The 242,199-nt window shown below is 46.3% G+C and overlaps 10 protein-coding genes across 22 annotated transcripts; 4 read left to right on the top strand and 6 right to left on the bottom strand.

Moving 5' to 3' along the window:
* Positions 1-8,482: 8,482 nt before the first annotated feature.
* Positions 8,483-12,871, bottom strand: SLC25A28 (solute carrier family 25 member 28). Of its 2 annotated transcripts, none has more exons than XM_065843720.2 (4): positions 12,730-12,871; positions 11,807-12,035; positions 10,928-10,984; positions 8,483-9,575 (listed from the first exon to the last, which is right to left on the bottom strand). In XM_065843720.2, exons 2-4 carry the CDS (start codon positions 12,027-12,029, stop codon positions 9,058-9,060), a joined length of 798 nt encoding a protein of 265 aa, XP_065699792.1. In that variant the 5' UTR covers positions 12,030-12,035; positions 12,730-12,871; the 3' UTR covers positions 8,483-9,057. The 2 variants fall into 2 exon arrangements, with proteins under 2 accessions (XP_065699792.1, XP_065699791.1); XM_065843719.2 differs by lacking the exon at positions 12,730-12,871 and adding an exon at positions 12,185-12,652.
* Positions 12,872-13,167: 296 nt separating this feature from the next.
* ENTPD7 (ectonucleoside triphosphate diphosphohydrolase 7) lies at positions 13,168-18,475 on the top strand. Its single transcript, XM_065842948.2, has 12 exons — positions 13,168-13,316; positions 13,387-13,554; positions 13,643-13,848; positions 13,957-14,107; positions 14,503-14,606; positions 14,680-14,736; positions 15,218-15,366; positions 15,450-15,616; positions 16,360-16,684; positions 16,755-16,840; positions 16,946-17,107; positions 17,274-18,475. The coding sequence occupies exons 1-12, from the start codon at positions 13,309-13,311 to the stop codon at positions 17,500-17,502; spliced, it is 1,812 nt and encodes a 603-aa protein (XP_065699020.1). The 5' UTR covers positions 13,168-13,308; the 3' UTR covers positions 17,503-18,475.
* A 624-nt stretch (positions 18,476-19,099) lies between these two features.
* Positions 19,100-20,994, bottom strand: ATP6V0E2 (ATPase H+ transporting V0 subunit e2). Its single transcript, XM_065842955.2, has 4 exons — positions 20,777-20,994; positions 20,649-20,696; positions 20,256-20,401; positions 19,100-19,975 (listed from the first exon to the last, which is right to left on the bottom strand). Exons 1-3 carry the CDS (start codon positions 20,878-20,880, stop codon positions 20,308-20,310), a joined length of 246 nt encoding a protein of 81 aa, XP_065699027.1. The 5' UTR covers positions 20,881-20,994; the 3' UTR covers positions 19,100-19,975; positions 20,256-20,307.
* A 201-nt stretch (positions 20,995-21,195) lies between these two features.
* On the bottom strand, positions 21,196-25,321 carry COX15 (cytochrome c oxidase assembly homolog COX15). The gene is made up of 8 exons (XM_065842950.2): positions 25,025-25,321; positions 24,535-24,657; positions 24,113-24,299; positions 23,723-23,890; positions 23,131-23,212; positions 22,648-22,802; positions 21,635-21,748; positions 21,196-21,492 (listed from the first exon to the last, which is right to left on the bottom strand). The coding sequence occupies exons 1-8, from the start codon at positions 25,300-25,302 to the stop codon at positions 21,361-21,363; spliced, it is 1,239 nt and encodes a 412-aa protein (XP_065699022.1). The 5' UTR covers positions 25,303-25,321; the 3' UTR covers positions 21,196-21,360.
* Positions 25,322-25,345: 24 nt separating this feature from the next.
* CUTC (cutC copper transporter) lies at positions 25,346-31,369 on the top strand. Of its 3 annotated transcripts, none has more exons than XM_065842953.2 (9): positions 25,346-25,434; positions 25,745-25,816; positions 25,882-25,941; positions 26,117-26,315; positions 27,561-27,596; positions 29,066-29,199; positions 29,796-29,823; positions 30,228-30,333; positions 30,931-31,369. In XM_065842953.2, exons 2-9 carry the CDS (start codon positions 25,754-25,756, stop codon positions 31,040-31,042), a joined length of 738 nt encoding a protein of 245 aa, XP_065699025.1. In that variant the 5' UTR covers positions 25,346-25,434; positions 25,745-25,753; the 3' UTR covers positions 31,043-31,369. The 3 variants fall into 3 exon arrangements, with proteins under 3 accessions (XP_065699025.1, XP_065699023.1, XP_071668142.1); XM_065842951.2 differs by having other exon boundaries at positions 26,106-26,315; XM_071812041.1 differs by lacking the exon at positions 25,882-25,941 and having other exon boundaries at positions 26,106-26,315.
* A 3,270-nt stretch (positions 31,370-34,639) lies between these two features.
* Positions 34,640-52,900, top strand: ABCC2 (ATP binding cassette subfamily C member 2). The gene is made up of 32 exons (XM_065843107.2): positions 34,640-34,758; positions 35,328-35,501; positions 35,971-36,096; positions 37,139-37,273; positions 37,674-37,796; positions 38,140-38,195; positions 38,444-38,675; positions 39,306-39,487; positions 40,023-40,200; positions 40,694-40,948; positions 41,048-41,113; positions 41,621-41,758; positions 42,026-42,172; positions 42,470-42,554; positions 42,645-42,711; positions 42,887-43,013; positions 43,159-43,335; positions 43,452-43,619; positions 43,915-44,101; positions 45,933-46,065; positions 46,491-46,596; positions 46,840-47,059; positions 47,534-47,688; positions 48,676-48,831; positions 48,934-49,133; positions 49,756-49,882; positions 50,227-50,328; positions 50,423-50,566; positions 50,832-50,990; positions 51,229-51,395; positions 51,737-51,931; positions 52,344-52,900. The coding sequence occupies exons 1-32, from the start codon at positions 34,717-34,719 to the stop codon at positions 52,471-52,473; spliced, it is 4,659 nt and encodes a 1,552-aa protein (XP_065699179.1). The 5' UTR covers positions 34,640-34,716; the 3' UTR covers positions 52,474-52,900.
* A 782-nt stretch (positions 52,901-53,682) lies between these two features.
* DNMBP (dynamin binding protein) lies at positions 53,683-88,464 on the bottom strand. 6 transcript variants are annotated; one of them, XM_071812036.1, is made up of 18 exons: positions 88,380-88,464; positions 79,571-79,743; positions 77,097-77,219; positions 74,597-76,528; positions 70,739-71,047; positions 61,872-62,059; positions 61,171-61,270; positions 60,534-60,681; positions 60,075-60,092; positions 59,213-59,412; positions 58,134-58,264; positions 57,784-57,888; positions 57,450-57,578; positions 56,687-57,019; positions 56,048-56,230; positions 55,774-55,972; positions 55,246-55,685; positions 53,683-54,918 (listed from the first exon to the last, which is right to left on the bottom strand). In XM_071812036.1, the coding sequence occupies exons 2-18, from the start codon at positions 79,713-79,715 to the stop codon at positions 54,733-54,735; spliced, it is 4,869 nt and encodes a 1,622-aa protein (XP_071668137.1). In that variant the 5' UTR covers positions 79,716-79,743; positions 88,380-88,464; the 3' UTR covers positions 53,683-54,732. The 6 variants fall into 6 exon arrangements, with proteins under 6 accessions (XP_071668137.1, XP_071668138.1, XP_071668139.1 ...); XM_071812037.1 differs by lacking the exon at positions 88,380-88,464 and adding an exon at positions 82,807-82,919; XM_071812038.1 differs by lacking the exon at positions 60,075-60,092.
* A 4,380-nt stretch (positions 88,465-92,844) lies between these two features.
* Positions 92,845-106,175, bottom strand: CPN1 (carboxypeptidase N subunit 1). 3 transcript variants are annotated; one of them, XM_065843997.2, is made up of 9 exons: positions 105,766-106,174; positions 101,161-101,357; positions 100,273-100,428; positions 99,654-99,797; positions 97,973-98,084; positions 97,105-97,244; positions 96,689-96,788; positions 94,628-94,746; positions 92,845-93,112 (listed from the first exon to the last, which is right to left on the bottom strand). In XM_065843997.2, the coding sequence occupies exons 1-9, from the start codon at positions 105,986-105,988 to the stop codon at positions 92,981-92,983; spliced, it is 1,323 nt and encodes a 440-aa protein (XP_065700069.1). In that variant the 5' UTR covers positions 105,989-106,174; the 3' UTR covers positions 92,845-92,980. The 3 variants fall into 3 exon arrangements, with proteins under 3 accessions (XP_065700069.1, XP_065700068.1, XP_065700070.1); XM_065843996.2 differs by having other exon boundaries at positions 99,615-99,797; positions 105,766-106,167; XM_065843998.2 differs by lacking the exon at positions 99,654-99,797 and having other exon boundaries at positions 105,766-106,175.
* Positions 106,176-112,380: 6,205 nt separating this feature from the next.
* Positions 112,381-168,391, bottom strand: ENTPD1 (ectonucleoside triphosphate diphosphohydrolase 1). The gene is made up of 10 exons (XM_071812035.1): positions 168,313-168,391; positions 120,854-120,987; positions 120,332-120,449; positions 118,964-119,114; positions 117,942-118,101; positions 117,095-117,331; positions 116,196-116,456; positions 115,015-115,134; positions 114,681-114,818; positions 112,381-114,533 (listed from the first exon to the last, which is right to left on the bottom strand). The coding sequence occupies exons 1-10, from the start codon at positions 168,383-168,385 to the stop codon at positions 114,327-114,329; spliced, it is 1,599 nt and encodes a 532-aa protein (XP_071668136.1). The 5' UTR covers positions 168,386-168,391; the 3' UTR covers positions 112,381-114,326.
* On the top strand, positions 144,220-225,305 carry LOC136104295 (gamma-aminobutyric acid receptor subunit pi-like). Of its 3 annotated transcripts, XM_071812033.1 has the most exons (13): positions 144,220-144,802; positions 159,751-159,826; positions 161,736-162,533; positions 172,037-172,109; positions 179,828-179,921; positions 185,279-185,382; positions 194,185-194,252; positions 195,601-195,818; positions 196,455-196,537; positions 200,920-201,057; positions 210,812-210,964; positions 211,803-211,996; positions 217,543-225,305. In XM_071812033.1, exons 5-13 carry the CDS (start codon positions 179,866-179,868, stop codon positions 217,849-217,851), a joined length of 1,323 nt encoding a protein of 440 aa, XP_071668134.1. In that variant the 5' UTR covers positions 144,220-144,802; positions 159,751-159,826; positions 161,736-162,533; positions 172,037-172,109; positions 179,828-179,865; the 3' UTR covers positions 217,852-225,305. The 3 variants fall into 3 exon arrangements, with proteins under 3 accessions (XP_071668134.1, XP_071668135.1, XP_065699193.1); XM_071812034.1 differs by lacking the exons at positions 161,736-162,533; positions 172,037-172,109; XM_065843121.2 differs by lacking the exons at positions 144,220-144,802; positions 159,751-159,826; positions 161,736-162,533; positions 172,037-172,109 and adding an exon at positions 171,022-171,191.
* The last annotated feature ends 16,894 nt before the right edge of the window (positions 225,306-242,199 follow it).

Raw genomic sequence — 242,199 nt, 5'->3', positions numbered from 1 at the left:
AGATTGACGGGCCGCTTTGCCCCCCACTGAGGCCCAGGCCCGGCGCTTTATGCGCGGGGGCTGCAGAAACGTGCTGGGTTTTGTTCCCCTTTCTGGGAGCACAGGAGGAGAGGAGGGGGGTCCGCGGGCCGCTGATTAGGGCCGGCCGGGCCGGGCAACCTGAATGCCGGGGCATTATTGCTACATGTTCAGCCATTTCTCTCGGCTGCAGGGGGAGGGGGCGGCCGAGGCCCCCGAGCCCCGCGGGACCGGCTGCGGTGTCGCCCCCCTCCAGCCCCGTCCCGGGCCGCCCGTCCCGCCGCCGGGGAGCTCTTGGGGCGGTCCCGATCCCTCCGCCGCGGCCGTGCCTCTGCCGTACGGGTACCGCCGAGACCCACCGCCGGGACCAGAGCCGCACCCGGGGCGGGCTGGACACCCGCGGAGCTCTGTCTGGCCTGTCCCGGGTGGCAGCGGAGACCGGAGGCGCGGAGAGCCCTCTCGCACCGTCCCGTGTGTGTCTCCTTGGCCGCAACACTAGAGCTTCCGAAGATGTTTGCAGCGGGATTTTCTCAGAGCCGCCGGGATGGACGCAGCCCAGGGGCTCGGTATGCCTTCCCCCTCGTCCAGCGATGCCCACCGTGTCCTCCCCTGTCCTCCCCATGTGTGTCGTGCGATGGTCCCTCTGCCACGAGCAGAGAAACAGGTTTTGTCGCCTACCATTGAAGAAGCAGCAGGTTACAACCATTCGCGGTGCTAAACCAGGTTTTATGCTCTGCATTTTCACCGCACAAACTGAATGTGCACCCTTGAGGTTTGCTGCTTGAAAAGAACCAGATAAATTCTTTTAGCTGCAACATTGTGGGGACAGAGCGGGCAAGCAGCAGGCCCCAGGTCGGCCCAGCACCCCGCTGTCCCACCACCCACCCCGAGGCCAGCAGGCTTCACGGGGCCGGCGCTGGGAGAGGATGCGGCACACCCAGCCGATTGTTTGCTGGATGGCAGCAAGGTGTCGCGGGAGAGGAAGCCCAGGCCCCTCTCTTGGCTTTCGGAGATGAGTGGTTAATGCCCTGTGGTCTCGTGGGTAGAAACAGGATAGCCAAGAACAAAGATAGGTAATGCTTTCTCTTCGCGGCAGCGGTCAGGCTGGAGAGATTTGTCTCTGCCATAGGAAAGAGTTGCATTTTTCTCCATGTTGTGCCAGACTGTTGTTTGCAAAAATAAGGGACCCATGTGAGTACATGCCTTGGTGTGCAAGCCAGAGAAATCCTAAGCACAATAAAAGCTCCTCCAAAATCAGGCTGTGTGAGAGGACCTCCCAATTTAGCACATCTCCTCCAAGTACGTGGCAGCTGGTTAGAAATCTGCTGCATCCTCAGCAGCACTCAGAGGCTCCAGATGAGACCAGAGCCCTGGCATGGGACACGCTGCCCATGTCTGTAGCCACAGCCTCTGGAGCATGGACAGTTAAGTAAATCAAAGGAGTACACAGGGATCCCATGGCCACATTGTAAGAAGCAATGCCGGGCATTATGAGCATCATCAAACACCAACACGGCCATAGGCGTGAGGTCAGTATTGTGTTGACCCCACTGACACCTGGTGACACTCATGTGTGTTCCCCAGCCTTGCTCTCTCCATGTGAAGGTGGAACAGAATCCAGCCAGGGGATGCCGAGAGGCCTCACTGCAGGCCGATGTGGCGCGGTGGTGGAAGGTTCTGGATATCCACCATAGGAAGCCCCATTCCTGGGACAGATCCCAGCTGTTTTACCGGCTCAGACTGGGGGGAGGGCAGGGGGTTAGTGGGAGGGACCCCTCTGCAGACTCTCACCAAAAGTCCCTGAGCTGATGTGGAGGACGGAGCAGCACAAAGAGCTGACGGTGCCGGAGGGCCCGGAGCAGGGCAGCGGAAGTGAAGTGCTCCAAAGAGGAGGAACAGCCAGTGGAGGCTGGTGGGAGGGAGATGATGGGAGACTGCAGATTGGACAGGCTACCCAGGGAGGGGAGATACAATGGAGGGAAGTCATTGCGTGGCCACATTGGAGGCAGCGCCCATCCGTGACGTACCCCATCCCCTGTGCCCCAGGGCAAAGCGGGGTGCTGCAGGCGGGACGTGATACAAGAGGCACAGGGTGATGGTGCAAACTCTTCTGGCATGGCCCTGCTGCGGTGGTGGTACATCGCGGGGGGATGGGGAGGGCCACAGTCAAGGGGCAGAGGGCGCATGTTGTTTCTTCTTAGTCAAACGGGGATTTACTGCTGTTTGGGAGTCAGGGAGGGGAACTGCTGGTTGATTTCAGACAGTGATGAGATTCTCTAAAACAACACAGTGACTTAAAGAAAAGGAGGGACTGGGATTGGCCAGACTTTAACTACCAGGCATGAGTCCTGCTCTGTGCATGGGCTCCAATTCTGTTTTTCATTCAGGGTTCCTGGCCAAGGAGGAGCCCATGAGCAGAACTTGCCTCTGTCCAGCGGTTTCCAGGAAGGTTCTATCCAAATGCCAGTGCTCACTGGTTTTCTGAGGCCTCTCCGTCATGCCCAGGATTGCATGCAAGTAGCACTGCTCCCTCTGCAGTGCTGCAGATGTGCTCTCATTTCCTCTACTTCCTGACATTTTTTTCATTCCTCCCCTGCACTGTGGTCATCCCTCTCCCTCGTACCCTTCATTCTTCTCTCTTCACCACCCACTTGCTGCCATCAGCAAGGAGCTCACCTGGGCATGGAGCAAGATGCCTGCTCCCAGTGAGGCTGGCAAGGTTGGCCATGAACCTGGGCAGATCTCACTGAGTTTTGGTCTCATCTACTTCCAGCTGGGCACAGCCATCTCCTGCTGCTTTGGGGCTGGCAGCCTGGGGACCCATCTGCATGATGGGGTGGTGCCTGGCTCTTGCCCCTCTGTGTTGGAGCTGGGTTGGGGTGGCAGCTCCTGCTCTGCAGTTTTCCACCACAGCCACCCTGTGCCATGAGCTGGGAACTACTGAGGCTGCTCTGTGGAACTGACAGCTCCTCCTCGTGAAGACAATGCGGGCTTGTCACACAAGCACTCTCCAGTGCCAAGAAGGCCTGTGGCCAGGCATGGATCAGGTAATTAATTAAAATGTTGGTACATGTGCTGTGGAGCCTCCAGCAAGGGTTTCTCCCACTACGTCCCTGCCTGCACGAGGGCCAGGGACCTGCCTACCTTTCTTGGATGAGCCACAGACCCTCTCCAGTCCTCCAGCCTGTCCTGTGCATCACAACATGACTATACCTGTTCCTTCTCTCCTCCCTGCATCAGTGAGACCAGGCACAGCACTGCTATGAGAGATTCAGGTGACCCCTTCAGAGAAGGTGACTGCATTTTTGTCCCCTCCAGAGCATGGCTGAAGGCAAGAGCTGCCCTGGGGCTCAGCTGGAGCCCTTCCTGGCTATGCCCTGCCACCTTCCCCTGCCTGGGCAATAAAATCCGCAGTCGCTTTCCCGTGGATGACCCTTTGTCGCTCCCGGAGCTGCTGCAGGCGGGCGGTGGCAGAGCCAGAGGGGTCCCTGGCTGCTGGTGAGGTGCTGCCAAGGAACTCCAGGTCACCTGGGCTGACAACTGGGACACTGCTCCCGGGCCTGTCCCCAAGCGAGATGCGCCACCGCCATCTATCGGCAAACACCCGGGGACAGGGAATGACAGGTATCCCTCTGTCGCCGCCACCTCATTCCACGGGGACTCTGCGTCTGGTGTTGGCTTGGTCCGGGGGTGCACGAGTGCCCCTGCGAGGCTTGGAAGGCTGCAGAGCAATGAGGCAGGGATGTGTGCCCCCACTGGCATCGCTTCCCTGGCGCTGGTGACAACGATGGGACATGTTGGACAGCGGGAAGGCTGGGCTGGTTGTGTTGGCTCTGGGCAGGCTGGTGTCTCCCCACAGCTGAGCTCTGTGGGAGCTGGAGTCCCCCAATACATGCAGGAGCTTTGTTGCAGCGAGCAGCATCGCTGGGGCTTGTACACAGAGTGAAAGGAAAGCATGCACATGTGCCCCCACTGTGGTGGGAGAGCTGGGCTCAGGCCCAGCATCCTCTCCCAGATTCTAGCCACTGTGCAGGTCCTTTTCTAGTGAGCAATGTTTTGGTCTCTCTGTTTTATTAACTGAGCACAAGCATCCAGCATGTCTTTGTGAGAGACCCAGAAGGTTTTTAGCTCTGTCTTCTCTTTCCCAGAGTGGAGAAATTGACCCAACACCAGGAGCACCCCCTAAAGCTCCAGATGCTCCAGCACTGCCTGCAGCCTCCAGCTACCTCGTTCACCCCAGCAAGTCTTTGCCCAAGGACATTTATGATGGTCGTGGTGTCCATTTCCTGGTGCCTGTGTCCTCAAGAGGGTGCTGTGTTCCTGCTGGAGACACAGCCCAGTTTTGGCCTGATTCCCTACTCCCTCCCGTTTTTCTAGCCCTTGGCAGTGCTCCAAGCACCATATCACTCAGGTCTAATGGGCACCTAAAGGTGCTGGGGACAGAGGAGAAGGCTGCTTGGGTTTGCATTTGTCTGCGCACCCACGTAGCTGTGCCACACAGCCTGTGCCCTGCCAGGAGGCTCTTCTGTCAGCCCATGTGCCACGGGTGCTCCAGGGGAATTGCAGGGTTTCTCTGGGGCTAGCACTGCTGGCAGTGCCATACCTGCAGGCATGCTGGGCCCAGGAGATTAAGCCTGGAGCCTCCCCATCTCCTGGAACAGCCCTTCTTTCAGCTGCTTTTGAGACAGATTCCAGGGCAGGCTGTAGTGTCACCACGCACTTGAGCTGTCCCCGCTGTCCTTACCTGTGTGTCCTTGGGAGCGTGATCCCTGCTGCGACCCTTGTCTCACCCTCACGCAGCCCAGGAGCAGCTCTTCTCCCACCTCTGCCACCTCCCCAGTGTGACATGCTGGCTGTCCCCACCCAGCTCCAGCCAGGCAGCATCTACTCAGAGCTACTTTGCAGCCCCTTGTTGGGCAGCTGTGACACCTAACCCTGTGCCAAGTGTGGGTGTTACCAAAATCTCCCCATCTAACCAGACACACAGGGGATTGCTTCCTCTGGTGGCTCTTTCTTTACAGCAAATAAAGCAGGTTTTCAGCCTTGACTTTACCTTTCAGGCTACATTCCCTGTATCCCTGCACCTCTGCAATGCTCAGCCAGAGTCACACAGGCTGGGACCAGCCCAGCCAGGGATTGTCTCTCAGTGGTTCAACTCAAGCAGCAATGTGGGTCAGAGGAAGGTTTACCAGAGCCCACCAGAGGCAATGTCTGCTCTGTGTCCAGGCAGCGCCAGCGCCCTTGTTTTCCACCACTGCAAGGCCGTGGGGTCATGAGAACTTGTACAACTTTATTGGGGTCTGACAGAGCCCTGAGCAATCCCAGAGCTGGGATGGGCTGGAGCTGGAGGGAGGCTGGGAGCCTACCTCTACGTTACTCATGGACTCCCACCACCTCCTCCCACTGAGCAGGGCCATTCAGCACCCACTACAACAGGGCTGGGCGGCAAGAAAGCTCAGGGTAATCCAGGGCACCAGCAGGGGAGGTGCAGGGATGCAGCTTGGCAGGGCAGTGCCCTTGCCTCCCTGCCTACCACAGAGCAGGGCCAGCAAAGGCCCTCGCGGGCTGGGACCCAGCACCATGTGTGGACAGGAGCCCTTCAGCCTGAAGGTACAGAGCAGATGTTCTGGAGAGGCCTTCCCCTCTTGCTCTGGGGGAGATGAACCCCCCCCCACCTCCCCTCATCCCAGCTCTGCCCTTACCCCGCAGGAGCACAGACATCTCCAGTTACCCCACGAAGGTGGGTGGGGGCTCCTGAGCTGCTCCTGGCTCAGCAAACTCGGGCTGCCTGAAATAGCTTGGGCTTGTGCCATGGCAGAGCTGCAGCAGCCCCAGATCTGTCACCCGGAGCAGGACAAGGCCAGCAGCACTGCCTGGCTCTGCCTGCTCGGGTGCTGTGGGGCTCACCCCTACCTGGGAGCCCCCCAGCACCAGTGGCAGGACAGGGCTTGAGGGAGGCGGCTGGGCACAGGAAGTCAGGACAGCAAATCCCTGCCTGTGCTGGATGTGGCCCGGGATCCTGCAGGGAGATGAAAGGAAAAGGGGTTGTCTCCAAAATTCTGTTGGGCTGAGCGTAGCTTCTTTGCTGGAAAGTCAAAAATAGTGTCTTTGCTCAGAAGAGGCTGTAGGAGGGATCTCACCCGAAGTGCAGCCAAATACCTAGGAGGCCACAGGACAGACCCAGAGCAGCGTGGCTTCACCAAGGCATTATCAGACCTTGGAAAGGCAGTGGCCATAGCTGAACCAGCCAATAACTCTGTTAGCCCTGGACATCTCATCACGTCAAAGATGCCAGAGGAACTGGGCTGGCTGGTGAGGGGACACCCCACCCTGGCAGAGCTGGGGAGCAGCTGCACCTGCCTATGGCCAGCCCTTGGTCTGTGGCAGAGGGCCACAGAGGGCAGCAGGAAAGGGTTTTTCCATTTTTTTTGTGGCCCAAGGGATATTTGGAAACCCCCTGGGCAGTTCTGTCACTCCTGCAGAACCAGACCCCCCACAGGCAGCACCATCCTCTGCCCGGCTGCTGCTGCCTGCGCTGGGCAGCACCCAGCTGCTGCTGGGTAAGCTGGCAGAGCACTGGGAGACCAGCAAAGTCATGCCATTGCCAGGAGCCAACTGGGCAGCAGCTCTGCTGTGCTGACTTACCATATCCCCATTACCGGGGGTCTCGCTTCCTCCCCCAGCACTTCTGTGAGCAGTTATTCCTGGAAACATCCTGGAGTCACCTTCCATCATGCTGTCGCCTGTTGACATTTATAGAGCTTCTTCTAGCAGCTGATGGATTTAATAATGTGAATCTCCCTCCTTCCAGCTTGTGTTTATGCCTTTCCCTTTGTGGGGTCTCTCATTACCCCAGTGCAGGGTGAGGGCTAAAATCGAAGCTGCAGCTCTGCTGCCAACAGTTTTCAGCTTCTGGGCAGGGAGACCTGTCCCAGCAAAGCGCAGCTATACCCGTCTTGTGTCTAATGCCCTGCCCACCAAGCTAATCCTCCCCTGGTCTCTCCCAGACATTTCTCCTTCTCAGATTTCTCCCTTTTGGGTGGAGGAGCCGCAGGGTTGCTAAATCTTGCAATACTCAGGCACTTTCTTAAAGCCCCAGCTCCTGAAACAGTAAGAAAACTGGTGGCTCCCACCTTTTGATGCCTTTTGTTTCTTTAAGGAGCTTCTCATTCTCTGGCTTGTGCAGAAAAGGCAAGGACCAGGAGCCTTCAGCTCATGCCAGGGAGCAGAGGCTGGGCACACGGGCCAGGCAGACCTGGGCTGTGGTGCAGTGTCTGTGGCCACTCTGTGCCCAGGGACACTCAGACCTGCTGGGCAGCCATCAAAAATCCCACTGGAGGTCGCTCAGCATTTGCCACCCATTGTAAGGAACCAGGGACAAGAGCAATGCTTAAGGAAAAGGCGGAGGGGGGCTGGGATGGGGCTTGGGCAAGGTATGGAGCACCCAGCCCTGCAGTGTGAGGTCCTTGCCTTCCAGCCTCCCAGCAGTGCTGAGGACTGTGCATCCCCACTGCTCACCCAGCAGCCTTTCCAGCCACAGGAAAACCTCTTTCCCTTTGTCACGGCCCACCCTGGCAGCCCCCCAAGCAGCCCAGGCCAGGCTGGGGGATCCCGAGCTGGCCGAGATGCTCACTAGCAGCACATACCATGGCTGTGAATGCATTTCCTCCAGGGAGTTATTCTGGGCATGGCACCCTGGGACCAATGCCCCTCCTGCAAGCACTGTGGGAGCATCCCACCAGAGACGGGCACCACCCGAGGGCACCCGGCTCGAGGAACCATAGCTCTGCTCTGGGAAAGTCAGCACAGCTAAACGATGCTTCGGTGCTCAGCACATGACTCATCAAGGCTGGCTCACAGGCCCAGAGCTGGGTAAAACCCTTAAAGTTGGTATCAAGACAGCTAACAAAATGGTAAAAAAATATAAGCTATTCTATTAATTATCACTAAACAAAATATTAGCATTTTGGACAAGTGTGTTGATAGTTTTAAGAGGCCCAAAAATGCACAAGCTAGTTTTAATTGGTCAAAACAAGGAGGCAAAAGCCCTGCTCAGCCCCAAATCCGTGCGAGATGCAGAGTCCTCCAGCCTCACCCAGTGTTGAAATTCGTGTGCTATTCTCTACACACATAACCCAGGACCCTCCTGCTATTGATCAATCAGACTGGGGGTGTGGGACTGCCTGGCTGAGGAACATCATCCTCAGCTTCTCCAGTGGGATCACAGCCTGTGTCAGTGGTGGGTGATGGGCTGGGCCACAAGCCAAAGAGGATGGGGACCACCCTGCTGCCTGCACACTGCCAGGGTGGCAGGGACAGGCAGGCCCCCTCCCCGCCACTGACACTCCCAGACCCCACTCCCCTTCCCCCTCTGGCACCCATCAAAAGAGCTCAGCACCAGGCACTGTCAGAAAGCTGTCAGGGCTGGGCACTGGGCCATGTGGGAGTAAGAAGGGGACATGAGGACAGAGCAGAACTGTTTTTATTGGAGGTGTCAAGAGCAGGAACAATAACAAACCTACAGGCTCCCCTCCTCAAGTGCCATCCTCTCCCCCCATCAGCAGCAGGGCAGGCAGCATCACATGTGCGTGCGACAAGACAACGGCAAGGCTTACACTTTGCTTCAGCCAAAAGCCAGACAAAGCCCCCGACACTCCCCGCCGTCCCCTCCTTGGTGACTGTGAGCTCAGCATGGCCCTGCCGGAGGCAGGGCTTTCACCTTCCCCTCTGAGCAGGGGTGAGCTTTGTGTGAGAGTTGTTTTTGTTAAGCGAAGGACAGGAGCACAGCTCCATGGAAGTGCCAGGGGATGTGACCTGTGCTGCACCTCCCAGTGGGACATCTTGGAGGACCCTGGGAGAGAGAAAGCCGTGCTGCCTGGGCAGAGCTGCAGCAGCCACAGGCAAGACATGGCATCGCTAAGCCCCAAAGGGCTTGTGCTGCCCCCTCTCTTCAACACAAACCAAACGGAAAGGGAGGGGGGTCAGACGACAAACCAGGAGGGGAGGTGAAGCAGGTCTGGAATGATGTTCGGCTCTGGCTCACTTCCCAGCCCGCCGCTCCTCCTGGCGCTTGGTGAGGATGTATTTGAAGAACTCGTACACGGACCAGGCGATCGCCGTTGAGGGCATCTGATAAATGACTCTTGCCTGGACCCCTCTGAAGTAGGCAGTCACACCGCCCACTTGGTACACCGTCCTGAAGGCATTGGCCATGCCTGTGATGTGTCCGCTGATGTTGGAGCTCAAGGCCAGGGACTCCTGGGTGTTTAGCAGTGTTTTGCAAACGTCCAAAGGCGTAGTAGCAGCAGCAGCAACAGCCCCCGCGCAGGCTCCAGAGACCACATGGGAGCCTGGGTTGTACTGTCTGTGGGGGTTTAGCTGCTCCTGCAAGAACTCGTAGGTCATGAAGTGAATGGCTTGGAAGGGGATGTTCATGGTGAGCTGGGTGGTGTAGCTGCGGTAGAAAGCTCCAGCCCCTTCGTTGCGCCACACAGCCCGCACACAGTCCGTCACACGCTGGTAAGGTGAGTTGTACATCTGCATCCTCTGTTTGACCACTTGGGACGGAGGGTGGCAGCCAGCAGCAGCAGCCAGGACCCAGGTGTGGAGGGCAAGAGGAGAGAGAAAGGGTAAGTGTGAAGCCAGGCTTCCTGCAAGCACCCAGAGCTTAGTCATGCTGGCTTAAGAGCTAATAACGGGCAACTCAGACCAGCAGTGCCCTGCGTGTCCCCAGGAAGGACTGCAGCCATTTAGATCTCCCAAGGCATCAGTATCACACACACATCACCACCTGCAAACCCCATAGCTGCCACAGCCCCATGAAACATCCCCATACTCAGGCACTTAATACTCCAGATCCACCCTCGCTTCCAAGTGACCGACATTTCCCCACCCACCGCTGCAGAGTTACCACGCAGTCAGAACCCCCTCTGCATGTACTATTTTCTAGACAGGTCTTGATCTGGATGAGCTTGTCCCTCCCCAGCCACCCCCACTGCGGCCCAGAATAACCACAGCATGTCGCAGAGCCCAACAGCCAGGAATTGTTAGCGGCCACTGCCAAAAAAGCCACTTCAAGGGAAGAACCAAAGGCCAAACCCCCTGTGACACATCCAGAGCAGGGCAGGGGAGCCCAGGGTGCAGCCTGCTGCTGTCCTGCCTCTCTCTATTTCAATATGATCACAAGGAGCTAAAAATTATTCAACTACAAACTATTATAGTTGTGATAACAAGATGAGCTCCAGGGAAGGAATGAGCCTTTCTGGTCCCAGATCAGCTGGAGCCAGGACTGCCACAAACCCTTCAGTTTAAAGAGGAAAAAATACATTAATGACTGGTCTTTCCTTGTTATTCTTCCTCCTCCCACCACTTTAACAGATATTAATAAAAAAGTCTCTCTGCCTTTTTCATATTTATCAGGCTCAAGAAAATCAGTATCTTCTGGACATTCCACAACCCAAGATCATCTTTTTCCTGGGTTCTCTAGCATGCTTTTTGTACCCCATTCTTTCCATTTCCTTCTTGCACACAAGCCCAGAATCATAACTTCTCTTCCCGAGATCTCACCACAGCAAAGCCCAGTTTCCACACACTCAGAATGACCTCAGCAGTACGGATCACACATCTCCTGCCACCCCTCCCGCTCCCAGTCAAACCTGTGGGCCAAAGACTGGTGCTCTCCCAGCTCCTCATAAGCTGGGGTTTGCTGCACTCCCCAGAATTAATCTCTTCTACATACCCTCTCCATGACAGGCAGCCACTGGGCTCCCTAAACAGAGCTGCAGCCACTGGACCCCACAGGATCCTGCAGTCAAGCATCCAGGAGAGTACCCTTTGTGCCACAAAGGGACCCGAGTGGCCTAGGCAGACCCCGCTCCTCCCCTCCCTGGCAGGCCAGGACCATCGTTACCTTCAGCAGGGTTCATGGCTGCATCATGGAGCAACGTTGCTACACACCCGGCTGCACCTGCAAAACAAGAACTGCCACATGTATCCAGGAGAGGCGAGGGACCCCGGGGCTCCACCACAGCCCCGAGTCCCACGCCAAGGCACAGGAGGAAGCATCTGCAAGTGGGCAAGATCCAAAGGCGGCCTCCATCTTCCCTCCAAGAGGTGGGCTGGTCCTCACTGGTTCCCACCCAGAGAGAGACCAAGAAAGAGAGGGAGAGGATTGTGACAGGCTGTCAAGTCCGCAGGCTGACCAGGACTCACTCAGGCCCATCGTGTGGGGCACTGGCCACTGCCACCACCTGGCAGGGGCCCAGAGGATGTCAAGTGTCCCCATGCCCATGGAGAAGGAGAAACCTGACCACACTTTGCTGTGCTCTGCCGAGGGCGGGAGGTGCCCTGTTCCCTCCTTGGCCCCTCGCTTTCCCCACCACAGCAGCTCCTTGAGGCGAGTAACAGGCTCCACAGCAAGACCGACTTCAAAACCACGTGGTGCTCCCAGGGCAAGCTCCAGCACCACCGACCCACAGGGCTGTGGCTGGTCCTGCCTGACTCCCCTGCGTGCAGCTCCTGTCCACCAACATCCTCCCGAGCCAGGGCCACCAACCTGCTCCAAGTCGGACACCTGGAAGCAGCTCCAGCAGGCACAGGACTGGTGCTTCCCCCTGCCTGGCACCACGCAGCTGGCGAGAACACAGGGCTTTGGGACACCCGTGGCACCCCACTCCCGCAGCCAGGCAGGACCAGCCCCAAACCCCCTACAGACAGAACTCGGCCTCTCTCCACCCCACTCCCCGGCCCAGCGTGGCGGGGCACGGCCCCCGGCCCCTGTGAGCAGTACCGTTGGCCACATGGCTATTGCCCCCCGCGTGGATAACGTCGCTCAGCGTCTTTTTTAACTTTTCGTAGCAGGCGAAGTAGAGGGCGTGGGCCGGGCCTGCGCCGGTGGCTGTGATGTTCATGCCCCGCATGGGCCGCCAGACACCCTCGGTGCGGGCGATGCGCCACAGGGCCTCCAGCACGTTCCGGTAGCGGGCGGCGGGCTCCGGCCGCAGGCTCTGCATCCGCGTCTGCAACACACGGCCCGGGCGGGCGGCCCGTCACCCCCGCGGGGCCCGGCCGGGACAAACCCCCCGCCCCTTCCCCGTAAGGCCCCAGTTTGCTCCCGCCGCGTCCCCGCCCCCTTCCCGCGGTCCGGGCCCGCCGCCGCTGCCGGCACCTTGACGCAGTCGACGGGGTACATCACGCAGTGCTCCATGACGCCCGCCACGGCGCCCGCCAGCATGTGCGTGGAGACGGCGGCGCCCTGCGGCAGCGCCTCGTAGTCGGGGGCGGGCGGAGAGCGCGGCTCAGGGCCCCGCGCCGCCTCGGGCCCCTCCGGGCCGGCACCGGGACCCGGCCCCGCCTCCGCGCCCCCCCGCCACGCCCAGCCCGCGCCGCCGCCCATCAGCAGCAGCAGGACGCGGCCCGACTCCGCGCTGCCCCGCGCGCCGGGGCCCGCGCCCGCCCCCAGCTCCATGGCGCCGCCGCCGCCTGGGCCCCGCGCCGCTCCGCTCTCCCCGGCTCTGGCCCCGCCCCGCCGCGCCCATTGGCCGCCGCCGCCCGTCGCCCGCCCCCGTCGCGGGCCCACTGGCTCGGCCCGACGCCCACCGCCCCCGCGCGCCGCGCTCATTGGCCGCTGCCACCGCGACTCGGAAGCCGCCACTGGCCGGCCGCTGCCTCCGGCGCTCTCGGGCGCGCTGCCCGTTGGCTACCGGGACTCACCGTCCCGCCGTCCCGTGCAGTCCATTGGGTGCCTCAACTTCGCGCCCCGCCCCACCGGGCAGCCCATTGGGCAAAGAACCCGCGACCTTTGGTCTGCCCGCGGTTCCTCTCCGCGGGGCCATAGAGCCACCATTGGCCACCTCTCCCGCCACTCCGGTTCTCGGCGCGTGTTGTTTATTTTGGAGCCTCGGATTGGCTGGGCGCTGGCGGTGACGGCCCGCGGCGGGCGGGTCGCGCCCCAGCCCGAGCTGCGATAGGACGCGCGGGAGAAAGTCTCCTGGTGACGTAGCCCGGCGAAGGTCGGACGCAGGAGCAAGGGCGAAGCAAGACGCGGCCCCCGGCCGCCTGGGGGCGCCGCCTCGCCCCGTCCGATTGGTCACGGGCCCGCATGGGTGTGGCTCCGCCGGGGGCGGTGGGGCCGATTGGGCTCCGCGGCCGCGGAGGGCGGGGCGCCGCCCGGCCGGGCTCGGCGGCGGAGGCCCCTATTGGCCGCGGCGGGGGCACCTGTGACGTGGCCGTCGGTGCCGGTGCCGGGTGCCGACAGCGGGGCGATGCGCGGGCGGGCGGCGGCAGGCGCACATGGCCAGGTGAGCGGGGCCGGGCCGGGGGGCCGGGGCAGGGCTGGGGCCGGTGCTGAGCTGTGGTCTCTGCCCGCAGGATCGGTGTTTCCTGCCCGTCGTGGCGCTCGGCGGGACCGTGCCCGTGCCCGCGGCAGCGCCCGGCGGCGCTGGGGCTTGGCCTCGCCGTGGGACTGCTCTTGCTGCTGGCGGCTGCCGCTCCCCGCCGCTGGGCCGCGCCGCACCGCGCCGCCCGGCGCGACGAGAGGTGAGCGGGGACAGGGCTGCCGGGGCCCGGGGCTCGCCGTTGCCCGCCTGTGCTGAGACGCCCTGTTCGCCCCCTCCCTGGGCCCCAGGTACCTGGCGCGAGTGGAGGATCTGTCGGCCACTGACACGGAGGACTCGGCCCTCAGTTACGGAGTGGTCATTGACTGCGGGAGCAGCGGGTCCCGGGTCTTTGTCTACTTCTGGCCCCCGCACAACGGGAACCCCCACGACCTGCTGGATATCAAGCAGATGAGGGACCGGAGCAGCCGCCCTGTCGTCAAGAAAATTAAACCAGGTTGGTGCCAGCCCTCTCCACTCTGAGCTCGGAGGTCCCTGCACACGGGGTGGGTACGGCCCTGCCCGCGGTGGGGCTGACTGGTTCACACCTCCCTCCCCTGGGCAGGCATCTCCGTGGCGGCAGCAGCCCCGCAGCGAGCCACGCCGTACCTGCGCCCTCTGCTTCAGTTCGCGGCAGCCCACGTCCCGGCTCAGAAGCACAAGGAAACTCCACTGTACATCCTGTGCACGGCAGGTATGCGGCTGCTGCCCGAGAGGTGAGTTCATTGGCGTTTTCCAGGGAGAGCCAGGGACCTGCTGGGATCCCTCAGCCACAAGAAGGGGGAAAGGAACAACCTCGTCCTGAACCTTCTGGGAGAACTGGGAATCCTGGGGGAGATCTGGGAAATGGCGCATCACTTGGGGTGAGCAGTGAGGGTGCAGAAGGAAGGTTTGAGCACATGGGGAGGGAGGTGAGAGGAGACACTTTGAACTGAAGTCTCAGACGAATAGATGTAGTTTCTCATCTCCAAAGTACGCTGGGTGCAGAGCAGGGCTTGTGGGCTGGATATGGGCTGTGTTGCAGGAGGATCCTGGTGTCTCTTGCACTCCCATGAAGGAGTGTTGCTGGTGAAGATCCCTTAGCATCTGTCTCTCTCCTGCACCCTCGCAGGCAGCAAGCTGCAATCCTGGAGGACCTGGTGAGAAATGTGCCCCTGGAGTTTGATTTCCTCTTCTCCAAATCACATGCAGAAGTGATTTCAGGGAAACAGGAAGGTAGGAGCTGCCACAAAACACTGCTTTGTTCCCTTTAGTGTGTTGCTGTAATGACCCTTTCTGTCTTGTGCAGGGGTCTATGCTTGGATTGGCATCAACTTTGTCCTGGGTCGGTTTGATCATGAGGATGGTGAGTTTAAATGCTTGCTGGGCAGCTGGGAGGGTCTGAGCAAAGCCCTGCTGGAGCTCGTCTTGGTGGTGGAACTCAGAGCAGGCTCTGGGGCATGCAGCATCTGTCCCTCTGGCCAGGCAATGCTTGAACCCAGCTGTGTGTGTGAAACTCTCCTGGACCTGGAGGGGCATCTTCCTCGATCACAGGAACAAGTCCCTGTGTGAGGGGGCCACCTGCAGCATTTTGGGAGAAGAACCAGGGAGAGAGGGTTTGTAGTAGCATTCCTATAGTGGCTTCCAGTGGTGGATGCTTTGAGGGAACTTAAAAAGCTGGGGCGCAGCCAGCCTCAAGTGCCAGGACCTGCTGCCCCACAGGCGATCCCCAGGGCTGCTTGCAGGGGTGGAGGAGCCCCACGAAGCTGCTGCAGGGGGTAACGGTGGAAGGGAGGAGATGGTGCCCCAGGCCCTGCCCCTCGCTGACGCGCTGCTGTGGGTTGCAGAAGAGGATGCGGTGGTCACTGTAGCGCTGGGGAACCAGGGAGAGTCCCTGGTTCGTAAACGAACAGTTGGGATCCTGGACATGGGGGGCGCCTCCCTGCAGATTGCCTACGAAGTGCCCGACTCTGGAGCTTTCTCCTCCCCGCAGCAGGTGTGTATCTGGCTGGCTGGCCCTGAGAGCAGCCCCTGCCTTCCCTGGGTTGTTGCTCATCACAGACCTCTCTGCATCCCCAGGAGGAAGCTGCCAAGAGCCTGCTGGCGGAATTCAACCTGGGTTGTGACGTGCAGCACGCTGGCCACGTGTACCGTGTCTATGTCAACACCTTCCTGGGCTTCGGGGGCAATTTTGCCCGGCAGCGCTACGAAGAGCTTGTGCTGAACCAGACCCATGTGTACAACCGGTATTGCTGCCTTGCCTAGCAGTGCCTGTGCTGGGGCATTGCAAAATGGGGTGCTGGTTCCTTCACGCCGCCCTCTCCTCATTGGATTTGCCCCAAGAGCTGTTCGTGGCGATAACAGCTCTCACAGCCACGCTGGCAGTAGCGGATGCCCAGGCTGGCACAGGGTGCACAGGCTTTGCCCTTCCCTGAGCCCAGAGGGCATTATCTGTGCCACAGCTCCCTGCCTTCTTCCTCTTCCTCCCCTCGCGGCAGGCTGCGGGAAGGCTTCCTGGTGGCTTTTGGCTTCTCTTGCTCTGACTTTCCCTCCTTCTCCAGCACCAACTCACTCATCGCATCCCCACCTCGAGCTCTCTGTCTCTTGTTTCCCTTTCCCAGAGCACTACGTGAAGCTGTCGCCAGAGGTGCAGAGGCTTGGTGCCCAGGTACTCTTGTGCCAGGAGCAAACCCTGCCTCCGGATCCCCGGGGCTGCCCAGGGGTGTGGATCCCTGTGAGCTGAGTGGTGTGGGCCATGCTTTGTTGCACCCTGCAGGTGCTATGGGCACATGGCCGTGGGTTAGTGTGACAGATCTGGTGCATTTGGCTTTGGCAGGAAGTGGCGGGGGGGCACCAGCACTGCGGGGTACAAGGGGACACAGACCAGTCTGGTGTGGGGGGTATTCAGATGCGGGGCAGTGTTAGACTAAGCTTTTTGTGGGTGGTACAGAACCCACTGTACAACTGCCTTTCCTTGCCTGTTTTCCAGCCTGCACAGCCAGCAGACAGGGTTGAGCCCTGAGATGCCCTTCCTGGACCCTTGCTTGCCTGTGGGGCTGGAGGACACAGTGGCCAGGGGTGGCCAAACCCTATATGTGCGGGGACGAGGGGACTGGCCAGCCTGTGCAGAGCTGCTGCAGCCCCTCCTGGATGGGCCCAACAGCAGCCAGGCCTCTCTGCTGGGGGCCTACAAAGCCCCCATCGACTTCGACAACAGCGAATTTTACGGCTTCTCTGAATTTTTCTACTGCACTGAGGACGTGCTGCGCCTGGGGGGGCAATACAGTGCCCCCACATTCACCTCTGCTGCCCAGGTGTGTGCTGCTGTTCCTGGGGCTGTGAGGGAGTGGGGGCTGGTTCTCCACTGACTTCTCCTTCCCTCAGGAGTACTGCAGCCAGCGATGGGAGGTGCTGACCCAGCGGTTCCGTGGTGGCCTCTACTCGTCACATGCCGACCAGCACCGGCTGAAGTAAGTGGCTTTGCAGGGCAGTGCCACGGTCAGACCTCTCGGGGGGCTTTTGCTGGGGTGAAGGACCACGGTGCAGGTGGCAGCACCTGGCTGATGTTCCTGCAGGTATCAGTGCTTCAAATCAGCCTGGATGTACCAAGTCCTTCACCAGGGCTTCCGCTTCCCCCTGGACTACCCCAGCTTGCGCACGGCCCAGCTGGTGTATGACCGGGAGGTGCAGTGGACACTGGGTGCTATCCTCTACAAGACGCGGTTTCTGCCACTCAGGTACCGTGAGTTTGCTGATGGCAACACTCAGGGACGGATGGTTGGGGAAGAGCAAGGTTACCACACTGGGTGAGGGCTTTGCCACCCTGGCAAGGGGAGCAGCAGTGTGGGACCCTGCTAGTACTCTGTGGCATCCCGCAGCCTGTTCTGACTCTCCTCTCTGCAGGGATCTCCGGCCGGAGAGCGTCCGGCAAGCACACACCTCCTGGCTGCACCTCTCTTTTGTCTACAACCACTATCTCTTCTTTGCCTGCATCCTGGTCGTAGTGCTGGCCATTGTCCTCTACCTCCTGCGGCTGCGCCGCATCCACCGCCGGCAGCTGCGCGTAGCCCAGCTCGGCCTGCCCTGGCTGGACAAGGTGGTGGTGCCGCCGGGCCAGGGAAATGGGCCATGACGCCGGTGGTACCCACTGTCCAGTTGCACCAGCAGAACCAGGACTGGCTGACAGCCTGGGCTCTGAGGGCTTGGACTCTTTCTTGAAGATCATCTCAACTCTGTACTCCATCATCTCCACATCAGAACCAGAAGCCTTGGGCCGAGGCACCTACAGCCACCAGAGCTTTCCTCTCTGCCTCACCCCAGTCCTAATCTTTGCATTCCTTGGCCTTCAGCCTCCATCTCGCTACACAGTGTAGAGCAAAGTCCTCTGCTGCCAGTGGGCTCAAGGCTGCAGCCCTGGCAGGTCCCTCAGATAAATGGGACACTTATCACCTAGGCAGCCAACCCAGGGCTATGGCCTGAAGCACTGAGCCACCCCATGACTCAGACACTGGTTTGCAGAGCAAGCTGGTGAGGTGCTGCAGCTCATCACCCAGGGTGGCCTTTCTGCAGTCCCGTATGAGCCCACAGGCTAGAGAACAGCAGTCGCTGGCAAAGTTACTACAGGAGCCAGGTGAGCTGTGAGCTGCTTCCCCGGCCTGGCCCCTCAGAACATTCCTTCAGAGGTGTCCTGCTCTTTGCCATGTCTTCTTCCAGGACAATCCTCCTGTGGTCCTCGCCAATGCCCCAGGCTCAGCACTGAGGGCTCAGGGACTCGTTCCTAAGGCACCACCAAAGTGGGCTGCATTTCCTTTTGTACATTCCCTTCTGGGCACATCTGCCCTGTGGTGTCCCACACATTAATTGGGCACTAGCACCAGGACCAGTGGTTCTCTGTGAATGCAGGCTGGGCCTGGCTTTGGAGAAACCACCTCACTCCAGCTGAGCACCCTGCCACAGGGCAGCTCAGGGCTGCGGCTGCACACACAGGCACAAGCCTCCTCCCTGGGGCTGGAGCCCCTGATGACCTAATGAAGTTTTGTCACCTTTTACTTGAACTCAGCTGTTCTCATTCCTGCAGCAATAAACAAACCCCTTGAGCCATCCAACACTGGTCTTGTTTTCTAGCAAGCATGTCCCCAGCTGTGACAGCTCCTGGGTGGTGCTATGACTAGGGGCCAGGACACATCTTCACAGTGTTGCTTTGTGCTGCTGTGGTGGGATGAAGGTGTTGCTTTCTTGTCAGCAGATGTTCTTTGTGATTCCAGCACGATAGCTGAGCTCACCTCTCAAGCTGGTGGCAGCAAGGGAAAATGATCCAAACTCAACTGTTGTGATCCTTGGAGACAGCATCCTCTGCTGCCCACCCAAGAGCCCCTGGAAGATGTTGCTCTGCTTTTTTACCATATTCCTCACCCAAGTCTTATGGAGATGCCTGGGAAAGAGGCCACTAAGCGTCTTCATGTGCTGCACAGCCATGGGGCTGGCCCCAGCACAGCTGCCTACCACCAGAGGGGCTGGGCAGGTCCCCAGTTCTCTCTCTGGCACATGCTGCTGCCACCCTGTGACCCTGGTCCCACAGAACGAGTGCACGGCTGGCATCAAGGATAAAACTTTCCATGCATGACTGGGCTGTGAACCTCCTGCTCAACAGCTGAGGATCCAGCCTTGTTCTCATGGTGCGAGAGCAGGTTTGGGGTAAAGGGAAGTCTGAATAAAGCCAAGACTGTTCCTCAGCTTCAAAGCAGCAAGTGACTGCCTCCAGCATCACTTACTAGAAAAAGGATTTATTTCCACAACACAAATTCAACAAACACAGACAAATAAATACAGCTAAATTATCTGATAAATAAAGGGAAATCTGGACCATTGCACCCTACTTGGTTCTTCACAGAACCTGGACAGAGGGATGGGGGGGGTTGGGGAGAGCTAGACACTACTGCAGCACCCTCACTGCGGAGGCAGGAGGAGACACAGCAGCACTTTAACTCCCTCCAGCGGGCTGCCAAACAGCAGAACCCCTGCCCTGCACCCCAGCACGTCCCTCATCACACCCACGTGCTCCTCCAGCGTCAGCCCTCCCTTCCCATACCTACAGACAGAAACTGTGTCTTAGCCAAGACCACCCTCACTGCAGGAGACTGACCATACAACAGAGGAGGCTACAGGCTCCTGTCTTCTCACACAGAGGGGCAGCTGGTGCCTGAAATGACCATGGATATGGCAACTAGTTGGGCAGTTTGGGCTATGAGCAGCGGTTTCACTCAGAGGCTAGGGCTGAATGCACTGGAGGGAGCAGGGCGAGCACTCCAGGGACAGGATCCACTGGCACTACGCACAGAGCCCTCTTGGGACGGTGCTCAGTGTCAGTGACTGCAGCACAGTGCCAGATGAGGGGATCTTTCCCTGATAGTATGGCTGCTCCCAGGGCCGGGATTACCAGGCCCTTGTCCCAGGCAGGGGTGCTGCCTGCTATGCTCAGGGGCACAGGCATCATTGGTCCAGGTTGCAGCGCTCAGGGTGTCCTGGGGCAGCGGGTCCAGCCTCTGTCCCAGCACCTCTGGGGGCTGTCTGGTACAGGAGGATAGAGGCTGGAACAGCAGCAGGAGCTGGGGGAGGGAGAAAGGAGGAGAAGTTAGTACCAAACTGCACACACGAGGGAGCTTCCACAGAAACCTAGTGAACCACAGACTCAGGTGGAAGCGCTTGGTTTGCTCAGGTCCACTGCAGCACCAGCAGCCCTATATCAAGACCAGCTCACCACAGCCACAATGCACAGAGGCCAAAGCATCTTCCACCCAGCAAGGACCAGGCTGCAGCTCCCTCCCCAGCCACACACAGACAGGCAAGTGGGGACACCTCTGCCACCCCAGCCCTCTGCCCACTCACAGTGAGGATTTTGAGGGGAATCTCCATTCAGGTGCCAGCTCCCAGGGACTGCTCACTCCCAGAGGAAGCGCACGTACCAGATGGTCTCGTTCTTCAGCTGCGGCCCGAAGAGGGGGTTGGCCTGGGCCAGAATGGCGATGAGCCAGCTGCAAAGGGACCCAACTCGCTGTCAGCCCTGGTAGCATGGAGGCCAGGACCAGGATCCCGGGGTGCTGCTGCCTCAAGAGGCCGGCAGAGGGACCTGCTGTCCCGGGAGGGAGGCGGTCCGCAGCCCCGAGGCTGTCCCATTCATCCACGGGTGGGAGGCTGAGCAGCTGCCACCAGGCCCGATAAAGCCACACAGAGGATGGGGTAGGTGGGGAGCGGTACTAGGCCCTGATTCTCGGTACTCACAAGAGGTAGCAGCACACGGCGGTCGTGATCAGCATCGTGATGATGACCCTGCGGAGAAACGGGCGTCAGAACGGCGAGGCCCGATCTCAGAGCCCCGCCCCCAGTATCCCTCCGAAGCCCTCACTCACCCGCGGTTCGGCCCCTTGGGCACGAACCAGGGGGCGGCGATGCCCACGAGTCCCCAGAATGCGGAGAAGAGAACGAGCGGCAGCGCGAAGCTGTGCGCGGTCATGGCCGCTCCGCACTGACACACCGACCGACCGCGGCCGCAGCGGACGCCGCTCTGCCCACTGCCGTGTGCGGCAGCCAATCCTCGGGCGGAGCGCGCCGCGCAGGCGGCATTGCTGCCTCCCGTTGGCGGAGACGCGAGGCCGAGCGTACGCCGTGCGGCCGCCAGGGGGCGCCAAAAGGAGCCGCCCGCCCTGCCCTCCCGTCCCCGCCGCGGCTCGGCCCGGCGCCCCGGCCCGCGGCAGCAGCTCCCGCCGGGGGTCCCGCACTCCTCCTCACCTCGCTCCGGAAAGGACGCACCCAGCCAGACACCAGCCGCTCCGTAAAAACTCCTTTATGTTACAAAGTTCTCACGCCCGCCGCCTTCCACCTCCGCACAGCCATGCTTGGCGCACAACCCCCCTGCACCCGGGGCTGGGGGGTCTCTGCCACCTCGGGGTCCGTGGCACAGCTCCTCCGGGAGGGCTCCTCTCCCTCCCGCCGGTTACTTGGGGACACGCCGGAGCTCGCTCATGAGCCAGAGTGCCATGCTGAGCAGAGCCAGGGAGCCCGACTGGTGCGTGGCAGCCAGAGGCGTTGGGACATACATCAGAAGGGTGCTGATGCCCAGGCCCACCTGCCGAGGAGGGAGAAGGGGTGAGAACTGCTGTGGATATAGCGTTGGTACAGCCTCAGCACAGAGCATGATGTGGAAAAGGAAAGGCCTGGGGCTGCGGCCAGACTTCCCACCCTCAAATTTACTGCATGCAGTACAGTACCTGCATGCAAGCCACAGCCAGTAAGGAAGTCACTGCCATCCTGGTCCTGCGAGGGAGGGGGATCTTCCGTGAGAAGAGGTACAGTGCTGTGACAGCTACGATTGAGGCAATTCCCTAGAGAAGGGAAGAGAAGTGACAACCCTTTGAAAAAAAATGAAAGGAAATGGGTGCAGTAGCCTTTGGCTGCATCTTCCATGCAGTAAAAGAAATTCTGTCAGCACAATTTAGCTGTAGAAATGTGTTACCGGCCATGACCAGATCCTGGACTTCCCATGTCCACCAGGTTAACAACCATGAAATTTAACTGAAGTGAGAGTTCCATTCTTTTCTCCCAATTAATGCTCTACTTTCCAATAGCTTTTCCTCATTTCTTCACATCATTAGGGATTATTTCTGGCCTCTCCCCCTGCCACCTTGACAACTAAAGGTGGAAGATGTCATGATTTCATTTTTACCACTCAGCTGTAGTTCATCGTCATAATTTTGCTGTGCAGGTCACCCCAGGTGACTCCTCTTCTAAGTCACTTCAACTTTCTTTTCAGTCTTAGTGATGGTTTAGTCCACAGCAGTGCCAGCAGTGGTATTTAATACCTGGATTGCTCTAACTGGCTGAGATATTTTCACTGGGTGCTACCAGAGTAAAGCAGGTTCAGCAGTGCTGTGGAAGAAGCATTCAGTATCAGGATTTCCAAGTTTTATTTCACACAACTTTCCCAGACCTTTCAGTAGCAAGGGCTACCCTGGTCTGTAGTTCAGGATGGAAAAGGAGACACAAAGAAACAAAGTCTGTAACTTGTGCAGGAGGAAGATGTCCTTAAGGAAGGAGACCACACTGAAAATAAATCAGAATGCTAAACTTCCTCTTTCTGCAGAAGCAATTTGGCAACGTGCTCTCAGGACCTTCGGACACCCTGGATATCACCCAAGTTGACAGAACCAGGGCCCAAAGAGGACAGCTTGGAACAGGAGGCAACCTAGACGCAGCACAGACATGGCAGGAAGACGGCACTTACCAGGATCCTGTGATCAAACTGCACAGTTGTAGGATTCTCAAAGATATTTCTCAGCACGGGGGAGAAGGCCAGGAGATCATCCGGGATCCAGTGCTCCCCCATTTTGGGGAAGGAATTGTATACAAGGCCAGCATCCAGCCCTGCCACAAAGGCACCTGCAGTGCAGGAGCAGAAAATGAGATTTCCAGAGTAGGCACAGGTGGTGCTCCATATTGCACAGCTCTGACCCAAGAGCTTGGCTTCATCCCAAATTTCTTTCAGAAATATCAACAGAGATCACACAGCAACAGGCAGGCTGGAAGGAGCATGTCCACCTGCTCAGGAACAACCAGAGAGGAGGTTCTCAACTCTCAGCTCCCTAAAAGCAATAAAGCTTTCTCAGATAACATGATGGGGTCACTCACAGTCCCCACCAGACCAGAAGGAAAACAAGGCAGAGAAGAACAAGCTGCAGAATGGGATGGCAGTAAGAAACACTCTTACCTGAAAGAGCAGTAAGAAAAATGAGAGCTGTAGTGCCATGAGCAAATTGCCTCAAGCGAAGGAGCTGATGGGTCACAGGTAACTGTAAAATAAATTAAAAAAAAAACAAAACAATCACGGCATTTCCAGTGTTGTTTGCAGTAGGTAAGAAAAGCCTTCACTGAGCACATGGACGAAGGGGCTGGCCTGTGTTTTACAGGAGGAATCTAGAGACCACCACACAGCACAGCCATGCTTCAGTGGTTCTTCAAAACGACAACTAATCAAGTCAAACCCTGTGCAGAAACTGAAGTGGCTGCTGGACAGTTACTGGCACAAACCCTTTAGCCTAGCCAGGCACACCTCTGCCTGAGAGTGTGCGAACTCTGAGACTGATCACTTTTGAGTGGAACTGCATGAGTCAAAGGAAGCATCCCCCAACTGAGAGGTTTACAGAAAGGGTATTTTGTAATGCAGAATCAGATCAGAGTCAGGAACAGAGACTAAAATGGAGGCACCATCACCTTTCACACCCCTTCCTCACCCTTTGCATCACACTCCCAACCCTCTCAATTGCCACAACCCCACATTTTTGACTCCTGACACACTGTACCTTGTGTCGTGGAAGCAGCAGCGACAGCCCCATCCACAGGCTGGCAGAGTACAGAACCAGCGCGGAGCCCAGATGTGCTGCGAGACGGTACTGACTGACCCGAGGGATGTCATAAGAATCTGGCTTCTCTTCCAGCCCACTCTTCACCATGTACCACCCCAGCAGCCCCTGACGGAACAGGAGGGGTTAGAGCTAGGCAGGGCAGCAGTAGCTGCTTAAATCAGATAAACATTAGGAGCAAGGGGCATCTTGCTTCCTCCACCTTCAACCAGCTACCAGCACTGACACACCCCCAAGCTTTCCCAAATCCCACTGTCTCAACTACGCTCAATCAGAAGACATTCACAAGAGATGCTGCTGCTAATCCCTGCAGCTACAGAGCTTGCTCACCTGGAAGCAGACCAACCCGCAGAGTGCAAGAACACGGCCCTTCATGGGACGGCTGAGCCAGCCTTTTCGCCAGAAGTAGGCAGCAGGCAGAATATAGGCCAGACCCACCACACGGCCCCACATACGGTGCGAATACTCCATGTACCAAATGAACTTGAACTCTGTCAGTGTCATGTCATGATTCAGGCTGTTGAACACAGTAAAACAAAGAACAGCTAAATGTGATGGGGCAGACCTATTTCCCATAACAAGCGATCACCTTCCCCAGAGAAAGGAACTGGCAGCGAAGAAGTCACCATCACACTTCGTGTGCCTTCCCAGTGATACAAGATATCACCTCCCTCCCTGCAAGAGTCCCCTGTGTTGCTCAGTTGCAGGAGAGTTGCTCCCAGCCCACTCTCCTTCCACTCTTGCACACTCACATTTTAAACTCTGGGAACTGCTGGTACTTCCGGAACTCAGCTTCCCACTCCTGCTGCGTCCTGGGAGGTTTCATCTCTTTCACCAGGTGCCAGTCAACCATAGAAAGGCCTGATTCTGTCAGCCTGGGAGCAGAGAGAAACACTAGTGGGCGCAATTCACTCCGACGGTAACGCAGCTGAGCCGAAATGAGCGCTCTTGGCTGCATCAGACAACCCTTAAACTCAAGCTAAAAATAGAACGGAGATCAGTGATTCTGAGTGCCCAACAGACCTAAAATTGCATACCCCCGGCCCTGCCCCACGACGTGCCCTTGCAGCAGGAAGCAGACACGGGACGGCTCTCACAGGTGCACTCGGGCGGGTCCCGGGAGGCCGCAGGGACCGGCGGGGACAGCTGCCTCCACACGGCCCCAACCCGAACCCCTGCAGCGTGGCGGGCACGGCCGCGGGGCGCGAACCGGTGGCGGCGGGACGGGGGCGCCGTGCTCACCTGGTGACACCGCCCAGCACCACGGCACCGGCCACGGCGCCGCTGCAGGCCAGGAGCCATCGCCCCACGGCGGGCGGGGTGGCGGGCGGGGGCGCCCGTTGCAGTAGCCGGCGGGGAAGGCACCGGTGCGGCGGGAGGCCCACCAGTTCCGGTCCCGGTCCCGGTCCCGGTCCCGGTCCCGGTCCCGGTCCCGGTCCCGGTCCCCGCCGCCCCCCGGCCGCGCCAGCACCGCGCGCGGGCAGCAGGAGCCGGGCGCCGCCACGCGCCGCTCGCAGCATCCCGAGTGACCCCGGAAGTGGCGCAGGCCGCCGGAAGCAGGGCGAGCACTTCCGGAAAATCTGAGCGTCACCATGACAATCCCCGGCACGTGACCCAGAGCCAGCAGCGGCCCCCTCGCGCCGCCAGCGCAGGTGAGGACGCGCGTGAGGCGGGGGCGGGGCCCGGGCGGTGGCATGGGCGGGGCCGCGGCGCCGGGGGGGCGGGGCTTCCGCCGCGGCGCTCGAGCCAGGCGCGGCGGCTCGCGCACCCACCCTCCGCCCTCCCGCGCACGCCCTCGCGCCCGCGGGCGGTGCGGGCCCGGGCCGCGAGGGGGCGAGGCCGGAAGCGGGAGCGAGGGGGCGGGCCCTGGGGCGGAAGTGGGGCGGTGCGGCGGCCGGCGGCGGTGCGGGACCGGGCGGTCGCCATGGGGCGGGCCGGGCTGACGGCGCCGCTCCTTCCCAGGCATGGACGATGGCTTCCTCATGGAGGTGTGCGTGGACTCGGTGGAGTCTGCCGTCAACGCGGAGCGCGGAGGTGAGGCCTGGGGAACGCAGGGGAGGGGGCGGCGGCGGGCCCGGTTCTGACGCGGCTCTCCGCAGGTGCCGGCCGGATCGAGCTGTGCGCGGGGCTGGTGGAAGGAGGGACCACCCCCAGCATGGGTGAGTGCATGAGCCCCCTGCTGCGCCGCTTCCCTCCCGGGGGGCAAGCGCAGCCTTCCGGCCCCCAGCTCCCTCCTCCGTCCCCCGTTCCCCTCCCCGCCGCCTCCTCCCCTCGTTGTCCGGAGCCGCCGCAGCCGGTGCTGAGCGGCGTCCCCCGCCCCCAGGGCTGCTGCAGGTGGTGAAGCAATGCGTGAGGGTCCCGGTGTTCGTGATGATCCGGCCTCGCGGAGGAGATTTTCTGTACTCGGACCGCGAGGTGGAGGTGATGAAAGCCGATATCCGCCTGGCCAAGCTGCACGGGGCCGACGGGCTGGTGTTCGGGGCCCTCACCGAGGATGGGCGCATCGACACCGAGCTCTGCACGGCGTTGCTGGGTAAGAGCATCCCTGGTCAGAACTGCTGTGCTGGCACCGGCGCTGTGATGGGGTTGGGAGGTCAGTGTTGCTCGGTCCAGTGCTGTGGGAAGAACTGCGCAGGATGCTTTGGTCTGCGCGTCTTGTCCGTGGCCTTACCGTCTCTCTCCACCTGCTCCACTTCCATGTATTGTCATACCTGTGAGACATTAAATAGTTAGGAAGCTTTGCAGACCGAGGGCCACTGCCCGAGGCAGCTCACACACAGTTTGAGGCCACCTGGGACATAACAAACAGGGTCTAAGAAGGAGGGAGGATTAGGTGACCTGCTTTGGGGGCATCTGTGTATGTTGGATTCTCTCCCTTCTTTGTTTTCTTTGCCCTTTGTTCTTTTGCTTACATCTCTGCTACTGGTGTCTAGGATGTTTCTCTTCTGGACTTTCACCTTGTGGGTAGCTGTCAACTCATCTTCATTTTTTCCTGTAACACACTTAGTGAGAAAAGATAGTGAGATAGAGAGCTGCAAAAGGTCACTGAAACTGCAGCAGGAGGTTGTTAGTCCAGACCCTTAACACATAATTTACTTCCACATCTTTTCTGTGAGCTACAGCCAAAGCTAAAGAGGGTTGAGCCTTTCCCCAGTGATGTGGTGCTGAGGTTCTCATATGAAGGTGAATGTGCTGTAGGGAGTGCAGCAAAAGAGAGGGGTCTTGTCAGGATTTGCCTCCATTAAGGCAATGAGGTGTTGTGCTGGAGCCACTGTTTCTGTGGCAGCAGGCAGTTGGATTTCTTTTCTAAGAAATAAATAACTTTTACCCAGTAAACAGAGTTCAACTGGGGAAGTTTGCTTTGGTCTCAGATGGAGGAGAAATTATAGGTAGTGAAAAAATTGCAACAATCAACTGTCTTGCTGTCAAAGAGCGCTGGTCCTGTCCCTTCCCCAGGTAGATGAGACCATTTCCCTGGTTCCTTCCTGCAGAGAAAGACATCTCTGCTAGAAATGAGAGTTCTAAATGATGCAGATGAGAAGGGGGGGTTTGATGTTACTCATAGAAACAAAAGGTTTGTTGCTTCCTCGAAGGGTAGATGAACTCTTCCTCGCCAAAGAGGAACAGCTGCACTGTTCCCAGCAAGTACTGGGAGTCTTCTGAGCTCCCCAGGAATGCCCTGAGAACCCTTTGCCCTTTTGTATCTCATGTGCTTTTGTGGTTCTAGCACAAGGAACTCTCTGTTCCAGCCCTGACTGACCATATGTTTCTATTGCAGCTGTGTGCCGTCCCCTGCCAGTCACATTTCATCGAGGTGAGTTATGGGGGGCAGCAGTCCTGGCAGGGACCAGCCTCTGCCCTGCTGCTAGGGGCCAGTGGGGCTGGGAGGGGGGTGAACCAAATGCACCGTGGTGGTTCTTTGGAGGGGGTAAAGCTCTGCCTGCTGTGTAACAGCCAGCTGTGGCTGTGCTGTTGTCCCAGGAGGGAAAAGGTCTAGGGGCTCCAGGTTGGGGGGCTGTATCACTGCCCAGTGTGGGGAGGAGGTGTCGAAGGAGCTGAGCATGGTGGCCCTGCCACTGCTATAAGGGGCGCATTATAGTCAGGAGCTGTGGCTCCCCATGGGGGTGTCCAGCTGTGACAAAGACCCTTCCTGTCATCTCCTGAGCTGGCTGGGGGACAGGGCTTGAGCACAATGAGCTGAAGGATTTCTGAACTGTTCTGTTAGTGAGGTGGACTGAGAACTGACTGAAGGAAAGAAGCCAGAGAGTCATGGTCAATGGGGCAGAGTCCAGTTGGAGGCCTGGATCTAGTGCAGTGCCTCCGGGGTCAGTACTGGGGCCGGTATTATTCAATATATTTGTCAATTATTTGGATGAGGGAATAGAGTGCACTATCAGCAAGTTTGCTGATGACAGCAAGCTGGGAGGAGTGGCTGACACGCCAGAAGGCTGTGCGGCCATCCAGAGACCTGGACAGGCTGGAGACTTGTGGGGGGAAAAATGTAATGAAATATAACAAGGGAAAGTATAGAGTCTTGCATCTGGGTAGGAGCAGCCCCAGGTTCCAGTGCAAGTTGGGGAATGACCTATTAGAGAGCAGCGTAGGGGAAAGGGACCTGGGGGGTCCTGGTGGACAGCAGGATGACCATGAGCCAGCACTGTGCCCTTGTGGCCAAGAAGGCCAATGGCATCCTGGGGTGTATTAGAAAGGGGGTGGTTAATAGGTCGAGAGAGGTTCTCCTGCCCCTCTACTCTGCCCTGGAGAGACCCCATCTGGAATATTGTGTCCAGTTCTGGCCCCTCAGTTCCAGAAGGACAGGGAACTGCTGGAGAGAGTCCAGCACAGAGCCACGAAGATGCTGAAGGGAGTGGAGCATCTCCCATATGAGGAAAGGCTGAGGGAGCTGGGTCTCTTTAGCTTGGAGGAGACTGAGGGGTGACCTCATTAATGTTTATAAATATATAAAGGGTGAGTGTCACAAGGATGGAGCCAGGCTCTTCTCGGTGACAGCCAATGGTAGGACAAGGGGTAATGGGTTCAAACTGGAACACAAGAGGTTCCACTTAAATTTGAGCAGAAACTTCTTCTCAGGGTAGCAGAACACTGGAACAGGCTGGCCAGGGGGGTTGTGGAGTCTCCTTCTCTGGAGACATTCGAAACTCACCTGGACACATTCCTGTGTAACCTCATCTAGGTGTTCCTGCTCCAGCAGGGGGATTGGACTAGGTGATCTTTTGAGGTCACTTCCAATCCCTAACGTTCTGTGATTCTGTGATCTTTCAGCCTTTGACATGGTACACGACCCTGTGGTGGCACTGGAGACCCTGATTTCTCTGGGGTTTGAGCGGGTGTTGACCAGTGGCTGCGACAGCTCAGCACTGGAAGGATTGTCCTTAATTAAGAGGCTTGCGGAGCAGGTGAGTGTTCCCTGTGCTCCCCTGGGTTATCACAGCTGCTTCCTGGGCATTGCCTGGAGGCAGCTCCTTAGTGGTGGCCCGCATTTCAATAAGGGAAGCACTTCTGTCAAGGAGCACTCTTCTTCTTCTCTGTCTTGGCCTTAATCTGTGTTTCCAAGTCCACGAGGGCTGGACCCTGAAGTCTTCCATGGCAGAGACTGGTTGGGTTGTTGTTGCTTGCACCCAGGAGGAGAGTGGTAAGAGCTGGTGTCAGCAGCTGGTGTGATCAGCCCACGCAAACAGCAAAGTGAGGTCCCTGCTGCAGTCTCTCAGTTCCTGTTAGGAAAATGCACCAGAGGTACCTGAGAGGTGGCCAGGTGGGATAGAGAGGGAGGAGGGAACAGTGACAAGTTGTCTTAGCTGTAACTGTCAGGTCTTTTCCACTTTTCCTTGTAAAACATGAATAGTACCAAAAAATGGGTGAGAGTACACAAGTCGTAAGCCACGGAGACATGAGCTTACTGAAGGCACTGCATGTAAGGCTTCGTTGCCACCCAACAACTGCATGTGCAGATGTAATGGTAAGCAATGTTGCTAACGTGTTATTCTTTTTTCAGGCAAAGGGCAGAATCGTGGTGGTGCCAGGTAATATATATTTTTTTTCCATACGTGACAGGTCCTGTAGTCCCTAGCCTCCTGCTGCCCCAGCACTCGCGCTGGGATATGCTGTCTGATCCAGCTTTTTGAGCCAGGTCCCCAGGAGGAGGAGCTGCTGCCCTGGTGCAAGTAAAGGCCACACAGCTGGGGATGGCAGAGCCCTGTGGCTGCTGCTCGCTGGCGGATTTAGGGACAGCTCTTGATCTGTGGGAGAACATGAGCCGAGGCTTCTCCTGTCTGTTTGCACATGCCCAGATCTCTGTTGTCCCTAGGGCTGTATTTTCCCCTCTATGTAGATGGTGCTTGTCCCTTAGGGTGTTGGTCCTGGGGTGATGTCAAGGCTGAGACTGTGCGATATGCACTGTGTGTGACATTAGGATTGTTCCCACCAGGGGGTGGCATCACAGAACGCAACCTGCAGAGGATTCTGGAAGGCTCCGCTGCTTCTGAGTTTCACTGCTCTGCTCGCTCAGCCCGGGACTCAGGAATGAAGTTCAGGTAATGGATTCTTTATTTTTATTTTTCTTTTTATATTGTTGTTTTTTTAGCAAAACTGTACAGCAGGAAAGCTGGATTAATGTGAACATGAGTTTGTAGAATGTGCATAAATTTAAAACCGCTTGCTGGGAGCTATTTGTGCTTTTACGGTTGGGATTGTCATGTGTGGCTCTGTGTTCTGCAGCCTACAAATCCAGCGGTGCTAATCTGGACATGAGGTCTATGCCTAGCTGGATCCTTGAGGCATTTCTTCTGCTACTGATGCCCTAGGGCTTGTGAGTGCATGTGTTGACACTCAGGAAGGCAGGTTCTGGTGTAGTTGCCTTAGACCTTCAACACTGGGGTGTGCAGGGTTTGGGAGGCCAGTGGGATGTGCCTCTGAGGAATGAGTGAAGAATGACTTACATTAGTCCACAGGTCTGCACAGGGTTTCCATTGCTGCTTTTGTTTCTTGCCTTCGTTCTGTTACTGTCTCGTCTTTGGTCTGGGTGGCACCAGCAGCTTCTCTGACCACTGCTGAGGGCTGGGGAGGTGGTAGGTTTTCCATCTTACTCGTCTGTATCACCTGCATATAGTAACCAGTCATTTTCCTGACAGAAATCCGAACATCACTATGGGAGCGTCCTTCTCCGCCCCTGAATACTCCATAAAGGTGGCAGACGTGGCCAAAGTGAGGACCCTGAACGCGATTGCAAAGAACATTCTGTAGTGGAAGGCACCATGCTGGGACAAGAGCACAGAGACTCCAGGGTTTTCCCTGCTACATGGACAGATGGATACTGCTTCCATCCTCAGGCTGTAGAGGATGTGAACTAGGTGACGAAGCCTGACATCTCTTCCCTTGTCTTCCCATGAATCACCAGTCCCTGGCCTGGAAACTTATGTTGGCCATTTTAAATAAAAGGACTCATTCCCAGATGTTGCAGCAACAAGCTGTTGGGCAGTATTTGGGAGAAAGGGAGCTGAGCAAGTTGGGGGCTTGAATCCTGTAGCACTGCATGTGATTGTCAAATAAACACTGCAGCTGCCCCCTCTTGCTGTGCTTTTAAAAATTTATTTTTGTTTTACAGATAAGACACTGATCAGTATTGCATAGCTCAGTACAGTGTGTTTTGGTGTCAGTTCAAGATGTTAAGTGTGAACAGAGAAGTTCAGATGGGCTTATCTGTGTGACAGGAGGCAGTTTGCACAGGAGGCATAAACACTCCCAAAGAACAAAGTAACGGCAAATAAGCATTGGGCTAAATATATGATTTGAACCCTCACGTCAGGAGAGGTAGGTCTGAGAGGCAACAGCCAGCCTTGCACCGAATTAGGCCCCTGCTGCACCAGAGGAGAAGACAATCACACCCAGAGTGCCAGGGAGGGAAATGCTACAGCCACAGCTGGAAAACAAGGCCTGCCATGGTCAGCCAGTGGGACAGCTGAGGATTAGCAATGTGGCAGCTGCGAGGTAGAGAGAAGCACATTGGTATGTAGAAGTGATGAACACATCAAGTTCTAACGGGAAGGAGCTTCTGACTGGTGCGGTGAGCTGGTTGTGAGGCATCCTGGGCTGTGGGGGGCAAGTACTTTAGGTGGGATGGGCATACGGCGAGATTCCTTGGGGAGGACAAGGTGCTTTTTCTCAGGGATTTTCCAGGTGCTTTTCCTAACATGTTGCACCAAACCATCTGCTTGTTCTCCAGACAGTGCTTGGGGCAATGTGCATTTGGGTTATTGCTAACGAGTCAGAATTTAAGCATTAGACTCATTTTGGTTACCCTGCAAAATACCCAGTGGTAGATCTGAATGGTGCCAAAGTGCTCCATTGAAAGAGCAGAGACCTGGAGATAAAATACCTTTATTCTTGCTGCCTGCTTTTGTCTAAAAGATCCACAAAGCTGAAGAGAATCCTGCTGACAGCAGAGATAGCAAACCTCTTAAGAAATAAAAAAACCCCGAAGTTCAGACTTGTCTGCCCATCTTGGCAATACTTACAGCCTGTGAGGGTGTACAGGAAAATGTAATATTTGACAAGGTGGCAGCACCTTCTGTCACCTTACACAGAATCAAGTGACTGAAAGCCTATAACCAAGATTAATGATCTATCTTCAGCTCAAAGGGTACATCCACCTTCTCACATGGAACCATCAGAGGTATCAGTGTCTCCCAAAACACACCTCAGGAATTTATGTGATAGCTCTCATCATAGGTGGTGGGAAGGAAACAGCTGCTCAGTGCTGCTGTCAGAACCTGCTTCAGCACTGACAGATGTGCAGGCTGTAGGAAGGACCCAAACTCAGAAGAAGAAATTCTTTAATTTGTGATTAGGGTCGGTGTAGTTTAGAATACTTGACTTAAGAGTTCATGACTTACATTGTGATATTGCTTGAGTCATGATGATTAAGGTAACAGTAACTCAACATTAATATTCTGCTGACACAGGCTCCACAGCATCATAAACAGAGAGTTTGGTTCTTTCATTGTGAGAGGGTTTTTTTTAAAAAAAAGGGAAGGAAAAAAATACTTGAACTCACGTGGGATTACAGCATGACAAGACAAAGAGACAAACCCTTCAGAAACAGATGAACAGTGAGCGCTGGACTAATTTGTAGATTGCTTTGCAGAAGCCTCTGTTCTGGACCAGACCCTCTGTGAGATAAGCATGAAACAAAGCCTAATTTTGAAAACTGAAGTTATAAGATGGTGGACAACAGATGGGTGAAGGCAGGGAAGCACAGGGAAATGGTGTGGTACTGTTGGCCAAAGAGATCTTACCCCTTCCATTAGCTCTGGTCCCAGTGAACATTTTCTGGACACAGTAATGAAGGAAGCTTTATGGAAGGAGCTGAAGGATGGTGAGGTGGCTTTGTGGGTTTTTAGGAGGAGTATGGTGCAGGTATGAGGGTGGTGAAAGTGTGGGTGTGCTTGTTTTGAACATTAAAGAGGGCTGGCATCCTGTGCTGGACAAAGCACTTCAGCCCTGAATGAGAGACCAAAGACGGGCTGTCACATGGACTGAAAACCAAGACAAGCGATGGGGCAGAGCATTAAATAGGAAAATGTCACAAGCAAGAGCTCCCCTTGGCAGCAGTGCTGCATGTGAATACAGGCAAGGCCAGGGGACACCCGTGCCAGCGAGCAGAAAGAATTACATCGAGGCTGTCAATGGAGGAGGGCTGAGGGAGGGACTGCTCATTCACTTATTTCTTATCCGTTGTATGAGATTGTGGCTCTAGTTAGTGTATTGATTCCAACCTGGAGGATGTAGCACTAGGGTAGCTTTGTTTACAAAAGCAAGTGGATTTAATCATGCAAGGTCATAATAATTAACCAATGAGCTGGACATTGAACCTTCCTCTGCTATTGATGGTAAGGGGGTTGTTCTTGAGCCATTACTCATTGTATCACCCTTGACTTCTGAGTCACCTACTATCTCCATGAACCATGAAACAGCAGAGTCCTCACAGTTGCCCAACCTTCCCCTTTTATCTGCTGCTCCGCAAGAGCATGCATGATAAAACAAATTCAGTTCTGGCCTTAAAGTAGCACCATCCCTACCTGCCCCCATACCTCCACCTTTCTGAGCAGCAGGGTGATGTGACAGTCATCCTTCTTGAGAATGATCCTCTGGCTGCCTCAGTTGCCTTAGCATGAAGATTCGAAGTCTCTTCTGGGTTTTGTGGTCAGCCAGCTGCCATGACATGCAGACAACACAGAGATGTGGGAAAGGGAGAAGCAAAAGGAAGAGCAGGGCAAGTCTACAGGCTCTGCAGGCCAGAAGTTGGTAAAAGGAACCTCGATCCTGGGGACTCGAAAGGATCACTGCAGCATGTGGTCAGGTCAGCTGCCAGATGCTGCGAGTCCCCAAGCCTGGAGCACTGCTGGTGTCCTGGGCCTCATGGCCGGGTGGTACATGAGAAAAAGGTTGCTGTCTTCTTTGTCTGCTGAGGGACCAGTCTTTGCTGGACTTTTTTGCAGCGTTTAGCAGGCTCGTTCTGGCAGGAAAGATCTGTTGCACCAAAGTTGTCTTTGGTGGGTCCATACAAACTTGTCTTGTTCAGTGTGCACCAGTGAAGGCTGTGGTTTCTGAGCAATGGCTGCAGTGTCCTGCAGTGACACTGAGAGTGGCTTCCCTGCATTTCCTCTTTTGTCTCTTTCTTGGGCCTTCCTCTCCTCCCTTCCCCAGAGCCCACACTGTTTCCAAAGCGCTTTTGGTCACTGCTTTGGTCTGTGGTGTTGTGCAAGAGCTCCAAGTTAACAATTAACTGTGTGACATCAGGGATTTTGTCCCAACACCACTTGAGGGTGTGTGGGGACTTTTATCCCAAGCATCCACCCAGGGCTCACACAGCCAGGCAGAGCGAGGGGAAGGAACCGCTGTCTCTTCTCGCCTGAGCCATGTCAGCAGCCCTGGAGGAGTTCTGCGGCTCCATCTTTTGGGTGAGTGGCTACATCGCCCCATTGCCTGTTCTTGGGGTAGGATGCTCAGTGGAAGGGACGGGCAGGACATCCCAAGCCTCATGGCGTGTCCAGCCAGTGAGACCCAACTGCCCACGGTCAGCTGAGGTTCAGTATTTCTCCAGGGCGGCCACGCACTGAGCAGTGTGCACTGCCCGGGTGGTGTCTATGAGACAACCATGTAAATGACAGTTCCCTGAGTGAGCCCTGTCCTGTTTTGCTCCTGCAGTCCAGCTGGGAACATGGGACACCCTGCACGGACCTCTTGGGCAGTGATTTGGGTCCAGCTGCTGCAGCCGGCTTGGATGCAGCAAGGGGTGATTGTGGGCTGGCCCTCCCAGGTTCAGGCAGATAGATGGGTAGGGGGGCATCACCTGGGACCTTGGACGAACACTGAGATGCTCAGCCAGGAAGGTGAGTGTTGAGGAGGAGCATGCAATGGGGTAGAACAGGGTGGGCAGGAGCTATGGGAGTGCTGGCTCTTGTGCCATGAGCCGGATGAGAGTCGAACCATCCCAAGTGATTTGGCTGTCTGGCCTTGCTGTCCCCAGAATGACTCCTTCCTCGCTCGTCCGGATGCCGACCTGCCCGTGTGCTTCCAGCAAACTGTACTGGTCTGGATCCCCCTTGGCTTCATCTGGATTTTGGCACCATGGGAGCTCCTGCCCATGTGCAAATCCAGAGCCAAGAAATCCTCTGTGACCAAACTGTACATCATCAAACAGGTAGAGTGGGGCTGAGGGACACAGAGGGCAGGCTGGAGCAGCTTTGGATGGAGAGGTGGTGATTGGAAAACTTCTGGACTGGAGTCAGGTGTGAGATGGAGAGATGAGAAGTGTAAGAGAAAATGAGCAATGGGCGAGGGCACCATCTGGGACAGAAATGTAAAGAGGAGCCCAGCACGAAGCATATTTGGGATCAAGAGGATAACAGGGCTGGGATGCACTGGGAGGGAGGGCTGACGTATGTACTGGGGCCTCTTATCTTGTGGGCTGTTATCCACTGAGATTAAAATGACAACAGCGCTCCTGTGGGAAGACCCTAGAAAGCTCTTCTGGGACAGGTTTGGGTTGGAAAGGGTGTTACTGTGTACAGGGCACAGTGCTTTTATGTCAGACTGTGTTGTCTCCCAGTGGCTCCCTGTGCCCACAATGGGCTGGGTCTCCCCTCATGGCTGCTCCCCCCTCCCCGCAGGTGCTGGCTACCTTGCTGATGCTGACGGCAGTGGCAGAGTTGGCCCTGGCGTTTGTGGAGGACACAGAACAGGAGCTACTGCCAGCTGTCAAGTACACAAACCCCAGCCTGTACATCATCACCTGGGTAAGGGATCAGCCAGAAAATGTGCTGGGTGTCGCCAAAGAGACAGGGTGTGAGACCACGGGGCCAAGCACCAGAAAACTTCCCACAGCACAGAGATCGTCTGGAAGCCGTGTCCATGAGGAACGCGTAGCCTGGAGGGTCAATTGGGACTAACTCTGACCACTTGTGGGTGGTGCACAAGGCTGAGAGGTTGAGGGCACATGTCTGGTTGAACAGTGCTCTGCACTTTCCTCTTTACAGCTGAGATAGGTACTCTGACTGTGAGTGCAGATAAGCTTTCTGGCAGAAGCCTTAGTAGCAGCAGTTTGGGTTTCACGGGACTGATTGCACAGAGTGGACATCAGACTATGGTTTGCTGCTCACAGCTTCCTATGGGTTACTGCTCAGTTTCGTGTAAGGAGTCGAGAAGTGCCACAGAGCACCCAGATAGAGAACAAAGTTGAGGACATAGGGGCTGTTAACGTGATGGAAATAGCATATATCTCATATAAAACATGGAATATTCTAACAGTCTTAACAAAGCCATAATGCTCAAGAGCTACACTTAAGAGCAAAAGTAACACCCCCATTTGCTATCCTTTGTATTTTGTCGTGTAATTTGGTTTCATGTGCAGAGTTCACATGACGTTATAAGCCAATGGGATTGCCCAGAAAGGCTGCACTGCTGGGTCTCTGGTCTGGCTTTAATTCCAGGTCTGGAGGCAATATGCAGGAGACAGGGTGTGACTCCTCACAGCTGGGCATATCTGAGAATCTGGGATGAGAACAACTGAAAAGTGTCAGGGTGTCTTTAGCCCTTGCTTCTCCTATAAGGAGCCTGGCCTTATGTCTTCCTGAAATAAACCTTTGCCATGTGCAATTCCAGATCTTATGTAGGGTTGGCAGTGACCTCAGGCACTGGGAGCTCAGTGTCTTCAAGGCAGAGAATCCCAGCAGATCCTGTGTGCTGGCATCCCGGGACACGCGCTCCCACAGCATGTTTAGAGCCCAGACCTAGTCCCGCAGCCCTGCCTGAACTTCTGACTGATTTTCCTCCCTCCAGCTCCTGCTCCTGCTGATCCATGAAGCACGACGCTTCTGCTTGTGCAGAGACTCAGGGATACTTTTCTGCTTCTGGACACTGTCCCTGATCTGTGGGGTACTGCCGTTCCAGTCGCTCGTCCGGAGAGCCCTGCAGGTCGGGTTTGCGCTTCCCTGTGGTCTTCTCTTCCCAAAGAATGTCCCTTCAGACTTCATATCTTGACAAGCTCTCAGTGGTATCACCAAGGTCCCAGCTGCCCTTGGGACCTTGGAGAACCAGAAGAGACCTGAGAAGGAATGGTTCTTTGAATTCATTCTGTGCCTTTGGGGAGGCATAAGCTCTCCAGTACCAATTTCTCCCCTTAGGGACTTATGGGAGGAGGTCAGGGACATGCAGGGAGGGGTGGTGAAGGGAAGCTGAGCCAGGACCCAGAGCGAGTTTCACACTGTCGTGTTGTGCTCAGCCATGTTCACTGTCCTGGGGATGGATCTTGTCTCTGAGGACCAGGCAGCCTTGAGACAAGCCCCAAGTCACCTTGGCCTCTCCATTCCTACAGGCACCAATCTCTGACATGCCACGGTTTGTCCTTTTCTTCATCTCCTATGGGCTCCAGTTGCTGCTCTTCCTTGTCTCGGGCTTCTCAGACGTTGCCCCAGAAACAAAGGAAATCACAAAGCAGGTGCGAGATCCATGCAGGAGTGGGCTTGGGGTGCCACATCCCGGCTGGTGTTGCATGGGGCAGGGTGGGCTTCATGCAGAAGCTCTTCCTAGACCCTGTGGGATGGCAGGTCTGGGGACTTCAGCAAGAGGCACAGTGAGAGCTGGAGCCTGCAGCCTGGGGCATCTGCATGTGTGACCAAGGGCAGCTGCTTCTGGCCGTGAGATGGGGTTTCTGGGGCTGGAGATGGCATGGTTTGAAACCTCTGGTGTTCCTTAATGGCTGGGGGTGCTGAGTCAACTCTCGTCAACACCATCCCTCAGCATCAATGATCTCTTTGTATCCGCTTTTGTTTTTACCCTAGAACCCAGAGGTGACAGCCTCCTTCCTGAGCTCCATCACCTTTGCATGGTATACCAGGTGCGCTGGGCTCTGCGGGAGGTTGGGCTGGTGAATGTGGGGGTGCTTTAGGGCTGAGCCAGTGCTATTTTGGGGAGCCTGCAGGACAGGCTGCTTGGAGTTAGTTGAGAGAGGCACCACATTCAGAGCAGTCTGTGCAGCCTGAGCTCAGGGCCAGGCTGGCTGTGAGGGTTCTGCATTTGCAGCAAGAACTCTCCCTTGGGTGTAGTGCGAGACACTTGCTGAGGGGAGGTTTCTCTGCTCCCCAGTATGGTTTTCAAGGGCTACCGGAAGCCCTTGGAGATAGAGGATATCTGGGAATTGAAAGATGAACAAAAGACACAAGCTATGTATGCCGCTTTGGAGAAGAACATGAAGAGTGAATTGAGGAAGGCCCAAGCAGAACTGGAAAAACGGAAACGTGAGAAAAGACACCGGGAATGTGACCCAGACCATGGGAACAACCTGAGCAAGGCCCAGAGCCAAGACGTTCTCGTGCTGGTAAATCCCTTCCCACTCCTGGTCTTGCATGGGACTGAGAGATCAAGGTCCAGCCTTGGGGAGTGGGGTCACCTCACCTTCCTGCAGCCCCCTTGGCTGAACTTTCCCCTCTTCAATTCTACAGGGGCATGGGCAAGGAAGGGGGAACCCATAACAAGGTCTTCCCTGTCCTTGGCAGATCCCCCATGTTTTGAGAGACCAAGAAAGTCTCCATCTTTCTGCCCTACAGAAGGACAGGAACCACCCTCAATTCTGCAGTGCAAGCAGCTACCTTATGTCTTAGTTTTCCCTTCACCCCAATGCCTCCCAGCAATGAGGTCAGAGTGAGCATCACTATGATCACTTCTGGCCTCAGATTCTTCCTGGGGCACCTGATTTCTGGTCTGAGGGTTTCAGGCTGATCAGGGGTTTGCAACAGCTGTCTTTGGCACATTTGCACAAGAGAGGTGTTAGTGTTGGGGGCGTATGACATGAGCAGAGATCAGTGAGAGGGAACATGACAGGAGGTAAAACTAAGGCTTCATTCAGGATACCTCACCTGGGGGCTGTGGCACTGCACGGGAAGTGTCCTTCCAGGTGCAAGGAGACTGTTCAACAAGCTCCTTTACTTCTGTGTGGGCTTCTCTTTAGGAGGAGAAGCAGCCAAAGAAGAAGAAGAAGAAGGACAAAGGGGACTCCAGCCCTCGCAAGGATTACCCCAGGGGCTGGTTAATAAAAACCCTGTGCAAGACTTTTTGGAAGAATCTCCTGGTATCTGTGGTTATCAAGCTGGTGCATGATGCACTTGTGTTTGCCAGCCCCCAGCTGCTGAAGTGAGTCCTTCTCTGTCCCTATCTCCATTCTGGCTTTGCTCCCAGCCCCACAACCTCCCTATGTGCAGTGCATCCAACCCAGCTCTATCTGTGTACCTCTCACAGCCCCACACCCTGGGGACTTCTTGTGTCCTCACCAAAGACATGAGAATATGTTGGGTTACAGTTTAATGAAAAACTGATCCGAGCCGGCTGCCAGGTCTTATGGGTGATATCTTGCTCCCTGCTCCCTCCCTGGAGACAGTCCTGGCTCTTCTCTGGGCCTCTTCATGAGTCAGTCTAGCTCAGCCCAGCAGGACCTGCCCCACTTGTTTTGCAGAGCTGCACAGTCTCTGTGCATGGTCTGTTCACAAGCGACCCATTGCTGAATGTCCCTGGGGCAGGCGTCTCCAGCGTGCTGAAGTGTCGACCCAGCTGTCTGGGCAGGGTCTCTGTCACTCTTCTTGTGAGGATGCTCTCCCTGCCTTGGTTTGGAGCATCCTGCTGGGGCCTGTCTCGATAGGGTGGGGGTCTCATGGGCTGCTCTGCCCTCCAGGCTGCTGATCGCCTTTGTGTCAGATGAGGAGGCCTTTGTCTGGCAGGGCTACGTGTATGCCATCCTGCTCTTCCTGACGGCAGTGATCCAGTCCCTCTGCCTGCAGCAGTACTTCAGCTTGTGCTTCGTCCTTGGCGTAAATGTGCGTGCCAGTCTCATCGCTGCCATCTACAAGAAGGTTGGTATGGCACTGTCATCGCACCCATCGGCTTCCTCCAAGCTGGACTGGCAATACTGGCATTCACTGCCTGCCCCATCAACCTGGGGTGACTTTCCTTTTCTTCCCAGGAAGGCATGGGGAGAGCCTAGCTTGTGGGACACTCACCCAGCCCTGGGGACACTGCGGGTGCTAGTTCTGCCTGGGACCTGGGTGCTGCAGCTGTGTGTTTGACAGCTACCGGGGGCCATGGGAGGTTTCTATTCCAAGCAGTGAAACACCCAGGGCAGCTGCTGCTGGGATTCCTGCACAGGGTTTTGTTTCTTTGCCCCCAGCATCCAGTGGCTCTTGTGTGCAGACAGTGATAGCAGCACCTGTGGCTGGCAGAGAGGCACCAGCAGCAAACCCAGGAGCAGTTTCAGCCTGGCCTGATAATTTCCTGCTCTGCGCCATGCTGCTGGCAGCCAGGCTGCTCCCAGACCAGCATATGGTGACTTGTGCTTTTCTTCTCCAGGCTCTGACCATGTCCAGCGCCACCCACAAGGAGTCCACAGTGGGAGAGACTGTGAATCTGATGTCAGCTGATGCCCAGAGGTTCATGGACATGGCCAACTTTGTTCACCAGCTGTGGTCATCCCCCTTGCAAATTATCCTGACCATTTTCTTCCTCTGGGGAGAGCTGGGCCCCTCTGTCCTGGCTGGCATTGCTGTCATGGTGCTGCTCATCCCCATAAATGCGTTCCTGGTTGCCAAGTCCAAAAACATCCAGGTCAGTGATGGAGCTCACCGTTCCCTTCCCTGTGACAGCCCAGGTGTATTTCCAAGAGTGAGCTGCTGTGTAGGTGACCTCTGGCTCTTCTGTTTGTAGGTGGGGAACATGAAGAACAAGGATGAACGTATGAAAATCATGAGTGAAATCCTCAGTGGAATAAAGGTAAACAGTGGAGTGGAGACAATGCTGAGCAGCTCCTGCATCCCTGTTCTTACTGCACTCTACCTAGAAGCAGTGCACTTATATAACCATGCAGCACCAGTGTTATAGTCTCACTTGGAGCCCCTGTGTGTGGTGTACCCACACCTCAGTCTCTGCAGTTGCCTTGGCTTCCTCACCTTTTTAAAGGTGTCTGGGGAGGAGCTCTGGGTACCTGGACCAAGACTTGGGAGCCAAGAAAGGGTTTTCTGGATGGCCATGGTAGTGAGCAGGTTACCGTGATAGTAGAGGAGCCGGCAGTGACCTGTAAACTGAGGATGAGAGAGTGGGAATGCTGTGGGGAAGTGCTCTGAGCCATGGGGCAGGACAGGAGAGGGGAGATGCAGTGGAGAAGCAGTTTCCTGAGCAAGTCAGGAGCTGGTGATGGAGGTGCTGACCACCAACAAGAGCTGAGTGTGGAGGTGAACATTCCCATGAGGCCAGCACCCACTCACCCTGCTCATTCCACAGATCCTGAAACTTTTTGCCTGGGAGCCTTCGTTTGAGAAGCGAGTCAATGAGATCCGGGCACGCGAGCTCAAGGATTTGGCAAACTTCAGCTACCTGCACGCAGTCTCTGTCTTCGTGTTCACGTGTGCCCCGTTCCTGGTGAGCACCAGTGGGTCTGGGTAGGACTGTGCCATCCTCAGAGCTGGGGTTGGGCTGTGTCCAAGGGGGTGGGATAGTCCTGGCTGCTGGCAGGAGAGCCATGGTTGGGAAGGAGTCCCATCAGAGTGGTGAGATGGGGCCTGGAGAAGGGAATCAGTAGGGGAACAGGTCCCCAGCAGAAAGGCACTGCTGAGGTCTTAGGGGAGCATGAGGAGCTGGGCTGCACACAATCACACTGATGGTGACTTTCCCTGCTATCTGTCCTAGGTCTCCTTGGCCAGCTTTGCTGTCTATGTGCTGGTGGATGAGAACAACATTCTGGATGCACAGAAGGCCTTTACTGCCATCTCCCTTTTCAATGTGCTGCGCTTCCCCATGGCAATGTTTCCCATGGTCCTCTCTTCTGTGGTGCAGGTCAGTCCTCACGTAGGGCAGGGGGTGACAAGGGATCTCATAATACCTCTGCCCAAACCAGCACATAGGGCTCAGGTGTGCGATGGACCTTGGTTTTGGACACCCAGGAGTCAGTGCACAGGTCTCTGCTGGACCTGGGATGAGACAGGACTCACATACATGACACAGGCTTTGGGCTCAGAGTTTGGGGCTGGTGCTTGAGTGGGGCTGTGTGCATGGAGGGTCTGCTTACGGGGCTCCTGCCAGCTCACCCAGCTGCACACCATGCCCACATGCCACCTTGCTCTGCAATGGCAGGTCAGAGTGTCGACAGTGAGGCTGGAGCGCTATTTGGGTGGAGAAGACCTGAACACCTCAGCTATCCACCACAACCCCATTGCAGGTAGGTGAACCTCCAGGTTAGTCCCTGTGGGTCACAGGCTGACCCAGTTCTGGGCTTTCCCAGCCCCGAGTGACATCTCTCTGTGGACAGGCAGTGCTGTGCGTTTCTCAGAGGCCACCTTTGCCTGGGAGCGGGACGGCAGTGCTGCGATAAGAAAGTGAGTGGTCTGGGCCATGTTGGGGGCAGATGAGTGATGATAGTTGGGGACAGCAGTCACATCTCCCAGTGCTGCCAGAGGCGAGTGCCCCAAAGATGCTGTTCTGTGCTGTTCCCATGAAGGAGCTGGGTGGTGACCCAGCAGTGCTGCTTTCTCAGCCCTCATGTCTTTGCAGCATCACCCTGGACATTGCGCCTGGGAGCCTGGTGGCTGTGGTGGGGGCTGTGGGCTCAGGCAAATCTTCTCTGGTGTCAGCCATGCTTGGGGAGATGGAGAATATCAAGGGACACATCAACATCCAGGTGAGAGGAGCAGCTGGCACGGGGGGCTATTGGACCACCTGAGAGCTCAGCGGGGCGGCAGCAAGGCAGGACTGATCCTGGAGTGGTGGATCAGAGCGAAGACAAACTGCAGGAGATGACAGTGTTCTTATGTCTCCCTTTCCAGGGCTCGCTGGCCTATGTGCCCCAGCAGGCCTGGATCCAGAATGCCACATTGAAAGACAACATCCTTTTTGGGTCAGAATTGGATGAAACCAGGTATCAGCAGGTCATCAAGGCATGTGCCCTCCTTCCAGACCTGGAACTGCTCCCTGCAGGTGACCAGACAGAGATCGGAGAGAAGGTATCAGCCACAGGCACTAAGGGTTTCCTACAGCATGACCTTTCTGCACCTACAGCACAGGATAGAGCTGTTGTCCTGTGCCAGCCCAGGGGTCACAGAGGTCCCTTCCCTTCCAGGGCATTAACCTGAGTGGTGGCCAGAAGCAGCGAGTCAGCCTGGCCCGGGCAGTGTACAACAATGCAGACATCTACATCCTGGATGACCCCCTGTCTGCCGTGGATGCTCACGTCGGCAAGTATCTCTTCGAGCATGTGCTGGGACCAAAAGGGCTGCTGCGAAACAAGGTGAGCACCCATGCCCTCCTCCCCACCACCCAGCCAGGCAGTAGTGACACTGGCATGGTGTTGACTATCCAGGGAAGGCTGAGGTTGCTTGCCTGGGGCAAAGAGGGGTTCTGTGGTTTTCACGTGGGGCTGCAGCAGGCAGAAGAGGCTTCATGGGCCCCCAGAGGGATGCCCTGTGTCCTAATAGCCATTGATAGGCAGAGGTCCCCAAGTAGGGGACAGAGAGCCTGCAGACCCATGGCTGGGGGGCAAGGGGTGCTCTGATGCTCACTACTCTGCAACCACTTTGTTGCAGACGCGGATCTTGGTGACGCACAGTATCAGTTTCCTGCCTCAGGTCGATAACATCGTGGTGCTGGTGGCAGGAGCAGTGTCTGAGCATGGCTCCTACAGCACATTGCTTGCAAACAAGGGGGCCTTTGCCCAGTTCCTGAACTTGTATGGCAGCCAGGAGGAGGATGCTTCAGAGAAAAATACCACAGGTACTGGGAACACAAGGGGGCTGCGACAGTTGGAGAGGCTATGTGTGTGTCTTGGGGTGCTAAAAACCCCAAGACCTGATCCAACACTCTGACCTGGCTCCATCTAGCCCAGTCACCAGTGGGGGCCACTGTGAATCCTTCCCAGCTTCTGAAAATCAGCAGCACAAGGACTTTCTGCCTAAGATTTGCATGCAGGCATTGTGTTGAACTGCCAGAGAAGGACCTGTCTAATCGTTTTACTCCCTTTTAAGTTTACTGTTGTTTATGGGTCCCATAATGTTATGTAGCAACAGGCTCCATACCTGAGTGATGCTGGGGTGAGGAAGATCCTTTGGTTTATTCTAAACATACTGTTGGAAAGCATTTAATCTTTATCATGTCCCCCAGTGCTATGGAGAGGAGTGGTGTCAGATCAGGTGGATGCTCACCCTGCCTGGGCTCAGCCCAGTTGTTCAGCTGAAGCCTGGCTATTCCCAGTCCATCCCCACAGGACCCATCTCCACTGGCTCAGAGGGATGTTCCCAACCTGGAATGACTCCATCTACCAGATCTTGCACCTTCTAAACCAGGACAAATCTCTGGCTGTAGTCCCACTGGTGGTACCAGGATAAGTTCCACTAGATCACAAGTGGCATTCCCCAGGGCACGGTACTGGGGCCAGTTCTGTTTAACCTCTTTATCAATTTTCTGAGTGAGGGGATTGAGTGCATTCTCAGTAAGTTTGCAAACAACACCAAGTTGGATGGGAATGTTGATCTGCTGGAGGGCAGGATGGCCATATAGAGGGATCTGAACTGGCTGGATCGATGGGTTGTGGCCAATTGTATGAGGTTTAACAAGGCCAAGTGCCGGGTCCTGCACTTGGGTCACAACAACCCCATGGAGCGCTACAGGCTTGGGGAAGAAAGGCTGGAAAGCTGCCTAGAGGAAAAGGACCTGGGGGTGTTGATTGACAGCTGGCTGAACATGAGCCAGAAGTGTGCCCAGGTGGCCAAAAAGGCCAACAGCATCCTGGTGTGCGTCAAGAACAGTGTTGCCAGCAGGACTAGGGCAGCGACCGTCTCCCTGTACTCCATGCTGGTGAGGCCCCACCTCAAATCCTGTATTCATGTTAGGAAGACATGGAGGTGCAGGAGAGAGTTCAGAGAAGGGCAATATAGCTGATGAGGGGTTTGGAGCACAAGTCTTATGAGGAATGGCTGAGGGAACTGGGCCTGTTTAGCCTGGAAAAGAAGAGGTTGAGGGGAGACGTTCTTGTGAAAGGAGGTTGTAGCACGGAGGGTGTCAGTCTCTTCTCCCACATAAGAAGTGATAGGACAGGAGGAAATGCCTTCAAGTTGCACCGGGAGAGGTTTAAATTGGATATTAGGAAAAAATTCTTAACCGAAAGGGTTGTCAAGCATTGAACAGGCTGCCCAGGGAAGCAGTGGAGTCACCATCCCTGGAGTTATTTAAAAGAGGCGTTGATGTGGTGCTTAGAGACTTGATTTAGTGGTGAACTTGGCAGTGTTAGGTTAAAAGTTGGACTCAATGATCTTAAAGATCTTTTCCAACCTAAATAATTCTATGATTCTAAGTCAGCAACACAGACTGCCTCCATGCAGACCTTTAGTCCTGTATCCCCTGTCAGTTGTCTCCAGCACAATGGATTTCTTTCTCTTCCTGCTGTATTGGGCTTGCAGCAGGGTTGGAAGAGACTTTGATGAGTGGTGGTAGGACCCAGCCTGGGCCTGGGGTACAGGGTGGAGCTGAGTGCAGCAGAGCTGTGGTGCATGGGATCTGCTCTCTTCTCCATGCCTGACCGCACCTTCCCACATCGCTGTGCTTGTAGCTGTTGCGTTAGCTGCAGATGAAGAGCAGAGTGATGAAGACATTGAGCCTTGCATGGAGGAGAGCCCTGAAGATGTGGTGACCATGACCCTGAAGCGAGAGGCCAGTATCCATCAGAGACAGTTCAGTCGCAGGTGGGAACTTAACCTGAGCTCTCAGCTCCCTCCTCTACCCCCTGCTCTGCTCCCCTGGAGACAGGGGTCTGGGGTCTTCCTGGGGGAGTTCCTGCTGGAAGCCTGCCTACATACTCCTACCAGTAGCTGGGCTGGGTCAGGAGCATGTGCTCTTGCTTTTACTCACAGTAGTGTGTCACAGCCTTGCTCTGTGGTCTTGCATGAAACTCCTGCTGCTGTCTGGTTCTGCTTTTGGGGATGAGGGTTATGATTTCATGGCTGCAAATGCCTAGGGCTTCCACAAGACTAATTCAAAGCTGTCCCAGTTAGGACGTTTCCCAGAGGGCTCCAGCACTGGTGTCCCAATGCAGCATGGGGATGGACCCCCAGGAGAGTAGGACCCATCCAGCACCCTGTGACTAATTGTGCCCATCACCTCCCTGCAGCCTTAGTAAAAACAGCACCAATTCCCGGAAGAAGGCCCAGGAGGAGCCCCCAAAGAGGGTGAAGGGCCAGCAACTGATTGAGAAAGAAGCTGTGGAAACTGGCAAGGTGAGGAGGGTGGATGGAGAAAGCATTGTGCTTCCCTGGCTTAGTGCTACAAGACCCTGACTGTGGCTCAGAGAGGCTGATGCTGACTCTCTGTGGCCTCACTGCAGCCAGAGCTGCCTGGGGCTGGTGGGCAAAGTGGCAGAGGGGACCAGTGTGGGCAGCAAGGTGGGAGTCCCAGGGCTGTGCTGGGTGTCACTGGACACAGTTTGCTGGGCAGTGGTGATGGGCTGAACTGGTCCACAGGTGAAGTTCTCCATGTACCTGCGGTACCTGCGTGGTGTTGGCTTGTGGTATTCTTTCTGGGTTGCCATGGGCTACATCGGTCAGAACGCTGCCTACGTGGGGACCAACTTGTGGCTCAGCGCCTGGACAGATGATGCACAGCTCTATCTGAACCAGACCTACCCTGTACAGCAGCGAGACCTGCGAATCGGTGTCTTTGGGGTGCTGGGACTGTCCCAGGGTGAGTGTGGGAGCAGAGGGGTTCCTGCTCACCCCAGCTGTGGTGTCCAGAAGGGATATGACTTGCAAGACCCGCAGCCAGCAGTGTGGCAAGGAGCAAGGGACCAGCACTGTGTCCATCTGTCTGCTGCTGCCTTTCCTCCTGCTCCTGGCTGAATTAGGGGCAGGTATCAGTCTTAAGCCAGTGTAAATTGTCCCAAGAAGTCTGTGTTGCCCTCTGAGGTTGAAGATCATTGTCCTTAACCAGTTTGCAGATAGTGCCAGGGGCCCAAAGCTTTCTTGAAGGGTTGATGTTCTTCCTCTGTGGTGGGACACAGTCACTGTGGCCTCCCAAGAAGGTCGAATGCAGGACTGTCACAGTGGTTTGCTGTTGAGCTGCTGGCTTGGAGCTGCTTGATGTGTCCCTCCAGCCAAAGGGTGCCTGAGGCCAGTGTCACCATGAGCTGGTGATGACCGCCTTGTTCTCTCCTTGCAGCTGTCTTCCTGCTTTTTGCAACCATGCTGTGTGCTCGTGGTGCCATGCAAGCCTCCCGAGTTATGCATCAGCACCTGCTCAGCAACATCCTGCGTGTACCCATGAGCTTTTTTGACACGACCCCAACTGGCCGCATTGTGAATCGTTTTGCCAAGGTAAGAGGACAGTCCCAACAAGAAGAAGGTGTTTGTTCCAGCAGGTCTGGAGAGCACTGGGTTGTGGCATAACCCTGTTACTGTTCAGCACTGCACAGGTGAGCCCTGATCAGGGCCTGGAAGGGACCAGAAGGGCATGGTGGATGCAAGGCTGACTGAGGCAAACCATGCCCTGGGCTATATTAGGAGGAGAGTGACCAGCAGATCACAGCAATTTACTGTCTCCTCTGCTCAGTGCTAGGGAGGCCAGACCTGGATTCTGTGACCTGTTTTGGGGACACCGTGTCAAGAGGGATGTGGAGAAACTGAAGAGGGTCCAGAGTAGATTACCAAGAGAGGCAGGAGCCTAGAGCTCATGTCCCGTAATGAGTTGCCCATCTGCTTAGGGATTCTCAGCAAATTATACCGTCTTTCCTGTGTAAATGAGGGTCATAAAACAAAGACAAAACAAGAAAGGAGGGAGAATACAGACAGGTGGTGTCAAGTGTGCAGCAACTCCACTTCTTCCTTCAGTGACATCTCTTGATTTTTGGGAATAAAAATCTCGCTTGAGGGATCAAGCCTGTGGGCCTGCTGGGTTTACTCTGAGACGAGGGAGTACATGGTGCCCGGCTAGGAGAGGGACGATGACAAGCTGGAGACCTGGGGTCAGCATGGACCTGGGGTCAGCCCTGTCCCTCTTTCTGCCTCAATTCCTGCCCTGACACTCTGGATCCAGGTGAAGATGCAGTTCCCAAAGCTGGTCCGTGCTACAGGAGAATATTATAGAAAACATCTCAGTTAAATCAGCCATTCCCAAGCTAAGAGCTATGGCCCTAAATGGGATTGTGACCTTAACACCAATTCAGCGTCATCCTAAATTTTTGCAAGGGTTTGTCACTGTGTTACCATATGAATGTCTAGAAGCCCCACTTGTGTGGAGCCTTTGAACTTCTCCCTCTCCCTGGCGTCACTGACTGCTTCTCCCCACTTCTTTGTGTGCTCCAGGACATCTTCACGATAGATGAGACCATTCCCATGTCCTTCCGCACCTGGCTTTCCTGTTTCACGGGCATCATTAGCACATTGCTCGTGATCTCCCTGGCCACCCCATTCTTTGCTCTTCTTGTCATTCCCTTGGGCATCTTCTACTATTTTGTGCTGGTGAGTAACTGGGGCTTCAGAGAAGCTTCTGCCCTGCTCAGAGCAGTATCTTTGTTGCTGCTGGGCTTTGTATTGGTAACCAAGCTGTGTCCTTCATTTCAGCGCTTCTACATCTCCACATCACGCCAGCTACGACGTCTGGACTCTGTAACTAGGTCTCCCATCTATTCCCACTTTGGTGAGACAGTGTCAGGCCTTTCCGTGATCCGGGCCTATGGACACCAAGAACGGTTCCTGCAGCAAAATGAGAGCACCATGGACATCAATCAGAAAAGTGTTTACTCCTGGATAGTCTCAAATAGGTGAGTTTTACTCATTATGCTACAGCACAGCCTGCAGCACCTCTGCCCAGTGGCTTCTGGGTCCTGAGAGAGGTCCCCGAGATGCTGCAGTTCTCCCTCTTGATCTCAGGATTGAGGGTCCGTGTAGGAACTGGGGGAGCTTGGGACAGGGACACTATCTGTGGTAAGGATACATTTTAGGGTGATTTTGAAAGCCAGAGTGTGTCGCCTTACAAAGTGTCCAGAGCCTGGGCAGGCTGAACTGTGCTGTCAAGGGCTGAGATGGTCTTGGTGGGTTCTGGGAGGAACCCCAGGCTGATGCTCCAGACCAGGTGGGAGTGTGATGGGGACAGTATCTGGTGTTGATATGTTACTGTGTAGATGCTTTGGGTGTGTGAGGGTTGTACAGATATGTGGTATTACCAGCAGAGAAGGTTCTTTGTGAGACACAGAGACTGACAGATACAATGAATTTGCTTGCAGAATCGGCCACAGATCATATGCTGTGTAGGTGCAGATATCATGTGTACAGCACTGGGCTTGGGGCTGGGGGCACAGGGATGCTGGTCTCACTGGTGGGCCCTGTGTTGGGCACAGGCAGATGCCTCTCCCACCACCCCTCAGCCATGCTCTCCCGGTGCAGGTGGCTGGCCATCCGTCTGGAGTTTCTTGGAAGCCTGGTGGTCTTCTTCTCTGCGCTTCTAGCTGTGATTTCAAAGGGCACTTTGAACGGCGGCATCGTGGGTCTTTCTGTCTCCTCTGCCCTCAATGTGAGCCAATGAAAGCTTCCTCTTATTCCAGGGCAGGGCTGTTTCTAGGAGCAAAACCCTGATGGGTCTGGGCTGGCTGCAGGGTGCTGCCCTGCCTCCAGCCCTGATCCATGGAGAGGGGATTAGCTGGGGTGTCCCATCACCTGGGGAGCTGCTATGAAGCCAGGGGAACACACTTCCCAGTGTGAGGGGGGTGCCTGCTGCCATGGGGAGGAGCATGTTCCCTCTGTGGATCAGAGATGCTACAGCAAAGCTCTCGAGCCCAGGCTGAGCCCTGAGCTGTGGTGGGAGGTGGTTGTTGCTGGGTCCCACTGAGCTCTGCATTCTCTGGCTCTGCCATGCAGATTACCCAGACACTGAACTGGCTGGTGCGGACATCTTCAGACCTGGAGACGAACATTGTGGCTGTCGAGCGGGTACATGAGTACTCAAAGGTGAAGAATGAGGTGAGTAGACCAGGGTCCAGGCAAACACCTGCTGCGCAGTTTGGTGCGAGTAAGCATCACAGGGTGCAACCCTCTAATGTTCCTGTGCACCCAGGCTCCGTGGGTGACAGAAAAGCGTCCACCCCATGGCTGGCCCAGCAAAGGCGAGATCCAGTTCATTGACTACAAAGTTCGTTACCGACCTGAGTTGGAACTGGTTCTTCAGGGGATCACCTGCAATATTAGGAGCACCGAGAAGGTGAGAACCTTTCTGCCTCTGTCCTCATCGTGCTCTTGCCAGAGTGACAGGATGTTAAAGTTGTTTCTGTCCTCTTAGCTTTGGTCTGTGGGCTGGGGAGGGATGGTCATGGGATGTTGCTCCTGGGGACTTGAGCTGCAGGGCAAGCATAGAAAGAGAAAGTGTGGGATATGGTGATTGCAGGAAGGCTCACCAGAACAAGACAGAGAGCATCTGCCCTGTTTTCTTCAGCCCTGTCAGCTGGTCTAAAGATCTGCTTCCACAGGTTGGGGTTGTGGGCCGGACAGGGGCTGGGAAATCCTCTCTCACCAACTGCCTCTTCCGGGTGCTGGAGGCTGCTGAAGGGAAAATCATCATTGACAATGTGGATATAGCAACGATTGGCCTCCACGACCTGCGCCAGAACCTCACCATCATCCCCCAGGTGAGCTGACCCCCACCTTTCCCTGTCCCACTGCTGCATGGGCACCCCAAGCTCTGTTCCCTGGGTGGTGTATTGGCCTTAGTGCATCCCTGGTGCTGTGGAGAGTCCAAGGGTCTGCGATCATGCCATGACCACCTCCCTGCCCAGCTGCAAGCAGTGGGGTGGGCAGGATATGGCCAGACTTGGGGACTCTTCTGAATGGCCATGGCATGGCTGAACATGGTGCTGTCCTTGGCAGGATCCTGTGCTCTTTACTGGCACCCTGCGGATGAACCTGGACCCCTTTGACCGGTACACAGACGAGGAGGTCTGGAAGGCCCTGGAGCTGGCCCACCTGAAGACGTATGTGCAAGACCTTCCTGAGAGGCTGCTGCATAATGTGAACGAGGGAGGGGAGAACCTGAGGTGAGTGCAGGAGCAGAGGCATGCCTAGCTCCCCTGCCTTTCCCTGGTCCCAGGGAACAGCAGCTGTCCAGGGACAAGGGCACGTATGTTTTTGGGAGTGAGGGTGGGAGAACACGGTCCAGGAGTCAGGGCTGTCAGGGAACCAGTGTGAGCCAACCCTTCCATGGTGGCCCAGGGAGCAAGATCCTGAGGCATGTGGTGCTCGGGGTGGCAAATGATCAGCTGGGGCAAGGCTGGGGAGGGTTGTGCAGGCAGGTCGAGTCAGGGCAGCTTGTGGTGGTGGCCTTGCAGAAGTCCTGCTGATGTCCACCTAGTAACTCAGGTTACCCACCTCATCCCAGCATTGGGCAGCGGCAGCTGGTGTGCCTGGCCCGGGCCCTTCTCCACAAAGCCAAAATCCTCATCCTGGATGAAGCAACAGCAGCTGTAGATTTAGAAACTGATCATTTAATCCAGACAACGATCCGGAGTGAGTTTGCTGACTGCACCGTCCTTACCATCGCCCACCGCCTCCACACCATCATGGACAGTAACAGGTACCGTGGGGCAAGGGGGATGGGGCTCTGGACTCCAAGGACAGGGCAAGGGCTGGCCAGCAGCAGAAGCAAGGATGCAGCCAGAGGGAGAGGGGTGGATGCAGTGCCCAGTACAGCAACATACAGAGCTTCTAGGAGAGCAGAATAGAGGGATGGGAAGGATGGGTGGGCAGTAGTTATGCCTTTGTGGGGATCCTTCTTTAGAACAACAGGCCATAGAGGAATTATTGACAACTTGTGTGTGTCACCCTGCCGGCACACAGAGGAGGGTGGTGCCCTCACTTCTGTGCTGAGAGGTGAACCATGTAATATGGCTGTGGAGCAGCAAGGGTTGGTGAGGCTGTAGTGTTGGCACCAGCAGTGCTATCAAATCGGATCCAGGATGCTCAGGCCTTCTCCTTCCCTGCTCCAGGGTGATGGTCCTGCAGGCTGGGAGGATTGTGGAATACGACAGCCCCGAGGAGCTGCTCAAGAAGCAAGGCACTTTCTCCTTGATGGCAAAGGATGCCGGCATCACAAATACAGAAATTTCTGTGCTGTAGGTGGACTGGAGCAGTGTGCAGGTGTGCCTGGGCAGCTCCCTCCTGCTGGCGCTTACCAAGCAGGCACCTGCGTTTCCTGCAGCTGCCCAGGAATTTGTCTCTGCAGCTGGGAAGGGGAGAGGGTGGCTTCTCTGACTCCCAGGGAGGGAGGATCTGGAGTGAGCTGTTAACCTTGCTACCACATCCTGGCTGCTGTGCACATGAGGGTCTGGAGCTGCATAGTTTAGTCCAGTATAGAGAGGAAGTTATCTGCTGGGTGGGGAGAGCATGACCCCCATGGCGGGGGGGGGGTCTTAGTTTTTGTGCTTCACCATGCCACAGGAACCTAGCTGATGATAGATGTTTTAGCACTACAGAGTGAAATTTACAGTTTAATCTATTATTTACTTTTTGTAAATAAAGTTTGACTTTAAAGCATGGTAAATAACCCTCGGTTTCGCTTTAAACCTGGCTAATGCTTGGGGGAAGCTGGTAACACAGGTCACGCAGACACACACGGATGGGGCGTCCAAATCTAGTGGCACAGGTATATCAAGGCATGAACACTGGTGGCAGAGGTGGAGAAGCCAGGGCCTGCCTTCCCTACGGCTGCAGCTCCTGCTGACTGTAGTGTGACTAAATGAGGCAGCTCCTGGGGCAATCATAACCACTAGTAAGACAGATTTTGGGCTGTGGCTCCACACTACAAACCTGACTGTGGTGAAGAAAGGCTCAAGAGCTGCAGGCACATGCACGTCCTCCACTGACATATAAACATGTAACACACAAAACATGGCGGTTCCTGGCGATGAACTCTGGATTGCTCTTGGGCATGAAAGCCAGGAGCTGCAGCTCTGACATCCGCTGCTGGCATGCCCATCTGCACGCTGCTGCTGCCCATGTGCTTGCAGCGGAGCAACCCCCTTCACCCTGGCTGGTGGCAGGAGGACACAATGCACCCACAGCCCCTGTTGAATCATGTAACACATAGTGGAGTGAGACTGTAATGTAATTGCTTCATCTTGATGAAGAACTTCCCTGTGAGGGTTTCCGACTGCCCAAGCTGCAGCTGGCACAAACACCAAGGCAGAAGCATGCTGGACCCTACTGAAGGTAAATGTTCTTTCTAGCTCTGCATGGCCTGAGTGAAGCCTGTGGGATTTTTCTCCCAGCCCAGCAGCAGCCAGACGCTTCTCCCAACTCTCCCAGCACTTACACAGGCACCTCCTGTACACAAAGGCAAATCTTTATTTACAGAGCAGCAGTACAGGGGATACAAACATCTCCCCAAGAGAAGGGAGCTTCCCTCCTTTAGGGCACAGCAGCAGCCGGTAAGACACACCACCCCGTCAAAGGGCACCACATCCCTCCCAGGGAGGACGTTGCCCTCCCAGAACACCAGCACCATCTCCAGTGCCCTGCAGGAAAGTGTAGGTGAAGCAATCCTAGCCAGAGCCCCCCCAAAAAATCAGGCTGCTGGACAGCTTGTGCTTTGTCTTCTGCCCTGCCCCAGCCCAGAGCAGCAGGTGAGATATCAGCTCAAATATGGGTCTTGGGCACTGGAGATAACCGCACTGATGTGCAAAATAGCGTTCCAGGCCTCTAGGTCACCTATAAGGTAAGACCCTGATGGCTGCTGCTAGCAGCAGAGCTTGGAAAGGCCTGAGCCCCTGGGAGACCAGGCACAGGGATGAGGCACCCATGGCGGGAGCTTTTAGAGGCCAGACCCATCCCAGCCCTGGAGCTCAACCACTCCCAGCAAACCTCAGAGCTACTTCCTGAGGCAGCCTGTACATGTATCACCCTGAGGTCCTGCACAGACAGCTGAGACCGGGCTCCTGCTGCTGAGAAGGCACAGGGAGCACATTCACAGGGCTCAGATTGCTTTAAGTACTACTTGGCCAAAGACAGACTCCAGAAAATCAGTATTAACCTTCTGCAATTTAAACTCACAGCAGCTCCTCAGCCTTGGTCAAGCCTTACCTGCCTGGGCCATGGCCCCAGGCTTTGCTGCCCTGCTCCTGGTTGGACACGGGAGGCTCAAAGTGCACAGGTGAACTCACCCCTGTCCCCTCACATAAGCTGCCTGCTCTGCCAGTCACCCTTTTCCTCCCCAGAAGGGGAGGTAGCAGCCAGCTGGTGTGGCTCAGGAACACTGCACGGCTGTGAGGGACACAGCCCCAGGGCGAGCAGCGGGGGCTGCAGGGCTGGCCAACTTCCCTGAGGCCCCTGGTAGTCCTGGCAGAACAAGGCATGGGGTGCAGGCTCCTGCGCACTGCCTCACGTGTACTCTGTCTTACGGATGTAACTGGAGGGCACGTAGCCCTGCTTCCCATGCGCCTCAGCCAGCCACCACTCCCGATTGCCCGTGACGTCCTCAAACTGCAGGATCCTGAGCCTCTGGTTAGCTGACACGCTCAGCTCATTGGTGTTTCGGCCTTTGAAGGTGTAGAGAGCATAATAGACCTGCCAAACAGAGGGAGAGCATCAGCTGGATGGTTGTGCCACACAGCCTTGCTGTCGCATTGTATAGGATGTGTGGGCTTTTGCTCCTCTCCCCAAAGTGACAGCCCCAGTCTCATCCTGACCTCTGTCAGAGCTACCCCCACCTGCCCACTCCCATTGGCAGCTTAGTTCTCTGCCTCTGCACCTCTGCCACTGAAAGGAAAGATCTCATCCTCCACCTCAGCCCTTTGAGACAAAGCAGCCTCCACCTCTCCCTGGTCAATACCAGGGAGAAGGATGATTCAGCCCTCAGCATCCCCAGCCCCCTCAGTGTGGCTGAGGACCCACCTGGTTGCCCTCTGACTCGCTGCTCTCCAGCCCAGAGTCTCCGTCCTCCACTGAGAGCATGGGCCCGAGATGTGCTTTGGTGGGGTGCCCGATGCGAGAGCCAGGGCTGCAGCCCAGCTCAGGGCGGCTGTAGCGGCGCTGAGATGTCACTGTACCAGCCTCCAGCGCCCTGTCACCAGAGCCAAGCTGGGATAGGGAGGGGGAGTCTGTCTCTGAAGGGGACTGGTATGGGTCTGCTGGGGCAGCCAAGTCCTGCATGGGTTTCTGAGTGAAGGTGACAGCCACCCCACTGGGGCTGAAGCTCAGCGTGGTGTTGCTGTGGGGAGAGGAGCTGCTGTGCTCTGACTCGTTGGAAGAGTGGCTGGCCACAGAGACGTCCGACTGGCTGCGGCGTGGGTTGTAGGGCTTCAGGAAGGAGCTGTACACAAAGCCCTTGGTCACTGCAGAGAGGAAGAAGAAGGGAGGTCAGATTGGGGACCAGAGGAGTGGAGTCTCAGCAGGCACCAACGGCAGGGAGCAGCCACCTACCCCCATTGTCTATGAGCCAGCGATTCTGGCTGCCCATGGGGTCCTTCTTCTTGATGACACCCACGATGTCTCCTTCCAGCAGTGAGACATCCAGGTCCTGGGCAGCATTGAAGTTGCGGTCTGCCTGGAAGAGACTGTCTGGGGGATAGCGGTCCAGGAGGGCAGCTCGGATGTCATCTGACTGCAGGAGGTAGCTGGGCTGCAGAGGAACAAGGCGGGTGTGATTGGTTGTCCCAGGCTCTGCAAGCCTTGATGTGGGGTAGAGGCAACTCACCAAGCCGACAAGGGGCTGCCGCCGCGCAGATTGCCGCTCCACACTCTTCCTTTCGAAAGTCTTCTTGGGAGCTGTCTGGGACTCCGGGAAGAAGGTGAAGGCCTGGAGCTGCTGGAGGACTCGGCTGTGCTCATCCTGGAAGATGGCAATGAGGTTCCCCTCCCTGCCAGACACCTTCAGCAACTGGAACCAGAGAAGGGTTAGGGGTTATGGTTAAGTGACAGCTGCTGGAAAAGGCAGCCAAGGGCTACAGCAGAGACCACGCCAAGTCCCAGGCCAAGCAGGACTCTGAGTCATGCCTGTGATTTGTGTCAGGCTCAGATTTGCAGTCCTGTAGGTACCCAGCTCTGAGTGGTCCCCAAACTTAAGACCCAAGATTCTCCCAGGCAAATGCTCTCCTGCCACTGCTCCAGGAGCAGACAGAGCCTTCACCATCTCTATGCACAACTGCATCATGATCCCGCAATCCCTGCCCTGAAAGCATCTCACAGGAGCCCTCCCCAAGGCATTCAGGGCTTGAAAGTGCAGCAGCAGCTTCCCCTGCAATGGGACAGGTCGCAGAGAGGCTCAGGTATGAGCCCTGTACAGAGACCAGTGTTGCAGGGAGCCTAGAGCACTGGCTGTGCTCCAGGAACTCACCGACAACAGGGGCCTCAGCTCCTCCAGGGCCAGACGCACAAAGTCACAGTGCGCATCGGCATAGCCCCGCACGCAGCTGGCAAACAGCTCCTTGGCGAAGCGCAGGAACTTGGGTAGCTCATCCAGCAGCTGGGCATTGAGGGCCTCATAGTTGTTGCGGGCTGACTGCAGCTCCTCCAGCGTTCGCTTGTCCTTCAGCTTCTCCGCTCGTTCTGTGCAGTTGTGGAAGTCGAGGAGCTTGTCAAAGCGTTTCTGCACCAGCTTGTGGGGCCCCGCAAACATGCTCAGCAGCTGGTTCAGGGGTGAGCTCACCAGCCGCTCTGTCCTCTCTTTCTGGTGGGCAGAGATGCAGAGAGCAGGTGAAACAGCGTGCTCTCTCCCACTGTGCAGTGAACACCAGCAGCTCACCCTCCAGCACACAGACTCCCTGGGACAGCATAGGGTCCATCTTCCTGATGGCACCCACCAGAGTTCCAGAGGTCCCTGTCAACAGGAGTTACTCTATACTCTTACATAGAGGTGCCAGGGTGGGTAATGCTATGGGAAGTACCTGAACCACTCACATAGAGCTGTAGCATTCCAGGTAGGGTTGAAAAAAATGTGTATCTAACAGGCACACTCAATACACATCATAAACCCCCAGGCATCAAAGCTCTCAGGAGGGAAGAGCTGAACAGGAGTGCTCACACCCCTCAGGCTGCATTACCCCGCAGGGAGGGCCCCAGAGGGGTCTCCCCAGCGCTGAAAGCACAGCCTCACTCACAAAGTTGGAGAAGAGCTGGTCGCTGATGATCCGATTCACTTTCTGAAACTGGTCCAAGTCTCCATTGCCCTTCTCCGTGCACAGGTCCCACATGCTCACTGCTGCCAGCACCTTCATGCAAGCTGACTCCTGCACCAAGGACACACAGTCAGCACAGCCATGCTTGCTGTCCAAAAGAGGCCTCCCAGGGCAGTGCAGATCCTCAGAGACCACCTTCCAGTAGGGCTGAGGGCAGGAGCACTGGCCAGAGGCACTGCAGGTACACACCACGCAGGCAGGAGGGGCAGTGCATGGCAAGCCCCATGATTTGGGCAGCACACCCAGACTGGCTCACCCGGACATGCTGCAGGTAGAGGGAAAGGTCCCGGATGAAGGACTTGATCAGCCGCTCCTGCATCCGAAAATTTTTCTCTGTCTCCTCAAAGGCTTCATCCTTCAGCTGTGAGAGAAAATGTCTCAAGGGAGGTAACGCAGGACTCCAGAACCCCACAAAGTGTGAGATGTGAGGTCTCCTGCGCACAAGTCAGACAGCAGGGACAGGTGGTTTAGACCTTAAGCTTTGCTCTGCCTTGCTGACCTGGATCAGAGCTGCTCACTGGGAAAGGTGTGTGAGGGGACAGCAGACACCACCACTTCCTCAAGCACTGCAAGATGTAAGTGCACCTGACAGCTGATGCACGTTACCTGGGGCGCAAAGCCTGTGAGATGCTTAAGGTGGCTGCTCACACGGTTGGATTTCTTGATGATAGAGTGGATGTTGAGCTTGGAGATCTTCTCCATGAGACTATCCTCATCCCCTTTCCGGTACTTTAGCACTAACAAGATTGACATAGAAATCAGAACCTTGTCAGCACAATGCCCATTTCTTACAGTCCATCATCAACAATTGCCTAGCATAAGCTGACAGAGATAAAAGAGTATAATAATCACTGGGCATACAAAAGGTATTTATATTGCTTCTTTAGCAAGTGCAAGCAATCATTACAGGCAGCCTATGTCATCTCAGCTTCAGCGGGGCCATGTGGAAGGAGTAAAGTGTAAGACTCGCACGAGTCAGGGGCTTCTAAGGGAAAAGAGGGAGGGTAGCTGGCAGGTCCTGCTGCACTCGGATACTGTGCCCAGTTTTGGCGACCCCAGCTCAAGAGGGACGTGGGAGAACCAGAGCTCCTTGCACAGGACAGCAGAAAGGCTGTAAAATCTCCATCCTTGGGACTCAGTGAGAATCGGCTGGAGGGAACAACAGCTGATCAGAGCGAATGGTGGGGACAATCCTGCTACACATAGGAGGTTGGACAGCAGAACCCAAAGGGCTCTTGCAGTCAGCACCTCTGCGATTCTGTCCTGTCTACAGAGACACTTTCAAACTAAGTCTCCAAATCTCAGTAAGACAGAGATTGCCCTAGTAGATTCATTCCCTACTTGTGTTGTTTAAAACTGCATTTTTAAACCTTTTATGTATGTTTTTTCTTTCATCTTATTATTTTTCTCTTTGCTTAATAGCCAAGTGGTCAGCAACTGCATACATTTCATATCTTTATATCACAAGAAACAGCTAGTCAGATGTGTACTGTTTCATTCTGTGTACTGCATCTCAACCTCAGATTTTTAAAGGCAGCTCTTCTACTACCCTGCTATGAGGACAGTCTATTGGAGGCAGATTCCCCCCATGACTGTGTTGCCAGCTGATGTTCAGGAGCCACCAGACACCAACCTCAACACACCCACTCCTATCCCTTGCTCCCCAGCTCTGTCCAGCTACTCACCCAGGTCCTTCCGCCGCTTGTACTCGTTGATGTTGACGTTGATTTCTTTGACTGCGAGGACAGCAGCTGTGAGCGGTGCCCTGTCAGGGTGAGCCTCGGGGGTGGCACTCAGCAGCTCCATCAGCAGCAGCGGGTACCGCATCACCCGTTGCACTGGTTTGATAAGGAAGGAGCCCAGGTTAATGTAGTTTGTGCAGCCCCTGGGAAGGTGAGACAAAGGAGATGCATCAGGTTCAGTTCAGCTCAGCCACACAAATTCTGCCCCCTTAAATCAACCCCAACCAGACCCAGAACACCAACACCTCTAAATCTAACATATTTCCTAGGTCACGCCATCCTCATCTCCAAACTCACTGCACTCCTGAATCCCTGGTGATCTCAGATCAACCCCAGGTTTCCAGACCTCACGCACACCAGATACCCTTTCCCAGTCAGGATCTTTTCCATCACCAGACCCACCATGAAGTCCCACACAGGCACAGCCTCACATTTACCAGAGCACCACTTGCTTCAGACTGTGTCCCACCACCTTACTGCCCAGATCTGACCCCCAGCACAGGACAGACTGACTGTGCTCAGGACCACAGCCTGCACAGGGCTTTCCTGGCCTCCTGGGGCTGACTGCTGCCCAAACCTGTTTCCTGCCCAAACCTCCCCTCACCTTATCACCTGCCTGTGCAGCCTACCCACTGCCTCTGCTGCAATCACACCACAGATACCCCATTCCTCCCAGACGTGCCTCCATGTGGCATTATTAAGGTCCCCCAACAAGCACCCAGCTGGTGGCAGGAGGTTAGTTACAAGGGAGCAGCCAGGCCAGGACAGACAGATGAGCGGGGACTAACAGGAAGGATGCACTTACCACTCACTGTACAGGCTCCTGCCGGCCCACAGAGTGCCAAAAAGCAAAGAAAAGCAACGGGTTAATGGGGCGGCAGGCGTGCAGTCCCACAGCCAGCACTATCGCCCCATCCCGCAGCGACGCTGCCAGTGCAGGGGGCAGCCCTGTCCCCCTGGAGCAGCAGTTTGCACTGCCAGCTCCTGGGGCATTAACCTCCAGGAGTTGGAGCCCTGGCAGTCACTGGGCCAGGCAAAGCGGCTGCTTCCCTCAATGGCCATGGCAAGGCAGGGTTTGGGGAACAGAAGCCCTCAATTCAGGACATGCCACCTTCTCTGTACCTTGGTGGCTCCTGCCCATAGTTTAAGGGGGCCTACAGGATTCCCAGCACCTGTGCATAGGGACAGGTGTCCATGTGAACCCAGAGCCTCGTCCTGACACTCTCTCCCCAGCCAGTTGGCCACCACAGACAGAGGCTCCAACCTGAGGCTATCCAGCAGGTCCAGGAGTTGTTTTTGCATCTTCTCATCCTTCTCATAGGTTTCCAGCAGTGCGATGGCCTCATCATGGTTCTGGCAATACACCTTGTAGACACTCTCCAGCTCTGCACGCTGTGACAGGAACACTGGTCCTGCACACAGCAGCAAAACAAGGCTTCAGCGTCTCCCAGTCCCCAGCCACCTCCAACAACCCTGGCATGTCTCATGGTGAGACATCCAGTGTCACCCTCCCCCACACACAGTTTGAGAAGACAGTGTTACTAGAGCAACCAAGACTCTCCCTCATCACCAATGAGTACAGAGAGCTCAGTCGATCAAGCTCTCCCAGGGACGAGCAGTGGGGACACCAGTCACTGGAGTCACACAGGCTGCCCAGGGCCTGAGCAGCAAAAGTTGGCAGTGCAGGAGTGAGGGATCCCTTCGAGACAAGGGGCCACGGAGGGCCAGGATGTTCCTCAGCATAGTGACCCATGGGGCAACACAGATCTCCTGGGCTTTGCTGCTGGACTGATGAGGAAGTCCAGCCCCAATGATCCTCTCCCACCATTTAAACTGTTCCACCCTGCCACCAGCAAATCCCACCCCAGCCTGCTGAGAAAATGTAACTACAGAATTCATACCGATGGCATCTGAAGCCTCCAAGGTGGACAGCAGCCGCTTGGAGAAGCTAATTACCATGTGGATGTTCCCAAAAAGACCCTCAAAGTCTATATTCTGCATCTGGTGAATAGGAAGAGAGATGTTCTGGATGAGGTAACATGTCCCAGTCAGACCCAACACCCCCACCTTGCTCTGCTACAACCCATCAGCCCTCAGCTCCCCTGCAGCCACCCAGCACAACCTGCTCCCACCACAGTGACTTCCCTGCTCACTCCCTCATCCCCTCCATGCACTGAAACTTTCACTCCTTATGTGTCCTACTGGTGTCCTCCTCTTTCCCTCTCTCTGTTCACCTGATATTTTCCTGCTCCTCCCATCAAATCTGTCCCCATGCCAAGACCCCATATTTTCTTTCACCTGACAATGGATTTAATCTACAAACTAAATGAAAAGGAACATATTCTGCCTCAGGAAGATATTATGTGGTACTTGCTGCCAGGTCTCTTGCTCGCAACAGTGAGAGCTGAGCGGGATCTCCAAACAGATTGGCTATTCCTAGGAGTGAAGGGAGCAGTAAGAACCACCCTGCTTCCCTCAGCACAGCTGTATTTCCTCTGTGGGTTCCCATGCTTCTGTTTGGCTGCCTCCATCAACAAAGTGGACTCCGTATCTTCACCCCACCCCAGCAGAGCTGAATCGCAGCTTGTTCCCCAGCTCCTACTTGTGCCTGCTGCAGGGGCACCATGATCCTCTCCACACACATCTCCAGGTCTCGGATGTAGTCTCGCTCTGTCTGGAGCAGTTCCTCAATAACTTTGGACCTCTTCTCCAGCATCCTTTGCTCTGGGCTCTCAGTGGCAGCTGTGGATGTCTCCAGGGATGGTGTCTGGGAGGACAGGAGAGTCATCTCTGCAAGACAAACAAGCAAGATCGGCATCCTCCAGCAAGCATGCAAAGACAGGAGACAAGCAGCGCCTGAACCGTGCCACAAGCAACCTGTAAGACTGCCAAACATGACTGTTATAGAGCAGGACTGCCCATGTAAGGACCTTTCCAGAGAGGCCACCTCCAGCACTCCCAGTCCCGGGGAAGCAGGGTGCCCCAGTCTGCTCCGCAGCCGGCCCCCATAGCACCAGTAACGCTGCAACACCCCGGCACGGGGGCAGCAGGCACCAACAACACAAACCTGCTCCAGACTCGTCCCGCAGCGCCGGCCAGGTCCAGACTCCTCTACCACCCCCGCTCTCCAGCTCTGCCACCCCAGAAACTGCCGAGGGGCTGCGGGAGCAAGGACAGGAGCCCCGCTCCGCTCCTCGCCCTCTTCCCGGCCCGGCAATGGCGGCCACCCCCTCCCTTCAGACCGGGAACAGGGTCTCCATTCTCCAGCCCCGGGGCATTTCCATCTGAATGGCCGAAAAGGCCCCGGGCACCCACAATGGCGCTGCCGGCGGCAAAGCCTGGAGCTGGACCACACCGAGCAAAGCCGCGCAGGGCGGGGAAGCCAGGCCTGGGTACCGAGGTTCCGGCAAGGCGGAGACCCAGGGGGTCTCGGCGCACCCATGAGCCACCACCCTGCCATGGCGAGCGGCCCCGGGGCGGGGAGACCCCCCGACACAGCCCGAGGACCTGCTTTGTGCCCAGGCCACGGGCCCCCGCAGCAGCCGGCGGCTCTATCCCGGCTGGATGCTGGGGCGCTCGGCACAGGCAGGGTGGCTGCCCTGCCCGCAGGGTCCGGAGGTGCAGGGTCCGGGGGCGCAGGCAGCAGCCCACCCTCCTCTTCCCTGTCCCAGGCCCCGGGCAGCCCGTTTCCCTCCTGGTTTTCTGTCCCACCTGCGACTCCGAGGCCGGCCCAGCCCCCTCCAGTTTTCATTGAGACATTTTATCCCCCCGTAGATTCCTGGGCCCCAGGCACTTTCTACCCCACCTGCCTGCTTTTAAATGCATGTGCCGCCTGGCCAGAAACTGCAACAATACCACCTCAGTTCCCCAAAATTCAGGGGATGTTTTCTCCAGCACCTCCCTGGGACACCTCTCTGAGGCAGGCTCTGGCCCAGAAACACTTAGGTCTCCCCATTTTATGGCTGCTTTGCAGATGCCCACAGGACGCCAAGCTCCTTACAGCACCCCAGGCAGCCTCAGGTGCCTGAATTAAGGCCAGCTGCTGATTCGACAAATGCCCGTCCACTCCAGCCATCTCCCACGGATCCCCAGCTGGGATTTTATTTAAGCTGTGGGCATGACCCACCTCAGACACTTGTAAAAATATTTTTGCACGACAGGCACTTCCAGATCTCCACTTCCCTACCTCTCTGGTTACAGCCTCAGGCAACTGCAAATGAACCTGGGGGACTCCCCGGGACACCAGCAGGGCTTGGGACTTATCCTGGCACCCCAGCATCCACCACACAGCCCCAACCCAACCCAGGTGCTGGGCATGCCCTGCCAGCCTGCAGGCAGCCCCCAGCCCTGCCCAGCCATGGCAATAACCTGCAGTGTGGGGTGAGAAACTGCTGCCTCAGCCTAAGCATCCCACCTGCAGCTCTGCCAGGGTGGGGGCTTTTGCACTGAAACAGCGCAGGGGATAAAAGAAACACGGCTGAGATGAGATACTGACTCAGCCCATAGCTAGCTGAAACCTTGCCAGCGCTTCCAGCCTTTCCTGATGCGGAGCAGCAGTGACAAACATAAACGAGCAGCATCGGCATCAAACAGCAACTTCTCACAGCTGCCTGGGCTGAGGACGAATTGCTGTGGCTCTTGCAGAAAGAGCAACTTCAAAATCAGTCCCAGACACCCCTCAACTGCAGCAAATGGGAAACCAAACTGAAACCCTGCTCAGAAGATGCCCTTGTTGCGAGAGGGAAGATACTTGTCTTTCTAAGCAGGTGTCTCTGCTGCCCTGCCTTGAAATCGAGCCTGGGGAGAGACAAAAGGGCCAGCTCTGCGGAGGAGGATTTAGTGGCACAACCAGCACTACATTTAGTAAGCAATTATTGAGAAGAGCAGGCTTCACTGATTCATGCTGACAGGTATCTTTAAAACTACATCCATCAGAGCCAGCCTGCATAAGGGAAGAGGCTGGTTTCAGCAAAATTGGTGGCTGTTTTATTCCCCACCAGGTAAGTCCCTGATGATGAACTTTACCAATGCAAATGCAGATGGAATCCAGGAAGAGGGCTTGGGAGCAGCTGCTGTGTATAACATTTGCATTTCCACAGCATCTGCAAAGCCTCAGTAGCAGACCAGGCCCTACAGTGCAAGGTCCTCTGCAAACACCCCACAGGGATATCCTGCCTGAGACACAGTGCTTGGAGCCTGAACAGGACACAAGACAGAAAGATGTACAGGAGGCACAAAAGCCCACCAAGATAATACAGTGAGCAGGTCTCTGCAGCTCAAAGAGTTAAGAAAGTAACAATAAATTAGTTATTTTAAAGAAAGACATATATTTTTTTAATGAATGGTGCTTGTTTTGCAGGAAAGCCATCTCAAGTGGGAAGGCAATTAGGAGAATTTTCAATGCAAACAGGTTTGTGAAACCCAGAGGAGGTGGGCGGGTAAGCTGACACTGAGGCATGGGGTGGCCTGGGAACAACCTTGAGAATGAAGACCAGCCAGAACAACAGCCAGAAATGACCCATGCAGCAGCATTTGAGAAGACGAATGGAAAAGATTACATGTGCCTTGGTCAAAAAATAGGATTTTGTGTTTATATCCAGGCAAAATGCCACCACATTAACTTTGTACATAACATCTCCGCAGTTCACTGTACCACTGAACGACCCTGCTGTGCTCCCACCTTTAGCCACAGCTAATTTGCAGCCACACCATGTGTCTGGCTCCAGCTCACCAAAACAGAGCCGGGGATGCCCAGTGCCGCCAGTGAACACAGCAGCTCCCCATGCTCCACTGAGCAAACCGCAGGCAAGTAAATCTAGTTCAGGCCCTTTCGGAGAGCACCCTGCAGCGAGGCTTTGACTGACACTTGTGAGATTGCCAGCTCCATGACACCCCTCCTCAGCAAGCCTCAAATCCCCACCTGTGGAAGGGAAATTAAATCCTTCCCTGCACGGGTTTTAAGCTCACAGGAGTCATCAGCCCAGCTTGCTCGACCAGGCATGATGCTGGCCACCAGTTCTATCCACTTTTACCATATCAGTGTTTGCATTATTTTGAAAATCCATACAAATTAATCCTCCTTTGGCTTTTTTGCTCTTTCTGAACATTTCAAGATTAATTTAAAAACAAGGCTACGCTGCAGCCAAGTCTCTAGTCCAGCATCCTCCTTCAGCAATGGACTCAATGTTGTCCTGCCTCTTTCCAAACACTTACAGGTAAAAAAATTCAAATACAGAATTCGTTTTCTAATGTTTGGCTCTTATGTCTGGCCAATATGTATAATACTTAGGATTTGTCTGTAACACATTTAAAAACTCTCACTTTTTGTATTTTGTACAATGTAAATTTCCGTCAGTTTCTTTTTTCCTTTTTGTCACAGATTCTTGTACGTCTAATAGCAGCTTTCTCTAAATAAGGCTTATTAAACATATAACTAAGCCTATCCATTTCACAGCTGTGGCTTTGGGTCATTCAGTAAATGCTTTTTAAACAGATCTCCATTTTACTTGCCAGGTTTTCTATTTAAATGTTACCTTCTGAGTCATTGTGCCCATCAACTGTGGAGGCACTGAGCTGCACACCACAGCTGGAACACACCACAGCTGGAACCTGGGACAGACTCCATTAGCCTGCAGGAATACAACTGGTATTTCTAATGAAGCCACCAAATTCCAATCCAGTGACAAATCTGTGTTCACCCATGACACAGATGCCAAACGGGCATTCAGAAATTCATTTCCTAAAACAATGTTCTCAGTCACAATATTCAGAGATTCAAATTTTGTTCTTGCATAGGTTGCATGAGCTTTGCAATCTGCCTCTCTAAATTAAAACCTCTAACAATGTTGTTCCCTCTCTTCCCTTCGGCGAATTTGTGACAAGTCCTTGGCTCTCTGGATCGGTTTGATGGTCTGTGACAGCCTCCCAGGCGCGCCTGCTTTTGAGTTTTGCTAGTTGGCCTGCTGGCACATGGGAGATTCAACACCAAATCTGAACTCAGCCCCTGGCAGCGAAGTGTCAAGATGGAGCCTGTTCCTGCATCTGCCCTTCCCCTGGAGGCCAGGATTTAATACTGCAATCACACGGCTCATCCTGATCACCTCAGAAATACCACTTTCACCACTGTCCTCCAATTAATAAAAACTCTACTTCTTGCTACCCAACCTCCTAGTGGGAGCATGCATACAATTAAACATTTTCTCCCTGCCCTGCTCTGGAAGCAGAGCTGACCCACAATGAAGAGATCCAACGGGACGTGTGCCCATCAAGCAAGGGTTGGTGGGGCTCACTCGAAGGGCTGCATTGCCCCCCGGCTCCTTCTCATTGGGGCTCACCTGCCAGCATCCCTCGCAGCACAGCGCAGCCTCGCGGGGTGCCCAGGCTGCTAATGCAACCTGAAGAGGGACGTGCTGCCCATCAGCGCTGAGGACAATCCCTCGCACCAGCTCGGTCAGCAGGAATCTCCGACGGGAGCTGCACCCGAATCTCGGATAGGAGCTGCACCCACTCACAGGCGAGCCCAGCCCCAGGCTCACAGCTCAGCAGAGTCAAGCAGTGACTCAGGACAAAACAAACCAGCTACAAATATTTGAAGTATGTGAACGCCAGGAGGGGAGGAGCCATTTCCTAGGAGGAGGAGAGCGGGGTAGGAACTACCGCAGGGAATAATTAATCTGAGCGAAAGGCTAAACTTGCTGCCAGGAGCAGGATCTGGCCGGGGTAAAAACTCTCACTCTGGACATTGGTAATAAGCCTGTAACAGAATGTACCCACTGCTCCAAAGGCAATAGAGACATATTCAGCAGCTCACTGCTCCTTAGGGGGACCCAGGGGATGCAGCAGAGAGGTGCTATGGTAAAAGAGGACTTCAGCCCACAGAAGTTAATTCAGCCTTTTTGCGGGGTCCTGAGACCAAGATGCAGGAGATAAATACAGACAAACCATAAAAATGAGCTGAACGGGAACAGACTGAGGACACTTCTCCAGGGCCACTGGAACGTCATGATGTCTCGAAGTTGTCTCATGCAGAGTCCGCTCTGTGGGGACATCTCTATGCCAGGTAAGATTAGAACCATCACCCCAACACAGCCCCATCGCATTCAGTGTGAGCAGGGGATGAAGAAAAGAAGTAATACAATGGTCTGCGAAGAGCTAACCTTCCAAAGCTGGGGCAAAGCAGTACCGCAAGTTGTGAACAAAAACACTAACAGAAAAAAGAATGAAAACTGGAAGTTCTATAAAAGAATGTTTTAAATAAATAAATAATCCAAAAACCACAATTACGTGAGCAAGAAAGAGAACAATATTGATGAAAACCTGTCTCGGCTCTGTGCTTCAACAAGCACAGCAAATATAAATAAATGAATGAATATAGAAAATCAGATAATTGACCACCAGGAACTCTGAAGTACAGAAAAATAAGAAAAGAAAGTTATCAAGAAAGATCCATGGATGGTAGAATTAAGAATTCCATTTTCATTTTTTAAATGAGGAAATAAAATGCTGCTTTATAATAGACTTTTATTTCTACCCAGGAAAAAAGAAACACTTTCAACAATGCAATCCCACAAGCAAGCAGAGAGAGTAAAATTCTCAATAAGTTCATTGAAAAGGAAGAATTTTACAATTATTATTCTGTTTCTTTCCATCTAAAAAGTAGAAATAAGACCTTTCTAACTGGCACCTCAAAAACCCATTGCCAGTGGAGAATATCCAGAAAAGAGGGCATTCCTAATCAGATTCTCTACAGACTGTATTTAGAGTTGATCCTACATAATACTTTTTAAAGTAAATATAAAATCACTGCTGTCATGTAGAGAACTGAACATCAATTCAAAACTGACATGAGGTATTCTGAATAAAGTGGAATTATTCAAACCAAGCAAGTATAATGCAGACAAATGCATTACTGTATTAATAGGGACACGAAATGTAGCCACATGCAGGACTGTGTTCTGGGGAGTAATGTTTCTGTTTGGGTCAGCCAAAACTCAGCAGCAGTTCCCCGAGTGCTGCAGAGGCAGATTGGGCTCCTCAGACAAGGGCCCAGGGGAGCAGCAAAATACACTTCTGTGCAAGCAAGTGCTGACACCCACCCAGAATTCCTCACACAGCCCTGAAGTCCACTATTTGTGGTATGAACTGAAAAATGAGCGAGGATCAGGAAAAACAAACACTGAAAGGTCTTCCTATGAGTCTTTGCAAGGAGTATTTTAAGACTTTATTCACTACAAAGAACTGAAGACTGAAAGATTACTTAATTACAGTACCTGCCTGAAAAGAAAACAGCATCAAGTAAAAAGCTCTATTTTAGTAGAAAAAGGTTGGAGCTCAGAGTTGAAATGTAACACATCAGCATGTAAAACATGTAAGAGTGATGGTGACTAAGCAGCACAGCTATGATAGGAGGCTTCTCCTTCTGTTGATGTGGCAGGTAGACACATCTGAGTTTCATCCCAGAGGAGGTGCTCTAACCAAGTAGCTGTCACTGAGCTGCACCACAGAGAAATCTGTAAGAAGCGTAATAACCCCATCTATGGAACAGATCAGGTCATGCCATCTCTAATGAGGCTTTCAAGTCCTAAATTCTGTTACTCTGTGGAGAGGAGGAAGAACCTGGGAGAGAAGCAGACAGCGGTAGAAAAGGCAGTTGGAACACACACAGAGGGAAAAACCATAGCAGGCTGTTTTCTGTCAGCTGGACAGGAGGGTGTCTGCCACCAAGGGTGATGGGTTGGCTTTTGGGGAGGCTCCCAGATGCCGGTGAGGTCTTACAACAAGGTAGCAGGGAGGTGCTGGTGCTGGTGAGATCTTACATTGAGCAGCCATGGCAGCAATGTGTATGTGCTAAGGAGGGCTGTTGCTGCAGGACAGGAGGAACTGAACAGGGAACTGCAGCCAGAAACAGGCCACAGGACAGACAGACAGTGTTAGAAAATGCCTGGACCCTTCTCCCTCCCTTTCCTGCTGTGGAACACTGGCTCTGATGGCGACGGCATCCTGACCCACACTTCCTGCGGCCGCTCCTGTGCCCCTGAACCTGTCACAGCAGGGAAAAAAATCCCACCTCCCTCCCAGCGCCAGCGTCGGTGTGCACAGCGTCTCATTTAACATCGGAGGAGTGAAGCAGTCTGTCCCCTCAGCTCTTGCAAAAGCTGTCCAGGCCAGCACTGCTCCAGTCTCCCAAGGCTTGTGGGCCCTCTCCCTCCCTGCTCCACTCCTGGCTTCTCCTGGCTTTCCCACTGCCCTTTGGACATCCTGGCACTGCAAAGCCTCTCCCTTCCCTCGCCCTGGGGACACAGCTGAGCAAAGTCCCACCCTACTAGGGCTGCCGAGAGCGCAGAAATGCAGCTGGTGGAGCCTGCTTAATCAAATACCTCCAGAGAACAGATTTCGTGCTGCTTAAGCCAACAAGCAGCCACAGCCTCCAGCTCTGCTGCCTCTTTGGCCGCTGCTCTGCAGTGCTGCTTTCCTCTGCATTTCAACCCCCCTCCATGGAGAGTTCACACACATGCCGAGGACAGACGCTGGCAGAAAGTAAGGGTAAAGAAGAAAACAGGTTTTCAGGCACATGTCTGCCCAGCACAGAAGCCAGTCCACCAAGAAGTGCTCCTTCACTCTGTCTGTCCAGACCCTAACACCTTGCTGCCACTTTTCCAACACACACAACCATCGTTGCAACAATGAGCCAAGCCCCCCCAAAGCTGCACGCAGCTGGCCCTGTCCCACACACAGTGTCAACAGAATGACTGTGCCCACACCAAGGCAGCCTGAGCCCTCCAGCTTTGGGATCTCTCCAGCTCCAGGGTCTGGTGATGGGACTGGACTAGATTGAGGGATTGGACCAGATGATCATCCGAGGTCCCTTCCAATCCCAAACATACTGTGATACTGTGTGACTGGGGACCCAGGGGCAGCTCAGGCATCCAGGACACAGCACCCAGCTGTTGCAGCACGGGCAAGGGACAACTGCAGTACCATGGGGCTGGAGATGCAGCAGGTACCATTCCCATCTGCAACAGCCCTCCAACACGTAGGTGCCCCACATGTGTAATCACACAAATACAAGTACTTGCTCTCCCCATAGGTCCAAGTGCTACAACAACAACTTCCCAATTTCCTGCTTTGTGCTGCCTGTGAACAGCTGCCACACTCGTCCTCCACAGGGTCAGGAATTGGTTCCTACATGCAGAATCTGTCCATGATGGGTTATAAAACAGGCAGTGACAATAGCCCCAGCACCTCACCCCATCTCCCCTGAGGAACTTCCTTGGGGCCCTGAGAGAGCAGACAAGTCAGGGCCACAGGTTTCAGGATGTACTCAAAACACTTAGGGCACAGATAGAGGAATGATCAAAAGGACAGCAGTGAGCTGTGGGTCTGTGCTGCCTGCGCTTCCCTCCCACCTCGGCCTCTGTGAAATGGGGCTAAGGCATACCTGGGGAAACTGCCCTGCACTTCCCCGCGTACCTCGCTTCTCCTTCCTGGTCTGCACAAATTCCGAGTGTCGCAGGGCGCTGGGAGCCGTGCGCCTGTAGAAGCTGTTTCGCTGCAGTATGGAGCCCACCCTGTTTGCTTCCTCGGCTTCCTGCTCCCAGATCTGGCTCCAGTCCGGATGGCCTGTGCGTACCCTGGCGCGCTCTGCTCTGCCGCTGCTCCTGGCTGGCATCCCGGGCCCTGAGGCTGCTCCTTCCAGCCCCTCAGGGCCACTGTAGTCCATGTCCTGCATCTTGGACTGTGTGTAGCAGGTGCCTGACCCCGGGCTCATGCTACCATGTCCTGAGGACCAGACCGCAAATGCAAGAGCTTCACAACCTCCGTCCAGACTGGTGTGATCCACAGCATGGCCTCTGGGCTGCCTGTGCTGCTCCAAGTCATCTTGGTCTGTGACACCTATATACTGCTCTCTATATGACCCAGAGCCTCTATCCTCTCTATAACTCTTTTCCCCTTCCCTATATACTTCGTTGTTTCCACCCTCTCTATACTGCTTTTCCCCCTCCTTATACTCCACAGAGCCTCTCTCCTGCCTACACTGTCTTTCCCTTTCCTCATATTGTCTTTCACCCTCACTGCAGTCCCTAGGATCTCTGACATTCTTACACCACCTTTGCCCCTTCCTATACTCCCCCAGTGCTATGTCCTCTCTGTACCGCCTTCCTCCATCCCGATACTGCCCAGGTACACTGTCTTCTCTGCACCGCCCTTTTCTTATCTCAGAACTGTACTCTCTATATTGAATGCCCTCCCTCTCACACACCCTATAGTTTCTATCCTCTGTGTCCTGGCTTTTGCCTTCCCATGCACCGTCTGCTCTCCTGCAATCCACATATTGGATACCTCCCTTCCAAAAACCTCCAGAGTCTCCATTCATGTTCCAGTGGTCCACAGAGATGCCCTCCTGTCTCCTGTAACCGTTACAGCTGCTGTCTGCTCCTCGGCAGCCTGGATCCTGCTTGCTTGCCCTGAGTCTGTCATTGCAGCCAGCCTCACCGCGCAGCTTGGCCACGTCCTCTCTCCGCACAGCACAACAGTCCTTGTAGTCCCAGCCAAGAGGCTGTGGCTCCTGCCTCAGGTCCTCCACACCGTGTTTTGTCCCGGGATAAGTGCACATAGTCCTGCTGGGGTGCGGTGCAGGTGCTGCCTCCCTTTGCTACCTGCTCCCCGAGCCCAAGCTTGGGCTGACGCTGCTTCTCTGCTTGTTCCAGTGTTCCCGTACCAAGTGAAATGCAGGTGTCTCTTCCTGAAACCGGCCAGCAAGGGTACGAAGAGACACGGGCCCAATCGCTGCCAGCCCTGGCCTCCTCCACCTGCTGCCCCAAGTAATCAGTAACCAGCGCGGTGCAGGGAGCCCGGGCTGGGCAGGCTCTCACCACCCAAACCGGCTCTACAGCTTTGCCAAACCTCTCTGCAGGCAGCTCAGAGGCAGGGAAAAGGAGGGCACTGGAGCGTGCGGAGGCCCTGCCCCGAGACCAAAGTCCTCAGGGAAGGGAAATAGACGGTGTGTGAGACGGCGGGAAGCCACAAAACATAGATGAGATACCAGAGCTCCTTCCACTGCCTGCACACTGCCGGCATGGGGGCTAAATGATGCAGTTTAGCAAAAACTGGACTCTGCTCCACACCTCGCTGGGGGAAACTGAGGCCTTCAGGCAGCCCCTGGCTCAAACCTGATGCTGAGCCCATTCTTTTCCCAGCCCTCACCCACAGGTCCTGGGAAAAGCAGAAGAGAAGTAGCTCCCTATGTGGCAGAGCAGGGGCTGCTATAAGAAACCAAGAGATGACAATATGCCCTAAACAGAAAGCGGGGAAGTCCATGGATGTCATCCATGTCTCAGGTTCTTGTGACACTTGTTAGGTATGCACAGCTAATGCTCCCAGCTGGTAGAAGACAAAAATAAAACGAATAGACCTACTCCAACCTTAGGAGGGCAAGTGCTAATCTTGCCCAAGCCTGGTGATGAGTGAAACCCCGAGGGCGCTCACAAGACACACCACAGAAGCAACCTGCAGGTTTTAAACAAGTATTTTAGAAAACCACGCACTTTCTGCTCTTCCTTTGGCTCCCAAAAGGACACACCAAGGGGCTGGGTGCCCTCAAGACTACACCAGCCCTACTTTATTTGCTGGTCGATGCCTAGGGAAAGCTCCTCCCCCTCCAGCATGCCTCCATGTTCCCCTAGTGGCAGCAAGACAGAGGCTGTGCTGTAGGCAAGCGGCAAACATGTTTTGCTGAGCTGATGCAACACTGTATTACTGATCTGGCCTGCTGCATCAAAGCTGGGCTAGCAAGCCTAAGACATGCTCTCTGGCCACCCTCAGGTGCGTCAGGAGTGATGTGACAGAGCTTGGGTAAGGCACATCTTTATCAGCAGGCCAAAGAGGCTACTTATAAATCCTCAGGTCTCTTGAAGTGGTGAAAAATCCTCCAGGAATGCCAAGGGGATAACTTGATGGGCAGGACATCTCAGGATAGTGTGTTAGTTCCTGCATAAAATTTTCAGCTCCAGTAACCAACAGGGCACGGGTTCCACAGGACACATCCTTTGTCAGAAAGCACTGGGACTGTAGGTTACATTTCCCATCAAGATCCATCCCATTTTCCTCTTTCTACCTTCACGTTATTTCATCTAGCCTCAAATCCCCTAAGCCTCCTTCCAAGTATCCCTCTCTCATGCCACTGACGTGGGGGCTGTTTATCACCCTGTTTCCCTGGCGCACCCGTATTCCTTCGTTCCCATGGGCTCTGCATCAGACACGATCCTGCAGCAAAGTGCCTGTGCTACACAGCGCTGATAAAGCAGTGGGAGGATGGAGGCAATGAAGTCAGAGTGAGTAATCCCCAGTCAGGAGCTGGCATTTCACTCCACATCCCGCATGCAGCGCCCACTTTTCCTGCACATCGTGGGTTTCGGTAACAGAACTGCAGTGTCAGAGCTCCCAGAGAACTTGGGGAAGGGACTGTGGGAGATGTACGTGGTCCTGTCTTTCTACTTTGTCTACTGTAATATCAAGTATAACATAATTAATAGTACTGATCTTTATATGGCCTCTTTGGATTTTGGAACACAAGTCTGCTGATATAAACAGGCCAAATTTCTCCTCCCTGAGTAATTTTTCTGGGCTACAAGGATAAAAGTCATCTTTTTGGCTACAGACATGCTGCAACTTAAAGCCCTTTGTTGCTGTTACTGCCAACTCAGCATAATTTTCCTGTCCTGGACTCCATGGACAACAGGAGCAGGCTTTACTTTTTGCCCACTAACCCATCCCACTCCCAGGCCGGGTTCAGCGCCCTTCTGTGCATGCCCTCTGATTTGAGTGACAAGTCCCCAAAGGTCTGTATCACCACCACAGTAGAAACCACAGGAAGCCCAGTGTCCTGACAGAAGTCACACCACAAACATCAATTCAAATCTCAACTGAAGGATCACCAGCAAAGTCACTCTGAAGCTGCCGCTTGCTCCCCTACAACGAGGAGGGGATAAGGCGAGGAGGTTGAACCTGCAGCAGCTGTGTTTTTGCTTGAGAGCAAGGACACACTGGGAATGCACTAAATGATGGCTCTGAATGGTGAGGCTGGAAGAGGAGATGGGACAGCTGAAAGGAATAGAGGGTGGGGAAGGCCAGGGCTGAGGGATGTCCAGAGAACGACACAGCAGTTCTCCAAGGTAAAATCATGATGATTCGTACAGCAACAATGCTTACAAGATTACCAAAATAAGGAATTAAAAAAGGAAATAAAAGACCGGCTCCAACAATGCCTACAGGCAGCAGGGGCCAGCCGTCCCCCTGGTGCACCCCCATCCCACGCTACTGCAGACTTACCTCTCAGTTCCTGCAGCTCCACGCTGAGGCTCTCAATGTTGGAGTCACAGAAATCAAGGTTCTCCAGGGCCTCTGCTCTAACCAGCTCATCCTGCTGCTCCTCCAACATCAGGCTTAGCTCAGTGCGGGTCCTGCCGTAAGCCTCCAGGTCTTGTTCCACCTCTCCGATCCTCGTCAGCAGAATGGAGCGGGGAGAAGCTGATCCTGCTCGTGTCAAGTCCTCATGTCCCTCCTCCACCCGCTGCTCCTGGGTGCTGGGCTGCAGCTGTGGAGGGGGCACATTCTTCCGCTGGTTGCTTGATGGAGGCCGGGGTGCAGGCCGGGAAGGCTTCACCGAGAAGGACAGGGTCTTGCTTTGGGGCACCCGGCCACCCAGCGTGTGCACGGGGGTTGTCACAAGGCTACTGGGCCGAGGAGGAGGTGGCCTCAGGGCCTTCCTCCTCTCTGGCTGCCTAGCATGGGGGGCACACTCAGGAGACCCACGGACAATGTCCTTTTCAGAGGTGTAGTCCAAGATCGAGAAGTGTCGGGAGACCTTGTCCTGCTCAGCACTGGTGCTCGACAGGCTCTTCTCAAACTGCACCAGCTGCTCTGTTAGTTTGGAGTCGAGGTCCGTGCAGCTGTCCCCCTGGGCTGCGAGCGGGCAGCATTCCCCCCAGGTCCCAGCCCATGTGTCCAGGCCCACCTGGGCACCTCCTAAACTGGATGAACAAGGTTTGGACTTCTCCTGTTGACCATCCACCCAACCATCCAGGTCTTGGGGACTACTCTGGCTCTCCTGGGACTCGGAGGCTGCCCAGGTGTTACGAGAAGAAATTGCCTGGCTCCTGCATAGATCTGGCGGGGAGCAGGGGGCCTGCAGAGGCACAGAGGGACTGTCTCCATCATGCTCAGGTAGTGCCTGAGTTTCTGAGTTCCCTGGGGAGGCTGAAATGGTCCCTCCAGGCTCCAGCTCACATGCTTGGCCAGGCCTGTTGCCCCATTGGGGAGGTACCTGAGCAGAGGGGAGAAGGCCATTGACTGTCTTCACGCAATCAGAGGGAAGGGAGTCCTCTGTACCTTTGGGATGTGATGCTTGGTGTCCTCTGCTGGGAAAGGTCTGATGCTGTCTCAAGTCAGAGCCAAGAGGACCCTCTGACCTCCCCGCCATGTGAGACAAAATGGTGTCAGGCTCAGGCTGTGCAGCTGAGCCATCTTCCTTTTCCCTGACATCTTTCCCTGACAAAGGGCAGGCTTCGGAGCAGGTGCTTTCTGGTTCTTGATGGATGCTTCCACCCTGGGGATCTCCGGCACTCATCTTTTCCCTGCAAGGCTCAGAGGCTTCCAGCCTCACAAATCTGTGTGGAAAGATGCCTCGTCTCCCCCTTAACTGCCCCTCCAGCCAGCCATCCTCCAGAATGCCTATGATCCGAATCCTGTCACCCACTTCAAAATCCAGTTCCTCAGACTCCAGGGCCTGGAACTGATAGAGGGCAACACCATAGGTGCTACCTGGATCCTCTTCCTCCTCCTTGGGGGGCATCTCCACTGTCCCATTGGTGTCACAAGTCACTGGGGGCTCTGGATCCTCTGATATTCCTGATGCTCGCAGAGGAGTAAGCAGTTCCACAAAACCCTCTGGGAAGATGCCTCTGTGGCCTCTGAGTTCCCCCTCGAACCAGCCAGGCTCTGGGATGCCAACAATGTTGATCACATCCCCTTCCCTGAAGTCCAGTTCCTCCTCCAGCTGAGCAGACAGGTCCATCAGGGCCCGGGCTTGGCCCAATGAGTAGGCAGGCACCTCCAGGAGAGCACTCTGGGACAGCTGATGGCTCCGAACTGAAAGGCACAGCTCCCGCACACATGATGAGGGGAAAAAGCCCTTGGAACCACAGCTACTTCGTCCCTGGAGCCAGCTGGAGGCCAGGGACCCCCCCAGGATCACCAGGTCTCCTGCAGGGAATAAGATACCAGTTCAAAACTGCCATCATGATTGCTCCTCTCCTCTTATTCCTGCCTTCCCATGCCCGCCTGGCTGTGGGTAAGGTCTGGCACTCTGCACAGAGCTCAGTGCTTGTTAGGGATGCACAACAGCACAGAATGGAGGTCAGGCATGAAGCATCATCCATCTCTTGCACACACACATCTAAGATACACAGTTTTGGCTCCATGACTTTCTAGCTAAGCCATGAAGATGCACCAAAGCTTTGATTTCTCCCCAAAAGCAAGTCTAAGATTTGGGCATTGGAGGGCAGTTAATAGGCACCTGTAAGTCTAATATGATCACACAAATCCCAACATTTGGAGTTTCGAGAGTAATGATGGATTATGAGAAACCAGCATTTTGAGGTGGCAGGAGCACAAAAGTCTGTGGTGGATTTGACATGACCATGTCATGAAGTATTAGGAAATTCTCTGTCTCTACTGCCACCTGAGGCAGGATGCAGTGATTAGGTTCATGCTTCTGGAAGGACAGGTGAGGGGTCTGAAATGCAAAGCACAGGAAGGGAATGGAGATTACCTCTCTGCAATGACAAGCTCCCTGGCTCTTGAGATGTGAAGTCACTGGTACAAACAAACAGTTTTTCTCCCTGCTTCAAATGGGGAATATCCACAGGTTCCACAAAGCTGCTAGGGAACTGCCCTAAAATGAGAAGCAGTTGTCAGCAATGAGTCTTTCCTGTACCCCACCACCCCCTACACCCTCCTTCCAGATTTTTGGATCTGTTCACCTCTTGCTAAAGGAAAATAGTGAGCTACTCAGGGTGCTTCAATAGCATGATGGAAGAGAAACTATTTGGGGAGTCAGGAAGTCCTGAGGTTTTAAATGCTTAAGAGCTAACAGAGAAGCTTTGTGCCCTCGGCTCAGTCCAGGCAACCAACAGGCTGTGTTCACTGCTGGGACTGTGCCATGGGCAAGGAGTTCCTGGGAACAGACATACTAGGTTTTCTGTACTTTCACTGCTTGCTTCCCACTTCGGAGCTATGATGGGGACTGAGAGATCCAGTAGTGCTGGACCGCAAGACCAGTGTCCTGTGAGTGGGCACATCCACCTGGTGCTCCGCACTCTAAGGCTTGGCTCCAACACAGCCTCAGTGCAGAAGTCAGGCCACCAGGCTTGGGACAGCCACACCTGTGAGTCACAGGCTTTGTCACAGCTTCAGCACTGCTGAGGCTCCAGGGACCCTCCCCACTTTGTCACCTGCTGTTTCACCATGGCTGGATGCTCAGCTATTCTGAACAGGCCACAGCCAGATGGGCAGTGCACATATTTTGGCCATCACAAGATACCACTCAACTACTAACTTCAGTCCTGGAATGCAGGATGTGTCAGAGCCCACTGCAAAGGCTGCTAAAAATGTCATTCCTGTCTTTTATAATTTGTGACAAGGAGATACAATGGAGTATGGGCTAGTAGCACTTATAGCATTCACTCTTGATGACCCACTATGGCATCCACGTTCTCCAATAAAACCTGGAGACACCATATCCTAGACATCCAGAACTTTGCACTATGTTTAGGTAGTTTGGCATCTGCTGTCACGAACATGAGGTGCAACCAGCAGCCCACAGGCTGCTAGCCTCAGTGGCTTCTTTCACAGTCTTAACCAACTCTACCTCTTTCTCCATGTCTTAGTTTCCTGCTCTGGACATGGAAACAACCTAATGCTGTTGGAAAGGAAGTAATGGAGCTACATTAACTAGTCCCCACAGAGTACTGAGTATTATTAGTGGTAGGCTGCAGCACCTCCACAACTTCTATTCAAAAGCACTTTTTCAATCCCCTACAACTTGAGCTTAGAAAACTGGGCAGACATCTACAACAGCTGTTCCAAGGGAAAGCAGGAATGCAAGCGTTTTTTGAGTTAAAGGTCATTAAAAACTATTCAGTTTGACTTCAGCATGTTTCTTTATCTTTGAGCTACGACACACATCTGTTTATCATTCTTTAATAGCTTCATATTCTTGAGAACAAGCGCGTAAGTTATGCTGGGACACAAAACCGTGGTGAAGTAGCTACCGGTGATTTCTGCAGAAGTAATTTGTGCCCAGTGACTTCAGCAGCCACAAGCTCATTCAGTGCCATTTATCAGCTACACAGAGCACAGGAGAGAAGTCCTCCTCTCCACCTTTGCTCCTGCCCATCTTTGTTTTAACCAGGAGACAGCTCGTGTCCCTCAGCAGAGCCCAGACTGCTGCAACCATAGCAGCCCCATCTCCACAGCCAGCGAGGAAACTCCAGTCCCACACTCATGCTGGAGACAGAGTCACTCAGGCTTATGCTTTGAAGTGGCCTGGTTTTCATCTCCCTGAGAGCTCACACATCCTCTAAACATCAGTATTAAGACAACAAAGAGCTGCTTAAAAACAGGCCACGGGACTCAAAGTGTTTCACTAAAAGCATCTGCTTCTGAAGTTTCTCACATTCCTCCGAAAGTCTGAGAGACTTGCACGCTCTTTCAGGCACCCAGATATTGATGGCAGCTTGTGCAGGAAAATGCTTTAGAGTTGAGAGGAGGAAGTGGGGCTGAGTCAGAGGGCTCAGCGGGACACACGGAATCTGTCGCTGTGTCTCCCACTGACTTGACCTGACGAGGTCACTCGGATATAGATGCATTTCCACTCTCAAAGCATTTGTTTCCTCTTTCCCCTTACACTGCCACAGTGGGTCAGCACATAAACTAGCCAGGAAATGGGCTGTCCCACCACAGAGGATGAAGCACCTCGTACTGTGAAGCTCTTGTCTCCTCGAGACCTGCACTCCACTAATCTCTCTCAAAACACAACAAACAAGGTATCTGAAGAGTTGACTCAAAGATGGCAGGAGCCCAGTGGTGAGGAACCTGCACCCTCAGTCCCAAGCAAAATCCAGTGAATGATTTAGCAAAATAAATCTGGTCCTGCACAGTACTGGCCAAGGGAAGGTGTGCTCATGGGTTGGAAATTCAGCTGGCATATCTACAGACCCAGCTGCAGGCATTTCCAGGTCTTACCTGTGACACCTTCCTTTTTGCCAAGGAGCCAGAATTCATCCACCACGGCCAGCACCTCAATGACATCTCCCACAAAGAGGGGCAGCTCTTCAGAGACACTGGGACAGAAATCAAAGACTGCTCGTACCACAGAGCCAGCCTCCATCGTGCAGGGCCTGAAGGTGGATCAGTACCTAAGGCCGAGACACAGAGAGAAGTTTGTTAGCAGCCAGGAACACCTGAAATTATCACATATACGCTCAGAAAGCAAAACCCTTCCTGAGCATGAGAGGCAGGAATAGTGTGAGGGAGTCCTGTCCCGAGCTCCCTGAAACCCCGCACCACGTGAAGCCACAGGTGCCAGGGTCTCCAGCAATGAAGCCCCCATGGTCCAGCCTGCCTTGTCCAGCCTCTCTGGCTGTCTCTGTGGGGACACGTGTTTGCGCTGCCACGGGAGGAGAGACGGTGAGAAAATTGGAAGTTAATTCCCGTCAGGAAGGAAGCAAGAGGAGGGGAGGAAGCTCAGCGCTTCCCTGACATGCAGGGCAGGGCTCTGAGCCCGCCAGCACTGGACAGGCAGACAGCAACACTCACGCAGTCCCACCGCACACACTGTAGCACAACGGGCACAGGCATCCCCCTTCTCATGGCACCACTCGGAGCCACAGGAACCATCTGCTGGCACAGCATCACACTTCTGCCCAGTGAGAGAAGAGGCACTAAGTCTTCTTGGGCAAGCTCAGCCTACCTCACCGGTGAACTCTTCCCATCTCTGCCTGGGCTGACCCAGTCTGGGCACCCTCAGACCCAGCTGGAAATGCTCCTTCTGCCTTCTAGGTACCAGGCTCAGCCATCCCTGAGAGGCCTCACCATGGCTATTGGGAAAAGCCAGGCTGAGATCAGGGTGCAGACCCTGTTCATGGCTCTGGGAACCAAAACTGAAATTCCCACTGGCAGAGAACCCGAAGGCAGGCAAAGACATCCTCATCAAGGGCTACGTTCTACACCCAGCAAGATTCCCCCTTCCTCTGGAAGTGGCTGCTGAGCTGGGACACTTTTCTGTCTCACCTTCGCTTTGTAACAAGGAGCCTCACCATCGAGACACTTTGCCGCACCGAGGCAGCAGCAGTTCTGCAGCTTCAGCTGCTCCTTCCCCTCTTCCCAGATCCCTCGGAAAGTGAACTGAAAGGTGCATCCATCCAAGGCAACGAGGAACCCTCAGATTATTCCTCAACATCTGCACCTCAGACCAATGAGTACAGTTCCTGTCATCTTCCTGTCCCACCACAGTTACAGCAGATCATGGCACTGCTGACAACGCTCTGAAGTGCTTCCAGAGCCTTACCCTCCATGACACCAGGACATCAGCATCCTCCCAGCCAGCACCCACCTCAAAACAAGCTGCTTTCCTCCCACATCACAAGGACAGTCCCTGCTCCATCTGGTCAGATAGAACTTCCCTGCAAGGGGACCCAACCTCCTCCCCTCCCAAAACACCTCTATGTGCACCATGAACAGTCACCTTCCAGGCACCGCCCAGTCAGTGATACCGGTCCTGTCCTCACCAAGGTTTGTCAAACAGTCCCACCTAGCTAACAGCAGAAAGAGTTCAATGACAACACACACCAGCACCCACAGCGGACACATGAGGCCCATGGGGCCCTCATTTCTCCCTACAGCCACGCACTGCACACCTGATTCCCGGAAAGTCATGAAGACGGGACGCTAACACAGGGAGGAGAAAAACATCCCCGCTGACGAGGTGCAGCCAACTTCCAGTGCGAGTGCCAGCAGGGGATCCAGGCAGGGAAAGGCTTTCTGCTGACGGGACTGCTCTGTTTATCCAGTCCGACTCACCTCCTGGGAACAAAGCGAGTTTGTGCTCGGCAGGAACAGCTTCCTCAGCACGTCCCTCCCCACCCCCAGCCATGCCCCCACTGCAGCCAGCAAGCTGTGCCCTGGCCCCCTGCCACCCTCACCTCTGCGGTCCTGTCTGTCACTCCTATTGCTCACCACTGCCTTCCCTGTAGCACATGGGCTTCTTGGGGCACAGTCTGTCCCTTTGTCACCAGCGATGTGCTGGCTGTACAAACAAAGAGCCAAATATCCAGCAGCCAACAGCACTTTGCCACCAAAAAGAGATGAATGGACTGGAGTAAATCAGGAGCACAAAGAGCTCCAGTTCAGGGCAGCAGGAACCTACTGAGGCAGAAAGAGTAACAGTATTAAAAACATGACCATGTGGAGCAAGGAAAAAGATGGGAAGAGCCATCAATGAGCTTGGAAAGACTAAAGACAAGGAAGGAGCCTCATGCTGTCCAAGGTGGGCTGGCCAGGACACGCTGCTGCGTGCTCTGACGGGAACAGGAGAGCAGCAGCAAGAGGAGCAGCAGCCCCGAGCAAGCAGCCCAGGCTGCCATCCAACACACAGACAGGCTGCCGGCTTCTGTGGCACTCGGCACGACTGAGTTCAGGGTCCTAGAAATCCTTGCCATAGTCAGAATATGCAAACTTTACAGCTGCACTGGGCAAAAGGGAAAAAAGTATCTCAGGCATAATTGCTGCTTCAGGGTAGTTTCTCCAGGAGTATATGATGTTGCAGTGAGATTTCTCACATTTTTTCTGTCAAAGGTGTAACATAAAAGTAAGCTGAAGGGTGGAAGGATTACAGTACCTGTGCTGCAGATCCAGGCCCTGGCTTTGCTGCAGCCACTGGGGCTGAGGATATGGCTCTCCCACTCCCTGGTGCTCAGATCCTGCCCATGAAAACAGCAGTGTCCTGACCTTAACTCACCTGCAGCTCTATAAGATTTTCCAATGAGACAGAAGATTCAGAAGAGCTGGCGGGATTGCAGTTGTTCTGCCATGTAGATATTAATTGCAGTTATAATAAAACATGGATGCTAACATCCTCACGAGAAAAGCATTCCCTGATAGCCAGCCCATGAGGTAAGAAAGCATGAAGTAACTTCTGAAACTGCCAAAAAAAGAATCCCAACAAGCCCATGTTCCCTCACAATATCAAGAGCAGGATCACTCCCTGACTCCATCTGAATCTAGACAGTGTGCCCCTGTATTTGAAAGCTGTGAATCAGTCCTGTGGGGTTTGCTTGCTCTGTAACACAAACGAACACAAAATACTACGTTTTCCAGGACCTTGGCTTGTCTTACTCCATGGAGTGCTGCCTGCCAACATTTTCTCCAAACCCCCACCTAGAGAAGGTAGCCTCCCAGCATCTTCCAGACTGGAAACTTACTGAGTCCAACTCTTCAGCCTCAATGCTGGACCCGAGGTTCTCCAAGATCCACCCTAGATCTGGCGAAAACAAACATCCAGCAAGAGCTCGCACAGAGGCTCCAGCAGGAAGAGCAGACTGCAGGGAGAGCTGTGCTCCGCCTGCGCTCCCCACTGAGTCAGGGCTCCTGACAGCTGGCCAAAACCCATCCCCTCTCACCTCAAGGATGGGTGATCACTGTCTGCCAGGGGGAGGGAGGGAAGGAGGCCTCCTCCACAACTGAGCAAACAGTGGGCCTTTAAGCTGGCGGAGGTCAGGACTGCAGATTGCAGCAGCCCCACACCCAAAGCGAGCCTCACTGTGCAAGTATGAAGCTGCCACGCAGCAGCGAACTGGCCCCGCTGGGAACATGCTGCTCTGCCTCACTGCCGGGTCCTGCACAAACTCCCTAACGTGTTCCCGGTGCCCATGGGCAGCCTGCCCGGTGCCAAGCTCCAGCCTGACACAACAGCATTGTGCAGCACCGCAGAGAGTGGATTCCCAGAGCATTAATCACTCCGCCCAGCCTGCCTGCATGCATGCTCAGCACACATTAACATCACCTCCATGGACGACTGCCTGTCCCATTCTGCCATTAGCTCTGGAGCGTGTCTGGTCTGGCGTGGGCTGATTAAAGGAGGGAATGATGGCTATTAACTCTCTTACAATATTGTTTTGAGACCTTCAGCAAAGACTGGATCAAGCCACAGCAGCTAAGAGAACACATTTACACACTGACTCACACAACTCCCTGTATGCCTCCTCTCTTTTTCTAGCTGAAATGGGACAGGGTGAGAAGTCTCAAACAACGGACTCAGAAGCACCAAATTATTGACAGGCATTTGCTCCAGTTAGATGAAAGCAGACCTATTGAAAATTGTGCTATAAATGCCTATTTTGCACCTTTTTGATGCTAAGCGTGAGCAAATGAGTCACTGATGCATTTCTGTACCTTAGAAACAGGATTTCTGTCTCCCCTGCTTTTACTGGAAAATGCTGAAACAAGGATTTCAAGCAGTTAAAAGCTAAGGCAGCAACATGAAGAGACCATTTCAGGCTGATTACAAAAAGTATTAATAGCTTCAGTAAAAGGAGAAACCCAAAGGGTTTGCAGACAGCTAATCCCATGGCATACCCAAAGCGCTGATCAGATAATGAGATACAGAGCAGTAACGGATGGATGTCACAAATTTAGCTGAAAGAAAACCAAACTTGACAGGTGGTATCATCACTTGTTTCCCACTAAATAACAGTTTCCCTCTAAGTAACTACCTCTCACTCAAGAGGTAGCACTGTTAGAACTCGCTATGGTCAGCACTGTAACTGAAAAACTAACGTAACACCAGACTGCAGCCTTCCACAGGCAGACTGGGTCTCAGCGAGTGGGACAAGTGGATTCTTGTGCAGCAGATGTCTCTCTCTTTAAGACCTTAGAGCCTGTCTGAGCAGTAGATCAGGAAGCAGCCAGATTCCCAGAAATGCACAAAAGCCAAGTTTGTTGCAGAACAAATGAATGTATTAATTTAAAAAACATTAAATACCACCCATTATATTTTCTTAAAATTTAAAAATGTCATACATTTCACCTATGCCTTTTCACACCACCTTCCACTCGTAGCTTAATGCCTGTTCACTGGAAACACAATCCACCCCCAGAAATGGAGAAGCCCCTCAGGCCCATTCAGTGCATTCTCCAGCCACTGGGTCTGGCTTTGATAAGAGATCTGCTGCAGCTCTTGTTGCACCCTAGCCTGCAGGATGGGTATCTAACATACAGTGGGAGGAAACCAGGAGTGATGCTTGGCTTTTCACATCATTGTGTCAAGAGCAGAACTTACCAACTTCATGCCGAGGCATTCCTACCCTTTTCCTGTGTTCCTCCCTGTGGTCTCCACATCTAGAGAGCCCTCCTTCCCCCACTGCATCTGCACAGCCTGCACGGTCCTTATCCACATTTTGAGGGTAGGAGATTGCCTGCACACCAGCACGCCCTGACCACTCACACCAGCCTTCAGAGCTGCCTCGCCACCCACAGTCACTCCCCCTGCTTGCGGCAGAACACGTTGCTCTGTAAGCTCCCAAAGGTCCTTGCTCGCCTGCACATTCCTGGGTGGAATAAACAATAATACCCCACTGAGCCAGGCTGCCTGGGCCCCAGCTGGAGGTGGTGCCAACACAGTGACCGAGGCTGCAGCAAACTGCAGAGCTGACCCTACAAATCCCAGCAAACAGATGAGGCAGCAAGCAGGGCAAAAACCCAACGAATGGTGTGGAGAAGAGGAGCCTTTTCCCACCAGGGAAATGCTGACCGCTGCAGCCTCTCATTAGGACACGCCACTTGCCTCAGGAGATCCCAAAAGAGCCGCCCTGCTGAGACTCATAATGGGAAACAGGAGATTTCCTCTTATGCACTCCATCTCCTAACACCATATGGCTCCCAGGCAGAAGAGGAATCTCCCCACTTTAAAAGAGATAGCTTCTTTTCCTTCGTCTGTGACCTTACATATAAAAAAACCCGTTTAAACGACTACATTTAGGTTGGATCACCAAGTGCTCCAGAACCAGGACTGCCAAGGACAAGGGCTGCTTGAGCAACCTCTGGCCTCCTACCACACATCTGTAACATTTTGAGTATTTGCGCCCTGAGTTCTGCCACATACCACACAAGTCATTCATTCAAATCCCTTCTTCTTCCCTCCAGCTGGGCAGCAGCTGTCACAGCGTTCTCACCTGCTCTGTTGCAGGATGTGGCTGAGGACAGGCTTGGTGGCATCTGTGTGGGGTAAGCGTAGCTTGGGGAGGAATGAAGAGAAGCTCGTGCTTTGCCAGGCGGCAGGCAAATGAAAGTCATCTGGAAACTAGTGCACAGCATCAATTTTTAATGCAAAGCAGAACACCTTGCCACAACATGGGAGCAAGGAGTCTGTGATGGATATTTAATCTCTAGCACTAGGGATTCAGGCACGTAAAGGGCAGAACACCAGCTTAGGTGACAAGAGTTTCCCAAATTCACTACAGAGTGGCTGCACCCACCTCACAGACCCCATTACTGAGTCCTGTCTTCTCCCACCCCAAGTCACACAGTTGTTTCTCTTGCTGGTTTTGCAGACATGATACAACTTCGAACGAGGAACAGATAAAATCCCAAAGCAGCACCACTTCTGCTGTGCAGTACCTGTGGCTGGGATCCCAGGGGTGAGTAGTGCACAATCATAAAATTAGTCATTATACCTTGAGCACATATTCAAAACAGGTTGAACTGGGGCTACAACACTGGAGCACTTGACTTTGCACCCCAAACAACATTTTTAAGGCAGCTTTTGGACATAAGCCCATTACAAAGCTTGGGCTGCTGGGCAGGGAGTCCAGAAATCTGGAAATCATTTAAGTTTGACTTAGAAGCTTTGGTCTTTACCCCCTGTTCTGCTTCACTCATTGCCTCCAAAGAACCCAAATCTTTGTCAGGGAGTCTGGTGACACCTGGCATCACGTGGATCCCTTCCTTTCAGAGCCCCTAGGTGCTCCTGAGACAGAAGCAACAGATCTTATTTCCTAACAGAAAGGTTCTAAAAATAAGACAAAGTAAAACCTGTGTCACTCAGAAGTGGGGTTGAGCAATCCTCAGAATGTGATTAGAAAAATACTTCTGCTGAAGGTTGAGGGGAAATTATCAGTTAATGTAGTGAAGTGCTAAGGTAAGCACAACTCAGGCTGTCCCACCCAAGCTCACATCAGCACCATCACAAAGTCCATCCGAACAGCCACCCACTCAGGAACACCTCAACTTCATGTCACACCCTGAGACACCACACAGCCACGTGTCCCATGATGGCTCACAGAGCTGGTGTTCTGCAAGGCTCTGAGTGTCACTCCTTTCCTCTCCCCTCCTACTCGGTTCTTCCTGTCCAATTGCTAACTTATAATTTCTCTAACATCATTATATATTCATATGAGTTTTAATGTCACTGCTAACCCTCATTGGAGCAGCTGGAAAGAGAACTGAAACCTTTGGCCTTGGCAGAGTAGACGATTTTGAGAAAAAGAACAGCTGAAGCAGCCAGCTCAGAAATGTGGGCATTATCAGCACTATGGAGGGCCTTGCAAACAAGGCAGACACATTTGGATACAATGCCCAGCAGGATGTGCAGCCAGAGGAGTGAGTCAAGGTGAGGGGGATGATGGTGATGTCTTGTAGCACAGTACAGAGGCTGTATTTGGCAAAGCACCTGCAAAACTGCAATTCTGCATCTACAAATGCTTTTGGGTCTTTTGCAGAAGAAAAGACAGAATCGGAATGGAAGCGAAGGAGAGAATGGCAGAGACAAGAGCTGAGAGCCTTTTCAGAACAAACTGAAAGTCATGGAAACATGACAACCCTCAAAACAGATGTTAATGCTTATGACACAACTAGAGGCTTCCTAGATACTATGACAAGGAGAACAAGATGTGAAAGCACAGAGGTGGGAGGAGTACTCCAAAAGGCAGCATGTTTGAACTTGGAGGCCAAACTGTCAAGGATGGGCTCAGCTAAGGCACCACTCAAGGTCAGCAAAAATGTCAGCAGCAGCCTCTTAGGAGGTGCTGAGGGTGAGCCAAGCCTCCATCCCCTGGTGAGGCCACTGGAGGAGGCACCTCCAGTTCTTTGTTAAAGTACAAGGCGACAAGGTCAGGCTGGCAGCAACGCAGAGGGTTTGTGTTTGCTGGAGTAAAACCAGGAGGGAGCTCTCTGGAGTTTATCTTCCCAATCTGCTGCAAGCAGAGCAGCTGCTCTCGGAGAAGCAGTCTGCAAAAGCACAGCGCTGCAGCCTGGAGCTCCTGCTCTCTGTGTGTAATCACCTGTGCCACCCTTCACCAATGCCCCTGCTCCAGGCTCTCAGTGCCAAACCAGCCCAGGTCCTGGATGCCCACACTGTTTCTACAGGGCCAGGTGCTTCCCTGCAACAAGCTGTCCAGGAAAACACCAGCCACTCCCAGCTGTATGCCTGCCCGGGGATGACCAACCCCAGTTACCACTGGCTGCACAGACACAGCGTAACAGACCGAAATCCCAACGGCTGCAACGTGCGGAGTGGACGGGCGGCTCCCGCTGCACCCCACAGCTGCACCCCACAGCTGCTCCACGCTGCCGGGGAACCACAACGAGCACCCGCCCGGGCACGCAGGGCTGGACGACCCCGCGCTGCCGCAGCTTGGCCGAGAGCACCCACCCGAGCGAGCAGCACCCACCCGAGCGAGCAGCACCTCAGCCGGGGCACCCGCCAGCCCCACGCCGGCCAGCGCGGCCCAGGGCAGCCTCCGGGGCGGGCAGGGCCTCGGCGGGGCGGCGCGGGGCAAAGGGTGCCGGTGCGAGGGCAGCAGGCGGCGGGCTGAGGCTGGGGCCGCGGCAGGGGCGGGGGCCGGCCCGCGCCAGGGGCCCGGGGCAGGCGCAGACCGGGCGGCCGCGGGGCGCGCAGGGCAGAGGGAGACGGGCGGGCGACTGGCGGGGCAGCGGCGAGGCCGGGCGGCGGCGGGCAGGAAGCGTACGGCTCACCCCGGCCGCGCTAGCTGGTCCCTACCTTCTCCAGGCCCGCTCCGGACGCCGCGGCCGCTTCGGCCCTGCGGGTCCCGCTCCCGCCTCCGCCCCCCGAGGCCGCCCAGCCCCGCCCGGGCCTCGGCCGGCCCGGCCCCCAGCGCCCGCCCGGCCTCGCAGGGCTCCGCACAGCCCCGCGGCCCGCCCCACCGCCCAGCTCCCTCCGCCCAACCCGGCCTTGCGGGTCTGGCGTGGTGCTGCCGGGAGGCTGCGGCCAGAGCCGGCGGGGCGGGCCGGAGCTGCTCCGCGGGGCCTGGCCCGCAGCCTGGGGACCCCCGGGTGATATGAGGACATCCCTCTTGGCAGCACCGCTCGGCCCCAGGCTGCGAGACAACCCCCGCCCGGCGGCCCACGGGGACACCCTGACGTAGGACACGCTGCCCAGCGTGGGTGACAGACGTGGGGTGCAGCCATTCCCGTAGCTGACAGGCTGGGCACAGCACGTGCGTGCCCTGCACCCCTGCTGGCTGCTGCCAGCGAACCGCAGAGTCTGGCACGGAGTAAGATGGGCAGCTGCCTGTGCGAACCCTCTCCCCCTTCTTCCCTGCAGAGTGCTGCCGCCTCGCAGGCAGGAGCAGCGCCAGGGCTGCCCTTTCCCACTGCTGCCTTGTCCTGGGAGTCTCGCTGCCTTGTGGGGTTCAGCTTTGGCAGCAGCTGACAAGTGGGTCTACACTTTCCATCTGCTGCAAGTCTAGGTTTTGATGCTAGGAGCTGGCTTCGGCTGCTTGGATACAGCGTAAGATCACATCAGCACCAAAATGGAGAAAAACAAATAATAATTAAAAAAAAAAAAAAGGTGAGAGGAAGGGCCAATTTGTGCATCACATAGAGGTCAGGCACACTGAGTACACTTGTTTCTAGACTGGATTTCCCAGCAGGCCAAAAAAAGCCTCCATGTCCCAAGGGATACCATCCTTCAGTAACATGCTGTAAAGCCCCAAGTCTCTCAGCCCCCAGAGCACTTGTTTGTGCATTTAGCTACACTTTTCTCCATGGCAACCACCCAGATCCCAGCTTGGCTTGCCACCAGCCTGGAGCGGGGTGGGCAGAGTGCGTCGCACACATTGCGGGCAGAGTCGTGGTGGTGCGTGCGCAGGCTGCGTGCTGAGTCCCAGTCTGCTCTGCCAAGGGGGGACCCACGCCACTGGCACAGTGTGATGCCACTGGCAGAGGGCCTGAAGCTGCACAGGGAGCTGGGTGCTCTCTTCCCCGCAGGTACAGTTGCTTGTATAAGGTTTGCTGGAGCTGAAGAATGGACACAAGCCCTTGTCACAGGGCTTTAGATGTTGTCCTCTGAGCCCAAAAGTTCTGCTGTTCTTGCCTACTGAGACAGGTTTTGAGCTTCTTCCATCATTCCAATCCCTCCTACAACCTTTCACCTCTGTTGACATCCTTAGCAAACCTGCCTCACTCTTCAAGTTCAGTTGTTCGTATTTTCCCTTATTCTGCCTCCTTTATGCCAACCACAGAAACCAGCATGCATTGCATGCATGGAGTCCCATCTATCCCCCCCACTGAGCTTCCTGCTTATCCCCAAATCCACAGAGTCTTGCTTGTAAGAGTTCTAGTTCATTCTTCTGGGCTTGGCTTCACTTTGTTTACATGTTTCTCCAGTGTCTGCACACAGTTCAGGTTCCCTCATCTAAGAAACGATAAATGAGAATGGAAAAAGGTTCCAGGGCAGGCAGTGAGGATGCTCAGAGGTATGGGAACAGATTCTGTACAGTGAACAACGGTGTAGGCTGGGACCCTTCAGCTTGGGAGAAGGACATATGGTGTAAGAAGAGGTATACAAAATCATGAGTGGCCCAGAGAGTATGGGGGGAATCAACTGTTCACCGTTTCTTCTGACACACACCTGTCAACTACTTTTGCTTTGATTGGAGCCTCAAAGGAATATGAAACCACCACACTGCAGATGTGTGTCCAAAGGTTTAGCGCTGCTTTTAGCCCACGCTTCTTGCAACACTGGGGGCTAAGTTCATGGCAAGCCTTGGAGAGGCGTGCTTAAGAGTGCTGCCTCGGAAACATTTTGTAACCATGTTTTCACGTGGAGAGCTCGCCCATGGCCAAGTGGAGCTTTACCAAACTGTTCAACACAAAAATATTCAGAGCTGGGAGGCGAATGAGTTGGACAAATCCCAGCCTAGAGAGAGTCCCTCAGAAAGTTGTGTCTTGTAGGAACCCTCTTATAGGGGAAAAGCTTACCACCAAGGCTCTAACTTTGCTGCTGCTTCACTGACCCCACAGCAGGCTGCTAGGGCGAGTGATGTGGCCTCCTGGACTGCTTGTCCTGTTTCAAACAGAGGAGAAATCCCTCTGCTCTGACTCCACCCTGGAAAGTAAGGGGAATTGAGACAGTCTTACATTGTCTAGGACCACAAGAGGGCAACATGGGCTCAGCAAGGTGACCTGTGACACAGATGGGATGTGGATGATGTGGGCAGCTCTGTGCGGGCTGAGCATCACCCCATCCAGGGGCCACCCAGCTGAGTTAGCCAAGTGAAGGCTACGCTCTGGAGCACCTTCCTTGCTCTCAGCTCCATACACATTCTCAGGGGTGAGCAGTTAGCTCAGCCAGCTGAGCTACTGCTGTGGTTGGGGGCAGTAGTTAACATCCAGTACACGGGTCAGATGCGTGGTGACAGCAGACCCTTCTGCATGCTGCACGGGGACAGGCTGTGGGGTTCAGGGTGCTCTTCCTACATGCAGGTAGGATGCTACCTGCCTATCCACCAGGAAATCTTGTGGATGAACATGTGCTGACACATGGCTTCAAACAAGAGGGTCCAGCATCCGGAGTGATGCTGCTGGGCTTGGCTGGTACAGAGGTGTTAAACAACATAGGAGTTTGAACATCTCAGCCTCACTGTCCTTTTTCACTATCTTCTGCCACCCAAATATAAAAAATGAGAGAATCTAAGTTCATATTTCGTTGTGAATGTGGAACTGTCCAGTGTCTCCAGCCTACACTGGCCTCTGCAGACTGAAATCACAGCCATGGTTAAGTGCACTACCATTTCTGCATGTTTTTGCAATAGATTGAATAGATATCCTCCAAGGGACAGTTTGCTCTGCTCTTCCAAGCACAGGCGTGACAGAGAGCTTCTGTTAGCAAGCAGAGCTACAAGAGTGTGTGTGTGCTGGTAGGGCTGAAAATGCCACTAGCATCTTGTAGCAGAGACAGAGGAGAAGGTGGCAGTGAGGGATGAAATGCAGAATATTGCCTATGCAGTAGGGTGGTAGAGGTTGCTCACAAGAGATACAGACATGTTTGCAAAAGAGGAGGAGCAAGAAGATGCCTGGGGGACACTTTCTGGATGGGCTTGCGACATGGAGAGAACCAGTGCAACAGAGGGCTCAATGGGGGAGATTGGGATAACCAGCCCCACCATGCGCTGGGCACATGGGTAGGACTGTTTATTGCTCTGGAGTAATTTATTTTCTATGAAGAATGGTGTAAAGGTTTTGCCTGCTTAAGATATTTTTACCATGGAAATAACCAGCTGTATTTCTACTCTCGCTTCCACTCCAAACCTGTCCAGACAGCCTAAGCAGCATTTTAAGGCCCAGCCAGTAGTAACCCACCTCCCTGACCTATGGATCATGTCTCCCCTAACCCAACTACAACTCACATGCCTTGTTCTGTACCTGCACGGCACTGCTGGCATCAAGCATCCACACTTCCCTGTTGCACATTAACAGGACCAAGGTTCAGGGAATTTGTCTCAAAGGAATATCAAATCATCTCTCTTGTACTCCTACTCATCCCCCGTTGTCAGACCTCACCTGTGCTCCTGTGCTCACACTAACAGTTCGTGTTGGCTAGAGAAGACCCTTCAGAGAGCCATCTGGTTTGGGTCTGAAGACATATGGAGAGGGGATAATCCTTGGCTTTTGCCAGAATGTATAATTTCAGCCTGCCTGACTACAAATAATCCAAATCAGCTACCCGAAAGTCCCATCTGCACATCAAGATAAATGTGACATCAGCCAGGAGATGACCTTGACCACCACCTCCTAGTGCTTCATTCCTGCTTGTGGTGTAGCCAACCAGCAACAGCTGTGCTACGTATGGGACAACCGGTGTTCAGAGCTGGTCACATCACTGACTGCTTTAAAACTGACCTCTCACTATTTTAGGTTTGCAGGCAGCAACTGTCCTTACCTGAAGGAGAAGCATGGCACTCAAACCCAGAGGACTTAGTGCCAGGATTCACATGCCCAGTTTGTGAGTCCAGCAAAGACCAGGGAGGGATTCATTCACCCTGCTTTGCACCAATGCTGGGCATCTCATGTGAGTTGTAGCAACTGAGTCCAGGAGTAAAGGGAGCAGAGGTATCCTAGATGGAGCAAGTGCAGAGGAGAACTCAGCAGCTACTGAGATGCTGACTGGGAAACCACAGCCCAGACACACTTTGTTGTGAATGACTTCACAATTTGCTCAGGGATTAAATACTTCCTCATTTAATAACCTAATAATTTGGGCTAGTTTCATGCTGGACTGTTGGAAAGTTCACTGGCTGGAGTCATCAGCCAGGCCTTGTATCAACAGCTTCCCCCAGCTCTCAGCCAAGTGAGCTGTCCTCATTTTTGAGTCCCCCGACGGGTGGCTCTTGGCACTACCTTCTTCTGAAGGGCTTTGTTGTTCATGCGCGTGCCTGAGGCTTTACGCTCTGGGGGCTTCCTCACTACATCTTGTTTGAGCTGGAAATGCACCTGGAGAAAGAACAAAAATAACCATGTAACGCCATGTGTGTGCTCTGCTGGCTCAGGGGTCTGCAAGGCCTGCCTCTGCCGAGAGACTTCGAAACTGACTCTAGGGCCAAGACAAGCAAAAAGGGGCCTCAGCCAGTGTTAGGCTACAATGGGAACTCAGTGCTTAAATCAGCTAGAGACATTTTTTTTTCTCCCCATGGAAAATGTTGTACCAACACTCAGCTACATTTCTTATGCAGAGAGTTGCTCCTATGGCAATGCAATGCCCTAGGATGGTTTGGAAGATGTACTGTGAAAGGCAGGTGACTGAGCTATGCTCTTTCTTCATCTTTTTTCATGAGAGAGTAGAGAAATAGCATTGCTTTGCATCTGCAAATCACTCTTCTACAACAACATGGCAAAAGGAAAATCTATTTTCAAAAAGGAAAGCCAAAGAGCTGGGTGCTTAACCTAGCAAAACAAAGGCTAGGACTGGGCTTGCAGCTCTCTATAAATAAATCAGGGAATAAATACCAGGGAAGAAGAGGGGCTATTTAAAGCAAAATGTTGGCATAAGAACAAAAAGGAATAAACTGACCATAAATAAATTTAGGACGAAAATTAGAAGGTTTATAATCCTGAGAAAAGGGCAGCTCTGGAAGAACTTCAGAGGCTGGGTAGGGTGGGATGAAGAGACAGAGGGTGGGAGAACCACCACAGTGTATTTACGGCAGAGCCTGACTAGTGTACATGCAGCGTAGCAAATTATGTGCCAGTACGACGCAGCCAGGGGGTTCTTGTTAGCCCTCAGAGGCTGCATCTGCAGTCCTGCTGTGCTCACAGGCAACAGCAGGGGGCAGGGGCCACCACCCGCTGTTTTTATAAGCAAGTCCTAGTTGTCCAGCCTGCCCTCAGAAGGGTGCTGTAGGGGCCACACTGCTAGCAAGAGCACCTGGTTTCACCTCATCTTCCAAAGGTGCTTGGCTGTTCTTTGTTGGCATCCAGTCCCCATCTGTCTTGGGTGCTCTCGGCAGAAAGAAGGGCAGACCTCAGCCTCTTGCTATAAGTTTGATAATGTGTTTGGTTCCAGGCAGGATGGAGGCGACAGCAGAGCACTGAAACCCACAGAGCCAGGGGGCAAGCGGAACCTCAGGGAACAGATGTTCCTTCCATATTATCACATCCTGGAAAGTGGGGAGGATGGAGGGAGAGCTAAAGAGCAGCAGCCCCAACGAGCCAGGGGGCTCTGTCCCCATGGCCAGAAGGCAGAGGGACACAGGAACTGTCAGGGCAGCCCAGTGCAGCTGTGAGCCCTCAGTAAGGAACTGAGAGGCACATGGCATTGCCTTCACCCTGTCCCTCTCTGTGAGTTGTGTGGAGCCCTCTGTCTGCCAAAGCAGACAGCATGTAGCTCCTGGCAATGCTCTACATCCCATCTCCTTTCTCTACAGGTCACTAGACATCTTCTGCTGCGTTTTTTTCTTCCAGGGCTGAAGACATTTGGAGGCACCCAGGTGACTATGCAGCCTGACTCACCAATGAAGGAGCAGCTGGGCCCACTGTTGTTGTCACTGTCTGGGGCTGGTACCCCTCTGCAGAGGCTGTGACAGTGTAAGTGCCAGGCAGCAGCAGCCGGAAATAATCCCCCTTATCACCTGGAACACAGGATGAGAAGAGAAAGCACTCAGGATGTAGAGGGAGCAGAGCAAAAGCTATTTCAGTAGCTCTTGCTGGGTGAACTTCCTTGAGGATGTGTAGCCTTCAAAACCCACAGTTTTTGGCCTTCCTTCCAGATCTGCTAGCTACCATGAGGTTGGATTCACATTGGTAGACTGCATGTCATATCTCGTTAGTGCTACAGAGTAGAGGTCAGTCTGCAAGTAAACACCAAATGACAGGAGATGGCACAGCAGCATTGGCTGTGTCTGTGCAGGGAGGCTGCACATCTGAGCATTCACCAGTCAGATGACAGCAGATCTGAGGGCAATCATCTCCAGTCTGATTCTTTATGCATAACACAATCTCTAATTCCTGTCATATACAGTTTTGGCACATTCAGGTTATCAGTGGGTTTAAATCGCTCATCAGCTCAGTTGCTGCCCTACCTGATTCTCCCTGCACAAGGAAGCCCCAGGAGCATTTTGATGGACTGTGCACTGGTCTGGTTAGGGACAGGAGATGGCCAACAATGAGGCAGCAGCAAATTATGAATTACTTAGACAATTTCAGTGTACTCCCATCTGTGAAACTGGATGTGTACTGCAAATTTGAGAAATAATTACAGGCAGTCTGTACCACTTTGGCTTGTGAGGCTAACTGGTGTGAGACACAGAAGTCTGGGGCTTCCAAGAGAAAAGAGGGAGGGTGTCTGGCAGGTCAAAGGGGATCATTTTCTCCCTCTGTTCTGTCCCAGAGAGGCTGCACTTGGATACTGTGCCCAATTCTGGTGCCCCCTGCTCAAGAGGGACATCAGAGAACCAGAGCTCCTGACCCACAGGGAGAGCTAAGGCCCCACAAGGAAAGCCAGGGGAGCCAGGTGGGTTCAGCCTGGCTGGGAGGAGGCAGAGAGGGATCTGCTCACAGCCAGCAGCTACTTGAAGGGCAACTGCAAAGGTGCTGGAGCCAAACTCCTCTGAGCAGTGCCAGGTGATACAACGAGGTGCAGCAGCCACAGATGGCAGCTCAGGAGCTTCAGGGTGGACTGGGGAGCACAGCTTCACTGTGAAGGTGGTGCAGCCCTGGCACAGGACAGCAGAGAAGCTGTGAAATCTCCATCCTTGGGTGTCAGTGAGAATTGGCTGGAGGGAGTAACGCCTGATCAGAGTCAACGCTGGGGACAATTCTGTTCTAAGCCCCAGAGGGCTCTCGCAGCCAGCAGCTCCATAATTCCGTGATCTCTCACACACTCCCCTTTCTCATGCAGGCTGACATAATAAGTGCAGAATATTAGAGTGTCACTGGGTCACAGTCCTATAGCCAGAAGGAGTTTTGATGATATCATAGTCCAGCCTCTGGAGAGCTGGAGTATCAGCTATTTTCTGTGGCCAGAGTGTAATGTCTGGTCTGGCTAGAGAAGGGTGTTTATGAAAAGCAGGTTAAAATCGGCCAGCAAAGGAGAAACCACCATAACTTGGATAAACTGAAGTGGCACTTCATTCTCAGTCTAATTTTGTCTTGAACTTTCAGCCTTTCATCTTGATCTGCCATTGTGTCCTTCATTATCAACCTTCTCAGCACTGTGTAGATACTTAGATACTTGAGTAGATTATTCCCTCAGTCTTCTCTTTGATTATATATAAATGCATTTTCTCTTTTCTCTGAGATAAAATCAGAATTGACTTTCTGAAGTCCTTCACAGTAAGGTTTGCATTCCAGTTCTCACCTCATTTTTCCCAAGCCTTAAGTCCTCCCCGGTCCAGCATGCACAAATACTGTGCACTGTGCACTGCTCAATCCTCACACCTAATGTTTTTCAGAAGTAAACCATACTGGTCACGCATCTTATAGCCTCCCCTGCTAAACCCCTCCCACATACCCAGATAGTCTCCAAGAGGCTGTATCCAAAAGGGACAGCATGCAAGGGGACCAACAACCCACCAGAGGTGATGTCATGGCTGATTCCCTGGACAGAAATCACTGCTCCTGCAACACCATTGTTGTTCTCGTCTGACACCATCCCTTTGATGCCCTGGTGAACCTGTAGGGAGGGAGACAGACTGCTGGGCCAAGGACCCTCCTTTGCTCAAGAGGATATTGCCAGCACTGGAGGAGTGCAGAGCTCTGGTGACAACCCTATCTTTCCCCATACCCTTGGATCTCCTGGTTCTCCCCAGCACAGCCAGTCTAAGAAACAAAAACCCTCCCAAAGCCTGCCAACTAGAACACCCAGTGAGCTCCACAACCACCTCCTTTCCACCCCTGTGTTCCCAGGTTCCATTGGTCTCTTGCCACCAGGGCTGGGACCCATGGAAGCCTTCAGGAGAAAGGCATAGGTCCCAGGACTGCCCCCTTACCTCTTCCATGAAAGCAACAAGGGCCTCCCGGTTAGCCATCCATTGTCGCTCCAGGTCTTCTTCAGGCGGGAACTTATTGCAACTCAGCTCCAGAGTGATTTCAAAGCAGTTGGTGTAGAGGTAGTTGAAGTCCTGCATGCCTGGAAGAGAAGAAGACCCCATGGCCAGGGGAACCCAAGGCCCCCTTTCTGCCCCGCTCCCATCTCCCAGGCATCCTGACCCATGTCTGTCTTCCAGTAGAATTGTCTTGCTCTTCTTCTTTGCTCCACAGGTGCAGCCTCCTCCCTCCATGCAGCACAACCAGCACCTTCTCCCCTGGTGCGGCTCCCTCCCTTATAGCCACCTGACTCCCTCCTTCAGACAGATCATTCACCACTCTGACTCCAGAAGCTCAGGGAAGTTTGGTACCACAGGGGCTGTATGTCCCTTTCCAGTTGCTCTCCAGTCTCTTTTCTAGCCTAATTTGCTGATCTTCAGTTTCTTCATTATGCCTTTTTTAATCAGATTTTTCAGGAGCTAGCCACTATGAGAAATGTCTTCCCGTTGGTCACAGTTGTGGTTCCTGATGGAGTTACAGCATAGCATTTTCAAATACACTAACAGATAAATGCTTCTTTCATCCAGCAGCACATAGCAGCTCTCTGCAGACCTTGACTACTTCTGTGGCTCTTTCCCAAGCCACTTCCAGTCTTCTCAAGCCACTTCCCAGTCTGAGGTGCAGACACCGCAACCGTATCTAGTAATGGGCACAGAGCTATCACCACAGCCCTTCCCCAGTCCATCCCATCCTGAGGTTTCTTGTCTATCCCTTCACCTCTCTTCAGCTGAACACCTTGCTGCAGGTGGTGCTCACCTGCCCAGCACTTACCTTTGCTGAGCGAGTACCAGGATGCCCCATTTGTGATGCCATCAGCAAAGTAGTCCCCGCAGTTCCAGCCACGGTGCATCCATCCGTGAGCGTACGAGTAGGTCTTGGCCAGCTAAAGAGAGCAGCCATTGGTCACTGCTCCAGCACTGTGTGGCTGGGGACCCTGCCCAACACTGGGCAAAACATCCCCCCTCCTGCATGGGCTTTGCTGGGGAGTGTGGGAGGGAAGTCAGACAGGAGACAGCCCCTGCATTTTACTGCCATGAAATACAATATGAAGTGCCAGGACCTCTATGAAATGTTGGCAGATGAAGGTGGAGGAGGAAGAGCAGAAATCTGGCAAGCTGGAGGCTTGCTGATGGCACAGGCTGCTTCTGCTGTGCTCCCACTGAGACGAGGGGAAGTGGAGGGCAGTGGGCCCATGCAGGGGCATCCAGCCCCATCACTGCTGGCCCACACATCTCAAATGGCACTAACATGGGGAGCAAATATGCGAGGAAAACTAACCAGTGTCATTGCTGATGCAAATATCACATATATCAGGGGAATTTGTATTAAGAAATAATTTGGGCATCTTCTGGTTCTGGCAACCACTTGTTTATCACCCTTATTAAGACTACTGCTTACTTTTAGGCATGATGGCAGGGCTAAAATCAGGCCACTACATCCAAAGTTTGCCCTCTGTGTAGGACACAGTTTAAGAGATTGCTGTTTGCATTTTCTAATGGAAACTCTATAGCTTTGTATTATGGTTCAGATAGCTGTGTAATCTGCTATCAGCAGGAAAACAGATACTTTGCAACACTTCTGATTTCTGAGGCTATGTGAGTGTCATTAGGCTACGCCCCAGACTGCAGCCTCTCTACATCTGGGTCTGAGTGCAGCCCTGATCCCAGCAGGTCCTGGCAAGCCCCTGCACAGCCTCTGCTTCCAGAGAAGGCTGAACTCCAGCTCAGACTTATTTTTCTCATTAACTGTTCTAATGCAGACTTGCTTTTTCTTGTGCTGGGTATTTCCTAATGGAAGCAGTGACTGAAGGCACTGTTTTCGAGGACGTTTTAACAATAGAGTAAAACCACAGGCTTCAGCTAGAACTAGCAGGATCAGCAGCTCACTGATACATTCCCTGATGTCTGCCTATTCTCTTTGCGCTCTTTTTGTTGTATTTCTTATTCTTCACTATCCACAAGCCCCAGCTGGGCACCCACCTCCCATATCCTGCTCTCAGCAGACCCCCAAACAAACCCTGCCACCTCTCCAGGAAGAACAAACAAACAAGCAAACATATACACATATACATGCTACGATGGTGAAGCAAAGGTGAGGGCAGGCTCCAGCTCTGGAAGAACAGGGTGGTACTGGGGTTATGGGGAACCTAAACATGGCATGGATGAGGAAGGGGCTCCGTAGGGTTACTACTGGCCTGTCCATGCAGTAGAACCAGCTCACAGTGGGACTGCCCTGAGCTGGCTCACGAGCCAGCGGCTGGCAGCAATGCCGCAGTCTGCTAAAGGCTATTTCCAACACGTTTCCTGGCTTGGCTCCTGTGTGAGGCAGTGACCCAGAGGTTCCCAGCCAGCTCTTGTACGCCACACCCTGCCAGGGCTGTGGGAATGCCCTGGCCCACTGGGGCCGTGCTCACCTTCTGAAACAACTTGTCGTCGGGGGTAGGTGTGTTTACCGTGCGCCGGTGGCTCCTGAACCGCTGGTCCTGGGACTTGTCATAGGGGTAATTTGCCACCACCGCTCCACCGTGCAGGTTGGCTGAGAGCACAAAGTTGTAGCTGCTGATCCACTGGATCACAGCCAACGTCTCCGGCTCCACCTGTGAGGAGAGGGCCGGAGACAAGGAGAAGAGCTCAGCCACCTCTGGGCCAGCTGCTGGTCTGTGTTGGGCTGTGGTGTGATCAGTCACATCAGACCCTACCTTGCAACGTGCCTGCTTCAGCTCCTGCAGCTTCCTCCACTGTCCACCGCCCACCCTAGTGCACAGAGCTGGCTCCTCTGGTGCACACCTTGCTACAGCTCTCCCAGCACAGCCCCAAAACCCAAGGCACAGGCATTAGCCAGCACGTGCCACCTCCTCTGAATTGCAGCCTCCTTCCTAAGCTGGCTGTGATGCCAGCCTCTCCTGGCAGAGGTGCAAGTTGTGATACAGGGCAGGATTACATGGTTTCTCTGCATGCTGGAGGCACAGGGAAGGAGACAAGCAACATGCAAGCCAAAGGACAGTATATCTGCTAGGGTGCTGGGCCACTGTAAGAAGATGCCAAAGCCCTCACAGCACCTTAGACAGGTACCTGGCTTTTCCAGTTGTCAGGCAGTGGGATATGATGATTTGGCCCGCTGATTTCCCCACTGTAGTACATGAATGTGTTGAGGTCAGGGAAGTTGCGATTCAAGTCCACTCCATTGGCGTTGTTCCTCCCCGTCAAGTACCCGTTGCTGTCTGGGCCCTGCAGGGCAAAGTGCATCACGGGGGTGAGTACAGGGTGCGCGCAAGCAGGCCGGGTGTCAGGGTGACAAGGACTGGCTGTCCTAACAGTGCTTTGTGCATTTGAGTCACAACATGCATGTTATTGCTGGCAGGAGAATAAAAAGTATTGGTACTGACAGGGAAAGTCAATAACAATATTTGTTTTCCAGGGTGAGAGAGCAAGGCATGAGCCAAATAAATAATTTGCCTCAACCAGAAGAGACACAAATAAAATATTTTCCTGAGTTATACCAGTGTGAAGTTGGACTTGATGGTCCTTGTGGGTCCCTTCCAACTCCTGACGTTCTATGATTCTATGAAGGGTGAGGTTTTTGGGGAGGACTAGAGGGCTTCCCCCCTGCCTCACCCTCATGTCCCCATTTGCTCATGACAGTGGCATTCAGCTACCACTTCTCCCATCTGGGGTAGGGAGTTTGCAGTGACCATCCTGTGACAAATAACTTCTGGAGAGGGCAAGGCAGGTGTAGGAAGCCTCCTCCACCACCTGCCAGGGCCACCTGGGGCAGGACACACAGCACGAGCCCTTGGCACTAGAGAAGAGGAGCAATTATGCCAGTTGAGGAGGCCGAGTTTGGCAGAGCATGGAGCGGAAGGATGCTCCCTCCCCACAGGCACGGTGAAGGGGATCTCGCAGGGATCTGAAGGGCTTTCTGCCCCTACCCAGCTGGAGGAGGCAATCGCTGCCTGGTACCTGCTTGGCAGCCACTTCGTACCCGTCGGGGTTCATGGAGGGCATGATGTGTATGCGTGTGTCGTGGATGAGGCGGGTGATGCGCTCATTGCCCCGGCGGTACTCCTCGCACAGGAACTCGGAGAGTTGCAGCAGCAGCTCACGGCCCAGCACCTCATTCCCATGCATGTTCCCAACATACTTGAACTCGGGCTCCACTAGAGAGAGCAACAGAGAGTGAAACCGTCAGCCAAGGCTGCCACAGGGGTAAAAGCCAATACCTACTGCAGGGAGCCTGGGCAAGTCCAAAGGATGCCCAGTAAATGGTGTGAAATAGCCCTTTCCCTTGGAAAATGGAAACCCCAATGAGGGAGAGTGGCACAGTTCTCATATGGGCTCCCATATGAGTTTCGCACAGCACCCCTGGGAGCAGCTCTGGCTCTCCGCAAGTCGCTGCTTGCCTTCAGAGCACACAAGAGGATGTATTTGCCAGTGGTTTGGTCTCAGACTGGGCAGAGGCAGCACAGAGGGACCATGGAGCACCAGCAGTGTTGCTGCTGCCCCGAGCCCTGGGGTCCCGGGGCCTCCCAACTCTGCGGTGGGCAGCAGAGGAGAAAACAGCCCATTTCTACCACCTCTGCCCTTCACTGTTTGCTCTCAGTGCCTCTCACCAGCATGGTACATTCCTGGCTCTGCATGCAGAAAGGAGTTTTTCACTACTCAGCAGGATAAAATCAATCTCTGGCTTGGGATGAGCCACGCTCTTTCACTGAAAGGGCACGGTCGCCTCTGGCTGCTGCCTGTCAGCCCCTGACTCCTGGAGTGGTGGGAGGCATCAGCAGCTTCTCCTCTTCCTCCCCTTCACCTGCCTCCAAGGGAAAGGTTTAGAGGCTTCCTTACCCTCAAAGGACAGGGACAAAAGTCTGGAGAAACCCTCAGTGATTGAGTTGAATATGGATCAAACTGTCCCTCAGGCAATTTAATTACAAGCAAAAAGGTTTCTTGCCACTGACTTTTCTAAAATGAGGTCACAGTCTCCTGAGGGAACTGGCAGATGAAATTGCTAAGCCACTACCCATAATATTTGAGAAGTTGTGGCAGTCCAGTGAAGTTTCCACTGACTGGAAAAAGGAAAACATACCCCTCATTTTTAAAAAGAGAATAAAGGAAGACCCAGAGAACTACAGGCCAGTCAGTCTCACCTCTGAGCCCAGCAAGATCGTGGAACAGATCCTCCTGGAAACCGTGCTAAAACACATGGGAAATAAGGAGATGATTGGTGACAGTCAACATGGCTTCACTAAGAGCAATCATGCCCGACAAATTTGTTGGCCTTCTACAAGGGGGTTACAGCATTGGTGGATAAGAGAAGAGCAACTAACATCATCTACCTGGACTTGTGCAAAGCATTTGACATTGTCCTGAGTCACATCTTTGTCTCTAAACTGGAGAGACGTGGATTTGATGAATGGACCAGTCAGTGGATAAAAGATTGGCTGGACTGTCGCACTCAAGGAATTATGGTCAACAGCTCAATGTCCAAGTGGAGACTGGTGACAAGCGGGGCTGGTATTGGGACTGGCACTGTTTAACATCTTTGTTGCTGATATGGACAGTGGGACTGAGTGCACCCTCAGCAAGTTTATGGCTGACACCAAGCTCTGTGGTGCAGCTGACACGCTGGAGGGAAGGGATGCCATACAGAAGGACCTCGATAGGCTTGAGAGCTGGGCCTGTGCGAACATCATGAAGTTTAAAAAAGGCCAACTGCAAGGTCCTTCACCTGGGTAGACAAAATCCCAAGCACAAATACAGGCTGGGTAGAGAATAGATTGAGAGCAGCCCTGAGGAGAAGAACTTGAGGGTGTTGGTTGCTGAGAAGCTCAACATAACCTGGCAATGTGCACTTGCAGTGCAGAAAGCCAACTGTGTCTGGGGCTGCATCAAAACAAGTGTGACCAGGAGGTCAAGGGAGGTGATTCTCTCTGTCTATTCCACTCTCATGAGACCCCACCTTGAATACTGTGTTCAGCTCTGGCCCTCAACATAAGAAGGACATGGACCTGTTGGAGAGAGTCCAGAGCAGGGTCATAAAGATTATAAGAGGGCTGGAGCACCTCTTCCATGAAGACAGGCTGAGAGAGTCGGGGTTGTTCAGCCTGGAGAAGAGAAGGCTCCAGGGGAATCTTATTGCAGCCTTTCAGTACCTAAAGGGGATGGACAAGAAAGCTGAAGAGGGACTTTTTACAAGGACATGTAGTGATAGGACAAAAGGTGATGGCTTTAAACAGAAAGAGGATAGATTTAGATTAGATACAAGGTGGTGAGGCACTGGAACAGGTTGCCTAGAAAAGCTGTGGATGCCCCATCCCTGAAAGTGTTCAAGGCCAGGTTGGATGGGGCTTCGAGCAACCTGGTCTAGTGGAAGGTGCCCCTGCCCATGGCAGGGGGTTTGGAACTAGATGATCTTTAAGGTCCCTTCCAACCCAAACCATTCTCTGATGAAATACAGATTTAGAGACTGCAGACAGACAGTGCCCAGAGCAGGACTTGCTTTTTTTGCTGCAGGAGAGGCACCACACATGAGGGATAGGTTATGCTTTCTCAGAGGTGCTTTTAGAGCAGTTACATGTGGGAAAATATAATGTCCCCTTGCAGGCTGGAGTTAGCACTGGTAAGATGAGAGATACCAGGGGAATTTGGTTAAAAAGGAAGGCTGAATTTCACATGAAAGGGTCAGAGAAGAACAAGGAAAAGCAGGGTGTCATTATAAATGCCGTCTGTGCCAGAACTGGAGACTCCCATTGCACCATGAGTTTCACAGCCACCAGCAGCAGCCAGACTCACCGTGGCAGCATGCAGCCCCACTGCCACACACGGTGTCTGCCATGATCCCGGGGGCAAAAGCACCACAGGGCCATGCGTCACGCATCTGCTGCCTCCAAAATCCCCCACGCCTTGTGCTTTTCCATATATTTTGATCACTGTGCCTCAGTGCAGGAGACCACAAGTGGGCAATGTGTTTTGACCTGGTTAGATTTCAGGAGACATGAGAACTGGTTTAATTAGGTAATCCAGTTATAAAAACTATAAAAATGTCCTTGGGATATGCGCAGCCTTTATTTAAGGTCTCAGCAGGGATTCTTCACTGCTTTGTTTGAGTCTGTGGCAGGACTTGTAAGCCTTTTCAATATGCAGACCCCTAAACATTACCCACATAGCCACACAGACCCTAATTACTGCACATATGCTCATTAACTCTTTTCGGAGAGTTACTTTCGGAGTTACTTTCCATGGCCTTCAAGGGAGCCCACAGATTCCCGAAATCCTCATGCTACATGCTTACAGGGCAGCCTGAAGGTGGCCCATGCTACAGACCGGGCCACAGGTCCATGCTGCCCACCTGGGGCAGAGGAGATCTCTGTCACCTCCTATGGCCCTTCCGGCTGCTCTCCTGAAGCTCTGCAGGTATAAAATCCACTGGCACATTGCCCATGCCCTTTGCTCACTCCTTACTTTGTGCTGTGGAGGTTCCCGAGGTGTCCTCAGGACTATGCAAGTTTCCCTGTACCAAATGGAGCTGGCATGGAGGAGGTCAGGGTGGGAAGCCTTCCATCCCATGCCCTGGCACCCCTGAAGGCAATACTCTGGGCTTCAGGAGGGGAGCAGAGAGTACAGTGCAGTTTGGGCGGGCTGCTCTGCTGAGGGGGGTACAGATACAGGTCCTGCTCACCCCTGCAGTGCTGCCAGCACTTTTGCACGTGACTTGGCTGCCTGTACTTGTCAGCCCCTGTGTTTAACCACACCAGAGACCAAGCCAGGATTTGAAAATGCAAAAGATCCTGCAAAAAGCAGGCAGAGCCCTGTCTGCTTCTGTGGCTCTGGGGCACAAGACGGGGAAGTGAGGAAGCCCTGTGCATATGCCCCCAGCCTGGGAGCCGTCTGGTTCCCTCAGCCCTCCATAGGGCACCTGGCTGCCAGCAAGGTCTGGCCTGGCAGCGTCCCCACGCTGCACAGGCAGCAGCTCCGGGGGCTGTGGCTGCCAAGGCTCTGCAGGGCCACGTGGCAGCAGGTGGAGATCCCGGAGACCTGCCTGCCACAGGGGCTGCACAGCCCGTGGGGCTGTGGGAGCACAGCATCTGCTCAGCTGGGGCTTCTCATTTGCTGTCCCCTTGCTTTGTGGTCTGGAGGAGGAAAGGCTGAACTCTTCCCTCCTGCCACTATCCAGCAGCAAAGGGTGGAGGGTGCATGCTCCCTTCCCCTGCCTGCACCATTCTGGTTTAGGAGGGAGAAGGTGGCATTGCAGGTGTGGTGCTCGGATGGACTTGCCTGGGTTCCCGTGTTAGCCTGTGCTGAAAAGTCAGAGCTCTGTCCAAAGTACGAGCCTAGGCCACGCTGCAGCTCATGAAAGCAAAGCACATGCGCATGTGTTTTGGGTGCCCGTCCCTGGGCTGGCTGTGGGGTCCCTGCCAGAGCCAGCACTGCCTGACACCCAGGCTTTACTGAGAGTCCTACCTAGGAAGGGATATAACCACCACCCTGTGCCCAATGGTGCTGTGTGGCCAGGAGTGCAGCAATGACTCCCATCCTCTCCAAACCGCCGCATCCCTGTCCCCCCATACTTACAGGGCTCGTGGATGCCTGGGTAGTCGCTGAACTCCAGCACGTAGAGGTGTCGGCCCTCGACGCTGCGGCCGATGCTGTAGATGCGGGTGACGTAGGGGCACTGGCTCTGCACGTGGAACAGGGCCTGCACCATCTCCTCGTAGCGATGGTGGAGAAAGCTGAGAGCAGCCGCCCCCTCGAGCAGGATCAGGGCTCCCACGAGGGGCCGCAACCACCGAGCCATCCTCCCGGCGCCCAAACCAGCTCCGAGCCCCCGGTTCCCTCCCAGCCGGGAGCTTAAAGTGCAAACTCCAACCAGCTCTTTCCAGTTTCCGAGTGCCAGCCCCCTGCACCTGCGGGCGGGGGGCGGTGGGAGCGGGGCGCGCCGGGGCCCCGCGGCGCAGGAACGCTCCCCCCGCCCGCCGTCCCGCCCGCCGCGGCGAACGCGCTCTCCGCCGTCGGGGAAGTTTCCCCCTGCTCCAGCTCACTTATTAACCGGATAGTAAACAGGCCCCTGCAGCCACTGGCTGTCACTACAGAAGAAGCGCAGGGCTGGAAAACTGGCTGCGGAGGTCGTCGGGGCTGCCAAGAGCACGGCAAGCGGCGGGGCGGGGGAGAGGAGAAGGGGGCGGCGGGCGGGGGGCATGCCCGTCGTCGAGCCCGTCGGTGGGGCAGCAGCCGAGCGGGGTGGGAACGGTGCCGGGGCGGCCCCGGTGACCGCACGGCTGCTGCAGCTCTGCTCAGCGCGGGCAGCTCCCGCCGCTCTTCCCGGGGCCTCGCCGCCAGCTCGGAACCGCTCCTACTCTCCTGCCCCATCTCCTGGGGAAGCAGAGGGAGACATCACCGCAGGCTTTGCAGGTCTCCCAGGCCCTGTACCCCGGCCCCTGCTCTTCCGGCATTCCCGCTGCTCCCGCGGCAAACAGAGGCGCAGATCGCATCGCTGTCCCCGGAGCTGCCAACCCAGGCAGCCCAGCTAGAAAGCCGCAAGGGGGGGACAGGGCAACGTGGGATCTGATGGAGGCGTTGTTTACTGAACACATACCAGCAAGGAGAGCGCTGCTCTGAGCTCAGGTGTCACCCTGCTGTGCACTGGAAGTGACCAAGATAATGGTCTCCGGCAGGCATCAGGCAACTAGCAGCAGAAAAAAGCTCAACAGCCTAAAGCCAGATGAAGGTGCCTCACTGTCTGCTAATAAACAGAATTGCAGACCGTTTCTGACATTGGGGGAAGCTGGTTCCTCTCCACCTCTCTCTTATTACATGCACCCTTGCCCCACTGGGCAGCGGTGACCTCGAGGTCCCTGTGCTCTGCCCATGGATGGGTGCAGCTGTGGGAGACAACCTTGCTTTGCAGCCTTACCCCGTGGGGCTAGAAGTCCACATCTTGGTGGCTCTGATGGAGATCTTTATTAGGACATCCCTGACATAGAGCCCAAAAATGACTACAAACAGCCAGAAGATTTACCATCACACCTGGACATGTTAGGAAAAAGTCTCCCTTTGCTAACATGAGTCTCCCCATGCTAACATGCTCTGTCCATGCCATCCTGGAAAGGAGCTCCTGTCATCAGCAACGGGCTTCTCAGGATACTCAGTGCCGTGCTAAACATCTGTCTGCCCTTCAGCCTTGAGATGGATCCATACTACATTGCTCTAAACCCTGTGACAAGGTTTGCTCTAGCTGCCTCTCTGCCCAGCACCAGTGCTGCCCTACCTGTCCTCCACATCCACTTGGGTCACTGACCACCCTTCTGCATCAGTTTCCCAAGAAGTGCAGTGGTTAAACCAAGGAGCCGCTATTTATATTCTCTAATGCAAGCAGTGCAGACTGGTGGGCAAAGCACACAGCCTGTCTGCTCCTGGCTTGGCTTACTCAGATTTTCCCACTTCCAACTTTCTTCTGGCCCAGTCCCACCATACCAGTCCTTTCTGTCCTTGTCCCTGTGCATTCTTGGTCTCCTGCCCCATCTGCACAGCATCCTCCTCTCAATTATGGTCCCTTTAAAGAAAACAAAAAAAACAGGTTGTAAAAGTCTTGGGTTTGAATAAATATCTCTTGAAGACATGACCAGAAAAATAATATTGTACATACATAAAGATAGCATTAATACCTGCTCCCACTTAAGCTCCATCCCACTACATCTCCACTTGTCAGTCAGTCTCAGAGCAACACACGTTCAGGAGCAGGATGTCATTGCACCCATCTTTAATCAGGTAACAAGAAACAGTCCTGGAGGTGCTAGCTTCTCCCAGCTCTTATAGAAAACCAAGGAAAAGTAGCTGAGGCAGTAGCGGGGCACAGTGAGCATGGGTATGGCAGGACAGCTTGTATCTCTACAGCAAACCACGCCTGGTGGTATTCTGTGGAGCTGGAAGCTCACACATCAGTGGCAAATGTCGTCACCTCCTTCAAGTCGCTGCTCCCAGGGCTGCTGTCTTCCCAGGGAAGTGCTCTCCCCCCAGCTTTCAGCAACCAAGGAGATGCAAAGGAGGTGGGCAGGTTTCCAGTGCCAGCCAGTGTTACTTGGCAGCCAGAGAGCGCTAGGCATGGCTATAGTAAAATAGCACAAACCCCATGTTTGGTCTGCCTCCCCTCTTCTCTTTCTCTTCCCAGGCTGTTTTAAGTGGCCTGCGACAGCAGTGGGAGAGTTGGAGCTGCAGTGCTGCCAAGAGATGCATGAGAAAAGCACTCGCTTTCCTATGGAGAGACGCAACACTGATGTGAGAAACAACAGAAAAAAAATGCCAGACCATTAGATCCTAAAAAGGAGCCATAAGCAAAATCTGGGGTGGGCGGAGAATGCATCTGACGCACTACTAGGTCTGGAGAATTAGTCAGCATTATCCATAGCATAGAGATGGAGAGAGCCTGTTATCAGGCAGCAGGTTTAAATCAAACAAAAGGAAATAGTTTTGCACATAAGGCACAATGAAATTACCTCATCAAAGCTGAAAGTTAAGTCAGTGCAAAAGAGGATAGGATGAATCCACAGAGAAACAGGGCATCCACAGCTATTAGTTATGTACACCGAAAAGCAATTGCTTGATCACAAATTTCCTACGCCCCTGATGCCTAGAAGAGAAGGATCATACCCTTTCCCTCACTGTCCATCTAAATCCTTGCTCACCACACAACTGAAGACGAGCACCAAAGTGCTGACTCGCTCTTATCACATCCTAGGAAAACAACATGGAAATGAAGCACTAAGCCAATAATATATTCACATATGTTAAAAAAACACTAATGAAAGTAGAAATAAACAGTATAGGACCTTAGTTCTTAGAAACAGGGCAGGAAGTAAACAAAGACTTCATTTGGAACATGCAGCTAACACATCTGGGATGGATCATCCCCCCAGATGTGCAAAGATGGAGAGACCTGGAGGCAGTGGGAGAAAGAGGGCAAGCAGAAAGGCACTGTGCCACAGCGACGAGAGTGAGAGGATGCAAATGTGAGCCCTGTCCCCCTCATTGCTCTGCAGCTGAGAGTCAGAGGCAGCAAGGAGCCAATCCCTCTGGAGCCGCCTGTGGAAAGACTCCACCTGGTGTGTTTGTTTTAATTCTGACCATATTGTTACCAGAGGAAGATTGGAAAATTTGAGGAAAGTTCAAGCTAAGTGCTGTAAGAATGAGCAAACTGGGGAGAGCGTGTACTGAAAGAAAAATGATGGGCCTTGACAAGCATGTTTGCCTTGGCAGAGCTACAGCCTTGGCTGTATGCAGAGGCATGCAGCCACTCGGCCCCACAAACAAGGGGCACAGGCCCGCATCCTTCATCTGTCTGGGGAAGGGGCGGGGAGTGCCAGCGTGATGCCAGTGGTGCTGCCTGGGGGAGTGAGAGGACAGAGGACTGCTGCCAGCCAGTGCACTGCAAGGAGAGCAAACTGCTTTGGGGAGGTCCTGGTAAAGCTAAAGCAAGGAAAGATGGGGTTTGGGTACTAGCAGCCTTCCTAGGAGTGAGGCCACCAATGTGAGGTGCTTGGAGCCTGGGAAGGACCACAGTGCCTTTCCTTGCCAGAAGGGGATGCTGCCCATCCACCAGGAACTCCAGGTCTGATCCAGAAGAACAGCAGGGAACAAGCAAGAGAGGAAATCTTATCTCTGGACTTTTCCATATTTAGTGCCAGAAACTCCATTCCGCTATTGGCAGGTTCCCATCTTCTGGAAAACAGTGCAAATATTTTTCTGGCATCAGTTCAGAAGTCTTTATTGTGATAAGGATACAGAGATCTGTGCTTGCATCAAAACAAAGATTCATTTCATCAGGGCTGAGCCACGAAAATAAAGTATATGGCCTGGGTGGCAGGGACTCAGCGTGTCCCTCCCAGCCCCTCCTGAACATGGTGGTGAGCTCTGTGATGCAGCTGGCAGCCCTGCAGAGCCTGCGTGTCCCCCCAGCACAGAGCATGGGAAGAACTGGGACAGACAAGGAGGGAGCACATATCCAGTTGAGAGTTGCCCTTGGAGAAGCTAGGAAGCCCCAGCCAGCTCCAACATTGCAAATCAGCTTCTCACCACAGAGGTGATGGCCCCACTTTCAAGAGCTTTCTACCAAGTGGAGGCTCCACTGTGCTTTGCTTTAGGGCCAGAGAAATCAGCTGTGGCCTGTGCACAGAGGAGAGCTGGCTGTGTTAGGGAGAAGAGTAAAGGGTACTTAGAGCCTGCAGCGGGAACTGGTTGTTTCTGCAAGATGTGAGGATGCTGCAGGCACCCAGGCTTTCTCTTCCAATCGCTGGAAATCTCAGCCTCACCACTAAGTTTTGCCTCAGAACTGACACTTGCGTGAACGTGAGAGAGCTCCCGGAAGTCATCAGTGCCAGAGAGACCAGAATGCTACCACACCAAACAAAGCTATCAAGTCCCGCCAGAACTGGACCACTCCACATTTGAACCCAAACCAGAGACCCTCATCCCACCTTGCTGCAGCACATCTCAGGGCTTCCTGTGGCAAAACGGGAGAGACCAAGGTCTGGAGCCTCAGCAGCCCAGCAGAACTGATCAGTGAATAAATATTTGCAAGACAAGAATACGTGGTGTTAAAAGATGCTTTAACCCAGAAAAGCAAAACTGTATGGGAGCCAGCAGCTAGAAATTAAAGCCAGAAGCTATGAAATTAGAAATAAGGCACAGATAATTATCAGTGAGGCAGATCAACTGCATTAACAAGAGAAGTGATACCGTATTATCACTGGCATATCTGGAAATTCCTCCCACTGTCATTAAGGGTCTTAATGTACACATTGGGTGGCACAGGAACACGCACTCAAGCTGAGTACAGCTGGGTCAGATGCAGCACAGAAGCAAAGAAATGAATGTTCATTAAACTTGAACTCTTTGAACAGGGATTTTGAATAGCTTCCATGGATAAAGTCCTGCAATAGCAGAAGAAATGGAGTGGAAAATATGATATACTTTTCTGGGAAGGTTCAAGTACAGCCAGTAATATGCAAGGGTCTCACCCTGATAGGATGCTTTCACTTAACCAATTCCTGGACCCTCAGCCTACTCAAGTGATTTTTACACAGCACATCTGGTGTCACCTTAGAAATTCTAGTTCTGGAGAGATTGATTTATAAGTGTGGTCTAAAAGTCATAAAGTTTAAAAATAATGTAACATATTTTGTATTTGTCTTGGTTTGGGGCCTTTAGAGTGCACTCAAGTCACATTTACAGCTTTAAAAGAAAGACAAAACCCAAACCAAAAAGCAAGACAAGGAAGGCAGGAGGGAGTAAGTGATGATACCAGCTGATCACCTAACTCCAGAATCAAGAGCTAACAATATTAATACTATGGGACTTGCAATTAAGGTACAAAACATTGCTTTTCTTCTCCCAGATTCTGTATTTGACCTTTTCCTTTGGCACAAACCCTTAGCAAGGACCAGAAGAACAGACTGGCACAGGCTTTCTCTCCACACTAGCTTCCATATGGAGTTTCTCCATCAATTTCTGAAATACCTCGGTGGATCTGCCAGTTCCAGCATCACAGACACAACTAAGCAGCAGCCAGATCCCTGAGATCTGTGGAGAATTACCATTCTGCAGTTTTCCACACTGTTCACAGGGAAGAAGGATGCACCAGCCCAGGGGGAGAACTTCTCTAGGGCGCCTGCTCTGCTGCAAAGGCTTCATATGCAGGGAATGGCACAGGGTGGGGTGTGCTGCGAGTGGGGCTGACTGGGGAGCTGATGCAGCTCTGATCACATGCTCCTCCTGCAAGCTTTCTAGCCATGCTCAGTGACCACTGTTAATCTCTCATCTACCTGTTGTTGCTGACAAAAACAGAAGGAAAATGCCATCTCTAGATGAATTCCAACATCTCAATGTATTTGCAGGTAAAACAAAAACTGGTCAATAGACAAACTGTGTGGGAAAGTGACATTTGTGGGTTGATCTGGATCACTTGCTTGAGGGAATATTCTTTCAATAGTGTACATTTCAGTGGAGCCATGTGGAAGGCAAAGCAGCTCACATTCAGAGGCAGTTATGTGGGGTGTGAGACAGTGGCTGTTCCACAATACAACGAGTGGGGAAAAAAAGGCCAAGTTGCAACAGTCCAACTGGACAAAACAGTTCCAAAACTTGCTCTTAAGTGAGGAAACCTGGCCCTGAGATATACGAACAGGGAACACAGAGTATAGATCAAAATCAGAGGATATTACTTTTATTTACACTATTAGCAAATCTACTGCCACTCACTGCTGAAAACTTTGGTGTCCAAATTTCAGAGAGATGTAAAAATTTTCAAAGAAGTGGAGTCAAGAGCTACAAGTAAGGTCAGCACAGAGGACTTTACAGACTGAATATCGATCTATTTAATATGATACAATGACAACTTGCAAGCACCAACAAAGAAAAAGGGATTTTGACAGTAGAGTTACTCAGTCTTTCTGAAATGGGCAGAACAAGATCCAAAAGAAGCTGAAGTCAGCTAATTCAGAGCAAAAGTAAGACACAGATTTTTGGAAGAACAATGAACTGCCTAAAGTTCTTACCACAAGACAGGGTAGACTTTTCCCTTACCTTTAGGTCCTTCAATATGTTGTGGCTCCTACTTCCAGGCATGAAGTAAGAAATAACGGGGATATTTTCCAGCCTGCACTATGCAAATGGACAGGCTGGGAGAGCATGAAAACCCCGAGCTGTGTGTCTGTGCCTGCCTAAAGGAGAAGGCTTTATTGGGATTGCAGATCCTTATCTCCTCCACACATTCTACAGCTTTGCTTGGGGAAACAGGTGAAGATGTTAGTCTGCCATGCCTTTGTCCCTACAATATCTGCTTTCTTTTGGCCTCCAGCACTTACAGGTCACTAGCAGAAGATATTTCCAAGATTTTGTGGGAGGTAGAGAGGCACCAGTGGTTTCCAAGTGTTTTTATAAAAACGGGCTTCTGACTTACCTCTCTTTTTATTTGGACCAAGGAATGGAAAAATGGAAGAAAGAGATTCATAAACCCGATCAGTGGCATTGCCCTAGCTGTGTGCTAGAAGATGGGCTGCAGTATGTATGCTCACAAGCCCTAGGTCTTATAGTCATGAGATAAATGTAAGCCATGAGGGAAGGAAAAGCAAATTTTCACTGATTTTGCTAGTGGAAAGAGTGGTTCAATCTGATTAAGTGCTGCCAGATGTCTATTTATAAATGAACATGACCTAATAAATGTTTTCACTAGATCGGAGGCTGCTGTATGATCAGCACAGTGACACCGGATTTCTTTAGTGGGTGCATACCTGTAGGCACGCTGATCACAGCAGAGTCCCTGTAGGCATAAGCACTCACTACTGGTCATGAATCCTTGGCCAGTATGAGCTGTTCCTACAAAAATCAGCAATGCCTGACTGGGAACTCATGTCTTGATGTACCCTAGGGACATGGGAATGGCTCAGTGTAACAGTGAGCCAGCTTTGGTCCAGCAACATCAGGAAGACATGGGAAAGAGGCTTCTTGCCACCTGTGAAAGGAGCAGACAGCCACCAGAGCCCAGCTAAGGGTGGATGACCACCAGCACACTCAGTTTTTCATCCTTATCCCTTCTTGTCCCAGAGTGGTATTGGGGAGCCTGGCCAGCCTTCAGGGGCCAGCTGGGTTGCTGTACCTGGCTGTAGGACTGCAAGGGCTCAGGAAGGCAAGCAGAGGTGTGCTGGTGCAGGAAGGGCTCTCGGGAACAGCTTCAGAGGAGGAGGAGCAGGATCACCCTGTGTGTGATCACTCCCAAGAGCTCAATGGGATGTGTGACCCTGAGATTACCCTTGCAGGAGCACGGGCTCCCAAAGATTGTTGCTGCTTTTCTCTTTATAATGCTGTGCACAAGGCAAAAACCAACAAGCAGCGAAGTTTCATTGAATGAAAGTAAGACCCATTCAAGGAGGGGACACCCACTTGTCTGTCCTTGGCAGAGAGAGGCGGCGAGCCTGATGTCCCAACATCTGTCAGTGCAAGTGCGAGTCAGAAGAAATAAATGCCCTTGTTGTACACAGTCAGTAGCTTCAGTGAGAGGGGCTCTGCAGTACAGCCTGCTCTGTGGGGGTCTTCTAGCCCCGAGTGGCTGGCATGATTTGGCCCCTCTCTCCTCAGTGCTCTTTCTAAACAATCCCCTTCTGCAGGCACTTGGGTTTGTGGAAGAGAAGCCAGGCAAACAGGAGCACAGACACCAGCACGAGGCAGCACAGCACCATCAACCCCACGTAGCTGCCGTGGGAAAGAGGGGGCACAGCGGGCTCCTCTGCGGGGATCATGTTGGTCAGGTTCAGCATGTAGCCCAGGGTCCAACCCGCGTCACTGCTGCCGATCTGAAACAGGAGAGGAGCAGAATCAGTGCTGGGAGGTGCAGGGGCTGCTTTGCCAGGGCAGGGACATCCCTGGGGAAAAGGACCAGGCTGTGCAGCAGAGGTTGCAGTTGGGTGTGGGGGTATAGCCCTCCCCACCACAAGACACACCTTTCCAAGAAAGTGGATCCTTTGCCAATTCTTTTCAGTGAATTCATAGCCGTTTTCCAGGAGAGAGAGAATGTAGACCCCAGAGAAGCAATATTCACTCAGGTACTTTTCTTTTATGTGGTGGTATGCTGACTTCACCTGGGGAAGGAGGGAAAAGGCACCAGACTTAAACACAGGTTCTTGCTGCTCCAGCTTGCACCTGAGCATCCACTGCAGGTGCTGGGGGGATCTTCCCCCTCCAGCCTTGGAACTTACCCCCAAGCATTTATCCTACAGAAAAATAGCAGCTTTTGTCACCCGGCAGCCCCAGCCCACAGACACAAGCACTGCTCACCTCATGCCAAGGCTGAGCGCAGAAGCTCTCAATGGCACTGGTCACTTTGTCCAGGGAAATTGGGCTTTGATCACTGGTCAGGTTCAAAAAGTTCATCACAAAGTAGAAAGCAGAAAAAGCCTGAAGGAGAAAGAATATTTCAACCTGACTGGGCTGCAGCATGAGCAGGATGGAGGAAATCCCACAAAATAAAGTAGTTTTATTTACACATCGAGAAATATCACACAAACAAAATATCACACAAACAAAAGTAGGTGTATTTTCAATAGCAATGTCATTTTGAGACATCACTCAGAGCTGATGAGAGGTAAGGACCCCAAAAAGGAAGGTGGAGGTAAGAACTTCACTGACCACAGTATCCTGAAGAACTTCAATAGATCCCTCTCCTCTATGTCCTGCTGCCAGAGTGGCATCTGGCAAACTGTGCTTGCCATCACATCTGTGATCCCATTTGGGTAACTGAATGAGATGAACGTGCAGCCAATCTCACCACAAACAGCAGAGGTGACAGTCTGAAAGGACTGTACACAGCCCCGGCATACAATCCAAAATACAGATAGCCCATATCTGACTATGGCCAATTGGTGACAGGTAGGGAGGAGTTTATGAACAGGGCAAGGGAGTATTAACAGTTCTCCCAGAGAACCTCACAGCCACTGGAGTCTTGCAGCTCTAGGACTGATGTTCAGTGTGGTGTCACACAGGATTTGTGTTCAGAGCATGCACTTTCTCTGCATCACATCTGGGAAGGAGACAGGTGAGCTGACTGGTGTCAGTAGTGTTCACACACTTCTGGATGAATTTCTGATCTGATGCCGCTTTTTGACCCAGGAGACAATGTAGGAGCAGCGTGTCCTGCATGGCCTGCAGCAGGCTCTCCTACCTCTGGTGCTGGCCAGCAGGAGAGCCTGCTTGAAAAATGAATCGGTGAACAGGGCACCCCAAGGAGATGCCTAAAGGAGATGGGTTAGAATGGGAACAGTGCAGTGCTATTTACTGGGGTAGCTTGTACACATGCTGTCCTTAGAGCAAGTGCAACACTACTTTTCTAGCTACATGTCCAAAAAGCCATCTTGTAAACAATTTCCTGCCCCAGCCATGGACAACACACTCTAGTATTACTTTGAGTTTCTGCTCTTCTGATATTCTGGGTTACAGAGTTGAAGAATGTGAAGACTTACCCCAAAATCCCCTTGTAATGGAGGTAGGTATATCCCATTAAAGGAGCAACTGGAGTAAGGACAATTGGTTTTGTTAAAGAGTTTCTGGATATTTCTTCGGCACTCTTGATAATCCCCCTTTCCCTCTATGCGCAGCTGGCTGAAAGGGAATTGCTTTTTCTTGGCTGATGTACAAGGATTTTTGAAGAGGTCACTTATATTTATAGTCCTCTGATATCCCTGGTGAAAGCATGGATCAAGGAGGTTGCTGTTCTCCATGATCTGAAAGTAAAATCAACCCAAGCTGTTACACTTCACTCTAGACTAACTCTGGGAAAGTGCCACAAGAAAGGGTGGCCACAAAGTACAGTACATCACACCAAGACACACACATCAGGTCAAAGTGATGAGGATCGTTTAAGGCAGGGGTGTCGAACTCATTTTCACTGGGGGCCACATCGGCCTCGCGGTTGCCTTCAAAGGGCATTAATACAGTCCTAAAATTACATTCAGCCCTTTGAAGGTTTAAGGCATTGGATGTGATTTGGGAGATGTGGGTACTGCCACAGCCTTCCTGTAGGACCCCTGAGCAAGTTACTTCTGACCAGATTTTGTGAAGCTTCTGTTGATTTGGGATTCTCAGAGACAGTGAAACTTCACCTCCTCTGAGTACTTCAGTTAAGTATAGTACTCATGCTATCCCATGCCCAAGAATCACGGCACCTCAGGTTGGTAGTACTTTTGAAAATGTTGGCTGTCAAGTCTTTGGGCATCTGCCAAGTCTTTATGGTGGATAATGATGTTTCCTAAATCCAGACTAAGGGATGAGACATTGAGCTGGAACACAGCAACTTTACAGCACCAGTGTGTCAAAGTTGGGAGGGTCAAGGATCTGTACCTGCCATTACAGATGTACTTGCCTGTACGTCCTTGGCCAGTTTCTGTTGCAGAGCCTGGTCCTTCCCATAGCAGAGGAAGCTGTGTGTGTACACTATGTAATCCTTGCCGTAGAGACGGAAGTAGAGCAGGTTCTCTGGGGACTCAGAAGAAAGTTCATTTGGTACAAAGGTAATCTGTGTTGAGGCTCCTCCAAGGTCTAGTGCTCCTGATGTCTCACTTATGGATTTCAGGGAATGTAGAAGTTTTGTCCAGCCAGACTTCACAAACAAAAAAACCCAAAGTAAAACAGACACGTCAGGAATGGAGTAGATTTATTTGTGAGGAAAAGAAAAAAAGAAAAGGAGAAAGACCTATGAGGATAGAAGCAGAAGCACAGAACACAAGAAAGGCAGGAAGACCTGGAGGGGGGCACAAGATGAGAGCTGGAACACGACAGGAGAAAAAGACACAGGCTCAGAAAAGCAGAAGATGGATCATGTCTGAATGTCTGCAGAAGGACTAAGAATATGAAATCTAATACAGTTATTAGGTGAAAAACACAGTTGGTTTACTGTTTATAATCTCAATAGTAAAGAATCATTGTCAAATTTTGCAAGCACAAAAATATTTTGGATCAGGAAGTGAGGAGGATTCTGTACCTAAGAAAAGTTCTTGAAGATGCTGGTGTTTTATTTCAATGCTTTAAGCCTGACTACAGTGTTATCAGGATGTACTCAGGGTAATTGCTGAGGCAAGATGTGCAGCTTCCTGATCTCTGCTAAATGGCTTACAAGGGAAGACAGTGCCCGCAACACCCTCTGGCAAGGCATGGTTTAAAAACTGCTGCAAGCTGATGATTCAAATATGGACTTGCAATATATACAGTACCTGCTTGAAATTGCCCAGTAGGTAGTTAATAGTGATCCATCCATAGGCTCCTTCTTCCTGACCACTGATGATTCTGGCACCCTGGAAGTTGAAGGGAGCTGAGCGTAGTGTCTTCTCTACTGAGGACAAGACTTTGTCAGCTGCACTTTTATTCTGCAAGCTGGATGAATGGAAGAAAGGATGGAGTGACTCTGGCTGACAGCTCTCTACAGCCTATGGGCTTTATTCTGAGCAAGCAGGCTGCAAATCCCCCACCAAGCATTAATTATAACAGAACAGTAATTCATATAGGTACATCCAGCTCTAACTGGCCACATCCTTCTCTGTCACACCTTGACAGCGCAGATGCCACCAGCTCTGACACTTACAGCTGAGAGTAGTACCAGGAGCAGAGACCAGAGCTTTCTTGCTCTCCTGGAGCATGTGCCCTGGTAGGGACTGCACTGTGGAGATAACTCTCACTCTTTGTCATCACCGTTACAGAAGAAATACATGCCCTTGGGTATCATCAGAGGGATTCCCCAGGTAATACTTACATAAGATCAGCTCCCTGTCCCAGCCAGGCAAGAGGTCTGGGGCACCTCCATGAAAATCACAAATTGGAATTAAAGGAGGAAATATGATTATGAAGTTATGTTAGCTCTGAAGGTCTTGACTGAGTCAAGGTATATGGGAAGTTGCAACATGGTTGGGCACAAAAATCATAGGTCAGGCCTAATACCAGACTGTGGGGGATGTCTGAGCATCCCCTGAACAGCTTGGGCACTGTTACGCTCCTGGTGCCTTTGCACTGCATGTGAGTGGTTGTAGAAGATGGGAGGCTGGAGTGAGTGGAAATGGACCTGCTGGGCAAGCAGGGGGATGAGCCCAGGGAGTCTTGGGGCTGAGATCAGTTGCAGAAGAGGGTCAAAGAGTGAACTGGAAGCATCTCCAAAGACTTTGCCCAAGAGGACCCCCACCCCAAGCATCCATGGTGGTCCCCAGTGCAGTGCTGAGGGGGAAGGTGACAAGCCCTGCGGTACCTGAGAAGCCGCATGCCAGCAGTTGCTCCGAGGTAGACAGGTGTCTCTTGGTGCTGCTGTGAGGGAATCACCTCTTCTGCTTGTCGTAGGCACTGTGCCAGAGAGGGACCTGCCTTCTCTGTGGCATGGGAGTAACCTGAGATCCCAGGGCCTGCAAGACATAAGGACACTTCGTTGCTCCAACTCCCAGCATAACCTCAGAGTGCTGTCATGAGCAGTCACATTAAACCATATCACTATCACAGGCAGCAATTTCAGATTCAACCACCTCATTTCTAGGTAGCTTTAGAAATCCTACTGTATCAACTAAGTCTGCTACATGTGGGAAAGGCCACAGCGCCCAGCATCTGCCACCCATTCTGTGAGGACCAGGCTATGAACTAGCAATGAGGGCTGCAGTGAGACACATTGTTTGCTTAGTATGTCCTGGACATCTGCAGATTCATCTCTGCTTCTGCCTGGGTGTGCCCTGGATCTGTGCCTGAAAATCCCTGACCCTTCGCTGTGCTGGGTTCTCTGGGGAAAGATGCTGTCATTTGTTTGTGTATTGTATGCTCACACTACAGCACTGAGTGTTTTGCAGCCATCCCCTTTCATGCTAATCCAAAGAAAAATTCACTGTCCCTCCCTGCCATGTGTCCCCTGGTGAGGAGACTGCCCCAGTACCAGTGCCTGCGTGGGCAGCACTGAAACCTGCTCTGCGTTTGTTCCAGGTTGCTGTATGCTCAGCGTACTGCTCATGGCGTGACTGCAGCACCAAGCAGCTGTCACAGCAGCTTGATAACAGCATGGCTCTCCCCTGCACTGCAGATGGGCCTGAAAAGACCCCAGGCAGGGTCTGACAATGCCTCTTGATCCATAGTGGTCTACTCTGTTCCCTGTTACGTGCAAGCTCGGGCTTCATTTATGCTTTCCTGAACCATACAATATCTACACAGCAATTAAACAGAATAAAAAATAAACCACAATGTGCATAAGTTGAGCAACCTTGGCCCACAAGCCCAGTGTGTAGCTTGCACAGAGGCCTTGAAAAAGGGCAAACCATGCTCTCCCCTCTCCCTGCCTGATGTTCATCAGTGCTTCAGCAAGGGTGCATGCAGACTTTCTGTTTAAGTACATACTTTGATGTAGTTCTTTCCAAAAAGCACTTACTTCCAAGCATCCTAAAAACAAATGGAAAAGTGGATCCAGCTTTCCTCTCAGAAAGGTTAGACACATAACAGGTCCCCATGGGAAGTGGTGGGATATACATCAGCTCACAGATGTAACACTGTTTGCACTGCTGACCTCTTCCTCCAGGTTTCTCCTCCCCCACCCTTTGGTCACATTCTCTGTTTTTCATCCCACAGCTCCATTTTCTCCTCTTACCTTCAACTTTACACACCTCCACCTGCTGCACCACCCCAGTGTCATTCTCCTTCTCTGCTGGCCACTCATACACGTAGAGGTTAGTGTGGGACGACCCCGCATCCAGCACAATCCCGTACTGTTGGCAAAACAGAGCTGTCATTGCACCCGAGGAACTGACCCAGACCCAATGTACGCCAGTCTCCACACGTGGAGGGACCAGAAATGAGCAGCCTATCTGGCAGCTGCGGGAACATCATGCTGTGCCATTACTCTTATCAGTAGTGCTTCATTGCAAAGTTTCCATCAAAGGGATGCAAGAGCAGAGAAGCAGCAACATTGGGACTGATTACTTAGGAGATGATCCCATGTGAAATCATGTCTGTTTTTTACCATGAAGATGTAAAATGAGATGTTGAGGTGCATGGAGCCAGAAAGACAGCTGAGCCAGACCCAGCAAGGGCAGCAACATGTCCTGGAGTACCATGCATGCCCAACCCCCAGATTGGCTTGCTTTCCTGCAAGAGTCCCAGCTCATAATACCTTAATATTCTTCGGAAGTGGCTTGTTTTGGGTCACTGCTACAGCAATTAAAGCAATTACAGCCAAAGTAGAGAGGAATCCCAGGATAAGTAGAATCTTTCTTGTCCATGACATCTTTGGTTTGGTGCCTGTGACTAGAGCAAAAAAAGCATGTGAGTATCCCAGTAGTCCATCTTACCTCAACGCAAAGGTCTTCAGGCACATACCTGCAGTCCCTTACCACTCTGTAGCATCTGCCTTTGCCCATCCCTGCTCCCAGCTCCATGTTTTCATGAGGGGTTTCTTAGAGGCAGAGCTCAGCGCTGGTGCCCTGCTGATCTGCTCTCATGGGCTGTGCCACATCTCCATGGGCTGCCCTGTGCCAAGTGGTGATGAAGGAGGACTTCAAGATGCAGCTTATGGTTAGCTTGCCCTTAAGATACCTGCAGGTGACTAGGAAACCATATAGCAAAAGCATCTGTATGGGGAAAACTCCAGCTTCTTCTACTACTGTGCATTTGCCTTAATAATCCCTGATAAGCTGAAAGAACAGGCTGCTAATATATAAACAACATAACCTTGTGGAACCCAAGGCTTTAAACCCTGTGACATTTTATTTTAGCATACCTTGTGCTTCACGTTTTTATGATGTTTATAACAATTTACAACATACTCATCACTGGTAATGCCTTTAGGAAGTCTAACACTAGCATTTCAGTATATGGCAATCACAGTTCAAACAATGCTGTCCTGGATCTTGGAAATACTGTATAGAAAATGTGATCTGCACTCCACAGGATATTTAAGAAATTTATGGAGATTTTTGATGCCACTTCTCACAAGACCAGTAAATTACAAATAGCCTATATTTGCAGAATTAGCATAACATATTTAAAAGTCACACACTTTGCAAAACTCTACCAGTCTGATTCCTTAACTATTACTGATCCATTTGGTATGATGTAACAAATTAACATTTTCTGGTTGAAGATATACAGTTAGCAGTAGAATTCTGTAAAAAATCCACTTATGGCTGATGGAAATCCATCACAACCAATATGGTATTTGAGCTTTAAACCAATACACATATACCTGCATTTGTTACTGGCTAGCATAATGCTGACTTTGATATTTTCCTGCTCTGGTTTCTACTTCATGTATCCCGCTGTGGAAATCTCACTTCACCACTTAGGCTCAGCCAGTTTGGTAATTGCTTAATAAAAATAACTTTTTTAGAGCTTGGTGATATAGATGGTATCTGCAAAAATATTTTCCAGATTTATAACCTAGTTGTAAATTCAACAATTACAACAAGCAAATTGCTTTGGCACTCCAGGGGACATGCTTGCTCCCACTATGATATAAAATCCATTTCTACCCACACTGATGCTCCATACTCAAAAGCACTGATTGCTGGACTGGTCATTCGGGTACTAATTTCCCTTTTTCTTATACGCAAGTACTCTAGAAAATGTTTAGAAGTACATTACAAGTTGTACCTCTGTGTAGCGAACCACATCAACTGTCTTCACATTCCAAGAAAGTAAGCTGGCTGAACCTGCTCTGCATCTGCATGCCAGAACTGGAGTTCCAGAGGTCATTCTCCAGCTCTCGGGTGATCCTGGTTCAACACTCCAAATCCATCCTGGCAGCCCATGTCACACGCACAAATTCGAAAAGCATCCAAGTTCTGAACAGAGTCCTCTTCTAGCCGCTCTAGTTTCACATGAAAGGTAGTCCCAGGTGCCAGAACTGTACTGTTACCCAACATTACAAATTACTCAAAGTCCCAGAGTTATTTTCAGAAGTTAGCCCACGCGAAAAGAAGCAATGCAACTCTGGAAATCTCTAGCTGTAGACAAATAACGCCTTCTCACCTACCTAGAGAAAACAGAACCTGAAAGTGCCAAGAGAACTTGTTTTGAAGATCTCCCTGCAGGCAGGTCCATTGGAAACCTAACACTGACCAGGAGCTTTGTGCTCCCTCTCATCGCACTCACGCGTAAATCTGCTGAGGCTAACCGTGAAATTTGAAGGCTTGTTATTCTTACATTTTGTGAGTGCCTGTTAGAGGCATGGCATGCTTGCCAGGATCTTCAAGAATGCAGTTTAAAAAAATAGTCTAGTGCACATACCAGACAGCAGAGATAAGAATCCATTCTATACAGCTTTATTCAAAGGGCCCCAGAACTCATGGCTAGAAGTGATTAGAAACAGCAGAGCATGACAACTGGGAGACTTTTCTTCTTATTGGAAAGGGCAGGTGGCTCAGGTTATGATAGCACTGAGTGTGTCTGTTGAACAAAAAATATTTTAACACTAGAATAATGAATAAAAATAGACACTGAAATGTAAAATTAGCTGCACAGTATAGATACGAAGCTAGTATGCTTGAACATGGAAACAGCTGCTGACAGTTGCACAGCACATCCACATAAAGTATTGCCATCCTTACTCTGAGGTGTTGCCTGGAGGCAGCCACTAATGGCTTTGTTGGGGGTTTACTGTCATAGGAACAAAGGATGGGTGACTTGGCATCATTTCTACAGTTTTCAGACTTCCTGTTGTGATGGGTATTGTCTGTCTGCTGTACCTTTTCAGCAGCCACACTCTGAAAGTAGCAGCATTAACAGCAAAGCAGAAACATTTTTCTCACTGTAATGGACTATCCCAATAAACAGCTGCAGAAATCCCTTGTCTGTAGGCAGAGGCATAATCATAATTTTCTGCATCCCACCTGCAACCTGAGATTAGTCTTTTTTTTTTTTTCCCAAGGCACATTATTTCCTTACCCCGAACACGATTTTTTCCCTGAATTTTAGCTCAGTATCGTGAGCACTTTTCCAGACTCTGAGGTTGCCATATGTGTGATTTCATTGCTGTATCCCATACTAGAGCACCCATCTGTGTGAACTCTAATGCTACCAAGCAGCATTTTGTTGAAATATTTCATAGAAGAAAAGGTACAAAATGATAAGCATATCCTACAAGGTAGCCTAGCAAAGCAATAACCTTCCGAATAGCACTCAAAGTGTACAGACTTGAATACTTGATTGTTTAAAAATACCAAAATCGACCTACAACATCGGAAATCCAGACAGAATTCAATGTAATTAAAATAAATCTCACCTACCATTTGCTCAGAAAGGTGAGGCATTTGAACCAGTTCCTTTTTCTGCACACTTGGCTACCTCCATCATCTCTAGGCATAATTGTAGGTTCTGCAGTGGCTAAAGAATTAACTTATTCCCTAAGACTTTTCCCGCTCCTTTGCACCCCATGTTCACATCGCTGAATGCTGTAAAATCACCCCTTGTTCTCCACCAAATCGGGCACTACTTGACCCTCCAGCACCTCTGATTGCCAGGCCCCAGGACTTCTCTTTCACTAGCAGTTTTCTTCAGCTACATCTTAACCAGACACGATCTTCTGTTTCTGTACCCAGCCAGAACCCAAATAGAGATAGGTCTCTGCTCTTTATCCCATAGTACCCGCTGTCAGTGGTAATCAAAACATCACATAAGGCCATAAATCAGCATAGAAATGATGCTGCTTTTCTTCTTCCCCACCCCAAAACTCAGAGCCGCCTGGTGCTGGAGCCCTGCCCAGCCGCTCAGGCATTAAGCACTCTCCAGATGTTGGACCACTGCCCAGCTGCTCAGGCATCTCTGTTTCTAATTTTGGTCTCTTTGGGCTTTTTGTAGGGGTTACCACTGACTCCATCCAGTGATTGGTGCAGGTTCCAGGACATAAACAGATCTTATGTCCATTTTGTCTCTGAATTAGCTATGAGCTGAGAATGACATGGGCAGTTACTCCAAATAACAGCAGTTTCACTGCAGAAACCCCATTGCTCTCAGTGAATAACCCAGGAAGGACCACACCAGCATGGGCGGCAGCTCTGTGTGAAGGCAAGGAAGCAGGATCCTCCCTATTTTCTTCCAGAACATGAAGGCAAATAGGTAACTGCTCCTCCAGCTGAAATCATGCTGAGTCACTGGCAGCTCCGTGCGCCAGGAGATGTCACTCACAGCCAAGGCTGCCCACCTTCCAAATCCCTGCTCACCAAATAAGACTTAGCAATAAATGTTTAAAGGAATTGGACAGCCAGCCGATTTTAGAGATGCAGTAAGGAGAGGCTAAGGCTGGTTTAAGGACTGAAATTAGGATTGTCAAGCAGAAAAGGACAGAAGCTGCACATAGTCCAAAGCCATGCTCAGTTCAGATAACTTTACTATGACCTACCATCTCTCAATAAATACAAATAGTGTTGTAAACTCTGGCTTAGCCCAACAGCTAAAGCTGATGTTTGCTCTTTCTTTTGAATGCTTACATTCAGTCTGTTACAGATAGGATCACAAGAGGCTGTACTGTAAGGTAATCACTCTTCCACTGCACAAGTGCCACACTGATGGAGGAAGTTCCCACCATCACCTTTATGCTCTCAGCACACTTCTGTATGGTGAGAAACCTTCTTATTTTCAGCCTTAATGTATTTATTGCCAGTCTATTTCCTCTGTTTTTGTTCCACCTCTGTCTCAAAACTGCAACACTCAATCCTCCTGGAATTTATTGTCTTAACTTATAAGCAATAATCCTTTCTGGACTTTTTGTCTTTCCAGACTTCTCAATAGTACAGAAACCCTTTCTCTGCATATAGAATAATCTGCTTTTAAGTATTCTGCCCAGAACGGCAATGAGACTAGCATTGCACAATAATGTACTTGTTACAACAGGAAATGATACAGTCCTAGTCTAAATGAAGTGAGGTGAGGACCTGTACTACCTCAGACAAATGATCCTCTACCATCACAGCCAGTGCTAAATCAACACAGTACCTCTCCTATGCAATCCCAACAAACCCATATTTGATCACATTTAATTGAATTAGCCTTACCACATGCTATAAGCAAAAGGAGTTCCAAGACGCAATGCCTGCTGCCCATGAGGCTTGGAGAGATGACACAATAAGACACCATCTTATCAGCAGCTACATCTGCTGCTGATCACCCATATTGCTGCTGCAGCCTGTTGGGAGTCTCTCCAGTAACTGCTTTCCTAAGCCCATGTCCAGGTTTTGGGGAAGAGCTGCTGGATGCTCACGCAATCATGTAGCCCAGCAAATGGGAATATAGTCTGTGGAGCTGCTCACTCTAAACATATCAGAGAAATACAGTTCAGTGCTGAGAAGCCACTGAATGATATGACCTGTTACAAAGGGACACAGGCATTCTTGACAACTGAGAAACGCTACAGATTGAAATGAGTCAGATACCACTGAATTTTTAAAGCAAGTAGCAACAACTTGCCTGCCTGACTGCCAGCTGAAAGAGCACAGGAACCCATGGCTGATGCATGCCTGAATCCCTCAGCAGTATGAATGCATCCAGCACCTGTGAACAGCTCTGTGGCACAGGGTGGGCAGCTTGAGCTGAAGGAGCATCCTTCAGGGCAGGTGCTTGCAGACAAACATCATCCACGTCAGCAGAGAGCCCAGTAGACTGGGGCTCCAGCAATGCAACCTGTGCACATTTGTTAACTACAAGAACTCATATCTATGGGGCTCTGTCAGCAGTGATGGCAGGGAAAAGGAATGGGAGCAGTCAGTGCTGCCATTCAGGGTGTGGGGGGGGCAGCACATGCACATTAACCTCCTGCTAAGAGAAAGTGAGCTTTTGGTAATGATAAAGTTTGTAAGGCTGAATTGCACACTAGGTGATGTTGCTGAATGTGCATGAGGTTTCAAGGCACTAACAAGAAGGCAGTCCTGTCTTCAGCCTCACCACAACCAAACATCTGAGTCTATCAGCACTCAGAAGAGCCACACTGCTTCATTTATCAACCCTCTTCTGCAATTGTGTCTGTCCCCATCTGACTTCTTACTCATTTTTCATCTGTCTCTTTCATTCAAACATGCTCTTGTCCAAGTTACCTAGGAAGATTTTGCTGCAAAGTAATGTAAACAACTTGTTTCAGACCAACATATTGGAAAAGTCTTTTCTTAGGTTGGTAAGAGGCTCAGGTTTTTCTTAGAATATACATACAAACACATATACAGTAAGTGGTATGACAGGTTTGATTTAAAAGTATCAGGGCAAGACACTGAACCTGTTGAAATTAAAGTTCCAGATCAGGATTGGTTTTACATCACTTTTTACAGTGGAAGGCTCTGTTCCAAGTTTTAATTATTCATTTGACACAGACCATGGCCTAAATACTGGTGTGAACTCTGACCCTCCTTGTGGTGCTATATGCAATTATAAATACACATTTAATGGATTATGACTTTCCAGATTAAATATGTATAAGTGCTGAAGTACAAACACTGAAATGTCAGTGAAACTGATAATCCAAACAATGTAATCTGGTGTTTTTGGATACTGTCTTTCAGAGACATTTGATACTTCGAAATCACATAGCCCTACGAGTCTCAAACCCCGACGGACTCCTATTGATCTAGTCTATGCAGCAAGGCAGAGCGCTTGAACTAGTCTGTGCCATATGCACATGTGTATTAGTGAGCTGCAAGATGGAGTAAAGAGTGCACCTATATCTGTGATAATACTAAGCTGGGAGAAAAAGGCAGTTCGGCAGGAAGCTCCTTCATTTACTTTCACAAAACTCAACCTGGGCCATCCAAACCCCTGGATACTTTGCTACCAACTGATGCATCCTCTCTGCTGTATTTTAGCTACACTCCCAAAAAAAAGGGGCAAAACACCTTATATAGTGACAATAAGAATAACTTTAAAGTTATACCCTGTGAAGCTGCTGCTACAATTTTGAAGGGAAGAGCCTGGGGAAAGCATTCAACTCACTTGAGGAAGGACAAGAGTGAAAACGACATTTAGAAAATAGCCATCACCCAAAGACAGTGTGGTTAGCAATCAGTTAAGCAGTACTTCCAGAGAAAATGTTCTTGCAGTTATAGTAGTTTGCAGTAATCCTTCCCTCTATCTAATGCTGGTAAAGCTTCCTATGAAGTTCTATGCCCAATTTAGGACACTGCCTTGAAAGATGTAGACCACTTGGAGAAACTCCAGAAGAGAACAAGAAGAAAGATCAGATGTCTGAAAACTTGACCTATGAGGGAAGATTGAAGGAATTGTGCTGTTTAGTTTAGAAAGAGAAGAGCAAGGGAGACACGTTAGCTGTTCCCAGACAAACAAAGCCTCTATCTACCAGCACGGCTGATCCTGCCTCAGGGCAGGGGTGGCTCCTAAACTTTCTCCCAGCTCTGTTTCCTCAGTTCAGAAGGCAGGGATTTAGCAAAAAGAGGGTGATACACGCATAAACCGTGCTGTTAGCAAAGACCAATGCAATGCATATGCTCTCCTCATGGGACACAGATACATTTGAATAAATCTGTTCCCTCCTTCCCCCAAAGCAGCTCCAGGTTGCATTCAGGCATAATTCAGCCACAGCAATCAGCCTGCTATATGCTATCCTTATGTACAACATTGCTTGCGGTGGAAGCACCTCACTCTTTTGCTGCTTTTAGAGTTGCAACTGGGATCCAATCCTGGAAAATTGCACAAGACAGGTTGGAGGAGCCCTGTAAGGACGGAGAGGAAGAAAAGGAAGGAAAGCACATGGCAATCCTGGAGACTTGATGGGTGCTAAAGACTGCAAAAGCCAAGCAGCAGCCGCAAGAGACGGACACATAGGAGCAGGCAGCACACAGGCCCCTTCTCTCCTTTGCGCAGCCGCCCGCACAGCGGCACAGAGGGGCTTTGTGCTGGGGGCAGTCCCACGGCCCCATGTAAGGGTGTGGGTTTGCTGCTGGAGGAGTGATGTCCAGGGGGTTCTGGGCAGGAGCCCCTGCAACCCGGGCTGCCTGACCAACAAATACTCCATTCACCCAGAGCACAAAGCAGATTCCCCTGTCAGATCTTCCCACGGTGTCCGGCCATGCTGGGTGCTCTGCTCAGCCTCCTTGGCCGCTCTGCAGGGCACTCATGCTGCCCCCCAATCCCCATTTACAGCCACTCTCCCTGTTGTATACACCATCCTCACCAGCTTCCCTGATGCCTGTTCACTAAATAGCCCCTCTACGGGAAGATATTTTTCTGGCTTACATCTCAGCAGTCAGACCAAGATACTCAATATTCTCAGATACAACCAACAAGTGGCAGGATACCACTGAAACAATGGCCTCTAGACAGTTAATTTTCACATTTATATGATGTTTATTGGGCTTCTGAGCCTGTACCCTATTTGTGCTTGTTTCTTTAGGATTCACACATCAAAGAGGTTTTCAAATCAAAAGCAGCAACTATTATCAGTTATACCAGTCTCCTATCAGGCAACTTCTGTTATTAACTTGCTACCAGACCATCAAATCTATATTTTAACTAGAGAGTATTTATTGCCATTACCCACAAAGCTTGAAGTTTCATCAGAAAATATCCAGGGAAGTCAAGACAGCTTCCCTCCCTCCCCAGTCTATCACCTAAGTTATTGCCTGAATGTACTTGGCTATCACATGATGTGAAGACGTCTGTTTTTCTTTTGGAGAAAAAGCGCTGACACTGGCAACCTTTTCAGTTTTGTTATTATTGATGTTCTAATGTGCTGACTTGCAATGGGCCAATGGTGCTGCTAGACTTCATTTTTTGCTCACTATCCTTAAATTATTCTTTGCTCTTCTTAAATCTCTGGCCATAACTTTTTCCTTATGCTTCTTTCGACTGTTTTCTACACTTTCCAACTTTAAATTTGCATTAATTGCAGCTTCCTTTTTTGCCCTAAATATGCATCTCTTACAGATGTTATTATTTCTCAAATTAGCATAACTTTCAAGTGTTGGATTAAGGCTTTGGGGGAATAAAATAAGAAGTGAATAGGCTGCTTCTGATTAGCATTCCTATTTGATTATTTTAAATACTCCACTGATTCAGATCAAGTATTTTTAAATCTTGGAAATAACTTATTTTAAGAGCTACTTGACATTATTTGTTGACACAGAATAAGTGTGCATTACTTGTATAATAACTCATAAACTCTCATAGCAATGTTTCTTTCTCAGTCAAGATTGGGGCCAATATACATTTCCCTTGTGCTGGAAGTAACACATTGCAAGTTATGAGATGGTTATCCTTGGTTTTGAGGAATTACCCTGTCATTCGCTAAGATCCAGTATCACACTAGCTTTTCTCATCCTTGTACAGGCAGTCACAGCCTTTGCTGCCTCCACCATCCTGGCCGGTAATGAGCACCAATCTTCACACACCTCAGTCACTTGTTCCCAGTTCAGCCCCAGGCAGCTATTAATTGTTGTTGTTGCTGTTAAAGACAGCAAGGCCACTGCTTTAATAGGAAATTGGTTATGTGTGAGTCACATCAACAACCCAGTACAGCCCACCCTTCCTTGTGCCCCATCAGCCACCCACACCCAGGGGATGTAGAATTCGTCATGGCAAAAGAGAGGAAATAGCCTCCAGAACAACTGTTTCCTCTCGCTTCAATACCCACATTGGGTCAGCAAGTTAAGAAACCTCCTGGATAACACCAAGTCCTGAGCGCTGTAAATGCTGGTACCCCCAACAGGAGGTTCTGGCATGGGGAGCAACTTCAGAGAAAACACATCAAAACCCCATGCCACCCACACCTCACTCTGTGCCTGGTGCCTACAGAGGTGTTAAAATGCGCCCTTGCGAGTAGGCACCAGTTTCCCTGTATGCCCTCTCCGCTGACCACCTCTCCTGCCTCGAAGCAGCTGAGGCCACCAAGCCTCTTGCCACGTCTCAAAGACATTCTTCTCTGAATCACACATTCCTGCAACTGCCTTGTGCCTTGAGCAACACAACCGCTTTCAGGGGCTCACTTCCCCAGCTTCCAAGAAAACAACGTGGTTGCCCAGAGTGCTGCATGTGTGTGAACAGAACAGCTGCCCACGCTGCTGCAGCCAGTGGGAACCTGAGCTTCCCGAGTATTTTTGCAAAGCAAAGCAAACAGCTTTTCTCCTAAAGTTTCACTTCCCACTTGGGATCAAAAAACATTGGAGACCAACTGCAGAAGAACAAACATTGCCCCAGACTGGTACAGTAGCAGCAGAGCCACTGGCAAAGCCCCTGTGTGATAAGGCCATGCATACAGAGGAATAGATGCAAGTGCAAATGCTGGGGACTGCTGCTGTGCTCACCTGTGCCTGGGATTTTGCCTACATCTGGATTGTGTCACCCCTTGCACATGTGACTTCCAACACAGGTTCTTGCTCTTTTAGAGGAACATATCTCAGACCTGCAAGGTACCCATTGAATTTTTCCTCCCTTAGCATATATAGTACCCATTTGCAGCAGAGAAAGCTGTAGGCATCTTCCCTTTGCAACTAATTCCAGCAGATGAAGTGAAAGGCCCCTTGCTTTGCAGGCAGGGCAGCAGCCCTGCTGCCTCCTTGCAGTAAGGCAAGGTTAAGGCTGCATGCATGAAAGGGATAGCTCTCTAGTTAAACACTTCCAGATTTGCCCCCATACCTCCAGCTGTCAGCACTGGTATCTCCATTCCTTATTGCAGAGCACGGAACAGGGAACAGCTGTGATAGTTTCTGGCTCCTGCTGGGGACTGCATCCGCTCCCTAAGCTTTGTGGAAAAATATACTGATTTCTCAGAGGGCAGCTTCAATAACTAGGATTCCCACAAGCCATTAGGAGAATTCAGCTCATGATATTTGGCATGAATATCACACTCTGTTCCTCATGTTGCTACAATTTCCATTTCAAATAGCAGGAAACAAACTACCCTGTGGTATTTTTCAGGACAACCAATGGGAAGGAACATGGGACCAAAGGCTGTTGCGGGGCACAGGCCTTGACAAAGTGCTGAGTGTAAGAGAATAAATACTTCTCGGAGGTTATAAAGGTAAGAAGTTAAATATGAATCTAAATTTCCGTGCTCAGAAGAGCATTTTGCAAGGGCTGGAGCCTCATGCAGTCATTGAACAAAATGGCAAAGGAGTTTTGCTGGATGAATGGGCTGGCACAGGATGTTATTAATCTCTAAAGTTCAGTTTACTTATTGCCGAGACATGCAGTGAATCCTGGGGGAGAATTAGGCTCAGGAAAGGAAACCCATTTAACAATCAAACTGTAGTTTGGCCTTCAATTTGTATGCCTTCATTATTTCCCCACCCCCCGCCCCAAAGTCCTTGCCTCAGTGTGAAATACAAACATGAAATATTGTGGATAAGGCAGCATGGAAGCACAGTGGTGACAAGGATAAGGGACTGTCACAGCAACCCATTCTTCTGACAAGTGCCTGAGCTGCCCTGTCTGTTACAGCTGCTGCAGGGGCGTTAAACCACCATCACCTCTGGGTGATCAAGCAGCCCCCAGGCATCTGCAGAGACCACACCAGGACTGGAACCAGCAAACGGATGTCACAGTTCTGACTTCTCATCGCATCTCCCCCCCGGGGAGTAAGAGCACGAGCTGTTCTCTGTTCCCAGCAAGGAGGTGCAAGCAGGGAAACCTCAAGGTCTTCTATAACACTTGCCACCAGCGTTCTGCCCCATGCTCTAGCCTCTGTGTCCAAAGATGCCCGCTGGCACAGAGAAATCAACACTCTCCACTGTCAGAAGTCAACAAAACGGAGGTTACTTCAGCTGCGTAAGTGACAAGCTTGTGACACAGCCACTCCAGCAAAGGGGACAGATTCACAGCATGGAAAAAGGCCACTGGCTGGCTCTGTTAAGATGAATACAGCCTCTCAGCAGCAGGACCGGCCAGCAAACCTGTGCCCCTGCAAAAAGCAGCTACAGGTCCACTGCTTCCCTGCCACTACTGCATTTCCCAGTCTCTGAGCGCCATTCTCCCCCCAGGTATGGGAGGTCCCAAGCTCAAGCCAGAGGATCCAGCCACAGGATCCCCAGCACAGCTCCAGCCCTTGCAGCAAGTTCATATGAGCACACGCTTCTTTCCTCTTGTCTCCTGCAGGAGCAGGGGCATTGTAAAGGTTGTTTATTAACAGCTCTGGGACAAAGGAGCAAGAAAGAAAACAAATCAGTTTATAAATCAGCTAAAGAGAAACTTGTGACTCTAATGGTCTCCTTTGTAATTCCTTAGGTGTGGCCTGGAGCTGCTCTGGCATCACTTCTCCTGATGCTGAATCAGCAGAACAGCCCCACTTGCGCAGTAAATAGCCCGATAAGGGCAGAATAGCCCTGAAGAAGAAAGCATTAACTTACGCTGCGTCCAGATTTTTCTTAGCTTCTGCTAGTATTCGGGAAGACTGATAGTGGTCAGCTTTCCCACCACTAAATACCAAGGAGTGACTCACATTAGCATCTACCTCAGCAAGCCAGGACATACGCTTTCCTATGGGACAAGGTGGAAACAGGATAAAGAGAGAAAATTCATGCAAGAGCTGTCTCAAACAATACCAGTCAGTGCTAGCTGAGCTCTCCAACGGGACCATACCAGTCCTGAATACTTTGCCAGACTTTTTCCTTTGATAACATTTCTCAAAGGGGGAGGGAGAACAAAAATAACAAAACACTGTTCTGTTTAACAGTTACCCAGAGAAAAGCTGAGCTAAAGTTTCCAACAATTATCAGTACAAGATCCTAAAATATACATGCAATGTATAATTTTTTAATTTAAAACTGCCTGGGATAGGAGTTCTGTCATGAGGATTGAAAGCTGTATAAGAGTACAAGGCAACGTATCGAGATGACGAAAGACATGTTAGAACAATAGCATTAAAACGCTTAGTATGGCACTGATATGCCTCAAGCAAAAGTGGCAAATTGCACTGTAATTCATTGAGAGGAACTGCACATCCAGGGAGGATAGATAAATAATGTCCAAGGTATCTATGGAAACCACCATCCTACACAGGAAACAATAAAACTTGGAAAACAACAAACATGAGAAAAATATCACAAACTTCATATATTCATAAGGACAATAATGCTAATTGAAAGCAGGATTTGATCTCAAAGAGATGGGGACTCACTTAAAGAGATGTGAAGTCTGGAAGTGAGGGCTAGCAGGCTGAAGGAGATATAGGAGCTGCACGGTAACTCTGCAAAGAGAAATCTGTGGGGATGTTACTCCTCAGAGCAGATGTGGGAGCCCTAGCTTTAAAATCCATTTATAATCTGGCTGTGCTCCCAACAGCACTCTTGTTCAGATGACTCTCGGCAGTGGGTCTTCTCCTGGGCCACGATCTGCTCACCCTTTACACAGACACACGGGAAGTCAACTCTGGATGGAAACAATGAAGGCAAAAGACTGGTGAGTAGTTTCAGCTTTTCACTTTCCATCACTGAAAGTATCCAACAACTTTTCTTGCCCTCCTGTTTTGTTTTGTCTGATATTTTTGCCCAATAATTTTCAGCTCTCAGAGCCTCTCACAGCTCAATTTGGACCCTTTTTGTACAGCTGATCTTGCCAAACCAAAAAATTCTTAAACTCTGCTGAGCTTACCAGTTATAAACAAAGGTTTCACATCTTTTTCTCATTTAAAGATGGAATATTTTTTAACGTAGCTATAATACACGAAATTAATGTAGCAACAGTGAAATACTTATTGAACAGGAAGATGATATGTGTTTCAAAAATTTGTTTCAGTCACACTTATTTTCTCACCTACTCTCACTTCCCTCATACTCACAGGCACAGAACTCACCCAGGCGCTTTGGCAGGATCCTGGTTAGGATGGGACCAAGGGTGCCAGATGCCAGGTGCACACTACACCTCTTCAGTGGCAAGCTACAAATTTTGGAAGAAGTCTTTTACTGTCTTTAGGAGTTAATGGTTACTATGGTGTGATCGCTTTGCCTCGAAATCTCACTCATCTCATGGCCCGAGAGCCCTAGTGCGGGTGGCTGCTCAGTGAATTTTTTTCCTCATTTTGGGTGCCTTAGCTCCCCCAGTCTGCCTTCCTGCTGGGAAGGAGGACTTGCACACAGGATGTGCTGTGACCTTGCTGCCATCCTTCTGTTATCAGAACACAGGTTTTTTTCCTCCTTGTACAACTGCACAGGGGCTTTATCACCACCCATGCCTTCTTCTGACAAGCCAACCATGTGGGGCTTATCAGGGCGCAGGCTGCCAGCCTTGTCACAAATACCACATTTGTCAGTGTTTTACCCAGTTTTAGCACAGTCAGTCACATCCTCGGTTATCAAAACAGACAGTTCTTTTAACCGTTGATCTGTTGCTTCTTCTAGTCCTCACACACACACACACTCTTCCATTCACGTTTCCTTCAGGCCAGCTGTAATATTTCTGCTTCTTCAGCTGCACGCCTGCCTTATGCATGGTGTGCTTAGACCTTTTCTTCACAGGCCAGCATCATGTCTGGGAAAAGGTCTCCTTGGCTTGGTTAGGTTATGGGAGACCCTAATAACAGCAAAGTAAACAGACTTTAGGGCTGGTCTGGTGTCTGCTCCTGCTCCCTGCTCTGCTGCTCGGATGTTGCTTGGTCTCCTGCTCAGAGCTTGCGGCACAGCACACACAAGCACAGCACCAGCACCGGTCTTCTGGACCTTAGAGGATGCTGAAATCCCAAATAGGAACAATGTAGCCTGTCCATGGCTGTTACTACGGGACTCACCACAAGGGATTTTAAACAGTTTACACCCAGGATCTCACTGATAATGGTAGTTCTGGAGCTGTTTTCAGTCTTGTCACATGCCAAGCAGCTCCCTGTGACAGAACAGAGCGAGACCATTGTCACTAGTGTAGTGCAGACCTGGTAGTGTTCCTATACCCAGGCTCACAGCACAAGGCTGGCATTAACCTCAGCTTCCCCCATAAAGCTCCTGGTGAGACAGGAGAGCTGCAATTATCCCACAGCAGAGCCACGAGACTCACAAGGAGGCTTTTGTGCACACACATTTTCTCATGCTCATGTCACAGCCTTATGAGTTCAGCCTTCTCTCAGCACATAGACACCAAGAAAGGCCAGGACTATCTCACTACTTTCCCACTATTCCCAGGCTCTCTTTGACTCTGTGGCTTTCACAGCTGACTCCAGCTCTCAGCAGTGCTGTCTGCACACAACATGTGGGGAGCTAATACCAAACAACACTTGAAGTGACCATCATGCTTTTCTGTCTGTTGAATCTCAGCCTTTCCCTAATAACAAATCATAACATTTCAATTTGTCACAATGCTTTCCACCTATATACTGCCAAGCAGTTTACAGAGGTCAGCACCATTGGCTCCTTTTCCACAGGTGATGAAAAAGCACAAGAGAGCAGCAAATAGCCAGCCTGATGCTCAGTCCTCTGCACCACTTAGTCTGCTTGTCTGGGAAGCTCTCACAGCACACTCGTCCCATGGAGAGGCAGAGTTCCCAGGGTCCCGGGAAAGATCAGCATGCTCTAGCTACACCTACTCTTAAATTAATCTTCTGTCATTTTGATATAGTCTCTCATGTTTTGCCAGACTAATAGCAACTTGGAGATTATTGGTCTAGTAAAGTACACACATGACTCATACTAGAGGATTTATCTAGTTCTTGTACAACTTCAAAATATGGAAAAAATTGAAAATATCATTTAGGTTAGGAGAAATGTGCTGGAAAATAGGAACAAAGGCAGCTGAGCCCTGTACCAAGAAAGAAGGCATTCCCTGTGTTTCCTTCCCGCAGTCTGACTTGAGGGGTGGAGGCAGGAGAAACCAGTAGAGTAAAAGAGTTGTTTGCTACTTTATAAAGGAGTTAGGGACTACGTAACAGCAGTCTTGATGCATTATATATAATCTCTGTGAAACACTAGTAAACTTTAACTAGTGTACCACACCAAAAGTTCCTGAGATGTAGTTTGTAGTAGATTACAACATAAATTTATGATTGCAGTCCCCTGAGAAGGAAACAGGCAGAAGAGGCCTTCTAAGATCCCTATTTACAGAAGGGCTTCTATTCCTAGCAAGGCTTATGAGATGCAGTTAGCATTCTCACAGACACCAAGAGGCCACAACACTAAAATTGGTAGAGAAATTACTGGTCTCGAGTTGAGAAATGCTTTGTAACTTAAAAAGCAACTGTAAAATTACTGTCTTTAACAAAGAGTTCATAGCATGGTGCCAGGTTCAGTTGTAAAACATTATTTTTAAGATGAACTGCACAGTCTTAGTTTCACAGTTGGTTTAACTCTGCCACAAAAAGGGACTCTCCCACCTCTGCCTTTTGCCATAGTTCTACCTCACACTTGTACAAGTGCAAATTGCTTTTCTAATTTATACATATATATTTTTTACCAAGCCATTCTTCAGACAGATTAAGTTTTCTGGTCATGCTGACACAGTCAGAAGTGTTGGTCTGATGGTCCTCTTCATCAGGCAGGGCAGACATTACTTAATTTCATATGTCAAACCACTTGCTAAAGTCATCATTAAACTTGCAATTGATTCACTTCAAAATAAGGTCTTTTCAAAATAAAGTTTTAAATATCTCTGGCTAATGACAGAATAAATTCTAAACAACACTGCTGGAATGTTATTTTCTTTATTGCTTTCATGCTTTTTTGTCACAACAGTATTTCTAAGTCTTGTAAACAAGAATCTAACCACTAGTTTTACCAGAATACAGTTCTTTTCAGCTTCAGCTGGTTTTGTGTTTACTGCAGTCTCAGACAAAGCTGACAAATAGTAAGTTTCCTATACTATTTCTGGAAAACAAGACTAAATATATAGAAGCTACAGATCAGCTTATTGTACACATTCAACACATGGCAAAATTGCAGATTTCCAGTCTGTTTCCCACAAATCAATTGGAGCCAGCAGCTAAGGGCTGATCTTGGCCAAGATCAGATGTTCTCCCTGGCAAGAGCTGCCCAGTGCCATTCAGGCAAAGAGCAGGTAGGAGGGAGGGACAGTTTTCAGCAGAGGAATAAATCCCACTCTGTTACCTGTTCCCACCACCACGCTCCATACAGGAACTCCATCTTTCCCACCCCACTGCATGCCTGCTCCCCATAGTTTGCCGTGGATGTTCCCATCCCATCAGCCGTGCTGCAGATGTCCAAATCCCCTCCATCCCTCACTATCGGAGGAGTCTCCCCCTTCTTGCTACAGCCCAGGGAGAAAGGTGCAGAGGCCCCTGCCTCCCCTACCCCCAACTGCAGCATTGCTATAAGTGAACGTTGGAAACCACAGCAGCTCGGCAGCTGCACCACCAGCAGTGCTGCTCCCCTGCCTCTGGGGCCCTCTGAACCGAGCGCAAAAGTGCTGCAAACCAACTGAGGGGTTGAAGTGGTTTCTGTGTCCTGAGCTGCTGATTCACCTTTTCCATGCAGTATATAGAGTTCAAAGGCCAGTGGTGGTTTGAGCTTTTGCTGAAACATTGCAGACTGTTAATGTAAAAACAAGCTAATTCTCATTCCTTTGGTGTCCATTTTATTACCAACCTTTCCCCCAAGAATGATCTGGCATTCACCACCCTATTGATCAGGGCAAATATTCTTATAGGAGGATCAGAAACAAAGGGAAGAATATAAATCAAAATAAAAGCCCTTAACTCCTACTTGCGCAAAATAAAAATGCTCTCTCAAAAGTGTAAGTTCCAACCTGTAAATCATCCAGCCACCTCGTAAAATTTACTGTTTGGTCAGAAGAAATGTAGTGTGCAGCTGGATGAAAGTCACAAGGGAGCATGGGACAGTGTGGGCCAGACTGACGGGCACATGTCTCCTCATACCAGAAGCTTAATGACTGCCAACAAAGTATGTTGACATTACGAGGGGAATTTGAAAGGCAACGTGAAGGCAGACAGTGAAGCAGCTCTGCAAATCCTCACGGAAAGCTCTTCCCAAGCTGGGACCAGTGAGAGCCCTAATGGGTTCATACAGGAACTATAACAGGCTGAAGCTACAGCACTGCTAGCAGTGGTTGAGCACTGACAGAACAGTGACAGCAGTGACCGCTACACATCCTGCATCACTCTTGAACATTAACAGCTGGAGCAGCACAAGGGATGGAGGGATGAGGAGCCCAAAGAGTAGGCTGGGAAATGGATCTTTCCAGTCACATTTGGGGGGAGTGAATACATGAAAGGACACGAGCAGATGAATTTGTTCAGTGTGCACTTAGCTGACTCTGTTCCCTTCCATCTGGTCTCTCACACTTTTTCCCTTAACTCATTTCTTAATTTGCACTGCTAATGCAGCACTGTTTCAGAGCACAGGGCTGGTTTTGTGTCTCTCCTTGTCTTACAGTGAAGCCCCCCCCCAGTAACTTTAATCCGAGTGACTTTTACCCTTGCCTCCTTCTGTTCTTTTACTTGGACTGGCATTGGCTTTCAAGCCAGACAAGCTGAAAGTTTGTTGCAGAAAAAAAAGAATAAGGCTAGGGACAAGGACAGCCACCTTTTCCCTTTTCTTTCAGCAGCACAGATTTATGTCAAATTAAGCTGGCTGTAGAAGCGCACCCTTAGGCTCTGCTGCTCCCCACGCAAACACGCAGGCAACAGCTCTGCGGCTAGGAAATGCTGATGGAAGCACCTGTGATAAAACTTCAGCTCTGCTCAGGGAAGTTTTCACCGAGCTGAGAGATTAAGCCAGTTGTCACATCTAGCTCACAAAGCCATAAGAAAACAGAATTTAAGAAATGTGGCTCATCTTTCAGAAAACCAACAGGAGTGCTTCTCTTGTGAACACAATCCAGAATTTAAGTTTGATTGGTCTCAAGCAATACTAATCCTTGATAGGCTGGCTTCCCAGAGTCATCTTAGTATCATCCACTTCACCCCAAAGTTCAAGCTAAACACTTCCATCCTCAACCACATTGTAACCACCCTGAACAGATAACTTCCAAACTGAGAACCTGGCTCCTGTCTCAACACTTCAAACCCAATCCAGCTCCATGGAACACAGGCATTGAGCACTGTCATTAACCAATGGGCTAGTAAAACAGTACAGAATACCTAGCTGGGGGTGTTAACCCCAAAGTTGGGTTCGCTAGTTACTCCCAACCCCACAGGTGCTAAAAGTGCAAAGATGTCTTAGGAAAAGAAGGAATGTGACCAAGCTTGATATTTTTGCACCCTACTAAGCCAGTTATACAACTTAGGAAAGGCTAAAAGTATTATCAATTATTACAGCTTTTGTAACCCTTCATTTTCAGGTGTCCAGCCTCTTAAATTTATTCTTTATCCTCTAGAAATTCCTCAAGAGTTTTCTACATATTTCTGGTAACTACAAGTCAGAAGGCAAACACAGGTTGCAGTGGTCACAATAAGGTTGAGTAGAGGACAATTTTCTCCCAAACAACAAAAATAATTGCTTTAATAAAACAAATAAAGTATAAGTTACAGCTGTCACATACATATGTACACATACTTCTGTGTATTTTTTTCAGACAGCATTGTCTGGAAATCTTTCTAGTCTATTCAGGATTTGAATGTCCAATTTTCCACCCAAAGCTGCATTAGCTGTGCTTTTACAGGCTTGGCTTGAAGCCTATTATTTGCTCTTTATGTTTCCAACCACTCTTGGCTTCCTTTGACTTTTTCCTCTGACTTAATTGGTATTTGTACTGGTCCTCCTAGCACTGACAAACTCCATCTATAAATCAGCAATAATTTTATACTTTTTAGATCGTTATTGAAAATGTCTAATGCCATTAGACCTCTTACAGAATACCTCTGAAAACACAGCTGTTTAATAATTATTTCCTTTGATAGCTATTTTTGAGGTCTGTTCTTATCCAGGTCTTAATCCCTTAGCTCATTCTTTGCTGGAGAGTCATAGGGAAACTTTTGTAATCAGAACATCAGAAATGCATTTATTGCTGTGGATAAGTTTAGACACAGGAGATATTAATATTTACTGTTTTCAATCACATTTGCCATCTCTGAAAAATAAAACAAGTGCAAGTAATTAGTTGGAAAACAGATCAGATAAAGTTTCAGTTGTCTTCCCAGCTCTACAGTCACAATCCACTCTGTTGCTATCAAATACCAACCAAGGAGACAAGTTCTTCCAGGTCCCCTTTTGTGAGGTGCTTCCTAATGATCAGGGATGTCAGGCTTTAGAAGTCTGTTAAGTTAAAGCCTAGATTTATTCAATATTCACTCAATTATTAAGAATACTTTTTTTTCCCCCTAGAACTTCAATGAACCTCCAGACTTATTTGAAGAAGTAAATCAAGAAGATAACGTTAGTAGTGATAACATGCATAAGGCAAAATGTGGTCTGTTTTTTTCCAAATGAGAATCAGGCTTGTTTGACAACTATTTTGTTAAGTCAGCTGACTTACTTTGTAAACAAAAAAATTCCTTCAGGAAACCAAGGACAAATTAAAAGATCCATCAGTACTTGAAGTACTCCTCCCTCACCTCCCGTATAAATGCATTTGCTATTCAAATGCCAAAACCAAAAGGAACATATTCCTTGAAGTTCTTGCTGCAAACTCTTGCAGGTGGGACTATCTCCTTTCTAGGATGCAGATTAATATGTTTGCTTGAGGGGACCACATGAACTCCCAGGCTTGCTTCCATCTGGGATGAGTAATTTCCTTTTTGATCCATTCATTCACGTTATCCATTTTGATAATGCTGTCAATTTCTACAACATTATTCCAAAAGCTACTTTAGTAAGTCTTATCCTTTACAAAAACAAGAGAACATAATCAAACTGGCTATTAAAACTTGATTATTGGGGAGACCTCTCTCTCTGTTTTACTGATATAAAACTAAATTGGCAATAGATCTCTAGGCTACCCACCATCATAGTGCTGAGATATTGTGTCAACAACAGCATCTTCCCATTGCCTGGGATATCCCTAGTGTTTTACTCTAGTTTATTAAAAATTAACATCACTGAGCATAGATCTTCTCAGTAAGTACTTGGCACATTTAATTTCAAATTGTTTTTAAAACAAACTTTGTTTCCCCCCAAAATGTTAATCTACAAAACAGGCTACTTAGTTGTAATACTTCCATTAAATATTCCTTTATGTGAAAATTTATTTTTCCCTCAAATAGGAAAAAGTATATAACCAACACTTCCGTGGGGTTTTTTTTCTGCATCATTAAAATCTTACTCTCTCCATCTCTGTAATGATTATGCAACTGTTAGATATACATTATTTTGTTCCTAAGACATACAGAATGCCTCCTTTGAATTGTGCTTGGTCCTGTTAACTTTAGATTTTTTTTTTTTTTCCCCTGACATCTTTGCTTTCTCTAAAGAGTCTTCCACAATTCACAGCCTGTATTTTCCATCAGGTGTTCCCCATTTCCTCTTTTCCGTCTTCCACAATTCTTCCCTCTTCCACAATTCACAGCCTGTATTTTCCATCAGGTGTTCCCCATTTCCTCTTTTCCCACTTCCTTTTCATGTATTAATGCTTGTGTTATAATAACTTCTATTTACTGCCTTGACTACCTGAGTAAACTAGCCAGTCACCCTCATTCTTGTTTTTGGAGTGCTGGCCAGTACGTGTTCTTTAAATTCACAGTCTTCATTCATGTTCCTTTACCTTTTTTTTTTCTTTTTCCCCATCAGATTTTACTTTATTACTGCTCCATGCTGGAACAATCACTGGTCCATAGAGAGCAGTCATCCAACAGCAGTGATTAATTCATCATTTATATAGAGCTCCAAACCAGAGTTACTACCTCTTGTTCATTTCAGTAGCTTTTTTGTTAAAATCTATACATTTTAGAATGTTTACTGCTTTTTACTGCTGTCTGCATGAGATCAGCATTATGTTTTCCCCAGACTGAAGCCCCCCATGTATATTTTTCAGTAACATATTTTTCAGACTACATCATGCTTTCTGTCCAAGAAAGTACTCATACCGATTACTGTTGCTCTGTAGCACCTCAAGCAGAATTTCTTCCTTGGTCGTAATAGCATATTGGTCCAAATTTCAAGGCAGAGCTGACAGTATCAGTATTTAAAATATGGTCTTCCTAAAACTTAAGAGTAGGATTTTAAACCTGTTTGTTACAGTCCCCAAGATTCCCAGGAAACAGGCCTCCCACTGAAACACTCCCTAGTAATTCCTTTCTGATGAAAGGATGTGCCCTTGGTGTGCCTTCATGCATCATTTCAAGGTGGAAACTTATTTACTAGCTGAGAGATACTGCCTGTCCTGGACTCCCCCGTGTTGAACCTATTGATTGCTGCCCCTGGAACACATACTGCAAGAGGCGTTTTCAAAAACACTGCCTTGTGTTTTCTTCTCCCACACACATGAAATGCAGTTTCTTGCTATTCATTGCACCAATTTTCATTAGGCAAGACAACCTGCATTTTCTACAGGTCAGCCCATTCCTATACCATCACCACCTCTCTTGTGATTAGCTTGAACACTGTCAGTTTTCTTCAGTTTCCTTCTGTCTCTTTAAAATTACACTTTCTAAAAGAAGGCTTATTTGGTCCTCTTCGCTAAATGAGTTCCTCTCTGTGATTACTCACCTCACTAGAAAAGGGATCTCTGTTCATGCATTACATTTCATTTTTGGAACGAAACTTTAAAAGACTGGTTTCGAAGCTATTCTTATCTCCCTCCTCAGCAAAGGCAAATTATTTCTAAATTTCCAGCTTCACACATGACTGCATAGACTAATGAGCTAATCTCCTCCTTCTGCCAGTCTTTGCTTTAAATTTTGGTGTACGTCAGACTGTGAAAACACTTCTTTCACTCAAATGCCATTCATTACATTCTATGTAGTTAAAAACTTGGAGAGGTCTAGTTTACCATGTCATTTATTCAAAAAAAAAAAAAAAAAGAAAGAAACAAAACGTATTTTGATTATCTGATGCCATAACAATTATAAATGAGAGACTTTCACCTGGTACTGAATAAGAAATTATCAAAATAGTAGAAACTATTATCCCTAAGCTCCTCACCCAACTTAAAAGGTAAGTTTCTGCCCAGGTCTTTTTTTCGCAGTTTACTGGTTCTTGCCTACTCGTTGGAGACCCTGCTTTGTGTTTAAAGCCCCGCACAGAGCCAGCAGTATGGAGAGATGGTCCGTATTGCAGAAGTTGCTGTAAACAGAGGGTGAAGCACCCAGATAGACAAAAGCTGATACTAAACTAGGAAATGTTTCTGCCAAGCGTTGTGTGACTAGTGCTGCTACGTGCACCATGCCAACTGATTATAAAAGGAAAACCCCGGCATAAGACGTATCTCGTGGAAAAATTACTGTGCAATACGCATCTCCAGCTAGTGCCGAGTCCCTCCCCGATGCCCATGACCGCAGATGAGGCGAGAGGGTTTCCCAGGATGCCAAGTGGGGAATCCCCCTCTCCCTTGCGCTCTCCCGAGCCGGTTCTGGCCCTGAGCCCACGCACTGAGAGCCCCCCGTGTACAGCAATTATTGCAGCCTCAGAACTACCACTTTCCACCGCGATTTTCTAACAGCCAATACTTCCGCTGAGTTTTTGCTGTTTTTTTCCCCTCTCTTCATCCTTTGAGTGCGGTTCTCGGCGCCGCAGGAGCTCGGCCCCGGCCCCGCATGCAGTGCGGGCTGCAGCCGGGAACTCACCGCCAGCTCTTCCCCTGCGCGGCGAGGGAGGGAATCCCTCGCACTGACGCGGCCAAACTTCTGCTAGACGCCGGCGCGGAGCCTCCGCTCCCGCCCGCCTCGCTGCACCGCCCGGGGACCCGCCAGCCCGCGGCCACCTCCAGCTTCCCCCGAACGGCCGGGCCCCCTCCCAGGCACCCCAGTCACAAGTGGACAATGTCCCATCAGAAACGACCAGGAGCGCAAAGGGTTGAGGTTGATGTCGCCTTGGGGAGGACTGCCGCAAGGCGGCACCCACCCAGGGGAGCCCCCGCCGCGGAGCCTTCGCCCACCGCCGGCAGCGCTCCGCGGGCGCGCAAGGAGAGACGCGCCGCCCGGGGATGCCGCAGCTCCCTCCTGACTGGCGAAGCTCAAGGAGCTCCTCATGAATATGCACAGCCCCCCCCCGAGCGTCGGCCACGGGATGATCCCCCCCGGCGGCGCCTCGTCGAGCCCTGCCTCCCCTCCGCGCCCCCTCGCCGGGGGCCAGGGCTGCTTTTGGAGGTGAGCGCGTCGCTTCTATCCTTACCCTTTGGCTCGTCCATCAGTACCGGTGCTCGCTCCCTCCTCCCTCTCTCTCCTCTTCTTCCTCTCTCAGCCTCTGCCGGCTCTGAGCTGCCTTAGTGAGAGGTGCTCATGAAAATGGGCGCTTTAGTGGTCCATGGCAGTGGGAGGGGTTAGTTTAACTCTAAATGGCTCAATCCATCTAATTTGCACGCTGACCTTCTGCTTTCCTTAAAGCACAGATGACCTCCGACTCGCCGCGTTATCAGGGCCTTGGGCTCCTCCGGCGGGTCGGAGGGTCCCAGGCGGACGGGGGGAGCGGTGCGTGCCCGGGGGACTAGCACCGGAGGCAGCCGCTGGCTCCACTGGGGCCGTGATCTGAAGCGGGGTTGTATCGCTGGCTCCGGAGGGCAGATGTCATTTTGGCTGCAGAGAGAGTGTTTGGTCAGTTGCCTTTTTTTTTTTAAGTTGCAGAAGACTTTGTGAGGTACATAAGGAGAGCTGTCCTCAGAAGAGATTACCTCCTTTCTTCCTAGACATAAATTCCAGCCCACAGAAAGGAAAAAAACACACCAACCAAAACCACAAATAACGACTACCAACCAAACCAAAAAACCCCAAACAACAAAAGCATGAAAACAGATAAATTTGCAATAACTGCTGACAAGTCACCACCTGCCCCCCAGAACAAGCTTGTGACCCTAGCTGCGTCTCCTGGGGAACTTCAGGAAAGAGCCAATTTTTGACTACTTGTCAGGAAGGCCTGAAGGGACACTGCCCACCCATCCCATCCTCACTGTCTTTTACCCCGCAGAGTCCCTGGTGCACCCCCCAGGTTGACTTCACACAAACAAGAAATATAGGACAGCACTGGAGGAGTCTCAGCAACTTTTCTCCATAGTCTCTGACAGCCAGGCCCTATCCAGGCACCACACATCTCCCCACGGTCCCACCTCACATCTGTCAGCCTCTGGCTCCAAAGGAAGTTGCCAACTACCCTGATTCTTTCATTCCTTCTCAGGTGTGTCTACCAGCTTCTCAGCCCCTGGGGCTCTTCCATCTCCCCACACACCTTCCCCACTTGTCACCCAGAGAGTAAAGTCACTGGAGCACAGGCTGCCACCACCACCTGCAGCCAGCTGCCATGTCCTGCCTGTGCCAGAGCCTGCTCACATCTCATAGGTGTCACTTTTACCACCTCACCCTCCTGCTTCTGGAGCTTGCCTTTGCAGCTGGACAAATGGACGCACTGCCCTGCAGCTGGAAACTGTCCAGCTCTGTGCCCACAACCAGCTTCCAGAGATCTTGCCCCAAGGAGAAGTAGGAAGAGCAGGTCCTGCCATCTGATGTGAGAACCACACAGCTGCACAGATTTATCAACGATGCTATTGCCTTTTTTTTTTAAATAATACTGATAGAAGTACTCATGCTTATGTACCAATCGCACTGACTTCTGCAAACAACACTTGCTGGTAGAATGTCATCACAGGAAGTAAAATAGTTATAGAAAATTGCCACATTAAATGAATTAAATCCTGTTGAAACTTAGTTTTTAAAAACATATAGTTGTGATTTAGGATTATGAGATGGCTGTGTTTAGAGTCAGTGTCTCTACAGCTAGAAAATAAGCAGCTCAGTCAGATGGGCTTATTGAAGAGCTCATTTAAGGGATAAGGAGAGTAAATTTAACAAGTAGAAGATAGATAGACAGATAAGAGAAAGATAGACATGACTCCAAGCCACATCTAACACCTCTTATGCAGGTGTTAGACACCTCTAAACTGACCTATTTAAACTCGTTTAAATTTGTTTGTGTACCTGACAAACTACAATAAGCTCTTTCATACAGGTTTGCCAGCGACAGTTTTGTGTTTGTCTCTCCTTTTGTCTGAGGAAGTTCAACTTCAAACAGAGACAGGTGAAGCCTTTATGGGGAAGGATGGACCATCATTAATCACTGACCATGACACACACACTGGCATTTTCACACAAAAGGAAGCTTCACCTGAAGTGGAAGGGCCCTACAGGGACTGGTTGCTATGAACCATGACTATTATGGTCTGCTACACCTAAAAACATCCAGGTCTTCCACAGAGCTGCAGGGAATAGATGAGTTGAAAATTATCTCCTTTAAGCAATTGACTGATAAACACATTAAATATATTTTGCAGCTACCGGAGCAGAGAACGATGTTACATGCAACTTTGCAGCCATTCAGTTTAGGTGTAAGAGATGGTGATGAAACAAACTTTCCCCCTTTGGCTGTGACAAAGAAGGGGAAGGGTGGACTTTGTAGCCTCATGTGACATGAAAAGCAGACTTCCTCTTCCATAGAGTCAGATCCAGATTATTTCAGAGCAGTTTGGTTCTGCCTGCTGATCCTCCTGCTTTTGGGCAAGCCTCTGACTGTGACCTGGAAGCGAGCAAAAGGCGATTCTGTGTTGCAATCATTTCCATAAGAACACAAAACAAGAAAAAAAAGCAGCCCTGGAGGCAGGCGTTTGTGCTCAGATAAGGCTCCAGACAGTGTGAGAAGGAAGCTTGAAAACACACACACACAAAAAAGAGGAAACCAAAGAACTCAGGATGTAGTTTCCACACATCTTGAGCAGCTGGTAAGAATAGCAAAACAGAGTAACGCCACTCTTCTAGGACACAAGCAAGCATCCTGTGCAGCTTCAGAGGAACAAAATGTCTTAAATATCCATCTTCTTCCTAGCTATAGTAAGAGCTTAGACTCAATCAACTTGCTTCTCTAAGTTTACACAAGTCATGTGCATGTTCGCGTGTGTCTAAAAATATGAAACCTTATGGATGTCAAGAATTTGCTGTTTTGCAGACAAGGTATGCTGCTTTTGGGACTCAGGAAAGAAGCAAGAGTGGGTGAGCACCAGAACACGTTAGCTCCATTTCCACCAAACAGGAGACAGAAGGAACTGAGGTGATAAGGCTGGAATCCAGGGCCAGAACCTCTTGGATTTAGGATGGAGAAAGGAAACAGCCACAGGAACAGAGTCAGGGAGCCTGGGAACAAACCTACAGGCATTAGAAACATAACTAGCTTGTTTCCACAGAAAGAATTAGCATGAAAATATCTGAAATACTTTAAACAGAAACAGGCCATCCCATCACCAATCGCAAGAACATTATTGAAGTCATCTGTGTCTTTGTTTGCTCAGGGTCAAGGCCTGGGGGTATGCACATTCAGATGACGACATCTCACTGTCGGTGTGTTTCATCAACAGAGTGACAGCTTCAAAAGACTTTGTGCGTAAACATTGGCCTTAGCAGAGAGAGGCTGAATGTTCCTCAGCCTTTCCTAGACATTTGGCCCCCGTGGTGGTGGTTCTGTTCCCACCTCCCAGCTGACTGTCCTGGGAAGCGGGGGCAGCAGGTACCCAGCATCTCTGCAACATGTCTTAAACAGTGAAGGTCTCCAGAAAGACAGAACACATTTAATTGCTGGGACCAGAGGGAGCAGAATTCCCTACAAAGGGAGGTTGATCCAATTGATTAGTACAGCTTCCTTCTGGAAAGGAAGGCAAGAGAAGAGAGGTCAGGCATTAGAAAAACACAAATAGCCAAAAGTGCTAATGATGCCAAGATTTTCTTTTTTTTTTCCGAGCTTTCAGCTCCTGGGCACACCCATTCCACATTGCAATCACTTCAGGCTTGACAGTTTTCACAATGCAATAGGCCAAGTCCTCCCCACATTTCCAAGTTCTTCTGCAATACCTGAAGTTCAAATGCTTAATTTAGAAAAACAAAACACTTCCTCTGCGAAAAGTAAACATCTTGGATGACCCCCGAAGAAACAAATAAACAAGCAACACTATTTGTCTGTGTGCACTGAGCACAGCTTTTAAAGAATGCAATTCTCTGAAAAAGGACAAATTACTTTTGGTATTTAGGTAAATATATATATATATATATATACACACACACACACATATATATATAAAAAAATATATAAAACCTTCAGTTTCATCTCGCTGCAAACAAGCATTGTTCCTTAGCCTTAAACTTATGAAGTGCATTATCTATAAAAATGACTTAAGCTTCTTTCCTTCATCTTAGTTCCTTGTCTTGGTTTCCATATTTGCAGCCTTCTCAGAGGATGCCACTATGCTGTCTCTATACCAATATTCACAGATCTTGTCACCCAAAACCTGTGAATCACCTCTAAGACACTTTTTTACTGCATTTCTTTTCCACCATTTTTTAGTCATCAGCAAACAACACTATTTCCTCTATCGTTCCGTTCCAATGCAAGTCCCTTTGATTTCTTTGCAGCTTCTTGCATCACACTGTATCTATATTGCTGGTTCCTCTTTCACTTTAATGTAATTTCCTCAAGGATCCTGATACTATTTTGTTTTGAAGAATGCAGAAATAGAAAACAACCATCCAGCTCATCTGTTACTCAGCCACTAGCTTTGTCATCATCTCTGATGGCTGTTTTCTTCTCCATTCATGTTAAAGTTGCAGAACCTTTGCCCATCTCTATTTTTGTGATATAGGGGTCATAGTGCTCAGATAACACATCTGCAGACCAACCCGTTAAGCACTTATTTACTGTTGTTTTTTTTTTTTTTTGGTGATCATACAAAACTGATAATGCAAGTAATTATGTTCACTGAAGCTGGGAAAAAAAAAGAGTTCCTGCTTTTGTTTGTAGAGGTGAATCATTTCTGTAGTTAATTTGTTAGGTTTGTTCCTCTAAGCAGTCACAGCTATTGGAGGCAAATTGTATTTTTACAAAATAAATTAAACAAGTTAACACCATTATTGTTAAAAATCCACAGAACTTCAGCAATGCATGCAAACAAGTTCCCACACTCAGTCTCAGAATAACAGAAGCCACATGAATGACGGGCACTGAAATGGCATTTGAAAGGAACAGTACCAAACACCATAAAATGCCAAACTAGATTACATATTCATTAGCAAGCTATCAAGTGTAACTCTAACAGGCTTGCAATACCATACTCCGTTAGTTCAACATATTTGCAATGCTATTATCTCATCATATCATTGAAGATTCTATCATTGCCTTTATTTACATTTACATAGATACATCAACGTACTAAAGGCAAAACCAATTAGTCTTCGTAAGCTCTATACTTACTGAAAAAAAAAGTATATCCTGAAAAGTTAACATGTCATGTTGACCATTATTCAAGTACTAGTTAACAACACACCTGTTGCTCTTTCTGCCCAGGTTATTTCATGCACCTGATATTTTACCCATGTCAGCTATAAATATTCTAAACTAAATTCCAGAGGCTCTTTAATTTGCTCAATAGTTTTATTAAAACCATCACAGTCCCAAACATAGGCAACTCCCTGCCTTATAAGTCTGTTGCTCATATCATCTGTCACCATACTTAGGCAGCACATCAATACTGCCCTGCTGGCAACAGAGCTCTTGTTTTTTCTTCTAAGCAACTGGGAATAGAGCTAGGCAAAACTGTTGTTATTGGTTTTCAGCAAATACACTAGTGTTGGTGGTTATTCAGATGCCTTTGAACTTTTATTCTTATGGTTTGCATCTTTTAGTACCTTCCTGTTGTTTTACCTGACAGGAATGGCAGACAGTAATGGCTTGCCAAAGCAAAAATTCCCGTTTCTGGTGTTCCCACAGAGCAGGAAGCCCTTTCTGGCTACACAGGACAGAGCTCTTCGGAGCAGCCAACAGCCACCTTTATCTCTTAAATCTCACTTTTCATGTCATGGGGTCACAAAATACAAGAAAGGAGAATTGTGAAGTGAAATATGTGAGGCTTATGGAAAGGTTCCATTAACAGAAAGAAAAAAAAAAAAGAAAACCACAAAAAATGTCCTCAAAGTTCTAAGAGGATATAACAAGAAAAAAATAGAGAAGAAAGAAGCGTCAGAAAAATCAGTATTAAATATACCATGAATTGATAAGGGAAGATAGTGAGCACCAGTTGCCCTGTCTAACAAACAGAACTTCAAAATACCTCCCAAACTTAGTCAATTACAGAAAGAAAATATGAAAAATTGATCAACAACATGCATATAGGCCTTGAATAATTGCTATTTTAAGACTGGAGAATGGATACAGGTTTATTACCAGCTCCTCTATATGGTTTTATGACAAAAATTATTTTTTGTCCTGTTAAATCTTAATTTATCATGCAACACATTGGCAGCTAAAACACAAATATACAAATTGCCTTAAAGTAGCTACTTTCAAGAAAGAACTGCATGTATTTAGATCAGACAAAGTCACTCAATTTTAATATTTCTTCAAAAGGATAAAACTAGACAGAATGTGGAAAATATGCATAAAATGAAAAAGAGTAACTTTAAAATACATACTTTTTTCTATGTCTGAATTCAGTCTGACTACCCACTACCCACTCACCCTCTGTTAAGTAATTTGTTCTTTAATAACTGAGCATCTGCGGAAGAAAACCAGTGGCAGCAGAGAGACATTGTCCATCAGATGTCACTCAATCAATAGCAGAAGAGAAGCTGACTGCATCCATCCAGCAAGAATATCTGAAGACATTGGCAAAAAGGGAGATGCCTTAGATGCCCAAGTATCTAATTTGCATATGTTAACCACAAATATACCCATAATAATTCAGCCCACCTGCTTTGCTATGTTCTAGAAGCATAACATGTTCTTCCAACAGAGCTACAGAAAGTAGGTTTTGCTTTGAGAAACAGAATCATACAATCATTTTAGTTGGAAGAGACCCTTAAGATCATCAAGTCCAACCACAACCTAACTCTAACACTAAGCCATGTCCTTAAGAACCTCATCATTTTGTGTTGGACTACGTATTACCCTTTACCAAAAGGGAAATCACTAAAACTTTACAACTGCAAAAACCTGCTGGCCTCTCTACACTCCACCTCATTTCAGTACATGCCTGTGCTGAGTTTATGCATGTCCATGAGCACCACAGAGAGCTCTCTCTATAGATATGAGTTCTCAGATATTTTTGGATTCTCACTATGAGGTTTTTCCTCCATGTGAATTTATGTATGCCTTACATGTCTTTGGATACAAGCATTTCAGTGTGGTCATCTTTATTTAGTCTCTGGAAACTTTCATGTTCTCTTCTTTTAGTTTCACACTTCAATAAACTGACAAAAATGGGAAGAAAAGGGACAGACTTCAAAAATCATCCTGAACTTTAGAAAGTGGTAGATCTTCATTTACTGCTGATTGACATTTATTACATCCACAGGTTCTAGTATATTTGCTTTATATAAATGTCTTCACACCATTTCAATTCTCTTTGAATTCACAGACAGTATTAAGTTACTATGTTTAAAGCAAGACTTTTTTTATATACTTGCATTGGTTTATAAATTCGGGAAAGAGGTTAAGCCTGTTTATTTCTACCTGCATCAAGGTCCGTACTCAATCCTAAATTTTGAAACTTGTAGTTTTATGAAAACCAGAATTTGTGCATATATTAACAAAGGAGAGTCAGTTCAGGGTGCACAGATTGATGTATATCAACTGCATCATAGAAGTGGCTTTCCAACCCTTCTGTTTCTCTCAGTGGACTTTCGTTTTCCACCACCGACTCCAAGTGATTAACTTCAGCACTGCATTCCTTATCCAGTCTGTATCTGTAATAAAGGTGCAGATCTGGCCCCTTACTAAATATGCTTGTATAATTTCAAATCACATGTACCTTTTTCTCCTTGAGCTGTTCTATACACTGAAATTTATGCTTTAATCATTCAGCAGCATCCTTCATCCACATTTTCCATGAACACAACTCCAACTTGGCATCCAGTTTCAATTGTCATTTGTATTGTCAGCATTCTCAATACATTTGTATTGTCAGTATATTCTCAGTGTCTTCACCTACTTAAATCTGTAAGTATATTCTTATGCAACAGTCTTGACTGTAGGAATAGCCTTTCTACACATCTCAGCATCAGATGGTTGAGTCTTCAAACTAGAAGTATTTTTTTTCCTGAAGTTAAATATCTCAGTATCTCTCATTCTGTCATTACAGCATGAATTCTTCAAACTTTCAACCTGACTATAAGAGCACCAACAGATAATTGACTTAATAGAATTTATTTAAACTGTTTTCTACAATACTTGTTTCAGATTCAGTTATTTTCATGTATACTGGGTAATGCTGAAATAACTATTCTGGTATTTCCCCAAAGTATCCTTTGGAAAAAGTTACAAGGGAGATGGACATCCGTGGATAGGTATGGAGAAAGATAGATTCAGGTCTGAAAAGTATTCCCAGCTGAAAAGATTCATAAGAGACTAGACAAATATGCTTGACTGTCTTTTTAAGGAATTCCTGCATGAGTTTATTTTCCAAGGAAAGTATCACATTTCAAATGCTCTTGCACAACACACTTTCTGGCACTTACAAATCAGGTACCTCAACTAGCTTAGTTACAAATTAGCAGGCTCTGAAATAACTTCTTATTTGCAGACAAGACCCTAATTGCACAGTGTCAGTCTTTCCCAAGCATGCTCGCTATGCTTGGAATAAGGAATTAGCAACCTATTCAGACCTTGCCAGTGATATTTTCAGCAGATATTCCATTCTATGGCAACAATCAGATTCATGAAGCAGAAAGCTTGTACCATTGCTGGCAGCCCTGGGTGACACTCGGGTAAGGAGGGTGGCACAGCTGGAGCAGCACCAGTCCTGCTCTGGGAGGTAAGCAGGGCCAGAGACAGGACATCAGCTGGGCAGCTCGAGACCTGCTGCACCCAGAGAGGCACGGATAGCTGCTGATGGTCAAGAGAGTCATTTGTGAACAGATATTAGTTTAAAAACTCTGCAGAGCAATTATCTGACATGTGCCACAGTCTTACTGTCATACATTTAGGATAGCAGTTCTTTTGTCTGGATCAGAGGCTTCCATCAGGTCTTCATGTGACCTAGCCTTGATGGAACTAAATAAACTTAAAATAAAACATTAAAAAAAAAAATATCATGTTATTAGCCTTCTGTGAAACTGTTTGAACTGAGAGGCACATCGGTTCCATTCATTTTGTGGTTTTCAGTCTACTAAAAAGACTTCAAAGCAAGAAAATCTGAAAACTTAATTCAAGGAAGAATTCTAGTTTCAAACCTGTTAGGGAATGTCAACTTTCCAATATCTTAACTCAGATTTCAAATTTCTGATTTCAGGGTTACATGGAGCTTCTTTCTCTAAATTGATAACTGGTCTTTTAACACCTGCGGGTCACCAAGCAAAATTTTAGGGCCAACACTAAAAGCTGCAAAAGAAAATAAGTGCCTATAGAAGTGACTGATTTATCTTCTGCTGTTCATTCTCACTTGAAGCAGACTTCCTCTGAACTCAGCTATGTCTGCTGGAACAACATTGCATCACAGAAAGTCTACCATGCTAAAAATATATTCTGTAGGTATAATCTTAATTATGCCTAGGTTAAAAAGATTTTGTAACCTAGGAGATAGAAAACAGTGTAGAAATGATTATTTTTAGCATCAAGGAACTTTTCCAAGCAACAATACCACACAGTGTAAAAATATACCAGGTCAGTACACTTTGGAGATTTCAGATGTTTCATCCTCTTATGGCTAAAATACAGTAATATTAATCTAAGTTATATTACCCTGGAACTTTTTTTTTTCCAGATTTATACTCCATATGACTGAAGAAATTACATAGACATACAAACATGTATGGGAACTTTAAGCATAACCTCTTTACAAACTGAGCCTGACTCAACAAAAATGGAGTTTTTCCACTTGCTTTCAAGACAACCATCCACTGTTTAAAATTTATTTTGCAATATAAGAGCAGAAATCCTAAGCAACAGTCTGAACTCAAGTTGAAGATGACAGAAATTTCTCCAGGGTCCCATGTTTGTGGTACACTCCTCATGACTTAAAGTCCTCAGGCTGTAGTCACAGACAAACATGGTCTCAGCAAGAGCACTATGGGATCAAAAATCCACATCATTTGGTTCTACCGAATCATATTAGTGTATTGACAGTCCCTTCCACTCTTCTCTCTTGGTTTCTCGTCTTACAAATCTGCCAAGCTGGTCAGCTGGAGCAAAACCCCCTCCATCTCTTCACTGGGTATTGACTGTGTGAGTGTGTGTGACTGTAGGAGGAAATAATTGAAAGTACTGTGTGAGCAATTATCTGTTAATAACAGCTTGCTTATATTAATAGCAGCTTCATGCAATTACTCTAATATCAGCAGAGAGAATCACTCTGAGTTGATGTCCTATCAGGGAAATGCACCCCATGGTGATACTTGTCTAAGTTTCGTTAGCTATGAAAAACTCACACACAGAAAAGTTTCCTGTCTCAGAGAAAATGAAATTTTGAGTTTCAGTTCTTAGTGACAAAGCCTACATGAAAGTTTATACACTGAAGATTCATTAATAAGTTTTACCAGAAGAATGTATATCAGTCATTAATATCCAATATTTCCCAAAATGCTCAGATTTCTCATGGGCTCATTTCCTTCATGTAACAACAACTCTCATGTGCTGAACACATGCTCAGATTTCTTAGCCATAAAGGGCAGGTCACACCCTCCTCCACCAAAAATTAGTGTAAGCAGACAGAGAAAGACTGAGCAGGCCCAGAAAACGCAGGGGGCAGCTCCTCCCTGGAGCTGTGCTGCTGTGCACTGCTGCAGTAACTGGCACACGCTTTACCATTGTAAGAACACAGACTTCAAGACAGCTCAGTTTAAATGCAGGCAAAATTAATACTTAACATAGGAACAATAGGGTTCCTTGTGGCAGGAAAAATGTTTTTTCCTCTGAGTGCTGGCAGATTAGCCCCAGTCTATTCTGCTTCTCTTTTGCCCTGACTGTTTTTCATTGTTATTATTTTAATACTCTGTTTTAAAGAACAGTCTGGAATCCAGGAAATAAAGCATTACTTACCACTGTGATACAGGCCTGCCTAGCAGTACAAAATAGGAAAATGCATTCTCCCAAAGTGGCCTCCCATTTAAACTCACAGAACTCCTAGAATAACTGATGGGGGCTACATTAGCATGTACAAACACAAACCCTGCCAACCTCAAGCTGTTAGTCTTTTCTTATGTAGTTCCCATTGCCATCCTTCAGCTCCTGCCTCAGCATTCGTTTTTCTTTCATTTTTTGATGTTTCACTTTCCTTTACTCCCTTCCTCCCTCTATTGGTTGCTCTTTCGCTTTTAACTACTCCTCTTTCTCACTTTCTATTAATTCTTCTTTTCATACAAATATTTATCTTTTCATACTTCTTACATAAGGCTTTTTCATCTTAGTTGTTAACTGTTTCTTTTATCTGAAAAGGATTTACGGCATCTCCCATTTGTTATAATTGATGTGCCTTTCTGTGTAATAAATTCTGAATGAAATGCTGCTAAACTAATTTAAAGCGTAAAAGCTAGTTTTACTTCAGAAAAACAGTAATAACATTGCTTTAAATTGTTCACAGATATAAGACTGTAAGTTAAAGATGACAGCATTTACAATATAGTGATCAAAGTATTGCATAATTTATGCAGTAGTCTATCATCTCTGCTCTAAATGACTGCCAATAACTGAGACCTCACAAGCATTTTGTGCATATTTAATATACATACCTTTCAAAACATGATAATGACAGCAGCAATGGACAGCTACAACAAGCAGAAGATCTACTGCATGATACATTCATTTGTGAAAAGTGTTGTTTCTCTCCATTTCTTATGTAGCAAGATTTATATAAAATTCATTTAAAAACTGCTTTGATGAAATGGCATTGGTCACCTGCAGAAAGCTAGCCTTTACAGTATTTAGTTTTTAGAGTATTTGCTAATATTCAAAAAATCACAGAATCACACTCATTTAAACTATAGAATATTGTTCTTATCCTTACTAGTAATTCATTCTTTATTTGAAGGAGACAATTGCAGCTGTTGTTTTTTGTATTTTTTCACTTTTTCCCTTATATTTTTTCACCCTCAGGTGTGAAACTAAGTTCTGCAGATTGACACTATTTCCAGCTGACTGTCTGGAAATTCCTGGGACCCAGGAATGGCAAAATGCAGGAATGAAGCAGTTACATTAAAATTATTTATTTAACACACATCCGTATAAGACTCCCAATAAATAAGCATTCTACTGGAAATCTTCCAGTTAATTTTCTTTACCTCTTCCTAATGGAAAATGGCTATTTATGATCTATCTGTTAAGTCTGATTTAATAAAGGCAACTTCACCCCACCATTATTTTATTGGAGGGAAGGACAGGTCCCCTCACTTGTAACGACTGTTACCTCTCCAGGCTCACCCAGTTCTGCTCGCAATCCCTTTTTTACCATTTTGCTTTCATTTCAGTATATTTTTTCCATGTAACCTTCTATACCTTTAACATCCTTGTGAGTCCATCAGCAAAGCAACTCTTGAATAAATCATCTTCCTTGAGTCCTTCTCTAAATTAGCATTTTAAAAAGGAAATCTATAAACCCATCTTACACACTAAGGAACTGTTAACGTGACTATACCAAAAAAAAAAGGAAGGAGCAGATAAGCCTCCAAAGAAATCCTGTAATGCAAAATCGTAATGCCAACCAGCCAAACGCCACCCCTCAGGCACTTCTTACTGTGTCCTGATTTTGCTCCCTCAACTGCAATTCAAAAAATCCGAGTTCAAGAGCAATTTGGGACTTCAGCCAAAATCCAGCACAATAGTGAAATAATACTGGTCATTCAGGCTAGAATTGGAAACTTGAAACAAATGGCAGCCAAGTCACCTCTTTGAGTGCCACCACATAGGACACCAACCGCATTGACACTGATGCTGCATGCTGCTGGGAACTAAGCAGGTGAACACAGATTACTGTTGAAACAAACATTTAAAAGACGTGAGATTCATTAAGGTTCAGAGACAGTTTATGTAAAAAACATTCCTGCTGTCTGGTTCAAGATTCTTAACAGCTAAAGAAAAAAAAAAATCCCTACAGCATTATTCTGTTATTTGATTGCCTGTTCTTTTAGTCTCCTAATTCAGGGTGTCTATAGGTCTTATTTCTTCCGCAGCAGAGATAAACACAACAAAAAGCATGGCCCAGAAGGTGCAGTAGAATATTGCAACTTGTTGCAACATGACCACATGCCTCCACCAGGCCTCTTGTCTTTTTTCAAACCAAGGAGGAGTTGGGATGGTATTTGAGAGGCCTGCCCAAAGCGTAGTGCTTCCAGGACTGCATGTACGTCCCTCGGCTGTCTGCAGCCATTTAAAGCCTCACCATTGCCAACACATTCTTTGTTTCAATCAGATAGACATTTATGCAATTTCTTTGAAAGAAAGAAGTGTGTCTTCAGAATTTAAATGACTTCTCAGGGAAACTCAGACACAGAGGCCTGTCCAAGGCTGTGCAAGAGCAACTGTGCTCTGAAGAGCTGCAAGTATAATTACGCAATAGACCCCTATGGGCTGTACTGATGCAAAGTGTTGTACAGCTCACCCACCACAAGCACCATGTCCCTCACTGCCAGATGACCCCAGCCAGACCTCATCTTAGACCAATGAGCACTCATGGGTTAACAGTTGCAGCTCAATGTTCTTCTGCAATGTGGTTGCAGTACCAGACTTGACATAGCCTAAAGCATCCCAGAAGCAGTTTGGTCCATATCCTTGGGCAACTCAGTGCTGCAGAGCCCTCTTGGGCTGAGGGCTGCCCTGAAGGCTGGCCAAGTGAGCAGTACAAATGGTCAGAAATTCATGGGAGACATCTATCCAGACATTTTGTCTGTCTTAGTTTGTGCCATTGTCTGTTTCCAAAGGAACTGTCCCAAATAAATATTCTCTACATGTGTAAACACTGTCTGATGTGCTCTTGATGTAAGTCCCATGACAAAGCAGTAAGAGCTTCTTCCGTCCTGGTCACCACAGTCAGCAGCAGCACAGCAGCCTCAAGGATGACATGACACTCCTGTCCTTTTACATGCATTTTTGGAGTTAGATTTGGCCCTGTGGGAACTATGGTTTCCATAGTTCTGGGTCTGTCTCTCCTCTGATCTAGTCCTCTCCAATAACCTGCACTGAAGTTCATTGCCTAAAGTTGATGTAGGTTAAAACTGGCCAGCTGGAGAGGTGATATTTGGTTTGGTAGTTTCTGAATGTGGAAGTTAACGAGTATAATAAAAGAGAACCAAACCAAAACAAACTTGCTTTGAGTTTTTCCGATTTACTTGTGAAAAGCAAACAGTTTGTGTTACATGAAATTTACTTTACTCTGTACATTTTTTTTTTTTTTGTCATAGAATTTTCCACTATTATCATCACATTTCAGGGCTGCATTTAATAGTTCCTAAGAGGCTTAGTGCTTTTATGTCACACACTGGGAATTATTTTGTTTACTGCAGTACCCTCAAATACCTCAAAAACATAATTACTTAAGCTTAAAAGCATCAGTGTCTGATTTGAAAGGAAACTAAGTGGTAAATGCTTCCTCCCTCCGTCCCCAGCAAATGGAAAGTAATTTAAATAAGTTATAGCTGCACATACAAAGACATAAGAAATATTTCAGGAATTTTACTGCAAATATGATCTTATTTTCTTTAAGGAGATGATGGTAAAAGTAAACAAAAAAGCTGTTGGAAATGAAACTGCTTCCTAATCTATTCAAACTTAAACAGTGGGGTCGCTTAAGGCTTTGAGAGAGGTGATTAGCAGAAACTTTTTCCACATAAAGCATTTCTAAATAGAGTGAAACCTGGTATTTTGAGATATTTAAAAAAAACCTCAAACATGTTGGTAGTTGAATTGTAACTTACCACTTTGTGGTGCAAGATTTGTTCAGCTCATATATTCAAAACTTCTTTGTGTGCTGTGCTAAAATACAAATTTTCCATGAAAAAGTAGTAAAACTATAGTATGTGCATTTATGTGGTGATCACACTGCAGAAATAGGAACGTAAGTGCTCATAGTTTTAACTTTTTTCCATTCTAGATGCTAGAATATGAACGTTGCAGACTGAAGAGAATAACAAAGCTCACTTAAAGTAAGAGTGTCCAGCGATGTTCAGGTAAGACTGTCAGCGCTGAGGCACCAATTTAGAGTGCCACGGTGACATTGGGCTTGTCAGTTAAAAATAGAAACTATTCCACATAAATACATTTTTCAGTAATAACTTTTTGACTTAAAAAGAAATTGTTTCACCAATACGTTAGTTTAAATAGTGTAAGGTTTTGTCAAAGCATTTGCTCTAGTAAGTGATTTTAATCTTGTTCCTGACATGCAAGCCACCTTCCAGCCTCCAGTGTGGAGACACTTGGCACAACTCTACCAGGAGCCTAATGGAAAGGCGTTGAGATCTTCAGTCTCTTAACTGCATGTGGTGGATCAATAATTCCACTTCTTAAACACAACTTGGCCAGCACAAACAGCATCGGCACTTGCTACAGTTTGCTTATGTGGTGCACAAATGTAGAAATATTGCTAAAGACCTGGTTTAAAACTAACAATACAAACAAATATTGATTACATGCAAGTACTTTTAAAAATGTTAACATTATTCCTAGTCTATTCTCTTCGGTCTGTGAACTTTAACTATACAAGTCCCAGTGTTTTTTATACCAATATGCTGTGTTTACCTTCACACACAGGAAAAATGTACTACTTGTGTATTTAAATTCAGTTCATACTTAGGAAAAAAAAAATCTTTGTCCCAGTAACAAATCTAGATCAGGTTGGCAAAAGTCTTAAAAAGTATTTGTCGATTTGAAGCAAATGTCTATTTAACAGCAATTATTTAAAATTCAATTAATGTTTAATTGACAGTATTTAAGCAAATAAATAGGTCCTCTGAGATTAATTTAAAAGTTTCTTTGCAAGGGTTAAATTTCTTGGTGTATTTCCAGGCAGCAGTTCTATTGCTTGGAATTTTCACTTACATTAGATCACTGAAGAAAATGGTCTATGCGTGGCCTGAACAGTCATTGTAGCATACTTTGTCTACTCAAGTTTATTATACCAATATACCAGTTTCTAGTATTAATCATTGTCTCAAGTTCCCTTCAAAATAAACAAGTGCAAATGCACTGTTTCATTCAACTTGAACTCTGACAAGCGTGTATTACAAAAGAACCAAATTCTATTACATCATAGAGATGCTATCATGGAAAGAAATTACTCACTAATAAAATGACTTCTGCAGTGAAACTCCTGTAAGGAGTAGTTTAATTTCAAGGGGTATCTACTAAAATCAATACAATGGAATTAGTTTTAATACAGGCAGAAAGATTCATTTCAGTTTTTTCATTTTAAGTTCAAGAAAGTTTTAACAACACATTAACTGGTTTTACTGCATAACTAAGCCAGAGATTCCTATGGAGCTTACAATGACAAATCCCACTCTGAACTACCCAAACACCCATCAACATTCAAACAAGCAGAATTATTCAGGTAATACAGAGAGAGCTCATTAGATAAGGGGTAGGTGAACACAGCTACAAGGAAATACTTAGATAAAGCTACTGACTGAAATCAGTCATTGCACCTGTAAATAACATTGTCTATAAGCAGGACTCATCAACAGTCAATACTGTAAAGTAAGATTAAAATTTCATGTTAGTCCACATATTTTCAACATCAGTCTGTAGTTCTTAAACAACTTCATGTCAGAAATTCGACATCTGCCCTGCTCCTACAGGTTTATCAACCATTTTAAACAAAGGTGTGGCAGTGCTTTATATAAACCATATACATTGCATGAGCTGGTTACATGTGCCAGCTTGCTGACCTCAGACTCTTCATGGCTACCAAGTCAGCAAACCCCTTATATCCAACCAGCTCCTTAGGAAAAACATTTTCCTTAAAAGCCAAAACAATAAGTCTTCTCGTGAGGGTGGAATTGTCAGCCCTGGCAATAATCCACACATACCTTGCCTTTGCCAATCTTTCTCATGACTTCACTTTTTAAATTGTTATTACAGCTACTACTGTATGCACCTCACCTGAATTAGGTCTGCAACCAGCATGAGCCCATATCCTAGGCTAGGAGACCGCAAGATGAATGCACGTTTGTTCTACAAGATGAGAAGAGCTGCTGAACCAGAAGAGTGTTTGAGGATGGTACCACACTGCCACCCGCAGCAGGAACAGCAAATAATCATTAATACAAACATTTTCCTCTCAAAAAAAAGTTCAAATGATCTTGATTTTGCTTTGAGTAATAACCCATCTCCCATCCACTGTGTGTGTCATTACTATAAGCAGCATTGCACTTATAGGAAATAAGTGCACCAGTAAAGTGCACCAGTACCTGCACCAGTAAAATGTACTGCGCCTTGCTTAGGCTCCTCTTGAGTACGGGAAGACAACAGGTACTGATGAACTGATAAGGGTTTGAGATATCTTTTTCCATAGATACGCAGTGACTGAAAACAAGTCAGAACTGCCTGATTTGTCTTTTTTTGCCATTATACAAACCTACAGAAACACCAATATTGTATAGTATATATTTGATTTTAAAATATTACACGAGATGTTTTTCTGACATAATGTACACTTTAGAAATCACTATCCTCTCTACTTTAGATACCATACATAATTTTACTTTTAAAATAACTCTTGAATCATTTCAGCAGATCACCAGAGCATGTTTTAATTGAAGTATTCATCTTGGACTCAACTGTGATTTCTCTTTCACTTAAGTATGTGCTGACATCTGTAAAGAAGCACAAAACCTGCAATTTTGGAAGCATTAAGTAATAGCTTCCACTTATTTCAAGGTTAGTTTATTTTTCTTTTTCCTACCTATAGTCTGTATAGTTCTCTAAACAATTATTTAATTTCAGGGCACAAAAGAGCACCTACACAGACCCAATTTCCTGTACACGCTTATGTCTGTTTTGCTCTGTAATGAAGATTAGAGACTTCAGTAAAACAGTCATATACGTAGCAGTGTCAAATAGCTCTAATCTATGAAACAGGGTGTGATATCACAAAATTTGACTGAACTCACTTTTTTCCCCATATTTCTGTCTCAAACTGCTCAGAAAAAAAAATATCCCATAAGAAAATGTGCAGAAAGAGTAAAATAAAATTGCAGCGTGGGCCAAACCCCTCAAATTCCGTATTTGTATTATACTGTAAACTTATATTAAAATACTCTAAGTGGTGTTTCCTTAAAATTTACTATTTTATTAGTACATGATGACAGTAGATGAACTAATTTGAGCAATTTTTATTCACAGAAAGCAGACATTATTCCATATTCTGTTTCACTTCCAGGAGGCAAAATTTAGAATTTCTAGGTTTGCAGCTACCCCAAACATTGTTATATGTTTCAGTATGATAGAAACCAAACCATGGAAGGACATCTATTGCAGAACTGATTAACTGAAGTTGTTAAAAAGTTACCTTATGTTAATTTTTTACTGTATAAAGTGTAATAACTACTTCTATTTCATTTTAATTTTTAGTAAAATTCCTGAAAAGTTTTTACTTCAGAGGTAAACCTTATGCTCTTCCTCAAATTCTTCAAATGTCAGCATATCGGCTATTAAAGTTATGACACTTAATTCTGCATTGTCAAGAGACTCGACATGTATAATCATATTGTCATTACAGAGCTGACAAAGACTTAATTTTATTTCACTGTTAAAAGTAATTAACTCTGCAGCTTTGAATTCTTTTTCAGTTTCGCTGGTCAGGGAAATAAAGTGTATGATATAATCACATACATGCTGTTATATTAGCCTGTGGGTTCCCAGCAGCTAATTACTTTTGATTTAATTTATTAGTCTCATGTTTGACACATAATTAGTATCATATATATTGAATTATGCAAATTTTCATCCAAATAAACATGGAAAGAAGATCAGATCTTTTAGCACAGATCAGATCCACCTTCTTAGAAGAAAGGCAGAATCCTGAACTGAACCCTATCTGGACCTAAAGAGCCCAAGCTCCACAAGAGAAATGATGATGCCTCAAGTCATAGGACAAAGCATCAGCCCAGACACTCTTTAAGACACTGGAGATTACAGCCATGGGATAAATACAAGAACTGGGATTTCGTAGTATTCCTCCTCATAAATTACATGTTACATACAATTCCTGTTTACCAGCTATTTACTGTCAGCCCACACATTTGGCCCAAATACATCAGTTTTCCAGGCTCCCCATTCAGTGCAGAGCCATGGTCTTTCTATGGCCTTGGAATTAGACTGTAAAATTTACTGTATACAACCTTATTACTCTGCTTTATCAGAGATCAATATAAATCATACCAAGAGATGAATAATAATTGCATAACTTCAAGCATTAAAGGATGATTTCTAAGCGAAATTCCAAGCCTGCAGTATAATACATTTAAAGACCAGAGGAGAATAATGCAGGACAGAAGTAGGGTTATAGAATAACAAAACCCAAAATAATAAAAACCAAGCTAAAAAGACTAGCATTTGGAAGACACTTAAAACACACAAGACAGTGTTATTTTGAGGCTCTGAGCCTCAGCACTTCACATCCCAAGGACTATTCATTTAGTGGGTTTGAACTGAATTCTTTGAGTTCATTAAAAGTGACATTGAACATAATTCATTCCCATTTCATCAGTTACTGTGTGATTTTTAATCAATGTGGCATATAAGACCACTGTAGATGTTGACTTGCATTAACTTCCACTGGGAGATTTTTGTATGTCGTGTATATCTATAACTCTTTAAACTGCCTTTAGCATTTTCTGTTCTCAGAATTATTTTTTCTTCTAGTTTAATAGATCAGACAGATATTCTCTCTTTTGAATTGAAACAACTCCTCATGCACTCCTAAGGAAAATGAAAACTGATTTGAGCATAATTGCTCACCTCTCACAGTTGTTTTCTTTTTTTTTTTTCGTTTTCCTCAATTTAAAACTCTTTAGCTCCAGAGAATAACATAGATTACTTTTTATCTTCTGACTGAAAATAAAGTCTGTCGTTACCCAGCTTAAAGTTTTACTCTTGACTTAAATAGGAACATGAGGAAATCCTCTTTCATGACCCAAAGTTCACATATGTTAAGCTATGATAGCAATCTGTCAGCCTCACATCAAGTTTTCAGAACACGGATATTTCAGCTTAGGACTGCTGCAGTGGGTGACCCTGGCTGGAGGCCTCCAAAGGGCAACTGAGGCAGCTGGTGAAAAACATCCATCAGTACAGTTCCAATTTTCCCCTAATAAAGCTCACAGAAAAAGCCAGATAGTTTGAGTGTATAGTTACTCAAAGGTTTTTGTTTTTTTTTTTTTTTTTCTGGAAATTTTGCTCTAAATATGACAGACTTACAAAGAGGTATTCCAAATAAAAATATAACGTGATCGCTTGTAGAAAATTTAACTTTACCAGCTGTTGGTCTAAATAGACCTCGTGGGTTAATATTGCTACATAATGGGGGTTCTTACACAATATGTTCATAATGCAGACAAAAGTGAACATGATATTTTAATCTGACAAATTTAAGATATGATTCAAATGACATTTAGGAGGCTACTATACCTCACTATTATTCTTCTTGCATAGTATTTAAGTAAATGAAAGGCTGACAAGTGCCTGTTAGAAATATTTTCTCCGTGTTCATAACTGATTTTTAAAATAAATATTGGTAAATTCTTTTTGTGTTTATACATAGCTACTACATCTTAATCAATAGCATGTTGAACTCCACATTTAACAACATGTGTACGTGCTAGTGCACAGCCAACTAAAGGAACAAAATTTGTCTGAGTTTCCTCAGTATGCTATTAAAACTGTCAAGAGTACATTAAGAGTAGAAATGTTTGTGTAAAATATTTTTCCCCCCAGCATCTCCCTAAACTTTGACTCGCTAATGTCATTGGTAGATAGCATGGTGGAATAAACTGAAACATAGACAGATTAAGCCTAGTGGTACATATTCACAGCACAGTGCAATCCCATTTGGGTTGCAAAAAATATTTTCTATCAAAGTACAATTTCAGTGTTATGTCATCTCTTCTTTTAGATCACATAGCAGGCAGGACTTAAGAAATTAAACTTTAATGTATTAATTCTTACAGCTTTTAGTGTATCTCATGCAGAGTTAATGATAATTGTCATAATCATGGACATTGGTGGCATCTTTAGATGGACTGAGCATGGACAGCAGAAAGTGATACTTTTCTAACAACTTCTCTCACAAGGAAGCATAGAACAGTTCAGTAACCACTCCAGCTTCTCCTTGGGGAAGACAAGTCAACCTACTCCCAGCAATTCAGTTTTATCTCCTGGATACAGAGCAACAGCAAATTTTTCTGGCCAGAGTGAGCCTGCAGCTCCACAGCTTTTCCTGGTCCTGTCTATGACTCTGGTTCACTAACTACACTCCAGTGTATTTATCTTACCCCATGTAATAGCCAGGCCAAAGAGCTCACAATGCGTATCATTAATGTCTGTACAGCTCCCTGTGGCAATGGGGATTGTGAAAACTGCTGCTTGATTTCTCAGTAGCACACTTGTTGGAGGCTTTTTGTTATTGATAGCTGAACAGGTACATGATGAAAAATGAGCACTTCAGGCTGGTAAAAACAAACACACACCAAAAAAATAACAAAAACCCCAGCTTTCAAAATAAGTCTTTCAAAACAGGAGGCGACATCGTAGCTATAGGCTTACACATTTCCACTGTCCTCCTGATAAACTGGAAAATTGTAGATTATGCAAGACTAGCACAAGCCTGCCTGTTCTTGACAATCAGTTAATCCACCTGGCTTTTCAGGTATTGACAGCATCATACAAAGAAAATCAATTATCTGAGATAATAAAATCCACTGTCTTCATCTCAGCTTTCTCATTCATTTAATCTAATTCTTGAGTATTGACATTATTCCAGGCATAATGGAAACATAAGTACTTCATTAAAGACAGCACCTGGACATATTCAATAGTGTAGCAAGAGCTAATAAAACAATGCAACCTTGCTGTTATGAATCAACTGACATGAGACGCAACCACAAATATGTGCTTCTCAAAACAACCTTTAAAGAAACAGTAGTTTCAGATGAAGATGCCTTGCTCCTGCGGAGGTTTCACCCCAGAATGCTACACCACTGCATGGGAAGGGTAAAGGTTTGCACAGTACCTGAAAATCATGATCTGAGCTGAAGTTGTTCAGGTGCAAGATGCATCCTGGCTGCCTATAACAGCATCTCTGAAGGTAACAGAGCCATAGGGCTCCAGACTGAGCAGGGGGGTAGGAGGCCCCAGTTTCAGTAATAAGAGGCTTTGATGTCAGCATGTGAGTAATCCTACAAGAAGTCAGATGAACATTAAATAACCCAGCAAGCATCAGTGACTTCAGTGAAAAAAGCAAGTAGTGAAATGAGAAGTTTACTTAGTAAGTAAAAGCTTATTAAGAGGGAAAGAATTTCACCTCAGGATGGGTCTAAGCCAAAACGAACACATCTGATACATAAAGCACAATCATTTTTATTTTGTATGTGTGACTGTTGCTACAGGTAGTGTTCAAATAATTTGTTGTGTGACTGGGCAACAAGATTCAAAAAGGGAACATATCTTAAATTTGAGCCATTTTATGTTTCATTACTTTCCACTCAGATAATCCAGAATGGTTGCAGAGTATGTAGCCCTCAGGTCACTGAGTATTATTATAATAATTGAAAATGCAACTATTCATGCAGTCTGTAGTAGGTATAAGAATGTAGACTTTCATAGACAAACATTCCTATTTGAGATTAGACCTTATCAGGTATTAAAACATTAATCGACTCATCCTCTATTTCCCACAAAATTTATATAAAGAAAACTTCTTTCTAAAGAATTCTAAAGATGGAACACTTTTTGTTGTGTTATTTTCATCCTTTCCATTACATTGACTGGAACACTGTATAATGGGGTAGAATTGTTCATAATAATTTTAAATAGATACTCTCAAATTAGCAGATTTTGAAAGTCCTCAACATTGGTTTTACCTGTTACCTCCTTAAAATGTGAAGATTTAAATAAAATCTATAAATCAGTAGGTATCTTCTCACTTTTTGCTTTGCATTTAGCTTAGAAATGAAATTGTATTTTTTTGGTCTCATTTCTAGGCCCTCACTCAATACTGCATTTACTCAGAACTATTTGGTCAGTATTCCAGGTATTTGCACTTATATTAATATCTCAAAAAATATGTCCATTAAATGTCAATGTAATCAAATTATTAACAAGGACATTTTGATTTATGATACGTGACATCGCCAAGTATTTTATGTATCAATATTATACTTAAGTGATAATGCAAATATTGGCTTATTTATAAGGGTTATATGTTATTAAGCAAGCAGTTCAAGCACCTAAAAATCTCACAGTCAGCCTGCTGATTAGAATTTAACATCTCCAGGAACATCTGGGATACCAGAAGTTCACTATGTTTTCTATTATTCTTGGCATTACAGCTATTAAAAGTCACTGCAGATTAGAACGCTGTTTAATCAGTGCTGTGGATGTTACAACAACCATCTAAGTTTACAAACTGTTAGGATAATCTACGAAAAAAACAACTTACCCAACATGAGCTTCAATACAGATGCAGAAGGATAAATGCACAGAGGAGTTAAATGATTTCTTACCACAGGCATCCTGATTCTGTGTGTTCAAGGAGTCTTTTCTGCAAGTTGTTCTCTGAAACAATTTCATTACTCTTTACCAGCCTGAGGATGGAGTCAGCTGATTTTCCCAGTCAATGAATGGCTCTATTCAAAGACTTAAGCTTTGGGTTAATAATTGAGCTGTCCCCTTCTGGGACTAAGCTCAAGGGCAGGTGGCGGGTTTGGTTCCTCAGAGGTCCCACTGCTGCAGGAGCACGAAAAGGACAAGAGATTGGCAGGAGCTGGCTCTTGGGGGACACTTTGGCTTCTGCATATGGGGACAGACTCATATAAGCCAGTTGCTGATAAACTAGTACAGCTCCTACTGAGGGTACAATAGCCTCAACAGAGAATAGATAAAATGAGAAGCATAGGCACTCTGAAGGATCACTAAGCTTTAGAAGAATAAACCAGCATAAGCTTTAGTTTTATATTAACAGGTTTCACTGGCAGCCTTAACATTTCAGGCCACGGTAGTAAGTTTTTAGCACTGTCTTTTACTTGCTTGTGTCCAACAGACACTACCCATGGCCCAGGGTCTGTTTCAGGTGATCCAGAGTCCCAGTGACTGCTGTTCTTCAGACTCTTGTTTGGAGAGCAGGATGTGTGCTGCCCAAGATATCCAAATGCATCTCAACTGTGTTAAAGCCTTGAAATTCAGACAGATGCTGAATTCCCACTTTATTGAAATACTATTTTTTAGAATTCTCTATTTGAGCACTGTGAAGTGAAACAGGCAACAGCACATCGTTTCCGAGTTTTCAGACAGAATATTTTCATTCTATTTAACTTATGACTCATAGTTAGTGGGAACTTGAAATAGGTTTTAGGAGGGTAGAAAGAGAGCCCTAGAAATTTAAGGTTTTCTGATACTGTCCATTAGATATAACCTGTGCTTGGACTACTATTTGGGATAGTAAATAACTATCAGCATTGCCTCTACACCAGTTGGTAAAAGAATTGTCTTTAAAACCTTTTTCTCTGTTCTAATGCTATGAAATGTCACATGAGACCAAACTTGCTGTTTCTCCCACTTGCGGCTGTTCTGCAATAGAAACAATCAGGGATTTTTTTTTTTTTCCCACTGGGTTTCAAGCTTCTTTCTGCTCGACTGATGAAAGATAAACACTACACATATTACACAGTCAGCCAGACTGTACAAGCTAGATATGCGGGGAAGGTACCCCAGAGCAGGCACGCTCAGCACATATTCTTGACTTATAATTGGATCAACATTCAGCATTGAAGGGAGGATGGGATTTCACATTTCTCTAATTTCTCCTGCCCACAGATGCAGTGACAAATAAGAGCTTTAGGCAATAACAGTAGCAGAAAGGCACAAAACTGTAGGGAAACATGCTCCATTTTTTGTCATGGGGAGATGTTTTTCCTCTCTTATTTTGGGCCTCAGATCTTCCCATGTTCTGTAGCTTGGGGGCAGATTTTAGTGCAGTCACACAGCATCAAAACAGCTTCTTATAACACGTCAGTAACTAATTTAAATATAAAGTTAAGAAAAAGGACAAGAAGTAATGGTTTTAAACTAGAAAATGGTAGCTTCAGATTAGATAAAAGGAGGAATTTTTTTACAATGAGGTTGGTAAAACACTGGCACAGGTTGCCCAAAGAAGTGGCAGATGCTCCATCCCTGGAAACATTCAAGATGAGGCTGGACAGGGATCTAAGCAACCTGATCTGGTTGAAGATGTCCCTGCTCAGTGCAGAGGGGTCAGACTAGATGAACTTTAAAGATCCCTTCCAATCCAAATTATTCCATAAAAAACAAACCCCACATGCTTACTTCTGACACAAACTGCGACTAGCATGTGCTGAGAAGCATGATCTGAGGGTCCTTACTGCTAGAAGATGCTGGGTTGGAACCTCTCAGCCTTTGCATTTGTCAACAGTTGTCAACACTTTTGTCCCAAAAAGCAGCACTAATAGTTGAAACTGAAGTAATCAAAATAATGTTATTTCTCCACCTTCACAGCTTGGACCAGCAATACCATATTTTAGTACTGATTGTAGTGACTCTGTCAGGAAGGATTTTTTTTTCCCTTTTCCTCATACCCTAGCTACAGGCAATATTTCTGACAGTAGATCTTCAACTTTGTCAGAAATTGCTTCCCCTAACACAGCCTGGGTTGGGAATCACATTCCCCAAGTGACTTCCGTCATCTTGTGTTGTGCGGAATGGTGTTTCCCCAGAGAAAGTGGTGCTTTCACCTATTTGCAAGCTGCAGACAGCTCCTGAAGTGGAAGGTCAGACATTGAAGTAACATCTGCAGAGGTAACATTTTTCTTCCACTCACTCCTATGAGAAACTTGAACAATGCTACCTGAATATACTGAGATAATCTCCACATCAAATAGAGAGCGAGCTGGACTTTTCTACCCAAGGTAGCTGGGATGTGACAATTGCAAGAAGGAAAACACGGAAATAAACAGGGAGTTTCATGCAAGCTTTGTTAAAGAGGTACAGCAAAAACCGTTGTGTGGCAGAGGTCCCTCATCACTCCCCTCTCCAGCATCGTTTCCCGCAGACCCACTAGAAATTGAAAAAGGGTGTGAGAACGAGCAAAGGAGGAGGGACAGAGAAGGGACAACGCTGCTTAGAGGCACCTACGAAAGCTTAAGCTAGCAATAGCGGGGGGGCCCTCTCCCACTGCCGCCCACCCCCGGCCGGGGGCGGGCTCGAACCGTGGTCACTTGGCGCGGCGCCCCCGCAGTGCCCGGCCGGCTGCGAGGCTGCACGGAGGCGCCTGCCGCACTCCCCCCTTCGCGGCCCCGGCTGCAGGTAAGGCGCGTTGGGCCTCGGGGAACGCGGCACCCTCACCGCCCGGAGCCTGCCCCCTTGAACCCAGCACGGCTCCTTCCCAGGGGCGCTCCTGCCTTCCCTTCTCATTCCTCCCTCTCTGCTCAAGTGGTTTTCTTCCCCCCCCCAAATGTTCTCTCTCTCAAGTATTGTTAAAATGCATTCTGATATATTAAAATACCACAGAATAACTCAAATTGCCATTAATGAAATAAACAATATCTGAGAAGTGAGTTCATCCAAAAAAGCCTGCAAAAAACTTATTTTTAAAGTGAAGGGCATGTGGAGAAAATACTGCCAGAAAGATAATTTAAGAGCTAGCTTTGATTTTGTTCCCTCAACTCCTTATCAAACTTGAATATCTCACCTCAAATGCATACATAGATCAACAACGTGCCAGTGCTTAAAAAGGTGTACAGTATTGGAATGAAAATAGATCATGTCGATTAAAGCTGTTGTTGGGTGTTCAGTCATGAAGGGAAATATTTGAATTAAATGAAAGCATTTTATTTCTCTAGCAGGCTTTCTTCCAATTATATATACACATAAATCACCTGCCTATATTAATAATTTCAATGTCTATTCAAACTTCATGAATGGGTTTCTCAAAGGTGGTTCTACATCATGACACAACTCCAGGTAAATCTAATGACTGCGTTACAATAAATCTAAAGCAGTATGTACTTAGAAAAGAGGATGATACTGAAACAGTCACACTTATCACATGGGAAGATTAGTTAAATCTGATTAGTGGAAAAAAACTGAAATAAATGTTTTATTGAAAAATGCAATAAACTTTCAGAGTACCTCTTGTGATTTCCTCCTAGACTGAATTCCTGTTGACTTTGAGCTCAGTTCCACATCTTGGGCAGAATAACACCCCTGACTTCAGCCTTGCAGGTACAAACATGTGCAGCTGAGTCCAGGGTACTGAACTTTGTAAACATCCACATTTTTGTCTGGCTGTACAATTAAAAGCATTTCTTCTTGTAATTATAATTTGCTAATAGTGTTTCTACTGAATAGTTTTAATTACATTAATTTGTGCCAGTTCTTTCCAAATGGTAAAGCTTTCTAGATCATAAAATACCTAAAATGCTTTAAAAACTGATTTTCTCCTTCCTAGTCTTTCATCCTGTTGCACTGCTCGAAATGGTTAGTTTGTAAATCCCCTGTTTACAGGACACTTACTAATTCAGCAGGGAATTACAAACCTTGGACTCAAGCTGACAAGTCGTTATTTGGTGACTAAGTGTACTTTCTCTGGAGGTTTACAGGCATGCATAAGAACAGACAAACCAGGAAAAAATCTATGGATCAAATTCATAATTTGCATGGAAAACAATGCATCACTGCAATATGTTTTCTCCCTTCTTACCCTTTGCCCCCCAAACAAACCATCTTTTGCAATTGCGAACAAAATTAATTGCAAAACAAGGGGCTGATTCTCTGTCCTATCTCTGAGGCATATTGCAAAATGTTCAATGAGAAGATGGACATGATTAAGCCTGATCTGATACCACAGGGCTATAGTTTTTCCCTCACAGCCCCAAGCATGTGTTCAGTGACATATAGCAAGATGTCCCTCATTCTCCCATGCCAGAGGCTGCATGGAGGGAAGCCATGGGCAGATGAGTCGGGTCCTGGGTAGTTTCTATAACATGAGAATACTTGAGCAAAGCTCACAGACTTCAGGGTCTATGTGGGGACACTCTCCTCCAGGTTAAGAACCAGAAGATCCTAGCTCTGTTATCTTCCATAACACACAATAATTTAAGATGGCATCAGAAAGATATTATTTCACTTGTCTTTTCAAATCAATTTGTTACTTTCTTAATCCAAACCAGCATATTCTGTTCAACTTTCTGGATTTTCAACTATTTATATTAATCATATGTATTTTGATAGCACACAAACAAAACTGTGGCTCGTTTTTGCTACAGGCTGTAGAAACAAGTTATCCGGATCTAACTAGTGAAGTGTGGTATCAGTGCTGCAGCAGCACGGGATCTGCTTTCAACACACATGTGGGTGCCTTTTAGAAACCTGGTGACCTGAAGTGCTCACCCAGGCAGCTGTCAACTCTGAGATGGGAGACCACCCAAGCCATCAGTATTCATCACATGAAAGCTGTTCACACCTTTCTGCAAAGCAAAAGCCTTTGTTTGTGTGCCTTTGAGGTTTCATTCATAATTTGCAGTCTCTGAAAGTTGCCTACCTTTTTGACTTTACTCAAACACATTCTTTAAACTGCGTGAAAACTGAGCACCTCTCTGCTGCTTTGGTGTAGCCACATGGGTGGGCTGTGACTTGTAACTGTCACATCAAACAGACTGGTATAGCAGAGGTGATCCCTTACTGTCTGTGGGATCGGGTGTGTGAGGACCTTGCAGTGCTGACACACATCTTAGAAAGCCATTATAGGTCCTAGATTTTGAGATACCTGTAGTTTGGTACAAGATGACTCAAACATTTGCAGATGTATGTAGAGGTCCAGCTGCAGATAGCAGAACTGGGATGTAGGGAGCAAAAGATTTAAGTAAAAACATCAATATACACATACAAACAACCATTCACAACACCACAAACTTCTGATTGATTTGGCTAATCACTGATGGCAGCAATCATCAACCATTACTCAAATGCCACTGATCTGCTGGACTTCTGAGCTTCAGCTATCTAAAAGCATATTTATGAACAAGGTGGAGATAAGTTTTTTAATGTATTGCCTTTTTTTCTTCCTAGAAAATAGCCAGTGTGGCACACATTCTATAGATTTTTCAATAGGTATGATCAGACCTCGTAATGAGTGCTCTATTTGAGTCACGTGAACACATTTATTAGAAGCTATTCCGTGAATGTTTATTACTACATCAATTTCTGTATATTTTTGAAACCTTTCAGTTCACTGTAATGATGGTTGGAAGTAAGATATCTGACACTTGTTCAGTGAAGGTAACTCCTAGAATGGTGTTATCATCCTAAACACCCAGTTATAAATCTGAAATTAATTTTCCTGGAAAACTATGTAATATTAACATCTCTGCCAGTTGACCCATTTCCCAGCCAAACACTAATATATTTTAATGCACATTTAAAATGTATTATTTGGCACGTGCAACAACTGTATTGATCAGAATAGAGCATAAATGGCATCCAGTATTTCACTTTGAACTATGGCTACGTATACCTACAGTAGAAACTTAACATCTATCCAATTGCTAACATAGCACTGTCACCACAGATGGCCCCTGTACCGCCTGTCTCTGCAAAGAAAACATGACAAGACAGCTACTTTCCATGGACCAAGCAAATCTAACATTGCTTGCTTGCCCAAGGAGACTTTGCATGGTTTATGTCCATGCTAGGCAAGATCAGATGTGCCTAGGATTTAGAAACAAGCTAGCTGGTACGCCAAGAGCCAGCTTGTCAGCCAAATAAGAGGGTGCCCCTTATAACAGGATGCAGACACACGCACTAGTCCACTCTGATTAGTCAGTTCCCCAGTTAGACCCAGAGTTTTGCTGCTGCTGGGTTTTATTCCTTCTTTCTAACTTGCCCCATTAAAAAAAATCTCTTGCTACTTTTCACTCAAGCCGTGCTCTTTGCAATATTAATCTTAACATGAGAAAAAAAAAAAACTTAATTTGTAAAAATTTTGCATTTTCTTCTCTTTGATGATCTATGTATTTTATGGAGACTTAAAAAGTGTCATAAAACAAGGGCTATTATAGACAGGCATCCATATTAATACACAGACAGATAGCAAGTCCCTTCATTCCACAAAATACTATCTATCAGTAGCTACTGTCAGTCAGTTGTGTTCAGTTGGCTTTTCCAAGTGATGAGCAGAAGTTACTGTCCCTTTATTTTCACTTGTTGCTTGTGCACACTTGAAGGGGGATACAATTATTTCCTATGCAACTTGGAAATAAGAAGAGTCAGGAAGACTGCCCACAAGAACTGGGGATGCCAGTGAAGATGGCAATATAGCATCAAGTGTCAGTTTGTTAGAAGTAAGAACAGGAATGAAGAGTGAATAAAGAACCTAGAAGTGACAGTGGCATTCTGGGACCATATCCTGGAAGAGTTTTTCCTTATCTCTATGCTCCTCTGCTTCCGAATATCTTCCACGTATCCACTGCCTTTATCCCACTGAGTCTTCAGTATTTTCAGCTTTCCAAGCTGGGAGGAGTGGCTGACACACCAGAAGGCTGTGCTGCCATCCAGAGGCACCTGGACAGGCTGGAGAGTTGGGCACGGAAAAATTTAATGAAATATAACAAGGGAAAGTGCAGCGTCCTGCATCTGGGTAGGAACAACCCCTGGTTCCAGTATAAGTTGGGGAATGACCTATTAGAGAGCAGCATAGGGGAAAGGGACCTGGGGGTCCTGGTGGACAGCAGGATGACCATGAGCCAGCACTGTGCCCTTGTGGCCAGGAAGGCCAATGGCATCCTGGGGTGTATTAGAAGGGGGGTGGTTAGTAGGTCAAGAGAGGTTCTCCTCCCCCTCTACTCTGCCTTGGTGAGACCACACCTGGAATATTGTGTCCAGTTCTGGGTTCCTCAGTTCCAGAAGGGCAGGGAACTGCTGGAGAGAGTCCAGTCCAGGGCAACCAAGATGCTGAAGGGAGTGGAGCATCTCCCTTATGAGGAAAGGCTGAGGGAGCTGGGGCTCTTTAGCTTGGAGAAGAGACTGAGGGGTGACCTTATTAATGTTTACAAATATATAAACGGTGAGTGTCACAAGGATGGAGCCAGGCTCTTCTTGGTGACAGGCAATGGTAGGACAAGGGGTAATGGGTTCAAATTGGAACACAAGAGGTTCCGCTTAAGTACGAGAAGAAACTTCTTCTCAGTGAGGGTAACGGAACATTGGAACAGACTGCCCAGGGAGGTTGTGGAGTCTCCTACTCTGGAGACATTCAAATCCTGCCTGGACACCTTCCTGTGTAACCTCATCTGAGTGTTCCTGCTCCAGCAGGGGGATTGGACTGAATGATCTTTTGAGGTCCCTTCCAATCCCTAACTTTCTGTGGTTCATGTTGATCTAACATCCAGAGGATGAAATTAAGCATATATACAGACTCATTGGCAGATGTTGTGGACAGCTCAGCTTGGACAATGCAGAGCAGGGGAGTAGTTGCACTTCTTCAGCACTCTGGCTGAATCTCTCTTGAATTTCTAGCTGGTTTTCATTCAAACAATTAAAGGTGCTGTCATTCAACAGTTTGGATTCAGAAATCAAAAGAAAACTGCAATGCTAATTCAGCTTATACTATCCATAAAGCCACTACTGACTTTTCATTTCTAAATAATTCTACATGCTGTTTTAGATGCCTGGAACAGCAGCCATTGGAATTCAGGCATATGGCCACTACCATATGACCAAGTGTTTATTATCTGATAATTTTTAGTCTCCCATGCATTCACTTGTGGATAAGATAATTCAGTATGACAGACATTTCATCCTTTGATTCATTCGCACAAAATTCACTTTCAGTGAAGTTTTAAGATACTGTTACTGCCTCTGCCAACTCTGCCTTCATCTCATTTCAGTCTCGGAGGTTGGTGAAACTCACATAAATCACTTTTCCTTTCACACTGATGATAATAAATACTGAATTCTCAGGAGAAATGCCAAAACATTAGACACTATTTTACAGTCCTAATCTTATCTGATTCAAAGTAGGAAGTGGTGTTGTACCACTTCCCTGGGCAGCCTGTTCCAATGCCTGACAACCCTTTCTGTGAAGAATTTTTTCCTTATTTCCAGTCTAAACCTCCCCTGGTGCAACTTGAGGCCATTTTCTCTTGTCCTATCAACCTGCTACTTGGGAGACCAACAGCCTCCATGCTACAACCTCCTTTCAGGTAGTTGGAGGCAGCGATAAGGTCTCCCCTCAGCCTCCTTTTCTCCAGGTTGAACAGCCCCGGGTCCCTCAACTGCTCCTCATCAGACTTGTGCTCCAGACCCCTCACCAGATTCACCACCCTCCTCCGCACACTCTCTAATACTTCCATGTCCCATTCCTGGCGGTGTTTTAAAGGCATTTAGATGAGGTTCTTAGGGACATGGTTTAGTGCTAGAATTAGGTTAGGTTGTGGCTGGGCTTTATGATCCTGAGGTTCTCTTCCAACTGAAATGATTCTATGATCATCATGTGGGAAACTGGGGCAAATATTTGTTACCTTCGCCTCAATTACTTAATGGTATATTTAGAATATGAAGATGTGCCAATATATGCACAACAATCTGGACAGCATGTAGCCTGTCTGGTAAATCAAATGGCTCAATATTCCGTGCATATAATAGATTATGTATATTTTTCTAGGCTCTGGGAAAGAGGAAAATATTTTGGGTCCTGCTGAACCAGTTTTAAATACCAGCAGCTAATAAGGTCTACATATGCAGGAAGGAATCCTGCTGTGAGTGTATAGGATTTGATAAAGAAATACATGACAGAGGAAAGGTCCAGATGTGCAAACATGCCAAGAGGCAAGCTTTTCAATGGAACAAACCAGCTCAGTAAGCCCCATAAAAAAAAAAGACACCAGAGAAAAATGTGTGTGCATGCGTGTATGCACATGCAGCAGTGATTTATATATCCAGCTTAAGTATTAGCTGTGAAACTGCTTAAGACTTCAATAGCTACCCAGTTCTCTTTCTTCTATTTCCATGATCCCTTCCTGAAAACACAAAATTAATTCACATACCATAGAATGGATTTGACCTTCCGTGTGTTAAAGACTCATTTTTTACCCCATCCCCCCATAAAACTGCTAAATTGGATGTTGGTTAAGATTTGAAGTTAAACCAGTTGCCTTAGAAAGAGATTAGTAATCAACACATTCATTTTGATCTTCAGTACTGTAAAAACTAAAACCAAGCATGTACAGAAATATCCATAGGTTCCCTTAATCTGTTTATAAAAGATCTTCAGACACATCAGGAGCTCATAACAGCAATTGAAAAGCTAAATAAAAAAGAAGCTTTATGAAGTACTTAAAGTCAGTAAGAGCTTTTCTGGGAAACCAGAAATATAATACTTATTTTTAGCATATTTTCCTGTGAGATAAAGATAATGAACGTAGAAAGTATCCATCCAAACCCAAAATGAGATACGCAAAAGAGATCCCACAATATGCACCAGGAGTGTTACAGAATCAGCATTTAGAGAGCAATGTTCTGACAACACCATCTGCTCATTTGTGCTGTATCTTCCTATAACAGGCTCTCTTAATGTCTCATGCGTGATTTTCTGTGGAAGTCAGTAGGAGTGTGTGATGTGATGATTTATTTTGACATTAATATTTACCAGGCTGGTATACACTTAAAGTATCCAAGATGCTGAGAATTTTTCCTTATTTAAAAAGCCATTGAAATGGCTTTCACTTTCCTTTGGAGACATTAACTTGTTTTGTCGCTTCACCACTGTTACATACAAGTCATATACCATTCACACCACATTAATTTAAGTAAATGCCACGAGTGTTGCTCTTACTAGAACTACAGACTGAAAGAAAAGTACTTTAGGGTAAAAACAAAAAAAAGTTCACTAGCACTTTGCCTTGGTGACTAAAAGATGGAGAAACAAAACGAGTTGTGAAGCTTCAGATTCTTTCTTGTGATTAGTTTATTGTGAAATTAAAGTGCAGGAGGCTGCTGCAAAAATAATTTTGAATATTGAAAATAGTATTGTTTGATTGCCCCTTCCTAAAACTACAAGAGATATTTCATTTCTATTTATTGCCATTTAACAGTTGTCTTGCAGATTCTGAGTAGGCAATGTTCCTGTCACATATATATATATATTTAAAGATTTGAAGGAAGGCTTTCAAATACCATTTCAGTGCTTTGACAAAATACAGCAGAAGTTTGCACAGCCCATGAATTTCAGATCTATTGCATGACTGCATTGAAGTATTGACTGATACTCTTTTCATCTAGAAATAGATTACAGAGCTGACAGTTTACTTAAAATAACCATTATGGATGCAAAAAGCAAAGAAATCCCATTCAGAAAAAAGCATCTTGCCTCAGCCAGACATTTTGATGAACGTGAATGGTTATATGTGATTATTTATATACAGTCAAATGATCTTTTTAAATAGAGGTAAAACATATAACTCTGATTTTCCTCATTAACAAGAAGCTTAGCAAAGATATTATAGGTGTGACTAACCACATAACAGAAATGTTGTCCTTGAACAGCCCTGTGTTCTAGTACGGTGTTGTGAATTTTCCATTCAGAGGAGTGTGCTGATATGCTGATATGCACTCATTTACAAGCATGAATAGCAGAGACAAAACTCAGTATTTATGATTCTGCTTCATGCGATTGCGTTATTTTTCAAAACGATTACTTTTCCTAATACATAAAGGACAGACACAAAAAATGAAAGAGCTGTAATATACTGAAGTACAGCTTCTACTAAATCATTGCTGATACCATGTCTTTTTTGAAGTTTTGAGGTTTTTAATTGTACATATTTCTAATACCTTTATAGAAGCAGCTATTCAAGATACAATATCTTTAGTATTGAAAACGTGAAATTTGTATATTCGAAATGCAAGTGTGTTCTAAAACATCTCTGCACTTTTTCTTTTTTTAGGAACTACAAGAACTTTTGAAACTTTTGAACAGCTGAAAATGTACAGTCTTAAATGCTGCAGTCTCAGAGCCCTTTTTCTATCAATGCTCTGTAGGTAAGAAATACTTGCCAAAAATATTATTTCTTCAATGTGTAATAATATCAGTTGGTTTATAACGAAATTATAATTAGAAATGTATCTGATCAGGTAAAGAAAGCCAGACCCACTGAACAGCTGAATCTTGGCTCTCACAAAGATTAAACAACTTGGATATTAATAACAGAAATGTAGGACTGAACTCCTTTATTAATCATCTCAGCTGCCTGAATTGAGTTACAGATTTTTTTTTCACCAAGAAGACTGATGGGAGAAAAAAGGAAAGAAATTGAACTCAAGTAAATGGTCCTTCAAATGAAAGATTACTGTGTAGAGAGTGTGAATATCATACCAGATGCTTAGCAAATTTAGAAGGGCACATGGTCCTTGCCAGGAGCACAGCACCTTGCTCAAGGACAGAAGCACACAGTCCACCTAGATGTATTGTAAGCTTAAGGTAATAATCATTGTGCATTCATTGCTAAAGGAAAGTGTGTTAAAAATTATTACATGGTTAAAACATTGTCATCTTATTCTCTGCTGATGAAATAATGAAGTCTTTAGGAAAGCTGAGTAGTGTTAAGATGGAAAGTGAAACTGATCCATCCCTGTACAAGTAATTCTACCAATAGTGCAGTTGCTATGACAAAAAGCTTAAGACAGAAATGGAGCACAAAATACATTCCTTCTATAAAATGTGGGGAAAAACATTCTTTATAGTTAATTCTAATGAGAAAATGCAAGCACAGACAGGTTAAACATTTGCACTTCTACCTTTAACAGAATCTGTTAACCAATACTCTTTGTAGACTCGCCTAACCTATTTGTCCTCCCAAAAAATCCCTCAAGATAAGATAAGATGGTTGTCTGTGAAGGGCCGAATGTAATTTTAGGACTGTACAATTTGGCCCTTTGAAGGTGACCACGAGGCTAATGTGGCCCCCGGGGAAAATGAGTCTGACACCCCTGCATTAGATATCCCACTTGTATAAGTTCTGGGTAATGTATGACACATACAGGAGAATGACTAGGTAAGAGTTTACTGATTAGAGTACTTTATAGTCAATAGTGTTCTGTTTTATTTATTATTTTAAATATACGTATTTAAGTTATAGACAGCCACATACAGAGAACATGATTCGCTACAACCCATGTATTAACAACATCACATCAGGCTATCAGTCTCTGCCTTTGTACTTCTCCCTTACTGAATGACATTTCTTAACTTCACTTTCAGCACTTGACATTAAATTACATTATGTTCATATCAAACACACATACAAAAACCTATATCCAGGAGTTTCTCTGGATGGTCACTTTCCCAGAAATATTTTCATTAAGAAAAAATGAAAAAAATTGAAGTGAATTTATCAGAGTAATCGGTGAAACTTACACTTCAAATCATTATCAGGAATCAGCTTAAGTAAATATGTTCTTTTTGATCCCAGAGAAGACTCCCATTTATTTCAGGAAGAGTGTTTTCAAATTAAAGAATGCTAGCCTGAGTTTATAGGGCCAAATCCAGAAAATTCTGTGGGATGTTGATTTTTCTTTATGTTTCAGAGCACTTAAATTATTCCAGTATTTGTTCCTATATCTGGTAAGTCATAACATAACGCTGCTGTTTCCACCTCACCAATTAACCAAAACCCCATGACAATACTGGCAGTTTTGAAGCAGAAAATTAATCAGTGATGTAAATGATTCTGCTGCAGTTTATCTACAAAGACCACACATATCTGTATCCTTGGGCACATCACATATGAAACAAGAAGTAACACCTTTGTTTGCTTCTGTAAACTCTTCGCCTGTCAGTGTATTGCCTGGAAAAAGCTTTTTTCCCCAGCTTTTCCTGAGGGGGATGTTTCAAAAGCTTGCTCAGACTGTGTTTGGCATTTCGCTTTCCCTTCTCTCACTTCTAAGGTGATTCTTCCTCTTTCATCATACATGACTTCTGACAAAAAATAGCCAGGAAAAATATTCCCATACATGTGTCTAGACTGTACTTTTGTTTTAAGCAGTGATATATACTACTGTTCAGGACAGACATTCCCTTTTCATCCTCCAGGTACCCAATCTTTTTAAGACACTAACTTGAAAGTATGTTAAACAACAAGCAGTTTTTGTACCTTCCAAGTTTAGCCTAGCCTGTAAACAGTTTTTGAATACGATATACGAATAACTAAGAAAACTAAATAATCATAATTCCGCTTTTATGAAAGCAAGTATGGGTCATTGGACCTGAAGAGTTTAAAACATGCATTTTATATAGACAGCCCAGAACAGATAGATATTCCCAGCTATCAAAAAAAAAAAATTCAGTTTTCTATAAAAGCTTATTCTCTCCTCAGTGGCTGTAACAGTTGTTTCAAGGCAATTCCATACTTGGATGCATGCCCATGTATTTCAAATACTTAAAGAAAATAGAGGAGCTAAGCTTTATGCAGTTAGTTAAATACAACAGTGCAAATGTTAGATAAAAGAAAAGCCTACATACATAAGAGGAGCAAGTGTAATTTTTTACTTTTATCATTTGTGATTCCTGCATAAGGCTCTATGACATAATACAGGAATATTTGCAGCTGTGATTTCATACTTTCTTAGTGGTGAATGGGGCACATGAATTAAACAGCACTTTAAAGGAAACAGGGCATCCTCCCTGAAAATGCAGATAAGCAAAACCACTTAAGGCATGTAACATCTGTAGGTTCCTTGACTCTCAACACTGACAATCTTCTTTTGAGTATCCCCAAAGTTACCAGCATGGTAACACCACACGTGTGCCTTTAGGAGACATCACATTCCTCTCATATATTGACTTCATATGATAGGCCTTGTCAAAGATTGTGTGGAAAAATAGCACACAAGGGACAGTGCCCCATTAATTCACATCCTCAATTACCACATAACAGCTTTCCCACCCCAACAAGTTCTTACTTAATCACAAAAATCAGAGACATGAGGCTACACATCCTATACCAATAAGGGAAATCAAGAATTACCTCAAAGGGTATCACAGGTGATTTAAGGGAAGGATTTCCATACAACAATACCAAATATTTAAAATATATTTCAGAAAATAGCTGTTAATGGTAACACACCAGGCCACTCCACAATTGCATACTGATCAGAACAATATTATACCTTTGCGGTGTAAAAAGGACTGACTTTTCTTTATTGTTTCACAGTATGTGAAAGTTATTTAAGAACAATGTATTAAAGCTGTGAAATGAAATTCATGCAGTTTATTGAACACTTAGCTAAAGTTACATATAAATTACAAAAGCAGAAATATCTATTGCAGATACAATATTTAGCAAGTGATTTAAATTTGAGTACATTTCTAATTTCCCACACTTTTGTGCAACATGAAACTGGCCTTTTTATTTATACTCACATTTCAACCAAGTATAATTGTGCTTGGTTGGTTGAGTGGTGGTTTTTATTTTTAATTTTTTTGATAAAATTTATAGGAGAAATTGTCCTTATTTCAATACGGTCATTACACAATACCAGACTTAAAGTTAAGTGAAAACATAGTTCTCTAGCAATAAATAAGCAAAAAAGGGTCAAAATGAGGGAAATAAGTCAGATCATTCAAGTATCTAAGCTATATGAGTTACAAGACTGCTGATGGAAAACAGCTACTTACATGGGAATAAGGTCTGGTGAACAGAAAAATTAAGCAGCAATAACAGCACTTCAAGACAGCAGACACCACATCTAAAACCACAGTGTGATTTGGCTATGTACACTCAGGGAGATCATCTTAGCATTTAAGCTCTGCCAGTTTAAAATACTGGATTATTCCTAGTGGATGAAAACCACAGTTTCCTGACAGAGCAGCTCAAGGTCTCTCAGAAACATAGTGAAATTAAAATAAAAACCCCAGCTTTAAAAAGCTACAGGAAGCCCAAAAACATAATTAGGAAGAGCAAGCACAGTTTCTAGGAGCAGCTCTAGGGAAAATTGGGAAAAAGAAATTCAGTAAGGATTTGGTAGGACTAGGAAACACCACAAAACACTAGTTCTCCCTTAGCCATCAATTTGTACTTACTCCCTTCTCCTCAGGGCTAGGCAACAACAGCTACAACTGTAGTACCTGCTGGAACAGAATCAAAGGATAGAGCTTGCCACTCTTAGTGACCAGCAACCTTTGGTGCGTGGGGTAGAAAAGAGAGGGACTCTCTCCTGATGAATATATAGGTGACTGCTCTCCATCATCAGAGACAACACCTCTGCCTGCAGCCAGCTGGGCTTCCTTAATTCAATCAATTATTTGCTTATCACCTTCATAATTAAAGAAAAGTCGTACCCCAGCTTTTCTCACATCATTGGCAACAAGCAGCCACTACCACTTGTGTTTTAATTTGTGGAGAGTGCAGCCTGAATTTGTGACAGGTGAGCACAACCTGCTCCTGCTCTCAGAGTACTTGCTTTAGGGGTTAGGCAGAAATTAAGGGCAAAGCTATAATATTTTTTGCTATGGGACTGCTACTTACAGTGTAACACCCCTCAGTGACCCCAGGTATCCCTCCCACATCTGCTCAACAGCAAGACCCATAAAAGGTGAAGGGGGGGTGGTGGGGAACATATTAAAATTAATCATGATATGGTCTAAATAAAGAGTTGTAATTCAAGTATGCATCTTTCTCAGTTCCTTTGCTCGTGCTTCTAAGGAGGCTATTGCAGGGACCCCAGGGCAAAAATGGGGTTTGTAATTGCTCATTTATGCTTGATTTCTGTGGATTATATTTGTAGCTGTTTCTGAACAATGGGGTGGTTTGCATTCTCATTATGCTTCACTGATTTTGCCCAACAGGATTATTTCTATAACCTGTTTAAAAATTGTGTTGTAAAAGCAGGATTTTAGAAGCGGTGGGGTTTTTTGTTGTTCTTGGTTTGTGGCTTTTCTGTTGTTGTTATTTATTTTTTTTTATGTCGCTAATCTCTGAGGTTGGTTTCTGTCTCTCTCCAGGAGTTAAATTTAATATATTTCATTATATAAAAAGAAGCTTAATTTTAATGCTGAAATAAATAATCAATGCCCCTCTCACATTCCTAGATTATAACAATAGTGCCCTATTTACAGAGAAGGTGTTAAAGAAGACCGAACTGCTTTCTCAGGTGAAGTGTTAAGAAATGATAGACTTTAAGGTCTAGAAGTGGTATTTCTTTCCAATAAGAGACTAATACAGGTTATAGAATCTATTATTTTCTGCTGTGAAAGGCAAGCATACAAATGTTTAGTGGTAGACAGTAATCATCAGTAACCTTGAAACTAATACAGCATTTTCCCACACTTTTCCTGCATTTTCTCTCCCATAACTGATCTTTTTTTTTGAAAACATGCTCACTTTTTTCATTCCTTTTAGGTCAATGCAAATTTCTGAAGCTGAAGGAAAAAGTGAAATTCTACCTCCAACTATACAAAAAATAATAAAAGGATACAACAAGTATCTACGTCCTTTTTTTGATAGTAAGTATAAAAGCTCTTTTAATAAGATTGAACAATAATACAATGCAATGTTTGAAACTCAGCAATGAGAACAAATGTTTCTTCACTCTAATCTTTTCCTCCAATGTTTGACAGTGACTGACCTGATTATACATGATATCCTATAAATCAATAAGATACAGTGTAATAGCTTTGTAGCCCAAGGTGGAACTTGTATATTCGAGGTATTCACAAGCAAAACTTCCAGACTTTATTAAGAACTTGACTATTGATGTTTATGTGTCCTCAATGAGATAAGCTGTAATATCTTAACTATTTAAAAGTATAATTTTCCCTAATTTCCTAAATAATAGCTATTAAAAATTGATTAAACATAAGAAAGCTTTATATATCAAGCTGTTCATAAAGGAACGGGCAAATCTTGTTACTATACGAAGTATTATGTTTATGTACTATAAGATTGAAAGAGAATTATTTAGTAAATGCTTCTTGCCTCATATCTTGAAGGTCTCTGAACTGTTTCACTGCAGATATGTGAGGGAAAACAAATTGAAAATATTGGTTCTCTGTGTCAGAAGGCCATGGTCACCGGACTGGGACACCCACGTAATCTGCACCAAGGCTGATCTTACTGCCCTGCACTGCAGTCAACATTAAGCACCTGAAATCTCAGCATCTTCCTTGCTTGAATCAGGCTATTGCACGTATCAGAAATACTGGAGACTTATGAGGTGGAGGTGAAGATCTCTGCCTGCACAGCTCTGAAACAGCAAATATTCTGCACATTGAGAAGATGCCCAGCACCATGTGTCTGTCAGAAAGTAAACTTGCAGAGTGAATGCTAGGCACTAGTTGTTAAAAGCTAAATATTCAGAAAAGTGAGGGATTTCAAATGAAGACTATTATATCCCTTTAGTCAGTCATTTTTAAGCAGATTATAAAAAGTTTCTCAGACCATAATGTTAACTCTTGCTATCCAAATACCTGGTGAGACTAACAATCTGTTCAATAAGGACACCCTGCATCTGGTGCTATTTCTGAATCAGTTTTATAAAAATATTAAGATCTGTATTTTAGGTTTAAGAGAAATGGAAAATAACTATTTCACCTGCTTGATTTTACTGTAGTTGTCTCAGGTACTGATACAGCTGTTTCAAAATGCTCTAAAAAGATTATCAGCAAAATAAAAATAATGCTAAGAAATAAACTAACCCCTTATCACTGGAGATGATACATAATGGAAAATACATTAGTGGCCACTGAACATATAGTTATTTAATTGATTACTTCATGTTAGTACTAGAGGTACATTGGTGCTGACATGGTGGATGTGCTTTGGTAGACACGGAAGATAATTTAATTGCAAAATCCTATGGTAGTTGTTAGACCAGCAGTAAAGCACTTTTGAGTTAGGAGTCTCCCTTTTCTAATGTAAGCCAAAGTTTTTCTCAGCTGCTCTAATGCAGCAAGTCTATAGTTCTTCCCAGGAATTTTGTTTGGAGTGATGCTAAGGACTTTCTGTGTTTGCCTGGAAATCCCAAGGGAGCTCAAGCACAGATCAAGTCTGTCATACACAGAGCAGATCGGGCCCTTCCAGACAGCGCCAGCATTGTTGTGTGTGCTTGCTGTGGCTCAGGCATGTAAACACTTGTCTCATAAATCTTTGATGGATATATATTGGCCAAACAGCTGAAGAAACAGGATGAGACTCTGAAAAAGACATTTTATTGATGCCATTTCTAAATGCAGAGTTCGTGATTTTGTGAGAAATGACTTCTTTTGTAGGAATAATTTAGGATGACCAAGGAGGTGTTCATCCTGATTTTTGGATCTGCAGCTTTTTGTATGATCATTTGGGATTAGTTGGAATAATTTTTCTGTGTGATAGAGGCATGTATGCTCAGCATGCCTAGCCCTGACCCCTGTTACTGTCGAAGTGGGCTGCAGCTTGGTTGAGATTTGGGTCCAGGAGAAGCTCTTGCCCATCTCAGAAGCAGAGCTAGTAAACCACCTAAATCCTCAGCTTAACAAATCAGTGGATTATATTCATCTGTGTGACCACAGCTATCCTAGCTTTGTTTCATGTAATATTTTGCTTATTTCTGTGGATATTATCTGCTTGCAGCTGGTGTATCTTGTATCTATTCTTTGTGAGAAAAAGATTTAAGTATATCTGGGTTTACTCAGAATTGTATCAATGGCTACAGTACACCTGCTAAATAGTTGGTGAAGCCATAGTAACAGTTAAGTAATGTATACCTCTTCTGTGATATATATTTATAGAAATATATAAATATTAACCTTCCTTATCCCCCAAATCCTTAATTTATTTGGTATGACATCTGCATGTTAATAGTAAGAGACTGACCGATCAAGTCCAGATCTGAAGATCAGAAAGAATTGAGTAGGGTAATGAACAACTGCATGACAAAAACATAAATTGGGGCATTGTGGTACTGGTAGAGATCATCAGCTGCTATAAAAGCCCGCACAGCTCTAATTGTGTCAACCCTTCAGGGCTGATTTACTCTGAGAAGGAAACCTGTATTTCTAGAAACGAGAATGGAAAAGGATGTATATGCATATTAATCCTAAGATCTATGTTTGCTGTCTGAAGTGCATGAAAGGATTTGCATAGAATGGGAACCTAGTATGTGTATCTTGATATGCAGAAATACTAAAAATAATATCCTAAAGTCAGCCTCTTCGAGACACTTGGCTCCTTTCTTCTGTTCCCCACTCCCCCCCCCCCCCCTTAGATTCCTTTGCTTTCAAATGTGTGCTTGCTTGTTCCTGTTTATTTATGTGGTCAGTCAGATATGCATTCATAAATATGTTTGAAGAAATTTGTCATAAAACTAGATGCTATTATTTGTTGACATCTACAGTGCTTTGAGCTTAATGTTATCTAGTCATAATGGAACACTGAAATGTGATTTTTATCAAGTGTGAAGGGCCAGAGGTTAGTTTTAGCATAACATAATACAAAGTCATTTCAAAGTTATTTGTCCTTGAAATTTTTCTTCAGGGAGGAAATGGGGATTTTTGAAGTGATGCTCATTGCCAAGATACAATCATACTCTCACAAAATCAGTGCTGCTGAACTCCTTAATGTTTAGCAAAATAGCTTTTTAGTCCTGAAAAGAAAGCATTAGGTATAAACAAATGATCCTAAAGTGAAGGTTCCTTTTTTCCTAAAAGCCAGGAGAAACAGAAATATTAACTAGTGAAGGAAATTTCTTGTAAGTTCTAGTTTAATAAGCCCTCCATTTGCCTGTCTGTGTTTGGTCCTCGTGCTGGGACTAGCAGATGACTGGAAATTACCAAAGTGGATACTGGAAATTACCTAAGCGGATAAAACTCAGCTAGTATCATTAACACGGGGATTATTAATATATTTTTCATTTGAATCGAATGCTTGTACATAACATGAAATTGTCAAATCCATGCAAGGACAGGAGAAGAACTAACATTTTTCTAGATTTTAAGCCTGGATTAATTTCTCCTTACTTTAGTCATCTTTTCCTGCACAAGTAACCCCTCCAAAACCTTGGTACCCAAGTGCTGCTGTTTATGCCCAATACAGATTGTCATTCCCATCTCTAGGCACCTAAATTGGGTGCCTAAAGTCAGATTAGAAGAAACCATGCTTAGTATGTCAAAGCTTTGCAGACAAGTAATATTGACTGAGCATTTATGTTTGTCTGTGGTGGATGATACATACCAGGTACCAAGTTATGGTGGTACTTCAAACAATGCTTAGTACAGAGGAATCCCAGATAGACTGATTACTTCTCTCTGCCCTCACCTGAAAGTCACTATTAAGAATGTTCTTTTTCCTTAATTATAGCATTTTAATGAGCTGGTTCTTCAAGCAAATATTAATAAAATGAACAGGTAGACCAGGAAGTTCCATTAATGAATTAAAAAATTACCTAATCTAGAATTATTTTAACCATTCTTTGGAATGGAATATTAAATACTAGTGTTAATAAATAGTATCCACTAAAGTGATAATATCCATCCTAGACTTTTAGGTAGATGTGAAAGTCTTCTGTAGGAAAGCTGACATAAGCAATTTAAAAATGCACAGTTATTTCCCTTAAATGTGCTACATAACCCTGGCACTTTATCAGAGCAATACAAGCTGATTTCAACATCAGGTTTTCTGCTGAAACTGTGTGGACCAATTTTATAACTTTAGGTGCTATGCCAAACCTCTCTGAATTAATGAGCGATTCCTGCTGACTTCAGTGAGCCTTGGATCAGGTTCACAGAGTTGTTAAGGGATGCATAAAATCTTGTAAATAATTTTATACAAATAGATTTTGTTCTGTGATTGAATGTGATAATTTAAGTGTTCTAATTAAAAAGAGACTAGGAAAAGGTCACAGCTAAGTATATTTGAATATGAAGCTGCTTTCAAGTGGTATATAAAAAAAAGCAATGCTTGACTCAGTTATTCTAAACCACACTAGGAAGATTATTTTCCTCAGCTTTGTAGAGAGTGATACATTTCAAGGTATTAAGGTTTAAATTCAAGAAAGTTTAGTTAAACCTGCGTCCAACCTCCTCTGTAAGACCAGTCATCATATTTTTCTCCCAAATGTTGTTTATATTAAGTTCTATGAGTTTAATTAGATGAAGACATTTTAGTCCTCTGAAGTTTACAGTTTGCCCCAAAAGATATCAGGTGATACCAGGATGTCATTAGTGTCTAAACCCCTTTGATTTAGTGAGATAAGCTCACAAGGTACGTGAGAAGAAAATACCAAATAATTGCAATCCTAAAACTATTTTATGTACCAACTAGCTAATCCTTCAGAGAAAGGCAGAAAGCCTAGAATATGTATGGCCAGCAGTATATCCCTTTCCCTTTCCCTTTCCCTTTCCCTTTCCCTTTCCCTTTCCCTTTCCCTTTCCCTTTCCCTTTCCCCTTTCGATGAAGAGACACTGTGAGACTGTCAGCTTCCTGCATACAGGACAGTTTGCTGTTCCCCCTGCCCTAAAATGCTGTTCTAGAGGCTCTAAATGATGAAAAGTGATTAAATTCAGTTAGGAAAAAAAAAATAATGTTGTCTCTAACTTCCATAAACTGGGATCTCATTTTGCTTTATCAGAGAATGTGTACAACTTGCCACTTGTTACATTTTCTGTGTACTTGCTGACATTGGGCAAGTCACCTCCTGGTCTTCATCTTGAGGACCTGAATAAATATTATTCATTAATATTCATGTTACAAGCTTTGATATTAAGATTCCAGATTTTTTTTGTCTTCTGGAATATTTCTGTCTCTCAATTGAACTGTATCTGCTGTCTGCACATTTTTTTTTTCAATGCGGAAAACAAGTCTTGTCAAAGTAATCTAATAGGTCTTGCCAGTGCAGCCTAGATTGCAAGATAACATAATTCTGTGTATTGCTCCCCATTGCAATAGTGCTTCTGCCAAAGCAGAATACGGAAAGATCATATTGAAATTATTGTCTGTGACAACCTCTAAATCCTTCTCAAAGGCACAGTTTGCCAAGATAACTTCCTATCATGTACATACTGCCTGCCTTATTTGTTCCCACATTAGTTGTTTGCATTTGGCTATATTAAAAATGATTTTTGGAGAATGATTTACCAAGCTGCTATTATTACTATCCCCACCATTTTTTGTCTTGTCCACAAACTGTGCTGGCAGAGCTGCATCACTGTCGGGAGATCATTGATGTGAACAAATAGAATTGAAGCTTATTCCTGCTAGAAATGCATCTGTCTTCTGATGCCTTAGTATTGACAATTACAGTTGAGATCCGTCAGAAGGCCAATCTTAATCTGTCTGGTATCTTCACGTCACGTGTACTTCTCAAGAAAGATGTTTTGTGGTTGGAAGTGAAATGCACCAAAAAAATCAAACCATAATGTATCACTTCATCTAAAAGTACCATAATACTCTAAAACAAAGCAAAGCTTGCAATCAGGTAGACAAAGAGTTTTCATGAAACTATATTAAATTATTTTAGTGATACTTTTCCTTCTAATTTTCTGTTACAGTTGTGTAGTATTTTGTCTAATGTTGCTGCTAGGATGAGGTGTGGTTTTCAGAAAGCTGTTTCTTTTGAGATATTTCTAAATGTCGGAATTGTTTTAAGTTTTCTTAAAATAAATGAAAAAGAGCTGGTACAGACAGTTCAGCACTAGCAGTTCATTATAGTGCCAATTTATTTAAGTAGTTGGTCTTCAGAGTTACAAATGCATACATGACACAGCGGTGGTTTAATTTGTTGGTACAAAGTTTAATATAATGTGATCATAGCAGTGATCCAATTTTAATTTTTAAGTATGCTGTCTGCCACTCTTTATGGCTGCTTTTCCATATGGAATTACTGTGGATATCTGTAGGGTGCATAAAATACCAGTCTTTGTACGTAAATTTCAGTAAAAGCTAAACACATGTTAATCAGATTGCACACCCGTGGCTGTAACAAGGCACAACCTTTGGTGTTTCTTCGTATTTTGGAGATTCTTTTGACTTACGCAGGACAGACTGACTTCAGTTTTCTGATTTCTTCTGAAGTTGTCATTATGCATACAATTTCTGCCAAACATATGGAATTGTAGAAACTGACTGACTCATCTGGTGTGTTGCCCTGTTGTTGACACTGTCAACAGGAGCCCGTCCAGAGGAAGTTCAGGGAAAACCCTGGTGGATAATTACGGGGAGACTCATTTTTGTTATTAGTACTTTGCTTATTTGGTAAGGCACCAGAAATTGTATTTAGCGCCCTCCCCCCCCCCAAAAAAAAAAAAAAGAAAAAAAAAAGAAAAAAAAAAAAAGAAAAAAAGAAATTAGCATTTAAATATGAGTATTGTTCTGATTTAATTAATTCTTAAAATAAAGCTGTTCTCAGCATCTTACATTGCATTAATAAAATCATGGAATACTTCAGATTGGAAGAAACCTTTAAAGATCATAGAATTACTTTGGTTGGAAAAGACCTTTAAGATCATTAAGTCCACATCTAGTCCAACCCACCTGCCATGAGCTGGGACATCTTCCACTAGATCAGTTTGCTCAGGGCCCCATCCAGCCTGGCCTTTAAAGTTTCCAGGGATGAGGCCTGGGCACTTCTCTGGGCGACCTCTTCCAGTGTTTTCACTACCCTCATGGTAATAATTTTTTTTTCCTTATATCTAGTTTAAATCTCCCCTACTACTGCTTGTCCTCTTGCTACACACCCTACTATCTATCCCCATCTTTCTTGTGGAAAGGCCACAATAAGGTCTCCCTGAAGCCTGCTCTTCTCCAGGCTGAACAACCCAAAATCTGTTGTTTGAGTATCAAACCTGAAAAAAATTGAATGAAACAGACAAGCCATCAATGGTCAGAGAACATTTCAGTCACATAATTTTGTTCCAAAGTTACTTCTGAAGTCTTCTTCCAATAGATGAACAATTTCTTCTAATCCGTAAGTACAATTTATAGTATATAATAAACACATAGATTACCATCAGGGGATGCTGCAAGACTACAGTCCTGCTTTAAGCTGGAGCTTTACATTTGAACTTTCAACTGCATCCAGAACAAAGCATTTATAGATTCTTTCAGGAGTACCAGATGTTTAACAACACATGCATTACAAATAGAAATTATTTTTTTGGAAAAAAACCCAACAAAACAACTAATACAGTGATACCACTCAGAATGCCACATTTTTTTTTTTTTCTTTAGCATTACTCGGTGGGGTAGAGTTGGACTCCAGCTTCCTCTAGATGCCATTTGGGGTACATAAGAGCTACGTACATGATGCATCACAAGGAGCCAAGTGGGGATTTCAGCAGCGTGTCTGTGACTGGCATAGTCAACTACATAGATCTTATCTGAAGAATTTCTATATTTGAGTACTGCACTCTCAGCTTCTCAATTACTAGGGAAGATGCACTTATTTAATATGAATTTCCTTGTATGTGTACTCTGTTAACCATTCCAAACATATTCAATCAGGAATAAGGTTATTTTTCCATGCACAAATTCTGCATTTTAAAATGCACAATGGGTAATCTTCCTTCTGACACTGTGAAATGCACATTCACAAGGAAACGAGAATCTGAGCATACTAACATTACGATGACATTGTGACAACTCCTTAGGTAAGGTGTTTAATCACATTAAATAAACCTTCAGGTGATATTAATGTTAAAAGGAGAATTAAATGGTTAGGTTTCCTTCATAAATGGAAGTATTTAAGTCACAAGTTAGCTGCTAATCATCAAAAGCAAGATGTTAAAATGCAGTGACACAATATAGACAATATGTTCTTAAATAGGCAGTAAATAAAGTCACTCAGATATCCCATCTGGATATCAGCCATGTGACACTGCCAGGAGCAATTCCTTAGCTTACTAACATCTGATGGACCAGATGTTGCAAATGGAAAAATTCTTTCCACTGCTCTGCACCTTGGAGCAGAAGGGTGTGATGTACTGTGAGGACTGTATCTTACGCACCTTGTTCTGCAGCGTTTTTCCTTGGTACCCTTTTTCTTGGGGGAAAAGAAAAAGTATAAACCAGGTAATATTTAGGAAATAAAACATGTTTATTAAAAACGAGAGACTGTTAGTCTAGAAGTACTATAATTTGGTTATGAAATTCTTAAAATTCCTTCATAATTTAAGTTTGAGGATTATTTATTTTTTTTTTCTTTTTTTTTTTTTTTAAGCTGCTGTCATTTAGAAAAAAATGAATCATACTGTGGAAGATTTGGTAGCCAGTTCTCCTAAACACTGAGTATTAAAGAACTGTGTGCTAGATTCTCACTTTTTATTTTTTTTTTCCAGATGGTCCTGTGTCAGTTGGAATGAGTCTGGATATTGCAAGCATTGATACAATATCAGAAATAAACATGGTATTGTAGCTTTTGCAATCTTTTTTGTTTTGTGTGCTGATAAGTTAATGTCTTGTGTTTACAGCTGCTGGCAATGGGATTTTGAGGCATTTCTCTTTCTGCAATTTGTGTTAGGAGACAGAATTTTGTTTTTTAACTACAGATAGTGGTTATAGCACTATAAGAAGTATATAAATGCAGATGCAAATTACACCTCCCATAGGTACAAAGAGAAATTTGCTAGTGGTTATTAATCTTAATGAAAGGCATGTAGAGTGCTATTGAAGTTCCAGATGAAATGTCTAAAACTTTGTGTTTCAGAAAAATTATATTTACATGACTTCGAAGCCACTCCCTTTCCTTGTGATTAGACACAGCTGAACTCATGTTGTGTTTCTATTTTACTGTTACTGTCACACATTAACTTATTCCAGCTGTGCTTCATTAAATTTGTATAGTTTATTTTTGAACAAACTATGAAATGGAGAAATAAAAGGCAAGATTCATTCATCAAATGTTCAGTATTAGAAAATGTCTTCTACATATATAAAATGTGTTCTACATATATAAATGTGTCTGTTTGTATGTATATAAATATACCTCACCATTTCATTATTCAGGCTTCCAAAGAAGTTAAGCATTAGTGTCCCTCTGTATTCAAAGTATTCACAGGTATTTAGAAAGCAGTAAGTGAGGTCAGAACTTAAGATGATATAAACACACCATACATTCAAAAGTTGATTAAAAGAGTGCTAAGAAATAGTGTGATTTTAATGGAAGTCTGCAAGGCATATCTGAATTGAAGGTGAGTTGGGCTGAGAGCTGTATGCAAGGTCTTGATAAATCTGGTGCCACTGTTTCACTTGTGATGCTAAAAAAATAATGATTCCCTTCTTATTTCACTAATTTATTGTGTCCTTTTGTCCATCTGAATTTACACAACTCTTCTTAAAGTTTTCTTTAAAAAATGCATTTTTTAGTAGTTTATGTGGACAAAATGTTCGCAACCACTTAAATAAATAATTCTAAAACTTCAACATCTACAGAGCCAGATTATTTGCTTACAAAACTCTGACTTCAGCTGATTTATAGCCCCAGGCTTAGGCCATCAACTTTTATTGTAAAATTCCAATGACTCTACAAACAAAATCTACTTAGGACAATATTTCTTACTGATGTCAACCTCACATGAAGTGCTGGAACATTTGGCAGTACAAGAGCAGCACAACTGCTATCAGGGTGCTAGCATTTAAAAAAGGGACATGGAGAGTCACGGGCTATTTGTGCCCAACAGCTGTTACCAAATACTTTTATAAAATGGAATAAAATACAGGCTTGCTCTGCATGATAACTTTGTTTTCTCTTTCAGGACTACACAGCTACCATATTTCTAAGGCAGCGATGGACTGATGAGAGACTTTGTTTTGATGGTAATAAGAGTTTAAGCTTAGATGGTCGGCTTGTGGAAATGCTTTGGGTACCAGATACCTTCATAGTTGATTCAAAAAAGTCTTTTCTTCATGATATCACTGTTGAGAATCGTCTTATAAGAATATACCCCAATGGAACAGTCTTGTATGCTCTGCGGTATGTATATACGACATACCAGCCTTTATATTTGGCTTATGGTTATATTTTAACGTTTCCAGGTTAGCATGATTTTATGCTGAAGAAACTGGTCTATTTGTAAAAGTAGAATATGCATAGTCTTGTAGTTTTTCAGGTTTTATTGATGAATATGATTAAATTCTTAAATTTAATGATAGGTCTCATTTTTGTCCCTAAATAGATCCTTTTGCTAATTGCATTTTGCCATTCCAGTTGTTTTCCAATGGAGTCATTACAGAGGAAACCAAGCTGTGATTTTTTATTTTCATCATTTTTTTGCATATTATCCTTTATAACAGATTTTGATGGATATAACAAAATTGTAAAATGTATTGCAAAAAAAAATCAACAAAGGAAAATGCTACTGTAAGTGAGAAGGGAACAAGGGGTGGCCTTTCTAGGCTGCCAGTAAACTCAGCTGTTCTGGAGTGTTTTCCTGTTTGGGATGCTGTTACTCTTCCACATTAGATACCAGTAAATACTAGATTTTTAATTTTTTTTTTTTTTTCCCCTCACAATAGATATTAGCCTGTAAATATTAGTTCAAGAAGTCATACGGCATTTTTTATTTTTACTTATGAGCAATAATTAATAGTAATATTTTTTCTCTCCAAGGATCACCACAACTGTTGCATGCAGTATGGATCTGACCAAATATCCGATGGATAAGCAGACTTGTACTTTGCAACTGGAAAGCTGTAAGACAGTCATTATTTTTATACAATTAGAAAAATTGTCATCTTTTCTGGGCGCTACTGTATGTTATCAAAGAAGCTGGAATTTTAGAATAAGCCAAGGGACAGTATGTGACCAGTTCCTGTTGAATTACAAATGTATATATATGCAAAGATAAATGCATGAGGCTTCACTGAAAATAGTATGTCAGTATTGAAAAACGCTGCTGTGCTATTAATGATTATACAAATCTCAGGAGATTATCATAGGCTTTTGCAACACATCCTGCAGTTTTTCTGTTGATCTTCAGGGGGAGTTCTGTGAGCAGACATTTTTCAACACAGCCGAGAAATACCTCTTTATTGTTTTTTCTGTTTCAGAGAGTATATATTTCTATTTCTCTCCCAGTGCCTGCCCCTGACACGATTTCCCCCAGAGGCACAATTCCTTTAGGGAAGAAAGAAAATAGAATAAGGCTTTTTTATAAGGCATAGAGTTTATATTTAATTAATTTACTGTTTTCATACTGGGAAAAGGTCATTAAGGTAATTACATAGCCAGTTCTGTTCTGATATGGATATATGCAGATCCTTCTATGACTTATTCAGTTGTCTCTGTGCCAGTGCCCTGGGAAAAATGTCATCAATTGATGGACCAAGACTAAATATACCTTTATAGATTCTCGTTTTATCAATTGGTGTTCTCATGGTTTTCCTTAAAAGATGCTCTCTAATACTTCGTAGATATGGTTGCTCTGCAAATACCAAAATGTGCATGTTTGTAGTTAACTTCTTGCTATCATTCTTCTATATCCAAGTATTTTTGTGCAGAATAAGTAAAAGGATATCCAGTCCTCTAAGATGAAAATAAATGTTCAAATATATGTCGACACAAATTGGAAGTTTTTTTCAGTATTTGGCTAATTCTATTTTTTACCATTTCAGAACTGTGTTGATGTTCTTTTGCTGGTAATGATCAATTAGAAGATTGCTGCAAAGCTTAATTTTAGACAGAAACAGAAAGGAAATGAAACCAAAAACCTTCCTCACACAGGAGTCCTTCTAGAATCAACAGTTTTATAAGATCTGTTTAACAAATAGGAATTTGAATTAGAATTTGGTTTATCTCTAAATTATTTTCCTTTGGAAGAGCATATTGTTAAATCAGTGTACATGTACAGCATTGCCTAATGAGCAATTTAATATTTTCTCTAGTTCCAGAGTGAAATATATGTCCCACAGGAACTTAAAATTTATTTGACAGGACTAAAAAGATGAGAATATCCTATATAATTAAAAATAAGCTTTTTTTTTTTTTTTTTTTGAGTGGTTTAAACTGCTTTTTTTGACAACACAGAGTGTTTGCTGTCCAAGGGGAAAACATGGTAATATCTTCACAAATGCTCCCGTGACATTGGGGTTTAGTTTTGAGGAAAACAACTACAGACAATAAATGCAAAAGGAAGAGTGTGCCTTCAGCTGTGTCCCTTTTTGTTTTGTGCACTGTAATACTTTCTTTTGGATGTGCTGGAAATGCTGTTTGTCCCTCTTGAGATAAGCCATGTCAATTTATAGACAAATACTAACATCATCCCAGAATACTGCTTGCAGATACCATTGCCTGGAATCAAGAGCTGTGAATGCAAGCATGCACACACATCTACATAAATACTGACATTTACAAATAAAATGTAAAATATATAGGAAATATTTGAGCCGAAACAAAGCGTTAAACCTTTTTTAAAGTGTTTTCTAATGCAAAGACAAGCAGGGCAAGATATTATCAAGTAATGGCTTTACACAATTGCAACACTTCAGAGAGTAGTACAGGCATTTGTTAGGAGACAGAGCTGCCACTCTGAGTCAGTTGATACGGCAGGTGTGACATTTGGGGACTTGGATGGCTCTTGGCTCTGTTGATGTTGCCAGGCAGTCCGTGCTCTCTGCTGTGTGGTAGGAAACGCCACCATTCATTCACACTCGGCTGAGGACCTTTTTTCTTCATTCCCCCCCTGCCACCCCAGGCCTCCAGTCCAAATACATATTCATGTTTTGGGCCCATCTCTGAAATTTTATTTCCTTTTTGAGCTTGTCCTTTAGCATTTATTCAGTCAAGAGCCATGTGAAGGCACTTAACTTGTGCTTGACAATCAGGGAAAATTAAAATTAGCAACTAAAAGGTAAAGAAACTCATTTGTATTAGGCATTATGAATGTTTAATCCCAAATTTACTATTCCTGTAGTTAACCTTGTTGACATTAGCTGCTTGTACTGTATCAGTGAAGTATAGGAATGAGATATTTTGGGCTCGAGGAATTAGTTAGAATGAAAACTCAGTGCCATGTAAAGAGAACAGAGATTACTTGTAGAAGCCAAATAACTTGGCTTAAGGATTTTATCTCTAGAAACTTTTAAAACATTTTGTAATTAGCAAAATATTCATCCCCTGAATAAAGAGTAAATTTACACAGAGGGAGCACTGTGCTCTTTAACTTTGCTGACTATTGAGAAGACTCTCCTCGTGAAAATTTTTCACGAGTTTTGGAACTAGTATTTTTGAAGAATTTTCGTTGGAATGATCACCAAAACCTACTAATTGTTCAGCTAATCAAAATACCCATCTGGACATCGTGAATTTCTCTCATCTCGTACAACCTGGAAGATACAATATCTTGTAAACAACAAGAAAAACAACCAAAACCAACCAACTAACCAAACAAACAAACAAACAAAACCAAAAAACAAAAAAACCCAACCAAAATAGAAATCAGAATTCACTCTGATAATCTAGTGATTTGGACTTTGTTTAAATATCTGCAGTTCCTTTACACTGAAGGAAAGTAAAATGAATCCATACGTGGAGTGATGCATAGAAACTGCTTCTACAAACCTCTGTTTTGACTGAGGACAATGCAATCATTTGTTTGTAGGAAATATTACTTTTAATTTTCACCTCCTGAATCTGGGAAATTTCTCAGTGTGAACTGAGAATTTAGTTTAGACGTGCATGTTTCAACTCAGTCTTTTGATACAGCAGTGTTTTGGCTTTAATTGCTATAAATATGATCCTGGTTATGATAGAAAACTGGTCACAAAACTGTCAGTGATAGTGAAAACAAAATTTACATTTAAAGAATGGTCAGGGAAAGAATTTCCAGGTGAAATTGCCATTTTAATTGGTAACCAGCCCAGTGTTTCCTTGAAATGAAATTTCTGAACTCCTGCTTTTCTTACATGAAATGGCTATGAGAAATGGTGGCGTTTTGTTTTGGGTTATTTTTTGTCATTGCAAGAACCAAAGCCATTAACTTAATTTAAAAAGTGTTAATTTTTATTTTAATATGTGTCTTTTTCTGTGATTCTAGAGCTTTGTTCTTTTTGCAGCATATACCCTTGTGCAATGTATTGCATTATTGTCACACTGTAATTTACTTACAATTGACTGGAGTCTAAAAATAATCATCTGCTCATGTTTCTGTCCCCTAAGCTTACGTATTAACTTGCACAATATAAGTCTGTCAAATACAAGAATGATTGATCAAAGTAAGCTAAAGGAAAAGATGTTCAAATACTCCCTGTTAACATGTAAATTACATTAACATAATCTTGAATTAATCATATACACTAGTCTGAAAATTGCCTGCCTTTTAATATAATGGGAAAAAAGCTACAGAGGTATTTTAGCTATGATTGTGCCACATATTAACAAGTGTGTGCAAAATACTGTTGCCTTCTGATAGATGATTCATGTCCCATCTCAGCTCCTAATTACTACCTGAAGGTTAAGAGGAAATCTCCTGGGGCCCCTGAAACATGCCGTACTGTTGAGCCTGCAGAAACATCAGCATCTAAACTGGTGTCCCTGAGAAGCGTTCAAGCTCCTGAGCCAAAACGTTGCCCCAAGTGATGACCCAAGCCCAGCTCGGAGCCCGGCACCAGCACGCAGCAGCCCAGCTGCTCTCCTCACCCCTTCGTTTCTACAGGAAAGAGGATCAAACGCACAGCATCGACAAACAGCTGCCTGGCATGCGACAAAGAGCACACTTAATGTTCAGTCCAAATGCTGGCAGTACTATAATTCATAAAAAACATATTTAAAGCTTAATAGCTTTTGCCTTTAGAATACCATGTGGTACTAATCTATTTTATTAGCTTCTGTTGTCTCTACTGAATAAAATATATAAAAAAGACCAATTCCAAAAATTCAGCTTTTTAATGACAAGACTTACTATGTTATTGGGAGTTTTGTTGCAAATAGGCATTATGTTCTGCCAAGAATTGTCATTTTTTATGTCTAATTGTGCTTTCAGACAGAGAAATAAGAGACAGATGAACCATAAGTGTGCTCAACACAGATTAATTATTGTGTAAAATAAACACTTTTGTTGGCTTGTGTATCACTACAGGGGGTTATAATATCAATGATGTCATGTTTTACTGGACTAGAGGAAATGATTCAGTTCGAGGTTTGGACACACTCCGACTGGCACAATACACAGTAGAAGATCACTTTACTTCGGTATCTGAAGCAGTATACGAGACAGGTAAGAACACCCTTCTAACACTTTCTAGGTACAGTTTAGAATATGGCTCTGGGAACAGAGCAGCGTTAAGGAACTGAGTACATTGCTTTCTCTTAGGATGACAGTTTTCATCTCCTGCTAGATCACATTCTTGAAACCATACCTACTTTTCCAGATGTTGCCAGCAGAGACCCAGCTAATGTAAATGTTGAGAATTTTTGAGCATTTTCTTGGAGGCTACACATTATCTAAAGAATGATAAAGAAGAGATGTACTAATTCTTCCATGTAATGTCAGGGAGAGCTCTTGTGAAAGAAGAAGAGCCTGTAATTTGGGTATTTAAATTGGAGAGGGACCAGCTAGGAACAGTTCCCAGCTTTCCTGGAGGTAACCACTCTAGCTTTATTAGGCGAGTCAAAAGCCCCTATTCAGCCATGGAAATTTCTGTGAATATGCTGGGAACTTTTAAACTGCAAGAAATTGGTTTTCATGCCTAGTGCTTGTGGGAGCTGCTCGTTGTCCGCAGCAGCCTGTGTCCAGCCTGGTGGGCAGCAGAGGACGTTGCCTGGCCTGAGGTTCCACTGAAGCATTTCTGCAGACCTGCTGATCTTAGGAAACTGCTGTAGGAAGTTTCTTCTAACTGCAGAACTTAACATCATGAAAGTGTCTGCTCCTGTTTATTTTCAAACGGGATTTCAGAGAGTTCAAGACCTTCCAAACCTGCTTTGTGCTCTGAGTTATGCTTACACCCTTCATTGCTGTTCTTCACTGTATACTCGGTTTCCCTTCCGCTCGAGTCAGTGCGCCAGCTGAAAAAGTGATCTTTAAATGAAGACATACACATCCTTCAAAGCTATAGCTTCACCGGAAGATATGCGACTAATGCTGCATCATAGAAATATAGTTTTCTATTCCATTGTTGGGTATTTCTGCTTTAATGATTCAACACAGGGAAACTTTGCCATCTACTTTCAGGTATTGAATCAGGGTAAAAGTCAAAGTTCTCTCAATGGATATAAAAGTAGAAATGAAATACATACTAGCAGGCTCCAGGATCACAAGCTATCTTGCTACTTACGTAAGTGACATCTGCTTGCCTTCCTCCTCTTTACAGCTTCTGGGTAAGCAACATCAGGTTCAATCAAAGGAGAATAATCCTTTAGTGCTGCTCTACCCAGAAGAGTATTAGGACCTGTTCACCATACAGGAAAGAGGAAGAGGAAACCTGCTTAATTCTTACCACCTTCTATCATAGAGTCTAGGCTCTAAATTGAAAGAAAAAAAAAATATGTTTTTTTTATGAAATAGAATAAAACCAATTTCCACTTATAACTGAAGAAGCATGATCAAATGAGCTGTGCTCTTCTTTTCAGTAAATGATGCTGTCTTCCTCCCTTTATGTTGGCAGGAATCATATGTATAAAATCAAAAGCCGCATTTAATGATACATTTTTTTTAACACATGCAACTTAATTCTATTAGAATTTCCCACATCTGCTTGTTTCAATTCTCCTGTTCAAAGACATGTTATCAAGTACTATGCAGTACTTTTGAAATGAAATCTTATAATCCTCTTAATTTTCTATTGCGTCATATGAATTAGGTGCTATTTTCTACAGTTGTTAATTTTTTAAGGAAAGCTGTGCCTACTCTAGCCCATGTTAAAAGAAAAAAAAGTAACGAGATAATGGAACTATGTAACCAATTTTGAAAGGAAAAAATTATACTTTGCATTTCCTTATCAATATTAATATATATCTGAAAGTATTTTATAAACAAGTTACTTTATAAATATCAGTAATTTATAACAGTTACAATTCAAAAGGCTAAAGCTAAAGATGAGAAAAGAGCCCTGTGTAGTATTTCCTAACACAGCAAAAAAAGCAATCAGGATTTAATACTCTGTGAACTTGAACAGACGGTACAGCTGCTGTGCAAGTGAAATATTGTACAACAAAGCAACCCCCAAGTTCATGTACAGCCACTGACAGAGCCAAATTTAAAATGTAGTCAGCAAAATTCCTGCATAAGTAACTTCAGTAAATTTAAGAAAGGGACATTGTGAATCAATCTTTCTTATAGAACAGCATGTATCACATAATAGGAATCACATAATAGTAAGTCACTTCAAGTAATGTTAGCTAGAATGCTGTTGCTGGCTAGGGTTTGGTGTTGTTTTCACTTTGGTACAGATTTTGTTTTGGACATGGGTAAATTAAGTGCTAGAACCACTTTTAACTATAGTCTTTATTCTGCATACACTGATGTGCTCTCAAAACCTAAACCATCTGCATCAGTGGCTGCTGGGTTTTTATTTTAGTAGTATAGCCAGCACCACCTGCATTCTCAGAGTAATAAACAGTGATATAAAAAGCTTGTCTTTCTTATTGGAAAAACATAAAAGCAACGAAGGACTGTTACAGTCTAGATTTTTGTGTAAATAATCATAGAAATAAGGCTGAAATACACTTTAAGAATTCATTTAATCTATTCTCATGTTGCAAGGCAAGGTCATCTATGTCTGCAGCCTGCTTCCTGACAGATGTTTCTAGGAGTAGGTCAGACAAACCTCCAAAGTGTCTGCTTCATCCTCCCTAGATGACTTTTTTCTGGTGATTATCACATGCATATTTTCCTCATGTCTAATCTTGATCTCCCTTGATGCATTTCAAACCCATTATGTGGATATAGAAGACAAATTTCCTGCTATTTTTTGTCTGCCCTTTCACTGTTTCAGGATAGATGTATCTTTTCTCAGACCAACACTTTCCCTCTTTTTAATTAGTACAGTTTCTAAATCTCCCGTCTTTGCTATTGTTCTCCTTCAAATTGCTCATATCTTTGCTGATGTGCAGCACCGAAAAATGGGTACCGTGTTCCCATCAGAAATCCTCCATAGAGGGAAGAGTTTACGTAATGCATTTCATGAATTCTGTTCTTCTTTATCCATTCTGGGTTGATATTTGCTTTTCTTGCAGAAAATTGTTGTGCATTTTTGACCTTGTTCAGATTGTGATTCCTTCTCCAGTAATCCAGCTGCTCTATTGCCCTGTAGCCACATATTCCCTATGCTCTGTTTGGGAGCTAGTAATTCCCATCTGAGTGTAGTATTTTTTACTTGTTTTTGTTTTCCTCAGGCTGATAGTCGTCGAGATAATTTTGGACTGTAATACTGTTCTCTAATGTGCTGACACTCCTCTCTTAAAAGACACTTGGTATGTCATGTTGTTTTTTGTGAGCAGTACTGGTCACAGGACAGACCCCATGTGTTCCCACTTGATAAATGCTTCTATTTTCACAGCAAGCGATAGCTGATTAATCTCAATTAACATTAGTAATTGGAGAAAGCGTCAAAAAGTAATTTAATACTTGAGGCTAATTGGCTGTCAATAGCTTTTCTTCTGGCTGGCAACTTTCCTGAAGTCTTGCTCTAACTACTGCAATCTTCCTGCCAAGTCTTCAGCCCCAGCCTGGAGGGCAGGGAGAATTATGCTAGGCAGTCAGGGCTCTCAGTGCACTTCCCCACTTAGAAAACCATGAAGTCAGCAAAACAGCATATTTAAATGGTATTATTTTGGCAGAACAGAGGGAAAGGAGAAACAAAAGCATAAAGTCAGTCTCCTCTCCTTGATGCACTAAGACAAGACATTTGCCTCTTGAAAAAGGCTGCTGTTCCTTGTCTGCAGTCACTGCCAGGATTTTAATGTCTATCACAAATCCCGCTTTAACCTCCTTATGCTAGAGGCCTTGTCAGACCTCGTTTAGCTATACAGTGTTGAAACTCTTCTGACCCCTGGCCACTCCACGTTATTGGCTTCTTAGGTGGGAGGTCAGGACTAAGCCATTGATGAGTTGCTCTCATTTATCATGAGTGATCTGAAAATCGAAAAGTATATAAACTATGTATAAATTCTGAAGGGTGTCTAAGACTATAAATATAACAGACTCCTACACAGAGTGTTCATCAGACACAGTCTCTTTCTCTCAAAATAGAAGCGTTACCTTGCTTTGTCCTACAGGCCCATCTGCACTTTCCCAAGGCCCAGGAGATTTCTTAGTTAATAATGAAACTTTTCTAGGATTTTATTTTATTTTATTTTATTTTTTCAGGTATTGTACACCAAGTAACTTTATTCCTTCTCTTCATCAGTTCTTTAAAAATCTGTAATTGCTCACAAATTGTTATTTCTGAGAACATCTTCTTTGCCATACAGGGCTTACAAACAATCTCAGAACTGTATTTAGTATAATCTTATCTAGTGAGTCTTGGCCAGTCTCAACTAAGATTCAAGCAGCTACGTATGCATATGTAGCTGTTACCATATATATACGTTCAAGTTACCTACCTGAGCCCATATAGTCACTCTTTTTAACCAAGATTTTCCCCTTGAATTGATGTTGAAAGGTTTTCCATCATTAGTTGTTTTTGTGAGACTTCTGTAGAACAGTTTAGAAAGAAAACAGTTTTGGAAAATGCATTGAAAAAGTTACAGTAACATAAAATCATGTGGAAATGCAATTAATGGAATTAATATTAAGATAACTTCTGGGAAGTTCTTTGTAGTATAGACAGAAATACACAGGACTTGGAAAACTTTCTGTGGCATAATTTGTTTTGTTAGTTTTGTTTTGTTTTGTTTTGTGTTTTAATACCTAAACTAAGTGGATAAACATATCTGTATACAAACACTACATGAAAGAGTTTGTTTCATTCTTTTTTGGATTTCAATTCTTGATTTCAAATTTGGATTTCAAACTCATTTTTTGTAAAACACTTTAATGAAGATGAAGCACATGTTGAGAAGCCTGTCCTGATCTTTCGTTTCCTTTAGTTCACCTCTGAAGAACAAGTAGGGAAAGAGATAGTTTGTGAAATCTTGACTGAAGGCGACTGTTCTCTGAGGGAGGGACAAAGGAGCTGTGATAACATATTAATCATGTATATTGACACCCTTAGTATCCTACAACAGTCAAAGAATTGTATTTCAGTTGCACAACATATTTGTTGGGTAAAAATGGCGATGCTACCAATTCCTTAATGCATGTGTTCATTGCAAACAAGCGATAAAAAATTGCATACTGAAAACTATATTTTCAGCACATAGTTAAGGCAGTAAAATGCTATTTAAAGCTTTCCTGTACTGTGCCCTTAAATTGTGCAAGAAGAGAAGAAAATGATGCATTGGAAGAGTTATACTGATGCGCTTGTGTGAGATGTGCATCACACATTTTAGCTGGCACCCAAGGGCTTAGGCATACATAATTCATAACAGAGTGGAATGTGCTCTTTGTGCCTGACTGCACAGCCCTGTGCAGGACACCAGAGTGCTTCTTACATAAAAAGTCATGTGGAGTAGTCTTTTACTGGAGTAGAGTTCATCAAAAAGAACACAGAAAGTAACTGGGGGGAAGATGCTCCCATCCTGGAACGGTTGAGTGGAAGTTAGGAACTGCTGACAGTGTTTGTAGAGCATTTGTCCTACCTTCAGGTGCCTCTGCTGTGACTGTCCGCTGGTCAGAGGGCAGCGGGAAAGAGCAGAGATGCAGTGTTCTGCCATCAGCTGGGAACAGACACCGCAGAAAAATACTCGTTTGTGGGTTTTTTGTTTGTTTTGTTTTGTTTTTGTTTTTAATCCTAGCGTGATAAGGAAGCCTGTTTAAGTTATATCTACTTCTCAGGCAGTGCAGCAACAGTCAGTGTTAACAAAATCATCAGTATAATGGCAAGGTCTGTACAAAGTGTCAGATAAATTAGAATAAATTAGAATATTGCTTTTAGAAGCCAATAGTCTAACTTCAAAGGCAAGGTATAAAAAGGAATAAAATAACTTTTCTTCCCTTCAGAAAGATTTGCCCTAGACCTACACCTACTTAACTACTCAGAGTCTATGCTGATATAATTTTTGATCCTGAAACAAAAGTAGGCACCTGAAAACAACTGAAATTTTGTTTCTTTCAACTCTTTCTACTTTTTTATTTTTTTTAAAGGAGTAGAGAGAGTTACAGTAGGTATGAGACGATAGTCTGCTATCTAGAGTTGTTCTTCATCCACAAGCTAGAGCTACTGTCCAGTTTTGTACTTCTGCCCTCTAGTAAATTTTATAAACCCTGAGTAACTCGATTTAATCTTCTTTCATTATGAGGTGACCAAGTAGAATACCTCACATTATGGTGGGTTTAGAGTATGTGTACTGACAGTCATTTAGGTCCAGATTCATCTGAGAAGCTGTTAAACCGAGTAATTTGATACTTTGGTAAGTGCTAACAATATGCCTTTACTGCAGAGTTAGGTATCTGCACAGATATTATTTCTGCCACATTACCAAATTTAAATCAGAACATTTACACACTGAGGTGGCATCCATCATGGACCAGAAACTTGAAAGAAAACGAATCTTCTCATTTTAATGCAAGCATTTTTGTGGTCAATAAGACTCAAGGAAGGGGTGAACCTGACAGTTTTGAGGAGTTAATGAGCTGTGCTTGAGTTGACTCTGGTAAAGCCAGGACTAGGATTATATGAAGCTGTTTCAGTTTTGATCTTACTGATGGCACAGCAGTGTCAGATGTACAAATCAAAGGCAATGAGATACAGCATTGCTATCTCATATACAACTCACGTAACAGGAGCAGCAAATCTGTTTCTTTCTAAAGATGATAACTTTTGGTATGGGCAGAGTGTAGAGGAAAAAATGCTACAATATTCCCCTGTCTTTGTTTTCTCCCATTGCTCATTTCTTTAGCATGATAAGTATGCATTGCATACATTTTCTTGACTACTTTCTTCAATTTATTACAGAAGGAGCTCATATGAATTCTATATATAGTTTGCTTCAAAATTTCCATTATAAAAGCTCTTCTGAACTCTTTAGAGAAATGCTGACATTATTATTATAATGTCCATGATGTGCCTTTGGATTTTGCCAAGCTGGAAGTCCTAAGGTTAGAGAAATTCCTTTTCTTTGTTCCCCAAAAAACTACTCAGCTATAAGCTGTTACATCTCTATCTTTCTTTGTTGTCCACATTACTTCAAAAATTTCTGCCACCAGGAAAAATAACACAGAAGAGCACAGGTACAGTCAGAGATCTCGTCTACATTTGGTAATTGCAGCGAAGTGGCAAAGTGTGACTTTCAAATTTGATATTTTGAACTAACTTCCTATGTACCCACTTGGCTTTTATACTAAGCTGAATGGAGATTCCGTTGTAGGGTGCTAAAAAGGAGAGGGTATTGCTGGACAGCTATTATGTATTGGCTATTTCAGAGTTTTCATTCTTAAAGACAAACTCTAAGGCTGAACCACAGCAGTACCCAAGTGCCTGTGATACCTGCAGGAAGCACAGTCCAGTCTCTTCACCCTCCTTTGCTGGGTACATGGCACCACATCTTTCCCCTTGATCAGTACAGAAAGACAAGACAAATGACTTCTGTGGAGGATTCAGTTTTGTGCTGATGGTTTGCACCCTTTGCACCCTCACATGAGCTCAGGGTTGACACCCTTCCCTCCTGGTGGCTGTGCCATGGTCCTTCATGTGCTAGGTGCAACCATGCCACAGTAATGACTGTTCCAAGTACAAACACTGCAGAGAAAAATCTTGTCTTTCTCTTTAAAAGTATCTAGTCTGAGTTCTAGCTAAAAAGCAGCCAAGAAGATTGCAAGCAAAATTAATAAAATCCTTAACAATTTTTATTAAGGTTTTAAATGCTTGCTCTTGCACACTAGGAAGCACAGATTTAAAATCCCTAAATATGCTTTATGCTATAGTCTTTTATTATACAGACTGAAGTAATGTTGCACAGTTGACTGTAAGTTTTACATTTCCTAACTTTTGAGTGCTTTACCTTGGTCTGCGTACACTTAAAATCAATTTTGGTGGGTAAAATTACTGAAACAATTGTATTGGTAAGAATCACAGTATTGATGTGGTACACTAACGTAATGTTCCTCTTTTCACATAGAAATGATGATAACAGTATAAATCATCTCCTGCCTCATGGAGAGAGTTAAGGATCTACTGTCTTGTCTTTGTATCCTTTTTTTTTTCTGTCAGTCAGAAACTCAAAGACCACATTATATTGAACAAAAAAGTAGAACTCTAATTACAGTGTGTTTGTTCTTTCAGCAGGAGAAAGAGCTGACTACCAAATGACTATTTAGTCCACTAGTGAAAAGTCAGAGTCAACATGGTAGACAGCTGAAATCAGATTACAATTAGAAATCAGGCATTCATTTTTAACAGAATGATTTTAATAATTGTAACAGATTACTGAGAGAAATGGTGAATGCTGCATGTCTAAATATTCTTAGATCAAATGTAGAGGTCTGTGTAAAAGGTAGACTCTGTTTCAATCAAAGTGACTGAGTTCAATGCAAGGAATAATTGGGTAAATTTAATGATTTGTGATTAGGGTCAGACTACATAATCTAGTGACTCTTTCTGATTTTTAGAGTTCTATGAAACCTTATTTTTCTTTGGATGCAATTTATACAATACTTTTAAAAATGAAAATTTTGCTATCCATTTTCAAGCCTAGAAGCAAGAAGACATTTCCTGGCATCCATTACTTGCATTTCAAGCTTCTAAAAGTATTCTTTGATTCCATGTCTCACAGTGCACCTGAGGGATGTACAAATAACCTGTCCATGCATATATTGTTGCTAAAGTGCATTCACTGTTCTGTAGTTTTGTCCTGACTCACAGCACTCAGCACTGGAAACAAATACAGGTCCTGTAGATCATAATTTGTTGGATTAAAAGAGATGAAGCCAAAGCTATCTCACCAAAGTGTATTCAAACATTACTCTCTTACTGATATGCTGGTTCAATAATTTTGTTAAAATACTATTTTTAAAACTTAAACACTGTAACTCTTAATTTTGAAGTCTGTTTTGTACATTTAGGTTAGTAAAAAGCAAGCTTTTGCCTTACTTTGATCTGTTGAACTGGTAGCAGTTTCAGATCTGGCACTTCTGTTGCCCAAGCATAGCCGAATTTTGCTCAGTTAGTGAGCTGGATATGAAATTCAGACTCTGCTTACTAGTGTGCTGTTCCCTAAAGAAACCCAATTCTCTCTTTGACTGTGGGCCCAAACTTCCATCTTCTGCAAATCACTAATTGAGAAGAAAATCCTTTGTGCGGCAACAGTGATACTGCTCAGAACAGCTCAAACACTGTAGTGCACTAATGTAAAGAAAAAAATAGTGAGGATGAAAAGACACTGCTTGTTTTTAAGGCGAATATAAGAGGGAGGTCAGCAGTATCAGAGAATGTACCTTTGATCCATATCTTGAGCAATAGGAAATGAAAAGCAAAATAAACCAGATATTTGAGGCAGTTAAAGATAAGGACCCATACTAACTTAATAAAGTTACGATTGTTATGTTAGTTTATGTTGTAGTTCATTGTGGTAATTCTTATGAGTAGCCACATCTAAATACATTTATGATTTCAAATTTCCTTGCATTGTGTTGTATAATGAATCATTCTTTCCACACATTGATGGGTTTATTTTTTCCTTCACTAACCCTCAGTGAATTTCCATTTCTCTCATGAAACTCTAGATATACTGACTTGGTGTTATGCCTTTTTTATTTTTTCCTTCAGTTCGATTTAGACCCATCATAACAGAATTTTTCAGCGCAGTGTTTAATTTTTTTCAAACTTGTTAGGCTTTTGTTGCATTGTGATAGACAAAAGTAATACAGGTTGATAATTTAAAGGACTTCTTATGAATTGAACATTCACTATTTTTTTTTCCTGCTTTTTCCACAGGACATTACCCAAAACTAGTGTTTCACTTTGAACTCAAGAGAAACATCTTGTATTTCATACTAGAAACATATGTACCATCAATCCTACTGGTTGTGCTCTCCTGGGTATCATTTTGGATAAGCCAGTCTTCAGTTCCAGCCAGAATCTGCATAGGTGAGAAGCAAAACAGAAGGAAACAAACAAACAGTTGGATCATTAAGATGCTTTCTTTATTGCATGTATATGGCATCCATTTCCAGAAGTTGCAAACACTTCAGATGTTTGTGGAATTGCTTTTCTGGCTTGTCATCTGCAGTACATCATGCAGACTCTCCTTAAAACCTTGCTATTCTTTAACTAAGAATGTCTTTGGGAGCTGCAGGAGACTTAAAGGCAGGGGAGGCTGCTGAAAGCAAATGAAAAATCTCAGTCATTTTGGAAATAATTTCAACATTTCCAAACACATGGCATGCACAGACAGAATTGTGAGGCTTTTGTGAGGTCTAATGATACATACTAATTAACACATGAATAATAAGAGGATTATAAGAGATTAAATATAATTAATTTCAAATAAAGGATATTATGAAAGGGAAAGAATGCAAATCAGTTCTGATCTGACTGCAGGTGGTGTGGGAAAAACACTTCTACAGAATAGGGAAGAAAGATTTCACATCAAATGAGGCCAGCGGCAACTGTGCTGAGCGTTTGCATAGTATTGCAATAATAATGTGTTAACCAGAAATATGCATTCTATGGCACCAAAATCCCTCTAATGTTAATTTCCAGTCTTCTCAGCATTACAAACATTTTTTATGAGTGTTTATAAGCATTTAACTTCAGAATCACAAGTTCATTTGAAAGTCTTATTCCAAAACATGACACATTAAATTTTGTGGCATACTAGGAGTTCACAGAGCCAGGAAAAACTTTTCTTGTAGCAGGGCCCTTGCAGTAAAGGGCGCCATTGCTATACATGTTTTCTCAGAACTTAGATGTTTGCATTCCACAGGTGTTACCACAGTCCTTACTATGACAACGCTGATGATGGGATCCAGGACTTCGCTCCCAAATGCTAATTGCTTTATTAAGGCAATTGATGTGTACCTCGGCATCTGCTTCAGTTTCATCTTTGGAGCACTGTTAGAGTATGCTGTGGCTCATTTCTGCACTCTGCATCGACTCAGTTCAAAGGAACTTCCAAAGGTACTTTAATAATTTTATTGTTTCCCTACAAAACAGATTCAATTATACCTGCTAAAGAGAATGATTTATCTTAGCACTAACAGTAAACATGTTTAAGGAAGTTTAGACTACGGACAGTGAAAACAAAATAACCTTGAGTAAAAGAAAAATTATTTGTATACCTGGAGCTTTTTGGAATATATCAAACAAACTGAAACATCCATCTGTAATAATACTCTTTTTTGGCATGGATTTTATGCCCGTTTATCAAGCAATATGCTAGATGTATCACAAAAATCAAGGGCAATTGTCTCCCCAGCACTGGTGTACACGTACTTAACAGTTCAAAAATCAGACTGAGCTCAGTGACTTGATCTTATTGCAGTACAGAAAAAAAAAAAAAAAGAAATATTTTATCACATTTTGTTTATTAAACCCTCTGCAAATGCATGGTACTTGAATCAGTTTACTAACTTCTTGTGTTAGGTGTATTGGATCACTGTAGCCTTCCACTTACCCCTTCTCTTTCAACAGCTGCAGCTGAAGCTCAGACTGGGATACACTTTCTGTTCTGCATCATTATTACAGCAGCATTTTTTGCTGCCCTAATGAGCTTCTCACAACTCTGAAATACTGTGAAATTGTCGTCTTGCTGAAATAATTGGGACAGATTCATGAAGAAGTTTTGTCACATCTTCCATCTCCAGTGTTTAGCACTACTTTCATAAGCAGTGAGAAGCTGATTGTCTTGCAGCTTTTAATTACAGAACTGAATCTAATATGCATGATAGAAAAGAAAATTTAAATCAGCTTCTGAAATTTCTGGACAAATAGAAAAAAGTAAAACATAGAAAGTGAAAATAAAAAAAAAAAGCAGGAAGAAGTTTGGTTGAGTACTGTAGGGATAGACAGCCAGAAGAAGAAAGATTGTCAACTATTTAAGCTAAACCAGAACAGAGCATCCCAAATGCCTAAGCAAAGCTTTTAGGTAGGGTCAAGAAACAGGATATTGAGTTCCAGTGGAGAAGCCTAAAAACAATGAGATCAACCAAGATGTCTTTTTTTTTTTTTTTTTCTTTTTTGGAATGCCTACATAATTCAACAATTAATATGGGATTTTGGCTGTTTGGATAAGAGAGAGGTTCTGTAAATGCACAGGAATATATTCAAAGCCATAATTAGATCTAGGTGTATGGAGAAGGACTGAAAAATGGACACAAAGCTTAGCCACTCAGTGGGTTTTAAAAAACATCATCTAATGGTGGAATGTCTGCAAATGGGCAAACAGTCACTTTGAATGAGGATTTGAGTGGAAAGTCTGAAAAGTTATTTTTCTTGGCAGAGTAGTATCAGTTGCAATTCCCTCTGAGCATATCCATCTTGTGAAGTAAGTGGTTGGCATTTTGCTCATAGAGCAGAAAAAAAGCTTATTGGAGGTTTGGGTAGAGAAAATAAAATGTTTCAGTCCTTGGATGATTAAGCATCTTTGGATCTGTGAAGGGCTTTTACGACTGCCCTTGCCTTTGCCTACCTCTGTCAGATTCCCTTTCATGTGGAGCACACGTACTAGTGCTTGCAGATGGGGCAGACATGGGAACTCAAAGACTGGAAAGACATGAAGTAAGTGGAGGTAGCTTTAAAATGAGGAAGGGAGAAACCCTTAAGGTACAGTTTTGTGATGGACTTAATGACTGAAAGGGATGTTCTATCACTGCAGGCACATTTCTGCCTTTTGCTATCCTTCAGGTGTCCAACTCACTTCTTGCCCACACAAATACATAAGGGAAGTGGCAGTTGGCTGCTCCTAGATCAGCTCAAGACTTTGCAGAATAAGGAAAATGCCTGCCGTGTCCTTTACCTACTGTAGCCAAGGACAAGCGCTGCTTACTGAGTGGGGTGCCATGGACAGCACACTTGGCTTGTATTTCTCATTTCTCACTGTGAAAACGAAAATGTTGCAAGGACAGAAGTAGCAGCTAAAATCACATGTCACTGCCTAGCAGGTGCTTCACAAATTTCTGTATGAATATCATCACCTTAAATGTGTTCTTCTCATTATCGTATTCTCTTGTGGACTTGAGTTAATTAGAAACCTCACTTCCCAATTTTGTATTCTCATATGAGAGCTGATACTAAATTTGCACTCAGAATTGTGTAAATAAATGTAGGAAGTGAATTGAAAATGTAACCCTCTGCCTTGTATAGGAATCAATTGTACTGGTTTGCTTTCTGGTTTGCTCTTTAAAGCAGTTAGATACTAGACTATCTTGTTCCTTTGAAGCCTTTGGGGTGTCTAGTTTAGAATATAAACTGGTAAAAGAGCTCATCACATCCACACTCTTGCAGTGTCTCACATCACATGAACCAGGACCCACAGAGACAGCTTCGAAGTTAATGGCAAAGGCAGAGAAGAACCTGCTGCAAAGAAGGTCAAACAAAATGTCCCATTCACATCGACTGCATAAATGGAGAGGTTTCCCCTCCAAAATCCTGAGTTTTATTTTCTTTTCTACAAAGATGTGAATTGTACTCTCCTACAAACCAGAGAAATTCTCTTTGACCTTGATCTGTCTTTCGCCTAAACCTCTTCCTTTTGGTCAGAAATGAGGAAAGTTTGAAAACTGAAAATAAGGTTTCAAGGGCAGTGTTCTGCCTACATGGCATTGCTGTGCAAGCATCGTTCAGTCTTCCTGAACGCTGCATAGGCTCCATTTGTGCAACACTCTAGGTTGAAATATTTTTAATCTTGAGCAGCTTTATTATTCAATGGGAGTGACTACTTTCCTCAGTTCTGTTAGATGTCAGCAAACATTTCAGTTAATATAAACAGCAGCCACAGTAACAGGTGCTATATACAGTGCTTTTTGGGTGATGTACAGTAACTTTTGTGGATGCTGCTGATTTTGTATCCAAACAGAGTCCTTGGTGCCAGCTGCCATTTCCTCATTGACAGCTGGAATCCAGGGAAACCTCAGTGTGACATTTCATATCAAAGCCACAGTTGAACACTTGCAATACATTTTTTTTTCTACAATGTAAACCAGCTTAATCTTTCATCACATCCAGTTCTCCACAGTGAGCTGGAAAAGTCCGTTGATAGTCTCAGTTTATAAGACTGTGGGTTTTTTATAAGTTAGCAGCGGTTGTTCTATTCTAGACTAGATTTCTCATTTTCAAGCAATGTGATAGAGCACTTCTTCTGTAAAATTGTCTCTGTTCTGTGAAAACCCTGCCTTGTAACACTGCAAACAGAATCGAGTATATCTGCACCATATACAGTATTTTCTGCTTAAGTTATAACTGCCTCTTGGGGAGTAGAAAGGAGTTAATAACAGTCTAATAAAGCACCAGCCTCCTGCGAATTGTTCACGTGAAGTTGTGCGAAAAGAAAAATGACACGTACGCAATGTCCTTTCATGCTCTGCAGTAAAAGTGATTCTGTACAACTGTTAGCCAGCCCTACCCAAGAGACAAATAGACTCTTACAACAAATAACGCCCCAAATCCTGCCAGTATTCAAGTATAGATGTTGTTTTGCTCTTTTTTCCCTTTCAAAAAAATGAGAGCAGGGGAAAGATGTCATGACTCTTCTGAAAGGTTTCTTCATTATATTAACTTTTGAAGCACTGAGCGCATTCATTAGGCTGTTTAGCCGGTGCCTTGTTTCAAGTGCCGGGTGCTGCTAACAAAGGCTCCGCTGCGACCTCCAGCACTTCCCTCGCTTGCCTTAACTTTTTGAAGCAGAAGAGCTTGGTATTTATAACAGAGTTAGGCCCCAAGTAAAACTCCAGGTTTGAGTTTTAGTACTACCCTGGGCATTGTTTAAGGTCCTGACTGGAATTTTATGGATTGATCTTCTTAATGCTATATAGGGAGATTTTTATCCTGGCCTTTGGTTTCAAAATCCTTATGTAGCTGCGGGAGGGTAGGTGGGGGATGAGTGAGGTTTTGTAGTCAAGTGTATTTTTAGGATGGCACGTTGTGTTGAGCTACGTTTATCTCTCTCAAATAAAATACACTGGCTTTTTTTTTTTTTTTGTAAATTGGAAATGAACAGCAGTAATAATCCCCTTTTCTAGCTCCATCTGTTCTGCTTCACTGATTCACAGCAGTCTGAGGACATTGTCCAGACTCCACTTCAATTTTCAAGGACGTCACTAATTTTAGATGAAGAAAGGCTCAAGAATTGCGTTGTCTACAAGTACCCTGGGGAGAAGAGCAATTCTGCATGGGCATGGAGATCACTTAGGTGGCTTAATGAGCTTTCTTTGACTTTAATAGCTGGAATATTTCTAAATGAGCTTTGCGTGTGGCTACACATAGGGCTGTACATCTCAACTTATCTAAAGTTTGTCCTTCTCTAATCTATTTCTTCTCATGATGCAAATGGAAAAAGCAATTTGATCAGAGGAAAGAGATTCTGCATTCTACATTTCACAAATAAATATTTAGCCTTTTTTTTTTTTTTTTTTTTTTTTGCTTGTATGCTATCACTAATTTGGAAGGTAATAAAATCATCAGGATAAAATTAAAATTACGTGTACACCTGCCTGAATTAAAATACCCCTCCTCTAACTGTAGAAGTTTAGGTTTAGTTTAGATACAAAGTTGCAGCCAATCTTTGTAACTTAGATCTGCTGGTATCTCTGCAATACGCTAAACCAAAATAAATGCCCCAGAACTTTCAAGAAAGTTTGTGTTTAGAGCTGAAGCTTCAGCTGATGTCTAATCCTGTGTCCTCTGAGTCAGTTAACAGAAAACCCGCTGACTTCAAAGGGTGAAGATTTCATACATGAACTTCATGGCTCTGAGCCATTTCTAATCAAAGAAACAAACCCTACCAGAAGGCTTATACAACATTCTCCAAAGAGCTGTCCTGATACAGGGAGGCACATAAAAATGAGCTTAACCTTAGCATAACTTTGAACTTAAAGCATGGGTTTCAGAAGTACTATGAGCTATTTAGTATTGAATTAGTTGTGAGGCTTGCCTGTCTTTATGACCATCTTTTCTTTGTACTTCTTTCTCGTTTTGTTTTAAGTTAATTTGATTTTCATCACAAACCATTGGGAATAGAGTAGCCACTGCACAGAATGAAAATGTCTTGCACGTGGGGTGCTTGGTTTGGGGTCCAACCATCTTGACTAGCTGATCTAGCAGCTCTCCCACCTTCTCCATCTCCAGACTGGGGGTTTGCTTTACCTGCCTTCCAGACGCTGACCTTTGCCTGTGTTCTCCCTGAGCAGAAGACAGCTTATTGTTGCACGTTTAATGGATTTGCTCTGTCTTTAGTAAAGCTTGGTGGGCCATATTTGAACAAATCCAGCTTTGCTTGACAGTCCTACAAAAGCTTTTGCAGTAAGGTGTTGTTTAAGTCAGGGTTTTTCCTGTAAACAGAGATGTTGAAAGCTAAAAGCAGCTCTCTGGTGTGTGTAGGTGCTCGCCCTTGAAATCAAGGAGTGAGATACAGGAGTCATAGTAAGAAAAATCCTATTATTTGCTGCAGCTCTAAACTAAATAGGCAATGGAACATGCACTGAAGTACCTGCTGTTTTGTTTCCTATCAGGATGAGGATGAGGACGTTGAAGAGAGGAATGGAGTCCTGGCAGCAGTCACTAACAGTTTCAGCGACCCTGATGATGCGAACAAGATTGATTCAAACAAGAGCAGCAAAACCAGCATTGATGCAAAAAGGGAGAGAAGTAAAGCCAGTGGGTGTGTTTCTCCAATGTCAGTAGCGAAAAGACTTTTCTGTATCTTTGATTGCTTACATGTTAAAAATCCTTACCACATAGACAACTATGCCAGGTTTTCTTTCCCATTATCTTTCATCATAATTAATGTATTTTATTGGGTATATTACTTGTATTTCTAAGTATTTGAAGGTGTAAAATTGGTTTCAAGTTTAGAAAGTAGATACGAGAGGGGAAATTGCAGAAGAATTAAGAAGCTGCATTTGGATAAAGCGGTATAAAAAGACATGTTATGTTTTCAAGTATTTCTACAAAGTTGCTTGTTAACTCACTTTTCCACTGTTAAATGACTGTCACCCAAAACTGACTTTCCTATTAGCATGCATGTCCCATGTTAAACTATTTATCAGAGGCAAATAAGTATTTTTAATATTTTAATGGTCAACTTTGTAAAAAAGTTGCTTGTTTATGCACTGCATTGAATATATTTAAAACTAAAAACGATGAAGTGTTGTTTTCCTGCTATGCTTTCCATATTCAGTTCCTTCTAGCTTTGTCAATAATGCATAAATTTTCCAGATCATATAAGAAAATGTTTAATTGCAGATTGAATTGTTTTTGCTTCATAGCAAGAAACAGGTTTGAAGGCATGGGCTATCAACACAAACCAAACAATATATTCATTTGTGTAAAGTCACAAATATGCTTCAAGACTCTTCCCTACATCTTTAGACAGGACTCCCATAGGCATCAAAGACTTTTCTGAATAAGTGCAAGGCAGAATGTAGAAATGGACTGGATCCAAAATGCTTAGATCCAGAGAGATGTTTTTCTCAAGGACATACTTAGGTGTTGGCTAATCCCTAATGGAATATGACCGTATTTCCTGATGTTTATACTCTGTGCTCTGGTCAGTCACAACTGCCTGTGTAGATATTATGCAGAAGAAAAATCTGATATGCTTAATTTTCAGCTTAGCAAATTCCTTTTGAGTTACTTGCCAATAAATGTCATGTAAAGATGAAAAGACTTCTTGAATTGAAAAGAAAGCCCTGGATATGCAATAACTCTTGATGAATAAATGAAAGTTTTATACCGATGAAATTATGACCCACATGAGAGAATGGTTATACTTGAAAAACTGTAACAGTCTTTCTGAGTGGTTACTTCACTGAAAGATATTACAAAAGTTATTGATATGGCAACTTATTTCTTATACTGCAATCTGGAAATTTAGAAGCACTTATTTTTATACATTTTTCCTGACCATAATATGTGTGTGGGTTGCATATATATGTATAAATGTGTATATGTGCTTTTACAGACTGTGTACCTTGGCATTTATCTGACACACTGCACACATAGAAATGCATGAAAAAAAACCCATAATATTGACACTCTTTGACACACCTTTCTACAAGTAAGCTCCTCATGAAGTACAGGAGAAGTGAAGTGCAAAATACCAGGGTGGGTTATATATGCCCCTGCTCACAAATAAATCCTTGAAAATCATTGCACACTGGTGAACAATTATTAGGTAAAAAAAATCCCCTCAGTATTTTCATTTTCTAAATGGGTCGAGTACTGAAAATTCATTTCTCTTCTGTTTTCAGTAGTGCCTTTTACAAGGCTTATCGAGGCAATGTGGCTTCAATAACAGCCTACTAGCTTTTGGTACCTTGTGGCTCTTCTGACTTTCATATGAAAGCAAATGCATTCAAGAAATCAACCCAAGATTACCTGTGCTAAGTACAATAAAAAAAAAAAATTATACTTTTTATTTAACATTCTGCTGTTGCAGATTTAACCTTAAACCCTTTATTCAGGAGCAGATTCTATGGAATTTTTCTTGGAAACAAGCTGTGTAACTGGACTCTGAGATCTCTTTCCAGTTCTTACTCTCATAAAATTCACAGAAGGCATATGGTAAAGCTCTGTATTTTCATCTTGAATTTGAAATTTATGTTAATCCTGAATCTTTTCGAATAGTTATCCATCCATTGCAAGTTACCTGTTGTATTAACGCTAAATTTGGGATTTATGTTTACTACACCCTTAAAATAAGCATTTAGAGTTTTGTAGCTTCAAATTAACTTGGAGATAATTCACCTTAAATATTCTTTTAGAGAGCTGTTGAAGGTCTGAACAGCTTTACTTACAGTGCATTGATCGACAACAGGGTCTGTTTTCCCACTGATGTGCTAATTGTAAGCAGAGTTAGACACTGAAGTCTCCCATGTTTACATGAAAGAATAAACTGCACAGCCAGATTATTTATTATTCTGCTTTGCATAATTCTGCATTAATTACTAATCTGAAAAAACAAAACTCGGTTTGACATGAATTTGTGTAAGTGAAAGACATTCCCCCCCGGGAACAGGGGGACAGATTTTCAATATGGTGTATGAAGAATGAAGAACAGCATTTTAATTATCCCATTCAAACATGCAAAACTGTCCTGAGAAACTATCAAATTCCTTGGAGTTAACTGGAAAGGCTCTTCTCAATAAGTGGTGTTCACAAACAATGCATCGAAGGCTAATACTCAGAGGTAATTTAGAGATGGAGATGTCTCTTTCTGAGCTAACAGGGACTGAAGTGGAGGTTGAAGCACTCAAAGCTGCCCTTGGCCAGGAAAATGGCTTTGTTTTCATAGCTGGTGAAAAGGGAAAGACCTTGGACTTTCTGCGATCATCTCCTGGTTGGTAGTTGTCTTTCTTTTGCTTACTTTGTAGTGCTTCCTAATCGTAAACCTTCCTAGACTCATAATACAGAAATATCCTGTCGTATTTTGAGGCCACTTGAGGCAAATGTACAATTGGGGACCCGAGAAAGGTGAAAGGGAGAAGTGGCACAAACGGGTGATGCACCTTCATGTAATTTACTTTGCTATTAGCAGGAGGTGCACTACTTTTGATGTATGTGGAGGCAGCAGCCACTCCAAGGAATAAATCTCCTTTCTCTATGGAATACCCGCAGGCCTGATCTTCTGGTTTAACAGCCATCTCACAGGAGTACGAGCATTGTGCAGACTAGAAAAACATCTCTGACCTTAATAACCTCTTTGGTCTTATTGCATTTCTTAATGGAAAAGTAAATCTATTATCAAAATAATATCCTTTACTGAGCTATGTCTTTAAATATAGTAAAAATATTGGGAGATTTTAGACATTTGAAGGTATTAATCCTGCCACCCTTCCACTTTGGCAATAATTTGGTGTGTTTCTCTGATTCAGCTGTGTTGTAGGTATGTATCTCATGCAGCCTGCTTACTGGGGTGCTATTTGTGATGTTTTGAGAGTATTTGAAATATTCCACCTAAATCAAGAGGGAAATACTAAGAAAGATGATATTTTAGAACAGGCATTCATTAGCTCTCTCATAAATTAAGAAGGCATTTTAATGTATATCGAAACATCTATTTTAAAACAAAAATGACTAAATAGCCCATCTAAATATTCCAGTCAACATATTTGGCAAGCATAAGGAATGGGTATATGTCTGTTGATCTGAGTACCCATTTTCAGCACAGTGGCCTTCTTTATTATCAGTACAGCAATAACTTAAATAGCTCTGTTTCCTTCCTTGCAAATATCTCAATTGTTTGTGCTAATCATTTTAAGAGAACTGTTATGTTTTTTGGCATGGGAATACGTATTTAAGAAAATGATGCTCCATGTTGTCACCCTGCAATTCAAAAAGAAATTCCCAAAAAGATTAGAGATTAAAGAAAACCTACATAACAGTAAAGCTGGTGACAGAAGAAGAAACAGAAAAATGTAGACCTCGTGCTTTCTGCTGTCTGCTCTTTCCAGTGGCGTAGTGCAGCTGAGCATGTAAAACACCACTGGGAGTGCAATCTGAAAGGCTACTGGAGAACTGGTGCTGCTGGTACAATTCACTCCATGCAGCAGTAGATGGAGCTAACTAACTACTCTTCATGATTGAACGAGTAAATGTAAATGGCAAACAGCTAGTTAAGGAGGACTCTAGGGAAAAGCTATTACAAGCTGACATTTGTACTACGGTAAGTAGGTCATGTTTGTAGTGACACATTAATTAAAATCAGACAAAACAGCATTGTCAGGTGGAGTGTTGAGGACTTCTGTTTTTCACACTAAAGTTCACGCTTCTCAAATCCAGACTATTTCCATCATTTTAGCCACTGAAATCATTAACATATTCTGCCAGTCTGCAATGTAAATTTATGATCACAATACCTTATGTTTTAAGCCTGATTTTTCTATCCTCATGTCAAGGTTTTCTCCTGCAGGTTATAATGTTTAAAATCAAAATATTGTATCATCTCAGTATTTCAAGACAGGCAGAACAGTAGCTGTACCAACAGTTTACCTACAAATATTTAAGAATCCTAAATAAATGTTCTCAGGCAATTCACTGGCACACTGCTAACAGTTGACACAAGGATCAAATTAATTTTAAAAGCCAGTTCAAATTTTTTTGAAAAGTTTATCTGGAAGTAGGGTTTGTTGAAACAGTGGGAAACTGAGTCAGGGGAGTCTTCTGAGCTGATTGCTGCAATAACAAGCTGTCTCAACCTAGGAGCTGAAGACTGGAGTGGCTTCTGCTTACTGTAGAGAAGTGGGAACTTGATGGTACTTAAAGCAGATAAACTTGACATGATTTTGAAGACTGCAATGGATTTGCCATTACTTATATAACTTCATAATTAAAGCCAGGGGTTTACTTTAATAATATTGCTAAATTCAGCTTTTCATCAGTTTCCATCTGGAGACATCTTCCCCAGCCCTATCTGACAGTCAAACTTTCCATCCTCAGAAAGAGAAGGATAGGGGGGCATTTGAGGGCATTTCAGTCTCTTGATGTGAGTTTACTCATATAACTTGGGTTCTGTGTTTCTTTTCAAACTGGAATGGACCCTATTTTTCCATTCCATATCAGAGACGGTGGAAACTTCAGAAGGCAAAATAATCCCACAAGATTTTAGCACCATCACATGCACACAAATCACAACCTGACCCCTTTTCAGTCTCTGCTCTGAATTTAAATTTAATCGACATTTAACCAATGGATAACTTCATCTGTATAAATGCACAGCTGCACCACTACTTGCCATAGCAGGTAGCTTTTGGAACACAGTAAAAGGATTTGATATCAGGGTTAGTTGATTTCTCAGAAAGGAGAGGAATGTCATTTTTCTGCTTTAACGGCAGGTCAGGAATGGATCCAGAATAGCACCTGCTCTAGCTGGGGCTTGGCTGCTTTGGAAGCTGAACGAGCTGGCAAAGTTAGAAAAAAATTAACATGAGAGTATAAAATGGATTTAGAACCTGAATTACATATTGGCATACTGACATTCTCAGCTTGTATGCCCCTGGCCCTCATGCTCATGTTGATGTTGCTACAAACAACATCGGTTGCATCTCAGAAACAGTAACAAACTTGTGAGGTTTGCCAGCATGGGGAAAGCTAGCATTGCACCCACTGATATACCCTGGAAAGATGCAGAGTAAGAGATTATTGTCTCCTTATTTTCTATGTCCCAGCTTCTTTAGGAGCTAGTTCATTTCAGTCCACTTCCAGTTTTGTTTTTTTGAAAACCTTCTTTGGATCAGTGCCATGACAAGGTGAACAAGAATCACTTAACACTGCATTAGTCTCTTCTAAGGGAACCATCTGCACAATTCTATGCATTTAAATGCTAGTCCATTAGACTCATATACTGAGCTATGTTATGCATTCAGCTAATTCAGTCCTAATCAAAGTGCTTTTTATTCACAGCAATACATTTTTGATGATATCTTACAAATACAACTGTCCTTTTCAGTGGTATTTCCCATCCTTGTGAAGAAAAGAAGATCTATAGGAACAGCTTCTACCCTACACTATCTGTCTATGAGTTAGTTACAGGGACCTGGTCCAATCCTTGCTGAAGTTTTATAAGGCTTACCTTGACAACCCTTCGGTGCATTTCTGAGAACACTAGAACTGACAGTCTTGACCTCTCAAAATGTCACAATCTTCAAAATAATAGTATAGCAGATTAAAGTCTCAGGAAATTCAGTAAGTAGCTAAATATAAATTGTACCTTATTCTCAACTTCTTTCCCAGAAAGATGAGTAAGAGACTGAGTATCATTTTATCATCTGTAGGTTACCTTTTCTGTAAGCAAGTGCACATAATGGCCTGAGCTGGTTTTCTCTCCTGTCAGATAACTTGAGTTACCATGCAGCTCTTTGCCAGCAGAATCAAAAACTTTCTGTATCTTTTGTATCTCTGCATATGCCTGTATTCTGGCTGTAGCATTTCCCTCTCTACATTGTTCTTTGATAATGTCAGGTCTCCAGATGCACTGTCATGCTGTACTAAAGATGACAGAGGGACAAGCCAAAATCATCAATTTTAATGATATTTCAGCATCATCCTGGTCCTGTGTCATTCCTGTGTATACTGCAGTCATCAGTCTCTGTCTGTCTAAAACAGTCCATGCCAGAAACTTAAATGCAGAGAGGGCTGAAGAGGCTAATTTATTATATTTTGACAAGGACCAGCCTCATCTGGTAATCCAGTGTGGGTGAGTGCATCTGGTGAATAGTGCATCCACTTTCTCAGATCCAAATTACTCTGTTAGTTTTCATGACCCTCTTATCTCTGTGCTGTGTCTATCCTTTCTGGTTTCCTTATCACATAATAGGATTGTGCCTGTATCTTCCAATTTCATTTTGATTGGCTTTCAATGTGTGCAATGCTGAGAGTGCAAGCTGGGACACAAGACTGTCTTGCTGAGAGGTGGGGCCACTCACCCCAAAATGTATTGCCTCATCTGCAGTGTGGGAGGACTGTTGGCCGTAGCTGCTGGGTCCTCTTGCTTCTTTGGGTTTCATTTCTGATTTGAATCACTACCTACACCAAGAGGAGCCTCTAACCACATGTCTACCTATCAAGGGCTCTCTAATTAAAAGCTTCAGAGACTTCAGACATGGCGTAAAGCGTGTACTAGGTTAGATGTATCAATATATCTGCCCATTAATCCATGCTACCCAGTTTTTTTGAACCCGTTGTTGTATTTTTACCATATGTAATAAAGGAACAGAAATCTCAGAGACAGGATGTTCCTACAAACTATATGAAATAGATGTCCAGGTCAGAGAGACATGTGACTGCTACTCACAAAGCACAACACTACAGCATGAGCTTGTGTCTTTTTAAATCCAAGAGAAAACACACTGAAGAGAGCACATCTAAATGCCCCAAATGCCAAACAAGCTTCAGTCGCAATTTATATCTTCCCGACATGAGAGTCAAGCAACACTGAAACACCAATCTGGAGAAAATCAGGCTTCATTAGCTCTAATATCCATGAGCTACTTAAATTCTCTGGTCCTCAGAAACTGAAAGTAATGCAGAAGGGCAGAGCACTGTTCTTTGCTTTTTTCCTGCATTACAGTGGGATTTCGAACTGTTTTCAGTTTGGGCTGTGTGAAAACATTGTAAAAAGGATGCTGTTATGGCTATAGAAAAAATATTTATGTCCCTAATCTTCCTCTTACTCTCATTCTCTCCTCATCCTTTCCTCCTTCTAACATCTTTGTAAATACAATCTTTTAGTATTAGACTAGTGGGTTTTTGTTGTTGTTGTTGTGTTTTTGTTTGTTTGTTTGTTTGTTTGTTTGTTTTCAGCTGAATTTAAATCTCTCACTTGGGTGACACGTGCTAAATAAAAAATCAGCCTGCCTCCTTCACCTCTGGCCCTGGATGGCCTCATGGAAATCAAACTGGAACACAGTAATGAAAGGGGAAAGAGTTACCGGAAGAACTGTCCTCACCTTTGTAAAAAAGAACAATTACAGTAAAAATGTAGCTGAAACACATGTATTGTATTCATCTCCTGAGCAGATTATGTATTTGTGATCCTGATTAAAGGGCATGTCACTGGAATTTTACAACACATGCGGAAGATAATTTATCTAGAACCTGAAAAACAAAATAATGATCAGAAGAGGGTGCTCTCAGCTCATGCTGCTTTGGTTTTGTTTTGAACATGTTGCTGGCAATCTGTAGAATTTTTTTCTCTCATTGTTGAGATTAATAAAATGTCTTTTTGTAAAATATGCTCTGGGGTTTTTCACTAGGTTGATTGCACCTTCATACTGTGCTATATGTAATATATAGGCTCAAGTCTTTGATTATAGACTTTCCTATACGCTTAAGAAAGCTTTCCATGATATTAACACAAGTCATTCCACAATGAACTTGCTCTGTTTGGGCTCACACAATTTTCTATGTTAGGTTTATTTTCTCATGCGGTCACACTCTGGTGACATTAATATTTACAGGAATGGAATTCCTAGCAGCCAAGACTGAGTGATATGGAAACCTTTAAAAATTGCAAGAGCAGCAAACCATTCCAATAACACTTGCATTTTTATCCAGGCATGAAAAATAAAGAATAATATATAACTTCAGTGATCAATTTCCAGTTATTGAAATATCCCATATATCTAAGTATTCACAAACAACTGATTAATCTTTAGTGTAGCATTTAATGAAGACTTCGTGCTGTCAATAATGAGATTTTCAGCAAAGTATTTGAGCACAGAGTTCATGTCAGGGAATGCTGTACATCACAAAATACCTGACATTTGATAAGGTTCAGTAAAGCAGTGTGGATGCCATGGATAAAAATAAACCTTATATAACTTAGTTGATATATATGTGCAGTTTCTTCATTTTTGGAGATCCAGTTTTTTAAGATGAAATTTTAGTGTGCACACAACACTAGAATATGGGAATAAGTCATGGTTATAAACCTAGCCATTTGCAGACAAGGTTTCCTTGTCTGAAGTGGTGTAGCAGAGGGTAAATTCAAGTAGAAGGAAGGCATCCTCTTTTAGTTGGTGCAATGCAGCATTTAGCTCTGTCCCAGCTTGCTCATGGATGAGACCTCCCTGACTCTGATTGCACACTATTTAACTTTTTCTAGCAATACTTACACTTGTAGAAAGTACTGTGTAGTCATCTTTTACAGGCACATACAAAAACTGCCTGAAAGGAGAGGCTCATGTTTTTGTATTCAACAGCAGTGATTGAAATGGGTTATTCTCTGTCCATATGTGTATATATATATCTATACATGTCTATACATATATAGGTACAAATGTTTCTTGAGAAAGCACATTTTTTATGTGTTGTTTCCTCCTGCACTTAAGACACCACTTTTCAATTATGTGCATCAATGGTCAGGTCAAAAATCAAACCAAGTAATGAACAGACCTCCTGCAGGTCCACGTGCAGAGAGGAGCTACTCATCAGAGTGGCCTTTTGGGAAAGAGTTCAGAAAGCAAGCAGAAGAAAAAGTCCCTGCCTCACTGAGTCTGTTCACATTTGTGGGAAAATTGTTGATGTTTGCCAGGACTCTGATTAAAAAAAAACCCTGTCTTCCACCACTTTAGACATAGGTTTATGCTTTCATTGTTTTTCAGAAGAAAGTGAATGAAAGTGAGGAAACACAAAAACAAGACCAGTTTTCTGATGTAATGTCTATCTGAAAGCACCATATTAAAAGGAAGAAACCTGTCACTGCTATTCTAATGATTTCCGTCCAAGTTCATGCTGTTCCTGCACTCCTCAACATGACAGGTTAAAAATGAAGGAATTGTGTATCTGGGTAGCACTGACCCAGCTGTCAGGAGAGAAGCTCATTTCTGGTCTCACATGGTTTAGTGTAAAATGGAACTCAAAAGCACATCAGAGAAAAAAATATGGATTATTGGATATCAACTACATATCGTAGAAGGGAGATCAGGGACCATAGGTCACTCTTGTAGCTACTTAGGCTGGGAGAGTGTCTGGAGGGTCAGCAAAGAGGGTACTTTAAAAAGTCACAGGAAAAAGAAGGAACTGAGCGATCAGGTCAGCAATAAGATAGCTAATCACACCAATTGTGAAAGAGACACTAGAATGTGGAAAGCAATTGCAGAGGGATGTTCACAAAATCATAGCTGACCTCTCCAAGATTTGGACAGGGAGAACAGATATTAGTGATCTGCACTGCAGCTAAAACACTGCATTGCAGACAGGAGAACTGAGTTTTGGCCTTAAGATCTAGCAAGTATTACAAATACAAATGTGCGCATACATGACCTGAGAGCTTCCATTGCTGCCTAGCAAATCCAGTCAGATTCAGCTAAGGGGTTATAACGATAACAACAATCATTCGGTTTCTAAATGCCTGGAAGAAAACTAGCAGAGGTGTAATGAGAGCCCCATAAGATGACACTTTAGAAAATATCCATCTATTTCACCTGTTTCCCAGATAAGTTTCCACCCAAAATGGGGCTGCTCTAGTAAAGAAAGGGATAAACTATCCCATCCCAGAACACTACAAGGTTTGATTTTCAATAGATCTTGCTGACAAACCAACACAAGGAGCAGTGTAGAGTCACAGAGCACTGGACTGAGATTTTTGGAGACTTTAGTACTAGTTCCAAACCTGTTGGTGTCATTTTCAGCTGGAACCTCTGCACTTACACGTGGAAGTTACTAACACGTCACGTAAAATTCCTGGCCTAGTAATGCAAGCTACTATCAGTAGCTATATGTTACTCTTAAAATACGAGAAGAGATTTTCTAGTAGGGCTTCGGGCACCCTTGTCTTCTGGGGAAAAGGATGGAGAACTGAACCCCTGGAATATATTTCAGCCCTCTAACTTTATCAGGGCAAGTGAAGACCCAAAGACATGTCAAAAGTCATATGGTGAAGATATCTATTTGGATTTGAAATATTACTCAGTAGAAAACAGTGTTAATACAAAGCAGACAGACTCAGTTGAACATTATAAACTCTGAATCACAGCTTTTTGGAAGTGCAAAAAATGTGACTGTATTATGTAAAACAATTAGCTGTAAACTATTTAGCAATAAAAAAATACCTTGTATTTAAGGCAAATTTAAATAAAATGTCTCAAATAACTCTGTGTAGTTTTTCTAGTTCAGTGGAAAAAGATAATTGCTCTTCACAAGAAGTCATCTTAGCATTTTCTCTGTTTGATGGCTTAGCCTGCAAAGAACAAGTTGAATTGTTCCACTACTGAAAACATTTGAGGACAATGGGCTAATTTTTATAGGTCACAACGAAGAATTTACATTCGATATTTCTGCCTTGATTTGTCTTGACCTCCACCAGCACTTTCAGAGCTGGCAAACGAGATCTGAATAGCTGCTCCTCTGGCCCAAATATCTGAGGGAGCAGCAAGCTGTAAATTGCCATGGCTGTGCATATTCTTAAACAATCACTTTTGTTACTTGTATTTTTCTTTTTGCTGCTCCTGAAAACCTGACCTGATTATATGTACAAGTGTAGATCTCTATTTATTGCCTATTGCTATTCAGCTAGGGATTTAACCTCACATAATTTTTGTGTAGCTTTTATTGTTCACTACTAAATATTTTACCATTCATAAAGATTTGTGGTCTGAAAGCAGTTGCTAAGCCGACTTACCTACACTGATTGGAAATGATTTTACATAAAAAAGGATCACCACTATATTTATTTAATGAGTCCAACTTTTGGATCAATTCTTAATCACCTACTTTTGAACAACTGTCACTTTAATGCAGGTGGGGCACCAGCAGAACAGCTGAAAAGTTTCCTGCTCCTTTGAATAGACAGTATAAGGGCTTACTGGTAGGATTTTAAATCTCTGAGGAAAATACAAGCAAGAAAAAGGGAGAAATCCTTGAAAAAACTTCAGAATATGATATGTACTTAAAAACTCAGTGTGGATTTCTGAAATAAAACTAAAGCTAAAAATAAATGACTGATCCAGCACCCTTTGTCCCTTGTTGGCAAAGTCTGTGGGGACCCCTCTCAGATTTTTTAAATGGAAGGAAACAAAACTTTAAAAACAGCAGCAGCTGGATTTCAATTTAAAACAGGCATTTGTACAAGTTGATTTTCTTTTCTCCAACAACAACAAAAAACACAATTAATATTTTATAGTTGAAATTCATTTATGTGTAAAGAACCACAAAGTTATTTCCTCATTGCGGTGACTATAATTGTATTGCTTCAGATAACCCACAAACATCTCTATAGGACAGAGAACTATTCAGTACCATGTGAATTCAATTCTTTTCAGAATTATCACAGCTGGTAGATAGGGAATAAATGACTGAATGAAGGTTTGTAAAATCCTGCCCTATACCAACACAGCAATTTCAGCTATTCATGGGATTGCTTTGGGAATCTTTTAAACAAGTAAGAAATTTGATCTCTGATGATTTTTATACAGTCCTGTTTTTAACTATATATATATACTTTCTTTTTCCAATTTTGAGATCTATTTAAGGTCTGTGTCTTTAACACTGACTTTCTAAAGATTTAAATATCTCTATGTGATGCGCTTTGGGAATTTTGTCTAAGTAGAGGATTGAAAGTTGATTCCTGTGCTTAGATGTTTTGCTTGAAGATGAACAGTAACATGAGTTTAAAATATGATCAGTGCCTACATGCAATTATTTCTCCTAAAATCTTGCTAGTGAGAGAACTGAGTGTGTTGCCAGGTGAAAGAAGTAAAATGCTAACTTGTTAGTTTAGTTTACTAGTAAAATCAGTATCTCATACTAATAATCCTTCTGGAAGTAGAAACTTAGGATTTAAAGGGGCTAAAAATAAGAGATTCAGCTGTTGTTGCTGCTGAAGACCTGAAAGATTAAGATGTAGTGATTGAGCCATACTTAATCTTTGCACAAATGGCAAAAAGGCTTTTCCTTGAACATCTGTATATCAGCTAACAGTCTATAATTCCTTCTTCTTCTTTTCCTCTATCTTTATATATGAGTTGCATACAAGTTGGATGCTTTTGAAAATGAACCATTAGAAGGAAGGACAGCACTTTATGTATTTTATTTTTTTCATCAATTGAAATACTGTAGTTGGTTGCAATCAGGTGTGAAGCAGGACCTGAAACCTTGCAGCTCACATCTATGAAAAGGTCTGTGCAAAGATAACTGTGGGTGTGACACACTCCATTTCTCTCCTTGAAAGTTTGCCTAGCTGGATAAAGCAAAGAAGCAGGGGGAGAGCACAGAATGAGAAGATTAAGAAATGTTGAGCTAAGAAATAAATCATATCTATAAACAATACTTTAGGAACAATACTTTAGAAAGAAGAAAAACATTTCTGAACTTTTAGGTGGGATGATTGTATTTTATTTATCTGTGTTGCAGCATTTTGTGCTACTTCACTGGCAGAAATCCTGCAGCTTTGTGAGTCTTAGGGAAAGGCTGACAGAAAGATGATGCTGTACGGATTTCAATCTTACTGATTTATAATCCTGGTTATGCTGTTTGGTTAGTAGATCACATATTATTTCTTCCAAATGACAAGCTGCAGAAGCAGCTAATATTTTTCTCTGAACTTTGAAATTGATTTGGAGTGCGTGATGGTTTAATATTTTGTTGTTGTTAATAGTTTAATTGACAATATTAAACCACAAAAAAACCTCCTTCCAACAACAAAACAATAGGAGATTGTATGTGATTGATCCCATTTAGTAGGTGCCAGTTTGGAAAGATATGCAGTTTGGAGAGATACGCAGCTAGCTTGTTCATCAGGAAAAGTGCTGCACAGGTCAGCTAGCACAGATGTTTCCCAGGAATGCTACTTCTGTCTCTGTGCTGGTGTCCAGACTGGAAACAGTCCTGATAGGGACAAAGAGGGTCATATTATCCTTTGCTGTGCAGAAGTGGATATGAATTTAATTTGGGGATTTCTTACATGGACAAGCATAAATTAAAATTTCCTTTTATTGGGAGAGAAAGTAGCTTCATTTTGCAATTATACCCATAAACTACTTTGTTATCTTCGTTCTCTGGGTATTTATTGGTTTTGAACATGGCATCATAGGCTCAGTTGCTCCTTCTACCTGAGGTCAGGCTGATGCTGTGGAGTGGGTAAGGACTGTTTTGATTGACTCAACTGCTTGGTGCCCTTCTGTCAATTAATTACCTGAGTAGCTGAGATTCATTGTACTAAGTCTCAGACAAGCATTTCCCTTCCCCTCTTCCTTCTGTGCCATAGGAGGCACAGGGCATACTTCCTCCAACACTTCACAAATGAAGTTTCCAAATACCAATTAGCTATTAAAGAGAATAATTTAGTTCTCTTTTATTCTGTCACAGGGTCCAGAAATCCTCTCTCTCTTTTTAATGGAGAGAAATGGTAAGATGCTCAACAGGTTACATGGGGACCTGAGGAGTTGAGGAGAAGGGGTGGATTTTCAGTGAATCTGCCTGAGGGTTTGAACCACTGATATTTGTCACTGTTCTTATTTGCTTGTGTGTATTTATTTGATGTATACCAAGACAAGTACTGAAATCTTTGCAACCCATCTTGGTGTTAATGATAAGACCATTTCTACAGAGTGTTCACTATATTCTACTTTAAATAATCTTCTAACATGCATAACTCAGTGTATTTACTGAACAAATATATTAATAGATTATCCTCTTTATTGAAAACCACTGAGCTCAATAATGTTCAGAAAAATATCAAGTCTAGTGCATTATATCACAATCTTTTCAAATATTGTTTCTCTACAAGTCATTTAAAAGTAAGTCACAGAACATGTGGTAAACAGTAATGCAAAGAAAGCCACGACTGGTTGTGTCTAGATCCATGCTATTTGCAGATCAAGTGCCTAATTGAATTTCCAATGGAGGTAATAAAAAATCTTTGTTTGACTTCAATTAAAGTTATATCAGACTATCAAGTCTCCAAGCAAATTAATCTATGTGGAAGGAGTATGTTGATGTGAATGAGTAAACTCTTGTTCAAACTTCTTAAGTTTCAGGTCTGCAACATGTCTGTAATAAACAGATGTCACTAAATATATCTGATAGAATCTGAATCAGTCAGAATTTATGTGTTTTCCAAGACAATTTTGAACTGGTCTTAGTATAAAAGGAGGTATTTTTTTCACTTCTTGTGATTTGCTTTTAGAGTTACAAATTATGGGAACCAGGAGAGAGAGATGCAGAACACTTTCTCTATTAAAAAAGATTTTTATGGTAACTAAGTTTGTAAGACTAGACTAGGCAAGTGAGAAACACTTACTAATTGCATCTAACACTTACTAATTACATCTAAAGAAAAATGAGGAGACCTGTGGCATGGTGAGATGGCCATAGATGGGCTTAGCACTCTTTTTGCCCATGTGCAGAGGCTGATGTGAGGAGAGCAATACTGTAAAGCATTCTGCATGTCCCAAAGACTTCCAGGCACAGCTTACTCTGCATTTATTTCCAAAATGCACCACTTAGTGTGAAACATTCTCAATGTAAAGCTTCAAAGAACTTGTTTTCTCACTTAATGCATTTGTGCATGCAGAAATTTGCTATGAGAGTTAGTGCCATGTGTCCCACTGGTTCTGAAACTCTTCTCTCGTATCTTTTTCTCAATTTTATTGCTACTGGTAGAAATATTACTCAACAGGCTTATGTACTCTCTACCATTCTTTCTCTCTGTGCTAAAATGAGTAACTGTTTTTTACCTTTAATGCCCAACAGTATGTTCCATTGCTAAATGTCTCTGTTAGTCTCCAAATGCTGATTAACCCATTAGTGAACTCACTGAGAAAATTAAGGCTGTGAGGCATTTTTTTCAACTTTGACAGACAGTGAGAAGTAACATTTGGGTAACCATTCATGTATAGTTGAATATAAAGCAAAAGATTTATAACTGAGCATCTAAAAGAGACACACATGCCTGCATGTTTCAGCTTGAAAGATACAAAATCATTCCATTTCTTAGATCTGCTCAGGCTGGCAGAAATATCTTAAAGGCAACATTTCACATGAATTCATTGGAATTTATAAAGGATGGGCAATAATGCAGGGATACTTGCTGATGGATTGGGAGAACCGAGTACGTTGCATCAAGAGGTGAAGGGAGTTAAAGACATTTCTCCCGGAGTCTGCACATCTGTACATTTAACACCCTTCCTCTTCTGTAATTAAGAATGAATATCTAATTACAGCATGTTTCATAGATGCATGGTCTTCATTAAACAATTTAGAGACTCTCAAATTTTCTCAAATTATCTTGTCAAAATCAAGAATAAAAATTCATGATAGTTCAGCAGAATCATCTCATCTCTCATTTCCCTAAATGACCAGTATTTCGATGGCTTTAGGTTGTTTGGATATTAATCATGTTTGTGATGTCACTTCATTTAACAGGAAATTACCCAATTAGTCTGTGCCATGCAACTTTCCTGAATGGAAGTACACAACAAGTGCTTTGTGAACAATACAATATCACTGTTTAGTAAAAAAGTGCTTAAAGGAATCCAGCTCAGAGATCAGTCTTCAGGCAATTGTTGTGTCTGTGTGTAAGAAGGACTTCAGGGGTTATGTCACTTCTTCTTTAGCTGGACTACTGCAAATGAAAACAAGCTGCAGACTGAAAATGATATTGGCAGTCTGCTTAAATATCAGTTAGGCAGGAATGTACAGTGTTTAAGAGCAGATGCAATTGGTTCATGCTGAAAAGTGTGACTTCAGTTTATAATACTCATGCCTACTTAATTTCAGAGTAATAGCATACATGTTCTTTTCTCTTGCGTTAATGAATCCCTAGCATGTTTGCTCAGAAACTTTATTGAGAAGATACCAGAATCTCCTATGGGTTCTCCCACTTACAAGAAAGCCTACCATAGCATATCACAGGGCATCTTTGGGATTCAGTGAGTAAATTCAGGATTCCTAAAATGTTTACTTTTATTTCCACTTTAAATGGCAGAGTAAAAATAAGCATTGAAATCTCTTTTCTGTTTATATAAACAATAGATTATTAGACATATGAATACTCTTGCCAGTACAGTCTAATGAATTTACAAAACCACTTTGTTTTTAAGTAAACCACTGGGAAATCTTTAAGATAAGGTTAATTTCTAGGACTTGTATAAACATGTTTTAATGCTGATATGTGACTGTAAATCCATAAGATCCAGAACAAACTTAACCAGGACTTGGCAACCATAATTATCAACATATTAGCTTACACAGGAGCATAGTTAAAGTAGCTAGAAAGAAGAATTCTCACAGTTTCTCTTTCCTTAACAGGTTTCACATCATCTCAAATCACCTTGTATTTGTTACTGTGTAAGAACATATACCTGGGCAGTCACAGCAGAGCTGCTGAAGTTTACCTGTACACTGAGGACCACAAAAAATGCACAATAAAGCAAAACCAAAACAATGTTTCTCCATGTTTAGACCAGCCACCTATGTCGCTTTTCTTCCTCAACTCCATTCCCTTAACAAAAGAGACAAAATAAATGTGATAAATCCATCAAAAGACACCCCCAAACAACCTATCAGCACCTTCCCCTGCCCCCCCCAGCACTGTCTGTTAATGCTATTTGAGGAGTAGTTGTCCATGTACCTAAAGTTCAAGCCACAGATGTTAAGTTCAAATCCTGGGCAAACCACAGAAAATTGTTTACATATTGAGCTTCTTGTATAGCATTAGTTTTGTGCTATTTCTATTTGGCAGGATTAGTTCTATGGGGTTGTTTTTTCCTTGGTTTTTTAGTTTCACATTCTTGTTAGGCCACCTGATTTATTGCACTCTCCCTCTTTCAAATATAAAAACATAAAATGTCCTCCATGAGGTCTTTTTCGTTGTTTGTTTGTCTGGTTGTGTGGTGGTTTGGGTTTTGTTTGTTTGTTTGTTTGTTTTTCTCTTGTTTGTTTGGTTTTGGTAATAAAACAAGTCGGTTGTCAAATACAGAGTATGTGCTTCCACTACCATGAATTGTGGTTTAGGTTACAAAGAGCAAGGCAATTGACGTGGCATATCTTTATCTAATCTGAAATATGCATATTAAGCATGGGAGAGGAGACAGTAGTTACCATGGGATCAGAAGTTCCTTGGATGAGAAAGGGGAAACAGATCTGTCAGTAAAGAGAAGAATGGTTCCTGTCTTTTGGGTAAACTTTTCCATGATATCTTTGTACTCTAGAAATGGAAACAAGAGTATCCAAGTCTGCCCATTATGGTTGGAAAATGTCTAGCTTGTTTGCAATATTTTTAATCACCAGATGGAGATATTGTAAGTGAAACAATTTGGTATAAACCTTTTTTTAATTAATCATGCTTCTGATAGCAAAATGTAGTGAATTTACAATGAAACCCTAAGTTCCTACTATTTCTTAATTAAGAAATTGTATAGATTGTGTTTCTGTGTATGAAAACTTTACCTTCAACATGGATTTTATAGCCAATGTCAATTAGTATAATTGCATATATATCAGAAGCTCGTATAATTCTGATGAAATCATAATCCTCTTAATTTTTAGAAAAATATTTATTGTATTTGTATGTAATTACGGCAGCCACATAAAAATCTTTGTAAGAATTGTTTATAAAACCTATCAAGTGACATAAAACTTTTGTTTTCGAGCGGGGTCTTGTTACTTAATACAATTAGCTGTTTGAAACAGGTATGCTGTTCAGAGGTACCAAACAGAGTCAGCTAAGTCCCTGCCCCAGAAATGTTGCAGGACTAAGCCAGCGCCCTGCACCCCTCCCACGCTGCCCGCTGTGACCTGCCTGCTCCTGCCTCTCTCCAGGCTGTCGGCCGTGCCACGAGCAGGCAGAACCACAGCACTGGGGAGACACTCCCTCCTACTTTTACTCTATTTTAATTGAGTTCAGAAGCTGAAAACCAAAAAGCCAACCACAGGTGATAAAAATATTTTGAATAACCTCCAAGAAGCACTTTCCAGGCCACCAGTGATTCACAGCTATAGCTGAGAATGCCTGCTGAAAGGTACCTAGCAGTAATCATCCCTCTCAATTGTTTTTTGTTGATCGATAATGGTATTTGTTGCTGTTGTGTGAGTTTGTTTTTTATTCCACCCACCCCCACCCCCCAGTTATCTACAGGGAGTTTTCTTGGTACTAGCATCCTGTGCTCAGCGCACGTTCCTGTTGAGAAATGACTCATACTATTCAGTTTAGCTTCAGTACCCTTTATTACGGTTTCACTCAGACCTTTCAGTTACAATTACTTTTCCCCCATGAATTACTATTATTATTCACACTTTCATAGCCCAAAAGCAGACTAGGTACCTTGCATTACAGGCAGAAAGGCAAGTAGTAAAATCCTAGAGTACAAAACTACATTTATATTCAATGTAACTAGGATTTTCACACAAATTCGTATCCCCAAAGAACATACAGTCTAATTCTCGGGAGAGTCCAGCAACAGGGAAAATTACTGCAGACCAAAAGTTAAAAGTTATCAGTGATCTAATTAAGATATATATTGTTCATGTGTTCATGTCAATTACGAGAAATTCTGCAAAACAAATCTGTAACAAATCCGTTTTGTGTATTTTGCTGATAAGGAAGCAGACCTTGAGGGGTGAGAGGAAAAGCGTATGTGCTGCACTGATGGAATGTTAGAAAGAAAAAGAAGGTCCTTGCTGGATTAAGTTTCCAATGGCTAACATTTTTACATCTGGAGCCAGATTATCAAGTTGAGATCTCAAGTCTTGGGAGAGTTTCTGCCCACAAAGCCCACCCACTCACAGTAACTGCTTCCTATGTAAAAGTCAGCTGAAATCTCTAACTATTGCTTACACACAAAGCAACTTGTAGGTCTTCCCTTCATCTGTGATTTTAATCTGCAACATAACATCAACCCTTCAGCTAAATTCATGCACACAGAGTATCGCTTTATCTGACACTGTTGTGCTATACCATAAACAGAAGTTAAACGACCCTATGGGTTATTTCACTGCTTTATCCATCTAGAAATAACAGACCATTATTTTAAGTACAGAAACAGTATCCTTGACTTCTATGCATATTTGCAATGAAATCAGAAATACTTTTCTGGAAACAGCTTAAGAAGAGTTTAATTCTAAGAGATTATAGGACAGCGCTGGTCTTCTTCAAAAGAAGACAGAATGATAAACAGACATAACTCCTCTTTCACAAACATACTCACTGACTATCGTTTCTAAGCTCTGTTGCTGGAGCAATTCCTATTCTGTTTCCAGCATCCCAAAGAGCAATGACACACACCACTCACTACAGCACTCATCACATCAGGAATAAAAGGAACAAGAGCAAAATAAAAATGAACATGGACAGACTTTCCATTACTCTAATTTTCTAAAGTAAATAATTTTTCTCTCTGATCTGTTCCTGCAAATAGCTGGTAGATGAATGCTTTCGCTTACTTTAGCTGAACAATCTGCATTAGTATGATTTGCAAGGGAGAGTTCTATTCAGCAACTGAGCACTGTTGCTGGTGGAAAAAATACAAGTGACTTTCACAAACTATCTTTTCTTAAATTTCTCTATTTTCATTATCTTTTGGAGTATCACATCTTATACTTTGTGAGCTGTAAAAACTCTTTTGGCTCTACCAGCTCTAAAAATTATTGAAGGTGAACAGCCAAAGACCAAGGTTTGAAGAAGGGGCTAGATACTCAACATTTTTGAATTTCCTGTAGTCTGCAGGGCTTCTGGAAGAATAAGATAATTTTATGGTAAAATTCTGAATATTCCAGTTTGCCCTAAGCATTACTATTATACAATGTGTTTTTGCTATATCCAGACTATTTGCTATGCTTTAACATTTTTTTTTCCAAATAATTTAATACTCAAGCATTAAGCTGATAATTAGAATGTTGTTTTTAGTGCACTAAACATATTTTTGTCTGGCGTGCTTTACAGTGAGTCCACTATAATGACATTGTCTCAGTACAAGACTCACCCTGTCTTGTCTTACTAATTAATTAGAAACAGATTGTAGCCAGAGTTTTGAGTGGTGGAAAGTGATTGTTACATGACCAAGGACAAGTGATTTTCCCACAGAGCCTCTCTAGTATACTAAAGCCAAGTTTAAAAATATCATGACATTTTAGTATTTACATTCATCGTTCCAAAAAAATGAACACATGGAAGAATCTGTAAGATATGGTATTACAACAGTCATTGTTCATTTTATGGCACTGTACAGAAGCTGATCTAATTCTTCAGTTGCAGCTGGCAGACAACCAGTTTCAGGGCCAAATTCTTGCAGCATCTGTGTATAACCATCCAGTACAAAATTGGCAGTGAAATGCAGGCAGGAAACTGTTTATCCTCTGTTATTTTCTACATGGTTTCCTATATAATGCTTGGGATCATAACTTTAGAAGGTCCTTTAGAAATCCAGCATCCCCACGTCTGCCTTACGTTGTTTGTACACTCAGTGCCTCCCCAGGGGAAGAAAAGAGTGTTTCACTCTGGTTTTACTTTCTCTTGTTGTTATTTTCTCTGTGTTCATATTTACTTATACTATAGAAGTAAATGTAAAAGAAATGTTCCAACCTGCCTTTTGCACTTGGAGCCAGCCTTCCTTCTTTCCTGGGAGCAGTCATCCTTCAGCCCAGAGTAGCTACTCTTCTGGCTTTTCTTCCTCAGAGAAGACTAAAGCCTGAGCCTTAACCTGCTGAGTTGCAGGGAGACAGAGGAGTTAAGCTTCCCATTAGAACTTTCTTCCTAGATTTTTGGGGCAACCTTGTAGATAGTTGGGGTTGTTCAGTCTGGAGAAGAGAAGGTTTCAGGGAGACCTTATTGTGGCCTTTCACTACTTAAAGGGGTTTATAAGAAGGATGGGGACAGACTTATTAGTAGGGCCTTTAGTGACAGGACAAGGGGTGATCATTTTAAACTAACAGAGGGTAAATTCAGAGTAGACATAAGGAAATTTTTTACAATGAGGGTGGTGAAACACTGGCACAGGTTGCCCAGAGAGGGGGTAGATGCCCCATCCCTGGATACATTCAAGGCCAGGCTGGACGGGGCTCTGAGCAACCTGAACTAATCGAAGGTGTCCCTGCTCATGACAGGGGGTTGGACTAGGTGACTATTCTATTATATTTTGGTTATAGATCACAAAGGACCAAACCCTGTGAAACATGCTAGGCTATGGATGTGAGCATTATCATGTGTGTAGGCTGCATATGACCTGCAGAACAGATGTGCTGCTGTCTTTGTCTTGACCGTCTGTTAATAGGGACTTAAAACTGCACCTCAGGTCCTTTCCCTGCCTGTGCAGGGATGGCAGGGCATGCAGAGAGTAAAGCACACGCTGGGGGTATCATCACACAAAAGCAGGAGACAAGCTAGCATCTGGGGTAAAAAGTACTCTGGGATTGTACAGGTTACACATACCTACAGAGGCACTTGTTTATTTTTCCTTCACAAAAGAAAAGAATGATAAATTTTCCAGCAACTTCCTCAAACTGAACTCAAATAGATCTGGCTTCTGGACACTAAGGGAAATAGGCCTATAATATAATGCTTAGGGAGAATTTCTCCTTGATTGCTTAGACCAGATCAAATGGACTCTATAACTCACCCTAATCACTAAGGTATCTTTCTTTTAAAATTTAGTTTACATGCCTATTGTGAATAAAATTCAGAATGTAGATAACGTCTGAATCTGCACCATTTTTACTGCAGCTTCTGAAATTTGAGTTTTTTGAGCATCACTTTGATAAATTTTCAGGACAAAAGCCTGTCACCAGGATTATATATTTTAGAAGCAATGATGGAACTCTTCAGAATCCTATGAAAAGACAATTTATTAAATGAATCTGTAATTGTCTCCTTTTTAAACCCATTGTATAATATTAATTCAACAGAAAGTTGATGCTATTTTTTTAAAGACTTCTAAATGTGCAGACACTTTCTTATTTTGTTGTTTGGCAGTAGCTAATGCCCTGATATCCCTGGATATTAGTGAAGAAATATATGACAGTTATGTTTTCTGTGTATCAGTCAGAAACCAGGGAGCATAACACTAAGAGAACACTAACATTTTGTGCACCATAACATGAAAAAGATCTGTACTCCTGAACTTCCTTATACATGTCTGAAATATCAAGAGAAGTGTTTCTCAGGCAGCACAATTTTTTTTTTTTAGTGTTTATTTGGAATAACATTTTCCAGTGCAACTGAGAAATCTCTTCCTACATATAAAAATAATTCAAAATGCGTGTATGGGGCACTTAACAGAGGTATGTTTTGTTCTCTGTATATTTTTAAAACTGCTTTGTTTAACTGTATTACAGTGCTCTGGAGTGGATTCGTGTCAGCCAAATTAAAGTTATTTTGTAGCTGGCACTTGTGTGCCTCTGACAAGCAGCTACAAAGAATAGTATGTTTGCACAGCAATTGCTTAAAGTATTTGGGAAAGACTGAACCTTTCTTCACCAGTTAACAGAAATGTCAAGTGGACTTGTAGAAAAAGAGTCAGGACAGGAAGCTCACAAAGATATATATTTCTATGGTGAACACTTTCATCAGGTGTTGGACCAAGTCCCTCACCTGCACTCCTGGTGAAAAATTGCATCCTGTTATGTGATTTCCAAATCTCCAGTGCAGATGTACCATTCCTTAGAAACATCACAAGTTATGTGCTCGAAGAGAGAATCAAATCTCTGTGAATTCATTAAGCCAAACACAGGACTGTGTGTACACATGATGAACCATATGTTTGCCTAAAGAAGGATTGAATCAAATGAATGAACATCTACACAAATAAACAGATGTATACACAGGTGACATATCATAGATAAAATTAGCAGATAGTGAACATCCCTTCTAGAATCCAATCCCTTTCTTTAGGCATAAACTGGAGAACAAAATTAAACTGTAGTAAGTTACTTTCTGTGACAATTATTTTTTAATACTCCCTCCTGCTACAACCACAGGTTTCCACAAAATGAGCATTGAACTGTCACATAACCCTTCAGTTAGGAAGTAAATACACATGCACACTGAAGCTAAAACAGACTTGGATTTTTATAAGCTTTTATAGTCTCATCTGAAATACAGAAACAACAGCTGGGAGTTTTAACATGCATCCTACTCACAGTGCAAGTCCTCCACTCATCTGTACAACAGACATAGTCCTGTTCATTAGGTTTTGTGAGATTTACTTTGTATTTCTATAACCCTTTGATATACCTAGTTATACATCAGGAGTAAGGTAGCAAGTTTTAATTGCTTCGTCTTCTCTCATGGGTACCCTTCCATCTTATTAAGACATTTTCCCTCTATTCTGATGAGGATTTGAAATCTAAAAGATTATGGGTTCCAGCACTTGTCTGTAGGATACACTCTCGACTTTGAGCCAATTTTACAAATGTATCACACTCATTAAGCTGAAAATGTGTCCAATTTTCTTTAAAAGAGCAGATGTTTAAGAATTGGGACTTTCCAAGCCCCATATGGCATTAGCCCAACAGCAAATTCTTTTTCTACAACTGTGAAAGCATCATGTTCCTGGAAGAAGTCAGAGGACAAAGGAAGTCTATGGAAAGAAGCCTGAGATGGAAAGATGCAAAAATGATCAGACATCTGTAAGTAAATCATATATATTTGCAAACTCAAACAAATATAACTATCACTTAGAGTCCTACAACAATACACTTTGGGTTATACCTGCTAGTAGGATTTGCTGCCATATTTC

The sequence above is a fragment of the Patagioenas fasciata genome, chromosome 8 (genome assembly GCF_037038585.1).
Source record: "Patagioenas fasciata isolate bPatFas1 chromosome 8, bPatFas1.hap1, whole genome shotgun sequence".
Classification (NCBI taxonomy): Eukaryota; Metazoa; Chordata; class Aves; order Columbiformes; family Columbidae; genus Patagioenas; species Patagioenas fasciata.
The sequence above is the reverse complement of the archived record's forward strand: the minus strand, read 5'-3'. Positions and strand labels throughout refer to the sequence as shown.

Coding starts and splice junctions, on each gene's coding strand:
- SLC25A28 (XM_065843719.2), bottom strand. CDS start 12,637: ATGAGCGCGGCGCGCGGGGGCGGTGGGCGTCGGGCCGAGCCAGTGGGC. Junction 10,985..11,806: donor CAATAGCCATGTGGCCAACG/GTACTGCTCACA, acceptor CTTGTTTTGCAG/GTGCAGCCGGGTGTGTAGCA. Junction 9,576..10,927: donor AGCCATGAACCCTGCTGAAG/GTAACGATGGTC, acceptor CTCCGTCCCAAG/TGGTCAAACAGAGGATGCAG.
- ENTPD7 (XM_065842948.2), top strand. Junction 13,849..13,956: donor CGTCAAGAAAATTAAACCAG/GTTGGTGCCAGC, acceptor TCCCCTGGGCAG/GCATCTCCGTGGCGGCAGCA. Junction 15,367..15,449: donor CTTTCTCCTCCCCGCAGCAG/GTGTGTATCTGG, acceptor CTGCATCCCCAG/GAGGAAGCTGCCAAGAGCCT.
- ATP6V0E2 (XM_065842955.2), bottom strand. CDS start 20,880: ATGACCGCGCACAGCTTCGCGCTGCCGCTCGTTCTCTTCTCCGCATTC. Junction 20,697..20,776: donor CCCAAGGGGCCGAACCGCGG/GTGAGTGAGGGC, acceptor GTTTCTCCGCAG/GGTCATCATCACGATGCTGA. Junction 20,402..20,648: donor GCCGTGTGCTGCTACCTCTT/GTGAGTACCGAG, acceptor GTCCCTTTGCAG/CTGGCTCATCGCCATTCTGG.
- COX15 (XM_065842950.2), bottom strand. CDS start 25,302: ATGCTGCGAGCGGCGCGTGGCGGCGCCCGGCTCCTGCTGCCCGCGCGC. Junction 24,658..25,024: donor GTGCTGGGCGGTGTCACCAG/GTGAGCACGGCG, acceptor CTCTGCTCCCAG/GCTGACAGAATCAGGCCTTT. Junction 24,300..24,534: donor CAGTTCCCAGAGTTTAAAAT/GTGAGTGTGCAA, acceptor TGTGTTCAACAG/CCTGAATCATGACATGACAC.
- CUTC (XM_065842951.2), top strand. CDS start 25,747: ATGGACGATGGCTTCCTCATGGAGGTGTGCGTGGACTCGGTGGAGTCT. Junction 25,817..25,881: donor CGTCAACGCGGAGCGCGGAG/GTGAGGCCTGGG, acceptor GGCTCTCCGCAG/GTGCCGGCCGGATCGAGCTG. Junction 30,334..30,930: donor GACTCAGGAATGAAGTTCAG/GTAATGGATTCT, acceptor TTTTCCTGACAG/AAATCCGAACATCACTATGG.
- ABCC2 (XM_065843107.2), top strand. CDS start 34,717: ATGTCAGCAGCCCTGGAGGAGTTCTGCGGCTCCATCTTTTGG. Junction 36,097..37,138: donor GCCTGTACATCATCACCTGG/GTAAGGGATCAG, acceptor TCCTCCCTCCAG/CTCCTGCTCCTGCTGATCCA. Junction 37,274..37,673: donor TCGTCCGGAGAGCCCTGCAG/GTCGGGTTTGCG, acceptor CCATTCCTACAG/GCACCAATCTCTGACATGCC.
- DNMBP (XM_071812036.1), bottom strand. CDS start 79,715: ATGGAGGCTGGCTCTGTGGTACGAGCAGTCTTTGATTTCTGTCCCAGT. Junction 62,060..70,738: donor GACCAGGAAGGAGAAGCGAG/GTACGCGGGGAA, acceptor TTTGTCTTGCAG/AGATGACTCTCCTGTCCTCC. Junction 54,919..55,245: donor GCGAGTCAGAGGGCAACCAG/GTGGGTCCTCAG, acceptor TCTGTTTGGCAG/GTCTATTATGCTCTCTACAC.
- CPN1 (XM_065843996.2), bottom strand. CDS start 105,988: ATGGCTCGGTGGTTGCGGCCCCTCGTGGGAGCCCTGATCCTGCTCGAG. Junction 100,429..101,160: donor ACGAAGTGGCTGCCAAGCAG/GTACCAGGCAGC, acceptor TTTGCCCTGCAG/GGCCCAGACAGCAACGGGTA. Junction 96,789..97,104: donor TTGTTGCTTTCATGGAAGAG/GTAAGGGGGCAG, acceptor CCCTCCCTACAG/GTTCACCAGGGCATCAAAGG.
- ENTPD1 (XM_071812035.1), bottom strand. CDS start 168,385: ATGCCTGTGGTAAGAAATCATTTAACTCCTCTGTGCATTTATCCTTCT. Junction 116,457..117,094: donor AACTGGCCAAGGACGTACAG/GCAAGTACATCT, acceptor TTTTACTTTCAG/ATCATGGAGAACAGCAACCT. Junction 114,534..114,680: donor GGATCCACTTTCTTGGAAAG/GTGTGTCTTGTG, acceptor CTCCTGTTTCAG/ATCGGCAGCAGTGACGCGGG.
- LOC136104295 (XM_071812034.1), top strand. CDS start 179,866: ATGTACAGTCTTAAATGCTGCAGTCTCAGAGCCCTTTTTCTATCAATG. Junction 179,922..185,278: donor TTTCTATCAATGCTCTGTAG/GTAAGAAATACT, acceptor CATTCCTTTTAG/GTCAATGCAAATTTCTGAAG. Junction 196,538..200,919: donor TACTTTGCAACTGGAAAGCT/GTAAGACAGTCA, acceptor GTATCACTACAG/GGGGTTATAATATCAATGAT.